The 285,012-nt window shown below is 42.6% G+C and overlaps 8 protein-coding genes, 1 non-coding gene and 1 pseudogene across 11 annotated transcripts; 4 read left to right on the forward strand and 6 right to left on the reverse strand.

Moving 5' to 3' along the window:
• Positions 1–4,094: 4,094 nt before the first annotated feature.
• Positions 4,095–18,818, reverse strand: LOC106562841 (uncharacterized). The gene is made up of 14 exons (XM_014127886.3): positions 17,733–18,818; positions 17,290–17,424; positions 17,065–17,184; positions 16,553–16,645; positions 15,617–15,835; positions 15,165–15,335; positions 14,752–14,862; positions 14,465–14,602; positions 14,073–14,252; positions 11,740–11,934; positions 11,374–11,565; positions 10,884–11,016; positions 4,431–4,512; positions 4,095–4,188 (listed from the first exon to the last, which is right to left on the reverse strand). The coding sequence occupies exons 1-14, from the start codon at positions 18,816–18,818 to the stop codon at positions 4,095–4,097; spliced, it is 2,949 nt and encodes a 982-aa protein (XP_013983361.3).
• Positions 18,819–40,168: 21,350 nt separating this feature from the next.
• LOC106562840 (phosphatidylinositol 4-phosphate 5-kinase-like protein 1) lies at positions 40,169–60,164 on the reverse strand. Its single transcript, XM_045689814.2, has 9 exons — positions 59,794–60,164; positions 57,499–57,549; positions 55,739–55,893; positions 53,324–53,448; positions 47,449–47,483; positions 47,287–47,342; positions 47,070–47,182; positions 44,141–44,303; positions 40,169–43,511 (listed from the first exon to the last, which is right to left on the reverse strand). The coding sequence occupies exons 1-9, from the start codon at positions 60,106–60,108 to the stop codon at positions 43,049–43,051; spliced, it is 1,476 nt and encodes a 491-aa protein (XP_045545770.2). The 5' UTR covers positions 60,109–60,164; the 3' UTR covers positions 40,169–43,048.
• Positions 60,165–63,543: 3,379 nt separating this feature from the next.
• LOC100196808 (dolichyl-phosphate mannosyltransferase subunit 2, regulatory) lies at positions 63,544–73,104 on the reverse strand. Its single transcript, NM_001141830.2, is given in 4 exon segments — positions 63,544–64,373; positions 72,218–72,320; positions 72,530–72,619; positions 73,061–73,104. Coding segments are annotated over 4 exon segments (252 nt in total). The 5' UTR covers positions 73,064–73,104; the 3' UTR covers positions 63,544–64,317.
• A 5,258-nt stretch (positions 73,105–78,362) lies between these two features.
• Positions 78,363–153,949, reverse strand: LOC106562839 (early estrogen-induced gene 1 protein). 2 transcript variants are annotated; one of them, XM_014127880.3, is made up of 12 exons: positions 153,808–153,949; positions 152,919–153,262; positions 104,193–104,313; positions 103,418–103,447; positions 82,403–82,519; positions 81,871–81,917; positions 81,417–81,589; positions 81,052–81,165; positions 80,142–80,370; positions 79,126–79,250; positions 78,717–78,786; positions 78,363–78,596 (listed from the first exon to the last, which is right to left on the reverse strand). In XM_014127880.3, the coding sequence occupies exons 2-12, from the start codon at positions 153,062–153,064 to the stop codon at positions 78,551–78,553; spliced, it is 1,218 nt and encodes a 405-aa protein (XP_013983355.2). In that variant the 5' UTR covers positions 153,065–153,262; positions 153,808–153,949; the 3' UTR covers positions 78,363–78,550. The 2 variants fall into 2 exon arrangements, with proteins under 2 accessions (XP_013983355.2, XP_013983356.2); XM_014127881.3 differs by having other exon boundaries at positions 152,919–153,279; positions 153,808–153,900.
• Positions 118,647–118,699, forward strand: LOC123725304 (U7 small nuclear RNA). The gene has a single exon (XR_006757802.1). It is a non-coding gene; the product is annotated as a U7 small nuclear RNA (small nuclear RNA).
• Positions 153,950–154,501: 552 nt separating the features above from the next.
• Positions 154,502–156,893, reverse strand: LOC106562838 (nuclear apoptosis-inducing factor 1-like). The gene is made up of 3 exons (XM_082957601.1): positions 156,156–156,893; positions 155,814–155,863; positions 154,502–155,555 (listed from the first exon to the last, which is right to left on the reverse strand). The coding sequence occupies exons 1-3, from the start codon at positions 156,536–156,538 to the stop codon at positions 155,056–155,058; spliced, it is 933 nt and encodes a 310-aa protein (XP_082813727.1). The 5' UTR covers positions 156,539–156,893; the 3' UTR covers positions 154,502–155,055.
• A 158-nt stretch (positions 156,894–157,051) lies between these two features.
• Positions 157,052–213,771, forward strand: LOC106562837 (mitochondrial adenyl nucleotide antiporter SLC25A25). Its single transcript, XM_014127878.3, has 9 exons — positions 157,052–158,020; positions 190,315–190,441; positions 190,762–190,849; positions 192,016–192,127; positions 193,271–193,429; positions 194,082–194,234; positions 194,580–194,855; positions 201,150–201,300; positions 209,724–213,771. Exons 1-9 carry the CDS (start codon positions 157,658–157,660, stop codon positions 209,906–209,908), a joined length of 1,614 nt encoding a protein of 537 aa, XP_013983353.1. The 5' UTR covers positions 157,052–157,657; the 3' UTR covers positions 209,909–213,771.
• A 26,622-nt stretch (positions 213,772–240,393) lies between these two features.
• Positions 240,394–257,960, forward strand: LOC106562844 (serine/threonine-protein kinase N2-like; annotated as a pseudogene).
• Positions 257,961–259,072: 1,112 nt separating this feature from the next.
• On the reverse strand, positions 259,073–270,787 carry LOC106562835 (palmitoyltransferase ZDHHC12-B). Of its 2 annotated transcripts, none has more exons than XM_014127875.3 (5): positions 270,464–270,787; positions 263,009–263,148; positions 262,801–262,893; positions 261,487–261,653; positions 259,073–261,270 (listed from the first exon to the last, which is right to left on the reverse strand). In XM_014127875.3, the coding sequence occupies exons 1-5, from the start codon at positions 270,501–270,503 to the stop codon at positions 260,955–260,957; spliced, it is 756 nt and encodes a 251-aa protein (XP_013983350.1). In that variant the 5' UTR covers positions 270,504–270,787; the 3' UTR covers positions 259,073–260,954. The 2 variants fall into 2 exon arrangements, with proteins under 2 accessions (XP_013983350.1, XP_013983349.1); XM_014127874.3 differs by lacking the exon at positions 270,464–270,787 and adding an exon at positions 266,301–267,095.
• ddt (D-dopachrome tautomerase) lies at positions 269,866–280,233 on the forward strand. The gene is made up of 3 exons (XM_014127876.3): positions 269,866–270,091; positions 278,424–278,599; positions 279,184–280,233. Exons 1-3 carry the CDS (start codon positions 269,984–269,986, stop codon positions 279,254–279,256), a joined length of 357 nt encoding a protein of 118 aa, XP_013983351.1. The 5' UTR covers positions 269,866–269,983; the 3' UTR covers positions 279,257–280,233.
• The last annotated feature ends 4,779 nt before the right edge of the window (positions 280,234–285,012 follow it).

Raw genomic sequence — 285,012 nt, forward strand, 5'->3', positions numbered from 1 at the left:
GTCAAAGGAGCCCTGCTGGCTGCAGGTATGTGTCCATGGTGCTGGTGAGCCTCCTGCACTCGGAGATCTGCTTACAAAGGGCGTTGTGGTTCTCGGTGAGGCCCAGGATGTGGCGCCCCTGGCGGTTGGCCCACAGGCAGTAGCCAGGCACCAGGCAGGACAGAGGGGGACCCGAGCCAGAGACACTGTCCCCTGAGCTGTTACTACACTGGGACATGACGTCCATCTCTGAATGGGTCTGGCGTTTCAGGTCTGGTAGAGAGAACACAGAAAACACCCATTATACATACAACCCGATTTTATATACGCTGTCACTGACTGATATATGACAGAGATGTAGATTGATGTTATAAACGGTCACTCATCTCTAATTCACTGACATTATACACAATACATCCTAAAACAAAACAAATACATCCTAAGAGAGGAGAACATAAATGTGACATTTGTTAACTACAGTCTAGTAAAAAACATGAGCTGACACACCCAAAATTGTAGAGATGCTGGCTAACTGAGAGTAAACTGTATAAAACTCTAAAAAAATAAGTTGCACACTATACAGTGCATTTGGAAAGTATTCAGACCCCTTGACTTCTTCCACATTTTGTTACGTTACAACCTTATTCTAAAATGGAGAAGCAGCCTCACGCGGCTTCTCGTTATGCTGCTTGTCCGAAGAGAGAATAATTATATTTAATTTAGATCTATTAATAAGATAGACAACAAAATGTTATATTATCCCTCTGCTATATTGGGCAATGCCAAGGTTGTGGGTTCAATCAATTCAGGGATCACATACCCTTGTTAACAAAATATGCACTCACTGTTACTAGTCTTTTTATTTTATTTCACCTTTATTTAACCAGGTAGGCTAGTTGAGAACAAGTTCTCATTTACAACTGCGACCTGGCCAAGATAAAAGCAAAGCAGTGCTACAAAAACAACACAGAGTTACACATAAACAAGCGTACAATCGATAAGGATGTTGCATCTGCTAAGTGGCATTAATGGCATTATCAAAGCAGGTCTGTGTAGATTATCTGATAACACATCTCAGGAACCACATCCACACAATAAAACCATGCTATAATCTGCACAGAACATTTTTCAGGAATGTGCAAAGCAGTCAAAAACAAACAAATACTTTTTAGTCGTACCTCTGGAGCCCAGATTCAGCTACTCCTTCAGGGCCTGGTACTGACTCTACAGAAAGTGCAGCTCGCTGGTCAGCTGGCCCTTCTCGTCTGTACCATGGATGAAGATGTTGGTGGCTGCTGGATAACACACACAGTACAGTAGGTACTGTCAGTTCGTCATTGAGAAGTCAAACTTAAACAGTTACATAGATGAACAGAGAGGGAGAGTGGGGGAGAGAGATGGATGAAGAAATAGGGAGAGTGGGAGAAAGCAAGGTAGAGGTGTGTGTGCGCTTGAGTACTCTTGCTCCTATTTACAAAGTGTGTGTCTTGGAGTGTGTGTGTGCGTGTGTGTCTTAGTGTGCATGTGTTTGTGTCCCTGGGTCCCTCTCAACCTCGGCCAGTCTCCTCTCCAGCTGTTCTCTGAACCGGTCGTTGGTGTGGATGGTCTCCTCCAGATGCTGCCTCAGGGCCCTGATCCCTAACAGGTGCTCTGATAGAGACGAACAGAACGATGTCAGTCAAAATACACAAACACGTTTTTCTATCTTGCCAAGACAAAAGTCCAGGCCCATACAACTCAGCACACAGTGAAGCCTACAATTCTACACATCCCCATACTAAGAAATGTCATCAGCACAATAATGATAATCAAATGGGGTTAATGATTAATCAGGACAACTGACCCGTCGCTAAGGCCCTTGGTTACCATTGCAACTTCAGACAACATTTTCCCAGGAAGGCCAATTCCCCATTCACAATGATCTCAAACTGTGTATTTCATTTCATTATCTATCAGAAAAATACCAGGGTTTCCGTTAGATGGTAATAGCTGTAAAAAAAAAAAAGAAGAAAAACCAATAAATAAAATTGGCACCGGCCAATTGTCCAAGAGAAGAAAAACAATTCCAACCCGAAATAATGCTTTTTAGCCTATTAATTGATATACCAGTTGATGGAAATAAAAACCAAGGCTATGGAGGAGTACATCTAGGAGGTCCTCCAGCAGGGTTTAATTCACACGTCCACCTCCCCTGCATCAGCAGGCTTCTTATTCATGGCCAAGAAGGACGGAGGGTTGCGCCCGTGCATCAATTACAGAAATCTGAATTCCATCACCACGAAGTACCGCTACCCTCTCCCAATGGTACCGGTCACGATCGAGCAACTCCGTGGGGCTCTTTTTTTTACTAAGTTGGACCTGCAGAGTGCCTACAATTTGATCCGCATCTTTTAAGGGGATGGATGGAAGACGGCCTTCAGCACGACATCTGGTCAATACGAGTACTTGGTGATGCCTTTTCGATTAGCCAATGCTCTGTCAGTGTTCCAGGCATTCGTCAATGAGGTGCACCGGGACATGCTTGGACTCCAGGTGGTTGTGTATATTCGACAACAACTTGGTCTACTCGGCTACCTTGGAGGATAACGTCACTCACGTCTGAGAAGTCCTGGAATGCCTCCTGGCCAACCACCTGTACGTCAAAGCGGAGAAGTGCCAATTCCATTAGGAGGATGTCTCCTTTTTGGGTTACCAGTTCAGCCCGCAAGGAGTCATGATGGATGAGAAGAAGGTGGATTCTGTCAGGTCATGGCCAGTCTCAATCACCATAAAGGGGTTACAATGTTTTTGGGGATTTGTCAACTTCTACTGCCGATTCATTAAGAACTTTAGCTCGATCGCCTCTCCTCTCACTTCTCTTCTCAAGGGTGGTCCCCGGAAGTTGCGGTGGAATCCTGCAGCTGACGAAGCATTTCGCCTACTGAAAGTACGTTTCACCTCCGCCCCGTTGCTCAAATATCCAGATCCTACGCTGCCCTTCGTGGTGGAGGTGGATGCTTCAGAAGTAGGTGTGGGGGCTGTCCTGTCCCAACATCAAGGTAATCCACAGAAATTGTATCCATGTGCATATTACTCCAAAAAGCTGTCTCCTGCAGAGAGGAACTATGACGTTGGCGATCGGGAGCTCCTGGCAGTGAAGTTGGCATTAGAGGAGTGGAGACACTGGATGGAGGGCGCCAAGGACCCATTCGTCATCCTCACCGACCATCAAAACCTGGTACATACGGACAGCGAGGAGGCTGAATCCAAGCAAGGTGAGCCCTATTCTTTACAAGATTTGACTTCACGCTGACCTATCGCCCAGGTTTAAAGAACACCAAAGCCGATGCCCTGTCCCGCCTCTACGATTCGGGCGAGGGTCCTGTCCAGAATGCAACCATAATCCGTTCCCATTGAGTCGTAGCCCCTGTGGTCAGGGGCGTAGATGTGGACATCCACCAGGCTATGGATAGGAGGCCTGCACCCACTACCTGTGCTCATTGAGTGCATCTACGTTCCCACGGGGATAAGGGATCGGCTGCTGACCTGGGTGCACACAGCTGTTTTTGCCTGACATCCAGGTATTTCTCGCACTACCCAATCTCTCTCCAAGAAGTATTGGCGGCCTACCTTGGCGCAGGACGTTAGTTGCTAAGTCAACTCCTGTTCTGTATGTGCTCAAACTAAGTCCCCCCGGCACGCTCCAGCAGGAAACTCCTTCCCCTTTCCTTGCCTCATCATCCCTGGTCTCATCTATCCATTGACTTTGTCACTTATCTCCCCTTTGACGTTTTCCCAACCATTTTGGTGGTTGTGGATAGATTTCCTAAATCCTGTCGTTTCCTTCCTCTCTCTGGTCTCCCTACTGTTCTCCAGGTTGCTGAGGCACAATTCCAGCAGGTCTTCCAGCATTATGGCCTTCCGGAGGACATTGTGTCCGATCATGGGTCCCAATTCACATCACGGGTGGAGAAGCTCAGGTCACCGTCAGCCTCACCTCCGGGTATAGGCCTCAGTCCAACAGGCAGGTGGAGAGGATGAACCAGGAGCTGGGGAGGTTCCTGATGAGTCACTGCCAGGACCGGCAGGGAGAGTGGGCCCAATTCCTTCCATGGGCAGAGTACGCACAGAATTTGTTATGTCACTCCTCCACCGGGCTGACTCTCTTCCAGTGTGTTCAGGGTTTTCAGCCGGCTCTGGCTCCGTGAACCCCGGGCCAGACTGAAGCTCCTGCGGTTGATGAGTGGATCAGGTGCGCAGAGGAAGTGTGGAGCCGTCAGAAGGAGCAGGCAGACCGCCACCACAGTGAGACTCCCATGTTCCATCCTGGGGATCATGCCTGGCTCTCTACCAGAATCCTCCCACTCCGCCTGCCCTGCAAGAAGCTGAGCCCCCGGTTTGTGGGGCCATTCAAGGTTCTCCGGGGGGCCAAGGAGGTGATGTATAGCTTACCGGTGACTACCGTATCTCACCTTCTTTTCATGTCTCCTTTCTCAGGCCGGTGGTTCCTGGTCCTCTGGCTGATGCTGTCCCCCACGACGCACCTCCGACCTCCTGGACATTGAGGGAGTTCCCGCCTATGCCGTTAGATCCCTACTGGACTCCTGACGTTGTGGGGGTTGGCTCCAGTACCTGGTGGACTGGGAGGGGTACTGCCCAGAGGAGCGGTGTTGGGTTCCGGTGGAGGACATTCTAGATCCCAATATCATCCATGATTTACATCTTCGCCTTCCGAGTCAGCCTACTCTTTGTCCTCGGGCCTGCCGTGCTTCTACACCTGCATTGCTTACTGTTTGGGGTTTTAGGCTGGGTTTCTGTACAGCACTTTGAGATATCAGCTGATGTAAGAAGGGCTATATAAATACATTTGATTTGATTTATTCCATGTGTAACTCTGTGTTGTTGTATGTGTCGAACTGCGGTGCTTTATCTTGGCCAGGTCGCAGTTGTAAATGAGAACTTGTTCTCAACTAGCCTACCTGGTTAAATAAAGGCAAAATAAAAAAATAAAAGTGATGAGCTTTTCCTTTTGTCCATGTGGGAAAGGGCTGTGTGGAGTGCCATAGAGATTGTGTCATCTGTGGATCTGTTGGGGCGGTATGCAAATTACAGGGGTCCTTTCAAAGCATTTCATTGCTACAGATGTGAGTGCTACAGGGCGGTAGTCATTTAGACAGGTTACCTTGGCGGTCTTAGGCAAAGCGACTATGGTGGTTTGCTTGAAACATGTAGGTATTACTGACTGGGTCAGAGAGAGATTGAAAATGTCAGGGAAGACACTTGCCAGCTGGTCAGCGCATGCTCTGAGTATGCATCCTGGTAATCCGTCTGGCCTTGCGGCCTTGGGAATGTTAATCTGTTTAAAGGTCTTACTCACATCGGTTACAGAGAGCGTGATCATACAGTCATCCAGAACAGCTGGTTCTCTTACGCATGGTTCAGTGTTGCTTGCCTCGAAGTGAGCATAGAAGGTATTTAACTCGTCTGGTAGGCTCGATTCACTGGGCAGCTCTCAGCTGGCTTTCCCTTTGTAATCCGTGATAGTTTGCAAGCCCTGCCACATCCAACAAGCGTCAGAGCCAATGTAGTAGCATACAATCTTTTATGGTGATTTTATTTTATCTGAATGGCTGTTTATTTACAGTCTCATTGTATGATTATGTACCCAAATTAATGTTTATTTACAATTTAATTTGTATAATTTTGTCAGCTCAAGGTCAGCTCTCTGCAGTTGAGATGTATACTTATATATTTTCCGATAATTCTGTCTAGCTAATCTAGCTATTATCATCACCAATGGACCTCTCTTATTGCTCACTAACAGGTATGTAAACAAATTTGTGCACAAAATGAGAGAAATGCGATTTTTGTGCATATGGAAAATGTCTGGGATCTTTTAATTCAGCTCATGAAAAATGGGACCAACACTTTACATGTTGCACTTATATTTTTGTTCAGCATATTTGTTTCTTTTTCACCATTTTAATTTAAAACAATCGCAGCAAGGTAGTTAATTGTTAGCTAGAAATGATTTGATATACGCTCCATTCAACAACCCAATCTGAAATTGTAGTGAAGGTCTGTTGCAATATACTTTCACAACTTACTCATGGATGTGGAGATAAGATGTTGGATTGCTAACATCTGTGAGGGTCTCATTTTCTTAACAAAACACACACTTCACCATCCAATACACACACTGCTAGGCCTCTCACCACTCAAGCTGAGTCAAGTGTTTCACTTGGCAACCAGGAGAAGACAGGCTGTTCAAAGTTGTAACATAGACACTGGGAGTCGAGAAGCAGGTGCAGGTGGTAAGTTTAATATAACAAGTAACATGGAATGATACAATGTAGGAGTAGCGTCTAGACATGAACAACAGAAACAATACTACCTGGAGAAGGAACCTAAGGGAGTGCCAGATAAAGGAGAGGTAATGAGTGAGATAATGGAGTCCAGGTGAACTTACTGATGAAGCGCAGGTGCGCGTAATGATGAAAGCCAAGTGTGCGTAAAGACCGGTGGTTAGTAAACTGGTGATGTCGAATGCTGGAAGGGAGGAGCGGGGATAGACGTGACAGTTGCTGCGCAACAGCTTTTTCTATAAGTTTTGAGAGGTATAGTTTTTTATATTTTCTGGGTCAAGGTTTGGCTTTTTCAAGAGAGGCTTTATTACTGCCACTTTTAGTGAGTTTGGTACACATCCGGTGGATAGAGAGCCGTTTATTATGTTCAACATAGGAGGGCCAAGCACAGGAAGCAGCTTTTTCAGTAGTTTAGTTGGAATAGGGTCCAGTATCAAGAGTGTCAAGAGATATAGCACTGAAGGAAAAAGGAAACCGCACACTGCTCTTGATAGTATCACTGATATTTAATAAGCTTACGTATCGGCCTCACGGCCTTCTGCAGAGCTTTTGTGAATGTAAAAAAATCAGCACCCCTTTGTAGACCTAGCCCCGCCCACATCCGTTCCACGCATGGAAAGGAGTTGAAGGCAAAGGAAAAATAAATAAGTGCTACCAAACATAACGATATGCATTTCACAAACACTACAAAAGTGTATAAATAAGACGCATTAAACACGTCCATAAAACCACAATAAGGACATAACAAGTTTTCATTAATCATTGTGTACATCGTACAAAAAACATCAGAGTAATCTTAAATAGGCACATAATTCATGTTCAAATTCACAACATAACATACATAGGCATTAAATCATTAATGTGCTTGGCCCTCCTATGTTGAACATAATAAATGGCTCTTTGAAGAGGGGTATGACTGCGGCAGCTTTCCAATCTTTGGGAATCTCAGACGATACAAAAGAGAGGTTGAACAGGCTAGTAATAGGGGTTGCAACAATTTCAGCAGATAATTTTAAAAAGAGAGGGTCCAGATTGTCTTGACCGGCTGATTTGTAGGGGTCCAGGTTTTGCAGTTCTTTCAGAACATCAGCTATCTGGATTTGGGTGAAGGGGAAATGGGGGAGGCTTGGGCGAGTTGCTGTGGGGAGTGCAGGGCTGTTGACCGCGGTAGGGGTAGCCAGGTGGAAAGCATGGCCAGCCGTAGAAAAATGCTTATTGAAATTCTCAATTATAGTGGATTTATTGGTGGTGACAGTGTTTCCTCGCCTCAGTGCAGTTGGCAGCTGGGAAGAGGTGCTCTTATTCTCCATGGACTTTACAGTGTCCCAGAACTTTTTTGAGTTAGTGCTACAGGATGCAAATTTCTGCTTGAAAAAGCTAGCCTTAGCGTTCCTGACTGCCTGTGTATATTTGTTCCTAACTTCCCTGAAAAGTTGCATATCACGGGGGCTATTCGATGCTAATGCAGAACGCCACAGGATGTTTTTGTGCTGGTCAAGGGCAGTCAGGTCTGGAGAGAACCAAGGGCTATATCTGTTCCTGGTTCTACATTTTTTGAAAGGGATATGCTTATTTAAGATGGTGAGGAAGGCACTTTTAAATAATGACCAGGCATCCTCTACTGACGGGAAGAGGTCAATATCCTTCCAGGATACCCGGGCCAGGTCGATTAGGAAAGCCTGCTCGCTGAAGTGTTTTAGGGAGCGTTTGATAGTGATGAGGGGTGGTCGTTTGACCGCAGACCCATTACGGATGCAGGCAATGAGGCAGTGATTGCTGAGATCTTGGTTGAAAACAGCAGAGGTATATTTGGAGGGCAAGTTGGTTAGGATGATATCTATGAGGGTGCCCGTGTTTACGGATTTGGTATTGTACCTGGTGGGTTCATTGATAATTTGTGTGAGATTGAGGGCATCAAGCTTAGATTGTAGGATGGCCGGGGTGTTAAGCATGTCCCAGTTTAGGTCACCTAGCAGCACGAGCTCTGAAGATAGATGGGGGGCAATCAGTTCACATATGGTGTCCAGGGCACAGCTGGGGCAGAGGGTGGTCTATAGCAAGCGGCAACGGTGAGAGACTTGTTTCTGGAAAGGTGGATTTTTAAAAGTAGAAGCTCGAATTGTTTGGGTACAGAGCCAGGATTCAGACACGGCTAGGACATCCGGGTTGGCAGAGTGTGCTAGGGCAGTGAATAAAACAAACTTAGGGACGAGGCTTCTAATGTTAACATGCATGAAACCAAGGCTTTTACGGTTACAGAAGTCAACAAATGATTGCGCCTGGGGAATGGGAGTGGAGCTAGGCACTGCAGGGCCTGGATTAACCTCCACATCACCAGAGGAACAGAGGAGGAGTAGGATAAGGGTACGGCTAAAAGCTATGAGAATTGGTCGTCTATGACGTCCGGAATAGAGAGTAAAAGGAGCAGGTTTCTGGGGGCCGATAAAATAGCTTCAAGATTCAATAATATACAGACAAAGGTATGGTAGGATGTGGATACAGTGAGGGTAAACCTGTGCATAGAGTGACGATGAAAGAGATATTGTCCCTAGAAATATCATTTAAACCAGGTGATGTCACCGCATGTGTGGTAGGTTGAACTAAAGTGTTAAATAAGGCATATTGAGCAGGGCTAGAGCCTCTACAGTGAAATAAGGCAATAAATACTAACCAAAACAGCAATGGACAAGGCATATTGACGTTAGCGAGAGGCATGCGTAGCTGAGTGATCATAGGAGTCCAGTGAGTGGCTTCAGGCAGCTTGCGGGCTGGGGCTAGCAAGCTAACAGAAGGGCCTTGGAGGGACGTCACGACGGAAGAAAGTCTGTTGTGGCCCCCTCGTGCTATTATGCCGGCAGACGGATCAGCAGGGCTCCGTGTGGTAAACCAGGCCAATTGGCAGAATAGGTATAGTGGCCAAAGAATTTGTCGGGTGGGCCTCTTAAGTTAACAGTCCGATGTGCTCTGGACAGCTAGCAGGCCGCAGCTAGAATGCTAGTGGATGGGATTTCAGGGGACTAGGTTTCTTCCTAGGATTTGGCCTTTCTAGGGAGTTTTTCCTAGCCACCATGCTTCTACACCTGCATTGCTTGCTGTTTCGGGTTTTAGGCTGGGTTTCTGTACAGCAATTTGATGTATCAGCTGATGTAAGAATGGCTATATAAATGAATGTGATTTGATTTGAATTTGTCTCCCATTGTCTGTTGGAAAGCACACTGAACCATGTTTTCGTCTTGGATTTTGCCTGTGTTTAGCTCTATTCCGTTTCTTTTTATCCTAAAAATCTCCATAGTTCTTATTGATGACAAGCATACCCATAACATGATGCAGCCAACAAAAAATATGAAGAGTGATACTCAGAGATGTGTTTTGTTGGATTTGCCCCAAACACAACACTTAGTATTGAGAACACAAACTAATTTCTTTGCCACATTTTTGCAGTTTTACTTTTTTGCCTTAATGCAAACAGGATGCATGTTTTGGAACATTTTTATTCTCTACAGGCTTCCTTTTCACTCTGTCATTTAGGTTAGCATTGTGGAGTAAGTACAATGTTGTTTTCTCCCATCACAGCAATCAAACCCTGTAACTGTTTTAAAGTCACCATTGGCCTCATGGTGAAATCCCTGAGCGGTTTCCTTCCTCTCCGGCAACTGAGTTAGGAAGGACACCTGTACTGTGTCTTTATAGTGACTGGGTGTATTGATACACCATCCAAAGTGTAATTAATAACTTCACCATGCTCAAAGAGATATTCAATGTCTGCTTTTTTAAATCTTAACCATCTACCAATAGGTGCCCTTCTTTGCGAGGCATTGGAAAACCTCCCTGGTATTTGTGGTTGAATCTGTGTTTGAAATTTACTGCTTGACTGATGGACCTTATAGATAATTGTATGTGTGGGGTACAGAGAAGAAGTAGTTATTTCAAAATCATGTTAAAAACTATTATTGTACACAGAGCGAGTCCATGCACCTTATGACTTGTTAAGCACATTTTTACTCCTGAAGGGGTTGAATATCAGAGGGGTTGAATACTTACTGACTCAAGACATTTCAGATGTTCCTTTTTAATTAATTTGTAAACATTTCTAAGAACATAATTCCACTTTGACATTATGGGGGTATTGTGTGTAGGCCAGTAACACAAAATCTCACTTTAATCAATTTTAGATTCAGGCTGCAACAACAAAACATAGAAAAAGTGAAGGGGTATGTATACTTTCTAAAGGCACTATAGCAGAGACTGAGGGAAACTTACAGCAAATTAAAAATTGCCCTTGAAGGTTTGAAAAAACAAACGTATTGAAGTAAATGTATTGCCCAGACATGTTCACCCAATTTCCTTTTACAATTTACAACGAATGCAATACATTGTTTCAACTTTAAAGCCACGCTCAAGAGGGTTACCTTTCCCAGAGAGACTAAAGAAAGCAACGTTCAACCCAAAGTTTTCCCCCGTTTCCTGAATGCTTTGAAAATGCCTTCGTCCTCAGCTTGAAGTCATTGGTCTCACATTACTGGTGACCTGTCTGTAGCTCAAGAGATACGAGTCTCTCACCTTCCCTCTCCTCCAGCCTCTCCTGCAGCACTTTGATGGTCTGTCTGCTCTCCATCACCTGGGGGGATGCAGGCTCCTTCTGCCCTAACTCAGCCAGGAACTGGTCTCTCTCCTGCCCACGCTCAAGAAGTTTCTTGAAGAGTAAATCAAATGTTTAACACACTGGAGCTCTCTTGTTCATAACCTTGCAGTTGAATAACCTTGCAATTATCTTTATTCAACGTTATTCTACGAGGAGCAATTATTGCAAGGGAAGTCAGGGATGATGTGTGCAGGCTTTTGTTCTAGCCCAGCATTAACACACAAATAACCAAAGTGTCTTCCATTTTGAGTGCGTTTGAGTTGGGCAGGAGCAAAATCCTACACATAGTGAAGCCAGCACCCATCTAAATCCTAAACTCTTAAAAATGACCCCCACACTTTACAAAATAGTCATTTTTTTACAATGCATCTAACCAAATAACTGAGTAGCGCTTTCGGTCCCACTTACGTTGATGATGGAGTCCTTCTCCGTCAGCAGGGCCCTGAGCTTGGCAGCCTCCAGGTAACCCTCCTGTGTTGCCTCGGAACTCTGTTTCTCTGCGAAGGCCAGCTGCTGCTGCCGGACAAACAGCTGTCGCTTCAGCTCCTGGATCTCCTGGGTGCGCTCAGACAGTGTGCGGTTATAGTGCTGAGCTGACTCCTGGTAAGACAACACAGACATGAGAGATCATAAAACTAAACCTCCTGTAAAAATGACAGATTATTGGGTGTACATGAATGTGTCTGAGACAGATCGGAGGATATGAACGTGTGTGTGTGTGTGTGTGTGTGTGTGTGTGTGTGTGTGTGTGTGTGTGTGTGTGTGTGTGTGTACCTTGAGCAGCTGGTCGTTGCTGCTGATGGTGGACAGCAGGCCCTCCACGGTGCTCTTGTTGTTCGCCACCAGCCTCTCCTGGGCCTTGACCGCCTCCGCCAGCATGGCCTCTGTCACCTTTAACCTCTGACCCATCTGCTCTGCAAGGTCACAGGCCTGAGACTGGGACTGACTAAGCAGGGCATTCGCCATCTCCTACACACAGAGAGGGGGGTGGCGAGAGACGGAGAGAAAGAATGAGTTGAATATATATTTTTGTTGAACCTTTATTTATCCAGCTTTGTCCCTTGGAGATAAACCTTTTTTCCAAGAGAGACGTGATCTAAGATGGCAGTATATTATTACTGTATGACTGTATCGAGTGTGTCCATTTCTGTGGGTATTATTTATTTTTTTACTACTGTGTGAGTATATTTCAAACTGTGTGTTTGTCTATGTGTTATGTGAATGTACAGTACCAGTCAAAAGTTTAGACACACCTACTCATTCAAGAGTTTTTCTTTATTTTTACTATTTTCCACATTGTAGAATAATAGTGAAGACATCAAAACTATGAAATAACACATGGAATCATGTAGTAACCAAAAAAGTATGAGATTCTTCAAAGTAGCCACCCTTTGCCTTGATGACAGCTTGGCACACTCTTGGCCTTCTCTCAACCAGCTTCACCTGGAATGCTTTTCCAACAGTCTAGAAGGAGTTCCCACATATGCTGAGCACTTGTTGGCTGATTTTCCTTCACTCTGTGGTCCAACTCATCCCAAACCATCTCAATTGGGTTGAGGTCAGGTGATTGTGGAGGCCAGGTCATCTGATGCAACACTCCATCACTCTACTTCTTGGTCAAATAGCCCTTACACAGCCTGGAGGTGGTTTTGGTCATTGTCCTGTTGAAAAACAAATGATACTAACACTAAGTGCAAACCAGATGGGATTGGGTATCGCTGCAGAATGCTGTAGTAGCCATGCTGGTTAAGTGTGCCTTAAATTCTAAATAAATCACCGACAGTGTCACCAGCAAAGCACCCCCACACCATCACACCTCTTTCTCCATGCTTTACGGTGGGAACCACACATGTAGAGATCCTCCATTCACCTACTCTGCTTCTCACAACGACACGGTGGTTGGAACCACAAATCTCAAATTTGGACTCATCAGACCAAAGGACAGATTTCCACCGGTCTGATGTCCATTGCTCGTGTTTCTTGGCCCAAGCACATCTCTTCCTCTTATTGATGTCCTTTAGTAGTGGTTTCTTTGCAGCAATTTGACCATGAAGGCCTGATTCACGCAGTCTCCTCTGAACAGTTGATGTAGAGATGTGTCTGTTACTTGAACTCTGTGAAGCATTAATTTGGGCTGCAATTTCTGAGGTGCAGTTAACTCTAATGAACTTGTCCTCTGCAGCAGAGGTAACTCTGGGTCTTCCTTTCCTGTGGCGGTCCTCATGAGAGCCAGTTTCATCATAGCGCTTGGTGGTTCTCGCGACTGCACTTGAAGAAACTTTCAATGTTCTTGACATTTTCAGGATTGACTGACCTTCATGTCTTAAAGTAGTGATGGACTGCTGTTTCTCTTTGCTTATTTGAGCTGTTCTTGCCATAATATGGACTTGGTCTTTTAACAAATAGGGCTATCTTCTGTATACCACCCCTACTTTGTCACAACACAACTGATTGGCTCAAACACATTAAGAAGGAAAGAAATTCCACAAATAAACTTTTAACAAGACACACCTGTTAATTGAAATGCATTCCAGGTGACTACCTCATGAAGCTGGTCGAGAGAATGCCAAGAGTGTGCAAAGCTGTCATCAAGGCAAAGGGCGGCTACTTTGAAGAATCTCAAATATAAAATATATTTTGATTTGTTTAACACTTTTTTGGCTACTACATGATTCCATATGTGTTATTTCATAGTTTTGATGTCTTCACTATTGTTCTACAATGTAGACATTTGTTAAAATAAAGAATAATCTTTTGACTTGTACTGTATATCTACGGGGGGGTGTACGTAAGTATGTGTCTATGTGTGAGTGAATGAATGAGTGGGTGGGTGGGTGGGTGGATGAGTGAGTGAGTGAGTGAGTGAGTGAGTGAGTGAGTGAGTGAGTGAGTGAGTGAGTGAGTGAGTGAGTGAGTGAGTGAGTGACTGAGTGAGTGAGTGAGTGAGTGAGTGAGTGAGTGAGTGAGTGAGTGAGTGAGTGAGTGAGTGAGTGAGTGAGTGAGTGAGTGAGTGAGTGAGTGAGTGAGTGAGTGAGTGAGTGAGTGGATGGGTGAGTGAGTGCGCGCGTGCATTAGCATGTTTCTTAGTGCGTGTCTCAGCAGCCTACCTCCATGTCCTTGGTCTTGCACTCCAGGCAGAGCTGCAGCTGGCTAATGATGGCGTCCTTCTCCCTGCAGGCCCAGTTCAGGTTGTCCTCCACGTCCTGCTTGGCCTGCTGCAGGTTTTTCAGCATGTTCACCAGGTGCTGTAGCTCCACGTCCTTCTCCTTTATCAACGTGTCAAAACTCTGGAGTTAGGGAGAGAGAAAATGTGTGAGACCAAGAGGTGTGAAAGATAGTGCCGTCTGAGACTTCATTGAACATGCTTTTTAGACCAGGAATAAGGCAAGGTGGAGTTATCACCATCAAATCCTCTCAGATCTTCACAAGTGTCTAGGGATTGCAAACAGTGTGAGCACTGAGTAGTCAAGGTAGTGTGAACAGCACTAGTGGTCCCTACATTGATGGTGTCCTCGTTATAAGACAGCAGATTGTTGAGTCTCTCCAGGTCCCTCTCCTTCTCCCTGAGTGACAGGTGCAGCTGGTGGATCTCGTTGTCTTTCTCTTCTAGCGCCGCATACTTATCATCCAGTGCTTGCTGTGGAGGAGCAATACAACAGGCTGATAATGAAGACTGTAGATGCTTGCAACATTCTTTGTCAGATGAGATGGATCTAGAACACGAGAGAAAGTGTGTGTGAGTGAGTGAAATATTTTATTTGAAAAAGACATTGATAGAAAGCACACCTCCAGAGCCTTCTCTTTCTGTTCCAGTCGTTCTCGCAGCTTTGACAGCATGGTGTCGCTTCCCCCAGAACTTCTGCTCTGTTCCATGTCTCTTGTTATGTTCATGTACTCCTGAGAGGAAGCGAGAGAATAGACAGAGAGAGGAGGTAGAGAAAGTGAGAGAAAATAGAGTGTGAAAGTTAGACAAGGAACAAGATAGAATAGAAATAAAAAAATAACAAGTTCCCATGCTAGCACACCGTCTTTACCTAGTTTCACCCATAGAATCTATAGAATGGGCCTCTCCAAATGGTCAGGGTTAGAGGCTCTAAGCCCCATCTATAGATTATATTTCCATGGTTTCACCTAGAGTTTCTCTAGTTCTTAGACTATCCATTTCTTCTTCACTGCCCTCCTGCATTATATCTCTCTACCTGCAGTTGCTGCTCCTTGTCGGTCAGGCAAGTGGTGAGGCGCTGGATGGTGACCTCGTGGCCCTGCAGCCTCCTCTTGGTCTGCTCCAGCAGCTCCTGGTACTGCTGCTTCAGGCTGCTCTCCCTCTCGCCCAGCTCCCCGGTCAGTTTCTTCAGCTGGTTCTGCACCTCCTGGGGGTTACAACAATGACACTGAGTGGTTACATTGAAAATACGTATTTTCAACGGCTTTGCAACCAAAACCACATTCAGTATTTTCAAAATCTTGAAAATAGGTCACCCTCATCTTTTGGGCAAAGGGCTTTGGGTAATACCCTCTGCATTATATTACATGCGGCTAAAACCATGAAGTTATGTGGTAAAAAAAAAAAAACTGCAGACCTGCTGCCAGCTTGCCATTATCAAAGCTTTCCCTCACAATGACACAATAGAAATTCCTCCCATGGGCTTACATTGAGGGCCTTGTCGACCTTCTTCTTCTGCTGCTGCAACTCCTTCAGCTCCTGGTCCAGCTGCTCCTTGGCCTGCTGCAGGTCGGACAGCTCCTGCTTCTGCCTGCCCAGGGAGAGCTGCAGCTTCTGGACCTCCAGCAGCTTGGTTTGGTGCTCACCTTGGAGCTGGGCCAGCTCCTCCTGCTTCTCCATCAAAAGGCTCTGGTGCTCCTCCACACCCTAGGGGAAAGCATGAAATTAGGATACAGTTAGAGAAGCAGGAGACCTCTTTTTGTCTTTTTAGTGTGTGGTGTGCGTGTTGAGTCTGCATTTGTGACCTTTTGTAAACACGCAGATACTGTACACACATTCAGTCCCTCCAGGACTTCAGGGGGATTTTATGTGATATTTGTGGACAAAAATGTTTGATTCTGACATTTTGCATGGCAATATGCAGTGATTTTCTCCAATTTGTCACGAAAATGCGCTGACAAGGGAAAAAGTTTGATTGGGGCTTGATTGAACCATATGAGGTAAATGTGCATTGACTGGTTGAAATTGCGAGCCCTCTTTTTGAACTGCGGTGATGTGTCAGTTTTATGTGCTAATATTGAGCTGATTTTAATGTTTTACGAAGTAACATTGCAGTGATTGGTCAAATTTGCAAGCCCTCGCAAAATATGGGGAGAATTGTTAATTTTGCAAAAAGGTTATGATCGCGGAATCCTGGAGGGACAGCACATTGGAATTACAGCAGAGTAGATGGACACACTACAGTTGCCTGTTCGATCTTACAATTCCTTTATAGGTGTTTAGCTAATGACATCATATGACATAGCAAGCCCGACTGCGCAGTGAATGACGTGGCACACAGCCATTGGTTGATGAGTTTAGTGCGACTGCAATGTACTGAGCCTGGAACGTGGCCAATGCTAAGTGTCTGGTCTGACGTCTTGCCTGGTATTTCTGGAGCTGGGCTTTGTGCGCCGTCTCCCTGGCTTTGGTTAAAACCTTGTCCCTGTCCTCAATCTCATGGTACAGCTCTTCAATCTGGAACACACAGACAGACAGACAGACAGACAGACAGACAGACAGACAGACAGACAGACAGACAGACAGACAGACAGACAGACAGACAGACAGACAGACAGACAGACAGACAGACAGACAGACAGACAGACAGACAGACAGACAGACAGACAGACAGACAGACAGACAGACAGACAGACAGACAGACAGACAGACAGACAGACAGACAGGTTAGTGTAACGATGTTACATAAGCCCTCAGTCTGCGTAACACAGATGGCATAGCATATGGGGAGAAACTATAATGGTCAACATTCTGTAATACATTGATATATTTATAACAGTATATTATCATTTCACACGATCAAATCGTGTTGTCATGGTCAACACTCATTGGAGAAAGAAAAGCAGTTGAAAAAGCAATATACAAATCAACCTTACCTCTTTTTCTTTCTCCTTGAGCACCAGAGTGAGTCCCTGGATGGTTTTGTCTTGTTTCAGAGTCTTCTTTTTCTCAGAGGTGAGCTCGTTCTCAGTTTCCTCCAGTTTACCAGACAGCGCCTATTAAAACACACCAGGAGTCAGGGACCTCAAGTAGCCAGAACTGTAGATTAATCTGCCTCTAACATGTTAGATTGGTCATTTTCTCTTTCCGCCTCAATCTACCTTGTTGTTGTTCTGGGTGTCCTCCAGGGTCTTGGAGAGGTTCTGGTTGGTTGCTCTGAACTGGTTCATCTCCTCACTCAACTGCCTGTGGGCTGTCTCCAGTCTGCTCACCTCACTCTGCTGCTCAGTGAAACCCTGGAAAAGTAAAGCACAAGATTCAGGAATATTCATCAACAAAGAGGGATGAGTTGGCTAACAAAGGACAAAAGGACAGTGCGTTAACAGAGGGATTATTTATAGTATTGTGTCCAATACTAGGACACATGGGCACAGAACAGCTTTGAATCCCATTTAGTGTTTGATCTTTAATCATTCAAAACAATTTATGATTCCAATTCTGTATAAATGCCACATGAGCGCAGCATTCAGTCTAGTTTAACCAGGCTACATTTCCAGGGCTTTTAGATTCTCTACAGAGTAAGGGTCTGGGCTGAATGGACTACCTCGACTCTGAGCGGCATGTAATCATCGTTATACTCCTCAGTTAGGTCCTGGAGGGACTTCCACTCTGCCTCCCTCAGTCTGTGCCAGGTCCAAGGGGTGAGACTGCGTCCTGGGGGAAGTGGCTGTCCGACGCTGGGCCTCCTACGCAGTATGGGGATGCGGCTTCTGGGGGAACCTGGCACTGGTGGTCTGGGGATGGAGCGCAGCAGTTGCAGCAGGTCAGAGATGATGGAAGGCTGGGCTCTCTGGGGTGTGGTAGTGCTGGTAGCCGGGCCAACTGAGGGCGAACGCTCCCTCAATGGTATCTTCGACTCTCTGCACTGTCTCTGTGGCAGGGGGGACAGGGGTTCTGTTTGTTGAGGGTCGTCAATGTTGAGGGACTGGAGCGAGGCTGAGCGGAGCCTGGAGCCGGGAGAGGAGAGAGTACCCTTGCGGTAGACCAGGTCCAGGTAGATCAGGCTCCTGGAGCGGAGCCGTGCTGACTGGAGCCAGGGGTTCTTCACCTGGCACACCGGGCAAAGATCTGTCCCTGCTTGCACCCTCTTGGGGACTGAGCTTGACCGACCCCCTGGACCACTCGATCCACCCAGGAGGTCCATACTCACAGAGCGCCTGCCTCGACCATCCCCCTCTCCCGCACCTTCCTTGGTCTGCCCCTCTGACGTACGCTGCCCTCCCCCGTAATCCTCTGGGCTTCCACCACTTTCAGAGGACCTCCAGAGGGGGACCTTAACATTGTTCTCTTCCCCCACATCGGGCCTCTTAGGCAGGGCGTTATGGCGTCTGTAGACGTGGGCCACACACTCCTTCAGGTGCTCCCTCTCCTGCTGCAGCTGCTGCACCAGAGTGGCGTGCTCCTCCTGCAGCCTGCCTATCTGCACATCGCACTGCACCACGCGCTCCAGTGTGAACACACACTTGCCGCACAGGAACTCTGAGGCCTGGCCGTCAGGGTCGCGGTCGATCTCGTGCCCCAGCACGTGGGACAGGATGACCTGGAGCTGCCGCTTGCCCGACGGGTTGAAGATCCAGCGGCACTGGCTGCCAATGAGGCGCACGCCGCATACGCGGCACGGGTCCTTCATGGTGATGACAAGAGATCACAGTTCAGTACAGTGCAGCTCAGACACACTCAGATAGGCTCCTTGTATAAATGCTCCGATGTCCCACAGTCGTCAGCTTGCCAGCCATGGCACACAGAAAATGCTCTCTCTCCATCTCTGTGTCAGTGACAGCGCAGTAAGCTCACAGTTTAGTCCAACACAAATAGTCTCCTACAGACCCTAAATAACACTCCGCTGTCCCATGGTCGTCTGCCTGCGAATCATGGCACACAGCCTACTCTCCCTCTCTCTCTGACTGAAGAGGAGAGACTGACAGAGCTCTTCCTGGTGAGATCAGATCATTAAGAGATCTGTCCCTGCTACCTATCCCCTAATCCCTCCTCCACTGCCCCACACATTCAATCAGACTAAATCCCCTGGATTCGACCCGCTGTGATCTCCTGTGTTATGGCTGGCTGCTGTCCTCGTAATCCTGCCCCATCAGACCTCTGGCCTGTCTACCCAGCCTAGCTGCACTCACAAGGACAACAGGCTCTGGGTTGGCCCTAGGTCTATACAGTTGAAGACTGACTTTGACTGGGGGTGGGTTAAGGTGTGGTAGTAGCTGGTAACCTTATCCTTGGCTGTCCTCCTGTAAATCTGATTTATCTCATTTGAGATTAAGAGATGGCCTCACCTGGTTCTCAGTCCTTTGTGCCACCACCTGCCTCACCTCAGAAAACATGATAGGACCACAGTGATATACTGCCTGACACCTTATGTGGCTGTCCCTCTCTGACACTTTCAAACACATGCACAAAATCTTCAACAACCCACCTGTGGCCTGGCCACCTTTACCCACTTAAACCATCTAATCTGACAGACAGCCCAGACAGAAACCAACAGGGGTTATATTTTTTATATAAAGTTCATCTATAAATAACCCTGTGAGGGCAACTCTCACTTGCCGGGTGCTACTGCTGTATTAACTTAATAGCCTGGGCAAAGAGTGTGGAGCAAACATGGGCACTGCCAGAGACAGACTTACAGATAGCGTCCACGTCCTACTCTCTTCTGATTTGCTCTGCTCCCAATCACACCCCAGAAACAGACACACTCAACTAGAGTGGGCCTCTGTGACATATAGGCTAGGGCAGAGAGGCCCACTCACTCATTTGTAATAACTTCTGTGCAGTTGTGAAATAGATCACCTCCCTTCAAATAAATAACTCAACATACAGTACATGGCAAAGTCATAGTCGACTTGGAATAGTGAACTTGTTCTTTTGACTAGGCCCTAAGTGTTTTCAGTGCTGCCTATCACCTCTTTGACTTAAATATCTTTAGCCTGACTTAAACATCTTTACTGTCATTAACCCACATTTAGGCAGTGAAAACACACAGCTGTTTCAGAGGACATGGAGGAAGTTTTCCATGTTAACAACACAGCATCACAATGGCACCAAGAGGCAAAGCAACTGGTCATCTTATGCAACGATTATCAGATATATTTCTTTCTTTCAGCAATATTTGGTCTTAGTTTGTGGATGGTAGAATTTAGACAGCTGATAACTGGGTGATTTCATGCCAGGACAGCCCAAAAATATTTTTGGTATCTTAGATTATTCTGGCAATTTTAAGCATGACAGGGATCTAAACTAACTTTTTCAGTTGGTGGCACCAGCACATGATTTCGTCGCACCAATTTTCTTATAAAAAAAGTATTATTGATAATGACCTGGCCTCTGCCCCATAACGTGCCTGCATTACCATAAAGAACCAGATTAAGAATGACTAGACATATTTTAAATTAGCATGCCCTTGTGTTTTTACATTAATTTGGATAGATGTATTATAACAGCAAAGAAGAGTGATTTAAAATAAAGTGCAAAATGTATTTATAGCAGATTTCAAAGTGCCAAGTGTGTTCTTTCCTGCTAAATCCTATCGAGGGCATAATTAGGAAAATTGGTCAGAAAAGAAATAATGTCCAAAACGGAGATTTGTGTTCACAGCAGTAGGTGGCGAGCTGCACTTGGTAATGAACTAAACACTGCCAGCATGTGATAGCTGTGACGTCATCACTGAGATCTTAAAAGGACAGGCTTTCTTACACAGCCACCCCAAATGTCTGCTATGACATTCTAACCAGATGGAAAGTCTGTTCTAGGCGAATGGTCCAACACAATGGCGAATGGTTCTTCTGCATCGTCATCAAGGATGCCTGGGAGCTGCACCAGCCTGTCTACTGGTCGTAGGTAGGTCCGACCTTTGACCTGGATAGCAGCAGACCTAATACCTCCATCAGCTCTGGGGTAAGTATGAGTCACCTTCCCAACAGGCCTGAGAGCTTGAAGGAGCTGAGGGGCCACGATGAGAACCACTTGATCCACAGTAAGTTGTCTTCCGTCCTTCCTCCACTACTGTCTTTCCTGTAGACTTGGCAAGTAATAGTGAACAAACTGGGACCAAAGGTGAACTGCAAGTACTTGGCCATTGCCTCCATCGGCATTTCCCTAGGATGTTACTGGAGTCATACAAAACTTGAGGAAGAGATGCGTTGTATCGTCCCATGAGTAGGAGGCTTGTTGTGACAGGATCTGGATATCGGAGGAGATGTACCTGAGGGGTTGTGCATTCAAGATTCCCTCCACTTTGGTAAGCACAGTGCAGAGCACGGTTACAATGACGGTTTGTTCCATGAGTATGACCTTGAGAGCAGTCTTCACTGATTTCACCTCTCTTTCCCACACACCCGTGCTCTCCGCTTGTGCCAATAAGATATAGGCTATACTCTTCACTCAATTAAGATGAGAATTTTGATAATTGTAAAACTATTCTGTAATTTAGCAAACACTCATATCCAGAACAATTTACAGTAGTAAGCACATACATTTTCATATTGGTCCCCCGTGGGCATTGAACCCACAACCCTGGCATGTGAAGCGCCATGCTCTACCAACTGAGCTAAGGATATCACTCATTAGTTGAGGTTGTGCCACCACCAATTAACAAATGTAGCCAATTCAGGGGGCATTTTCTACCAAGAATGAACATACTCGCTGACCCTGTATCAAATCTCAACACCGCTGTAGTGTTTAGGTTTGAATCGCAGTTTTTTATGCTTTCTTTTCCATACCGTGAAAATCTGAGAGTAGAAAAGCATAGGACTTATTCTGACAATCCTCGTTACGCTTACCCAGTAAATCTGTCATCATCATCCATTACTTTTTACTATGAAAATCCGTCTCTTTTTGTCAAACTGCGCACCCTCTTCAGGATTCGAACTTGTAGAAGGGTAGCCTAAATGTGTTAAGGCTAAACACCACAAAAGTTAGATCTTGTTTATCTCAAATAAGAGAAATGGCTTAATCTATACATTTAATATCAAGTTCACATCGGAAACGTAATGTTAGCTAAGTTGTTTTGATTTTAAATCAAGGAAGTAATTGAAGACAGAATTGGAGGAAGCCATGAGAATGACAAATAAATCAAATCAAATTTTATTAGTCACATGCGCCAAATACAACAGGTGTGCTTACAGTGAAATGCTTACTTACGAGCCCTTAACCAACAATGCAGTTAAAAAAAAAATGAATAAGAAATAAAAGTAACAATATACTGTAATAGTTTGAAATCAGTGCACACAGCACACAAGCAGGACAATTAAATAGTTTATACAATAGAGAATTCAAAGACTGACATTAATTGATCAAAATGTAATTAGAGAATTCAGTTGGCCTTTGTGCTCAGAGAGAATTAAGAGGAAGGGGCGAATACTGTTGAGTAATACATTGAAAAATGATGCTGTATATACAGTTAAATAAACACCACAGAGGGAAAAACAATTGAACACAAATAATTACAATTATATATAATTAACTGAAAATGAGAGCGTTACTGATTGCTGGCTCCATCAGAATTCCCATGCCCGTAAGGAGCAGAGGACGGGACTGACTGAGGGACAGCCAAGGATAGGTGTGGGGGTCACAGGTCATCTGATTGGCAGCATGTTTTTTTGCGTCACTATTCCTCGATGCCACTAAATACCCAGCATTCAGAGCATTTTCAACCACCCACTTGAAGGTCTGCTTCCTATAAAGGCTGAACTGCATCTGGTGTTGACCCAACAAGTGTGCCTTGTTGCTGGGTTGCCACCTCGGAGTAACACAGCCCTCCTGGCCCAATTTATCCGGAGACATAGCGCTGGCGCTCTTTTAGAACTATGACTCCTGAAATGGCATAAATCTAATCAAATTAAATCAAATTTTATTTGTCATATACACAGGATACAGTGGGGTTTAAAGAGCGCAATGAAATGCTTACTTGCAAGCTACCTCTCAACATAGCCCTTATGTCACCCCCCCCCCCAAAAAAGAAAATGCTAACCTCCGCTGTTATTGTAATAGTGAGAGTATAGCATGACTTGGGGGTATGATATTTGTGCGTCTGTAACTTTCTCACTCATCATTATCCACAATTCACAGAGACTATCTGTAATCCTGGTAGCATACACATTAATGTAGAAGTGTTTAGAAATATATTCTTATTTACAATAAGTGACTTCAAAATGACACAATACATTATTTACCAGTCATCTCTACTGGGCACAAAATACTGGGCACAAAATAAAAAGCAAATGCGTCCAACAAGTTTGTAGAGTCACAAGCTTGATGTAATCATTGCGTGCTAGGAATATGGGACATAATACTAAACTTTTGACTACTTTAATACACACAAGTGAATTTGTCCCAATACTTTTGGTCCCCTAAAATGGGGAGACTATGTACAAAATGTGCAGTCATTTCTAAACAGTTCACCCGATATGTATGAAAATACCCTCAAATTAAAGCTGACAGTATGCATTTTAACCTCATAGTCATTGGGACTCCTGAGTGGCGCAGTAGTCTGATACAGACCAGTATCCCTTCTTTCTTTTCTCTCCAAAACTCTTGAACGTGCCGTCCTTGGCCAGCTCTCCTGTCATCTCTCTCAGAATGACCTTCTTGATCCTAATCAGTCAGGTTTCAAGACTGGGCATTCAACTGAGACTGCTCTTCTCTGTGTCACGGAGGCTCTCCGCACTGCTAAAGCTAACTCTCTCTCCTCTGCTCTCATCCTTCTAGACCTATCTGCTGCCTTTGATACGGTGAACCATCAGATCCTCCTCTCCACCCTCTCCGAGTTGGGCATCTCCGGCGCGGCCCACGCTTGGATTGCGTCCTACCTGACAGGTCGCTCCTACCAGGTGGCGTGGCGAGAATCTGTCTCCGCACCACGCGCTCTCACCACTGGTGTCCCCCAGGGCTCTGTTCTAGGCCCTCTCCTATTCTCGCTATACACCAAGTCACTTGGCTCTGTCATATCCTCACATGGTCTCTCCTATCATTGCTATGCAGACGACACACAATTAATCTTCTCCTTTCCCCCTTCTGATAACCAGGCGGCGAATCGCATCTCTGCATGTCTGTCAGACATATCAGTGTGGATGACAGATCACCACCTCAAGCTGAACCTCGGCAAGACGGAGCTGCTCTTCCTCCCGGGGAAGGACTGCCCGTTCCATGATCTCGCCATCACGGTTGACAACTCCCTTGTGTCCTCCTCCCAGAGTGCTAAGAACCTTGGCGTGATCCTGGACAACACCCTGTCGTTCTCCACTAACATCAAGGCGGTGACCCGATCCTGTAGGTTCATGCTCTACAACATTCGCAGAGTGCGACCCTGCCTCACACAGGAAGCGGCGCAGGTCCTAATCCAGGCACTTGTTATCTCCCGTCTGGATTACTGCAACTCGCTGTTGGCTGGGCTCCCTGCCTGTGCCATTAAACCCCTACAACTCATCCAGAACGCCGCAGCCCGTCTGGTGTTCAACCTTCCCAAGTTCTCTCACGTCACCCCGCTCCTCCGCTCTCTCCACTGGCTTCCAGTTGAAGCTCGCATCCGCTATAAGACCATGGTGCTTGCCTACGGAGCTGTGAGAGGGAACAGCACCTCCATAACTTCAGGCTCTGATCAGGCCCTACACCCAAACAAGGGCACTGCGTTCATCCACCTCTGGCCTGCTGGCCCCCCTACCTCTGAGGAAGCACAGTTCCCGCTCAGCCCAGTCAAAACTGTTCGCTGCTCTGGCACCCCAATGGTGGAACAAGCTCCCTCACGACGCCAGGACAGCGGAGTCAATCACCACCTTCCGGAGACACCTGAAACCCCACCTCTTTAAGGAATACCTGGGATAGGATAAAGTAATCCTTCTAACCCCCCCCCCCCCCCCCCCTTAAAAGATGTAGATGCACTATTGTAAAGTGGTTGTTCCACTGGATATCATAAGGTGAATGCACCAATCTGTAAGTCGCTCTGGATAAGAGCGTCTGCTAAATGACTTAAATGTAATGTAAATGTAGTCTAAGGCACTGCATCTCAGTGTTAGAGATATCCCTACAGACCCTGGTTCACAACCAGCTGTGACTGGGAATTCCATAGGGTGGTGCTCAATTGGCCCAGTGTTGTTAGGGTTTGGCCGGAGGACGTCATTGTAAAATAAGAATTTGTTCTTAACTGACTTAATAAAGGTCAAATAAAATTATCCTGTGATAGCCATTGATCATGACTCTCAGTTCCATTACATTACACATAAGAGCCATTGGATGAAGGCGTCTTCTGTACAGGGGAGTTTGATATAGAGCCCTGACGATTGGTCTGAGCATTAACACACATTGCTTGCAGTACTGTTTTGGAAGCATATGGACCTTATCTTTCACATCAGCGAGAAATAATTGTAATAATAATTTTATACGGAAGCAATACTGTTACAGAGAGTCAGTGGAAATAATCTCTTAAGGTCCAGGTCAACAGCAGGTTGTGCAGGTCAACAGCTTTTCAACAGTCTTATGGCCTGGTGGTGGATGCTCTGTTAAAGTCTGCCAGATGGTCGTGGCTGAAGTCCTTGGTGATCTTCCAGGGGACAATGCAGCTGCCTTTACAGGCTGTGATGCTGCCAGACAGGATGCTCTCAATGGTGCATCTGTAGAAGCTGGTGTCTTTCAGGACAAAGCTCCCATCTGGCAACTTTTTGAAGATGGGCCGCTCCTTGTCTAGTATGGAAATAAGGGGGGCAAGTTTGTAATGATGAGTATAAGATGTACAATTTCAAGCGGACTGGATGTATAGTTGGAATATTAAATAAATGGCGTCTAACCTTTACCTAACATCTTAGCTTGCTCAGCACATTAGAACACACACACACACTTAACGTTTGTTAAGTAATTTAAAAGTATCTAACGTTAGCTAGCTGGGTGTGACAAAATATAGGCCTACAAGGAAATCGAGTGGTGCAGTGGTCTAAGACACTGCATCATGGTGCTAGCAGTGCCACAAGACATCCTGGTTTAAGTCCTGGCTCTGTTGCAGCCGGCCGCGACTGGGAGACCCATGGGGCGGCGCACAATTGGCCCAGCATCGTCCGGGTTAGGGGTGGGTTTGGCCGGCCGGATGTTCTTTCCCCATCGCACTCTTGCAACTCCTGTGGTGGGCTGGGCGCATGCATGCTGACACGGTCGCCAGGTGTACGGGGTTTCCTCTGACCACATTGGTGTGGCTGGCTTCTGGATTCCCCTCCGGACCTGTTTACCTGGTTCTACCCAGCTCACTCCAACCTCAGTCTCCACATCTGGTTTTCTACAACTCATCCGAGCTTCCCCGGATCTGCACTCCATATCTCCCTGTGTTACAATAAATATCTTGGTTCATTCATCCTTGTTTCCTCGTCTGAGTCTGCTCTTGGGTTCCCCTGTGTCTCTCCGCCTAACACATTGGGTCATACAGCTGCATAAGACAAAAAAACATATTCACACAAGCACTGATATTTAAACCCTTTCTCCTATGCTGAGCCTCTCCTTACACATCTGAACAGCCAATACACCTCTGTTGCTAACCAGAATATTAGTGATATATATCCTCACTTCATCTAACCTGACCTCTGCTCCAAAGTGCTCACTCCTCTCCAGCTCATGGCCAGACTGTCTCTTCTCCTCCCATAGGATCCCTGATGGCTAACAACATATCCGGACAGAATGTAGAAGTTATACATTCCCCTCTCCCCTCAGTGACATTAATAAGTATATTTCATATTTTCAGAACCCAACAATACCCATAACATGATGCAGCCACCACCATGCTTGAAATTATTAAGAGTGGTACTCAGTGATGTGTTGTGTTGGATTTGAGACCAATAGAACATTGTATTCAAGACATAACGTTCATTGATTTGACATTTTTTGCAGTTTTACTTTAGTGCCTTATTGCAATCAGGATGCACATTTTGGAATATTGTTTTATTCTGTACAGGTTTCCTTCTTTTCTCTCTATCATTTAGGTTAGTATTATGGAGTAACTTCAATGTTGATGATCCTTCCTCAGTTATCTCCTATAACAGCCGTTAAACTCTGTAACTGTCTTAAAAATCCGCATTGGCCTCATGGTGAAATCCCTGAGCGGTTTCCTGTCTCTCCAGCAACTGAGTTAGGAAGGGCGCCTGTATCTTTGGGTGCGTTGATACACCATGCAAAGTGTAATTAATAACGGCACCATGCTCAAGGGATTTTCAATATCTGCTTTTTTTTACCCATCAACCAATAAATAGGTGCCCTTGTTTGCGAGGCATTGGAAACCTCCCTGGTCATTGTGGTTGAATCTTTGTTTGAAAAACACTGCTCGACTGAGGGACCTTACGTAGATAATTGTATGTGTGGGGTACAGAGAGGAGGTAGATTCAAAAATCATGTTAAACACTATTATTGCACACAGAGTGAATCCATGCTATTTATTATGTGACTTGTTAAGCCCATTTTTACTCCTGAACTTATTTAGGTTTACCATAACAAAGGGGTTGAATACTTACTGACTCAAGACATTTCAGCTTTTTAAAATGTATTTAAAAAAAATCTAAATTTAATAAATGTTTAATTCAGGCTGTAACACAACAAAATGTGGAAAAAGGCAAGGGGTGTGAATACTTTCTGAAGGCACCGTATGTGCTGTGATTTGTTGATTCAACTCAACAAATGAGCCCCATTAGTTATCATTTCAATGAATATTCTACTTTACCATGGAAATTGCATCATAATACCAGGCAGCCATTGGGAGTCAGTGTACCCTTGAGTTCACCAGGACTGCCGGATTCTTGGATGCCCTGTCTTTAGTTAGCTGTTCTTTCCATAAAACTCCTGAACATCTAATCAAATGGCTACCCAGACTATTTCCACCAATGATGGTTCTCTCCATCTGAGGGAGGCCAGGGAGCAAGTGCTCGACCCCGGCAGGCTGATCCTGGGTCTCACAGGTCTGGTTGTCCCCTGTCTGGCCCAGATGCTGGTGGAGGTCCTGTCACCACACATATACAGTGCTTTCAGAAAGAAATCAAACCCCTCGACTTATTGCACATTTTGTTGTGTTACAGCCTGAATATATTTTTTTTCTCACCCATCTATACACTACACCCCATAATGACAAAGTGAAAACATGTTTGTAGAAATGTTTGTTAATTTATTGATAATGAAATACAAAAATATCAAATTTACATAAGTATTCACACCCCTGAGTCAATGCGTGTTAGAATCACATTTGGCAACGTTTACAGCTGTGAGTCTTTCTGGGTCTAAGAGCTTTGCACACTAGGATTGTACAATATTTGCACATCATTTTTTTATTTCTTCTTCAAGCTCTGTCAAGTTGGTTGTTGATCATTGCTAAACAAGCATTTTCAAGTCTTGCCATATATTTTCAAGACGATTTAAGTCAAAACTGTAACTAGTTCACTCAGGAACACTCAATGTTGTCTTGATAACCAACTCAAATGTATATTTGGCCTTGTGTTTTAAGCTATTGTCCTGCTGAAAGGTGAATTTGTCTCCCAGTATCTGTTGGAAAGCACACTGAATCAGGTTTTCCTCCAGGATTTTGCCTGTGTTTAGCTCTATTCCATTTATTTTTATCAAAAAAATCTTGTAAGTAAGCATTTCACTGTAAGTTGTATTCGGCGCATGTGACAAATACAATTTGATTTGATTTGAAAAGCGTTTATTTTTTTACTGTTATGATGATTATTTTATTTCATAGCAGTCTTCACCCATAACCGTTGGTTACACGGTTATACGGTAATTGTGCCAGCCCTAATCAATACATTCTGTAGATTTCAATTATAACTATGGTTCAGGAATACTGACTTGCAAAACCAAGAGGGTGTTGCAGAACAAATAGCACAATAGTCTTACGTCGGTCCTGGATGGGATCTTCTTGTCTAACTTATCATAGAAGAACTCCTCTATACGCGCACCTGTGTAAACGTAGATCGTTCACACCAGACAGCAATTAGCAATAGGCCTATAGGCTAATAATCATTTGTGCTAATTTGTTCCAAAACCCCAAATAAATAAATATGCTAGAAAATACACGTTTCAAGGCACAAAAAGGCACAAGTGAGACAGTATAATGAAGTACCCCCCCCCAAAAAAACCTTCACACAATAAAGCACACTTAGTCGCTATCGAAATAGCCTATATTAATCACTTGTATTCTTAAGCCGTTACCTATGCCCTTTTAGAGGCATTCATTAATTACATATTTTCATTTAAGCAGGCAAGTCAGTTAAGAACAAATTGCCTTGTTCAGGAGCAGAATGACAGAGTTTTACCTTGTCAGCTCAGGGATTCGATCTAGCAACCTTTCGGTTAATGGCCCAACACTCTAAATACTTGGCTAATATAAATACTTGGCTACTTGGCGCCAAAGTCCTCACCTGTGAAAAGTCCTTCAGGTGCAATGAAATGACCTGAACGTCTCTTCCATTTTCAAAGCGATGAGTTTTAAAACCATAACCCAAAGCATCTTCTCTATTAATACATACCAATATTTTCATATATAATTGATTATGAAAGATAAATATACAAATTGACTGACAAGGGCAAAAAACAAAAGACTTGACAGTTCTTATCTAGAATTTTATAATAGCTTGTTGTTGGAATTTGAAAAGTAATCATTGATTAAAGATCAATGCACTACAGAAGAATCTACAAAACAATGGCACAGTATGGGAATGAAAAGGAGAGGATGGCAGGAATCTATCCAGATTTCTACACAGACAATTAATCAGATAAACAAAAAATAATAATACTTGTCAAGAATGGCAGAAATGTTTTGCATTGTCATTTAGCTAGGGGCTGTTACTGGCACTCAAAGGTGGGACCAAGTCATTATTATTCTAATCACAAGCAAGGCACAAGTCACAAGGTCCAAGTCTCAAGTCGAGTCAGAAGTAGAATGGGTTGAGTCTCGAGTCATTCTAAGAATAAGAATAAGTCAAGTTGTTCAAGTTAAGTTTCAAGTCAACTACAAATCTTTGTATATTTATTGAGGCTACCAGTAAACCCTTTAAATTATTTTGTCTACAACATATTTTAACAACACATTTCAAAAGCAAGCTTCATAAATAAATGATCAATTTCAAGCAATTGTGATATAGGCCTACCAAAATCCCAGTCCGCCTAAGCTAGTAATTGTTGCTTGATGCCCCATTACTGGTGAGCTTGCAAAGTAAACTGTTAATATTCTTTTTTGAGCTGCATATTAATGGGAATTCTCTCTTCCTACAATTTGACTTTTGACTGACAATTTCACTGACAATTTGACTGCACCCGATCCTAAAGCTGTACAGCAAATCAGCAATCTTTTCGCTAGCTCACCCGGGGTGTTAACCATGTCCCAGTTTAGGTCACCTAACAGCACGAGCTCTGAAGATGGATGGGTGGCAATCAGTTCACATATGTTGTCTAGGGCACAGCTGGGGGCAGAAGGTGGTCTATAGCAAGCGGCAACGGTGAGAGACTTGTTTCTGGAAAGGTGGATTTTTAAAAGTAGAAGCTCAAATTGTTTGGGCACAGACCTGGATAGTAAGACAGAACTCTGCAGGCTCTCTCTGCAGTAGATTGCAACTCCGCCCTCTTTGGCAGTTCTATCTTGTTGGAAAATCTTATAGTTAGGGATGGAAATTTCTAGATTTTTGGTAGCTTTCCTAAGCCAGGATTCAGACACGGCTAGGACATCCGGGTTGGCGGAGTGTGCTAAAGCAGTGAATAAAACAAACTTGGGGAGGAGGCTTCTAATGTTAACATGCATGAAACCAAGACTATTACGGTTACAGAAGTCATCAAAAGAGAGCACCTGGGGAATGGGAGTGGAGCAAGGCACTGCAGGGCCTGGATTCACCTCCACATCACCAGAGGAGCAGGGGAGGAGTAGGATAAGGATACGGATAAAGGCTATAAGAACTGGTCGTCTGCATGTCAGGGGATTGTCAGAAGACCCCTTTGTTTTTGTTTTATTTCACCTTTATTTAACCAGGTAGGCTAGTTGAGAACAAGTTCTCATTTACAACTGCGACCTGGCCAAGATAAAGCAAAGCAGTGCAACACAAACAGCACAGAGTTACACATGGGATAAACAAACGTACAGTCAACAACACAATAGAAAAGTCTATATACAGTGTGTGCATATATGAAGAAAGATTAGGGAGGTAAGGCAATAAATAGGCCATAGTGGCGATATAATTACAATTTAGCAATTAAACACTGGAGTCATAGATGTGCAGACCCTTCCCTTATCTCAGCAACAAAAAGAAAATGGCCCAGAGAGAAAAAGGGCATATTAAACACGTTGTCTTCAGTGTAATAAAAATGTCAGACTCATAACATCTTGGTATAACACCAATATAACCCAATGTTCCTACATTTTCCCCATGTTATTAAAAGTATAATGTGGATGTTGCTGTAACATAAGTTGTAAGAGTTTGACCAGGGCCATGTATATGCTCTGCAGACTATGTATTTCATCCTGGGGATTGTTTTTGTTGTTCAAGACACCTTTTGGCATCATGGGCAAATCTCAGGTTTATATCATATGAACATTGCCTTGCTGAATTCTTAAAAAAACACGGCAGTCCCAATGACATGGCCCGGCTGTTAGACCCCACCTTCTGTGAGTATCCCTATACATTTGAGGATTTACTGAACACAAATGAGATTGGATCTTCGGAAAGTGTTGCCACCACCTTAGAGGTTCAATGATTCACCGCTTGAGAAACCTAACGCAAATCTGACCATTACCATCCGACTCCAAGAGAAACCATCACCTGAGAGGAACATTTGCTGAACAACACTCTAAAACTCACAACAAACCACTGAGTCTTACCTCTCCCTGAAAGGACCCAAACTTTATATTGAACCCAGTGCCTTAAACAACTATATCTCTTTGGATGAATGGATGGAGAACTGAACCAAGAATGAAGATAGCTCAAGTATAGGCTTCAATGAGTGAGAGGCTTCGATGAGTGAGAAGCTTCTTCGACCGAAAGCGTCAAACGCTGGTGTTGTGCCAAAAATCTCCCCCCTGCCAGAATCCCTTCCCCCTCCTCCGTGTGAACGCGCACACACTCAATTCATCAATTCTGTGACTTGCTTGCTAGTTGAGATTTCTGCTCTTCACTCCGTTGTCAGTTTAGCCTACATTTTACTGATCTTAGTAGCAGAAAGCATTTTTTATTTGTGTCCTTGAACGCAGCTGTCAATGATCACGTTAGGCTGCGTTTCATTTAATTTTTTTACTAATTAGACAGCCCTCGACCTACGGTTCTCTGACAGTAGCCGACAGTGGTGAAGCGGTTGGAGGCAGGGTTGCCATGCTCATGGTTTTCCTACAATTGGGCTACTTTGAAAACGAATGTCGCGGGTGAAAATAAATTGGTCACGGGTGGCGGGTTTTTGGGCTACTTCTAAATTGCACCATGGTTACCATGGCATTTCTCTTTTTGAATGATCTATTAATTTCACTGTGACCTGCTGCTGCTGACTATCAGGCAGTGAGACAGGCTGCTGTTACTGAGTGAGTTGTGGGGGGGGGGGGGGGGGGGGGGGCTCATATACAGTTATTGGAGGGGAGGGGCGAGACAGAGGGTTGTGTGTATGTAGTACTGTTGAGATATTAACTCTTTGCATCCTGACCGCCCCCCAATCCTACCAATCATTACTGCCAACACAGCAAGAGAGAAAAACTGAGAAATACACATCTAACAGTTTCAGAGAGGGAGAGAGAATTGAACAATGTGCTTTCTCTTTGGGTATGTAGCTAGCTAGCTAACATTTGCCAGAAAGTTGAAGTCAGAGGAGAGAGGGAGCAACTTGCAGAGGTGTGAACAGAAGAACGAACCAATTTGACACACTAGTTTACTGGCTAGACACGATTCTACTGTCAGAATGCCAGGTAAATGGGCAAAATATTCCAAAGACTGGGAAAGAGAACAGGGTATAATGGAATGGATTAAGAACATGCAAGGAGATGACAGAAAAGCTTACTGTAGGTATTGCAAATCAGAAATACGAACCCACCACGCCCATCTTATTTCTCATTTCTCACGGAGAAACAAGAGAAATCCTGCTCCATTTTCTAATTCAAGAACATTTTTTGACACAGGAACTACATTTTTAAGAGAGAATAACACAGTTAAATGATCAGTTACAGATGGCTGCGCATATTGCATGCCACTCCAGCATTGCAACTGTAGATCCCCTGGGATGTGTTGTTGAAGACATTGCAAATAAAGGAATCAATATCCACAAAACAAAATGCACAGTGTTCATAAATTCAGTTATAAGGCCTGCAGTGCATTAGGAATTAATAAAGGACATTGAGAATGTCAAAGACATTGAGAATGTCCTTTATTAATTCCTAATGCACTGCAGGCCTTATAACTGCATTTATGAACACTGTGCAGGCCTAATGCACTGCAGGCCTAATAACTGCATTTATGAACACTGTGCATTTGTCACTCATAGATTATTGATGAAAGTACTGACGTCACAACCAAGAATCAACTGTGGGTGGTGATAAGATACCACAGCAAGAAACTCTCAAATCACATGAAAAACAAGAAAAAAGCAGGGTGAGTAACTTTTGCAAGAGTTGTTTTTGAGTCAACACACACACACACACACACACACACACACACACGAACTTCCGTCAGTTATTTGTCTGTAAAGTCTCATTCACCCTGTCTCTAACTCATCCCTCATTATATCTCTGTATGTTCCTTTACTTATGTGGTGATGGGGAATGGCAGCAGCACCAACTTGTATGGAGATCACCAGCATGCACCTCCTTTTGGCCCTCACTGGCCGAAACCCTGTTGCTGAGTGTTCCCTAAAGTCCAAGAAATGGCTTCAACCTGGTAGTGGGGCTCCTGGTTGGCCTAACCCAGCACTTTGGGGTGAGCAGAACACACACACACACACACACACACACACACACACACACACACACACACACACACACACACACACACACACACACACACACACACACACACACACACACACACACACACACACACACTTCCTTCAGTCATCTGTCTGTAAAGTATCATTCCCCCTGTTTATCTAACTCATCCCTCATTATATCTCTGTCTGTTCCTCTGCTACAGAGAGCAGTGGTACTCATTGCACGGCCCACAGGCCTCATGCGGCCCGCGAGCCCTTAATTTGCTGCCTGAATCGCGGCAGTTAGCCTAGTAGTTAGAGCGTTGGGCCAATAACCGAAAGGTTGCTAGATCGAATCTCAGAGCTGACAAGGTAAAAATCTATTGTTTGCCCCTGAACAAGGCAGTTAACCCACTGTTCCTAGGCCGTCATTATAAATAAGAATTTGTTCTTAACTGACTTGTTAAGTACAGCGTTCAGACATGAAACCAAACCCGCCATTTTGTGGAGTCAACAAAACTCAGAAATAATATTATAAATATTCACTTACCTTTGATGATCTTCGTCGGAATGCACTCCCAGGAATCCAAGTTCCCCAATAAATGTTCATTTGTTTCAATAAAGTCCATATATATGTCCTAATACCTCCTTTTTGTTCGCGCGTTCGGTCCAGTACTCCAAATGCGCTGTGCTCGCGCATTAAGTTCAGACGAAAAGTCAAAAAAGTTATATTACAGTTCGTAGAAACATGTCAAACGATGTATAGAATCAATCTTTAGGATGTTTTTTATCATAAATCTTCCATAATATTCCAACCGGACAAGACCTTTGTCTTCAAAAAAAGAAAAGGAACACAGCTAACTCTCACGTGAGTGCGCGCCACTGAGCTCATGTCATTTTCTCACTCATCTACTTCCAGGAGCTCTTATTCTCACCCTATTCACAGTAGGAGCATGAAACAACATTCTAAAGACTGTTGACATCTAGTGGAAGCCGTAGGAAGTGCAAAATGAACCCTAAGTCACTGTATACTGTATAGGCAATCACTTGAAAAACTACAAACCTCAGATTTCCACACATCCTGGTTGGATTTTTCTCAGGTTTTTGCCTGCCATGAGTTCTGTTATACTCACAGACATCATTCAAACAGTTTTAGAAACTTCAGAGTGTTTTCTATCCAAATCTAATAATATGCATATACTACCTTCTGAGCCTGAGTAGCAGGCAGCTTTCACTGTAAAGTTTTTAAAAAATCTGACACAGCGGTTGCATTAAGAAGAAGTGCATCTATAATTCTTTTAATAACAGTTTAATATTTTATCAACGTTTATGATGAGTATTTCTGTAAATTGATGTGCTCATTCACCAGACATTTTGGGAGGCAAAACATTTCTGAACATTACACGCCAATGTAAAATGGGGTTTTTGGATATAAATATGAACTTTATCAAGCAAAACATACATGTATTGTGTAATATGAAGTCCTATGAGTGTCATCTGATGAAGATCATCAAAGGTTAGTTATTCATTTTAGCTGTATTTCTGGTTTTTGTGATGCCTCTCCTTGCTTGGAAAATGGCTGTGTGGTTTTTCTTGTCTAGGTGCATAATCTAATGCTATGCTTTCGCTGTAAAGCCTTTTTGAAATCGGACAATGTGGTTGGATTAAAGAGAAGTTCATCTTTAAAATGGTGTAAAATAGTTGTATGTTTGAGAAATTTGAATTATGAGATTTTTGTTGTTTTGAATTTGGCGCCCTGCTATTTCACTGGCTGTTGGCAGTGTGTCCCGCCGGTGGGCCACATACCCCAGACAGGTTAACTGGGAGAAAAACCTAAATGAATAATGTTTGACGTGACTGTTTTTGTTTGGTGTTTGCAACGTTATTTGGGAAGGGCGACCCATTAGAATTCCTTTGGGTCACCCTTCTGGTAGGGCTTAACTGCCGAAGCGTGCATTCAGAATAAAATAGGCCTAATTACAGCATACGCACTTTATCGGTCGGAGCACAACAAAAACAATTATTCATGGAATTTCAAATAATATATACATGTTTATGCTAAATACCTGCAATGCTCGGGTGAAGACGCCTGCGTCAGAAGAAAGCTTTTTGAGATTGAAATTCATCATATCAGTGTGTGCACAGCTACATTGGCTTGTTTGTGTCCATTGCAAAGGGAATCCTCTCGTGATGACGTAGTATACAAACCCAGGACTAGCCTCTAAATAGATTGGCTTTTTGTCTTAAATTTAGATTTTAAACCTAACCTTAATCACACTGCTAACCTTACGACTAACTCTAACCATAATTTAAGACCAAAACACAAATGTTTGTTTTCATACATTTTTACAATAGGCTATAACCAATTTTCACTTTGTGCTATCATGTATAAAAATACTGGGCAGACCATTATTTTGGCTACAATGCCTATGCCCCAATAGGATCACAATGCACCCATCCACAGGAAATGAGTGGTCACTGAATGGCTTGATGAGCATAAAAATGATGTAAACCATATGCCATGGCCATTTCAGTTACAAGATTTGGCGTTGCATCTCTCCAATAGAGTTCCAGACACAGTTCCCAAGGGGTCCCCCAGCAGAACTTCAGGAAATAAGCTTTACCCCCTGAGGTCGATGTCCGCCCCCCGTGGAAATCGAATTAGCATTCAAAAAAAATCCCCAGAAAAAATCTGTCAGTTTAAGATGGAGATGTTTTTTGCATTGGATGCATCTCAATCAACCGCACCCACCTATATCGCCCTTCTGCAGTGAAAGGTGACAGAGCTAGAGCGGTGAGATATCCTGAAAATGGGTCTTCTCAGAAAATCGTCTGTAGAGTCCGAACGGCTCAGCCTACAAACTATTATGGAAAGTTGAGACTCCCACGAACACGATGGTGTTCTCCGTTTTTTTCTCTTCGACCCCCACAAGTGTCTTGGGACTCGTCTGAAGTCGGGTACAGCCAATCTGACAACTTCTAGCTGTAGAGTCCACACAGTTTGGGCTACAAACTAATATGACCCCTCTGTGGAAAGGTGAGACTCTCACGAACACATACATGTCGGTTGCTTGCGCCACAGGCCTCACAAGAAGGTCCCCTGATACCAGTTGAAAAAAAATAATGGAAGTACAGTATATATGGAGACTGTTTAGTGCCAAAAATAAGGGGTTAAATACATGTACAAAAAAAAAATATCATTTGTTTCCTGATCTTTCTTATATCTCTCAGATATAGGACAGACACTTCGGGACAAACTTTCTTTCGATTTTTTGGGGGTGATTATTTGTTGTTCCATGTAAGTGAATCTGTTATTCAATGCATTTAATAAGGCCAAATAAATAGCTACATTATTAAAACAATTCCATATAGCTTAGTAGAACCCGCCCCGGTTTAGACTGTTTAGACTGATGCCAAGGTGCATTGAAGCTGTTCTGGCTCGTGGTTGCCCAACGCCCTATTAAGAGACTTTATGTTTGCGTTTCTGTTATTTTGGCAGTTACCTGTATATCTGTAGTGCAGGATATACTGTTTGAATTGTGCTATTGTGTTTTTCTTTTCTTCCACTAGCTTAGTGGCAAAGTTTGGTAACTGAATGATGGCACATTCTTACAAAATTTTGCATCTGCGCTGTTCTTCAAGTAAATGTGTTTTTGTTTAATTTTCAGTAGAAATGGTTTGTTTAACTTGGCAATCATTGATTTTTGTTTGACATACATTTTAAAGTGAAAAATCTCATCACTCTGTTACCGTGGAATTGGCCAGTATAGGATTAGAGAGGGTAACAGAGTTAGATACAGCCCAGTAAGCAAATAAGCAAACTTCACACACAACTTAACTCTTAAAGTTATTTATGCATTGAGAAAAGGTTTCAGCACATACCTATTGCAGGCAGAAGGCACAAACATGACTTAGGGGTAGGGTTAAACATGTTGAGCCAGGAGAGAGTTGGAGTTGCCAATCCACACCCTTACTGTATCAATGAAGTAGGCTACATTAGTGAATATGTGGTCACCACATATCCCAGTCCTTAAATCAGGGTATTTATTATTTTTTCCAGACGCAACTAAAACCCTGTAAATACAGTGCTTTACTTTCAAAAACAATTCTGACCCAGTCAATGTGAAAAAACTCAGAAATCCACATATTTCTCTGACTGACACTGGGTGTCCCAGGTGAGGTACAGAATGAAGCGCACCTGAGCAGGTGTAAATCACATTTGGGTTATATTTTCAACAGCAAATAGTAAGAACTCAAGGCCCCAAGTGTGTAGCCTGCATTTTGCTGTAAAATTGGGCAGTGTAAGTAATATCTCTGCTGAGGCAACATAGCATTAAAGGGATAGTTCACAAGTTTTAGCTTATTTTCAACTTACCTAGGGTGTCCCAAGTTCATACCTAGGTAAGTCAAAAATAAGCTAAAACGTAAAAACCATCAGAATAACAATTTTTATTTATTTATTTTATTTAACTAGGCAAGTCAGTTAAGAACAAATTATTATTTACAATGATGGCCTTTCCCAGTCAAACCCGGACGACGCTGAGCCAATTATACGCCGCCCTATGGGACTCCCATCACGGCCGGATGTGATAGATCCTGGATTCAAACTAGGGACTGTAGTGACACCTCTTGCACTGAGATGCAGTGCCTTAGACTGCTGCGCCACTAGGCAGTCTCATAAAATGACAGCTGTTTGTCAGCATTTTTAAACATTACCCCTTTATGCTGACCTTGCCATAACTGCACAAAGAACAAATAAACAATATACTGCAGAACCACAGTCATGCACAGTGGTATCAGGAGAGTATATTCACTTGGGGGCGGAATTCTGACCAGAGTTATGCGTGTGTAAATGGAACAAAATTCCCTTTTTATGCATTTTTCTCTCTATATGTATTCTGACATTGAACTTAAAGGGATACTTCGGTATTTTGGTAATGGTGCAGTTTGAAGGAAGTTACTAACTAGCGCTAGTGCAATTGCTAACTAGCATTAGCACAATGACTGGAAGTCTATAGGTATCTGCTAGCATGCTAGTAGATAACCATATACTGAACTTCTAGTCATTGCACTAAAACTAGTTAGCATTGGTCACAAAATGACCTCTAACTTCCGTACTAGACACAGAGTTCATCTGACTCTGGGGAAGTAGATAATCCCAAAGTATCCCCTTAAGCATGAGAATAGCATGCTATTCACCCGCTATTCGTTCAGGGTGCAGATCTAAGAAATTAAGGTGTGGCGGAGGTATGTCTACAGATACGCCATATTCTGAGCTTGACTTAACTCAACTCATAATTTCACCACCTATATGCGGGAGGAAACCATGAATAAGGTCGAGCAAACCTGCCGGTTCCAAGTGGAAAAAGCACTGTAATTTAGAAATTGATAAGAGCTATTGATCAGAGGTAAGTAAATGAGTAATCCATTTGGATATGGGGATTGTAAATATAAATTACACTTGTTTTAGAGCTATATTATCTTATTATGATCGCTGGAGACATGTGAAACCAGTCATATGGCAGCAAACTGAAGCATATCAACATATCAACTTTCACACAGTGAAGTTTATAAAATGATGGCCTTATAACTTGCAGGAATTAAATATAGAGACCCAAGCTTTAGTATAGGCTTTTATAGCCAATGCGCAAATGACAGTATAGCACCCAACCTACCGAATTGATTTATGATTCTAGTTTTAATTCTTTGCCCGCACTTTTCTACGTTTTGTTTTACAATTTGTATCATGTTAAATATTAGCCACAATTGGGAGCCAACATCCGTAATACACACAACATTTCTAACTGTCAATTTCCTACCTTTTGCATCATTCCATTCCGTTGACCTTTCTTTCCTCTGTCACGTCCATGTAGTTGTTCCTGAGGGTCGCTAGCATTAGTGGATCATGTTAGGCTAACACTGTGCCATAATTTGGGACATTTTAATCATTATGGAACTCAGGCCACTCGTAGCAGGTTAAACCTGGAGCCTGGTGCACGGTCTACCACGACTGGACCATTGTCATACAGTTCCATGATTAGTGATGATAGGGTAGATTTATAGGACTATTGTTCAACCCCTATTGTACACTTCTTTTTTTTTTTTTTTTTTTTTACACCTTCCAATATTTCATGGATTGAACTTAAACTTTCACGATGAATCAAACCACTGTATTTTTTATCCATCAATGAAAAAGTGCATTCAGAAAGTATTCAGACTCCTGGACTTTTTCCACATTTTGTTACAGCCTTATTCGAAAATGGATTAAATAAAGAATTTCAAATCAAATCAAATCAAATTTATTTATATAGCCCTTCGTACATCAGCTGATATTCTCAAAGTGCTGTACAGAAACCCAGCCTAAAACCCCAAACAGCAAGCAAAGCATGTGAAAGAAGCACGGTGGCTAGGAAAAACTCCCCCAGATTTCCCTGATCAATCTTTTATTTAATTTATTTATCTTTATTTAAGTAGGCAAGTCAGTTAAGAACAAATTCTTATGTTCAATGACGGCCTAGGAACAGTGGGTTGACTGCCTTGTTCAGGGGCAGAACTACATATTTTTACCTTGTCAGCTCGGGGCTTCGATCTTGCAACCTTTCGGTTACTAGTCCAACGCTCTAACCACTAGGGTACCTGCCACCCCAACGAAGGAACCTAAATCTACACACAATACCCCAAAATGACATAGCGAAAATAGGTTTTTAGAAATTTTTGCAAATGTAAAAAAAAAACAACTTATTTACATAAGTATTCAGACTCTTTGCTATGAACTCAGGTGCATCCTCTTTCCATTGATCATCCTTGAGATGTTTCTACAACTTGATTGTAGTCCACCTGTGGTAAATGCAATTGATTGGACATGATTTGGAAAGGCATAAACACCTGTCTATATAAGGGCCCACAGTTGACAGAGCATGTCAGAGAAAAAACCAAGCCATGAGGTCGAAGGAATTGTCCGTAGAGCTCTGAGACAGGATTGTGTCGAGGCACAGATCTGGGGATGGCTACCAAAAAAATTCTGCAGCATTGATGGTCCCCAAGAACAGTGGCCTCCATCATTCTTAAATGGAAGATGTTTGGAACCACCAAGTCTCTTCCTAGAGCTGGCTGCCCGGCCAAACTGAGCAATCGGGGGAGAAGGGCCTTGGTCAGGGAGGTGACCAAGAACCTGATGGTCACTCGGACAGAGCTCCAGAGATCCTCTGTGGAGATGGAAGAACCTTCCAGAAGGACAACCATCTCTGCAGCACTCCACCAATCAGGCCTTTATGTTAGAGTGGCCAGATGGATGCCACTTCTCAGCAAAATTAGTTTTCCATAAGGCACCTAAAGGACTCTCAGATTGAGAAACAAGGTTCTCTGGTCTGATGAAACCAAGATTGAACTCTTTGGCCTGAATGGCAAGCGTCACGCCTGGAGGAAACCTGGCACCATCCCTATGGTGAAGCATGGTGGTGGCAGCATCATGCTGTGGGGATATTTTTCAGTGGCAGGGACTGGGAGACTAGTCAGGATCGAGGGAAAGATGAACGGACCAAAGTAAAGAGAGCCTTTATGAAAACCTGCTCCAGAGCGCTCAGGACCTCAGACTGGGGTGAAGTTTCCCCTTCCAACAGGACAACAACCCTAATCACACAGCCAAAAACAATGCAAGAGTGGCTTCGGGACAAGTCTCTGAATGACCTTGAGTGGCCCAGCCAGAGCCCGGACTTCTGGAGAGGCCTGAAAATAGCTGTGCCTCAACACTCCCCATCCAGAGCTTGAGACGATCTACAGAGAACAAATGGGAGAAACTCCCCAAATACATATGTGCCAAGCTTGTAGCGTCATACTCAAGAAAAGTTGAGGCTCTAATCGCTGCCAAAGGAGCTTCAACAAAGTACTAAGTACTGAAAGGTCTGAATACTTATGTAAATGTGATATTTCATTTTTTTTTATTTTAGCAATTTAGCAAAAATGTCTAAAAACCTGTTTTTGCTTTGTCATTATGGGGGTATTGTGTGTAGATTCTTTTATCCATTTTAGAATAAGGCTGTAATGTAACAAAATTTGGAAAAAGTCAAGGGGTCTGAATACTTTCTGAATGCACTGTATTTAGTGTGTAAAGGCTTTCCAAACCCTGTACTTTTTTATAATTCATACATACTTTCTTAACTCAAAATGTGCCTAAATAAACTAGTTGGTCCTGAAATGGACACGAATATGCATATCTTAAGATGGGTTTCATTTATTGATCCTTATATTCTGAACCCATTCTAGTGAGTGTCGTCAAAATTAAAGGTACACCGTATTTAAAGGTGTATGTATTCAGCACCGCATTTAAATATAAATGTATTCAGCGCGCGCAAGTGAACCACGACTGCAAAGCCCGTTACGCACCTGCATAAGGTAAGTCTGAATACCAACTACTGAGAAGTGCATAAGAAAGGCACTTAAAAAAAACATACAACAGGTATCAAAACGTCAAAGTTAAATTGGGAGAAAAAAAATCCATAGGAGTCAAATGTAAAAAAATAAAAATAAAAAAACAGGTGGCAAATTTGTAAAATCATTTTGGTTTTCATTATTGATTCACTAACTAAACTTCAACAATTCAACAACTATTATACTTTGGAAAACCAGCTAATCAATTCATAGCACTAGATTTTAAATGTTGCACCTGTTCTTTGTTACTTAAGAAAAATGAAAGAGTATGAAAAGGGAGAACCCATTTATCCGCGGTGGTGAATAACATATTTCCATATAATGGTTTATGTTCGTTTTGGCTTTGGTCTGGACATGTGGAAACATGAAAATAACTGCCTCTTGGTCAATCTGAAATTACAGCGCTTTAAAAGAATAGCTTTATGTCTCTGAACAGCATCACAGTTGCTAGTCTGTGTGTGTGTGTATTTGCGTGCATGTGTGTCCCTGGGCAGACAGCGTGCTAGCGGGAGTAACCATCCTCATCCTCCCCTCTTTTTGAGTCTACCTGGTGTGGTCCTGTACCCACTGGCAGAGCCTATGGCAGTAAGCGGGGGGGCTGACGGTGGAGAAGGCCTGCCCTGGGTGCCGCAGTCTCTTCCACCAATGCTCCAGCCTCTTCTTGAAGCTGTAGACAGTGAAGATGTCGATGATGCCCACAAAGTAGCGATGCTCCGGTCCGTCAATGACATGCAGCGGGTTTCTGAAGTTGGGCAGCAGCCGGCGGTTCTGGGCCTGGAAGTCTCGCAGTTCCATCGAATCCGTGACCATTCCCACCGGCTGCTCAGTACAGGGTCTCCCGGAAGGGGCACTGCCCAGGTCACTTCCTACCCGTGACTCAGTAACGCTGCAACTTCCTGTCCCGGCGTCCATCTCTGATATCAACAGGGCGGAATCTTCCTCTGGGACCGCCCCCGGAACAGTGGGCATGCCCGCATGGGTGGGACTTGAGCATGTGATCACTGACCTGAGAGGTTAAAGCGGAGAGGGGGTACCCAGAGTTATTAGAGCCAACATGGCCACCTGAAAGGTTAAAAAGGAGAGGGTAACAGATATAGAAATAGGGCACACTTATCTTTGCCATGAACACTTTTGTGATAGCATGGGCAGTGCCAGGGAGGGCTATCTCTATTAAAAATAGGCAGTTCCATTTTCTTCCACTCAATGGCGCTGCCCATGTTAAAACTGGCTTTGTGGCAAGTAAAGCCTCTATCCATCTCTATGAAGGGTAACAAAGTTATTAGAGCCAGCATGTCTACCTAAGAGGTTAAAGAGGGGAGGGTAAGAGCCAAGAGTGAGGCAGCATGGCCAACCTAAAAAATACCAAAGTTGACTGATTTTAGAGTAGACAAATACTAGATAGTTGCTCGTGGTGGTTATGCATGTTATTGTATAGCCAAGAAGTATATTTGTGGTAACTACATGCCTGGAAGTCATTGGTTTTGTCCTGAAGAAAGACCAGGACCTGGGGAAAATATTGATCTTGACATTACACCACTTTTGAGGCCTGAATATGTCACTAAAACAGAAAAAAAGAATCTAAGACAGAAAAAATAATACAAAAAGTGGATAAAAAAAGAGAGAAATCCCACCCACTTTTTAGTGCGCATGATAAGGGTGGCGAAGGACAGGCACTGGTGGCGTTCATCCTGGTGCAGGGGCTGATGAGCCACCAGGAGGCTGTAGTCCAGCACATTGAGTCTCTGCAGGAACGACGTGTCAATCTCCACCTGCCGAAGCAGCCATGGACGATGCTGGTCTATCAACACAAGCACATATATTGCAAAACTGGTTAGGACTCTATAACTGTATGTACCACTTACTACCCTGTTACAGTGTCATTACCAGTGCCGCCCGTCATTTTGAGCCCCACCTTTTTTGGGTGGGGTGGGGGGGGTGCCTGTTTTGCATGTTATTTTGGCATTAATACGTGTTACATATCAGTTTGCAAACAATGTAAAAAAATATATATAATAATCATTGAGTCAATAAAACAGCATTTTGGGGTGGCAGGTAGCCTAGTGGTTAGAGTGTTGGGCCAGTAACTGAAAGGTTGCTGGATCAAATCCCCAAGCTGACAAGGTAAAAATCTGTCGTTCTGCCCCTGAACAAGGCAGTTAACCCACTGTTCCCAGGTAGGCCGTCATTGTAAATAAGATTTTTTTCTTAATGACTTGCCTAGTTAAAAAGCTTACATTTAAAAAACATATATATATTTGGTCAACATACACTCTTATCAAGGGTGACTTTCAGTAAAATACAAACATGGTCTCTTTTTTGCTTTCTTGAATAAGGCAGCTCCAAAAAGCAGGTGTTTCAGCCTAGCTCAGTGCTTTCTGTGCTGGTGGGGCAGCCAGCGGAAAATACGGAGTGTAGGGTTGGGCAGCAGCTCTAGTTGCGCCATGATTGGCTCAGTGTTCTGTCACTCATTGGGACACTACGTCACCACCAAATCTAAGAGTAGAGCTCAAAAATTCAAGCCCCTTGGGTGCTGCCATAGAGTTACATTAGAAGTGCCCATCCAAGAAGGCTCAAGGTCATTGGCCACAGCTAAAATGACATCAAACATGTTATATCTACAGTAGCTTTGATTGGACTCATGTCAACATCATACTTTCAAAATGTTAGCTAGCAGTCATCATCAGGAATCAAGTCGACAATCTACTGGCAAATCCTTTTTAATCCCTGTCATATAAAGAGAAATAATGAAGAGAAATTATAGATAAAACATATTGGTGCTCATCAGCCATTGGACATAAACATTACGCAACAAGTTGGAAATCGCAAATTCAACAGTGAGTGGTTTGGAAGGAATCTGTGGCTAACTGCAAGCATTGCAAAGCAATCACTAGCCTGCTATTCAGTGGAGTGGGTGAGTGGTCCCAAGTCTGGGTTTAAGGGTCTCTTCCAACGCTGTCAATCCAACATAAATTCTGCCGCGCTCAAAACAACTGGAAACTCGGAATTGGGAAATCTGATTTCAGTGAGTTCAAGACAACTGGGAACTCGGGGAAAAAACAGGCTCCTACTGGGAAAATACATCCAACTCGGAATTGTAAATCGGGAATTCGGGCCTCATTCTAGAGCTACGACCGGAAGATCACTGACGTCATCATGATTCAAGCTTGTTTTTTTCTGATTTCCCAGTTGTCTTGAAAGCACCATAAATCCAGAGAATGACAGACTTTGATGACAATTTTCCCACACAAAAAACGCTGGGCCAACTTTCTGTTCAAGTGAGCACAGCACACAACAAAGTGAGTCCAAAAATGTATTGTATGCTCCTACATACTGTAGCTAAGAAAGTAATACTAAGTGTATGTTGTGTTGTAAGATGTTAGTAGCCAATGTGCATCACCCTAATAATTTGGTCCCTTTTCCGCTCTTAATTTTGCCTACTATTTCAGACTTGGTGGTGCACATGTAGCCTATAGTCTGTTTTAGAGAAATGTAAGCATTGAATATTGTAAGAGCTTTCATTGTCTGCTTATATGCCCCCTTTATTTATTCTACGGTTCTGACTTGGTGTAAATGGAGAATACTGTAAGAACGGCCCATGTTCTGAATTCTGTCGCTGTACATTTCAAGTGCTGAACAAATAGTTATATTGACTACGTCAGTGTCACGTCCTGGCCATAGAGAGCTCTTATTTTCTATGGTAGAGTAGGTCAGGGAGTGACTGGGGGATTTATCTAGTATATTTATTTCTATGTTGGGTTCTAGTTTCTTTTTTCTATGTTGGGGTTTTTGTATGATTCCCAATTAGAGGCAGCTGGTCATCGTTGTCTCTAATTGGGGATCATATTTAAGTAGTTGTTTTTCCCACTTGTGTTTGTGGGATATTATTTTGAGTTAGTGCATGTTGCACCTCTGTCATCACGGTTTATTGTTTTGTTTATAGTTTATTGTATGTCTTGCTGAGTTTCACATATTAATAAAGATGTGGAATGATACTCACGCTGCGCCTTGGACCTTCTCTACAAACGAATGTGACAGTCAGTCCTACCTCACTCATTAATGTCTTAATCGAAATTACGGATTGCCTCTTATCCGCTCGTCGTCCCCTTATGCCATAGTTTGTAGATCACAATTGTCAGTAGAATCCACATTTGTTTAACCAAGTCAGCCATATCTACTATGTTTTTTTTAAAAGGCAATAAATGTGGCTGAATTAACTGTTTCGCTGCCAGACAAGGCTCCGCTGATTGTCCGCCAGTTGTAGCAGTGGTAAGGTGTTGGGACTTTGCTATTGGGACAGCTTTATGTAGACCCTAAAGGTTTGTGGGCATTGTTTCTCACCGTTATAGTGCAATTAATGTATTGTTTAGTGTTGTGTAGTGTCTTTGCTGGCATGCAACCCCGCAAAGTTTTGGGGTTTGCCCCACCAAGATTTACATGCTAAAAATCACCAAATTGGCTTGCCTCAATTACTAAAACATAACTAAGGTATGTCCTTTCATTGTAATCAGTCCTCTGGTACATATCTCATGCTGTAACATACTATGACAGGATTCGTTACCCTTACCCAGAGTGATGTACTGGCCCTCGAAGTTCAAGTCCTTGAGGACAACAATAACCTGACTTCCCTCTTGGGCTGGGTCTGTCCACCGGCTCACCTCACAACCCTTGATGTCATACCTGCAACAACAGGCAACAAAGTCAGTTTAACAGTGCTGTTACCACAGTGCCTGTAATACATTTCACACACCAGACTGTTTTGTTTTACTCTGAAACAGGCTTACCTGGCATTGATTCGATCGTCAGGGTAAAAAACACTCTGCATTACAATAAAGTACTTCTGTGAAAAAGGTAAGACAAGGCATGAACAAACTAAGTTGTAGCTAATAAATAATGATAATAATAAACAATATGGCTATGAATAACAATCCATAATCAGTCAGTACCTTCCTCCTATGTGGAATTTTGATCCTGTGGACACCTTGAAAACAAATTTTTTTAAACTTCAGTCAACTACAAACATTTTCCATGGTCCAGCAGGCCAAATTTCACATATTTGTCCACTTTGCGGTGACAAAGACTAATGATAATTCTCATTAAGGTTAATGTCTGTGAGTTCTATTTCATGCTTGGAGGCATCCACCTTAATGTAGAAGTGTTTAGAAACATTTTATATTCTTATTTACAATAAAAGTTCATCCAAAATGACACACTACAAAATTTACCATTGATTTTGACTGAGCACCAAATAATCTGAAACACAACCAAAACAAACAGCAAATGTATTCAACAAGTTTGTAGAGTCACACGCTTGATGTTGTCATTGTGTGCTAGGACTATGGGACCAAATACTAAACTTTTGACTACTTTAATACACATACACTACCGGTCCAAAATTTTAGAACACCTACTCATTCAAGGGTTTTTCTTTATTTCCACTATTTTCTACATTGTAGAATAGTGAAGACATCAAAACTATGAAATAACACATGGAATCATGTAGTAACCAAAAAAGTATTAAACAAATCAAAATATATTTTATATTTGAGATTCTTCAAATAGCCACCCTTTGCACACTCTTGGCATTCTCTCAAGCTTACTTCATCTGGAATGCTTTTCCAACAGTCCAGAAGGAGTTCCCACATATGCTGAGCACTTGTTGGCTGCTTTTCCTTCACTCTGCAGTCCGACTCATCCCAAACATCTCAATTTGGTTGAGGCCGGGGGATTTTGGAGGCCAGGTCATCTGACGCAGCACTCCATCACTCTCCTTCTTGGTCAAATAGCCTTACACTGCCTGGAGGTGTGTTGGGTCATTGTCCTGTTGAAAAACAAATGATCGTCCCACTAAGCCCAAACCAGATGGGATGGCGTATCACTGCAGAATGCTGTGATAGCCATGCTGGTTACGTGTGCCTTGAATTCTAAATAAATCACAGACAGTGTCACCAGCAAAGCACCCCCACACCATCACACCTCCTCCTCCATGCTTTGCGGTGGGAAATACACATGCGGAGATCATCCGTTCACCCACAACGCGTCTCACAAAGACACGGCGGTTGGAACCAAAAATCTCCAATTTGGACTTCAGACCAAAGGACTAAATTCCACCGGTCTAACGTCCATTGCTCGTGTTTCTTGGTCCAAGCAAGTTTCTTATTATTGGTGTCCTTTAGTAGTGGTTTCTTTGCGGCAATTCGACCATGAAGACCTGATTCACACAGTCTCCTCTGAACAGTTGACGTTGAGATGTGTCTGTTACTGAACTCTGAAGCATTTATTTGGGCTGCAATTTCTGAGGCTGGTAACTCTAATGAACTTATCCTCTGCAGCAGAGGTAACTCTGGGTCTTCCATTCCTGTGGCGATCCTCATGAGAGTCAGTTTCATCATAGTGCTTGATGGTTTTTGCGACTGCACTTGAAACTTTCAAAGTTCTTGAAATGTTTCGTATTGACTGACATTCATGTCTTAAAGTAATGATGGACTGTCATTTCTCTTTGCTTATTTGAGCTGTTCTTGCCATAATATGGACTTTTACCAAATACGGCTATCTTCTGTATACCCCTCCTAACTTGTCACAACACAACTGGTTGGCTCAAACACATTAAGATGGAAATAAATTCCTCAAATTAACTTTTAACAAGGCACACCTGTTAATTGAAATGCATTCCAGCTGACTACCTCATTAAGCTGGTTGAGAGAATGCTAAGTGTGCAAAGCTGTTGTAATGAGTACGATGGGAGACAGAGAGCTGGTTTCAAGCACAAGGCGCAGCAGGTGTTTATTTGTAAAGGACCACAGGAGGAGGCGGAGCGGGTCCGGGCGGCGAGGCTCCGGGGGGCGGTGCGGGCAGGGGCAGGCAGAAGGTCATACACAGGAGGAGGCAGGTAGCTGGGTCCAGGGGCAGGCAGAAGGTCATACACAGGAGGTCCAAAGGGGTAACAGTACAGGCAGGGAAAAGGTTAGTCACGTAGTCCGGGAGATCAGGCAATAGGTAGATAACAGGAAATCCGATAGGCTAAAGTACAGGCATGGAATAGGCAAAAGGCGTCGTTAGTGAGGCAGGCAAAAACTATCATACACGGGGGGAGTAAATCACAGGAAAAACAGCGCTCTGAAAGATGTGTGTCACAAAACAAACAATACCTCACAGTGATGGGGTGCAAAGAACTGAACTAAATAGTGTGATAATGACATACAGGTGTGTGAACATGTGATTAGAATTCAGGTGATTGGGATCTGGAAAGTGAGCTGCGTTCAGGGGAGTTGGGGGAGTTGGAAGAGTTGGAAGCAGACGTGACAGCTGTCATCAAGGCAAAGGGTGGCTACTTTGAAGAATCTCAAACATAAAATAGAGTTTCATTTGTTTAACCTGTTATGGCTAGGGGGCAGTATTTTCACGGCCGGATAAAAAACGTACCCGATTTAATCTGATTATTACTCCTTCCCAGAAACTAGAATATGCAGATAATTATTAGCTTTGGATAGAAAACACTCCAAAGTTTCTAAAACTGTTAGAATGGTGTCTGTGAGTATAACAGAACTCATTTGGCAGGCCAAAACCTGAGAAGATTCTGTACAGGAAGTACCCTGTCTGACCATTTCTTGGCCTTCTTGATTATCTCTATCCAAAACAGGGGATCTCTGCTGTTACATGACATTTCCTACGGCTCCCATGGGCTCTCAGAAGGCGGCAAAAAGCTGAATCGTGGCTTTGCAGGGCCTGACTGAAAAACAGTAGCGCGTTTGGATAGTGGTCGGTCACAGTACTATGAGACTCAGGCTCGTGCACGAGTCTACTCCATGTTTTATCTTTGAACGAAAACCACCACTCCCGGTCGGAATATTATCGCTTTTTTACGAGAAAAATGGCATAAAAATGTATTTTAAACAGCGGTTGACATGCTTCGAAGTACGGTAATGGAATATTTAGAATTTTTTTGTCACGAAATGCGTCGTGCGCGTGACCCTTATTTACACTTCGGATAGTGTCTTGAACGCACGAACAAAACGCCGCTATTTGGATGTAACAATGGATTATTTTGAACCAAACCAACATTTGTTATTGAAGTAGCAGTCCTGGGAGTGCATTCTGATGAAGAACATCAAAGGTAATCAAACTTTTCTAATAGTAAATCGGAGTTTGGTCAGGGCTAAACTTGGTGGGTGTCAAAATAGCTAGCCGTGATGGCTGGGCTATCTACTCAGAATATTGCAAAATGTGCTTTCACCGAAAAGCTATTTTAAAATCGGACACCTCGATTGCACAAAGGAGTTCTGTATCTATAATTCTTAAAATAATTGTTATGTTTTTTGTGAACGTTTATCGTGAGTAATTTAGTAAATTCACCAGAAGTGTTCGGTGGGAATGCTAGTTCTGAACGTCACATGCTAATGTAAAAAGCTGGTTTTTGATATAAATATGAACTTGATTGAACAAAACATGCATGTATTGTATAACATAATGTCCTAGGAGTGTCATCTGATGAAGATCATCAAAGGTTAGTGCTGCATTTAGCTGTGGTTTTGTTTTTTGTGACATTATATGCTAGCTTGAAAAATGGGTGTCTGATTGTTTCTGGCTGGGTACTTTGCTGACATAATCTAATGTTTTGCTTTCGCTGTAAAGCCTTTTTGAAATCGGACAGTGTGGTTAGATAAAGGAGAGTCTTGTCTTTAAAATGCTGTAAAATAGTCATATGTTTGAAAAATTGAAGTTTTTGTATTTTTGAGGAATTTGTAATTTGCGCCACGCCGATCATTGGATATTGGAGCAGGTGTTCCGCTAGCGGAACGTCTAGATGTAAGAGGTTAACACTTTTTTGGTTACTACATGATTCCATATGTGTTAGTTCATAGTTTTGATGTCTTCACTATTATTCTACAATATAGAAAATAGTAAAAATAAAGAAAAACCCTTGAATGAGTAGGTGTTTCTAAACTTTTGACCGGTAGTGTAAGTGAATTTGTCCCAATACGTTTGGTTCCCTAAAATGGGGGGACTATGTACAAAAAGTGCTGTAATTTATAAACGGTTCACCCGATATGGATGAAAATACACGCAAATTAAAGCTAACAGTCCGCACTTAAATCTCATAGTCTTGTAGCATTTCAAATTCAAAGTGCTGGAGTACAGAACCAAAACAACCAAAAATGCGTCCCAATACTGTTGGAGCTCACTGTATATGTATTTAGCAAAATATTACCAGAAATGGTAAAAATATGTAAAAAAAGCTTTTTTGTAGTTTTGTAGCCGTTTAAATTATATTATATTAAAACACATAGAAAATGTTCTAGAAGTATTCACCATATGATTAATATCTATTAATTTAAATTATATTAAATATCAAGAAATGTGATGTGAAACCTGCCCCCGTACATTGCACCCTATATGACATCCCATAGGAATGCCTTACATCCAGCAAAGAGATACAGGTAATCCATTTTCACAAAATGCCTTCATAATGAGTGTACCAAACTTTACATAAAGCTAGAAAATAAGTCTAAACAATGATGCCTAGCTATTGCTGATTTAACCATAGGCCATAGGGTACACATTTTCCAATATGGCCACCAACCAGCTCCATTGTTTTAACTTGGATTGGTCTGACATTGCCACACCTCTTTTAATAATAAGTAGAATATGCCTAATGACAATAAAAACATTTATTATAGTTATCAAGATAACACAACCAATTTAGCCAGGTTTGCAAAATATATCATCTTTGTAAAATATTAGTAAAATGTGCCAGAAACACTATTTATATGACTGTTTTTGGTCAGTATTTGAATCCCTAATTTCTATGTTTTATTTTCAAACAATAAAAAAGGTATCTATAATATTCCTAAAGGGATATTTTACTAGTTTGTAGTGATTATACTGATATGTAAAATTATGCTATAATTGTTAAATATAAAATATATGTCTTGAATCCTGTCATATACACTGCATTCCAACATAACATTCTAACAAATCGTCTGATGATGAGGGAATCAACCAGGGCTGGGGTCAATTTGAATTTAATTTGAATTTAAGGCAGTCAATTCAGGAAGTTATTTTAATTACAAATTAAAAATGTAAAAACTGACTCCTCAGTTTATAGAGAAGTCATTGAAAATAGATGCTGTTTTTTCAAATGTTCAATTGTTATTTAAGTTAACTTCCTGAATTGATTGCCTTCAATTTCAAATTGACCCCAGCCCTGGAATAAAACAAATGAAAAAAACTGTTGTCGTTTTTAGCAGACACTTATCCAGAGCGACTTAGAGGAGCAATTAGGGTTAATTGCCTTGCTCAAGGTCACATCGACAGATAGATAGCTGCTGCCTATGATTTTGCCATCATTAAATCGGATGGCAAAAATTTACCAAATCCCATTGGTTATAAATGAGATCCACCCAATAGCTAGCTACTCTAACTATCTTAGCTGGCATGCCTGCTGGCAAGATTGGTATACTTTAGAAAAGCAAGCAAAAACGAATGTACTGAATAAGACTCACACTCTTTAACCCAGATTTTAGCAGTGATGAAGAGAAGCATATTTAGTTTCTTTAAAAAATAACCACCAGTCAAGAGGATACATAAAGCTCAAGAGGCATGCTTAGATAAATAGACATCTTTTTACAAAGAATTAAGATTATGGCTCTACATTGCGGGAAAAAGTTGTTTCAGGTGTTTGAAAAATGCTAAATTCTCACCCCAGCCATTCTAACGTACTTGGTGCCCTCTTAGATTTTTGGGGTGCATGCCACCCCTGCCAAAAGTGAACACATTTTTCCACTGGCCAATGGACTATAAGATCAGAGTCCTGTGTCTTACCTAAGAACTTGACCAGCAGTGAATGAGGATACTTCTCTAGGTGCTCCATGTAGATTCTTAGGTTGGACAGGAGGAATTGCACCTCTCTCTTGTTCTGGGTCTTCAGAAAGAACCGCTTATCGTTCCTGGATGAGAAAGAGAAATGCAGTGATTAGCACAGATAGTGAGTTATAACACATACATAAACTCAGCAAAAAAAGAAATGTCCTCTCTCTGTCAACTGCGTTTATTTTCAGCAAACTTATCATGTGTAAATATTTGTATGAACATAAGATTCACCAACTGAGACATAAACTGAACAAGTTCCACAGACATGTGACTAACAGAAATGGAATAATGTGTCCCTGAACAAAGGGGAGGCAAAATCAAAAGTAACAGTCAGTATCTGGTGTGGCCACCAGCTGCATTAAGTACTGCAGTGCATCTCCTCCTCATGGACTGCACCAGATTTGCCAGTTCTTGCTGTGAGATGTTACCCCACTCTTCCACCAAGGCACCTGCAAGTTCCCGGACATTTCTGGGGGGAATGGCCCTAGCCCTCACCCTCCGATCCAACAGGTCCCAGACGTGCTCAATGGGATTGAGATCCGGGTTCTTCGCTGGCCATGGCAGAACACACACATTCCTGTCTTGCAGGAAATCACGCACAGAACGAGCAGTATGGCTGGTGGCATTGTCCTTGGTGAGACAAAACCACGACTTGTCAGTGAAGACCACTTTTTGCCAGTCCTGTCTGGTCCAGCGACGGTGGGTTTGTGCCCATAGGCGACGTTGTTGCCGGTGATGTCTGGTGAGGACCTGCCTTACAACATTGCCAACAAGCCCTCAGTTCAGCCTCTCTCAGCCTATTGCAGACAGTCTGAACACTGATGGAGGGATTGTGCGTTCCTGGTGTAACTCGGGCAGTTGTTGTTGCCATCCTTTACCTGTCCCTCAGGTGTGATGTCCGGATGTACCGATCCGGTGCAGGTGTTGTTACACATGGTCTGCCACTGAGAGGACGATCTGCTGTCCGTCCTGTCTCCCTGTAGCGCTGTCTTAGGTGTCTCACAGTACGGACATGGCAATTGCCCTGGCCACATCTGCAGTCCTCATGTCTCACAGTACGGACATGGCAATTGCCCTGGCCACATCTGCAGTCCTCATGCCTCCTTGCAGCATGCCTAAGGCACGTTCACGTAGATGAGCAGGGACCCTGGGCATCTTTCTTTTGGTGTTTTTCAGAGTCAGTAGAATGGCGTCTTTGGTGTCCTAAGTTTTCATAACTGTGACCTTAATTTCCTACTATCTGTAAGCTGTTAGTGTCTTAACGACCGTTCCACGGATGCATGTTCCTTAATTTGTTATGGTTCATTGAACAAGCAGTGTTGAAACCCTTTACAATGAAGATATGTGAAATTATTAGGATTTTTATGAGTTATCTTTGAAAGACAGGGTCCTGAAAATGGGGCGTAATTTTTTTGGGTGTGTGTGTGTGTGTGTGTGTGTGTGTGTGTGTGTGTGTGTGTGTGTGTGTGTGTGTGTGTGTGTGTGTGTGTGTGTGTGTGTGTGTGTGTGTGTGTGTGTGTGTGTGTGTGTGTGTGTGTGTGTGTGTGTGTGTGTGTGTGTGTGTGTGTGTGTGTGTGTGTGTGTGTGTGTGTGTGTGTGTGTGTGTGTGTGTGTGTGTGTGTGTGTGTGTGTGTGTGTGTGTGTGTGTGTGTGTGTGTGTGTGTGTGTGTGTGTGTGTGTGTGTGTGTGTGTGTGTGTGTGTGTGTGTGTGTGTGTGTGTGTGTGTGTGTGTGTGTGTGTGTGTGTGTGTGTGTGTGTGTGTGTGTGTGTGTGTGTGTGTGTGTGTGTGTGTGTGTGTGTGTGTGTGTGTGTGTGTGTGTGTGTGTGTGTGTGTGTGTGTGTGTGTGTGTGTGTGTGTGTGTGTGTGTGTGTGTGTGTGTGTGTGTGTGTGTGTGTGTGTGTGTGTGTGTGTGTGTGTGTGTGTGTGTGTGTGTGTGTGTGTGTGTGTGTGTGTGTGTGTGTGTGTGTGTGTGTGTGTGTGTGTGTGTGTGTGTGTGTGTGTGTGTGTGTGTGTGTGTGTGTGTGTGTGTGTGTGTGTGTGTGTGTGTGTGTGTGTGTGTGTGTGTGTGTGTGTGTGTGTGTGTGTGTGTGTGTGTGTGTGTGTGTGTGTGTGTGTGTGTGTGTGTGTGTGTGTGTGTGTGTGTGTGTGTGTGTGTGTGTGTGTGTGTGTGTGTGTGTGTGTGTGTGTGTGTGTGTGTGTGTGTGTGTGTGTGTGTGTGTGTGTGTGTGTGTGTGTGTGTGTGTGTGAGCATATACTTTGGCCAGATAAGAGTAACAAAGTAGCTTTCTATATTTGCACTATATTTGTGAGAGATATACTCTAACAGTAAAGGGAAAGAAAGAGAGGAGTAGAATATGCTTACGCACGTGAGAAAGAAGTCGGCCTTGCTTTTGGAGTTGCTGATGAACTGCAGGTAGGAACCGTCGTTGGAGAGAGAGTGCTGATACTCCTTTTCTGTCATCCCCAAGGAGCGACGCAAGCTGGCAAACACTGGCCCTGCAAACGTCTCCATTCTGAAGTCCTTCAGAGAGAGGGGGAGAGAAAGAGAGAGTTAAAATCATATTGGTATCAGCAAACAGTAGTAGATACATTGAAGTAGGTAAGAAACAACAAAGGTCCAACAATTAATACTTGAAGAACTCCACAAGATATTTTAGCCATATTAAATACCTGCTGTTTGCACAGACAAAATTGTTGTTCAATATTTTGTTTATCAATAGATTATTGTGTTTCTATGTCTGTCCTGACTTAGTATAGGCTCTGTGATTAAATAGGCTTATGATGTTGCGCTGCTATCGCACAGCCTACGAATATGGTCAAATATCTTACAATTTACTGTGTTGCCAGAATGTTTAAAAAAATAAATGTAATTTATGCTGTATTTGACAAAGGAATGTGGTGGTTCCAAACTTCTTCCATTTAAGAATGATGGAGGCCACTGTGTTCTTGGGGACCTTCAATGCTGTTTTGGTACCCTTTCCCAGATATGTGCCTTGACAGAATCCTGTCTCGGAGCTCTACGGACAATAACTTCGACCTCATGGCTGGTTTTTGCTCTGACATGCACTGTCAACTGTGGGACCTTATATAGACAGGTGTTTATGCCTTTTCAAATAATGTCCAATCAATTGAATTTGGACTCAAATCAACTTGTAGAAACATCTCAAAGATGGATTTCAATAGATTTCAATGGAAAAAGAATGTACCTGATCTCAATTTCGAGTCTCATAGTAAAGGGTCTGAATACTTATGTAAATAAGGTATTTATATTTTTCATCTTAATAAATGTGCAAACATTTCTAAAAACCTGTTTTCACTTTGTCATTATGTGGTATTCTGTGTAGATTGCTGAGGATTCTTCTTTTATTTAATCAATTTTAGAATAAGGCTGTAACATTACAAAATGTGGAAAAAGTCAAGGGAATGCACCGTACTTCAAAAGTAAGAGATCAACTGTCTTGATGTTCACCTGTTAAATTCATCTGTAGGTTATAAACTGTGCTGCCTATGGGATCACATACAGCAAAACTGGAAATAGGCCTAGATATTCTATATCTACATAGGCCCAATTAAATGAGAGATGCGCATGGTCATTTGTGGTAGGCTACTTCAGCAATATGAACCCATCACGGCCAGAAAACATGAGGAATTTATTCTGTAATGGTTATGAAAATAAAATAAGTAGGAAATAGATTCCTATGTCTAATTATTTTAGATTCCAAAAATAAAACACTTGATTTTTGCTCTTCTCACTAACGGCAAATGAATGCATCTTATTATGAATTTGTTTATGAATAAGCGTGTCATATCCCCCATTTGCACAAAATATTTAGGCCGACTTGCAATACAATACTTCAACCAAAAGAAGATGTGCGTGCGCATGGTCTGAAGTTTGCATGGAGTCAAGTTCAGTTTTTATAAAAGCCAACTTTTGAGGTAACTGGCGCACACGCATTTTGTGGTATATTTTGTAGTACGCATGGTTTATAAATGAGGCCTCATGTCACTATAAGGAAAAAAACTTGTTTGTTCACATCTTTTTGAAGACTGAAATTGTGAGATATGAATTTCCCGATTTGTACCTTTGGTGTTGCAACTGTATTACATTTTTTTTAAATCAACATACCTCATGTATTTGAGTGACCTCCAATCTGTAGTCATCTTCCGACAATTCATCCTATGATAAAAGAAGAAAAGGAATAATTACTACTTGTAAAATATACTAACTATGCAGTTATCTTTTGAGAAGGATTTGGGGAGAGTAAAGCAAGACACAATTCCAAGGGGTCTTACAATCACTGTGAATCAGATTCACTGAGCATACAAACATTAGAAACACCTTCCTAATATTGAGTTGCACCCCCTTTTGCCTTCAGAACAGACTCAATTTGTTGGGGCATGGACTCAACAAGGGGTCGAAAGCAGTCAACGGGGATGGCGGCCTGTGTTAACTTCAATGCTTCCCACAGTTGTGTTAAGTTGTCTGGATGTCCTTTGGGTGGTGGACCATTATTGATTCACATGGGAAACTGTTAAGTGCGAAAAACACAAAAGACCATTAACAGCAAAGACAGTCCACCAACAACAAAAAATTACAGATCCCTTTTCTGTTGAACTCAACATTTCAGGAAATCTAAACATGGCACCCCAGCCCAAAGTATGCTAACATGCTACAAGAGGTGGATCAACAAGAAGTGTGTATGTGTGTGTGTAAGGGAATATGTGAGTCAGAGACAACCATGTATCACACCGCTGAGTCAGCAGGCTCAGTTTCAATGGATGTGTGTGTGTGTGTGTGTGTGTGTGTGTGTGTGTGTGTGTGTGTGTGTGTGTGTGTGTGTGTGTGTGTGTGTGTGTGTGTGTGTGTGTGTGTGTGTGTGTGTGTGTAGTGAGTGAGTGAGTGAGTGAGTGAGTGAGTGAGTGAGTGAGTGAGTGAGTGAGTGAGTGAGTGAGTGAGTGAGTGAGTGAGTGAGTGAGTGAGTGAGTGAGTGAGAATAACTCCCTTGTGACCTCTTATTCACCACCATAGGATCCGGCAGAGTAACCAAATGCCGATGGACAAAATAATGGTTGCTGCAAATTAGATCATGAATACACCTACATCAAATCAAATTTCCTTGGAATATAAAATTAAGTGTTCATGTAATTTTCCATAATCCAAACCACTACGTCCCACTTGGCTCTAATATAAGCCTGTGTTCTGTATCCCTTCTCCTCTGTAGGGACAACAATGGGGTTGGTCAGACAACCCCATATTGCCTAGGGAACATTGGGGAACATCTAGCACTGCAGGCAGAAGGCAAAACAAAGAGCAAGCCACTAATAGCCACCTCCCATAGCTCAGCCAAATACTCCGTTGCAAACTGGAAACTTACCCCCTTTCCCTTTGCCCTTGATGCGGATGACTTTTACGGTCTGAGGCCACCAGATAGGACTAAGTAATATGGTAACGCCTCAACGCTTTCTCAGATCCACAAGGGCAAGTTATTAAGGGCAGATAGAAGGGAGCAGGTTTTCCATTTGGAATCCAAAGACTCCTCAATGATGTAAAGTCTAAATGGGGCATATGTCTTTAACAAAATGATTGTTTCAGAGATCTTTTGACATTGTAGCTAGTAGGCTAACCAGTGGAAAACAAATGATGACAATAACAGGTTAGAATCCAGCCTTAGCCTGGGCCATGTTCATTAGGGCATGCAACAGAAAACGGTGCAAAACGTTTTGCAAAAGAAAACGAAAACAAGCGTTTCATATTGGACAAGTTCAGTAGTCCCTTCCTGTTTCAGTCAGTTTTCTTCTGTTTGGTGCCTAATAAACATGACCCTATGCTCTTCTGTCAGGGGCCTTTAGCCTTGAGTAATTACAGGTGGATGAAACATGACTCTCTCTGATGAGCTCCTTTTGTTCATGCTTCAGCCCCACTCTTGAACTTCTCATGGCCCTCTTGGGGAACACAATGGGTGATGCAAATTAAGGAGGAATTGAGAGGCATCAGCCACCACGGTAAATGAAACCAGTTTGCAACCAATCATTTTAAACGCTGGCAATGGCACAAAGTAGATGTATGCATTTTTGTTTGTTTGGTCCATTCAGTTAGCTTTAGACCACTATGTGATTGCACAAGCTGAAGATACTGCTCAATTCAAACTACTTATCCCTTGTAAAAAATCCTGCTCTATGAGGTGTTTGAACCGCGTGTACCCCTGTGCAAGTTTGTACAGTACCTGTTATTTCCATAGGGCATTAAACACAGAGGGATGAACCAAAAACAAGCAAAGGGGGTGTGAAGGATGACAGTCTCTTGTTATACCTTTGTTTTGAGTGTTTTATCCCCTACTTAAAAAAACAGGTGTGAACTTTTGCTTAGTAAAATGCAACGCATATTGACTTGCACCACATTTAATGACCTGTGGGTGCTCACCGGTGGTGGGTTGTCGATGGTGTTCTGCACGGCTGCAGAGAGGCCTTCCTTCATCATAGAGGTGAGGCTGTAGAACTCGTGCTGCTGGTCGATCTCAAACAGGCCGAGAAGCTTCCACTGCTGCCTCAGGCCCCCCCACATCTTCCTCTTCACCGTACCAGTCCTCTGCGTGCCCCCCGCTGGACCCGCAGACATCTCCATCTGGGGTGGGGATGACACACACACACACAAATGAGTACTCAAGATCCAGCACTTGCAACCATCTCTGCAAAATGCCACATCAATAATAAGGCTTTTTGCCATAACAAAGCACATACAACTACACCGGTAAGACCATGTAGGTCAGACTTCCTATCGATTAACATGCGTGGTAACTCGTTGCTGGGAAAACCAGAGGTTGACAATATCAGTCGTGTCTTACCTAGACAGACCTGAGCTGCCTGAGGCATGCAGAAAGTGACCACGGCCACAAAGGTCCAATGGCTCTATAGACCTAAGAGATTGGAAAGTTTTTATTGGCCTGATATTGATTGACAGTGGAACCAAACCAGCGACATCCATTTGACACCAGCAGCCTTTCCTAGGTTCGGAACAAGCGGCTGGGAGATAACTAAGGACTATATAGGCTAGTCTCTCACGCTCTCCTTCTCCCACATATGACCCACCAGTGATCATGGATAAACCCATAGAAATCCTATTAAATTACATTAGTTCATTAATTAGTATTCCGATTCCTAATTCTATGGATCAACCAGCTGTGTCATTGACAAGAAGCAGGAGAGGAACAAGTATTTTCAAGTCCCTAGGGCCTAGATGTTGCTGTTACTCTCAATGCACCACTACAAGCCCTTCATTATCTATTCAAGGGGCTGTAACTAAGGAGGTCCTTGTTGTGGAGCATATATATTAGTAACAGTTTCAATAGTAGTTTTATGTTAAATCATGATGAATCAAGGATAAACCATTGATGAAACATAGGGAAGAAAATAGGTTGTTTTTATCAACATATCAGAATCTTTGAATGAGGACTCCAATTTGAGAATCTGCACTGCTCCATACTGACCAACTAACCAGTGGAACCGACTTGACACCACACCCGCAGCATAATAAAGTAGGGCCTCTTTTGCCATATATAGGGTATACAATAAAATATAGGCTATCCATAAAAGGTTATTGCATGCGCATAACGGTAATATTGCCACCAACAATTCTGAAAACAATGTTGGGCAGATGGTTTGAATATGATCCTACGCCTGCTGACTAAATTACACTTTTCACACACAAATCGGATACATGTCGCCTATCCGGTGCCCTATCATTTTCATTGCGCCCATGGAATATACATTCTGACCGTAAGTTTACAACGCGTAAAATAACTACAGCAAGCTACACCCATTTGGTCGAAACATATTCTAATAAAACAAGCAATATCCAAATAATATTTGCGCCAACATTAGTAGGCTAATATAGACCATAATACGAAGATACTTGCCTCAGTTTGGCTCATCGATGAGGCTAAGTCTGTCCCTCCTGTGTCTGCTCTATAGTTCCCGAGATCAGCGCATTCCTCCGATTGACATTGCAATCCGTTCTTTCAATAAATGCGTGCAAGCGGTAATGTAGTGACACTGACACTGCGCGAAACCCCCAACATGCTGCACCAGAAATCTCATCGTTTCACAAAGCATTACCGCATGTTTGTAGCTGAAAACACTAGGGCGCACAGTGGATATTCAAAACCAATATACAGTAGACCATGAGGAATTCTTTGATATGATCAATGATGACCTGGATACACAATTCAAATTGACTATTTGAATCAATGCATATTGATTATGGACCATATTCTAAACATTCTATACCAGAATTATTAATATAAACATTTATTTCGTGACCATAAATAACTCTTAGCCTATATACCTTCCACATTTTTAGACCTTGTTTTTCTCAAGACTTTAGAAAATGGGATATCATAGCAGATATAATAGCAGAAGCTGAGCATGCTATACTGAACAAAAATATAAAGCAACATGTAAAGGGTTGGTCCCATGTTTCATGAGCTGAAATAAAAGATCCCAGAAATGTTCCATATGCACAAAAAAAAAACGTATTTCTCTCAAATGTGCACAAATTTGTTTACATCCCGTAAGTGAGCATTTCTCCTTTGCCAAGATAATCCATCTACCTGACAGGTGTGGCATATCAAGAAGATTATTAAACAGCATGATTATTACACAGGTGTGCCTTGTGCTGGGGACAATAAAAGGCCACTCTAAAATGTGCAGTTGTCTCATACAACATAATGCTACAGATGTCCCAAGTTTTGAAGGAGCGTGCAATTGGCACCAGAGCTGTTGCCAGAGAGTTGAATGTTAATTTCTCTACCATAAACCACCTCCAATGTCGTTTTAGAGAATTTGGCAGTACGTCCAACCGGCCTCACAAACCGCAGACCACATGTAACCACGCCTGTCCAGGACCTCCACATCTGGCTTTTTCACCTGCGGGATTGTCTGAGACCAGCCACCCGGATAGCTGATGAAACTGAGCAGTACTTCTGTCTTTAATAAATCCCTTTTGTGGGGAAAACTCAGTCTGATTGGCTGGGCCTGTCTCCCCAGTGGCCCTCCCAGGCCACCCATGGCTGCACCCCTACCCATTCATGTGAAATCTATAGATTTATGCCTAATGAATTTATTTAAATTGACTGATTTCCTTACTGTAACTCAGAAATTGTTGCATGTTGCATTTATATTTCTGTTCAGTATATTTTGTACTTGATCTACCAAAGTGTTGAATAGTATTTCCATATAGATAGATATAGGACTCTAGTGCCCAAAATACTTTTTAACATGGGCAGCACCATTGAAGACTTTCACCATTTTGAAGTAGTCAACTGGGTGAAACTTCCAATGGGTCAAGGATTTTTTTTATTTAACTAGGCAAGTCAGTTAAGAACAAATTCTTATTTACAATGAAGGCCTACACCAGCCAAACCCAGACGACGCTGGGCCAATTGAGCGCTGTCCTATGGGACTCCCAATCACTGCCGGTTGTGATACAGCCTGGATTCGAACCAGGGTGTCTGTAGTGATGCCTCAAGCACTGAGATGCAGTGCCTTAGACCGCTGTGCCACTCGGGTGCCTACATAAGGCACCCAGGTTCATGAATCTGAAAGGACAGCAACCGTTATACCAGCGCACTCATGTAGGATAGTGCACTTTTTGTGCCCGTGACAAAAAAAAATGTGGGGGGGGGGGCCCTTAATGTGGAGTATGAAATCATTTTTACACAACTCATTTTTGCTATGTTCTTTTTTTACATCCGTTATTAGACAGTGGCAACGATGATGATTATGAACATGGTCTTTTCGCCTGCTAATGCCTGCAATGCAGTGAAGAAAATGATATGACAACAGTAACGTCTAATGTAACTGGCCCCTCTAACAGTACAACTGGCCCCAGCTTGGCCCCCCCAGTTGAAATGGTCTAGAACTGCCACTGGTTTCATCTAATTATATCTACCAGTAAATGCTAACTAATGCAACAATAGGTATGCAAACCAGGTATTGAAAAAGTTTAGTCCGACGTGTTGGTTAATAGGCTTTTTGTAACGCACAATTGTCATCATGCCCGTTTGCATCAGGGGCGTACACATGGATGGGCCTTGGTGGACAGAAGCCCATCCACTGGGAAGCCAGACCCTGACAGGCCCACCCAATTCGACTGATGTGGTTTCAGCATTGTTGTGGACATAGACCATCAATTTATTTATATATACAAAATGTGATTTTGAGTGAAAATCCAAACACACACAGTTCCACACACCAGATTATGATTATTTGACAAAATTACAATCATGGTCTTGAATTGGACTCGCATTCTTCTGGTCTCAGTCTTGGACCCCTTGTCCCCCCCCGGTCCTGGATCGGTCTCAGTGGTCTCGAACACAACACTGTCTTTAAGGGTGACCACTCCAATTTATCTTAAATTGGGATTGAGATGTAAAACAGTGCCTGAAAACTACATCCAAGATGTGATGAAAAGGGATGCCAAAGTGAAACTTTGATCAGATCTGATATAGTACACTCTACAAAATCAGCAAATTTGTATCCCCTCCACATTATGAAGCCAGGTTTTATCTAGTTCTGACCACATACAGTAACAGTGAATACCGACTCATTGATTTTAATCTCTGGCAAAATGCCAATGCACCTTGAGGACAAATATAGCATCCGGAGCCATGCATTACCAACAGCAAGGTTGTGGATTTCACATAGTGGGTCTGAATGGAGATAAGGGATAGAAGGTTGTGGACAGGAGCTCTTCAAATCTTATCTTATGTCATTCAGTCATTAGATGTTTTCATCAGCTGTCACAAAGAAGCAGTCCAGACTTTATTTTTAGTTTCTTCAGCTGGACTGTTGGAAAGATGTTGGAACCAGGGAGGTTCTATGGAAGCTACAGTAGCTTCAGTTCTAGCTCTACATCCTCAACCGCCTAACCTCTGTGACACCATCCCTCTTAGTCCACCTTCTTAGGCTTGCGATTCTTCCAGGTGACCACTCCAATGAAGGTACCTGAGGAGGAGAAGAAAATGTCTGTTTTAAGGAGAATAATATGGTCACTGTTCATAAAGGCCAGACTAAAATACAGTAGATGCCACACAGAATCACCAATGTGTGTACTGCATATGGATCTGTAGTTAAAGTGGAAATTCCAGCATGTTTTACATTTTCTGTCAGGTGAGCACTTCGATTTGGTCATTTTCACGTATTCATTAAAAAAAATGTATAGTAAGGCAATTGTGAAAATTCTACAGCAATATAGGAGTGGGGAAGTGACCGTGGGTTTGTACAATTAATAGACACTGCAGTAAATAAAAGCAAATAAAAACATCTGTCCAGGACCGGCGTCTACGCAGACCGGTGCGCCATAGCCAATCAGACCTATAAGCAAATAGCCCTTTGCGACACGTGCCTGCCATCATTCACTTTGACTGGACGTTTACAGGCAGTAGCAACAGCGCAACTTTATAACATTAGAACACATTCACCAAAAGCAACAAAATACACCTGAATGGATTTCTGCAATTATGTTAATACCACAGGAGTCATTTACATTTGAGAACTTCACAATCCTATTGATCAAACAACCATGAAAAAGGTAGGCTCGCTTTCCCTCAATTGCCTATGCACATCAACAACTAATGCTAGCCAGAGTGAGGTGCTAAAATCTAATGCAGGGATGCAAACTGGTGGGGGCCCAAAAAGGGCTGAAACATGCAAAGAAAATCCCTGCTTGGGGGAAATGCAGGTTAACTAATTAAACAACAAAGAATATGATCTACATGATCAGTCTCTGTGTGTAAAATAAAAAGTGGTTCATGTGAACCTAAAGAAAGCAATCCACTGTTATTTGTTGCCTAGACTAATGCAAAAAAAAAAGTATTGACAAAAAAACAAAAAACAACACACTAATATTGCAGTTAGCCATGACAGTCTTTATAATAGAACGCTTATGACCACACACATCTAAATATTGCACTTGGGGAAAAAAACATCTTAAAGTAGAAATAGAATGAAACAAACAGGCATTCTATTTTAGCTCTATAGACATTGATCAAGTGCACAAGGCTACGTGTGCAAAAATAACGTTCACCGAGTTAAAACCCTCACACACACACGTTACTGTCAAGTTCAACACAACAAAAACAATATCTTTGGGCTACACTGTACATTATACACTTTCTGCCTATGGACATCCATCTACAATGTGCCAGCAAAAGTGAGAGGGGGAAAGTGTGTGGTGTTTCTTTCACTTCTATAGTGGCATCCAGTTTAAGCCAGGCCCAGCTCCAGCTACACTTGATCCCTGAATCCACTTGTTTAACAAGCAACGCTTCATTTTCACCCAATTCTCTCATTCTGAAAATTAACCACATACTGTAGAGGGAAAACATTAGTTAACAGATAGTGGTTAGTTCATTAGCTAGTTAACATTTCACACAGATTGTCAGGGTCCAGTAAGCAACTAACACGTTATAACTTCACTACGAGCTCACAGAACAGGGCTCCGGGCAGCCGAGCGGAAATGGAGGAAAACTCGCCTCCCTGCAGACCTGGCATCCTTTCACTCCCTCCTCTCTACATTCTCCTCTTCTGTCTCTGCTGCTAAAGCCACTTTCTACCACTCTAAATTCCAAGCATCTGCCTCTAACCCTAGGAAGCTCTTTGCTACCTTCTCCTCCCTCCTGAATCCTCCTCCCCCTCCTCCCTCTCTGCGGATGACTTCGTCAACCATTTTGAAAAGAAGGTTGACGATATCCGATCCTCGTTTGCTAAGTGAAACGACACCGCTGGTCCTGCTCACACTGCCTTACCCTGTGCTTTGACCTCTTTCTCCCCTCTCTCTCCAGATGAAATCTCGCGTCTTGTGACGGCCGGCCGCCCAACAACCTGCCCACTTGACCCTATCCCCTCCTCTCTTCTCCAGACCATATCCGGAGACCTTCTCCCCTTCCTCACCTCGCTCATCAACTCATCCTTGACCGCTGGCTACGTCCCTTCCGTCTTCAAGAGAGCGAGAGTTGCACCCCTTCTGAAAAAACCTACACTCGATCCCTCCGATGTCAACAACTACAGACCAGTATCCCTTCTTTCTTTTCTCTCCAAAACTCTTGAACGTGCCGTCCTTGGCCAGCTCTCCTGCTATCTCTCTCAGAATGACCTTCTTGATCCTAATCAGTCAGGTTTCAAGACTGGGCATTCAACTGAGACTGCTCTTCTCTGTGTCACGGAGGCTCTCCGCACTGCTAAAGCTAACTCTCTCTCCTCTGCTCTCATCCTTCTAGACCTATCTGCTGCCTTTGATACTGTGAACCATCAGATCCTCCTCTCCACCCTCTCCGAGTTGGGCATCTCCGGCGCGGCCCACGCTTGGATTGCGTCCTACCTGACAGGTCGCTCCTACCAGGTGGCGTGGCGAGAATCTGTCTCCGCACCACGCGCTCTCACCACTGGTGTCCCCCAGGGCTCTGTTCTAGGCCCTCTCCTATTCTCGCTATACACCAAGTCACTTGGCTCTGTCATATCCTCACATGGTCTCTCCTATCATTGCTATGCAGACGACACACAATTAATCTTCTCCTTTCCCCCTTCTGATAACCAGGCGGCGAATCGCATCTCTGCATGTCTGTCAGACATATCAGTGTGGATGACGGATCACCACCTCAAGCTGAACCTCGGCAAGACGGAGCTGCTCTTCCTCCCGGGGAAGGACTGCCCGTTCCATGATCTCGCCATCACGGTTGACAACTCCCTTGTGTCCTCCTCCCAGAGTGCTAAGAACCTTGGCGTGATCCTGGACAACACCCTGTCGTTCTCCACTAACATCAAGGCGGTGACCCGATCCTGTAGGTTCATGCTCTACAACATTCGCAGAGTACGACCCTGCCTCACACAGGAAGCGGCGCAGGTCCTAATCCAGGCACTTGTCATCTCCCGTCTGGATTACTGCAACTCGCTGTTGGCTGGGCTCCCTGCCTGTGCCATTAAACCCCTACAACTCATCCAGAACGCCGCAGCCCGTCTGGTGTTCAACCTTCCCAAGTTCTCTCACGTCACCCCGCTCCTCCGCTCTCTCCACTGGCTTCCAGTTGAAGCTCGCATCCGCTACAAGACCATGGTGATTGCCTACGGAGCTGTGAAGGGAACGGCACCTCCATACCTTCAGGCTCTGATCAGGCCCTACACCCAAACAAGGGCACTGCGTTCATCCACCTCTGGCCTGCTGGCCCCCCTACCTCTGAGGAAGCACAGTTCCCGCTCAGCCCAGTCAGAACTGTTCGCTGCTCTGGCACCCCAATGGTGGAACAAGCTCCCTCACGACGCCAGGACAGCGGAGTCAATCACCACCTTCCGGAGACACCTGAAACCCCACCTCTTTAAGGAATACCTAGGATAGGATAAAGTAATCCTTCTAACCCCCCCCCCCCCCCTTAAAAGATTTAGATGCACTATTGTAAAGTGGTTGTTCCACTGGATATCATAAGGTGAATGCACCAATCTGTAAGTCGCTCTGGATAAGAGCGTCTGCTAAATGACTTAAATGTAATGTAATGTAAATGTAATAACTTGAACGGCAAGGAGTCGTATACCAGTTAATACTAAATCAAATCAAATTTTATAAGTCACATGTGCCAAATACAATGTGGTGTAGACCTTAGTGAAATGCTTACTTACGAGCCCCTAACCAACAGTGCAGTTTAAAAAATACAGATAAGAAGAGATAAAAGTAACAAGTAATTAAAGAGCAGCAGTAAAAAAAGAATATATACAGGGGTGCCGGTACAGAGTCAATGTGTGGGGGCACCGGTTAATTGAGGTAGTATGTACATGTAGGTAGAGTTAATTAAAGTGACTACGCATAGTGACAACAGAGAGTGGCAGTGGTTCTGGAGGGGAGGGGGGACAATGCAAATAGCCTGGGTAGCCATTTGACTAGATGTTCAGGAGTCTTAGAAGCTGTTTAGAAGCCTTTTGGACCTAGACTTGGTGCTCCGGTACCTCTTGCCGTGTGGTAGCAGAGAGAACAGTCTATGACTAGGGTGGCTGGAGTCTTTGACAATTTTCAGGGCCTTCCTCTGACACCGCCTGGTATAGAGGTCATGGATGGCAGGAAGCTTGGCCCCAGTGATGTACTGGGCCGTTTGCACTACCCTCTGTAGTGCCTTGCGGTCGGAGGCCGAGCAGTTGCCATACCAGGCAGTGATGCAACCAGTCAGGATGCTCTCGATGGTGCAGCTGTAGAACCTTTTGAGGATCTGAGGACCTATGCCAAATCTTTTCAGTCACCTGAGGGGGAATAGGTTTTGTCGTGCCCGCTTCACAACTGTCATGGTGTGCTTGGACCAAGTTAGTTTGTTGGTGATGTGGACGCCAAGGAACTTGAAGCTCTCAACCTGCTCCACTGCAGCCCCGTCGAAGAGAATGTGGGCGTGCTCGGTCCTCTTTTTCCTGTAGTCCACCATCATCTCCTTTGTCTTGATCATGTTGAGGGAGAGGTTGTTGTCCTGGCACCACACGGCCAGGTCTCTGACCTCCTCCCTATAGGCTGTCTCGTTGTTGTCGGTGATCAGGCCTACCACTGTTGTGTCATCAGCAAATTTAATGATGGTGTTGGAGTAGTGCGTGGCCGTGCAGTCATGATCGAACGGGGAGTACAGGAGGGGGCTGAGCACACACCCCTGAGGGGCCCCTGTGTTGAGGATCAGCGTGGCGGACGTGTTGTTACCTACCCTTACCACCTGGGGGCGGCCTGTCAGGAAGTCCAGGATCCAGTTGCAGAGGGAGGTGTTTAGTCCCAGGGTCCTGAGCTTATTGATGAGCTTTGAGGGCACTATGGGGTTGAACGCTGAGCTGTAGTCAATGAATAGCATTCTCACATAGGTGATCCTTTTGTCCAGGTGGGAAAGGGCAGTGTGGAGTGCAATAGAGACTGCATCATCTGTGGATCTCTTGGGGCGGTAGGCAAATTGGAGAGGGTCTAGGGTTTCTGGGATAATGGTGTTGATGTGAGCCATGACCAGCCTTTCAAAGCATTTCATGGCTACAGACGTGAGTGCTACGGGTCGGTAGTCATTTAGGCAGGTTACCTTAGTGTTCTTGGGCACAGGCACTGTGGTGGTCTGCTTAAAACATGTTGGTATTACAGACTCGGACAGGGAGAGGTTGAAAATGTCAGTGAAGACACTTGCTAGTTGGTCAGTGCATGCTCGCAGTACACGTCCTGGTAATCCGTCTGGCCCTGCGGCCTTGTGAATGTTGACCTGTCTAAAGGTCTTACTCACATCGGCTGCGGAGAGCATGATCACACAGTCTTCCGGTACAGCTGGTGCTCTCATGCATGTTTCAGTGTTATTTCCCTCAAAGCGAGCATAAAGTAGTTTAGCTCATCCGGTAGGCTTGTGTCACTGGGCAGCTCTAGGCTTTGCTTCCCTTTGTAGATTAATGGTTTGCAGGCCCTGCCACATCCGACGAGCATCAGAGCCGGTGAAGTACGACTCGATCTCAGTCTTGTATTGACGCTTTGCCTGTTTCATCGTTTGTCGGTGGGCATAGAGGGATTTCTTATAAGCGAATTGGTTAGGTTACTAATGTTAGCTCATCTGATGTTGTAACGTTAGCTAGCTGTCTGACTATTAGCAAGCTAATTGTCACACCATAAACTTTTGATCAGATGAGTTGGCTAATGTTGCTCAACATTTCTCTGGCTAGTTAACAGAGAATTCGATCCAGCTAGCAAGATACTTAACAATGCTAATACTTGTTCCACCACACTTTCTCCCTCACCTCAAATTTTCCAAATCCCAGTTATTTTTCGGTTACAGCTCATGAAGTACTCTTTATCACCTTCTCATCACCTTCTCACCCCCGTCTCCGTGGTCAAGCTTCTCATATAACGTTACCTCTTCGTTGTTATGTGAACGATTGGCAGAGCCTTGGATACAGCCAGTATTGCTCCAAACCACCTCCCCTCCCAAATTTTTCTCATCGGACCTACACGAGTCACGAAGCTATGTCACCTATTTTGGATTCAAAACGACGAATTTCGCCGAAAGGAGACTAGTGTGCATCCCTGCTAATGAGAGAACATTAGATAAACCCTCTCAAACTTTTTCAGCTAGTTGGCCTTCAAAATTGCACTGATAAACGATGGGGAATAGTATCCTGCTCGTACTTCTGCAATGCATGCTTGTCAGAACCCACATTTTGACAACTGAATGGGAACTTGCCTACCCACCCATTTGATCTATGCCAAATACATTTGATTGACAACTAAGATATATGTTAACTGCGGATAAGTCATTCAAGTTCAGCATAGTTAGCTAGTTAGGAAAGTGATCTCTAGCTGTAGCCAATGAAAAACGGTATGATTGGGAAAAGTCGGTCACTCACCCACTCCTCCAACGACATGACATCCTCCCAGCAGCTAGCTAACTTTAGGATCCGTATTTTTAGCATGCTAAATAAATAGCTAGCTACATAAATAGAGTTTGGGGTGTCAAACTCAATCAGTGCATGGGCCAGATTGAAAAAAAAAAACCGAATTCATGGCCCAGACCTAGCCATTTTTCTTTTTACAAAAAACTAAAAAGCTAACCCGGCCACTGTATTATTTGGAAAAAAATATGGCCCTTTATAATGTCCACTTATGTACATAGGATACTGTATATAGCATTTTAACATTAAAATAAAAAATATAAATAATATTTGTCCTGCCTTTGCTGCTATGCTTGCGTAATATGCTACGACCTTAATCAAAAAGTATTTAATAACAAAAACATAGCTATAAGTTGTTGTAAGATTTAAACTTAAAACATGTTTATTTATTTTTTTGCACTGCATGGATCACCGGTGTGGTTAAATGCAGCATTGCTGTATGGTGCACTCAAAACGTATTGTAGTTGAGTAGCCAGCCTAGGCTACTGCTCTGATTTTGCTGTAATAGGCCTACATGTTTTTCCTTTGCATGGTGTTTTGTTGCAGGTTGTTTTTTAGTTGTTCATTGTCAAGCTTTAAAAAACGAAACCCGACAGCAGCCTAGCTAGGAGTGTCTGTACTCTTTCCCTCCACTGTGTAGCTGTAAATGGAATACAAATGCAGCGCAATTGAAGTTGAATTCACCTATGCAACCACATCAGGCAGTCATTTCATAAAGTAGATGACTCGACTGACTCATTTATACTCGCTTGTGCGTAATATTCAGACTGCGGGCCTTGGGTTTGACACGTGTGCTAGCCTCTTACCCACGTTATGACTGACTTTGCCCTTGCTAGTTTGATTGTACTGACATTCCCAGCCTTAGTTACAGTCGTCCATTTTCCCCAAAAAATATTTCTGTAATGAAAACTGAAACAGAGCATCCCGAATGGGTGGAGGCAGCAAACAATGTACCAGGCCAGCTGTGATTTACAACCTGATAGCAATATTTTTTAGAGTACCAAGAAATGTATTGGTGAATTATATTAATCATGTATTGAACTGCATCCATCTATTTTGCCAACAATGCCTTACTGTATGTCATGGAATTTTGACTCAAATATAACCTCTCTTTAAAACCCCTTGAGTTGGTTTCAAAGCATAAACTGGGATTTTTATATTTCTGACTGATATTATGTTTGTTTCATATTAGCAAAGTAGTTAAAACACTGTCAGTACCACTTTAAGTTCTGGTAATTTGTAGACCACCAGATAGACAACACAGCAGCACCTAGCTCAGGAAGATCCTTGTGAACAAACAGAATGCCCTAGAATACATAGATCCTATGTCTATCCAGTTCTTTCAGATCTACAGGCAGGGAACAGGGAAGGGACCAAAACACTGGATTAGAACCCATCCAATGTAGCATTCCAGAACTCACCTACACTGAGCAGCAGTATCAATGCTGCGATCCCAGGTAGAATGACAGAATACTCCCGTTGAAGAAAATACTGGTGGGCCACATGATCGCTGTCCACGAATGGCTGGAAACGGTACATTATCAGTCAAGTTAGTCAGTGGACACCTAAACGACTTCAGGCAACAAGTTTAATTTGCAGATCTAATCTATTGTCTGGTCCCAGAATGGATTGTGCTGTCTTGGAAAATCATTGGTATGCCATGGCAGGTGTTGGCAAAACAGCACAAACAGATCTTGGACCAGAATAGCAGATCTAGGCTATAAATTACCTACCAGAATGATTACCCATATTGTGTAGTATGTAAACAACAGGAGGCTGAAGCCAACAAGGCCCATGCCAACTGCTTGGTCTGCCCCTGTGGCCTACAAGAAATTAAGACCAAATGTATGGTGTGAGGTTAAAAATAGCTAATGCATCATATGAATAGCTATTATTACTAATAAGAAGAACACTTAGTGCGCATGGCTAGATAGCTATAAGGTGATTAATTTAGCTAACCAGGTAAACTAGCTAACACTACGAAGTTTCATTTGATAATCTGGCCAGGTGATCAAATTAACCATGCATGACACAAAAAAAGACAATAGTGTGATAGATTGCTGTAACTACCATCCAGTACAGACAGGTTTGAGAGATTATCTAGGAAGCTAGCTAGCTAATTCAGTTTAGCATACTTCTGGCTTTGACTTGGTCTCTGGAGCTTCCCTAACAGCTAATTCGTATATAATTAAATATATTTGTAGATATAAATAAAAATGGCAGCATTATGCAGGGTAAATCACAACTTTGTACATTTCTCTCACCATTTCTGACGTGTTGTTTCCGCGTTTGAATCACTTCCGTAAACTGAGAGGTAACCCGGATGTGGAAGTATTTTTTTTACATTGTCACGTGCCCATTACAGTGAAATACCTTTCTTGCATGCTCTTTCCCAACAATGCAGTAATCAATATCAGTAGTACTATAACGAAAAAGTTAAGTAGAACAAAAACACATAATGAATAGAAATAAGATGACCACGAGAAATTAAGAAAGCTATATACAGGGTCACGCTATATACATGGTTTTCTTGGGAGTTGTAGTTGTATTAAAAAGGTTTCTCACTCTTTGGTTGTATGCCAGCATCTATAAAGGTTTTCTGTACAAGTCAGGCAGACTAGAGCACCTTGCCAAATGGTGATTCAAGTTTAAAATAATTATGTTATCATAATTTACTATTAGGCCTGCTACATACATTACTGTTCTTCCGTTTGTCAGTGGTGTAAAGTACTTAAATAAATATATTTTAAAGTACTACCTAAGTAGTTTTGGGGGGTATCTGGACTTTACTTTACTATTCATATTTTTACAACTTTTACTTTTACTTCACTGCATTCCTAAAGAAAATTATGTACTTTTTACTCCATAAATTGTCCCTGACACACAAATGTACTTGTTACATTTTGAATCCTTAGCAGGACAGGAAAATGGTCCAATTCACACACTTATCAAGAGAACATCGCTGGTCATCCCCTGCCTTTGATCTGGTGGACTCACTAAACACACATGCTTAGTTTGTAAATTATGTCTGAGTGTTGGAGTGTGCACCTGGCTATACATAAATAAAACAAATCTAGAAAATTTTGCAGTCTGATTTGCTTAATATAAGAAATTTGAAATTATTTATAGTTTTACTTTTGATACTTAAGTACAGTTTAGCAATTACATTTACTATTGATACTTAAGTATATTTTAAACCAAATACTTTTAGACTTTTACTCAAGTAATATTTTACTGGGTGACTTTCACTTTTACTTGAGTAACTTTCTATTAAGGTATCTTTACTTTTACTCAAGTATGAAAATATGGGTACTTTTTCCACCACTGCCATTTGTCCATTGCTGTTGGGTTACCTCTCAAATTAGTAGGCGTACCCATAATAGAGTAATACCACCTATGAATCTATTTCAACATCCTCCGTGGTAAACATCCTCCTTGCCACCCAACATCTTGTCATAGTTGTACCAGCTGGAGGATTCATGACCTGACATCTCGATCTCATGTAAGTGATGGGTGTATCCTTGAGATGCTAGTGTACACATGTAACTCAGACATATTTCCACTACAAGATGGAGTCAAAGTAACAGCATGATCATCACCGAGGTATAGACTCCTATATGAAATTCTGAGCTACATTGTATTATGGATGTGAAATAAATCAGCCCAAAAGTTTTTCAAATGCCCAACAATAGCTTTATTTCCACAAAATATGACATTTACACTGTTCAAATAGGAAACATTAGAATAGTGTGTAGAAATATAGTTCCAAATTCATCATGTCACAGTGTACCTCCACATGTGAGTTTAAAGTGATAGAATAAATACATTTTAGGAGAAAAAATTAAGATGAGAAAACTTTGGCGCAATGCCTGTAAGTGTGTGTGTAAAATAAATATCTCACAATAATTCTGGAAAATCTGAAAAATTGTCATTTCAATAGTCGTCTATTGATATAAATTCATTAAATGTTGGGTGGACCTCTCGGAGAGTCTTGGACTCGTGTGCATAGTTTTAAAATCAATTTACAAAGATGACAAACTAACAGTGTGGTCCTGTGTGGCTCAGTTGGTAGAGCATGGTGTTTGCAATGCCAGGGTTGTGGGTTCGATTCCCACGGGGGACCAGTTTGGGGGGAAAAATGTATGAAATCTATGCATTCACTCACTACTGTAAGTTGCTCTGGTTAAGAGCATCTGCTAAATGACTGAAATGAAGAAAAAAAATATGTAAGAGGTAAAAAATGGAGGTTAAATAATTAAAATAGGTAAAATGTTAGGTCAAGATAGTTGTCCAGACCTATGTGCTGTTAGGAATAGCATATCTGGTCCACATTCAATCATGGTTCCTCTACCTACTGAGCTGATGAACCTTAGGAAAGGCCCATGTGAGTTTTTGAACCATGAAAGTGATTTACAGTACTCCCCCTCTATCTTTCAGAGAGCAATCTCAGAGTGTTGACTGCCATCCTCTAACTACTGTACCAAGTTATTCAACCCACAACATGGAGGGGATATTCTGGTTGATTTAAAATGCAATGACAAATATCTTATGATGTGTTGCACCAGAGAAATCTCACCCTGTGTTGATTCATTCATATTTCAAATATGCAGGATGAAATCCTTGGCGCTCCATTCATGGCAGCAGAACCTCATGTTAATATGGTTCTACTCTGGTTACAAACAGTCAAGTACGTAGGAAAACAGAACCCAAACAATACAAGGAATATACAACAAGCCCTCTTGTACACATAAAATCAGTAGCAGTAGCAGGAGAATCAGAAACAATCAATTATTTTAACTCTAGAGTAGACCAAAACAAATTTGTATACTAGATTTACAAAGAAGAGCACAGGTTTTCCAATACATCTCTGCTGCATACAAAAAGTAAACCAGCCAGCTGGTTTGGAAATACAAAAAACTAAAATATGAATTAAGTGTTTGCCATTATAACTATTATCAGTTTATCATTAATACAAATTCTTATTATACTACTAAGAGACAGTGTAATGTAATGAGAGGCAGAGTGAAAGAAAGATAATAGTTTTGTTTTAAAAGCTCCTGTTAAAATATACAGATTCAGTGTCTTACTTATATCAAGTTAATGAAATAGAGGTGAATGGTCCACATCAATTTGACACATTCAAATAAAGCTAAGAAGAATGTCTGTGTCGTTAACATTTTCCCATGCATGTGTATTCATGTCAGAGGAGTTTTAGCTTATGCATTTAATGTTTCCTTTTTTCAAGGACATAGAGTACACCCATACAGTATGCACAGCAACATCTACAACGACAATGATGCACACTGGAGAGTGAAACAAAAACAAAAGCACATTGCAACAGCACAAAAATACAAATGTTATTTTTCAAGGGCCAGAATATTGGATATTTTCTCTCTATGCCTCTGAATGTCAAATCTCAGTATGCTTTGAATGTCTGGTGTGGTGTAAATAAAACACATCCTTGTTAGGAAGATACAGTATGTTGAGACTACATGTGTGTAGATAAAAGCCCATTATCACTTTTTTCCTTTGAAATACATTTGAATTGAGCATTAGGTCTGTTTTCCTGCTGAGGACTCAGATCAACTGAAAGGATACTCAGGGGTCAAGAACCGTAAGACAGGCGAGTGGCAAGCTATTTTGATTTCGGCACACATAAACAATCGACTTGCACACGCACATACTACGTTTGCAGCACAGACATACACACATGCACAAACACGCATGCACAGACAGACACACACGGACATACACACGCACAATATGCAGACGTACACACACAAACTCACACATTCTCGCTCCCTCTCCCTCCCTCACAAAGACGTACCCAGGCACACAGGCACAAACATGCATACAAAAGGACATTGTCATTTGGGGATGAGGGTGGATCTTCTTCTGAAAACTCTCCATTGTTAACCAGTGCACACCAGGTGCATTGTGCCACATGGGGCAGCTGCATGAGACTGACCCATTGGCTCTGATTGGCTCTGACTACACCATACCTACAATACAATGTTCTTCTAACACATTCAAAATCCGGGGGCGATAGAAATGAAATGACATTTCCCCCCAGGAAATAGAATAGCTTGGTCATTTTGGAGAAGATGACCAGATACCACTGTCAGTTGTATCATTAGAGCCCTTATTCACTTGTAAGTTGATTTTGCTTGATAACGAGTCAACATCTCGGGTGATATTGCGACTTAAGTGGAATGGCAACAGTTGGACAGCTCATATAGCCAAGGCCACATAGAAAGTATTTCACAAAGAAAGATTATGAAGTTAGCTGGCTAACTTTAGTACCCCACTTCAGTAACTTAACAACATATTATGGGCCCCAATTCAATCAAAATCAGTAACCAGGTTTAAAAAAACAATACTCTTCCCTTGCAGCGAGAAAGCAAGTTTGAAATAATATGCGATCGAGTTTCCTTTTGCATCACACTGTAAACATTGGTTTGTTGAGAACACCAATCCAAAAGTGATTTTTTTGCAGCTCAAGAAGAGTTTTATAATCATTCCAGAAACCTGGTAACGGACAGCTCCTGTGCTTGAGAACAGGGACTGATGTCATGGGCGTGGTGACTCAAATAGGTCTGACATACATGACAGATGAGTGACAGGCCAGGGCCAAAACAGTACAGGGAAACCCACCATCCATATATCCTGAGACAGACACATGACTAACAACAAAAATAGAGAAACCAAGAAAAGTTTAGTCTGATTTTCCTACTTTTACAGTATAGTCACCAAGCCAGCTGGTGAACTTCAGGATAGTGTTTTACTTTAAGGACGTAAAGCAGACTATGTAAAAGACCCAAGGGAGGAGAGGACCAAGGGCGTAGACTAATCGATTACCAACCCTGGCAGTATGTACAGTTGCATATGGCCAGCCATATGTGCACACCTTTTTCTTTCTCAGGTCCGTATATAAACATTATCTATTGTCATATTACATATTTATATGCATATATATTCTATAACATGGGTTATTTGGGCTATACAGTAACTTTGAGACCAGGTCTAGTACTGTTGTTCTGGAATCTGAGGATTGCAAGGGGTTCATCAAAAATTTCACATTGGTCTGTTCAATTTCTCCACATCTTTCTTGGTTTTAGCACACTCCCCTCATTGAATTGATACACAAAATTATACACATAGGGTAAACCATAATGTTCCAACTTGAGGCAGCCACATTTGACTCCAATGCCTTTCCCTGATTTTCAGTGCTGCACTAAAATTTCCACGATGCGATGGTTTCCCATTTCTCTCTCTATCAAGTACTTTGCACACTTTACACCTACGGTCTCACAGATGAAAGCATCGATTAAAAAGCTTTTCTATGTTAATAGTTTATTCATACGTCACACCTCCCACCTACATCACCTTAAATATCTGCTAAAATATCTGATTAAAGGGTTACATCTGTTGTATAGTGGTGTTTGTTGAAGTGGTGTATATCAAAAGGCAGCCAGTCGTATGTGCATTTGTGCACACACACACACACACACACACACACACACGCACACGCACACACACACGCACACGCACACGCACACGCCACACACACACACACACACACACACACACACACACACACACACACACACACACACACACACACACACACACAACAGTTCAAAACAGTGGAGGTGTCTTCAGTGTCCCTCATGTACCCTTTTCCCACAAGCTGAGAGAATGAGTGAGATGGAGGGAGGGGGGTAGAGTGATTTGACATCCGTCCATCTTCATCGCTAGTGGCTCTCGATCACTACTGGCTCAAAGACACCAGCAATCACCCTACAGCAAACACATAATAAGAGGAAGGGGTTCATTTCTTTCTTTTATTACCTTAACAAATTATATGTTCTTGATCCTCATAACATACTGTACACAGATAATCTTGCATGCACAAATCACCTGTTTCCCAGATGTATCCCACTCAGGGCTGTAGTCCCATCTTTGCTGACAAACAGTCTGAGGTTGCTGTCTGTGTGTGGAAGCAGGAATGAAAGACAAGAAAGAGAGAGGGCACACAGAGGGATAAAATAGGTATAGGATAAAATAGTGAGAAGAAGAGCGAGAAGCACAACGTTATCACTGTGTGGTCATGCTCACTGTTGTCATTTTCTATGAGCTATTCCATCAACACAATTGGCCCAGCGTCGTCCGGGTTAGTGTTTGGCCAGGGTAGGCCATCATTGTAAATAAGAATTTGTTCTTAACTGACTTGCCCAGTTAAATAAAGGTTCAATAAATATAAAAAATAAATACACAATCTTCACAACTAGTCTTCACCGTTCCATCATGGCTACTCCCCTTCACATACCTTCTTTATGGTTGTTGACATCAGCAAAGTTCTGGCTCTGGATGATCTTGTCCACAATGTCGTCGGCGTCGATGCGCGTGTCGTCCACCCAGGTGGGGTGGCTTTCCACAGAGTCCTTCTTCCTCCTGGCAGGTCACATGATATGGTTAACCAACAACACCTGATCGAGGCTTTCTCAGTCATCAGTGATTGTGGTGCAGTTAACCAGTAACACCTGATCGAGGCTTTCTCAGTCATCAGTGATTGTGGTGCAGTTAACCAGTAACACCTGATCGAGGCTTTCTCAGTCATCAGTGATTGTGGTGCAGTTAACCAGTAACACCTGATCGAGGCTTTCTCAGTCATCAGTGATTGTGGTGCAGTTAACCAGTAACACCTGATCGAGGCTTTCTCAGTCATCAGTGATTGTGGTGCAGTTAACCAGTAACACCTGATCGAGGCTTTCTCAGTCATCAGTGATTGTGGTGCAGTTAACCAGTAACACCTGATCGAGGCTTTCTCAGTCATCAGTGATTGTGGTGCAGTTAACCAGTAACACCTGATCGAGGCTTTCTCAGTCATCAGTGATTGTGGTGCAGTTAACCAGTAACACCTGATCGAGGCTATTACTATCAAATGCTTTTTAGGCCGTAGTAGTCTCATTATATAACATGTCGATTCCCACGGGGGGCCAGTATGGAAAAAATAAATAAAATACATTTAAAAAAAAAAATGTATGAAATGAAATGTATGCATTCACTACTGTAAGTCGCTCTGGATAAGAGCGTCTGCTAAATGACTAAAATGTAAATGTAATGTCAAATACGGTTTGTGCTTTGACGCGTATCTATTTGACACGGTTCGCCAAAACAGGGTTCGATATATTACTGCGGAAAAATAACCAGCAACCCAGCAACAGATTGGATATTTGGGAATAAATGTAATGACCTCAAAATATAAATGTGTGTCTGTGTGTTTGTATGTGTGGTGTGTGTTTGTGTCTGTGTCTGTCTATGTGTGCGTGTGCTGTGGCTTGCCTGGAGGGTCTATTGGAGAGCAGGACAGGGCGTAGGGGCCGTATGGGTCTCTCAGGCTTGGTGCCTGGCTCTCCTGGTGTCTGGGGGTCTGCTGCAAGGGGGTGGGCGAAGACGTGGGGGGTCTGGGTAGGGGTGCCCAGGCTCCCAGAGGTACTGCTACTGGTTGAGGCATTGCGGCAGTGGGTGAGGTCTGTCAAGCTGGAGGAGCGAGAGTGTTCCGTGCTGTAGCCTGGGAGAGGGGAGGGCATACAAGTAAATTAGACCCCCATACACACACTGTGCATGAACATACAGTACAGATGCACGTGTACGCACAAACAGTACACATTGGCACGCACATACACACATAGGATTGTCATATAACCCTATGACAGATATTATTTATCCATCATTCTCCTCCCCAGTCATGAAATCAAGGAATCTTTTAGATCAACTCAATCAAACCAAATTTAGTTAGTCCAAGGCTAAGATGAACGCCCTGACTTACATTTTTACATTTAGCAGATGCTCTTATCCAAAGTGACTTACAATTTGTGCATTCATCTTATGAAAGCTGGGCGAGAGAACCACATATCACAGTTGTAGCAAGTACATTTTCCCTCAATAAAGTATTATAAAGTAGTAGTTATAAAGAAAGTCAGTGCAAGTAGGATTTTTTTTGGGGGGGGGGTGACAGGACGGGTGATGGGACCGGGGACTTGAGTAGCTATGGCCCTGTGGCAACATGCTCCAGGGCAAAAATTTCCCTTGGTACAAATCTACAATCAGCTTCCCCTCCACCAATCCTAACCTTAACCATTAGTGGTGAAAATGCCAATCTGATCCAAGATCAGAGCCTAGGGGCCACTTCACCCTACTCCTGCTAACATACACAATAGTAAGTTTGGCAATCTTAAAGAAGTTAACTGACCTGATATCTTGCTCTGCTGGCTGGCGTAGCTGGAGTTCCGGGAGTGTCCTGTGTGAAACACTTCATCTGGGCTGGACAGGTTCTGCTCCAACTGCTCCCTAGGTAGACCTGGAACTACAACACAACACACAAGATGATGATAGCTTCTGTGGCATGAAATTCAACAAATGGTGTCCCACATGGACAACAGGAGAGTGAACTTATTTAAAAATTCACAAATAAACGATTAAATAGATAATACATAGATAATAAATTAAAGTGAAAATCTGCATTGGGTATATATATTTTTGGGCTTTGTTTTTGTTTGAACTGCAGATTGCCCCTTTAATAAAGTTTCAGCAATCAGATGTGATTCACTGTCGTACCAGAGTTGAGGGGAGCTGAGGGGAGTCTGGGTTTGAGGAGCCGTCCTGATGATGTCCTGGTGACGCCCCCTGGGGGAGGGTTATAGTTGGCATCGGTGCCCTCGCCCTTACAGTCCAGCTGCAGGGAGGGGTCCTGGCCCGGGATAGAGACGGACTTGGCCGTGCTGGGGGGCCTACAGGATCAAAGGTCAAATAAAAATAAACCATTCAATCATTTTGTAGTTTTATTATGAAGTAATCATAGTAAGCACTAAATACACATATTAATTGGATCATATTTTATATCATTTAAACCAGGAGCCCCAAAAGACAGAAAAGACAATGATTGAGGAAAACTCTTCAGGATGAGAGTGAAAGAGAGTAAAAGGAGGAAATCCTGACTATCCAGAATCTGCGTTGATTTATTTTATGATATCAATTCTGGCCTAAAGGTGGCGCCAGAGGTCCAACTCACGTTTTAAAGCAGGGATCCCCCGACAAAAGTGTGATTCCAATAGTAACCTAGAAAAAAGACAACAATATTATAATTATTATCATACATCATCTTTATCAATATTATTGTAAAATGTTACAACAGAGCACTTCAACTACTGTTTTTTTCTCCCTCATTGCATTCAAAACTACTGCACGTACGGTAGTTATGTGAGTAAGTTTGATAAAAACCGTTAGGTTAAAAATAAGCCAAAAGAGAAGCACCTGGCAAGATCAGTGTATTCAGTAATTTACTGTGCAAATAACTGTCCACTCTAAATGCCTAGTGGGAAAGCTAACCGTTCATTCAACCTGAACAATTCCTGAACAAGTCTCAGCATGGCCTTGATCTCTCTGTGCAGAGTGCAGAGGACATGCCTTTGCACATGGGGCTTCGATGAGCTCATGTCAATGTGTGTGTGTGTGTGTGTGTGTGTGTGTGTGTGTGTGTGTGTGTGTGTGTGTGTGTGTGTGTGTGTGTGTGTGTGTGTGTGTGTGTGTGTGTGTGTGGTTACCTTGAGAATGGAGTTATCCTGTCGAGTGTTCTTGGTGTCGTAGCCCTCGAGAATACAGCAGTGCACGGTGGAGCCTGAGCCAGCAAACTCCGCCATGTTGAGGTCAGCAAAGCCCAGCTGTAGGGAGGGTGAAAGAGAGAGAGAAAGAGAGCGAGAAACAGAGAGAGAGCGAGAGAGAGAGAGAGAGAGAGAGAGAGAGAGAGAGAGAGAGAGAGAGGGAAGAAAGAGAGATGATGATGATGATAACAAATTGCTTATAGAAAATCTGTCTACTGTTATCAGAATAGAATGACAATTCTCTGGTATACCGGTACTCATGTGGTTACCAACTATCCATTAAATACACCTGCCCCCATTGTAATAAGGCTTTCCCTTGGTATTGCTGTACTTAGGCATGCTTCCTTTCAGTGTGAGATGGGTGGTTTCAAACCGGCTCCCCAATGGGACTGGCGCATACACACATCATGCATTTTGTATAAGCATGATGTGTATGCTCGCTTTCGGCATGCCATTCCAGTATTTTTACTCTACTGGGTGGGAGGTGAGCGAAGGGCTAACACACACCACCTCCCAAAGAGCCGTTACATAACTATCCATGTGAGGCTGGCGAGGTCACCCAACCGTGATGCCTCTCACTCGATTAGGGACAACTAGTGCTCCCTCACCTACCTCTCTGTCTCCTCTCTTCTTCCCTTTTTTTCTCTCTGTCCCCTTATCTCCCTATTCTCTTTCTCCTTCTATCCATTCTATCCCCCTCTATTTTCTGTCTCAGCCTCCAGCCAATCCGGAAGAACACAAATATGCCATAACATAATATGTGACCAGCCAGCGAAACCATTGCTGACAGGGTATGGTGCTGTTGTAGCCGTTGATTCAACTAAGAGGGAATTCCATCAGGATTTCAACAGCATATTTTACTTATACAGGCTAAAGATTTTCCTGCTAGTTGTTGTCTTCGGTATGCTCCATATTGATTCGTTTAGCATTCAGGAATCGACTCACTCAATTCTCGCTCAAATCTTAATCCATCTCAAAACTGATCCAGAGGTCTTTATAATAATGGTTTATTGACTTAAATGAATGTTCCACTCCAAAGATGATGTTCAGTGGGGAGATAGCTAATATACAAAACGACTAGCCCCTAACATTGTGACAACATTCACAACCACTACACAAACAAGCACAATCTTGGGTAAACATGACACTGACCTTTTTACTGTTTCCCTGACAACGTAGAGCCTTTGAAGTCATGTGACTACCTCCCTAGTGACAAGATTACGCAATTAGGCGTCATGGTTGCTCTCTTTTGTGTCTTCTGAGATTCCCAAAGATTGGAAAGCAGCTGCGGTCATCCCCCTCTTCAAAGGGGGGGGGACACTCTTGACCCAAACTGCTACAGACCTATATCTATCCTTCCCTGCCTCCCTAAAGTCTCTGCATGTCTGGCAGACATATCAGTGTGGATGACGGATCACCACCTCAAGCTGAACCTCGGCAAGATGGAGCTGCTCTTCCTCCCGGGGAAGGACTGCCCGTTCCATGATCAAATCAAATCAAATCAAATTTATTTTTATATAGCCCTTCGTACATCAGCTGATATCTCAAAGTGCTGTACAGAAACCCAGCCTAAAACCCCAAACAGCAAGCAAAGCATGTGAAAGAAGCACGGTGGCTAGGAAAAACTCCCTAGGAAAAACTCCCTAGAAAGGCCAAAAACCTAGGAAGAAACCTAGAGAGGAACCAGGCTATGAGGGGTGGCCAGTCCTCTTCTGGCTGTGCAGGGTGGATATTATAACAGAACATGGTCAAGATGTTAAAATGTTAAAATGTTCATAAATGACCCGATCCTGTAGGTTCATGCTCTACAACATTCTCAGAGTACGACCCTGCCTCACACAGGAAGCGGCGCAAGTCCTAATCCAGGCACTTGTCATCTCCCGTCTGGATTACTGCAACTCGCTGTTGGCGGGGCTCCCTGCCTGTGCCATCAAACCCCTACAACTCATCCAGAACGTCGCAGGCCGTCTGGTGTTCAACCTTCCCAAGTTCTCTCACGTCACCCCGCTCCTCCGCACACTCCACTGGCTTCCAGTTGAAGCTCGCATCTGCTACAAGACCATGGTGCTTGCCTACGGAACTGTGAGGGGAACGGCACCTCCGTACCTTCAGGCTCTGATCAGTCCCTACACCCAAAGAAGGGCACTGCGTTCATCCACCTCTGGCCTGCTCGCCTCCCTACCTCTGCGGAAGCACAGTTCCCGCTCAGCCCAGTCAAAACTGTTCGCTGCTCTGGCACCCCAATGGTGGAACAAGCTCCCTCACGACGCCAGGACAGCGGAGTCAATCACCACCTTCCGGAGACACCTGAAACCCCACCTCTTTAAGGAATACCTGGGATAGGATTAAGTAATCCTTCTACCCCCCCCCCCACCCTCCCCCCCAAAAAGATATAGATGTATTGTAAAGTGGTTGCTCCACTGGATATCATAAGGTGAATGCACCAATTTGTAAGTCGCTCTGGATAAGAGCGTCTGCTAAATGACGTAAATGTAAAGTCTTCGAAAGCCAAGTCAACAAACAGAATACCGACCATTTCGAATCCCACCGCACCTTCTCCGCTATGCAATCTGGTTTCAGAGCTGGTCATGGGTGCACCTCAGCCATGCTCAAGGCCCTAAATGATATCTTAACCGCCATCAATAAGAAACATTACTGTGCAGCCATATTCATTGACCTGGCCAAGGCTTTCGACTCTGTCAATCACCACATCCTCATCGGCAGACTCAACAGCCTTGGTTTCTCAAATGATTGCCTCGCCTAGTTCACCAACTACTTCTCTGATAGAGTTCAGTGTGTCAAATCGGAGGGCCTGTTGTCCGGGCCTCTGGCAGTCTCTATGGGGGTGCCACAGGGTTCAATTCTCGGGCCGACTCTTTTCTCTGTATACATCAATGATGTCGCCCTTGCTGCTGGTGAGTCTCTGATCCACCTCTACGCAGACGACACCATTCTGTATACTTCTGGCCCTTCTTTGGACACTGTGTTAACTACCCTCCAGACGAGCTTCAATGCCATATAACTCTCCTTCCGTGGCCTCCAACTGCTCTTAAATACAAGTAAAACTAAATGCATGCTCTTCAACCGATCGCTGCCTGCACCTGCCCGCCCGTCCAGCATCACTACTCTGGACGGTTCTGACTTAGAATATGTGGACAACTACAAATACCTAGGTGTCTGGTTAGACTGTAAACTCTCCTTCCAGACTCACATCAAACATCTCCAATCCAAAGCTAAATCTAGAATTGGCTTCCTATTTCGCAACAAAGCATCTTTCACTCATGCTGCCAAACATACCCTCGTAAAACTGACCATCCTACCGATCCTCGACTTCGGCGATGTCATTTACAAAATAGCCTCCAATACCCTACTCAATAAATTGGATGCAGTCTATCACAGTGCCATCCGTTTTGTCACCAAAGCCCCATATACTACCCACCACTGCGACCTGTACGCTCTCGTTAGCTGGCCCTCGCTTTATACTCGTCGCCAAACCCACTGGCTCCAGGTAATCTACAACACCCTGCTAGGTAAAGTTCCCCCTTATCTCAGCTCGCTGGTCACCATAGCAGCACCCACCTGTAGCACGCGCTCCAGCAGGTATATCTCTCTGGTCACCCCCAAAGCCAATTCCTCCTTCGGCCGCCTCTCCTTCCAGTTCTCTGCTGCCAATGACTGGAACGAACTACAAAAATCTCTAAAACTGGAAACACTTATCTCCCTCACTAGCTTTAAGCACCAGCTGTCAGAGCAGCTCACAGATTACTGCACCTGTACATAGTCCATCTATCATTTAGCCCAAACAACTACCTCTTCCCCTACTGTATTTATTTATTTTGCTCCTTTGCACCCCATTATTTCTATTTCTACTTTGCACTTTCTTCCACTGCAAATCTACCATTCCAGTGTTTTACTTGCTATTTTGTATTTACTTCGCCACCATGGCCTTTTTTGCCTTTACCTCCCTTATCTCACCTCATTTGCTCACTTTGTACATAGACTTTTTTTCCTACTATATTATTGACTGTATGTTTGTTTTACTCCATGTGTAACTCTGTGTTGTTGTATGTGTCAAACTGCTTGCTTTATCTTAGCCAGGTCGCAGTTGTAAATGAGAACTTGTTCTCAACTTGCCTACCTGAATAAATAAAGGTGAAATAAAATAAATAAAAATGAGACCACATCAGACACTGAAACCATGATAAAAATTCCATTGTAGGTCCTCTTTTAGGCCTTAGTTTTATTGTATACAATATAACGCAAATCATGTGTCACAGAGTTCGTTGGGTTGTACAGACCAAAACGCAGCCGGGATGTGAATGCTCATCTTATTATTTAATATAAGGAGAATAAGGAGAAAAAACAAGAAAACGAATAAAGACTAGTGACAGTTTTACAGGCAGAATAAACACAGTGCAAAATACAACTACCCACAACCTATCAAACAAACACACACCTACTTATAGGACTCCCAATCAGAGGCAACTAGAAACACCTGCCTCCAATTGAGAGTCCAGCACCCAAAACTACACATAGAAAAACAAACCTAGAACCTATACCAAAACTAACACACCCCACTACACCACGCACAAAACCCCACAATACAAAACAAATATACCTCTGCCACGTCCTGACCAAATATAATACAAATAATACCTAAATATTGGTCAGGACGTGACATCATGTCTATTAAAGAAACTTATTTGGGTTTAAAAAAATATGAATAAAAGTTGTTAGGTGTCATATCCTGACAGAAATTGTTATTAATGGTATCTGTTATGTCATGCTTATGACAGTGTAAAGTTATATTTATGACAAGCAAATACAGCAAATAAAGCACATCAGCTACATGCCATCAGCTTCACTTTTTTCCACTTTATTCGATGTCACCTAATTAATGGTCATTAGTTGGTAAGTGTGACTCACCACAGTTTAAGGACACGTATGGTGACCACAGGCGAAAGACCATGGGTAGATAATTAGCTTTCTAGCAGAAAGCAGCTTTAAAACTAGATTGGGGCGTAATGCACTCACACACTCATAATCCTGTTGTCACAGCAACACAGTCGAGACGCCAAATTATTTGGTTGAAGTTCGACTGACTGATGGTCACCACCAGTAAAAGTACTGTATTAATTATTTCATATGTTTTTTACATCCCCAGACTTTTTCCTTCGAGGGCTATAATCAACCAGTCTGGCCAGTCATCTAAACTATGAGTCACATTAGAATCCACATATTATCCTACTGCTTTAACGTGGTCAGAAGACAAGGTTTCAAAACCAACGTGCAGATCACAAACCTTTTCTCATTGTATCCACAATAGTTGTATGTATTGGAGGATTTTCATTCACAAACTGTTAGCTTAATATCTTCCCACAGACACAGCCACTCCATCTCTGACACACATCTCTGGGCTGGAGTGCCATTAGTCTGAGTGACAAGCTAGACTACTGTTAGTTGGACAGACATTGCCCTGTACTACTGAGAGGAAGCAGGACTGGGCAAACACATCAGAACTTAGAGAACTAATAGTCCTTTTCCACAGTCATCTTCCTCTTGCCCTCTGTGTCAAACACCTACAGACCCAGAGGATTTAATGACCTCCCTGTGTCTCAGTTGGTAGAGCATGGTGTTTGCAACGCCAGGGTTGTGGGTTCAATTCCCATGGGGGGCAAGTACAGGGAAAAAAAAACAATGTATGAAATGAATTGAAATGTATGCATTCACTACTGTAAGTTGCTCTGGATAAGAGTGTCTGCTATGATGTAAAGTGTCAAAGACCTCCTATACTCACATGCACTGTGGCTAGTGAATTGCAGAGCAAGCTGACCTAGGGTATCATTATCTATCTATATCAAATCAAATTTTATTTGTCACATACACATGTTTAGCAGATGTTATTGCGGGTGTAGTGAAATGCTTGTGTTTCTAGCTCCAACAGTGCAGTAATATCTAACAATTCACAACAATACACACAACATAAAACCTTTCTTTCCTCTCTCTCTCTCTCTCTCTCTCTCTCTTTTTTGGCTAATTCAGAGGACATTCCGGTACAGTGCCTTTTTCCCGAATGAACGGGATCAGCAAATATGAAGGAAACAAGGGGGACAGGGAAGCACAATCTGAATCATAACATCCACCCAGCCTTAACACATAAACACAGACAGGCAGAAACACAGGCCAACACACACATCATACGCACGCACGCACACACACACAAGCATGCACACATTTCCTTCTTTAATGGACAAGGGGAGGTCCATGTCCTCACACTTTCCTCTTAGAGGAGTCACCAGTCACATGCCTTTTCAATAATCAGCACTAGAATCATGATTGGCCTCTGCCCTGTCTCTTCCCACTATGAGTGCTTCCCAGTTCCCATGCACTGTCTTCAATGTCAAAAAGGACAATCCATTTTCCTACTAAACAGTGTGTGGCAAGAGACTAAAGATGTTATAATATCTTAATGCAGTACTTCTTCTGAAGCACAAGTATAGACGCTATGAATAGGCTACCATATGTCAGTAATTTCTAGAAATCCAAAGGGCCTGTTGGTAATGGTGGTACTATCCACAGTACTTAGTTACGGTTTTGACTGGATAGAATACAGATTATTAAAATTGACATTTCGTAGCAGGTTAGAACTTACGCAGCAGGTTAGGAGAATAAAAGTAGCAGGTAAGGAGAATTAGGTTTGGGTTAGCAAAAATGCTATATTTTCCAACTTCAATTTGACTTGCACTGTATCCAATCCAGACATCACCCTTAGTTACCTGTGTTAATCACTGGCTGGGTTACTTGGTAGGTCACACCTAAAAACTTAGGTCAGGGTCACTGAAGAGCTAAAAAGGTACTTCACACAGTTTACTGTCAACTAGTGGAAACCTTATAAACTATAAACACTATGGATGGAAAATAAGGCAGGGAAAAAGTAGTTGTCACGTCCTGACCATAGAGAGCTCTTATTTTCTATGGTAGAGTAGGTCAGGGCGTGACTGGGGGGGTTATTCTAGTTTTATTTTTCTATGTTGTTTGGTTCTAGTTTCTGTTTTTCTATGTTTGGGATTTTGGATGATCCCCAATTAGAGGCAGCTGGTCATCGTTATCTCTAATTGGGGATCATATTTAAGTAGTTGTTTTTCCCACCTTTGTTTGTGGGAGATTATTTTAAGTTAGTGCATGTAGCACCTCTTCGTCACGGTTTGTTGTTTTGTTTATGGTTTATTGTATGTCTTGCATAGTTTCACATTATAATAAAATATGTGGAAAGATATTCACGCGGCGCCTACGTCCGTTCCTACACACAGTCGTGACAGAATCTCCCACCACCTGAGGACAAAGCAGCGTGGTCAAGAGGAATGGACCTGGGAGGAAATCTTGGATGGGAAAGGACCCTGGAGGCAGGAAGGGGAGTATCGCCGTCCGAAGGAGGAGATAGAGGCAGCGAGAGCAGAACGGCGACACTACGAGGAATTATCACGGAAACAACGGAAGCCCGAGTGGCAGCTCCCAAAATGTTGGGAAGGGGGCACACGGAGTGAGGGGTGAACCAGAGCTAGTCAGGGAGTCGAGTCAGGAACTCGACGAAAGATTCCGGAGAGAGGTGTTGGCGTTGAGAGCGCTGCAGAGCGGGCGTGCTTACCGTGGGGAGCGTGTGACCAGTCAGGCACCGTGTTATGCGGTGATGCGCACTGTATCTCCAGTGCGCATTCATAGCCCGGTGCGCACTGTGCCTGCGCCCCGCATTTGCCTGTGCCCCGCATTTGCCGGGCTAAAGTGAGCATTCAGCAGGACGGGTTGTGCCGGCTCAGCGCTCCTGGTCTCCAGTACGCCTACTCGGTCCAGGATATCCTGCGCCAGCTCTACACACTGGGTCGCCAGTGCCCATTCACAGCCCAGTTCATCCTGTGCCAGCGCCCCGCATTTGCCGGGCTAAAGTGAGCGTTCAGCCAGGTTGTGCCAGCTATATGCTCCAGACCTCCAGTGCGCCTCCACGGTCCAGTATATCCTGCACCGGTTCTACGCACCAGGTCTCCAGTGCGCCTCCACAGCCCATTATGTCCTGTGCCTCCTCCTCGCACTCTCCCTGGAGTGCGTGTCCTCAGTCAGGTATGTCCTGTGCCTTCTCCTCGCCCTGAAGTGCGTGTCACCAGTCTGGTGCCACCTGTCCCGGCTTCACGCACTAGACCTCCAGTGCGCCTGCCCAGTCTGGTGCGTCCTGTGCCTGCTCTCCGCACTCGCCCTGAGGTGCGTGTTACCAGTCTGGTGCCACCTGTGCCAGCCCCATGCATCAGGCCTCCAGTGCGCCTTCCCGTTCCAGAGCTTCTGGCGACAGTTCCCGTTCCAGAGCTTCCGGCGACAGTTCCCAGTCCAGAGGTTCCGGCGACAGTTCCCAGTCCAGAGCTTCCGGCGACAGTTCCCAGTCCAGAGCTTCCGGCAACGGTTCCCAGTCCGGGACCTCCTGAGATGGTCCACAGTCCGGAGCCTCCTGAGACGGCCTACAGCCCGGAACCTCCTGAGACGGCCTACAGTCCGGAGCCTCCTGAGACGGCCTACAGCCCAGAGCCTCCTGAGACGGCCTACAGCCCGGAGCCTCCAGCGACGATCTGCGGTTCAGAGCCTCCAGCGACGATCTGCGGTTCAGAGCCTCCAGCGACGGTCGGCGGTTCAGAGCCTCCAGTGACGGTCGGAAGTCCAGAGCCTCCAGCGACGGTCAGCAGTCCAGAGCCTCCCCGATGCTGGCAGGTTTGCAGAATGAGAGGGTTCTTCGTCCCGCACCAGATCCGCCTCCGATGCGGGAGGATCCGCGGTATGAGAAGGTTCTTCGTCCTGCACCAGAACCGCCACCAACATTAGACACATTAGAATAGCTACACTGTTTGTATTCAGTCATGTTTCCGGTCGCCTTGCCCTGATTAAAAGCAGTGGTTGGCGCTTTCAGTTTTGTGCGAATGCTGCCATCAATCCACGGTTTCTGGTTGGGGAAGGTTTTAATAGTCGCTGTGGGTACAACATCACCGATGCACTTGCTAATAAAATCGCTCACCGAATCAGTGTATTCCTCAATGTTATTGTACGACTCTGGGGAACATATCCCAGTCCACGCGATCAAAGCAATCTTGAAGCGTGGAATCCGATTGGTCAGACCAGCGTTGAACAGACCTGAGCACGGGCGTTTCCTGTTATAGTTTCTGTCAATAGGCTGGGAGCAACAAAATGGAGTCGTGGTCAGATTTTACAAAAGGAGGGTGGCGAGGGCTTTGTATGAGTCACGGAAGTTAGAGTAACAATGATCCAGGGTTTTACCAGCCCGGGTCGCGCATTCGATATGCTGATAAAATTTAGGAAGACTTGTTTTCAGATTAGCCTTGTTAAAATCCCCAGCTACAATAAATGCAGCCTCAGGATATGTGGTTTCCAGTTTACATAGAGTCCAATGAAGTTCTTTCAGGACTGTCGATGTGTCTGCTTGGGGGGATATACACGACTGTGATTATAATCGAAGAGAATTCTCTTGGTAGATAATGCAGACGGCATTTGATTGTAAGGAATTCTAGATCAGGTGAACAAAAGTACTTGAGTTCCTGTATGTTGTTATGATCACACCACAGAGAGATGTTTGTTTCTGTCGGCACGATGTGTGAAGAAACCAGGGGGCTGTACCGACTCTGATAACGTATCCCGAGTGAACCATGTTTCCGTGAAACAAAGAACGTTACAATCTCTGATGTCTCTCTGGAAGGCAACCCTTGCTCGGATTTCGTCTACCTTGTTGTCAAGAGACTGGACATTGGCGAGTAGTATACTCGGGAGCGGTGCGTGATGTGCCCGTCTACGGAGCCTGACCAGAAGACCGCTCCGTCTGCCCCTTCTGCAGCGCCATTGTTTTGGGTCGCCGGCTGGGATCCAATCCATTGTCCTGGGTGGTGGACAAAACAGAGGATCCGCCTCGGGAAAGTCGTATTTCTGGTCGTAATGTTGGTAAGTTGACGTTGCTCTTATATCCAATAGTTCCTCCCGGCTGTATGTAATAAAACGAAAGATTTCCTGGGGTAACAATGTAAGAAATAATACATTAAAAAAAACGAAATACTGCATAGTTTCCTAGGAACGTGAAGCAAGGCGGCCATCTCTGTCGGCGCCGGAAGTTGGGAGATGTGATTGTTTCCTCTAAGTGGGGTGGATTTCACATAACTGGGCAGGGCTGCAGCCAAGGGTGGGCCTTGGAGGGCATAGGCCTACTCATGTGGCTGCCATGCCCACCCCTGAGGAGCCAGGCCCAGCAAATCAGAATGAGTTTTTCTCAAACAAAAGGGCTTCATTAAAGACAGAAATACTCCTCAGCACCCCTCCACCCACCCTCAGTATCAGGAATGAAGGTAAGACTCAGATGCAGACAACGTCAAATTAACAATGGTTTAATAATCCAACAGGGGCAGGCAATAGACAGGTCAAGCCAGGCAGGGGTCAGTAAACCAGAGGTGGGGCAACGGTACCGGATGGCAGGTAGGCTCAGGGTCAGGGTAGGCAGAGGTCAATAATCAAGAGGTGGGGCAAAGGTACAGGTAGGCAGGCAGGCTCAGGGGCAGGCAGAGTGGTCAGGCAGGCAGACTCAGAGTCAGGACAGCCAAGGGTCAAAGCCAGGAGGGCGAGAAAAAGAGAGACTGGGAAAAGAAGAAGCCGAGACAAAAAACGTTGATTGACTTGACAAACAAGACGAACTGGCAACAAACAAACAGAGAACAATGGGGAAGTGGGATAATGGGGAAGATTGGCGACACCTGGAGGGGGGTGGAAACAATCACAAAGACAGGTGAAACAGATCAGGGTGTGACAGTACTCCCCCCTCTAGGGGCGCCACCTGGCGTCCTACCTGGGCGCATACCTGGTTGACCGGGGTGCCGGCGGTAGAAGTCGGCGATGAGGGCTGGGTCCAGGATGTCTCTAGCGGGGACCCAGCACCTCTCCTCCGGGCCATAACCCTCCCAGTCAACCAGGTACTGGAAACCCCTGCCCCATGGTCAAACACTCAGGAGGCGTCTCACCATGTACGCCGGATGGCCATCGATGACACGGGGAGGAGGGGTGGGCCTGGAAACAGAAGACAAAGGGCTGTGAGACACAAGCTTAATCCTAGACACATGGAAAGGTGGGTGAATACAGAGGGTATGGAGTAATAAAAGACGAACAACAGTGGGGCTAATGACTCTAGAGATAGGGAACGGGCCGATGAAATGGGGGGGAAGTTTACAGGACCCCAAAGAGGGGCAGGTCCCGGGGGGGAGAGTCATAACCTTTGCCCAAGCCAATAGCGTGGCACAGGGGTCCGGTGGTGATCTGCTTGTCGCCTATACCTGGAAGTGGTCTTCAACAGAGTGGCCCGGGCACAGTTCCAGGTACGGCGATAGCGGCGGATGGACATCTGGGCAGAGGGATTGCTGACTTCCTCCTCTTGCTCAGGGAAGAGCGGAGGCTGATATCCCAAGGAACACTTGAAGGGCGAGAGACCCGTGGCAGAGCAAGGAAGGGTGTTGCGGGCGTACTCAACCCATACCAGTTGCTAACTCCAGGTGGTAGGGTTGGCGGAAACTAGGCAGCGAAGAATCGTCTCTAAGTCCTGGTTCGCTTGCTCCGACTGGCCTTTGGACTGGGGTTGGAATCCGGAGGACAGGCTGGCCGATGACCCAATGAGCGAGCAGAACACCTTCCAGAACCGGGACGAGAACTGCAGACCCCGGTCGGAGACCATGTCGACCGAGGAGTCCGTGGATCCGGAAGACGTGCTGGGCCATCTACTTGGCCGAGGGTAGTTTATGAAGAGGAATGAAGTGGGCGGCTTTGGAAAACCGGTCGACCACAGTCAGGATGGCAGTAGAATATATGGGACTAGGGACGGTGAGGGACAGGCAGTGGTTGGAGAAGACCAGCCGGAGCTTGCCGAGGAGTCTTGTTCTGTGCACAGACCGTGCATGCGGCGACAAACGCGGCAACATCCGGAACCATAGTAGGCCACCAAAAGCGTTGTCTCGCGAAGGCCAGGGTGCGACGAGAGCCCGGGTGAGAGGCAGCCTGGAGGAATGGGCCCACTCCAGGACCGCGGAGCGGACAGTGTCAGGCACAAACATCCGGTTATCTGGCCCCCCCAAGGGTTCGGCTGGGACCTCTGCGCCTCCCGGACCTGTTTCCCTATACCCCAGATGAGTGCCGTCGCCAGGCACAAGGTGGGAAGGATGATCTCAAGCTCCGGGGTGGTAACCGTGGGGTTATAGCGGCGAGACAGGACCTCCGGCTTGACGTTCTTGGATCCCGGCCGGTAGGAGAGGGAAAAGTTGAACCGTGTAAACAGCAGGGCCCATCTCACTTGCCTGGAGTTGAGGCGCTTGGCAGTGCGGAGATACTCCAGGTTTTTTGGTCGGTCCACACAATGAATGGATGTTCCGCCCCTTTTAGCCAGTGCCCAACGCCATCTTCACCGCAAGAAGCTCCCGATTCCCCACATCGTAGTTCCTCTCTGTGGCATTGAGGCGGTGGCCGAAGAAGGCACAGGGATGTAGCATAAGGTCCAGGGCAGAACGTTGGGACAGGACAGCCCCCACTCCGACATCCGAAGCATCGACCTCCACCATGAACTGACGGGAAGATTCAGGATGAACCAGGATAGGATCAGTTGTGAAGTGGTGTTTAAGGTCCCGGATCTTTGGTAAAGGTGAGTGCAGACAGGGAGAGGCCAGGGTGCTGTAAACCCGGATAAAGCCGCGATAAAAGTTGTCAAACCCCAGGAAGCATTGCAGCTGCACCCTGGAAGTAGGCTGAGGCCAATTCACCACCACTCTCACCTTCTCGGGATCCATCTGGACACTCCCGGCAGAGATGATGTAGCCCAGAAAGAAAATGGTGGAGCGATGGAACTCACACTTTTCCGCCTTAACAAACAACTGGTTCTCCGGAAGGCGCTGGAGAACCTGTCGGACGTGGAGCACATGTTCTTGGGGGGAGCGAGAGAAGATGAGGATGTCATCAATGTAGACGAAGACGAACCGGTTCAACATGTCGCGGAGAACATCATTCACCAGAACCTGGAACACGGCAGGAGCATTGGTGAGGCCAAGGGCATGACCAGATATTCGTAGTGGCCGCTGACCGTGTTGAAGGCAGTCTTCCACTCATCCCCCTCTCGTATCCTCACCAGGTGGTAGGCGTTTCGCAGATCCAGCTTGGAGAAAACAGTGGGCCCCTGGAGCGGCTTGAAGGTCGAGGAAATTAGTGGTAGCGGATAACAATTCTTCACACTAATGTCATTGAGTCCCCGATAGTCAATGCACGGGCGCAGGGTCTTGTCCTTTTTCTCCATGAAGAAGAACCCTGCGCCAGCGGGAGAGGAAGAGGGACGGATAAATCCTGCAGCTAGGGAGTCCCCAATGTAGGTCTACATAGCCTTGGACTCTGGTCCGACAGAGAGTACAGACATCCCCGGGGTGGCGTGGTGCTGGGGAGAAGGTCAATCCCGCAGTCAGAGTGGCGGTGCGATGGAAGGGAAGTGGCCCGGGACTTGCTGAACACCGCCCGGATGTCCTGGTACTCCCCGGGAATGGCAGAGAGGTCAGGAGCAGCTTCTGAGCCCCCAGGAAGACATCCCGAGGCAAGTTGCACCAACTTCAGGCAATGGCGTTGGCAGAACGGACTCCAGCCCATGATAGCACCCGTAGACCAGTTGATGAGGGGATTGTGTCACTGGAGCCAGAAGAATCCCAGAACCACGGGAATCTGGCAGGACATGATGAGAAGGAATTGAATGGTCTTGCTGTGATTCCCTGCCACAAGTAGGTTGATGGGAGTGGTGTTATGGGTAACCTGACCTATAGCGCGCCCGCCCAGCACTCTAACATCCATGGGAATGGAGAGGGGTTGAGTGGGGATGTTCAGCTCGGAAGCCAGTGTGGCGTCCAAAAAGCTCTCATTGGCCCCAGAGTCAATGAGGACCCTGAGAGATTTGGACTGGTTTCCCCACAGCAGAATGACATGAAAAGGAGTGCGAGTAAGGGAAGCAGAAAAGTTCTCCATATGGCTCACCAGAGTACTCGCTCCTACCGGTGGCCCTGGTCTTTTACCGGGCAAGAGGACCCAAAATGACAAAAAGTCCCACAAGCTCCTTGTGTTGATCCTGTGAGGTCCCAATCGCACACTCGCTAAAAACTTGAGACATCTGTGGCATTGTGTTGTGTGACAAAACTACACACTATAAAGTGGCATTTTATTGTCCCCAGCACAAGGTACACCTGTGTAATGATCATGCTGTTTAATCAGCTTCTTGATATGCCACACCTGTCAGGTGAATGGATTATCTTGGCTAAGGAGAAATGCTCACTAACAGAGATGTAAACACTGTTGCGCACACAATTTGAGAGAAATAAGCTTTTTGTGAGTATGGAACATTTCTGGGATTTTTTATTTACTCTCATGAAACATGGGACCAACATTTTACAAGTTGTGTTTATATTTCTGCTCAGTGTATATATACAGTTGAAGTTGGAAGTTTACATACACTTATGTTGGAGTCATTCACTCCACAAATTGCCTTTAAATTGTTTAACTTGGGTCAAACATTTCGGGTAGCCTTCCACAAGCTTCCCACAATAAGTTGGGTGAATTTTGTCCCATTTTGTCCCATTCCTCCCATTCCTCCTGGTGTAACCGAGTCAGGTTTGTAGACCTCCTTGCTCGCACACACGTTTTTCAGTTCTGCCCACAAATTTGCTATAGGATTGAGGTCAGGGCTTTGTGATAGCCACTCCAATATCTTGACTTTGCGATTTTGCCACAACTTTGGAAGTATGCTTGGGGTCATTATCCATTTGGAAGACCCATTTGCAACCAAGCTTTAACTTCCTGACTGATGTCTTGAGATGTTGCTTCAATATATCCACATAATTTTACTCCCTCATGATGCCATCTATTTTGTGAAGTGCAACAGTCCCTCCTGCAGCAAAGCACCCCCACAACATGATGCTGCCACCCCCGTGCTTCATAGTTGGGATGGTGTTCTTCGGCTTACAAGCCTCCCCCTTTTTCCTCCAAACATAACGATGGTCATTATGGCCAAACAGTTCTATTTTTGTTTCACCAGACCAGAGGACATTTCTCCAAAAAGTACAATCTTTGTCCCCATGTGCAGTTGCAAACCGTAACCTGGCTTTTTTATGGTGGTTTTGGAGCAGTGGCTTCTTCCTTGCTGAGCGGCCTTTCAGGTTATGTCGATATAGGACTCGTTTTACTGTGGATATAGATACTTTTGTACCTGTTTCCTCCAGCATCTTCACATGGTCCTTTGCTGTTGTTCTGGGATTGATTTGCACTTTTTGCACCAAAGTACATTCATCTCTAGGAGACAGAACGCGTCTCCTTCCTGAGCGGTATGACGGCTGTGTGGTCCCATGGTGTTTATACTCGCGTGTTATTGTTTGTACAGATGAACGTGGTACCTTCAGGCATTTGGAAAATGCTCCCAAGGATGAACCAGACTTGTGGAGGTCTATAATTTTTTTTCTGAGGTCTTGGCTGATTTCTTTTGATTTTCCCATAATGTCGAGCAAAGAGGCACTGAGTTTGAAGGTAGGCCTTGAAATACATCCACAGGTACACTTCCAATTGACTCAAATGATGTCAGTTAGCCTATCAGAAGCTTCTAAACCATGACAGAATTTTCTGGAATTTTCCAAGCTGTTTAAAGGCACAGTAAACTTTGTGTATGTAAACTTCTGACCCACTGGAATTGTGATACAGTGAATTATAAGTGAAATAATCTGTCTGTAAAGAATTGTTGGAAAAATGACTTGTGTCATGCACAAAGTAGATGTCCTAACCGACTTGCCAAAACTATAGTTTGTTAACAAGAAATGTGTGGAGTGGTTGAAAAACAAGTTTTAATGACTCCAACCTAAGTGTATGTAAACTTTTGACTTCAATTGTATATAATAATTGATCAAGCCTACAAGCAATACAAGACTCTATTATTATGGTGGGAGATTATAATACGGTTTTAAATACCTCAATGGAACGTAAAGGAAATCACACAACAAGCTATCACCCTTATGAATTTAATGAAGGAAATCACAAATATCATGGATATATTGGAACTAGTGGATATATGGAGGCTTAAATATCCTGACCTAGTTTGATATACATGGCGGAGGCTTAATCAAGCTAGTTGTCTTGATTACTTTCTTATGTCATTCACACTGGCACCAAAAGTTTAAAAAGTGTTGATAGGGGACAGAATGCGGTCGGACCATCAAATAATTGGCATATACATTACTCTTACAGAATTTCCATGTGGGTGAGGATATTGGATATTTTATCAAAGCCTTTGTATGACAACTTGTTTCTACCAGGACAGAATGATTTATAACTGACTTTTTCCTACATAACATAGTACAGCAGATTCCCTTATTGTATGGGACACTTTTAAATGTGCTTTTAGAGGTCATGCATTAAAACAAATACAATTTAGGTAAAAATAATTCATATTAACAAAGGAAATAGAGGGACTAACAGTATAGATAGATATCAATAAAAACTGTATCATAGAGGCACAGAATATGTTAGAGGAAAAACAAAAAGAAATGGAGGAACTTATTCAAGAAATATCAAGTGTAATATATTTAAAAAAATAAAGCGAACTGGATGGAATATTGGGGAAAATGCATCAAATTATTTTTTCATCTTCAACATAGAAATGCTACCAAATTTGTTACAAGTTTTTTGTTGTTGCTATTAATCATGTAAAATGAACAGTTGTACAGAAAGACTCATGTGAAGGCCAAATGACAGAGGAGGAACTTGATGCAATTAAAGACTTTAAGTCTGGGACAACTCCAGGGCTGGATGACATACCAGTTGAGGTGTACCAAACATTTTTTGATGAACTCACAGGACCATTATTAGCATGTTTTAACCAGTCCTATAAAAATGGTAGATCATAAGATACTCAATAAGGTCTGATATAATTATTAATGAAACAGGGCCCAAGTGGTAAATATAAAGATCCAGTCCATTTAAAACATTTGAGGCCCCTTGTTGTTGTGATGCAAAAACTCTAGCAAAGTGAGAGAGGGAGGATAATTAAATAGAATTAAAAAGGTATTGTCGGATATTATTCATCCTAATCAGACATGGATGATACATTGGAGATAATATAAGACAAGCACTGGAAACAATAGAACACTATGAAAAATCTGGGAAACCATAGCTGACTTTGAAAATAATTTTGATAAAGTACAACTGGAATTCATATATAAATGCCTGGAATATTTCAATTTGGGAGAAACTCTTATACAATGGGTTTAAGTTATGTATAGTAACCTTAGGTGTTAAAAAGTAAATAAAGGCTAGTTCGCAGAAAGTATTCAACTGTCAAGAGGTGTAAAATAAGGTTGTCCACTATCGGCATTTATATTTATTATGGCAATCGAAATGTTAGCTATTAAAATCAGATCCAACAATAATATCAACGGGCTACAAATCAGGGCTTAAAAACACGTGTCATTGTACACTGATGATTCATGTTTTCTTTTAAATCCACAATTTAGATCCCTCCACAGCTTCATAGAGGATCTAGATAATTTTTCTAACCTCTCTGGACTACAACCAAATTATGATCAGTGTACTATATTACATATTGGATCACAAAAAAATGCTACTTTTACATTACTGTGTAGTTTACCAATAAAATGGTCTGACTGTGAAGTGGACATACTCGGTATTCATATCCCGAAATAAATAAATAATCTCACTACAATACATTGTAATAGAACGTTAGCAAAAATAGATAAGATCTTGCTACCATAGAAAAGAAAATAACTGTCTATTTGTAGAAATCTCACCCTGATTAACTCTTTAGTCATATCACAGTTTACCTATTTGCTTATGGCCTTGCCTACACCTAGCGAACAGTTTTTTTTAATTATATGAGCAAAAAATGGAAAGTTGGTTGCAATTTCAGTTTAATCCACCAGAAAAGACAGAACGAATATTACAACAAATATGATGGTTAAACTCAAATATATAAATGTATATATATATATATATATATATATATATATATATATATATATATATATTTTTTTTTTTTTTTTATTCTAAATAAAATTGTATAATCTTTGTAAATTATAAATAAATAGGACTGGTGGAGTTATGTCACACATGCAGCTAACAAAATCGAAATGTTGTCACGCCCTGACCATAGAGATCCTTATTATTCTCTATGTTTGGTTAGGTCAGGGTGTGACTCGGGTGGGGAAGTCTATGTTTTCTGTTTCTTTGTTTTTTAGCCAGTGTGGTTCCCAATCAGAGGCAGCTGTCTATCGTTGTCTCTGATTGGGAATCATACTTAGGCAGCCTGTTTTCCACCTGTGTTTGTGGGAGGTTGTTTTCTGTTTAGCATCTGTGCCTGACAGAACTGTGCGCTTTCGTTTTTTCGCCTTTTGTTATTTTGTTTGAGTGTGTTGTGAAATAAAGAATCATGAACACTTACCACGCTGCGCCTTGGTCCACTTCTCCTTCTTACGACGAGCGTTACAAATGTCTGCTCTACTCAAAATTACAACCAACTAATTGCGGCATTAGCACAAAAGAAAGGCAAGTGGAAGGGAGAGAAAGTAAGGAACTTACCTGTCGACCCTGCATTAAATACCAAAATTGGTAAAAGAAAATTGTGATAAATAAAAAAGTATACCAGTTTCATTTAAGGACCAAAAAATTGACAGCTGTGCCATATAGATTACAAAATAGTTGGGAAGAGATTTTCGATGTACCAATTCCATGGGACATGGTTTATGAACTGATACACAAAACAATGCTGTATTCAAAATCTTTCAGTTTAAATTAATATACAAAATTCTTGTAACCAATAGAATATATATATATATATATATATATATATATATATATATATATATATATATATATATATATATATATATATATATATGGGGGATACAACCATCCCAGCGTTGCAGATTTTGATGCTAAGAGGCAGAATCATTAGATCATTTGTTTTGGTACTGTCCATATGTAGCTTGTTTTTGGTCGCAGGTTCAGGAATGGCTGAAGAATTGCAACATTTACCTGGAGCTAACTCTGCAAATAGCACTGCTGGGTGATAAGAAAAGTCATAGTCAATCGATCAATTATATAATAATGTTTATCATTAATTTACAATCTGTAGAAAATGTTTGTTAAACTTTTGTGAAGTTTTGTGAAACATCACAGCAGTGTTGAAAAATATAAGGCAAATATAAATAAAAATAGATAGATGGGAGGGGTTGAGTGGAGCTGAAGGGGGGGACTAAAAATAATAAGATAACTAATGTAATGTCACGTCCTGACCAATAAAGAGTCTATTTGTTATTGTAGTTTGGTCAGGACGTAGCAGAGGGTATTTGTTTTCATGGGTTTTGTGTATGGGTTTAGTTAAAGGGTATTTTGTGTAGAGTGTTTCTGGGGTTTATTTGGTGTAAGTGTCTAAGTAGAGGGGGTAGTTTATTTAAGTGGTTTGTGGGGTGTGTGTATTGTATAGGGGTATTTGATTTATGTGTTCCGCGGTGTTGGGTATGTCTTGTGTTTGTATTTCTAGGGGGCTGGTCTAGTATTGTATTTCTGTGTTGGCCTGGTATGGTTCTCAATCAGGAACAGCTGTACATCGTTGTTGCTGATTGAGAGTCATACTTAGGTCAAGTGTTTTCACCTGTCACTTTGTGGGAGGTTGTTGCTGTGTATAGCTTTGTGCCTTACCGGCCTGTTCTTTGTCGTTGTGTTTTTTGTATACGTGTTTGTTTTGTTTTTCCTTCTTTATCCTTAATAAAAAGAAGATGAGTGTACATAGTCCCGCTGCGTTTTGGTCCACTCCTTACGACAACCGTTACATGTAAAATATACTGTGTCCGTAAAATATATATAAGTTCAGAACTTTTGTGAAACACCACAGTTGAAAAATTTATGGCAAATAAAACTAAAACTGGATGGTCTGGATGGTCTTCAGTGATATATGGGAGGGGTTGAGAGAAGGATGGGACTAAAAGATAACCATTGTAAAATATACTGCGTCCGTAAAATGTATATAGTATGTATAAACTGGAAGAGAAGACTAAGCGTTGTTGTCCATTAGTTTACTCCAATTAGGGGAGGGGTGGTAGGGTTAGGGGAAAATAGTAAAGTAAAATATACAGTACCAATCAAAAGCCTGGAACACCTACTCATTCAAGAGTTTTTCTTTATTTTACTATTTTCTATTTTCATTGTAGAATAATAGTGAAGACATCACAACTTTGAAATAACACATATGGAATCATGTAGTAACCAAAAAAGTGTTAAACAAATCAAAATATATGTGGGAACTCCTTCAAGACTGTTGGAAAAGCATTCCAGGTGAAGCTGGTTGAGAGAATGCAAAGAGTGTGCAAAGCTGTCATCAATGCAAAGGGTGGCTACTTTGAAGAATCTCAAATCTCAAATATATTTTAATTTGTTTCTTTCTTTATTTTATTTTGTATTTAACCTTTGTTTAACTAAGCAAGCCAGTTAAGAACAAATTCTTATTTACAATGACGGCCTACCAAAAGGCAAAAGGCCTCCTGCGGGGACGAGGGCCTGGGATTAAAAATAAAAAATAAATACAATATAAATTGTAGATACTGTAGATGTGTTATTTCATAGTTTTGATGTCTTCATTATTATATTTATTAAAATAAAGAAAAAACATAGAATGAGTAGGTGTGTCAAAACTTTTGACTGGTACCGTATATTTACAAAAAATATATATGGGGGATTGGACATGATGAAGACAATAACATTGTTGGAAGACACAATATATCAGCAATGTTAAAGCTGATCTACCCGCTAAAGAAAAAGTAGTGGAGGTATGCTGAAAAATTAGATGGCAACATTCTTTTGTCTTCATACCTTTGAAAACGTCTTTCCTCCTTTAAGCTCCTGCAATGACAAGAAGAAGCAGATTAAATACCTGAAGCACAAACTCATGTGTGCTGCCAACACTTTCAGAAGAAACACACCTTCTTTCCTTCTATAGTATATTCTACAGCATATGACATTAAGTGGCTAGGATTCATATTTCAAGTGCATTCATACACTAGGAGACTAAACACATTTTAAAGGAAGGAACCACTTGAAAAGTTTGATTGGAAATGATCATGTTAATCTTTTCATTCTGAATAATCTTACAGAATGTGGTTTTAACAGTGGGCATGCTACACTAGAAGAAAAGGTGCCTTATAAAACCAAGTAGGTGTGTGAAAAGTCTGGGAATGTCTCATTTACATCAGAGTTGGAGATAAAAAGTAAGGGAGAAGGCTTCCATTAACAAGGTATGCTTAATACCAGAGTAACTACAGATTCATGTTCTTATAACAGGTTAATAATGTAACTACGATGCACTTTTGAGACAGAGAGAGCTTGGGCAAAAAGGCTTACGCAGTAAGTATAAGTTACATTTTAGAAAGACACTACAGCAGGGCAACATTTTCTCACTGCATAGGCTGTTTTGCACTAGGAAAATATCTCCCCAATGTTGTCTACACGACAGCATTATTTGGTACAGGTAAAACACTAGACAATTGATAGTACCATTATTTGGCAGGTTAAAGCACTACAGAATGGACAGTACCATTATTTGGCAGGGTAAATGACTAGAGCAGGGGTTGATGGGAGATGAAATTACCTTGCGTACAGAAACCCTGCAGATGCATCGGTCCAGGACTCCAGTGGTAGGATTGGCACTCATTTTACAGACGAAGGAGAACTTCTTTTTCCAACGAACACAGTTCTGCTGAACCTCCTCCCTATAGACAGACAGAGATCATCATCGCGATCATCATCATCAATCATTATCCTCATACCATTATCATCGTCAATATTATCAGTTTCTCTAGCTGTTTTGGGCATCCCTCTGGCCAATGCTTACTGTACAGTACATAATCAAGAGCCAAGCTCAAAAGTACAGCAAATTAAAACCACCTGCTCTGCTGTAGCACAGACAGAAGGGGTAACCCAGACACGTCACAGGGGCTATAAAGCTGAAGCATCCGTTTTCTCACCACCAAATATTGTAGTTAAAGGAAGTCCAGTCGCGGGTAGTGGATGAGGATGAAACTAGGTGAAACTGGGCAGACATTCTGCTAATGTCTCATCGATGAAACATCTGATCTCAATACATTTTTCTGCTCCCAAAACTAGAATCTGTTACGAACACAGTGCACAAAGTTTTATAGACTTGATATTTTGCCAGTTTTAAAAAATTGCGTTGTTTAGAAGAGGTGCAAGGTCGAATTGAGTTTGTGCACACGCGCACTTCACAGAGGTGGCTTCCCTAACGGAAGCGCCAATAGGATCTCACTAGCTCCTGCTTGGCTTTTCCCACCTCCTTGCTTGTTCTGCCTACTAAGCTTAATTTGCTAACACTGTAAATGACACAGATTAACTATCTCGGGTTAGTTATAAATATCTTTGGCAGTAGTAAAGGGACTATTACACACATCAGATACATTACACTGCCAAAGACAGAGTTCTACTGCTTGGAAAGCCCCTTATGTTCAATGCTTAATGCTACTACACTGCCACCAATGACTAACTAGAGAATGAAACCTAAAGTCAGATTGTAAGTGTGTGTGTGTGTGTGTGTGTGTGTGTGTGTGTGTGTGTGTGTGTGTGTGCGCGTGCATGCTTGGTGCATAGGTATGAAGTTATTTTCTGCATATGATTCCTCTTTTCGATGCCAAACCCACCACTGGTGTGTGTGGCCGAAGAGCTCTATTTTCATGTCATCCAACAAATGTAAATTCCTGGAGTTTGTTAAATGGCATTGGCACTTGGATTGGAACTGATTTGTCAATAACAGCTGGTGCACGATGTCTAATATTAAAGAAGTCTCGAGGTATTGCTCGCCTGAGGTAGAATACCTCTTGATAAGCTGTAGACCACACTATCTACCAAGAGTTCTCATCTATATTATTCACAGCCATCTATTTACCACCACAGACCAATGCTGGCACTACGACTGCACTCAACCAACTCTATAAGGCTATAAGCAAACAAGAAAATGCTCAAACATAAGCGGCACTCCTAGTGGCTGGGGACTTTAATGCAGGCAAACTTAAATCAGTTTTACCAAATTTTTACCAACATGTCACATGTGCAACCAGAGGAAAAAAACTCTAGACCACCTTTACTCCACACACAGAGATGCATACAAAGCTCCCGCCCTCCATTTGGCAAATCTGACCATAATTCTATCCTCCTGATTCCTGCTTACAAGCAAAAACTAAAGCTGGAAATACCAGTGACTTTCTCAATACGGAAGTGGTCAGATGACACGGATGCTACGCTACAAGACTGTTTTGCTAGTCCACACTGGAATATGTTCCCGGGATTCATCCAATGGCATTGAGGAGTACACCACCTCAGTCATCGCCTTCATAAATAAGTGCATCGACGACGTCATCCCCACAGTGACCGTACGTACATATCCCAACAAGAAGCCATGGATTACAGGCATCAAGCTAAAGGCTAGAGCTGCCGCTTTCAAGGAGCGGGACACTAATCCGGACGCCTATAAGAAATCCTGCTATGCCCTTAGACGATCCATCAAACAAGCAAAGCGTCAATACAGGATTAAGATTGAATCCTACTACACCGGCTCTGACGCTCGTCAGATGTGGCAGGGCTTGAAAACTATTACAGACTACAAAGGGAAACCCAGACGCGAGCTGCCCAGTGACGCGAGCCTACCAGATGAGCTAAATGCCTTTTATGCTCGCTTCTAGGCAAGCAACACTGAAGAATGCACGAGAGCACCAGTTGTTACGGATGACTGTGTGATAACGCTCTCGGTAGCCGATGTGAGTAACACCTTTAAACAGGTCAACATTCACAAAGCCGCGGAGCCAGATGGATTACCAGGACGTGTATTCAAAGCATGTGCGAACCAACTTGCAAGTGTCTTCACTGACATTTTCAACCTCTCCCTGACTGAGTCTGTAATACAAACATGTTTCAAGCAGACCACCATAGTCCCTGTGCCCAAGGAAGCAGAGGTAACCTGCCTAAATGATTACCGCCCGGTAGCACTCACGTTGGTAGCCATGAAGTGCTTTGAAAGGCTGGTCATGGCTCACATCAACAGCATCCTCCCGGATACCCTAGACCCACTCCAATTTGCACACCGCCCCAACAGATCCACAGATGACGCAAACTCAATCACACTCCACACTGCCCTTTCCCACCTGGACAAAAGGAACACCTATGTGAGAATGCTGTTCATTGACTACAGCTCAGCGTTCCTCATCATAGTGCCCACGAAGCTCATCACTAAGCTAAGGACCCTGGGACTAAACACCTCCCTCTGCAACTGGATCCTGGACTGGCAGTGTGGTGCCAGGTCAACAACCTCTCCCTCAATGTGAGCAAGACAAAGGAGCTGATTGTGGACTACAGGAAAAGGCGAGCCGAACAGGCCCCCATTAACATCAACGTGGCTGTAGTGGACCGGGTTGAGAGTTTAAAGTCCCTTGGTGTCCACATCACCAACGATCTACCATGGTCCAAACACACCAAGACAGTCGTGATGAGTGCTCAACAAAACCTTTTCCCCCTCCGGAGACTTAAATATTTGGCATGGGTCCCCAGAACCTCAAAACGTTCTACAGCTGCACCATCGAGAGCATCTGATCGGTTGCATCACCGCCTAGTATGGCAACTACGCGGCATCTGACTGTAAGGCGCTACAGAGGGTAGTGCGTATGGCCCAGTACATCACTGGGGCCAGCTTCCTGCAATCCAGAACCAATATAATAGGCGGTGTCAGAGGAAAGCCCATAAAATTGTCAGAGACTCCAGTAACCCAAGTCATAAATTGTTTTCTCTGCTACCGTAATGCAAGCGGTACCGGAGCGCCAAGTCTAGGACCAAAAGGCTCCTTAACAGCTTCTACCCCCAAGCCATAAGACTGCTGAACAATTAATCAAATGGCCACCGGACTATTACATTGACCCCCCCCCCCCCAATTTGTTTTGTACACTGCTGCTACTCGCTGCTTATTATATATGCATTTTGTCACTTCACCCCTACCTACATGTACAAATGACCTCTGACCTGTACCCCCGCACACTGACTTGGTACCGGTGCCCCCTGTATATAGCCTCGTTATTGTGTTACTTTTTATTATTTTTTACTTTAGTTTAACTCTTCTTGAACTGCACTGTTGGTTAAGGGCTTATAAGTAAGCATTTCACGATAAGGTCTAAACTTGTTATATTCGGCGCATGTGACAAATAAAGTTTGATTTGATTTTGATTTGATGCTATTGTCAGGTGACATGAAATTAGAACTCTTTGGCCACGTACACCAGTGGTGGGTTTGGCAATGAAAAGAGGCATCATATGCTGAAGAAAAAAACATACCTACTATAAAATGTGGTGGTGGATCTTTGATGTTATGGAGCTATTTTGCTTCCACTGGTCCTGTGGCTCTTGTTAACGTCAATGGATTCATGAACTTTATCCAGTAGGACGTTTTAGCCCAAAACCTGGTTGCCTCTGCCAGGAGGCTGAAACTTGGCCGCAATTGGATCTTCCAGCAAGACATAAACCCGAAGCAGGTGACCTCATGGCGCCATGACAACCATGGAACACACAGTAGTCATGAAAGACAGTAGTGAACAAAAGGAGGAGAAGAAGACTATTGATACTACACAACCAAACTTGACAATGGGATGTCCATACAAAGGCCATACTTTCTTTTTGCTCACAGGCTACACTTTAAAAAAAATCAGGAAATGTAAACTTTCACTACTCCACCTATGTCAGCAGAGTGCTACAAGTTCCCTGTTCATTTACGTGAGTTTTTTTAGTCAGAGAATCTTTCCCCTTTTGTTTTGTCTAGACTACAGGCAACGTGTCATCAATGTCTCTCTCTGTCTCGGTCTCACTGTCTTCCTCTCTTTCTCTTTCTTTTTCACTTCCTCCTTGAGCTATACATGCCTTATAGTTTAACTCAGGAAAGGAAGAGTGTAGGGGTTATAAGCTAACACACAACACTAGAAAGAGAGATAGCAGAATTACTGAGCCAAAATGTATTTTCAGAATCTTGAGGTAAATTCAGGTATTACAACTTTTTCAGGCCATGGAAACAATTCTAGCCAGCGAGGGCACATCCTAAGAGCGGTTCTCAACCAGGGGTACTAGGACACCTGGGGGTACTTGGCCTATCCACAAAGGGTACTTGAGAAGAATCATGCGATCATAGACTTACTGGTAAAATGCACGAGGGGATTTTACCCCTCATGCACCACCAAATGTACTTGGTGGAACAGAAACCGGTTGACAACTACTGCTCTAAGTAAGAGGAAGAGACCAGAGGACGATATTGGTAAGTAGCCCAGTTAGTTCCAGGGCCCCTGTGCTCCTGTCTAAAACTATATAATGTGTAATTTCCTTTGTGAGATGGACAATAAAGTAATATTCTATTCTATGTCTCTGTATTGCCAAAGCACTGCTGTGACAGTGACTACTGTAGAGCCACGAAAGAAAACCTGTGAAGGATAAGACTATTGCTCGGGAAGCTCCGACTCTGAGTCCGATGGCGCCTCATTGAAGAGACAGAGGGTCCAGTTAGGAGAGTGCCCCGTCGCAATCGAAGTCAACCAATCTCAACTGAACTTTAAGTGCTGTTGTTGAGTGTTATGTGTTGATGTTGATGTATTTGTTTTTCTGTGCGTCCGAGTACAACCAACTATGGTCCACATACAGTACCAGTCAAAAGTTTGGACACACCAACTCATTCAAGGGTTTTTCTTTATTTTTACTATGTTCTACATTGTAGAATAATAGTGAAGACATCAAAACTATGAAATTACACATATGGAATCATGTAGTAACCAATTTGTTTTAAACAAATCAAAATATATTCTTCTAAGTAGCCACCCTTTGCCTTGATGATAGCTTTGTACACGCTTGGCATTCTCTCAACCAGCTTCATGAAGTAGTCACCTGGAATGCATATCAATTAACAGGTGTGCCCTGTTAAAAGTACATTTGTGGAATTTCTTTCCTTCTCAATGCGCTTGAGCCAATCAGTTGTGTTGTGACAAGGTAGGGGTCGTATAAAGAAGATAGCCCTATTTGGTAAAAGACAAAGTCCATATTATGACAAGAACAGCTCAAATAAGCAAAGAGAAATGACAGTCCATCATTACTTTAAGACATGAAGGTCAGTCAATCTGAAAAATGTCAAGAACTTTGAAAGTTTCTTCAAGTGCAGTCGCAAAAACCATCAAGCGCTATGATGAAACTGGTTCTCATGAGGACCGCCACAGGAATGGAAAAACCCAGAGTTACCTCTGCTGCAGAGGATAAGTTCATTATAGTTACCAGCCTCAGAAATTGCATCCCAAATAAATGCTTCACAGAGTTCAAGTAACAGACACATCTCAACATCAACTGTTCAGAGGAGACTGCGTGAATCAGGCCTTCATGGTCGAATTGCTGCAAAGAAACCACTGTCCTTTGGTCTGATAAGTCAAAATGTGTGATTTATGGTTCCAACCGCCGTGTCTTTGTGAGACGCAGAGTAGGTGAACAGATAATCTCCGCATGTGTGGTTCCCACGGTGATGCATGGAGGTGTGATTGTATGGGGAGCTTTGCTGGTGACACTGTCTGTGATTTATTTAGAATTCAAGGCACACTCAACAAGCATGGCTACCACAGCATTCTGCAGCGAAATGCCATCACATCTGGTTTGCGCTTAATGGGACTATAATTTGTTTTTCAACAGGACAATGACCCAAAACACACCTCCAGGCTATGTAAGGGCTATTTGACCAAGAAAGAGAGTGATGGTGCTGCATCAGATGACCCTCCACAATCACCCTACGGTTTGGGATGAGTTGGACCACAGAGTGAATGAAAAGCAGCCAACAATTGCTCAGCATATGTGGGAACTCCTTCAAGACTGTTGGGAAAGCATTTCAAGTGAAGCTGGTCGAGAGAATGCCAAGAGTGTGCAAAGCTGTCATCAAGGCAAAGGGTGACTACTTTGAAGAATCTCAAATCTAAATATATTTTGATTTGTTAAACACTTTTTGGTTACTACATGATTCCATATGTTATTTCATAGTTTTGATGTCTTCACTATTATTCTACAATGTAGAAAATAGTAAAAATAAAGAAAACCCCTTGAATCAGTAGGTGTGTCCAAACTTTTGACTGGTACTGTATATTGAATTTATTTGTATTAATTAGGCTAATTGAAATAAACAAATTGTATTTCCAAAAACCTACTTTGTCCTTGTGTTCCTTATAACTTGAGATAGGATTTGATAATTGCTAAATGAAAATGTATGTGACCTAAGGCAAGATAAAAAAATATTAACCCCTGAAAAACTTTGGAGTCTACAGATTTACGGTGTGTGACATGAGTAAGTATTGCATTCTTACATAATATTAATCTTTATTCAACATTTGACAAAGATAACTGAGTTACAACACACAGAAATAACAAAATACAAACGATTATGAAAAGGTAAGAAATTCCAGGCTAGCAGTAAGGAAAGAGGGAGTCTGCACAGATCAGACACAATATCGCACACACGCGCATACACACACACTGCACAGATCTGCTGATGTGGCCTTGATCGTGCGATCCACACATGGACGACACACACACACACACACACACACACACACACACACACACACACACACACACACACACACACACACACACACACACACACACACACACACACACACACACACTGCACACACTGCACAGATCTGCTGATGTGGCCTTGACCATGCGATCCACACATGGACGAACAACACACACACACACACACACACACACACACACACACACACACACACACACACACACACACACACACACACACACACACACACACACACACACACACACACACACACACGCGCGCGCACAGATCTGCTGATGTGGCCTTGACCGTGCGATCCACACATGGACGAACAAACACACACACACACACACACACACACACACACACACACACACACACACACACACACACACACACACACACACACACACACACACACACACACACACACACACACACACACACACACACACTTTACCGTTGGCTAGAAAGATCCACTGCACAACACAATGTACAGTAACTATCTATTTTAGAGTTTAATTGTACATATAGAAACAACGCTTCATGTGCTGTAGAACACATACACACAACCAAAAACACACACAGACACGTTTGCACCCCAAATACAGATGGAACACATCTGTCTCCAATCTGGGCTGCATAAATGGAAAAGCCCCTGACAGATTCCAGGGAACATCTGGATACCCACATGAAAAAATACTACAGTTTACTATAGAATACTACAGTAATTACTAAAGAATTCTATAGTAAATTGTAGTACTGTATACCGTAGAATACTATACTACCCACTGTAGTATCCCTCAATCATGTGTAGTACTTACTATATAACGTTGTAGCATACTGTAGAATACTATAGTTAATACTACAGTAACGTCCGCAAAAACACTACAGTCCGCAAAAACACTACTCCACTTTTTTAACTACAGTAAAAACTGCAGTATTGGCTGTACTACAGACACCTGTCGTAGTCGTGGGAAAGACTCATTGTTATCTTTTCGTAAAACAACTGGTTGCAGTAAAGAGCCAATCTGGACACTAAGGAGATCCTGAGGGAAATCGACGAGTACCAACAGCTTTACGCTATGGAGGAACAACATACTCCATCATGGAATGATCTGACCACCTCACAAAATAACTTTAACACGACAAGAAAAAGAAAAACAGATTCATCTACAGACACGGACGATTTACTTACCATTGAGGTAGAGGCTAGTGCTCTGGCTGGAATCCATGCAACACTGGAAAAGTTGTGTGAGGAGGTAGCAGGGCTTAGGGGGAGTTTGGAGTTCAGCCAGAGTGAAATTCTCACGCTCCAAAGAGAAAACAAGACACTCACAGCCAAGGTAAAAATCCGCGATTGTCGACTCAGGGAAAACAGGGTGATGAAGGAGTCGCTACTAGACATACAAAGTCGTAGCATGTGTGAAAATCTCATTTTTTCTGGGATTCCTGAGGACGCATGCAATAATCCAGAGGGCGCGATTAGAGAAGTCATGCAATCTGCCTTGAAACTTCATATAGAGACTGTAAACAAGGTGGCTTTCCACCGAGTACACAGATTTGGAGCTCGGAGCGACAAGACCAAGGGTCCCCGACCGATCATTGCAAAATTTGAACACTACCAACAAAAGGAGCTGATCAAAAGCAGGGGAAGGGAGCTTAAAGGGACCAAATTCGGTCTCAATGACCAATTTCCAAGGGAGATAAACGAACGTCGTAAGAGACTGTATCCGGTACAAAGACAACAAAGGGAGAATGGTAAGCGTGCCTTTATCATTGTGGACAAACTATTTATAGATGGACAGCTATTCCGAGACAGCTCCATAAATGAATGTGTTTATTGTTTGTCTATCTTCTTTATGTATTTGTCTACAAGTTTATATATGTTTACAACAAGCAATGGGAAGATGTCAGAATAGGGGTATTGGGGAATAATAACATATTGCACGCAATACATTTGTACTGTAGTGAAGCTGTCTCTAGAGTAATGCAAGGTCTCTCTGTCATGTGAAACGTCAATTGCTATGGAAATGCTGGGATGTGTTTTCAATTATGTTAAAGGTAATTATGATGCATCTATGATGGTGATACGATATGAATTACAATTATCATCATGAAAATTAAGGCTATACGCACTACATGTTACACACATAGACACTCAACCATGCAAATTGGCAGAGTTATTATTTATTTGGACATCGCACATTATAGTCTTACTCTTATACAGACTTCGTACACACTCTCACTATATCACATCCAATATCATACACATCAACCTACTCAGATTTGCTACACACATAATATCTTGTCTCAATTTTCTAACATCTGTAGCATTGGCACACAGGCAAACAGGCAAGGGAATAAAACAAATATTGCTAGAACCTTTTTCTTGAATTCTAAATATCAGACATTTGAAAGCTCTAGTTTTGACCTTCATAATACCTCTGATGGCAGTAACTTTACAAGCACTAATTATGGTCAATTTAGACTGAGAATAGTATCTAGTTATGGTAAGGTGTGTAATAAGTATAGCCAGTTATAATTGTAATGGATTAGCAGATTATAAAAAAAGAAGATCAGTCTTTACATGGCTAAAAGAAAAGGAATATAACATATACTGTTTACAGGAAACTCACTCTACATCCTTAGACGAAGTTGCTTGGAAAAAGGAATGGGGTGGTGAAATAATTTTCTGTAATGGACAAAGGAACTCAAAGGGTGTGGAGTGCTCTACTGGTCTCACTGTGGCTCAGTTGGTAGAGCATGGTGTTTGCAATGCTGTTTGCAACGCCAGGGTTGTGGGTTTGATTCCCACGGGGGGCCAGTATGAAAAAAAAAAAGAATGTATGAAATGAATTGAAATGTATGCATTCACTACTGTAAGTTGCTCTGGATAAGAGCGTCTGCTAAATGACTAAAATGTAATGATATTAATGAACAAAAATGTCGATCTGAATGTGCACATAGTCAGGAATGATTCACAAGTAAGGTGGATCCTTATGAAAGTGGATGAAAAAGAGATTTGGCTCATTAATCTATATGGTCCAAATCAGGATGATCCACACTTCTTCAAAAACATTTATACCAATTTATTGAACTTACAGCCAACAAATGATCTAATCATTATGGTAGGAGACTATAACACAGTGTTAACTACCTCAATGGACCGTAAAGGTAATCACTCTACAAACTATCATCACCGTGCCCTCAAGAAAATAAATATTATATAAATAATAAATGAATAATAATAAATAAATAATAAATATATCATAAATATTATGGACACATTAGAAATAGTGGATATTTGGAGACAAAAAAAACCCCTACCTAGTGAGATATACATGGAGGAGACTTAATCAAGCTAGTCGTCTTGACTACTTTCTTGTCTCTTTCTCTCTTGCATCAAAGGTTAAAAAAGTTTTAATAGGAGACAGAATGCGATCGGATCATCATCTAATTGGCATTCACATAACTCTTGCAGATTTTCCACGTGGATGGGGATATTGGAAATTTAATCAAAGTTTACTGGAGGACAAGTTATTTTTAACTAAGACAAAATAATTTCTAACTGAATTTTTCCAGTATAATATAGGTTCAGCAAATCCCCTTATTCTTTGGGATACCTTTAAATGTACCTTCAGGGGTCATTCAATTCAATATTCATCAATAATAAAAAAGCAGTTTCTGGCTAAAGAGACAAGACGAACAAGGGAAATCCATGAACTAATAGTACAGGTAGATAGCAATAAAAACAATACTACAGAGATACAAAATAAGGAGGAAAAACAAAAAGAACTTGAGGAACTTATTCAAGAATTATTTAATGTAATCTATTACAAAAATAAAGCAAACTGGATGGAATATGGAGAAAAATGCAAAACATTCTTCCAGAATCTCCAATACAGGAACGTTAACAAAAATTACTTGCAGAAACTCATTACTGAAGAGCTACGATTCTCCGAATGATATTTTAAAAGAGGAAGCTAATTATTTTAGGCAGATGTTCTCTTTTCTGTCTCATCCTCTCCCACCGAATGAAGATTATGGTAAGGAATTCTTTCCAAATAATATAAAAAATGGAAAATTAACAAATGTACAGAAAGATCAGTGCGAAGGCCAAATTACAGAGAAATAACTTTTTGAGGCTATTAAATCCTTTCAGTCTAGAAAAACCCTAGTGCTTGATGGCATACCGGTATAGGTACATCAAGTTTTTTTTATATATACTGAAAGCTCCATTGTTAGATTGTTTTAACTACTCCTATAGAAATTGTAGTCTGTCAGGTACTCAGCAGGAAGGTCTGATTTCTCTATTATTAAAACAAGACCCAGATGGCAAATATAAAGACCCAGTCTATCTAAAAAAAACTGGAGGCCCCTTACACTTCAATGTTGTGATGCAAAAATACTAGTAAAATGCATAGCACTCAGAATTAAAAGGGTTTTACCAGGTATTGTTCATCCTGATCAGACAGGTTTTTTACATGGACGATATATTGGAGATAATATACGACAACTACTAGAAATAATAGAACATCATGAAACATATAAGAAGCCAGGAATGGTATTTATAGGGGATTTTGAAAAGGCATTTGATAAAGTAAGACTGGATTTTATTTATAAATGCCTGGATTTTTTCAATGTTGGTAATTCTCTTATAAAATGGGTAAAAATAATGTATAGCATCCCCAGGTGTAAAATAGTAAATAACGGCTACTTCTCAGAGAGTTTTGAATTGTCAAGAGGAGTTAAACAAAGGTGTCCACTGTCACCATATCTATTCGTTATGGCCATCAAGATGCTAGCTATTAAAATCAGATCCAATAACAACATTAGAGGATTAGAAATCCAAGGCTTAAAAACAAAGGTGTCCATGTATGCCGATGACTCAAGTTTTATTTTAAGTTCGCAAGCTAGATCCCTGCAATCTCTCATTGAAGATCTAGATAACTTTTTTGTACTCTCTGGACTAAAACCTAGTGTACAATATTACATATTGGACCCTTAAAAAATACAACTTTTACATTACCCTGCAGTTTACCTATAAAATGGGCTGATGGTAAAGTAGACATAGTCGGTATTCATATCACAAAAGATATAAATAAGCTCTCCACAATGAATTTCAATAGAAAACTTGTAAAAATAGACAAGATCCTGCAACCACGGAGAGGTAAATACCTGTCTATTTATGGCAAAATTTCCCTGATTAACTCCTTAGTTATATCTCAGTTTACTCATTTACTGATGGCGCTGCCAACTCCTGATGATTTGTTTTTCAAATCATATGAGCAAAAAATATTTTGCTTTATCTGGGACGCTAAACCAGACAAAATAAAATGTGCCTATCTATATAATGAATATGAATTGGGTGGGTTGAGATTATTAAATATAAAAGCACTAAACCTCTCTCTAAAATCTTCACTCATTCAAAAGTTTACTTTGAACCCTAAATGGTTCTCAAGTAGATTACTAAGAAAAGCCCATCCAATGTTTAAAAATTGCCTTTGTGCAGATTGCCATGTCTCATTTTCGATTAATTTAAAATGATACTTTTTCAAAGTATCTCTCTTTTTCAAACAAGCATTGCAGAATTTCAATTTCATCCCCCTGAAAAAATAGAACAAATATTATGGCTGAACTCAAATGTGCTGGTTGATAAAATACCTGTATTTATGGGAAAGATGTTTGAAAGAGGTATTTTGTTCTTAAATTATATTGTAAATTGGAATGGTAGAGTTATGTCCTTCATGGAGTTATCAGAATTGTACAGAACGGTCTGCTCAATCCAAGAGTACAACCAATTGATTACAGCATTACCCCAAAAATGGAGGAGGCAGGTGGCAGCGGGAGGAGGTAGGGAACTGGTCTGTCTGCCCAATATAAAGGATCAAAACGGTCAGAGGAATAAAAATAGCATAAATAGGAAAGTATACCAGTTTCATTTGAGGACCAGGATGTTGATAACTGTGCCATACAGAAGCAAAATAGTTGGGAAGAGATTTTTGATGTACCGATTCCATGGTACAGGGTGTATATAAAACAACGCAAGCTTCAAGACTTCGTGCTGTTCAGCTAAAATTATTAAATAGAATTCTTGCCACCAACAAAATGTTGAATATTTGGGGCATAAAATCATTGAATCTCTGCAGATTTTGTTGTGAGGATACAGAATCAATAGACCATTTATTTTGGTATTGCCCTCAGGCAGCCTGTTTCTGGTCTCAGGTTCAGGAATGGCTGAAAATGCATAGCATTGATCTAAAATTTACCCTAGAATAGTGCTGTTAGGAGATCTGGAAAGACCGGCTAAGTCAATTACTAATATACTAATACTCTTAGTAAAAGTATTTATCTTCAACTCGCAATATGTGGATTCTATTCGATTAGATAGATTGAAATTGTACGTTAAACATCACAGCATAGTTGAAAGATATGTGTTGCGTAGAAACCCGAAGTGGGTGGCCAGCAGAGATAGATGGGATGGGCTGAGGGAAGCTGAGGGTTGGTATGTAAAATTGGAGACAAGTGGGAGTGGAGTTGCTGTGTGGGAGATAGAATGATGGTCAAAGATAAAAGTAAAAAAATACAAATAAACAGTAAAAAAAAAACATAATAAAAAGTACATTTGAATGACACTAAGTATCTGTGTTTTTACAACTAATGCCGGTTTGCCTGAGGCTGAGGCTGATGCCGTGCAGGTTTGTACACATGCATATACACACACTCTCATTCAAATAAACACTTACAAGAACACACACATACATGTAATAGTGCCAGACATGCACACAAACATATACAGTTGGCATTGCTGTTATGATTTTAGTTGTTCTTGATGTCCTTTGTTTTAAATTTATTATTTTGTTTTATTTAACTTTTTTTGCATTGTTGTTTGCTGTTTTCATCTGTCTTTTCCTTTTTTCTCTTTAGTTCAATCTCTTGGTTGTTAGTGCATTGGGGGGTTCTTGGGGGTGGGGAATGGAATTAATTGTATTTTTTATTTTTCTTCCTGGGGGGACTGTGGGAGGGGTCTCGAATGGTTGAGGGACAGCTATTGGGGAACTGTGGGGGATCTTGGAGGGTTCGGGTTCACATTTTTTGGGCTGGTGGTAGATCGGTCAACATGCCCTTGAGCAGGGCATTGACCCTGTATGCTTCTGTGTGTCGCTCTGAATGGTAATCTGTTGGATGACTGGTGTGATGTAGTTGTTGAGCGACTTCACTGCAAGTATATTGTATGATTCGAATATTCAATAAAAAAATTTAAAGATTTTTTTTTAACTGCAGTAAACTTGCATATACCCTACCCATTCCCCTCCCCCATATCACAATTTGTGCCACCCATAAGTGAAAAACCCACATGCCAATCTAGACCATATATTGTGTTCCCTACAGCTTACAGAAAAGAGCAGAACTCTGAACTATCCTTTCACACCCCAGTTCTCCCTACCTCCTAACAGGTTAAGGAAAATGTGCTCTTTTAGCATTTCTCCAGTAGGTTTTCTGAAGAAGAAAGTCTCAACGTTCTATGTCAAAGATAATAAAACAAAAACATTGTAGTAAATACTACAGTAATGTCTGCAAGAACACTACAGTAAATACTGCAGTATGCTACAGTCTGCAAAAACACTACAGTAAATAAAACAGTAATGTCTGCAAAAACACTACAGTAAATGCTACAGTATACTAAAATCTGCAAAAATACTACATTAATTACTGTAGTATATTTGTATTTAGTATGGATCCCCACTCTTCCTGGGGTCCAGCAAAATTAAGGCAGTTTATACAATTTTAAAAACATTACAATACATTCACAGATTTTACAACACACTCTATGCCCTCAGGCCACTACTCCACCACTACCACATATCTTCAGTACTAAATCCATGTATAGTATGTATAGTGCATATGTTATCGTGTATGTGTGTGTCGTGTATGCATGTGTCTGTGCCAATGTTTGTGTTGCGTCACAGTCCCTGCTGTTCCATGAGGTGTATTTTTATCTGTTTTTTTAAATATAATTTTACTGCTTGCATCAGTTACTTGATGTGAAATAGAGTTCCATGTAGTCATGGCTCTATGTAGTACTGTGTGCCTCCCATAGTCTGTTCTGGACTTGTGGACTGTGAAGAGACCTCTTGTGGCATGTCTTGTGGGATATGCATGTGTGTCCGAGCTGTGTGCCAGTAGTTTAGACAGACAGCTCGGTGCATTCTACATGTCAATACCGCTCATAAATAAAAGTAGTGATGAAGTCAGTCTCTCCTCCACTTTCAGCCAGGAGAGATTGACATGCATATTATTAATATTAGCTCTCTGTGTACATCCAAGGGCCAGCCGTGCTGCCCTGTTCTCAGCCAATTGCAATTTTCCTAAGTCCTTTTTTGTGGCACCTGACCACACGACTGAACGGTAGTCAAGGTGAAACAAACCTAGGGCCTGTAGGTCCTGCCTTGTTGATAGTGTTGTTAAGAAGGCAGAGCATCGCTTTATTATAGACAGACTTCTCCCCATCTTAGCTACTACTGCATCAATATGTTTTGACCATGACAGTTTACAATCTAGGGTTACTCCAAGCAGTTTACTCATCTCAACTTGCTCAATTTCCACATTATTTATTACAAGATTTAGTTGAGGTTTAGGGTTTCGTGACTGTTTTGTTCCAAATACAATGCTTTTAGTTTTAGAAATATTTCGGGCTAACTTATTCATTGCCACCCACTCTGAAACGAACTGCAGCTCTTTGTTGAGTGTTGCAGTCATTTCAGTTGCTGTAGTAGCTGACGTGTATAGTGTTGAGTCTTCTGCATACATAGACACTCTAGCTTTACTCAAAGTCAGTGGCATGTCGTGAGTAAAAATTTTAAGAAGCAAGGGGCCTAAGCAGCTACCCTGGGGAATTCCTGATTCTAACTTTATATACTACAGTTTGCTTTTATTACAGTATTTATAATATAGTTAACAGTAAATACTAGAGTATACTGGTATTTTTTAAATGTTTTGTTATTTTATTTGGATCCCCATTAGCTGTTGCAAAAGCCACTGCTAATCTCCCTGGGGTCCACACAAAACATGAAACATGACATAATACAGAACATTAATAGACAAGAACAGCTCATGGACAGAACTACATACTTTTAAAAATGGCACACATAGCCTACATACTGTATCAATACATACACACAAAATATATATGTCAAATAGGGGAGATGCATGGTGTCGTGAGGTGTTGCTTTATCTGTTTTTTTACACCAGGTTTGCTGTTCATTTGAGCAATATGAGATGGAAGTTCCTTGCAATAATGTCTCTATTATAATACTGTACACTTTCTTGAATTTGTTCTGGATTTGGGGACTATGAAAAGACCCCATATGGCATGTCTGGTGGGGTAAGTATGTCAGAGCTGTATGTAAGTTGACTATGCAAACCATTTGGAATTTTCAACACATTAATGTTTCTTATAAAAACAAATAAGTGATGCAGTCAGTCTCAACTCTTATGCATAGTATTTATATTAGCCCTCTGATTACAATGAAGAGCAAGACGTGCTGATTGGTTCTGGGCCAGCTGCAGCTTAACTAGGGCTTTCTTAGCAGCACTTGACCACACGGCTAGACAATAATCAAGAAAAGACAAAACTAGAGTCGACTTTGTGGAGTGTGGTGTCAAAAAAGCTGAATATCTCTATTATTGACAGACTCTCCCCATCCTTACAACCATTGAATCTATATGTTTTGACCATGACATTTTACAATCTAAGGTAACACCAAGTAATTTAGTCTCCTAAACTTGTTCAACAGCCACACCATTCATTACCAGATTCAGCCGAGGTCTAGAGCTTAGGGAATGATTTTTACCAAACACAATACTCTTAGTTTTAGAGATGTTCAGGACCAGTTTATTACTGGCCACCCAATCCCAAACTGACTGCAACTCCTTGTTAGGGGTTTCAGTGACTTCATCAGCTGTGGTTTCTGACACATATATGGTTGAATCATCAGCAAACATGGACATACAAGCTCTGTTTAATGCAAGTGGTATGTCATTGGTAAAAATAGGAAAAAGAAGAGGGCCTAGAAAACTGCCCTAGATAGGAGATGGCCATAAAGTCAGCTACCATCCTCAGTAGCCTTCCATCTAAGTTGTTTATGCCAGGATGTTTGTCATTACTGATCGATAACAATAATTGTTTTACCTGTCCCACACTAACTTTACAAAATTCTGACTTACAATGCTTTTCTTTCATTATTAGTTTATTTATGCATAAATACGATGGCTCAATGTTCGTTGTTTACATTTCCTGCTTAAGTTTGCCCACTTTGCCAATTAAGTAATCATTAAAATAATTGGTAAAATCACATTCTTTTGTGATGAATAAGCCATCTGAATCGATGAAAGACGAAGTTGAATTTGTCTTTCTGCCCATAATTTCATTTAAAATATGCCAAAGATTTTTTTCCATCATTCTTTATATCATTGATATTGGCTTCATAATACAGTTTCTTCTTCTTTTTGTTAAGTTTAGTCACATAATTACTCAATTTGCAGTAAGTCAGCCAGTCAGATGTGCAGCCAGCTTCAACCATAACATTTTTACATTTCTCATCAATCCATGGAACATAAACAGTTATAACAGCCAGTTTCTTAACAGATGCATGTTTATCAATAATTGGAAGAAGCAATTTCATAAATTTATAAAGCGCAGTGTCTGGATGTTCCTTATTAATCACATCAGACCAACAAATATTTTTTACATAATCCACATACGAGTCACAGCAAAATCTTTTGTACGATCTCTTATACACTATTTTAGGCCCAGCTTTTGGAACCTTGGTTCTCCTAGATATAGCCACTATATTGTAACCATTGCATCCAATGGGTATGGGCACAGCTTTAGAACAGAGTTCTACGGTATTAGTAAAGATGTGATCGATACATGTCGATGATCTTGTTCCTGTAGTGTTTGTAAACACACTGGTAGTTTGATTAATTACCTGAACCAGATTACAGGCACTGGTTACAGTATGTAGCTTCCTCTTGAGCGGACAGCTTGACGAAAACCAGTCAATATTCACGTCCCCAGAAAGTAAACTTCTCTGTTTACATCACATACACTATCAAGCATTTCACACACATTATTTAGATACTGACTGTTAGCACTTGGTGGCCTGTAGCAACACCCAAAAATAATAGCTATTTTCAGGTCTCTCCAGAGATGTTCGATTGGGTTCAAGTCCGGGCTCTGGCTGGGCCACTCAAGGACATTCAGAGACTTGTCCTGAAGCCACTTCTGTGTGCTTAGGGTCATTGTCCTGTTGGAAGGTGAACCTTCGCCCCAGTCTGAGGTCCTGAGCACTCTGGAGCAGGTTTTCATTCTTCACTGTAGGTATGGTGCCTGGTTTCCTCCAGACTTGATGCATGGCATTCAGGCCAAAGGGTTCAATTTCGGTTTTATCAGACCAGAAAACATTATTTCTCATGGTCTAACAGTCTTTAGGTGCCATTTGGCAATCTCCAAGCGGGCTGTCATGTGCCTTTTACTGAGGAGTGGCTTCCGTCTGGCCACTCTACCATAAAGGCACCTAACTGGTACTGCAGAGATGGTTGTCCTTTTGTAAGGTTCTCTCATCTCCACAAAGGAATCCTAGAGCTCTGTCAGAGTGACCATCGGGTTCTTGGTCACCTCCCTGACCAAGGTCCTTCTTCCCCGATTGCTCAGTTTGGCCTGGCAGCCAGCTCTAGGAAGAGTCTTGGTGGTTCCAAACTTTGTCCATTTAAGAATGATGGAGGCCACTGTGTTCTTGGAGACCTTCAATGAAGCAGAAAAGTTTTGGCACCCTTCCCCAGATCTGTGCCTCAACACAATCCTGTCTCAGAGCTCAATGGACAATTCCTTCAACCTCATGGCTTGGTTTTTTCTCTGACATGCACTGTCAACTGTGGGACCTTATATAGACAGGTGTGAGCATTTCCAAATCATGTCCAATCAATTGAATTTACCACAGGTGGACTCCAATCAAGTTGTAGAAACATCTCAAGGATGATCAATGGAAACAGGATGCACCTGAGGTCGATTTCGAGTCTCAAAGCAAAGGGTCTGAATACTTACATTACCATTCAAAAGTTTGGGGTCACTTAGACATTTCCTTGTTTATGAAAGAAAAGCAATTCTTTTGTCCATTAAAATAACATGAAATTGATCAGAAATACAGTGTAGACATTGCTAATGTTGTAAATGACTATTGTAGCTGGAAACGGCAGATTTTTTATGGAATATCTACATAGGCGTACAGAGGCCCATTATCAGCAACCAACACTCCTGTGTTCCAAGGGTACGTTGTGTTAGCTAATCCAAGTTGATCATTTTAAAAGGCTAACTGATCATTAGAAAACCCTAGTGCAATTATGTTAGCACAGCTGAAAACTGTGTTCTGATTAAAGAAGCAATAAAACTGGCCTTCTTTAGACTAGTTGAGTATCTGGAGCATCATCATTTGTGGGTTCAATTACAGGTTAAAAATGGCCAGAAACAAAGACTTTCTTCTGAAACTCGTCAGAATATTAATATTCTGAGAAATGAAGGCTATTCCATGCGAGAAATTGCGAAGAAACTGAAGATTTTGTACAACACTGTGTACTACTCCCTTCACAGAACAGTGCAAACTGGCTCTAACCAGAATAGAAAGAGGAGTGGAAGGCCACGGTGCACAACTGAGCAATAGGACAAGTACATTAGAGTGTCTAGCTTTGACAAACAGATGCCTCACAAGTTCTCAACTGGCAGCTTCATTAAATAGTACCCACAAAACACCAGTCTCAAAGTCAACAGTGAAGAGGCGACTCCGGGATGCTGGCCTTCTAGACAGAGTTGAAAAGAAAAAGCCATATCTCAGACTGGCCAATAAAAAGAAAAGATTAAGATGGGCAAAAGAACACAGACACTGGACAGAGGAACTCTGCCTAGAAGCCCAGCATCCCGGAGTCGCCTCTTCACTGTTGACGTTGAGACTGGTGTTTTGCGAGTACTATTTAATGAAGCTGCAGGGATCTAGACAGTCACAAGCTGGACAATCCGTGGTCCCAGCCACAAGGGCTAACCGCGTCACGGGCTACGTTAGTATACTACAGTAAATACTGCAGTCAAACTACAGTAAAGTCCGCAAAAACACTACAGTGAATACTATAGTATTTACACAACAGTATACTATAGTATTTTTTTTTACATGGTTAGGAGAGAGAAAGAGACAGAGAGAGAGAGCAAAAGAGTGGGAGAGAGAGAGAGACAGAGAGAGAGCAGAAAGACAGAGTATAGGGACAGAGAGAAGTGAGAGGAAAGACCTGTTTACAAAGTCTCTCATTAACAATGCCGACGAGTTCCAGGACCCAATCAACGGTAGCCAGAGCCAGACTGAAAAATATGATGAAAACATAACGGGCGGAAGCAGATCAGGAAAATCCAATAGAGTGCTGACGCATCACCCAAACATCCGCTGAACACACTGCCAGCGTTTAGCTGGGGTGTATTCAGAGATGTAAAATGTTCAGAACGTTGCAGAAAGAAATGCAGTGAATAGCGCTGACATGATGCTCAATTCGGCACAACAGAGAATACACAATATTTTTGAATGTGTAACGTTGAACCCTTCTGAACAGACCCTAATGAATCCTTTCAAGTGATGTAGGGAGAAGAATGGGGTCATGGAAGAGATTGAAATCAATCACTATTATCTTCAAATGTGACTGTAAGAGAACCATGGAGGGGCACGAATAATTCTAAGCTTTCTTAGAATTTTGGGAAACAGGAAAGATATCATGAAAGAAAACTTGGAATACACACAGCACGTACAGTACTGTAGAACGATGACTTACCGTACCAGTCAAAAGTTTGGACACAACTACTGATTCAAGGGTTTTTCTTTATTTTTACTGTTTTCTACATTGTAGAATAATAGTGAAGACATCAAAACTATGAAATAACACATGGAATCATGTAGTAACCAAAAAAGTATTAAACACTTCCCTGTGGCTCAGTTGGTAGAGCATGGTGTGCAACGCCAGGGTTGTGGGTTCGATTCCCACGGGGGGCCAGTACAAATGAAATGTATGCATTCACTACTGTAAGTCGCTCTGGATAAGAGCGTCTGCTAAATGACTAAAATGTAAAATATATTTTATATTTGAGATTCTTCAAAGTAGCCACCCTTTGCCTTGATGACAGCTTTCACACTCTTGGCATTCTCTCAACCTTCATGAGGTAATCACCTGGAATGCATTTCAATTAACAGGTGTGCCTTGTTAAAAGTACATTTCTGGAATTTCTTTCCTTCTTAATGCGTTTGAGCAAATCAGTTGTGTTGTGACAAGGTAGGGGTGGTATACAGAAGATATCCCTATTTAGCAAAAGACCAAGCCGATATTATGGCAAGAACAGCTCAAATAAGCAAAGAGAAATGACAGTCCAATATTACTTTAAGACATGAAGGTCAGTCAATTCGGAAAAATTCAAGAACTTTAAAGTTTCTTCAAGTGCAGTGGCAAAAACCATTAAGAGTTATGATGAAACTGGTTCTCAGGAGGACCTTTGCTGCAGAGGATACGTTCATTGGAGTTAACTGCACCTAAAATTGCAGCCTAAATAAATGCTTCACAGAGTTCAAGTAACAGACACATCTCAACATCAACTGCTCAGAGGAGACTGCGTGAATCAGGCCTTCATGGTCGCATTGCTGCAAAGAAACCACTACTAAAGGACACCAAAAAAACACGAGAAATGGGAAACACAAGCAATGGACATTAGACCGGTTGCAAGCGCCGTGTCTTTGTGATACGCAGAGTAGGTGAATGGATGATCTCAGCATGTGTGGTTCCCACCGTGAAGGAGGAGGAGGTGTAAAGGTGTGGGGGGGCTTTGCTGGTGATACTGTCAGTGATTAATTTATAATTCAAGGCACACTTCACCAGCATGGCTACCACAGCATTCTGCAGCAATACGCCATCCCATCTGGTTTGCGCTTAGTGTAACTATAATTTGTTTTCAACAGGACAATGACCCAAAACACACCTCCAGGCTGTGTAAGGGCTATTTGACCAAGGAGAGTGATGGAGTGTTGCATCAGATGACCTGGCCTCCACAATCACCTGACGTCAACCCAATTGAGATGGTTTGGGATGAGTTGGACCGCAGAGTGAAGGAAAAGCAGCCAACAAGTCCCCAGCATGTGTGGGAACTCCTTCAAGACTGTTGGAAAAGCATTCCTCATGAAGCTGTTTGAGAGAATACCAAGAGTGTGCAAAGCTGACATCAAGGCAAAGGGTGGCTACTTTGAAGAATCTCAAATATATTTTGATTTGTTAAAAAAAAAATTGGTTACTACATGATTCCATATCTGTTATTTCATAGTGTTGATGTCTTCACTATTATTCTACAATATAGAAAATAGTAAAAAATAAAGAAAAACCCTTGAATGAGTAAGTATGTCCAAAACTTTAACTGGTACAGTATGTCTTTTTTTATTGCTCTGCAATTCTGCATCTTTCTGTTCACACAGAACAAATATGGTGGTGGATGGAGGGAAAGATTAAGTGAGTGAAATGCAGGGGAGTGTCACGGTGTGGTCTGCTGAAACTTCGCACCTTTCTTATGCTCCTGTGAGAGGAGAGTACTCGGCTTGGCACAAACACTATACAGGTATGCTAGCTATGCAGTTTGAGTGAATGTTAAAGCATGCTACATAAACACTGCCACGCTCACTGATAGCCACTACTTACAGCACGGCTACAGCACATTCCTAAACCTGACCTGACTATATGATAACACACCAGGTGTCTCACACACCGAGACACCAAGACACATACACACACACACGTGCGCACGCACACTCATGCACACACACACCTGCCAAAAGAATGTGTCTGTGTGTCCAAGAAAAGCATAGGAGTAAAAAGAAAGGGAGAGTACAAGAAGTGAATATGTGTGTGTCTGAAGAGAGTGCATGAGTGAGACAAAAGTAAACATCTGGTGAGAAATATGGCTTTTTCCCAGCTCCCTCCTTCTCCCTCATCCCCATTTCCCATTGCCTAATTTACCCAACGTCCACCAAGAGGACTTGGGCTACCCCAACGAAAGAAAATAAATATAGGGGGAACATGAGAGGAAATTAGAAGGGGACAGAGAGAAAAAGAGAGAGAAACAGAGAGAGTGCATGTGCCACGAGGCTGTGAAGCTATGACGTCTGCTCAAAGTAGACACATTTTTGGCACCGAACTCTCTGAAGCACAGAATCGGGAAAAAAAACTCCAACGTGAGACAGTGACCTAGATTTTTTAACATTTTTTATTAAAAGTTGTATTAAGTTTTCTTGTTTTTAAATCAACAAAGAAAACACATTCAAAGATGGCACAGCGGTCTAAGGCACTGCATCTCAGTGCTAGAGGCGGCACTACAGACACCCTGGTTTGAATCCAGGCTGTATCACAACCGGCCGTGATTGGGAGTCCCATTGGGCGGCACACAACTGGCCCAGCGTCGTCCGAGTTCGGCCGGTGTAGGCTGTCATTGTAAATAAGAATTTGTTCTTAACTGACTTGCCTAGTTAAATAAAGGTTACAATAAATAAATAAAAACATTTAAAAAATGTGGCAGACATAAATAATATAATAAAATACAAAACAAACAACAAATTTGCAGCAGAAAATGTTTACATTTACGTCATTTAGCAGACGCTCTTATCCAGAGCGACTTACAAATACTTGATCTTTTCTTTTTATAGGCCAGTCTGAGATATGGCTTTTTTGGTTTTGACCCTTGCCTGTCCTGACTCTGAGCCCACCTGCCTGACCACTCTGCCTGCCCCTGAGCCTGCCTGCCAACCTGTACCTTTGCCCCACCTCTGGTTTGTTGACCTCTGCCTACCCTGACCCTGAGCCTGCCTGCCATCCGGTACCGTTGCCCCACCTGGTTTACTGACCCCTGCCTGCCTTGACCTGTCTATTGCCCCTGTTGGAATATTGAACCATTGTCAATTCAACATGTCTGCATCTGGTTCTTACCTTGATTCCTGATAGTAATCTATATGAGTAGGTGTTATGGACATTGGAGTAGTATGTATAGTCCATAGATGAGCTATTAGTCTCTCTCCAGATATCTATCAGTCATATCTCTTTAGAAAGAGAGTTCAACATCTTTGCCGATCTAGGGTTTGTGGAGGGGGCTTGAGATGATTTGTTCAGAGTTGAGTTGAGGGTACAATTAAAATCTCCAGCCAGCACTCCAAAGGAAACACAATGCTCATTGAACAGGGTTATCATTTTTCAACATGAAAGCAGGAGTATCCTTGTTAGGGGCATATATATTTAAGATAGTAATTGGTTGCCCATACAGTGACCCAGTTATCAGAATAAATCTCCCCTCTGGATCAGATATGTTTTTGTCAATTATGAATGGAACATGCTTATGGATAAGTATGGCTGTACCTCTACTGTTAGATTTGAAAGATGAGAAATACACCAGTCCCACCCAGGCTCTGCGGAGTTTGAGAGCACATAGAATCTTTTCAGTTTTATTGCATGACCTAGACCACGGCAGTTCCATGTCAGTAGATTTAAGGTACTAGTCAACATCATCGAACAGTAATCGAACTCTAGTGAAAGTCATCTTTGGGTATAGGTGGACAATAGTTACAGCTGCGATCACAAAAGAAAAAGAAACGGTTTACATAAAATAACAATCTCTGAACACCCCAGCCGAGTTCCCAAACAACTCAACATATCCTGTTGGATCTGTTAAACCCACACTCAGTCACAATTCTGTGTTCCAAAAAATGGGAACAGTTTGCGACGCACAACATCTCCTGGGGGAGAGAGAGAGAGAGAGAGAGAGAGAGAGAGAGAGAGAGAGAGAGAGAGAGAAAAATGCCTCATCCTCTCTGCCCCGCATTACATAAATTACAACGTAGCCCCCATCCAGACCACAGTAAAAATGAGAGGGAGAAATAAAATCAATAAAATCAATAGCCCAGCCTACAAATACATCCCCCAAAGGACATAGTCAATAATCATTTGGACTAAATAAAACTGAAATGAGGGAGCAAATCCTTAAGAGGATAGGATAAGTTGTTTGTTATTATTAAAACAAAATATCAACAGGCAGTCATAACCATAGGCATAAAATTGACATACTGTAACGGGTTGGCAGTCGTGGTGAAGGAATGAGGCACAGGAAGCAGCGAGCACAGGGTAGTGGCGTATTTAATTTACACTCACTCATCAAACAAATACTCCCAAACACAGGGGAGAAAATACACACGGCGTAAAATAGCGCCGACACGAACATGAGCCGTCAGAATAGAAATAATCCCACACAACACGGAAGCGGACCAGCTAACATAAATAGCCCCGCTAATTAACCAAACTAACACAGGTGCACAAAACCAAAAAGAAGGGAAAACCAAAAAGGGAATCAGTGGTAGCTAATAGGCCGGTGACGACGACCGCCGAGCGCCACCCGAGCAGGAGGGGGCGCCACCGTCGGTAGGAATCGTGACACATACTGAGCCTCTCGTTAGGTCTGTAGATGTGTCGTAATTGACAGGCTATCAATTGTGAAGGCCTATGTGAAAATTATAAATACAAATAAAAAAAGTAGGCTATAGGCCTAATATAAATTGACAGTATCTGATCACCTTGTCTGCCAATTAGTCTATATTCTATAGACAAGATAACAGACTGAAACGGTTCAATTTCTCACTTGACATAAAAGGGGAAATAAAAGTAGGCTAAAACATTAGTAGGCCTAGGTTAGGCTATAGGGCCTGTCCCTCTTGCAGCCAAAATAAAATAAATAAAAGAATAGACAGCTATAATGACATTTAGCAGGGCGGGTGGGTCATTGGATGGCGGCTATATGTTGTCTTACCTCCAATAGTATTAACAGTAATCGCTTTTAGTCATTGGTCCATTTCTCAGTGGCCAGGATTGTCCTTCAAAAAACCTTTTTGCATCTTCGGGAGTTTTGAAGTGCCGCAGGGCTTCTTGGTGAAGAATCCTGAACTCGTTTGGGTATTTGAATCACCTGAAGATGCCTCGGTAAATGAAGTGTTTCTTCACCTCGTCAAACTTTCGGCACTTCAGCGTATTCCAGCTGACATGTCCTGGTGTAAAGTGAGTTTGGCATTTCCCACTGTAATGGTGTTGATTTTCTCCTCATGTAGGAATCGTTCCTTGTCGGTGAATCTCAGGAAACGTATGGTGATTGGGCGCGTGGTTTACTGGCTGCTGGTGGGAGCCTCAGTGCTCGGTGCTTGTCTTGCAGGTAGTGGATCAGTGGTATGTTTCCCTCTTCGTTTTTGGTTAGGTTTAATAGAACACAGTTATTCCTTTGCCCCCTATTTTCAAGGTCCTCTGTTTTCTCTTCCATATGCTCCATTTTCTTTTTAGCAGAGGCTATTGTTTCCATGGCGTCTGCCAGTGAGTTTTCCATGGATAGGATTCACCCCTCTGCCTCATCCAGGCACCCCGTGTTGATGCTAATCTTGTTATTGAAGTCAGGCATTTTGCAGGGTTGTCACCTATCGCACTGAGCTTAGAGTTAATGCCATTTAGTTTGATGTTAAGTACGTTGGGATCTCAGATCAGAAAGGATGTCTTAGACAGAGGATGAGGTTGACAGTTGTTGGGCCTCAGGACGGGACAGGTCCTCTTGCTCCTGGCTAATGGCGCTAGCTTTTTCTGAAGCTAGCTGTTTGTTGGAAGCTTTTTCCACGGCTATTGCTCGAGTCCAGGTATTAAAGCAAATGGGGTTTAACTTGAAGTGGAGGTAAGATTAAGACTTGGAAATTACTTGTGCAGAGCTCTCAGTTCATGCGGCCATCTCGTTCAAGGGTCACTTGATTCCCTGATCTACATGTTCTAAAAGTTAACAGAATCATCAAGCCTGATGAGCACAAAAATAACCAAAACATTGCCTGTATCCATCTAGCAAATAATAATTATCTACTGACAAGATGCCAACTGATTTCTGGCATTGATCAACCAATCTATCAGTTGTCCAATTCAAATGATACACCCTGCTAAGGTTCCATAGCCAGAACTTTGGTCAAATAAATACACAGCAAGGTGAGATGCATGTACAACTTTCTTGGGATGTTGGCAATTTCCTATAACCTCATTGGTGGATGATTCTGTCATTGGCTGTTGTTGTGGGTAGGGCTGTGGCGGACATGAAATTTTGTCAGCCGGTGATTGTCAAGCAAATAACTGCCAGTCTCACAGTAATTGACCGTTAATTAACATAAATATATTTAGCAACTCCTGGCTTCCACACATAGCCTACAAGCCAATGATGCTGACCTTTGGAACATCTACATTGAAAAAAGTATACTAAATCAATGTAATATAGCCTACACCATCACAATAAATGCATTATTTATTTTACACAGGTCTTGGTCAGGGAATTGAATAAGAACCCGATGGTCACTCTGACAGAGCTCCAGAGTTCCTCTGTGTTGATGGGAGAACCTTCCAGAAGGACATGCCATCTCTGCAGCACTCCACCAATCATGCCTTTATGGTAGAGTGGCCAGACAGATGCCACTCCTGAGTAAAAGGCACATGGAGTTTGGAGTTTGCCAAAAGGCACTTAAAGGACTCTCAGACGATGAGAAACAAGATTCTCTGGTCTGATGAAACCAAGATTGAACTCTTTGGCCTGAATGCAAAGCATCACGTCTGGAGGAAACCAGGCACCGCTCATCTCCTGGCCAATACCATCCCTACGGTGAAGCATGGTGGTGGCAGCATCATGCTGTCTGTTTTTCAGCGGCAGGGACTGGAAGACTAGTCAGGATGGAGGGAAAGATGAACGGAGCAAAGTACAGAGATATCCTTGATGAAAACCTGCTCCAGAGCACTCAGCACCTCAGACTGGGGCAAAGGTTCACCTTCCAACAGGACAGGTCTCTGAATGTCCTTGAGAGGCCCAGCGAGAGCCTGGACTTGAACCTGATTAAACATCTCTGGAGAGACCTGAAAATAGCTGTGTAGCGACGCTCCCCATCCAATCTGACAGAGCTTGAGAGGATCTGTAGAGAAGAATGAAAGAAACTCCCCAAATACAGGTATGCCGAGCTTGTAGCGTCATACCCAAGAAGATTCAAGGCTATAATCACTGCCAAAGGTGCTTCAAAAAAGTACTGAGAAAAGGGTCTGAATACTTCTGTAAATGTGATCTTTTTTTAATGTAAATTAGCAAAAAAATCAAAAAAACTGTTTTTGCTTTGTCATTATGGGGTATTGTGTTTAGATTTATGAGGGGAAAAACATTTAATTCAGTTTAGAATAAGGCTGTAACGTAACAAAATGTAGAAAAAGTGAAGAGGTCTGAATATTTTCCGAATGCACTGTATATAGACAGGCGTGTGCCTTTCCAAATCATGTCCAATTAAATGTAGCACAGGTGGACTCCAATCAAGTTGTAGAAACATCTCAAGGATGATCAATGGAAACAGGATGCAACTGAGCAAAATGTTGAGTCTCATAGCAAAGGATCTGAATACTAATATGTTTAGAATATGTTTTCTTATTTTTAATACATTTGCAAAAATGTTTAAAAAAAACTGTTTTCGCTTTGTCATTATGTGGTATTGTGTGTAGATTGATGACGGGAAAAAATATTTAATCAATTTTAGAATAAGGCTGTAACGTAACAAAATGTGGAAAAAGTCAAGGGGTCTGAATACTTTCCGAAGACACTGTATACTAAATAATACATGTGTGAAATTTGTTTTGATTTAGAATTGACCATTATCATGCACCTGTCTCAGAACAGCGGCAGGGGGGGGAAACCATGTCATCTATGCACTCAAGTAGCGAATGGAGGACACTTTTCCCATGGTTTATTTTCATGCCAGCCAGGTAGGCCATACTCCTGTTGTAAAGCGAAGCAATGTGTTTAAAACTTCTAATGGAACAGTGGGACGCTACCTCGACAACATCCGGTGAAATTGCAGAGCGCCAAATTCAAATTAAATTACTATAAATATTTAACTTTCATAAAATCACAAGTGCAATACATCAAAATAAAGCTTATCTTGTTGTTAATCCAGCCGCCATGTCAGATTTCAAAAAGGCTTTACGGCGAAAGCAAACCATGCGATTATCTGAGGACAACGCCCAGCGCACAAAACATTACAAACAGTAACCAGCCAAATAGAGGAGTAACAAAAGTCAGAAATAGCAATAAAATGTGTCACTTACCTTTGAAGATCTTCATATGGTTGCACTCCCAAGACTCCATGTTACACAATAAATGTTCGTTTTGTTTGATAAAGTCCCTCTTTATGTCCAAAAACCTTCGTTTTGTTGGTGCGTTTTGTTCAGTAATTCATTGGAACAGCAGGAAGACGAAAAATCAAAAAAGTACCATAAACGTTCGTAGAAACATGTCAAATGATGTTTATAATCAATCCTCAGGTTGTTTTTGTCATAAATAATCGATCAGATTTCAACCAGACAATAGCTTCGTCAATAGAAAAGGAGAAACAAGAAAGGCGTGCTCCCGGTCATGCGCAGGACTCATATCTGGACATTTCCACTGTCCTCTCATTGAAAGTGGTGTTTCTCCCTCCTTTTTCAGAGTAAAAGCCTGAAACAATGCCTAAAGACTGGCCACATGTAGTGGAAGCCATAGGGATCGTGAACTGGGTCATACGTCTTTGTATGGTGGATAGGCTTTCAATGGAAAAACAGCCATTTCAAAATAATAGAATTTCCTGGATGGATTTTCCTCAGGTTTTTGCCTGCCATATCAGTTCTGTTATACTCACAGACATTATTTGAACAGTTTTGGAAACTTTAGAGTGTTTTCTATCCAGATCTCCCAATTATATGCATATCCTAGCTTCTGGGCCTGAGTAGCAGGCAGTTTACTTTGGGCACGTTTTTCATCCAAAATTCCGAATGCTGCCCCCTATCCCAAAAAAGTTCATATTTGGAAAGTTGAGAAATAAATATAGTAGGCCTGATGGGATTCTCCTTTTTTCAATAGAGGCCATCACTCGGTTTTCTTACGCAATTGTATAGCCTATAGAAATGTTGCGCCGAGCCAGGGCCCGGGGGATGATTTTCGATTGCACTTGTATTGATTTTTTTAGTGATTAGAGGGACAATAGAGTACTAGGCAGTTAGCAAGTTTGGTAGGTTACTAATGACCATCAGCAGCATCAGAGTGCAGTTTTGGAGATGCCTTGTTACTGTGACTAAGGGGTCATGTGGAATTTGACTGCGATCATGACTCGTGACCGCCGGTGTGGTGGTAATACGGTCACCGTAACAGTCCTAGTTGTGGGTGTCTTGTTCTCTTCCCAGAGTTGGTCAGGCAAACTGGCCTTTATAGACCAAGACATGGTCCTAGGAGCACATGACATTTGCATAATGTAGGCTAGGTCATACTGTAACTCCAACCTCTGGTGCTATATAGTTTTACAGTGATGGCAATGGATGACATCAGACACAGAACAGTTAGAACCAGGGTGAAGGGTGAATTGGAAGACCGTTACAGAAAATGCCTGTGTGTCCTTTGTGGTGCTGATGTATTTTCTTTCAAAGCCTCCCTGCCTCCCAGTAGTCCCTTCATTAACCTTTTGTGATCCTCGAGAGCACACACACACACACACACACACACACACACACACACACACACACACACACACACACACACACACACACACACACACACACACACACACACACACACACACACACACACACACACACACACACACACACACACACACACACACACACACAGGACGACAGAGCAGAACAACCCACGTGGATGATTGATTACTTCATTAGAGATACACTCCAATAGATCCCAGCCTGGGCGCTAGGAAGGAAGAGGACACACACACACACACACACACACACACACACACACACACACAGAAAAACGGAGACAGTAGAGATAGAGAGTGTGGGAATAAAGAGAAAATATAATACTAGGGTAAGTTCATTATAACCCTACGGTATGTATTTGACCTTATTCCACTTGTGTAATCTAATCATCATAGGACCTGTGATGGTGTGCCAGTGGTTCAATTTCATTTAATTTCCTGAATTTAATTTAGAATTGACCCATATCGTTGTTATTGAGATATCTCTAGCTAGAGTAAAGAGGGAGGGATTGTGTTCACTTGAATAATTATACTTTTTGCCATTCTTGGGGGTGGCAGGTAGTGGTTAGAGCGTAAGGCCAGTAACCGAAAGGTTGCTTGATCGAACCCCTGAGCTGACAAGGTAAAGATATGATGTTCTGCCCCTGTACAAGGCAGTTAACCCACTGTTCCCCGGTAGGCTGTCATTGTAAATAAGAATTTGTTCTTAACTGACTTGGCTAGTTAAATAAAGGTTAAATAAGATAAATGAAGAAAATAAAGATAAACCCAGGGATTGGAATCGGAGTGTGCTGGTTCTAACTGAATTGGAGAGGAGAATTGTCCAAAGTGGCAGAACAGAGTGTGGCTCTAAGTGTTTAAGTAAACAGAAGATTGAAAAAGATCAAGAGACAGAGATATCTCAGAGCCACTGAAGGGAGGAAATGGAAAGAGCAGGAGAGACAAAGAGAAAGATGACAAGGGCCTCACTAAAAGAGTGAACACAAAGGTTCACAGAGTTGAAAGAAATGGGAGTATAAGCTAATGGTTATAGTTACTTAGAATGTTCTTTGTCTCTTTTTTTTTTACAATTTAAGATTGTCTAAATTGGGAGGCAGTCTGTTTATTAACTAAACTCTGTCCTGGGGACATAAGGCAAGTGTGCCAGACAGTCAGCTTGGGTAGTTGAAGAGCCCGTCCGTCCACACTCTCTAGTGGAGGAGGAGCCCAATTCCCATTTCCCAGAAGCTGTGTAAACTGCTCCGTAGGCAGAGTCCATATCCCTCTCCCCTAACAGTTAAAAAAACTTTACTGTGTCAGTTTGACAGACCCATAGAGAACAAACTTAGACACCACTTAAACAACGATTAGAAAACGCTTTACAAATGCTTTGACAATGTTTAACAAACACTTAGACAATGTTTTGTGTTACATAACACATACATATACAGACATTCCTAGAGCGTAAATGCTAGAGACTACCCACTGAGCACACCATGTAATTTCAATGTGAATAATTAGGTAATATTTGGTTGATATGTTGATCAATGAGATTACAACCTATTTTCACCCACTCAAATTGTTAATGTGTTATCACTATGTTTTCAACCATCTAAAAGCACAAACAAATTCCAATGTAAAACCAATATCAGATAGTTGTCACCTAAATGTGGTATCACTGCACTTTCAACCATTTAAAACCACAACAAAGTTCAAATGAAAATGCAACTGCAGATCTTTTGTTTATTTACACAACAACTTAATGTGTTATCTCTGTGCTTCATCTAGCACAGCCAAATGACCCAGGTTGCAATTGAGATTATTAGAGAACGACGTACAAGTGATCAATACCGTTCGAGATTCTGCGCAGATTATTATAGCAATTGTGAAGATCTCTATAGCCCTACAACCTTTCAAATAAAATAAAATGTTCTTTGTCACATGTGCCGAACCTTACTGTGAAATGCTTACTTACAAGCCCTTAACCAACAACACAGTTCAATAAATAAACTATAGTAAAAAATTAAATAGAAAATAAAAAGTAACACAATAAAATAACAATAATGAGGCTATATACAGTGGGTACTGGTATGATTGTTCAGCAGTCTTATGGCTAGGGGGTAGAAGCTGTTAAGGAGCCTTTTGGACCTAGACTTGGCGCTCTGGTACCATTTGCCGTGCAGTAGCAGGAAGAACAGTCTATGACTTGGGTGACTGAAGTCTTTGACAATTTATTGAGCCTTCCTGTGACACTACCTAGTATATAGGTCTTGGATGGCAGGAAGCTTGGCCCCAGTGATGTACTGGGCTATACGCACTACCCTCTGTAGCGCCATACGGTCGGGTGCCAAGCAGTTCAGGATGCTCAGGATGTCAGGATGCTCTTGATGGTGCAACTGTAGAAGGATCTGGGGACCCATGCCAAATCTTTTCAGTCTCATGAGGGGGAAAAGGCGTTGTCGTGCCCCTTTGAACATGAACATGCACGCTTTCTATGATTAGATAAGAAGACATTTACTGTTACAGTAACCTCAAAATGTGACCATGGATGTGTTGTTGATTTTAAAGTTGAATAATTACTGTTACATTAGTTTGTAAGATAGCCCTAACTTTAGGCTATTTACTGTATCACAAAAGTAATATTGAATTGTGTTTGGTTGACAACGCAATCAAATATCAACATTTAAAGTAGATGTATCTACTACTTGGATAGTTCCATCTGAGACACTGGCTTAATCCTATTCTTTATCTTTTATTATTGGTTGAGATGGAGACAGGAATCTTGCTACCAACACACGGGTGTGATCATTCTAGTGGTCCCTGCAGCGTACGCTCAAACTGGTGTGATTAGAACACTTATTTAGAACGTCCAGTTTCAATTGACACAACAGTCAGCGTTCCAGCTGGCCACACAGTTTTTTTCACAGAAACGTTTAGCACAAACACAGTCCTTACAACATTATGTCCTAAATGTGACCAGTTTATTTTTGGATGCAATGTTCAGACATTCACAGAAGCGGTGACACCATAACACAATCATCCAAACTGGAAAATGTAGGCTACATTAGTCCTATTGCTGAGGAAAGATTGACCTAACACAAGCGGTCATATTTAGCTAACTCTAGGCTGACAGAAACAATAATATGAATTAGCTAATAGAAAAGACTATTTACAATTTATCACATCACCATTGATCTAAATAATGTATTATTTTATTTTTTTACAAAAATCAGACGATGGGTAGTTTGTGCATGCCGCCATGTTTGTTTTTTTGGGTCAACCAAAGATAAGAAGAGGAGACAAGATGAGTTTGGTCTGTTTGCAGTATGCATGTTGAAGGGGGTGTGTCGTCTACCATCATTCACTTCCCTTTATTCACTTCCGTAAGTTTACTCAAAAGATGAGTGAACCATCCCTCACCTCATTTTGTTATAACATCTTTGATCTGACAGATGTTTACGTGAAACCCAGAATGCATTGTTATAATGTCAACAAACATGGCACCACACACTGGAAAATAGCTTAGCATTAGCGCGTCATAATCAGTACAACCTTTAAAAAAATATTTTACACACATCATACAGTATGTGTCCATTACAATCTATGCAAGAATCAGAATGCATGATTTGTCACCAGTACTTGAAAACGTGAATAAAACAGTAAATACGTTACGCTCCATACATACATACATACATACATACTGTATGCTACAGTAGAAATGACAACGCGATATACAGAAAATAAGGCACTTACTTTGATTGGAACGCACACATGTCCACAGTTATTATTTGTAAGCAAAACAATGAAGGCAATGCGAGCACCAGCCAGAAAATGTGCCAGGGGGGAAAGGTTTGTGCTAGACTGTGCAAATGTCTGCATACTTGATCTGGGGAAACACTGGGGAGGTGCTTGGGCTCTCATTGAAGAGAGAAGTTTTTCCAGTTTGGTAAAGCCTCAAACATAAATTGTCCGCAACAGTGAAATGGGCAACTTCTTTGTGAATTAATGAGGAGGTGGAACACATCTCATTTCAAACTGTTGTTAGAAAAAAAACTTGTTAGAAAATTATTCAAAATTGCCAAGTTCAAATATAGCCTATAGATAATTAGCAGGCAGCATGTGTCTCGGTTTGAGGGCACCGTGGGTTAACTGTTCTGTGGTGTAATAATCACATTTTGTAACAGTGAGTGCATTCTGACATCACACGCATAAAAAAACTCACGCTGGGGCGACCGTTAGAGATATTTGGAACTCACACGTGAAAAGGTTAATAGGCTATTTACTGTATTACAAAAGTGATATTGAATTGTGTTTGGTTGTCAACGTAACCAAATATCAACATTTGAAGGAGGCTGCTTCTGTCACGCCCTGACCTAAGAGAGCTGTTTTTTCTCTGTTTAGTTAGGTCAGGGTGTGATAGGGGGTGGGCATTCTATGTTTGTGTTTCTATGTTTTGGCCGGGAATGGTTTCCAATCAGAGGCAGCTGTCTATCGTTGTCTCTGATTGGAAGCCATACTTAGGCAGCCTTTTCCCACTTGGTTTTCGTGGGTAGTTGCTTTCTGTTTAGTTTGTATAACCTGACGGAATTGTTGGCTGTCATTTGGTTTATTTTGTCTAGTGTTCGTTTTCATTAAAATATAACGATGAGCACTCAACACGCTGCGCCTTGGTCTCCTCTATATGACGCCCATTACAGCTTCTTCTGCTTGGATAGTTCCATCTGTGCCACTGAGTGTGGCTTTAATTCTAGTTTGTCAACAAATTCATAATTTATATGTTGAATTCACATCTCCATTTCAACCAAAAAAACGAAGTTAAAGAATAGGACTAAATCAAATCAAACTTTAAATGCACTTTAAATACAGTTTGATTTGATTTAGTCATATTCTTTCATTTTAATGGAGATGTGAATCGAACATATGTTTTATTAACTTATAGATTCCATTTGCATTGTCTATGTTTAGTTGAATCCTGCGTTGAATTTAAACAATAGCTGTCCATGACTTCCCAAATGCTATTTAGGCCTAAATTGCATCATTGATGATATATAATTGATAAAGTATGGTTACATTTCATTTTCTCTGTTAAACCTACCATTTGGAATGACTTCAATAGCAACAGCCCACTGGGAAAAAACTGGTTGAATCAACATTGTTTCCATGTCATTTTAACAACAAAAAAATCTATGTGATGACATTGAATCAACGTGGATAATTGTATTTGCAAAAAGTCATCAACGTATGGCAATTTTGTATTTTTTTTCATTGCAATTTTAACCTAAATCCAATGACATGTTGACATTTTTTGTTGAATTCACTTTAGTTGACAACTCAACCAAATGAAAATCAGAACTAGACATTGATGTTTGTGCCCAGTGGGAATTAATCTATTAAGTGGAGATTTCTCAAAAATCATTCTCACGATAGCACATTGGTAAGAGGCAGTGGCAAATATCAAAGCTGGCTTGGTTAGAACCCTGGATGGGAGACCAAAGGGATAGCTGTAGATAGATCAACTCTCCAGTAGGAGGTGCTGTAGATAGATCAACTCTCCAGTAGGAGATGCTGACCAGCCTTTTGTTTATTTTCTTATAGTGCATATTACATGGAAGATCTGACGTTGTTTCAAGGTACAAATTCAACATATTTTAAACGGTTTGTCTATGTTGAAAATTGGTTACCATGATAACATAATCCCGTGGTTGAAATTTCACCCTCAAACATTTTTTTTAACATTTATGAATTTTTACTAATCCAATGTATTTTCCACATAGATTCCACGTCACAATACGTTGACAAATTACGTTGAAAAAATGTTAATTTAACCAGTTTGTTCCCAGTGGGTAAATACCTCCAGTGTAGCTTCAGTAGGCTGAATGTAAAAAAAGAGTGGTGTCGACAGAGAGCTGATAGCTTGGCACTTCCTAGGTGAATGGGAGTGTGTGTTTATGCAGTCAAGAGAAAGGAGTAGACAGGGAGAGGGATAACAGAGCAGTAAAGGGAAAGAGCGAGGCCAGCCTTGTGGAATTCTCCAAGTCATCATAACGACAGACACAAAAAAACACAAACACTGCACATTCCCACACACAGAGACTGGACATACCCACATGTAGACATTCCCACCTTCCTAGTGCAACGGGACACAGACTGGACACAGACTGGTTGACCACCTCACCCCTTCACCTCTGACCTTTGAACCGAACCGTGACTGAGTGAAGCCAGCAGAGCGCAGACAAAGGCCCTGTCCAGTAACAACACCTAGTTCCTGTTCCCTAAAGACTTCATGTAGACTTTTTAGGTATAAGCACTACAGCAAACTTTCCACCTAGCTTAGCCAAGGGCAAGGTGGATCTACTGTAATACCAAATTGATTAGTAACCAGACCTAGTTGTTGGTCTGACTTCTAGGCTGAAGTTCCTGGGTGTAGGTTTTTGGGCTTCAAGCCCCTAGTCCTATTCCTTTCAGACATGCATGAAGTGCCTCAGGGGGAGAGGGTAGGGGTAGTTTCTGGAAGGGGCAATAACTCTGAGGAGGAATGAGGGCTGAGGCAGAGCAGCTGGGAGACAACAGGGAACCTCCAATACCTCAGAACCTGAGAAGTCCCAGACTAAACAACAGAACAGACAGGGAGAAGCCATGAAGCCATGTTGACTCAGCTAATATAGGCCTAAAGGCAAAGGACGGCAGGGAAGCACACAGTAACTCCTCACATTCTGAGAGAATGGATTCACTTAGGAGTGGAGCGAATCAAATGAGGTTGCCATAAGGTTGCTCTGAGGGAAACACTGAGTTTTTGTGATATGTTTTTGTGTGCGCTAAGAGTGTGCTGTTGTGTATGTGTTACTGTTGTGTGTGTGAGCGTATAGGGGAATGACTGTGTGTTTGAAGCGATTGCTCATTCTTCATCTCCACCCTCTCTCTCACTCCCCGGTGGCTTCGTTTCACCTACTTCTTAGTTGAACACTACTAGATTGAGCTCTCCTCTCCACCACTCCAACTTTATCAGTCTTTCCCTTTCTTCTGCCCCCCCAAATGGCCAATGCTGCTTCCTTCAGCACTCATGGAGAGAGAAAAGAAGAGAAGAGAGAGCAAGAGAGAAGTGGAAAAGAAAGTCTGTGGACATAACTGAGCTTTCATATTGCAAACCATGGCACATACGGTATGGATCCCCGTCAGCAATGAGCAATGGTGAGATAATGATGAGGTAATCAACTTGCTTGACAATCATAGTAGCCTCAGAATCACAGACTCAAACATACACACACACCTGTTCACTACAACACACTTTAGCCTCTTTAGTGCACTAGGGTAGAGCTGGGACGATAAACCGAAAATTATCGACACCGACCATACCGATCACTTATCGCCGGCATTTTGCTGATATCATTCATTACGATAAGTAGCCTAAACTAGAGTTTGAAATTAAATAAGTTTGCTAATATGGGTGATTGTTAATGGGACAATTGATGGCTACAACCATCAAACTACTAGAAGTTTAAAGGAGAATTTTAAAAAACTGGTGTACATTAATGATAAACGTATCATTCTATTTATCGTTATCGCATCAAATCAGGCAATTTATCGCAATATGAATGTTGGTCCATATCGCCCAGCTCTACAATCTTGCTTAATAAATAGCCTGCCACCTCACACTACCCTACTAGCATATATGGTTCCTTGGAAGTCGTGGGTATGTGCATTTTTATGTTTCCCTTTGGTTCTTATCTTTCATAATTAATGAAGATTAATTAAAAAGAAATGATGAAAATCCGGTGTTTCTATGTAAATCAGTTTTGTTATATTTCAGTCTTCTGTGATGTATATAAAGTGTAATATTGGGATGCAATCTCAAAATTGAATACATTTCAACTATATATCTGACATGGTCCAGGTGTCTTATTTTTTTAAGTCCATAACCATGTGTGTGAGGTGTATACTTTTGTTTCAAAGTAGATTTGTTTAAGACTACCAAGAATCACTCTGTGTGGCCCTGAATTAGCCCACTGCAGTAAAAGGTTAAACTTGAAAAACGTTTTTTTTTTAAATGTTCTGTGAACAGAAGTAAAATTTCTCCTATTCTGGGAATTTAAATGTTTAGGTTGCAAGGAGGTTCTGAGGACGTTTTACTATGGTTCCCTACAAGTTTTAATTCATGTTTCAATTAGACTGCAAGGTTAACTGTTTAGAACTCCAAGCACAGATAGGACACAAGGAAATCAATTTGCTTTGGCATTAATCATGCAAACACATTTATTTTATATTGTGTGTGGCTCGGCGTCAGTGAAATTCAAACCGATGATTTTCTGTTGTATATCCATGAAATTAATCCACTGCGCCTCCAGGATGGAGCTACCATGACATGTTTTTTTTAAACTCATACAAAGCTGTTCATTTTAGTCTATTCAAATAGACCCCCGTTCAAAGGAAACACACACTCATTAAGATCAAGTGTGGCCAATTAGTGTGCGCAGCCTACACACTTAACATGAAAGAGGATAAAGAGAGTTTTGTAGATGCTGAGAAAGGAATGTATGTGTTTGTAAATAACATTCTTAGAACAATCTTTGAACATTACCAATGTTTTCTTGTGGTTTTTATGGAAAGTGTATTAATGTTCTGAGAACATGACTTTAAATAAAATCATGAGGAAACCTGCAGAAAACTTTATGCTGAAGTACTGTAATTCCCACAGAAGAACATTGTTTCTTAACATTCTCGGAGCTGAGAACATCACTTTAAATAGAACCAGGAGGAAACCTGTAGGGAACTTTAGTTATGCTGAAGTACTGAAATTCCTACAGAAGGACATTGTTTCTTAATGTTCTCTGAACAATTTGAGAACATGACTTTAAATAGAACCAGGAGGAAACCTGAAGGGAACTTTAGTTATGCTGAAGTATTAAAATTCCCACATAAAGTTCTCTGAACTAATTGAGAACATGTCAATGTCAAACCAGTTGGAGAATGTTCCTAGAATATTACCAAAAATGTAATTAAATGTCACCATATTTTTACTTTTAGGAAATGTTCTCTTAAAGTAATGAAATACCAAGAAAATAACGTTATTTTGTCAAGTTACTTAAATTTGCTTAGAATGTTCCAAAGCTAAGCAACTATCCTGCACCATTCCCAGAACGGTGTGGGAAGGTTGTATGCAAAATAACTATAGGACAGCCACGCTCTCACCAAGCACTAAGAAACATATGGTTCTCAGAACGTTAGGTGCTAGCTGGGTACGGCCTTAGGACCTTCACTTTAGACTCAATTTACACTTGACTTTTGTGTGTGTGTGTGTGTGTGTGTGTGTGTGTGTGTGTGTCTGTGTGTATGACTGTGTGTATGTCTGTGTGTATGTGAATGGCAGTTAAGGTTAAGACCAACTATTTAAAGACTGGGGCGAAGACATGGAGTACCAAAATATAGTTGAATTGCCACCCAACAGTAGCTACTAACCACGCACAAACACACACTTTGATGTCTATAATTTAATCGTTCCTACTTCCTTCCTTTTTGGGTATATTCTAACACGTTTCATCTCTTCCTCTTTTCTGTCCTGTGGATGGCGTGACGACCCTTTCATCTTCTTCAACCCCTCCTAAAGTTCCTGGGGCACCGGCACTACCCTCCTTCTTGACGCTGGGAAAGATGGAGGGAGGTACATACTAGTGATGGGCGGAAAAATCGATACAGTTACATACAGGGAAATACTTTTTGACAATATATTGTATTGTTTTGACAATATCGCAATATTATTTTTGCATTTGTTGGCTATACCGGCACCAAACTCCAGTATTTTTCCAACATAGCTTGTTTTCCATCTTCTTTTTAAATAGGGAGCCAATTTGTTTTCAGCACTTTTATTTCCATGAATGATCTTTCTTGTCCCTCTCCAGCAGACATATGTTGTGCAATATGTTTGGAACATCAAATCGCAATAAAATCACAGTATCGAATCGCGTTACCAATATAATTGTGAGTATCGCAATACACATTGTATCGGCACCTAAGTATCGTGATAATATTGTATCGTGAGGTCCCTGGCAATTCCAGCACTAGTTCACACCCAGAAAAACTGTTTCCAGAGGGTCACTGGAATCAAAAGTCTAAGGCCAATCATTATGTTTGTGCATTAGTGACTGAGCATCAGAAAGGTGAAAGACACAATAATGTGTCTCTCAAAGGATCACAAGACTCAAGACTGATCAATAAAATCCAGAAAAACGCATGTCAAAAATGTTATAAAATGATTAGCATTTTAATGAGGGAAATAAGTATTTGACCCCTCTGCAAAACATGACTTAGTACTTGGTGGCAAAACCCTTGTTGGCAATCACAGAGGTCAGACGTTTCTTGTAGTTGGCCACCAGGTTTGCACACATCTCAGGAGGGATTTTCTCCCACTCCTCTTTGCAGATCTTCTCCAAGTCATTAAGGTTTCAAGGCTGACGTTTGGCAACTCGAACCTTCAGCTCCCTCCACAGATTTTCTATGGGATTAAGGTCTGGAGACTGGCTAGGCCACTCCAGGACCTTAATGTGCTTCTTCTTGAGCCACTCCTTTGTTGCCTTGGCCGTGTGTTTTGGGTCATTGTCATGCTGGAATACCATGCATTGACCATGCAGACTGAACACAAGTGATCTTGACGAGGAACAACAAATGCGCTCCTTGAGTGACAGGGTGTGGGGCTTGGTCTGTGTGGAAAGCGGCATGGAGAGGTAGGAAGAGGAGAGGTATTCTAATAAAGCATTGCGTGCATCTTTAATGGCATTAGTGTAGTGCATGGATCATCAACTAGATTCAGCCGTGGGACGATTTTTTCTTGAGCGGATGGTCAGCGGACCGGAACATAATTACAAATAACTTCAAGACTACTATTTGACTACAACAAGCCCAAACATAAAAATAATTTGACCAAAACATAATCATTTCAAACATTGCATACATTTGTATACGATCACATACAGTATATCTCTCTATTATCCATGGGACTACTTTGGAACAGAGTTCCAAAATTAAAATCACTTGGAGTTGATTTGCTGGTGTTTTTACAGTCTTTTATGTTCCCCCAAAAAATAAGGAATAAAAATAAACGTTTTGTTGGCTTTTATGAATGAATTTCATACAATTCTACACCATTTACATGACAGAAGGCATTAGCAGAATCTTTAATACCACACAAGCTACTGAAATAAGTGGCTACTCTGACAAACAGAGATCAGTAAAAACGACCTGTTCTTGAATGCAAACAATAGCCCAGGCCAATGAAGAGACACGCAGATGGTTAGGAAGAAATATATATTATAGGCTACAGTAGGCTACTAAATAAACATTCCAGTGGCACTGACTCACCCAATGATGAAGATGAAGCCTAGGCTACTCACCGATGATAGCCGACGCACTCATGCCAATAGCCTATCTCAAACAAGCTACCTAGTTTTGACTTCATTCCAACAAAAAAATGCAATGTGAGTACCTTGAATTAATGTGGAAAACTGATTGGATTTGTCATCAATGTACAGAAATGTTATTTTTTTAACCAGCTTTTAACCTAAATCCAATGACATGGTGACATTTTTTCGTTAACTTCACATTAGTTGACAACTCAAACAAATGTAAATCAAAACTAGACATTGAAATGACATCTGTGGCCAGTGAGTTGTTACTTCTGTTAACACTCATTATCTTCCCTCCTCATGAGGGAGAGAAATTAGTAACGGAATTACAAGGCACAAGGCAATGTTTATTAAACTTACAGAAGGCAAATCATTTCTCCAAAACAAATGTTTGATATTACTTGACAGGGGTCTTAACTTCTGAAGACTTTTTCTGGTAGATGTTGTTTAAGTCTCTAGATGAAAATGCCCACACACACACGCATAATGTTATGCAAAATATTCAAAAGATGTCAAAAGTCAGTATCTGTTATCTCAAGTTCATTAAAAAGATTACTCATGGTATGTTTGTACATGGTATTTGTGTAAATTACTTTTTCTAGACACCCCATGAGGTCTTTCCAACACTCATTATAAAATTACACAACTAATTGCTAACTAATTGGTGGGAACATTTCTCAGGTGCTTTCCAAGTGGAATAGGGGCATAATGCAACAAAAGGTCCCACAGGGATGGCTTGTAAGACAACAAACGCATTCATCACATACGTGACTTGGTGTGGTCTTTTTTTGTAATATGAGTGCACTGTAGATTTACAGTACCAGTCCAAAATGTGGACACACCTACTGATTCAAGGGTTTTTCTTTATTTGTACTATTTTCTACATTGTAGAATAATAATGAAGACATTAAAACTCCACTTGAAGAATTCCAAGAGTGTGCAAAGCTGTCATCAAGACAAAGGGTGGCTACTTTGAAGAATCGCAAATATAACATATATTTTAATTTGTTTTACACTTTTTTGGTTATTGCATGATTCCATATGTGTTATTTCATAGGTTTGATGTCTTCACTATTATTCTACAATATATTAAATAGTAAAAATAAAGAAAAACCCTTGAATCAGTATGTGTGTCCAAACTTTTGAATGGTAGTGTTAATTTAACACAATCTGAACTATTCTTTCTTGGATGTATGCCAGTTATATGACAAGGGAAAATCTAAGAAAAAAAACACAGATTTGGATCATTTCTTTTCACTCAAGCTGGAAAAAGTTAAGCATTCAGCTGAAAATATTTCCTGTGAGAGTGGAGGCAAGGGTCAGAGAGTGAAAGAAAGAGAAACACACAGAGAGGGGAAAGAACAAGAAAGAAAGGGAGGGAGGTAGAGGAGATTTCAGGCCCGGGGGAGTGACACTGACAATGCACAGGTGTCTCCATGGTAACTTATCCCCTTGACCCAAACATATCACCAAGCACGCTGGGGAACAACAAACATGACCAACTCCAAAACAAATAACAGGTCATTTTTTCCCCTTGTGCACACACTTCTTACAACTTTCAACTTTTTACAACAACCTAATAATAATGTAAGTAAACAATGCCACTGACACGTATTTAACAACTTTTACAGTAAAGTCCAATGTCTCACCAGGGTGACAATTTTCAACCCTGCTGAGAGAGAGAAAAGGTGAGAAAGAGAGAAAGAGCGAGAGAGCCCTTCCCATAGGAACAGCAGGAGAGAGCCAGCTAAAGGGTGACACAGAGTGTGGTGACCTTGGCACAGTAAATGTCAGGAACAAAGTGTGACATAACAGCAGAGCTAACAGCAGAGCCAGGGGCTAACATTAACTCCCCCAATGCTAAATACTGTAACACCCCTCCCCTGCCACTCCAGTGGAAGGTCCCAACTCCACATGGTTTTCGGCCATCCTCAAAACATTAATGAAGGTGCCAGCCAGTGGGTATTGTAGTTTGTTTTGCTTTCTGAATTTGATGATTGGTTCCATGATACCCTTATTATATTGAATCTGGAAACAGTCGAGCGGAACACTGAGACAATCATTCACAATGAAAATATTAATTAAAACAGTTTTTTAAGTTCAATCAGTCCCTCCACTCTGCCCATAGAAGAGAAATAACGTTTCAGACAAGTTTCCTTCATATCCAGATGCCCTGTCCTACTCAATAACTTTAGGCTGAATTCAATCAATTGACACTGTGCTGGATTGGCTACTGACGCACCACCAAGCATCATGTATGCACTATGCATAGGAGAAACAGACAGGGGAATAATGTCATGTTATTATGTGAATCAAAAGTCACGGTACACAGGCAATATTTGCAGTGTACTTTCGGCATAAGATATACATTATATTCACAAAAGCATTTGACTTTAGTTAAAACACATAAAAAATGACACTGAGCTAGTGTCTTCCTTCTATTGACTGTACTGTTGTGAGAGGCAGAGAACAAGAGAAAGAGAGCAAGAGAGCAGTGACTTGGAAAACAAAAACCTGTCTGACAGTGTCTGCAGTATCAGTTTGCCCATCTCATTATTTCTCGCTCTCTATTTCTCCCTCCATACTTGTCGCTATCCCTCATCTCTGTCCCTGAATACAGACTGGCAATGTTCTGGAACATTCATGACATAACTCCCAGCCTACCCCTTGTCCTTGTACCCACACACACACACACACACACACACACACACACACACACACACACACACACACACACACACACACACACACACACACACACACACACACACACACACACACACACACACACACACACACACACACACACACACACACACACACACACACACACACACACACACACACACAATGGGACTGCCAGTGCCTGGTACAAGGAGATTGAGCCAATTCTACCACGGGACTATGACAAACAGCAGTACCCACTGTCTTACTCACACACACAGTTCTGGAAAAAGCCATTGAAGCAGACAAATAAATTGAAATAGACACTGACTCACGAACATGCTCCTCTCAGACTATTAAAAGCAACAGGCTCAAGATAGAAATCGCAATACAAGCCATGGGGCGGCAGGTAGCCTAGTGGTTAGAGCGTTGGGCCAGTAACTGAAAGGTTGCTAGATTGAATCCCCGAGCTGACAAGGTAAAAATCTGTCGTTCTGCCCCTGAACAAGGCAGTTAACCCATTGTTCCTAGGCCGTCATTGTAAATAAGAATTTGTTCTTAACTGACTTGCCTAGTTAAATAAAAAATAATAAAAAGACTTGCATTATTTGAGAAAAACACATTGTGTGGGTCATATTTTCCACCTTCAAATCTTTTCAAATATACACACTTAATCAGATGGTGCAGTGGGCCACACATGCACAACACACATTCAGTCATTGACAACAACTCTGGTTTGGAGGATATAAACATTTACAGCTATACCTATGATAAACAACCAAGTTTGAGAAGTGTGTTTGAGTTCCGAGTTCCTGTGTGCACACAAGGAATATGCATGGCTGTGTTTAACCATGACTGCTGCATACGCATGATAGGTCAATAAAGCTCTGGTCACTGACTCCCCAGTATTCAAACTACAAAACGGATAGACCAGACAAGACGGTGTGCTCCTCTTTCAGAGGACATTGCAGTTCTCTACTGTAACTGTTATTCGCATTATGCCCCGTATTCAAAACCCCAGCCACCACACTGGACTACAACAGCACAGCCAATGGACACATGTCTGTGTGTCAGAGAGCTTAAAAGGTTAGGCTAAACCAGTGGTTCCCAACCAGTAGGATGCCTGGGGGTACTTGGCCTATCCACAGGGGGTACTTGAGAAGACCCATGAAACAATAGGCTTACTGGTAAAATGCACATGAGGGGGAACTTCAGGGGTTCTCTTGGTAGAGTAAAATTCAGTTGGTGGTACAGTAAGAAAAAAGGTTGGGAACCACTGGGCTACACACACTAGGTCGGTAGTAGTGGCATACGGTGAAACAGCTGTCTAGTACTGAGAGTCCACCTGACCTTCGTTACTGTCAACAAATATTTTGTTTTACTTTGCAGAGTCCATAAAGTCAAGGATGTCAATAATGACACTAAGACTTCTACAACTACTAATACATCATACTTTGACTTATGTATCTACTGTATACGTACGTGGTGGTTAGGTGCTTTGACATATTTACAGTTTGCACCCAAACTAGAAATCTGGTTGGTTGGTTTGCAGAGCTGACAATCCAAGAGTAGCAACGTTAGGTCAGAGTCCTTTGATTCAGTGTTGCCTTGTCGACATTACAGCAATGTCTCGTCAAAGTTGCCAACTCAGTCTCTTCCAGAGTTTAGACACAAATCAATGTCTCTTTTTCAATTCAGGCCCTTTCATACAAGCAACATAAGCACGAGAATGAGAGATGTAACAACAACCCTTGTAGCACAGTCCCTGGGGATGACAATAATGTTGGCCAGCACTGTAGAATCTAGCCATTTATCTAATCCACTATTTCAAACCCTACACCCTGACAATATTAAATGAAGTGCTTTGACAACAGAGTTCTCTCCATTAAGCAAGGCAAAGGCCCACCCAGCCAACTATGGCTAATTTACAGTCACGTCAAACAGTGCAGCCAGAATAAAAACAAAGTAGCAGCATTTGCTTAAGCTGTTTTCTACTGACATTTATTTCAATACATCCATAAGGATGAGCTAATGAGGCACGATTTAGCCTGGCATAGAAAATGTGCTCACTCATCAGGACACTGTTGTTCAGAGGAGCTAGCCAACAACACAGCTAACACAATCACTTCAAACAGAAGCTGGAAAGACTGCAAACTAGCTGTACTTCGTTTCGTTTGACCTTTTTTCAAATGACATTTCTTTGTATATATATCAGTAAAAATTATGCGTTCATTACTATGGGACAACTGAAAATCAAATTTTAATATTGAAACAATGTTGCAAATGTCGGAGAGACAGACAGTAAGGTTTATACAAATCTCTGCTGTTGATAACTAAATGTAAGTCTAAAAGAAATGTGAGATAATTTCTAGATGCTTTTTATAGTGGAGATCAAGTTTATAAATTGCCTGGCTGGGCTGATGAGATAGTGGATTGTGCAGTCAGATGGAACAGAGTAAATATGCATTTTAACGCCATAGATTTAGCTGGTGGTAACTTGTGGAATAGACACCGGCTGGAATGCAGTTTTAATCAGTCAGCATTCAGGATTAGACCCACCCGTTGTATAAATCTGCATAATACCCTGACAGATCTTCCCCTCTCTCTCTCTGCAGAGGCTAACTAGACCCTGGTGTCTTAATCAAAGACAGTAATTCCAGGGAGATAGTGGATGAGATCATTACCCAAAACGTGATGAGAGGGGAAAGGAGAAAAACAACTGTAGCAGAGAACTAGGGCTGTAGCCTAGTGTAAATAGACTAGGGCTAGTCCTGCGCTAACGTGAAGGGTTAGAGTAAGTGGACTAGTGCAGGAATATAGTAAAGGGGTTACGTTAGAGTAAATACAGGGGATGCTACACACTGGTGGGTGGGGGGTGGGGTGCTGCTGATCATTTTTGGTAGACGGTGGGGCAGGGCACCACTTAACAGACCGCTACTATAGATCGATTAACATGTAGGCCACCCTGTCTGGCGGACATACAGCTCTAGGAGGATTACAACTGTTATGAGAAGGACTGTTTTGCTTTGGAGTACTAGAGGCATCCATGGATTTCCACATTTTCCCCATGCCTGAACATATCCCCCATGCTGAGATATAAACATACAATTACAAATGGAGACTCCCAGATGGTGTAAGATGAGTGTAGGAATGCAATTCATTGAAATGAACCAAGCCTATGAAGGATAACTGTCTACAAAAGCACTTGTTTCCACCTTGTCAGTCTACATTTGATATTTAACTCAAAACAATTTATTAGGGAAATAATTGCTTGGAAAGGTCACTGCCACCACCACTGTCTGCCAACTTGGAGCGCTGAGTGTGACAGGGAAACGATAGGAGCACTCACACACAATCACAGCAAGCAATTTGACGCAATACAATTTAAACATCTGTGCCATTTACCTACCTGCAAGTAGGCCTACTTATACATAAATGTCTTGGAAAATCATTGTTGCCAAAATGGATAATATGGAGATATCCCTATATCATTCCATTAAACAAACTGCTAGAATTATTATTTGGTGTCTGGACACAGGAAAATGATTTTTAAAAAACAGGCAGAGTGACAAATCTGCAAAAAGCAACAAATATAATGCACAAAACCTAAACATAAAATTGTTATTACATTTGTTGCAAACTTTTGGCAGGGATCCAAGTAGCCAATTCACAGAGTGCAAGATCCTATTATTCTCGAGATCCTATTATTCTCTTAAAGAAACATATATTATGTTTAGAAAACTGACCTTGCTTATAATACCGGTAGGTGTGCTCCACTTGCCATCTGTTGTGTAGGCCTACTCAGGCTAATCCTTCTTGTGGCTACATTGATAAAACTCTTGTGCCAACCTACATTGATCAAATCAAGCTTTCAGGACATTCAGGCAACAGCCTAGCCTGGGTGCCAGCCTGTTCCTGCTTTCTTGCAAACCCCTTACATAATTGTTATGTAAAACAGACTGGTACCCAGGCTAGCAATAGGCTAGCAATAGCCTACCCCATGTAAAAATGCATTGACATGATCATTGTTTTTACCTGGATGATGAGATGGCAAAGTCCCCACCGTCCAACAATCGGATCTTGCAGAAAAGTACCACATTGACAAACGGCACGGCTGTGAGCTCCTCCAATGTAAAATGGATTTGAAACTTGAACTTCTTCTTTTTCATTAAAAACGCCATTGAGATGGTTGAACTGGTGAACTGAAATATGTCAATAATTGATAGGTTTATGCAGCAGAAATATTCCTAAATTAAACCTTTGGAATTGACCAACAAAAAGGAAATGAAACAAAGTAAAATTTTCGTTTTCAATCAGGAGCTTGGAAGTCCTTGATTTTGTTGGCTCAGTATCTCTGATGACCCAGTGTTGATTCGGACCTGGAGCAGGAAAAAAACTACAATAATAGGTGCTTTATTACGATCATATATGCTGGAGATGATTACAAACACATCTCATACGTTATCCCCAATTTATCTCACATAGGTTATAAGCCTTCCATTAAATATCTATAACAAACTTTATTACGGTATTCAATTTGGCCAACTCTAAAGAAAAGATTTTGAAAGCATACCCTACACAGAATAAATGCTTTGTAAATATTTGGCTTTTCTTTACACCGTGTTGGTTATGGGATTTAGAAATTACAATAAACTACACCATTCCCCAAACAATTTAATACACACATTTATTCGCTAATCGGTGATTTCCAGGAGTCAACATCCGTCAACAATAACAAGGAAAGATAGTTCGTTCGTCCCATGATCAATTCAACTCTTCTGCATACATTTTACCAAGTATTTCTTGTCAACCCCCCTTGTCAAACACAATCGCATTTCACCCACAGGCCGACATTAATTCACCAAAGTGATACACAACACAAGCACTCGAAGGCAGTGAAATTATGTCAAAGAAGTAGTTTTACCTCATGTTCAACGAAGACAACAGGACATCTCCTCAGGCCAATAAAACGGACATTCATACTTTACTTTGAATCAGGGTGGGCTGGTCTTGTCCCTCCTCTCTTCCAAACAGAGCTGTTAAGCACCGCCTTTGGCTTAGAGAAGCGTGGAGGTTACGTTTTGCATTATGTTTAATAAGTCACCTGACTTGACACAGTCTTTACATATATAAACATCTTAAACATTAGAATCAATGTATTGTATCCAATCAAAAATGATATAAGTTTCTGTTCATTAATACACCTCAATCAACATTTTAGGCTAATTTGATTTAAAAAACGATATAAGAAACTTATTGCGTTCCTCTATAGACCTATTCTCAACATATGACTATTATGTGAAAACATCAACGTAGGTTTATTTGTAGACCTGAGAAATCACTAAAATAAGCAATCTACACGCTGTAATGTCAAATTGTGATTTAAATCTTAACATATACCGCCATCTGCTGGTAATTGTAACATTGACATCGCATCCCCAGATTAGTATTGCATTAAAGCACACATTTTACAGTAAGTGGTATCAGCATGAACTAACTGTATTTTCCCATCAGATCCCCAATTTAAAACACAATTTAAAATACTACAGAGATGAATGGGTCAGATTCAGTCCTACAAATGCAATAACATAAAAATAGAGAAAAGGTTGAAAAAGACTAAAGTAAATACGAATATTTCATGGTATCATTTAAACAAAGTTTATTTTTGTTGCTATGATTTTTTAAATATTTGATATTCCTTGGAAAAATAAATTCTGCACAGATACAAAATCGTGATGCAAATCTGGCCCATTGTCTGTAAAGAAAAATGTCTTCCATTCCAATTTCATGTAAGGAATAACAACTGAAATAATACAACAGCCCTGCCTGAGTCAATTTAGCTCTTCTAAGAAGAATATGTTTCTGAAGATTTTTTATATACTCTTTTTAGTAAGTATGGCTATGGTCAATTATACAAATCAATAGTGGAAAATGTGAACTTCATTTTACAACCATTACAGCAACTTATTTCTATCTAGATAGTATGTCTATCTAGAACTACAACCCTAAACCTCTGTACATGCTCATTCTAAGGGAACTCATTACAGTTATCTTTCTCTCAAAGTTCTCATATTTCATACAAGCATGAGCAAGCTCACAAACACATTTCACACACACACACACACACACACACACACACACACACACACACACACACACACACACACACACTTTATTGTTCATCCTCGGCTGGCTGTAGCAACGGGATCTTGGGCCTCTGTTGCGAGCCCTCTGCAGGAGTCCCCGAGTTGTTGGAGTTGTCAGTCCCGCTCTGCAGGAACTTCCTCAGGTCTTTGAGAGCCGGCCTCATCATCTGAACCAGGGCCAGCAGGGCTGCCTGGGTGCCCTCCATGGCCTGGGCCTGCATCTCCTGGGCGTAGGCCTGAGCCTCCTGGGATCTACGGATCATCTGAAGTAATTGGTTCTGGCCCTCCAGATGCTGAGCGATCTGCCTCACATGCACATTGGTGACCCGCTGTTCCTGGAGGAGCCGTGCCGAGTTGAGGGCAATGCGGCTCTTCAGCTCCTGGGGCTTGGCCTGGCTGGGCGGTTGGGTCGTCAGCATTTCCACTGGATGCGACTCCATGGCGGTCACCACGGTGGGTGTGGCCTCGGTGGTGGTGCAGTACGCCACCATGCCGCCTTCCTCCAGGGTGTGGTATGTGGTCTCGGCTGGTGGAAAAAAAGACAGCTTGTTAGAAAAGGATTCTTCACTCCTGGTCCCAGAGAGCTACAGGCTGTGTAAGATTTTTCTCCAGCCTAGCACTAACACTTCTGATTCTACAATTAAAATGAAGACCTTGATTAGCTGAATCATATGTGTTTGTGCTGGGCTGTAAGAAAAGCCGGCTCACCTTGTATAGTTCACCTTGCGACTGCCTCCATAACAATTTACAGAACCAGACACTTCAAAACGAATAAACAACTTACCATCTAGGGATTTCGTCTCCTCGCATGACGCTGAAGCTGTCTGAAGGCCTACAAATATCAGAAACAGTATTTTGAATAGGTTAAGCAACGTATTAAAGCAATGCTTTCCCTTTCATTTGGGGTCGCAACCTGAATAAATGGTTATTGTGATATAAATAAATAACGTTATCATCTTCATACTAGTAATGTGGAAAATTGGAGCTTTGAAAAACTGGAATTTGCTGCAGCTCTTCTTGCCAAAGTCATTGCAGCCTGGTTAGAAATGTATGAAAAACGTACTTTCCGTGAGGTGTCACGGTGGTGACTGAGCTCATAGTAACAGGTAAAGTTATTTCAGCATTTGAGTCTCCAGCAGGTAAACTGATGATAGTCGCCTCTCCCAAGAGGTTACAAATACGCTGCTGCATAGCAGTGAGGATAACGGGAACCGGAGTGCAGTCGGTAGTGGTCTCCTCAATTGCCGCCCTCGCCTGTGCCACTTTGCGCCTCACCTCGGTCTTCATATCCGACCACTTCTTCTTGACCTCGGCCAATTCTCTTGGGCAGGTTGTTACAGCGTTCACCTTCTTCAGGATTTCTATCCACGCGTTATTCTTTGCAATGTGAGTGACTCCAGCATTGAAGTGGTTAACGAGTATGTGCTTTTGTTTCTCAATTTCCTCCACAATAATTTCGACCTCTCTCTCCGAAAAATTCATTTTTCTCTTTTTGCCATTCGATGCCATATTTGAATAAATTGCTGTTTCTTTTAAATAATTGTGCGTATTGTACGTAAAATAGTAGGATTCACTCAATTAATCTGCGCAACGTAATGTCTTCCAGAATCGGCTTCTTCTTCCTACAAACAACGCTTACGTTCGTTGTGATTAGAACTCCGCACAACCAACCAATGTAGCACTGTGGTTGGTTACATTCCTCCAGTTTTGCCTGCTGCGGTTGGCTAAACCAAATGTCAATTGTTTATCCCAATTAAATTAATTATCTCGCTCCATGTAGTAAAAAACAACAACAAATTGACAAAATGTCAACATTGCATCAATATGAATGTAGGCTGTGTTGTAATGTGGATGTTTTTTCATGAGATTAGTTTTTTAATTTATGGATTCATTTTAACCGGTTTCGTTCTGGGTTTTACAAATTTACATCAACGATGGTGATTGGCTACTGGACCTATCCATCATGTACATTCCAACACCCTCCCTATTCACTGTTCATTCTTCACTAGTCATTTCCTGGCAGGAACCCTAGGTTGAAAATGCTAACTAGGCAGGAAGAGCCCTTTACGGCACCGGCTTTTTTTGTGGTATCACTTATCAATCCAACTGCCAAGTCAGACGGGAGGAATTCGCCGGTTATAGCCAAGAAAGGGCACTGGACATCTTCAATACCAGTAGAAGGTATCACTGAAGTGACTTTGTGGCACATTACAGCAAAAACTTGTTGAAATGTACAGTATATTGACTAAGTTACATTGTAACGCGGCTCAGCATCCACCTCATCACTTCTCAGCTGGCAGAAGTAGCTACAATAGCTAACGTTAGCTAGCTAGCTATTAAGTAAGCCAACCGAGTTAGCAGAGAATTAAAGAAGTCAGCCGTTATGGGCCAAACCTGGATAACGGTGGAATAAGATAGTTACATTGCAAAGTTTACATTTGACTGTTTTGTCTGCACTACTTTTAGCAGTCCTTCTGAACAATTTAGTTAGAACGCACGTGACGTGGTGGCTAAAATAGACTTGTCCATATTTGGCAGCTAGCCAAGCTACCCCAATTCACATTACATTTAGATATAGTAAAATACCGATATAGATTGTAATAGTTTGATAATATTGGTTCCATCCGTATGATGCACAAGCAAGGGTCGTTCGTGTCCCCCTTGCTCAGTGGGGTCTTCTGTCAATGCCAAGCAGATGAGGCGCACCGGGGTTCTGACCCAGGTGGCGGGGTCGAGTATACTGGGGGTCCATCCTTCCCATTCCCACCTCCAGCTCGGGAGCGGCCGTTGTCAGGGGAGAACACAGGTTCCTGTGATGACTCCTGTGAGCCATCGTATCCATGCGAACTTTGTGGTGGACCCGAGCAGGACCACAGACTGAAAGTGCTGTTTCAAGTCCTGGACGTGAATGGTGATGGGGGCATCTGCGTCAACGACCTGTCCATTGGGCTCAAGAAACTGGGGGTTCATCGCACAGAACTTGAGCTTATGGTAAGTGTGTCGTTTTAATACAGTGCCTTTGGAAAGTATTCAGACCCTTAACATTATTCAGTTTGTTAGTTAGCCTTATTTTAAAATGTATTAAAAAAAAATTTAAACCTACATAACATACCTCATAATGAAAGCGAAACATGTTTAGATTTTTTTGCAAGTTTATTATAAATAAGAAACATAAATAGCTTATTTACAGAAGTATTCAGACCATTTGCTATGAGATTCCAAATTGAGCTCAGGTGCATCCTGTTTCCATTGATCATCATTGAGATCCTTGAGTCCACCTGTGGTAAATTCAATTGATTGGACATTATTTGGAAAGGCACACTCCTGTCTAAGGTCCCATAGGTCAAGCCATGAGGTCGAAGGAATTGTCCGTAGAGCTCAGAATTGTGTTGAGGCACAGATCTGGAGAAGGGTACCAAAACATTTCTGCAGCATTGAAGGTCACCAAGAACACAGTGGCCTCCATCATTCTTAAATGGAAGAAGTTTGGAACCACCAAAACTCTTCCGATAGCTGGCCGCCTGGCCAAACGGAACAATCGGGGGAGAAGGGCCTTGGTCAGGGAGGTGACCAAGAACCCGATGGTCACTCTGACAGAGCTCCAGAGTTCTGGCGATGAGAGAACCTTCCAGAAGGACAACCATTTCTGCAGCACGCCACCAATCAGGCCTTTATGGTAGAGTGGCCAGACGAAAGCCACTCCTCAGTAAAAGGCACATGACAGCCCGCTTGGAGTTTGCCAAAAGGCACCTAAGGACTCTCAGACCATGAGAAACAAGATTATCTGGTCTGATGAAACCAATATTGAATTTTTTTGGCCTGAATGCCAAGTGTCACGTCTGGAGGAAACCTGGCACCATCCCTACGGTGAAGCATGGTGGTGGCAGCATAATGCTTTGGGGATGTTCTTCACCGGCAGGGACTGGGAGACTAGTCAGGATCGATGCAAAGATGAACAGAGCACAGTACAGAGAGATCCTTGATGAAAACCTGCTCCAGAGCCATCAGGACCTCCGACTGAGGCGAAGGTTCACCTTCAAACAGGACAACGACCCTAAGCACACAGCCAAGACAACGCAGGAGTGGCTTCAAGACAAGTCTCTGAATGTCTTTGTGGCCCAACCAGAGCCCAGACTTGAACCCGATATACCATCTCTGGAGAGACCTGCAGCAACGCTCCTCATCCAACCTGACAGAGCTTGAGAGGATCTGCAGAGAGAAATGGGAAAAACTCCCCAAATACAGGTGTGCCAAGCTTGTAGCGTCATACCCAAAAAGACTTGAGGCTGTAATCACTGCCAATGGTGCTTCAACAAATTACTGAGTTAAAGGGTCTGAATACTTATGTAAATGTGATATTTCTGTTTTTTATTGAATACATTAGCAAAAATGTCTAAACCTGTTTTTGCTTTTTCATTATGGGATAGTGTGTTTAGATTGAGGGGGGAAACTATTTTAACCAATTTTAGAATAAGGCTATAATGTAACAATGTGGAAAAAGTCAAGGGGTCTGAATACTTTCCGAATGCACTATCTTTCTAAAGATGAATAACTTAAGGAGAAGGTGAAACGCAATAAGTTCAAGCAAGCTAATTAACACTGTGACAGGATTAACTGATTTAATGTTAACTCCCTGTTCAGTGTTTACATAATAATCTATTCTATAAAACTGGGCAAAAGCTAGTAATTAAAGCAGTAGTCACCAACCGTTTCTGAGCCTATCACTTTCGGGTCGTTAAAAACCAAGCCAAGATTTACCACTCAGATTAACTTTTTAAAATATTACCCTAATAAAAACTGTTCTATAGGAATGAGGTTTGTGCAGTAGCCTAATTGCTTGACCTGACAATATTGTTATTCTCAGACCATATTATATTTCAAAACTTAAATAAATCAGTTGTTGTGTTACTAAAGAGGCACAGCTGAGCATAAATACAAATAATTAGCTTTTTTGTTTTACTGGATTTTTCTGATGGTCAGTCTCAGCGAATGGAGGGATAGAGCAGCAGAGGGCCTGTCTCTCACAGTCCCTGCTCTCTCTCCCGTCCTCCAGTAAGACTGACCAGAGAGAGTGGGCACCATTTTGCACCTGATGTCAAAACTCAAGTCGCACTGCATTATTTTTGCCTCATGCACAAATATTCCTTGATATTAAAATAGAAATGATGAGCCGCAAATAATAAAACGCAGGCTTATCAATAGGCTACATTTGGCTGCTCATTCCTTGCAGCTGCAGTGTGTTGGTTGGTTATAGAGAGAAGCATGTTTTATGGTTCGTGAAAGTGTTAACAGTGCTGAATAAAAATTTCAACATGAACTCAGTCATAAAAACAGCAGCTCTTTGCTGCATTCTATGACAGTCTCTCTGGTCATGGTTTTAAAAGTTATGAATAGTATCTAACTTGCGTAGTATCTAACTTTGATGTGGGGTCGTGGAAGCTGCAGGCACAGTGATTTGAGCTATCCAATTAGCTTCTCAAAGTAATGTTTTCTTCACCTCAAACATCAAGCAAACAAACTGTTTTTACATCCATTGAAAATGACAATAGTACCTCAATGTATTTTAAGTCTTTCCAGCTCTCGCCCTTTCGATGACCACTCAGCTTGAAATGGGGAAAACTGTCATGCTCTGATCCAGTGGAAACATCATAAAATAGGCCTACCAGATTACTTCTTTATCCCTTGACACCAAATAGCCTATAGCTGTGTCTGACTGGAGCTCACTGGCGGGGAAACTCTGAGGGCCCAGAATATTTTATCCAATTACAATGTTGCAAGTTTGCTAGGGCAAGCTTCAGCTGGACCAAGTTGACACAATGTTTCAAGTTCTTTGCAGACAGGCCATACATAGACTTGTTTATTTTTCTCAGGATATTTTATACCTGCTAATGTTATTTGTGGGCTTTATGTAGGTTATTTTTACATAGTCAGCAATGGCAATAGTAACTTTTTAGGTTTAGCATTTTCATTTAGATTTGGATAGAATTTTGATTAACCACATGACAATAGCTGTGTTCGAATACCCATACTAACATATACTGTATACTACAGTACATGCTTAATGAGTATACAGTACCATTGAAAAGTTTGGACACCTACTCATTCAAGGGTTTTTCTTTTCTTTTTTACTTTTTTATACATTGTGGAATAATAGTGGAGACATCAAAACTATGAAATAACACATGGAATCATGTAGTAACCAAAAAAGTGTTAAACAAATCAAAATATTTTATATTCTTCAAATTAGCCACCCTTTACCTTGATGACAGCTTTGCATACTCTTGGCATTCTCTCAACCAGCTTCACCTGGAATGCTTTTCCAACAGTCTTGAAGGAGTTCCCACATATGCTGAGCACTTGTTGGCTGCTTTTCCTTCACTCTGCGGTTCAACTCGTCCCAAACCATCTCAATTGGGTTGAAGTCGGGTGATTGTGGAGGCCAGGTCATCTGATGCAGCACTCCATCACTCTCCTTCTTCGTCAAATAGCCCTTACACAGCTTGGAGGTGTTTTGGGTCATTGTCCTGTTGAAATGATAGTCCCACTAAGCACAAACCAGATGGGGTGGTGTATCGCTGCAGAATGCTGTGGTAGCCATGCTGATTAAGTGTGCCTTAAATTCTAAATAGTTCACTGACAGTGTCACCAGAAAAGCACCATCACACCACCACCTACCTCCATGCTTCACGGTGGGAATCACACATACAGAGATAATCTTTTCACCTTCTCTGCGTCTCACAAAGACACAGCAGTTGTAACCAAAAGTCTCAAATTTGGACTCATCAAACCAAATTACAGATTTCCACCGGTCTAAAGTCCATTGCTCGTGTTTCTTGGACCAAGCAAGTCTCTTCTTCTTATTGGTGTCCTTTTAGTAGTGTTTTTTTGTTTTTTTTTGCAGTAATTCGACCATGAAGGCCTGATTCACGCAGTCTCCTCTGAACAGTTGATGTTGAGATGTCTGTTACTTGAACTCTGAATCATTTATTTGGGCTGCAATTTCTGAGGCTGGTAACTCTAATGAACTTATCCTCTGCAGCAGAGGTAACTCTGGGTCTTCCTTTCCCGTGGCGGTCCTCATGAGAGCTAGTTTCATCATAGTGCTTGATGGTTTTTGCGACTGCACTTGAAACTTACAAAGTTCTTAATGTTTCGTATTGACTGAGCTTCATGTCTTACAGTAATGATGGACTGTCGTTTCTCTGCTTATTTGAGCTGTTCTTGCCATAATATGGACTTGGTATTTTACCAAATAGGTCTATCTTCTATATACCACCCCTACCTTGTCACAACACAACTGATTAGCTCAAACGCATCAAGGAAAGAAATTCCACAAATTAACAGGCACACCTGTTCATTGAAATGCATTCCAGGTGACTACCACAGGAAGCTGGTTGAGAGAATGCCAAGAGTGTGCAAAGCTGTCATCAAGGCAAAGGATGGCTACTTCGAAGAATCTCAAATATAAAATATATTTAGATTTTACACTTGGTTACTACATGATTCCATGTGTGTTATTTCATAGTTTTTATGTCTTCACTATTTATTCTACAATGTAGAAAATAGTTAAAATAAGAAAAACCCTGGAATGGGTATGTGTCCAAGCTTTTGACTGGTACTATATACTTAGTTGATTTTAGTATACTGTAAACAAATGGTATTGTTTCAGTTGAGCGTACTAGAGCATCGCCTGTCTACTGGAAGTTGATGCTGTTGCTATGGATCCTTTTGCTAGCTTGTTAGCGTAACAAATGACTAGCTAAACATTTTACGATTTCGGGTGTGTTTGTAAATTCAATCTGGAGTGAGAGTGAGATCTGGGCGTTCCTAAATCCAGAGCGTTGTCAGATTGTCCATTCGTAAATTCAGTGTTTCCCTCTCGTAGCGTTCAAAGGGCACACTGGACGCTCTGGTCGAGGAGTAGGGCTGATCCGAGCGTTCAACAGCAGTCAAGCACCCAAGCTAACTGGCTAATGTTGGCTAGCTACTGCCAGACACAAATGAGAGAACAACTCTCTCTGACCATTTCACTTTCCCTAGCAGAGCTGGTTATCCAGAGCGTTGGTGACTGTGCTGCTGGCAACAATTTAATTACTCTTTTTTTTTTTTTGCAGACCTTTTCTGATACCAGCCATATTCAACAGGTGTTGAGCATTCATAAATTCATCCATTATTCTGCCCGAGAGTGCTCTGAAATCCGAGTTGATAGCCAGAATGAACAATGTCCATTTGAAACACACAATGACGATACCACTTAGCTAAGAATGATGTGAATATTCAAGTCACTTAACGTTGGTTATATAGCATAGTTAATAATACTGCCTGGCAAGTTCGACGTATTAGTAGCCAACTAACGTTAGGTAACTAGCTAACACACCGGTACATACTGCTGTAATGCTATGCGGTTTGTAAGGATAGCGTAGCTAGAAAATTGTCCGCCAAAATAAAGTGTAAAGTAACTTGTGAAAAGTCATTACATTGCTCAACATTTTCCTAACATTTGTCATAATTAGTTAAAGCAATGAATTTGTATCCGCTCTTGTTGGACTTTGGCTACATATTTTCCGCCATTTTCTTCAAAACTGAAAACGCTGTGAAGCCACGCCCATTTTCTGAAGAATTGCATTATGGGCCCTAAAAGCATGGAAATAGTGCCCACTGCATGTATACTTCGTATTTTGCCGGATTTAGTACGACATCCGGGAACTTTTGGCATACTAACTTTATCCATACTATGACCAATAAGCATACTATATACTCAATTCACATCACAAATAGTACGGTTAGTAGGAGTATTCGAACACAGCTAATGTTTTTGAGATAATTTATAATAACTAAATGAAACTGTTCCACAAAAATGTACACATGAAAACAATAACTGGCCACAATCAACAGCCAATCTATGCGAAGGGGATGTCGTGCTGCATGAGACAAATGGTCACACCAGATATTGACTGGTTTTCTGATCGATGCCCCTACCTTTTTGTTTCATGTTCTAGTATCAAAAAAACGTTTTGGTATACCGTGCAACACTACCAGTGTCTAGTTGCATCTTTAGATTCCATAGTTACCACAGCTGAGAAGCACATCAAAAGCAGCTAAAAGTCCTCTGGTAAAAATAACAAAAACTCTATCCAGCAGTTGGAGCAACCATTCTGAAACAATGTACAGAGAACTGCACACATGGAAAACACAATGGTCCTTGGCTCCAGGCGATGAGATGATCTGGGAAGATCTAAGCTGGTTTCTCAAATCAAAACAACTAGCTAGTTGATTGGAGAAGTAGTCAAATATCCAAACCAATTCAATGTTGATAACCAACATTTCTGTATTCAAAACTTGAATAGCTATCAATATATATATATATATTTATTTATTTATTTATTTTAAGGTTGATTTGAAAAACAACGCACATAAACACAAATAATTATTGAGAAATTAAAGGAGTAAACTACCAAGGCTGCCACTAGGTGCAACATCAACCATGGATGTTGGGGTGGTGCTGACGATGATGAATATGAGGTTGACAAATTGTGAAATTTCTTAGTCGTCTGGTGGTCAAAGCAAGAGTGTGAAAAGTCTGGACAACCTCTCCCTGCTCTTACGGACTCCTACCCATGAGCCCCCTCTCTTTCCAGTTACTGTAACCAGCATCCTCACCCACTGAGCACCAACCGACACCGGACGTCCATGGACGTTGAAAGGTAGTTGAAATTAGGTCAATCCGCCCTGGCCTTGATTTCAACATCCACAGGTGTAGTTTTTTTGGTCCAGTCCGGACCAGCCTTGATTTCAATGTCCACAGATTTCTGGACCCTACTTCATTTGGCCCAAACATAGACCTCCATGACTGGTTCAGACTTGGTCCGATCTAGACGAGACCAAATCTGAACTGATCATAGACGTCTGTTTCACACGTTTGTACAGTAAAGAAAAGTATAGTTCACTACGTTAGTCTTGTGGAGTAGAGTTCAGTAGAGCACACAAGTTAAGTACTGTAATTTCCGGACTATTGACCGCACCTGAATATAAGCCGCACCCACTGAATTTTTTAAAAAGTATTATTTTAAACATAAATAAACCGCACATGTTTATAAGCCGCAGGTGCCTACCGGTACATTGAAACAAATGAACTTTACACAGGCTTTAACGAAACACGGCTTGAAAGCTGCATCATATGCATTTCTCCGTGTCTTTGCCATGATGAGGGTGACAAAATGACTACCGTAATCAGAATGATGGGAAGTTTGAGCGCGCTCGATTTAATCTAAACAGTAAACAAAAAAGTTGTTTGACCTTAACCCGTTCGGCAATTTCATTGGTCTAATGAAAGCTTCATGCTGGCAAAAAACTGAGCACGTCACAGAATGTGTTTTTTGGAAGAAAGCGGGAAAAATTCATATATTAGCTGCGTCATTGTTTAAGCCGTGAGGTTCAAAACGTGGGAAAAAAGTTGCGGCTTATCGTCCGGAAATTACGGTACACTATAATGTACTATACTTTATTGTACTGAACTATACTCTACTTGACTATACTCTACTGTGCTGTGCTTTGATGTCCAAACTTGTGAAACATTGATGTCTATGATTGGTTCAGATAGGCTACCAAGTTTGGTGGCGGAGCTCATTAAAAGAACAGCCAGTGTGTAGAATAATATGCCCAGGAGGATATTGCATATTTCTACCTTTTTGTGTACCTATTTAGGGCACATCACCATAAAGAGAGTGACATTCATATCCATAATAATGCTTTTCTGTGTAGTACAGATCATGGACCCATGATGAAATTATTTTACAACAATCATGTTACTGGTGTAAATCCACTTCACTTGCTGTAGTTCAATAACCAAAATATATTTTCTCAAACTCTGTGTTATATCAAAGCTGACACCCCATTCCTTCAGCAGACATCTTTGAATCTAGATTCTGAGCAGATATTTAAGAGTTTTTAGAAAATGTGGTCCCTTAAAAATATATAAGATTTACCGAACTTTGCATTTGCACAGTTCTTCCAGTAAATGCTTTTGTAAAATGTTCAGTGTAAATTGTTGAAAGTAGTCCTTAGAGTTGCATAGAGTTGTATGGTTTGTTAAACTTTTTAAGTCAGTGGTTTTTGTTTGGAATACATTTTAAGTATGAAATCAGTCAGCACTATTCTTTTACAGTGGAATTGGCCAGTAACACCATCTGAATTATCAAGGTTTCATACAACACCGCTCTTTGAACACCCCTCTTTAAATTAGGCTACTCTTATTTTCCAACCACATTCACTTATTTGAACCGAAATTATTATACCCAGGTTGTTTAATTTCTTATTTTTTTAATTTCAGTTAGAGGATTCACTTTTTTCATTTGGCGTTTGCGTCTGTCTGCTGATTTGGGTTTATGGCAAACCAACATCCATTGTTGTGTGATGGCCTAAGCTACTAACACAAGACAATTGTATTTCTTCAAGAATGTCAGCTTTGCCAGGGTTTAATTTAAGATAAAGATAATACCTTTTTAAATTGCCATCCAAAAATATATTTGTCCTCCTACACATTTCTGGCCATGAAGTAATAGTTACAGAACTAGGGAGTTGACACTGACAGCCAGTCATGACTCATGTCCATCAGATCTGGTGCTGGGATGGCGACTGGGGCAGGCAAAGGGCGCTGATATGGTAGAAACAAGTCAGGTGCTAGGAGACCATCTCACAGGAGAAGCAGAGGATAGGAAATACGAGAGGAAGATAAACAGGAGGTTACAAGGGGTTCCCTAGAGGGAATATGGGGAAAATTGGAGATAATTAAAGATTGTTGGACAAGGAAGGAGTGGTTCTCACAGCAGTGAGGAGACAACTACTCATACAACAAGTTACAAACAAAATTCAAGTATTCTAGTGAAGTCCAACAGGCAAATCAAATTTTATTAGTCACATGCACCGAATACAACAGGTGTAGACCTTACAATGAAATGCTTCCTTACGAGCCTCTAACCGACAGTGCCGTTAAAAGAAAATATGGATAAGAGATAAAAGTAACAAGTAATTAAAGAGAAGCAGTAAAAAATAACAATATATTCAGGGGGGTGTCCGTACAGAGTCAATGCGCGGGAGCACCGGTTAGTTGAGGTAGTATGTACATGTAGGTTGAGTTAATTAAAGTGACTATGCATAGATGACAACAGAGAGTGGCAGTGGTGAATAGTCTGGGTAGCCATTTGACTAGAAGTTCAGGAGTCTTGTGGCTTGGGGGTAGAAGCTGTTTAGAAGCCTCTTGGACCTAGACTTGGCGCTCCGGTACCGCTTGCCGTGTAGTAGCAGAGAGAACAGTCTATGACTAGGGTGGCTGGAGTCTTTGACAATTTTCAGGGCCTTCCTCTGACACCGCCTGGTATAGAGGTCCTGGATGGCAGGAAGCTTGGCCCCAGTGATGTACTGGGCCGTTTGCGCTACCCTCTGTAGTGCCTTGCGGTCGGAGGCTGAGCAGTTGCCATACCAGGCAGTGATGCAACCAGTCAGGATGCTCTCGATGTTGCAGCTGTAGAACCTTTTGAGGATCTAAGGACCCATGCCAAATCTTTTCAGTCTCCTGAGGGGGAATAGGTTTTGTCATGCCCGCTTCACGACTGTCATGGTGTGCTTGGACCATGATAGTTTGTTGATGTGGACACCAAGGAACTCTCAACCTGCTCCACTGCAGCCCCGTCGATGAGAATGGGGGCGTGCTCGGTCCTCTTTTTCATCTCCTTTTTCTTGATCACATTGAGGGAGAGGTTGTTGTCCTGGCACCACATGGCCAGGTCTCTGACCTCCTCCCTATAGGCTGTCTCATCGTTGTCTGTGATCAGGCCTACCACTGTTGTCATCGGCAAATGTAATGATGGTGTTGGAGTCATGCCTGGCCGTGCAGTCATGAGTGAACAGGGAGTACAGGACGCACCCCTGAGGGGCCCCTGTGTTGAGGATCAGCGTGGCGGATGTGTTGTTACCTACCCTTACCACCTGGGGGTGGCCCGTCAGGAAGTCCAGGATCCAGTTGCAGAGGGAGGTGTTGAGTCCCAGGGTCCTTAGCTTATTGATGAGCTTTGAGGGCACTATGGTGTTGAACGCTGAGCTGTAGTCAATGAATATCATTCTCACATAGGTGTTCCTTTTGTCCAGGTGGGAAAGGGCAGTGTGGAGTGCAATAGAGACTGCATCATCTGTGGATCTGTTGGGGCGGTATGCAAATTGGATTGGGTCTAGGGTTTCTGAGATGTTGATGTGAGCCATGACCAGCCTTTCAAAGCACTTCATGGCTGCAGACGTGAGCGCTACGGGTCGGTAGTCATTTAGGCAGGTTACCTTAGTGTTCTTGGGCACTGGCACTATGGTGGTCTGCTTGAAACATGTTGGTATTACAGACTCGGACAGGGAGAGGTTGACAATGTCAGTGAAGACACTTGCTAGTTGGTCAGCGCATGCTTGCAGTACACATCCTGGTAATCCATCTGGCCCTGCGGCCTTGTGGATTTTGACCTGTCTAAAGGTCTTACTCGCATTGGCTTTGGAGAGCGTGATCACACAGTCACCCGGTACAGGTGGTGCTCTCATGCATGTTTCAGTGTTATTTGCCTCGACGCGAGCATAGAAGTAGTTTAGCTCCTCTGGTAGGCTCGTGTCACTGGGCAGCTCTCGGCTGTGCTTCCCTTTGTAGTCTGTAATGGTTTGCAGGCCCTGCCACATACTACACCGTCTCTAACGCTCGTTGGATGACTCAGTCTTAGTCCTGTATTGACGCTTTGCCTGTTTGATGGTTCGTCGGAGGGCATAGCGATTTCTTATAAGCTTCCGGGTTTAGAGTCCCGCTCCTTGAAGCGGCAGCTCTAACCTTTATCTCAGTGCGGATGTTGTCTGTAATCCATGGTTTCAGGTTGGGGTATGTACGTATGGTCACTGTGGGGACGATGTCATCGATGCACTTATTGATGAAGCCAATGACAGATGTGGTGTACTCCTCAATGCCGTTGGAGAAATCCCGGAACATATTCCAGTCTGTGCTAGCAAATCAGTCCTGCTGCTTAGCATCTGCTTCATCTGACCACTTTTTTATTGCAGTCCTAGTGCTTCGTGCTTTCATTTTTGCTTGTAAGCAGGATTCTGGAGGATAGAATTATGGTCAGATTTGCCAAATGGAGGGCGAGGGAGAGCTTTGTATGCGTCTCTGTTAGAGGTCGACCGACTAATCGGCATGGCCGATTAATTAGGGCCAATTTCAAGTTTTATAACAATCGGTAATCTGCATTTTTGGACGCCAATTACATTGCACTCCACGAGGAGACTGTGTGCAGCAAGGAGCCAAGGTAAGTTGCTAGCTAGCATTAAACTTATCTTATAAAAAACAATCAATCTTAACATAATCACTAGTTAACTACACATGGTTGATGATATTACTAGTTTAACTAGCTTGTCCTGCGTTGATTATTTGCAATGTGGTGCCTGTTAATTTATCATCGAATCACAGCCTACTTTGCCAAACCGGTGATGATGATTTAACAAGCGCATTTGGAAAAAAGCCCTGTCGTTGCACCAATGTACCTAACCATAAACATCAATGCCTTTCTTAAAATCAATACACAAGTATATATTTTTTAAACCTGCATATTTTAGTTAAAAGAAATGCATGTTAGCAGGCAATATTTTTAACTAAGGAAATTGTCACTTCTCTTGCGTTCTGTGCAAGCAGAGTCAGGGTATATGCAGCAGTTTGGGCCGCCTGGCTCGTTGCCAACTGTGTGAAGACCATTTCTTCCTAACAAAATTGTACGTAATTATGACATAACATTGAAGGCTGTGCAATGTAAACAGCAATATTTAGACTTATGGATACCACCCATTCGATAAAATACGGAACGGTTCCGCATTTCACTGAAATAATAAACATTTGTTTTCGAAATGATAGTTTGATAGAGCAGTCTGACTGAGCGGTGGTAGGCAGCAGCAGGCTTGCATGCATTCATTCAAACTTTACTGCGTTTGCCAGCAGCTCTTAGCAATGCTTGAAGCACAGCGCTGTTTATGACTTCAAGCCTATCAACTCCCGAGATTAGGCTGGCAATACTAAAGTGCCTATAAGAACATCCAATAGGCAAAGGTATATGAAATACAAATGGTATAGAGAGAAATAGTCCTATAATAACTACAACCTAAAACTTCTTACCTGGGAATATTGAAGAATCATGTTAAAAGGAACCACCAGCTTTCATATGTTCTCATGTTCTGAGCAAGGAACTTAAACGTTAGCCTTTTTACATGGCACATATTGCACTTTTACTTTCTTCTCCAACACTGTTTTTGCATTATTTAAACCAAATTGAACGTTTCATTATTATTTGAGACTAAATAGATTTTTATTCATGTATTAAGTTAAAATAAGTGTTCATTCAGTATTGTTGTAATTGTCATTATTACTACTTATATATAAATAAATCGGCTGATTTAATCGGTATCAGCTTTTTTTGGTCCTCCAATAATCGATATCGGCGTTGAAAAATCATAATCAGTCGACCTGCAGCTTATCATGAGAAACTCTACCTCAGACGAGCAATGGCTCAAGACTTCCTTAAATATCGTGCACCAGCTGTTGTTTACAAAAATACATAGACCGCCGCCCCTCTTCTTACCAGACGCCACTGTTCTATCCTGCCGGTACATCGTATAACCAGCCAGCAGTATGTTGATATTGTCGTCGTTCAGCCACAACTCCGTGAAGCATAAGATGTTAGTTTTTAATGTCCCGTTGGTAGTTTAATCTTCCCAATAACTTGGCCATTTTATTGTCCAAAGATTGCATGTTTGCGAGCAGAATTGAGGGGAGTGGGGGTTTATTAGATCGCCTCCTACTCCTCAGAAGGCGGCCTGCCCTCCGGCCTCTCTTTCTCCGCCACCTCTTCACGCAGATCGCTGGGGTCGGGGCCTGTTCCCGAGGGAGCCGTATATCTTCCGCCTCGGGCTCATCAGTCGTGAAAGAAGAGGATTCTGCTTGTCCATAGTGAGTAATCGCAGTCCAGATGTTATTTTCGGTCATAAGAGCCGGTAGCGGCAACATTATGTAAAAAAAATTGTTACAAACAAAAAAACTAAATCGGTTGGGGGGCATGTAAAACGTCTGCCTTCTGCTCCGGCGCCATTTTACAGGCACGCAAGAACGATGAGTTTAAAGTCCATGGTAGTGGGCCCACCGCTGCTAAATTAATATAGGATAAACACTGCAACTTTTCTCAAGTTAATAACAATTTTGGGCATAAATGCATATCGGCAACAAACATAAGAGGGAGCCTATCCCATCAAAGTGATGGTAGGAGAATTTTTTTTTAAAAATGAGAGGCCAGGTGCACTCTGGAAATGTGAGCTCCCTTGTCCAAATGCCTTCCAAAACAAAGAAACAGTGCCTTTGGGAAAGACCTTGACTCTTCTATATTTTGTTAAGTTACAGCCTTATTCTAAAAATGGATTAAACAAATAAAGAAATTGTCAGCAATCTACAGACAATGCCCCATAAAGACGAAGCTAATACTTAAAAAAAAAAAAATGATTTTAGCAAATGTATTAACTAAACAGGATTACTTAAGTATTCAGACCCTTTGCTATGAGACTCGAAATTGAGCTTAAGTGCGTTGATCCATTGATCATCCTTGAGATGGTTCTACATCTTGATTTTAGTCCACCTGTGGTAAATTCAATTGATTGGACATGATTTGGAAAGGCGCACACACCTGTCTATACAAGGTCCCACAGTTGACAGTGCATGTCAGAACAAAAACCAAGGCAAGGCATGAGGTCCAAGGAATTGTCCGTAGAGCTCCGAGACCTGATTGTGTCGAGGCGCAGATCTGGGGAAGGGTACCAAAACACTTCTGCAGCATTGAAGGTCCCCAAGAACACAGTGGTCTCCATCATTCTTGAATGGAATAAGTTTGGAACCAACAAAGCTCTTCCTAAAGCTGGCCCCTGGCCAAACTGAGCAATTGGGGGACAAGGGCCTTGGTCAGGGAGGTGACCAAGAACCCGGTGGTCACTCAGACAGAGCTCTAGAGTTCCTCTGTGGAGTTGGGAGAACCTTCCAGAAGGACAACAATCTCTGCACCATTCCACCAATCAGGCCTTTATGGCAGTGCCCAGATGGAAGCCAATCCTCAGTAAAAGGCACATGACAGCCCACTTGGAGTTTGCCAAAAGGCACCTAATGACACTCAGACCATGAGAAACAAGATTCTCTGGTCTGATGAAACCAAGATTGAACCCTTTGGCCTGAATGACAAGCGTCATGTCTGGAGGAAACCTGGCACCATCCCTACGGTGAAGCATGGTGGTGCCAGCATCATGCTGTGAATATTTTTCAGCGGCAGGGACTGGGAGACTAGTCAGGATCGAGGGAAAGATGTACAGAGATCCTTTAGGAAAACCTCAAGAGCGTTCAGGACCTCAGACTGTGGCGACGGTTCACCTTCCAAGAGGACAACGATCATAAGCACACAGCCAAGACAACGTAGGAGTGGCTTCGGAACAAGTCTCTTAATGTCCTTGAGTGGGCTGGACTTGAACCCGATCAAACATCTCTGGAGAGACCTGAAAATAGCTGTGCAGTGACGGATCTGCAGAGAGAAATGGGAAAACTCCCCAAATACAGGTGTGCCAAGCTTGTTGCGTCATACCCAGGAAGACTCGATGCTGTAATCACTGCCAAAGGTGCTTCAACAAAGTACTGAGTAAAGGGTGTGAATACTTATATAAATGTGGTATTTCAGTTTATTTGTAATAAATTTGCTAAAATTTCAGAACCTGTTTTTGCTTTGTCAGTATGAGGTATTGAGTGTAAATTGAGGTGTTAAAAAAAAAAAAAAATAATTTAGAATAAGGCTGTGATGTAACAAAGTGGAAAAAGTCGAGGGGTCTGAATACTTTCCGAAGGCACTGTATGTCTAGGCTGTATCACATCCGGCCGTGATTTGGGACCTACATTGACTGGTTTCCTGTGGTGGTTGCACATTTTTATTTAACTAGGCAAGTCAGTTAAGAAGAAATTCTTATTTACAATGACGGCCTACCCCGGCCGGATGTGATACAGCCTGGATGAGAGAGAACTCAATGCTTTTGGATATGGATTTGCTTTCGACCAAAAATATTTGTCTTTGAGCGTTGTGAACTCAGCAATGACACAGCAATCTGTTTGGCTATCTAGTTAGGTGAGTTGCATTTGCAAGGTAAAATTATGCTCAAATTAGGACTGGGTGACATATTCGAGTTTGTTTTGGCGCGATATGGAAAATGCCTCTATCGCAAGAATCGAGGTTCTGTTATAATGTTGTAACGTTTTACAAATGCAGCATCTCACTGCCTCTTTGTCAGCCCAATGTCGAATCAGGTCCCAATTGCGTGACAACACGTGCAGAGGTTATCCACCAATCACAACCCTAGACAGCCTTTCACAAATTGTAATCACGCTGGAGAAGTGTAGTGGCTGTAAAAGTTCCACCAAAATGGAAAGTGAGGATGCCAGCTCAGCCTCTCATGAAGATGAAATTATCCCCAAAAAGGGCAGCAATGTTTTTTCAGTAATATGGAAGTGGTTCGGGTTTGAGGTCTGATGTTCAGCAAACAAATGTCCTGTGAAATGTGTCAAGACAATTGCTACAAAAAGCAGCAGCAGTACAACCAACCCCTTCCATCACCTGCAACTGAAACACACGGTAGAATGGGAGGAATGCGTGAGACTACGCAATGCCGATTCCAGTCGCCCGATTCCCAAAACGTCTGCTAAAAGACAAACTACCATAGCCGCCCGCATACTTTTCAAAAGTAAATGGCATAAAAAGTTTGAGGTGGAAGGAGATAACAGATGCAGTGACCTATTACATAGCGAAAGATATGGTTCCAATCTTTACAGTAGAAAAGCCAGGCTTTAAAAAGCTGATGGGTACAGTTGACCACAAATATCAGCTGCCAAGCCGCAAGTATTTCATGGAAGAAGCCCTGTGGCGATTTTACACTGCTACCTGCGAAAGAGTCGCAGAGAAGCTGGCTAGTGTTTCTTATTTTTCCACCACAGCCGATCTATGGTCGAGCAGAACGTCAGAGCCATACCTAAGTTTGACAGTCCACTACATAAATGAAGACTGGAAATTGCAAAATGTCTGCCTCCAGACATCTTACTTCCCGGATAATCATACGGCTGAAGTAATAGCCCAGGGTCTCAGACTCTCTGGCATCATAGAAGATGAGCGACGACCGACAGGTGTGCATGACAACTGACAGCAGGAGCAACATGATAAAAGCATTGCACTTGAACAACTGGACCCGCCTGCAGTACTTTGGGCACAGGCTTCACCTCGCCATCGGTAAGTGTGACATTGGATAATTAAAGTGCATTCAAAAAAGTTATGTTCAAGCCAGCTGTAGGCTAATGTGTTAGTAGTTGTCATTCTGCCAATCCAATAGCAAATTACCACAGGCTGTTTTAATTATAACAAAATACATTTTCAATCAAAATGATTATATAAATTACATATTCAAACAGCTAGTGGTCTAACCTTCCTAAATAATTGAATAGACGTGTGGGTGTGTGTTGTTGATTTGTGTTGCACAAGTAGGCCTTGAGGCCTTGTATATATTTTTTTATTTTAATAAATGAAATTCGGTTAAGAATTGTCTTGGCCTTTTAATTTGTTTAGAGAAAAACAAGAAAGCGAGATATATATAAACTCAGCAAAAAAAGAAACGTCCCTTTTTCAGGACCCTGTCTTTCAAAGATAATTTGTAAAAATCCAAATAACTTCACAGATCTTCATTGTAAAGGGTTTAAACACTGTTTCCCATGCTTGTTCAATGAAACATAAACAAGACTTTAACTAGACTGTTTAGATGCTTGCTTGTAAATGTCTATAGTAGATTTATAGCCTAACTCTAAAGGTTTAGTGGATATTGCAATGTTTTCGAATCTAGGAGCAATCTACAATGTTTTAGGATCTAAAGATCTACTCTGTACAGGCATTTTATTTGCGTTCATGTGTAACAACTCCTGGATGTGTGTAAATGATCTTGCACCGTGGGTTTGACCTCAAATAATAGGCTAACATGCATTCCATGACCTCCATCCTTTGCTTGCATTTTAGTTTATGTGGGGTGAAGGCCATTCCCAACATACTACTCCCTTACCAAGGACCCTGTGGGATTTGGGGCCCTCTCTCAGCATGCTCACACACTTTCTTCCCTTACCAAGGAACCTACGTATTCTTTAAATACACACTCCTCCCTTACCAGGGCCCCCCTGGTCAGTGACCATTCCCCCTTCACCCTTATACCCCAGCCGAGTAACTCACCCATAAATGGCTGGCCAAGTGAAAGGGGAGCCTGATGGCGCGATACCTAGGGGTCCCCCAAGAGGTGCTTGGCTGAAATTGCCCCCTCTTCTCACACACACCTGCTCTTCTCACACCCCCTCGGTGGGATCGCTTTACAGCTAGGTTATTCCTCTAAAAGACAGTGGACAAGTGCATAGCTGCTAGAGGCTTGCTGCAGTCAGGCATCCTGCAGTTTCTGGTACTCTCATTCTCCTGTGCCTGTAATTGAATCACTCCTCGTTCAGTGTCACCACCTCTATCATTGATACAGGACACTTTAATTGAGCAGACTGTTACGTCAATGGTGTTATCCATACTTGACAAACAAACAGACTCATTTAGTCTTGAGTTTAAAGGTACATGACCTGTTCTTTCTTTAGACTGGGCACTTTCATGCTGCTTTTTACTTTACTTTTATGCTTTAAGGTCCCATTTGTAAGCCCACCTGCATACATTTCAAGAGTTGGCTACAGTTCAAATAGGCTAACCCAATAAGATGGCGCTGGAGTGAATGGCTGACGTTTTATGGGCTCCTAACCAATTGTGCTATTTAGTTTTTTTGCGTTTAACTTATTTTGTACATAATGTTTTTGCCACCGTCTCTTATGACTTTGGATATCAGAACAGCGAATACCTGGACAATGTTTTTTTTCTTTAATGAGTCAGACATGAAGAATTTACTGCTGATACCAGACCAGGCCAAAATCAACGTAATTTGCATGAAGAAGAGACGCCGATACAGGGGACGGAGATCCGGGTGCCTTGTGAGAATTCGTCGTTGAGTGGGTAACCCGCCTCTACCCTCCGTCCTATTGGCCAACATGCAATCATTGGAGAATAAACTGGATGAGCTCCGTTCGAGGCTATCCTACCAACAGGACATTAAAAACTGTAATCTCTTGTTTCACTGAGTTGTGGCTGAACAACAATATGGATAATATACAGTTGGCTGGGTTTTCTGTGCATCGGCAAGACAGAACAGCTACCTCCGGTAAGACAAGGGGTGGTGGTCTGTCTATTTCTCAATAACAGCTGGTGCACAAAATCTAATTGTTAAAGAAGTCGCCTGAGGTAGTATCTCATCATAAGCTGTAGAAAACACTATTTACCAAGAGTTTTCATCTATATTGCTCATAGCTGTCTATTTACCATCACAAACCGATGCTGGAACTAAGACCATACTCAACGAGCTGTAAAAGCCATAAGCTAACAAGACAATGCTCCTAGTGTCCAGGAATGTAATGCAGGAAAACTCATCCGTTTTACCTCATTTTCTACCAGCATGTCACGTGCAATCAGAGGGAAAAAAAAACTCTTGACCACCTTTTACTCTACACATAGACGCGTACAAAGCTCTCCCTCACACTCCATTTGGCAAATCTGACCATAATTATATCCTTCTGGTTCCTGCTTACAAGCAAAAACTGAAGTAGGAAGTACCAGTGACTCACTCTATACTGAAGTGGTCAGATGACGCAGATTTTTTTTAACCATTATTTTACCAGGTAAGTTGACTGAGAACACATTCTCATTTACAGCAACGACCTGGGGAATAGTTACAGGGGAGAGGAGGGGGATGAATGAGCCAATTGTAAGCTGCTGGGGATGATTAGGTGGCCATGATGATATGAGGGCCAGATTGGGAATTTAGCAAGGACACCAGGGTTAACACCCCTACTCTTACGATAAGTGCAATGGGATCTTTAATGACCTCAGTCAGGGCACCCGTTTAACATCCCATCCGAAAGACGGCACCTTACACAGGGCAGTGTCCTGGGGCATTGGGATATTTTTTAGATCCGAGGAAAGAGTGCCTCCTACTGGCCCTCCAACACCACTTCCAGCAGCATCTGGTCTCCCATCCAGGGACTGACCAGGACCAACCCTGCTTAGCTTCAGAAGCAAGCCAGCAGTAGGATGCAGGGTGGTATGCTAAGATGCTAAGCTACACGACTGTTTTGCTAGCACAGGCTGGAATATGTTCCGGGATTCATCCGATGGCATTGAGGAGTGTACCACTCAGTCACCGGCTTCATCAATAAGTGCATCGATGACGTCGTCCCCACAGTGACCGTACGTACATAACCAAACCAGAAGCCATGGATTACAGGCAACATCCGCACTGAGCTAAATGGTAGAGCTACCGCTTTCAAGGAGCGGGACACTAATCCGGACGCTTATAAGAAATCCCGCTATGCCCTCCTACGAACCCTCAAACAGGCAAAGCTTCAATACAGGACAAAGATTGAATCCTGATACAGCGGCTCTGATGGTCGTCGGATGTGGTAGGGCTTACAAACTATTATGGACTACAAAGGGAAACCCAGCCGTGAGCTGCTCAGTGACACGAGTCTACCAGACGAGCTAAATGACCTCTATGCACGCTTCAATGCAAGCTACACTGAAGTATGCATGTGAGCACCAGCTGTTCCGGATGACTGTGTGATCACGCTCTCCATAGCTGATGTGAGTAAGACCTTTTTAAACAGGTCAATATTCACAAGGCCACAGGGCCAGATGCATTACCAGGATGTGTACTCGGAGCATGCGCTGACCAACTGGCAAGTGCCTTCACTGACAGTTTCAACCTGTCCCTGAATGAGTCTAATACCTACAGTTGAAGTCGGAAGTTTACATACACTTAGGTTGGAGTCATTAAAACTCATTTTTCAACCACTCCACAAATTTCTTGTCACACATTTTCAAGTCGGTTAGGACATCTACTTTGTGCATGACACAAGTTTTCCAACATTTGTTTACAGACAATTATTTCACTCATAATTCACTGTATCACAATTCCAGTGGGTCAGAAGTTTACATACACTAAGTTGACTGTGCCTTTAAACAGCTTGGAAAATTCCAGAAAATGATGTCATGGCTTTAGAAGCTTCTGATAGGCTAATTTACATCATTTGAGTCAATTGGAGGTGTACCTGTGGATGTATTTCAAGGCCTACCTTCAAACTCAGTGCCTCTTTGCTTGACATAATGGGAACATCAAAAGAAATCAGCCAAGACCTCAGAAAAAAGATTGTAGACCTCCGCATGTCTGGTTCATCCTTGGGAGCAATTTCCAAACGCCTGAAGGTACCACGTTCATCTGTACAAACAATAGCACACAAGAATAAACACCATGGGACCACGCAGCCGTCATACCGCTCAGGAAGGAGATGTGTTCTGTCTCCTAGAGATTAATGTACTTTGGTTCGAAAAGTGCAAATGATCCCAGAGCCACAGCAAAGGACCCTGTGAAGATGCTGGAGGAAACGGGTACAAAAGTATCTATATCCACAGCAAAACGAGTCCTATATCGACATAACCTGAAAGGCCGCTCAGCAAAGAAGAAACCACTGCTCTAAAACGGCCATAAGAAAGCCAGACTACGGTTTGCAACTGCACATGGGGACAAAGATCGTACATTTTGGAGAAATGTCCTCTGGTCTGATGAAACAAAAATTAAACTGTTTTGTCATAATGACCATCGTTATGTTTGGAGGAAAAAGGGGGAGGCTTGCAAGCCGAAGAACATCATCCCAACCGTGACACACGGGGGTGGCAGCATCATGTTGTGGGGGTGCTTTGCCGCAGGAGGGACTGGTGCACTTAAAAAAATAGATGGCATCATGAGGGAGTAAAATTGTAAATATATTGAAGCAACATCAAGACATCAGTCAGGAAGTTAAAGCTTGGTGGCAAATGGGTCTTCCAAATGGACAATGACCCTAAGCATACTTCCAAAGTTGTGGCAAAATGGCTTAAGGACAACAAAGTCAAGGTATTGGACTGGCCATCACAAAGCCCAAAATTCACCCAACTTATTGTGGGAAGCTTGTGGAAGGCTACCCAAAACGTTTGACCCAAGTTAAACAATTTAAAGGCAATGCTGCCAGATTCTAATTGAGTGTATGTAAACTTCTGACCCACTGGGATTGTGAGGAAAGACATAAAAGCTGAAATAAATCATCTCTACTATTATTCTGACATTTCACATTCTTAAAGTAAAGTGGTGATCCTAACTGACCTAAAACAGGGAATTTTTACTAGGATTAAATGTCAGGAATTGTGAAACTGAGTTGAAATGTATTTGGCTAAGGTGTATGTAAACTTCCGACTTCAACTGTATATACTCCAATTTAGGCACTCCTCCTTCTCTTTGATAGGAAGACGAAGTAATAGGGTAATAAACCATAATTTATCCCTTAAAGGGTTCTGACCTCAACCCCTCATTTTCCTAATCCAAAGATGTCCACCCGTATCCCCTATAGCAATCCTGTGACTTCCTCCCATCCAACCAGCACATTCCAAAGCCATCTGGCTCCTACAGCTAACCATTAACTTCTAATGTAAAAACCAGTCTCTAGGATTGCAATGTTCCAAGTTTAACCCAGAACCCAACTGTATTTAATCATAGCTATAATTCTTGTAAGCATTCCGGTTTGCATATCGCTATTTCATTCAGTGCTTTCATTCATACTGCTAGCCGGGTAGACAGCCCGACAGCTATTGTGCGATTTTGTTTGGGTGGCCGGTCTGGAGTAGACAGAGGCTCTCTGTGACTTTTTTGAGTAATATTGCACTAATAATCTGACAGCTATTACAAAAAATGTCCACCTCTATCGTAGGCTATACTTGTGCAAGTTATTTTGTTTCATTTAATCTGGTCTCCCAATTGCACCAAATAATAACTTTGAAATAATACTAAATTCATCATTTTTATTCATAACTCTTTGTTATTTAACCATTACATTTTACATTTTAGTCATTTAGTCATGCCACCATTCGCCAGGGAGTCGCACAACTCCTTAGCCTGCACCACCATGTAGACTGAGAGGAGGGCAGATGCATTAACGGAGCGCACCGCCTGAACTGTAGATCTTCCCATGCACGGACGTGGTGAAGCGGTCATTGGGATGAGCAAGCTTCAGGGCAGTGGAAAAGGAGCTCAAAGCCTTCGGGTCAAGGTGCTCAGTCATGGAAGGCTCCCTGTGGCTCAGTTGGTAGAGCATGGTGTGTGCAACGCCAGGGTTGTGGGTTCGATTCCCACTGGGGTCCAGTACAAAAAAAAAAAATGCATGAAATGTATGAACTGTATTCACTACTGTAAGTCGCTCTGGATAAGAGCGTCTGCTAAATGACTTAAATGTAAAAAATGTAAATGCTCCACGGGAGGTGAGCTGAGCAATCCCGACGACTCCATGCCATGCATATCCAAATAAGGGTAGCCGGTCACAGGAGAAGGTGACTTGAGTAGCTCGGCTCAGGAAGACTCCAACAACGCCAGACAGTCTGGGAAGGCTGGTACACTCTGTCGGACGGATGTGGAATTACTCCGAGGAGATTCCATCCACGCAAGTCTTTTTGGAAAGTGGGGAGCCGTGGGATACTTAACATCAAGTTTGGTGGCAGTGCGTATGATTGCCTCGAAGAAGGAGAGGTCAGTTATTGACTCCTACCCCTGGCTGGGTAGCACAAATTGAGCCGAGGGGGAGAAATTCTTCAGGGGCTAATCCATATCCTTGTCAGAGGGCAGTGCCTGATGCGGCAAGAGACATGCCATTGTCCTCACTTCCGGATTCCTTGGAATTAAGGTCCGCCCCTTGGGAAAGGTGGATGTTCCCCGAATCAGCCTGAAGCACAGACGGAGATGCCGGAGTAGCTTCTCCCTCCACTGGGACTTTGTTGTCAACAGAGTCGTCCTCGAGCAAGGACGAGGCCTGGGTAATACTTTCCATGTTCTCTGTAAAGTGAAGCTGAAGTTAGCGGAATTCCTGAAAATATAAAATAAGACACTCAGCACTCCGTAGTGGGGTGGTAACCCACACCGAAAGGAACCGTTAAGCTGAGAGCTAGTTTTCTGAAGAAAGTAACCAAATAGACTCGTGAAGAAGCGAGGAATGAGGAAACCTTCTTCGATGAAGTTTAAAGGCAGTTGGCATCAAATCAATTTTGCATTTCCACCACCTACTAAATTGGAGTATACTTCCCTTATACTTCGCTTATTTATTACACTAAAAACCCACCACCCTACTGCACTATTTAAATCTACCTACTCCTACCTCAGGCCAACAGCCTGAAAAGACAGGACACCACCACTCAACACACTCTAACTCTTCTGACGTCAAGTCTCGTACACCCAAATACTTCTCTGCAGCTGCCACCACAACCTCAATTTTCTGCAACTTATCAAATACATTTTTTTTTGTCACATGCGCCGAATACAACAGGTGTAGACCTTACAGTGAAATGCTTGAAATGATGTTACTATGGAATACTGAAGTGTAATTACAAGCATTTCATAAGTGTCAAAGGCTTTTATTGACAAATACATGAAGTTGATATTTGCAGTGTTGACCCTTCTTTTTCAAGACCTCTGCAATCCGCCCTGGCATGCTGTCTATTAACTTCTGGGCCACATCCTGACTGATGGCAGCCCATTCTTGCATAATCAATGCTTGGAGTTTGTCAGAATATGTGGGTTTTTGTTTGTCCACCCGCCTCTTGAGGATTGACCACACATTCTCAATGGGATTAAGGTCTGGGGAGTTTACTGGCCATGGACCCAAAATATTGATGTTTTGTTCCCTGAGCCACTTAGTTATCACTTTTGCCTTATGGCAAGGTGCTCCATCATGCTGGAAAAGGCATTGTTCGTCACCAAACTGTTCCTGGATGGTTGGGAGAAGTTGCTCTCGGAGGATATGTTGGTACCATTCTTTATTCATGGCTGTGTTCTTAGGCAAAATTGTAAGTGAGCCCACTCCCTTGGCTGAGAAGCAACCCCACACATGAATGGTCTCAGGATGCTTTACTGTTAGCATGACACAGGACTAATGGTAGAGCTCACCTTGTCTTCTCCGGACAAGCTTTTTTCCGGATGCCCCAAACAATCGGAAAGGGGATTCATCAGAGAAAATGACTTTTGACACCAGGCCATCCTCCAAAAGTCTTCGCCTCACTGTGCGTACAGATGCATTCACACCTGCCTGCTGCCATTCCTGAGCAAGCTCTGTACTGGTGGTGCCCTGATCCCGCAGCTGAATCAACTTTAGGAGACGACCTGGCGCTTGCTGGACTTTCTTGGGTGCCCTGAAGCCTTCTTCACAACAATTGAACCACTCTCCTTGAAGTTCTTGATGATCCGATAAATGGTTGATTTAGGTGCAGTCTTACTGGCAGCAATATGCTTGCCTGTGAAGCCCTTTTGTGCAAAGCAATGATGACGGCACGTGTTTCCTTGCAGGTAACCATGATTGACAGAGGAAGAACAATGATTCCAAGCACCACCCTCCTTTTGAAGCTTCCAGTCTGTTATTTGAACTCAATCAGCATGACAGAGTGATTTCCAGCCTTGTCCTCGTCAACACTCACGCCTGTGTTATCGAGAGAATCACTGACATGATTCAGCTGGTCCTTTTGTGGCAGGGCTGAAATGCAGTGGAAATGTTTTTGGGGGATTCAGTTCATTTGCATGGCAAAGAGGGACTTTGCAATTAATTGCAATTCATCTGATCACTCTTCATAACATTCTAGAGTATATGCAAATTGCCATCATACAAACTGAGGCAGTAGACTTTGTGAAAATGAATATTTGATCATTCTCAAGGCTTTTGGCCACGACTGTACATGTTGGTAGAGTTATTAAAGTGACTATGCATAGATGACAACAGAGTAGCAGTGGTGTAAAGAGGGGTGGTGGGGGGGCACTGCAAATAGTCTGGGTAGACATTTACATTCCATCCCTGCAGTACAGTTGATAGCCATTGCTATAAATGCTAAAAATCCAACCTTATTGAAGCATATCGAGTTGAAGTCGGAAGTTTACATACACCTTAGCCAAATACATTTAAACTCAGTTTTTCACAGTTAGGATCACCACTTTATTTTAAGAATGTGAAATGTCAGAATACTAGTAGCGATAATGATTTATTTCAGCTTTTATTTCTTTCATCACATTCCCAGTGGGTCAGAAGTTTACATACACTCAATTAGTATTTGTTAGCATTGCCTTTAAATTGTTTAACTTGGGCCAAACGTTTTGGGTAGCCTTCCACAAGCTTCCCACAATAAGTTGGGTGAATTCTGGCCGGTTCCTCCTGACAGAGCTGGTGTAACTGAGTCAGGTTTGTCGACCTCCTTGCTCGCACACGCTTTTTCAGTTCTGCCCACAAATTTTCTATGGGATTGAGGTCAGGGCTTTGTGATGGCCACTCCAATACCTTGACTTTGTTGTACTTAAGCCATTTTGCCACAACTTTGGAAGTATGCTTGGGGTCATTGTCCAATTGGAAGACCCATTTGCGACCAAGCTTTAACTTCATGACTGATGTCTTGAGATGTTGCTTCAATATATCCACATAACTTTACTCCCTCATGATGCCATCTATTTTGTGAAGTGCACCAGCCCCTCCTGCAGTAAAGCATCCCCACAACATGATGCTGCCACCCCTGTGCTTCACGGTTGGGATGGTGTTCTTCGGCTTGCAAGCCTCCCCCTTTTTCCTCCAAACATAACAATGGTCATTATGGCCAAACAGTTCAATTTTTGTTTCATCAGACCAGAGGACATTTCTCCAAAAAGTACGATCTCTGTCCCCATGTGCAGTTGCAAACCGTAGTCTGGTGTTTCTATTGCGGTTTTGGAGCAGTGGCTTCTTCCTTGCTGAGCGGCCTTTCAGGTTATGTCGATATAGGACTCGTTTTTCTGTGGATATAGATCATTTTGTACTTGTTTCCTCCAGCATCTTCACAAGGTCCTTTGCTGTTGTTCTGGGATTGATTTGCACTTTTCGCACCGAAGTATGTTCATCTCTAGGATACAGAATGCGTCTCCTTCCTGAGCGGTATGATGGCTGCGTGGTCCCATGGTGTTTATACTCGCGTACTATTGTTTGTACAGATGAACGTGGTACCTTCAGGCTTTTGGAAATTGCTGAGGTTTTGGCTGATTTCTTTTGATATTTCCGTGATGTCAAGCAAAGAGGCTCAGAGTTTGAAGGTAAGCCTTGAAATACATCCACAGGTACACCTCAAATGATGTCAATTAGCCTGTCAGCTGTTTAAAGGCACAGTCAACTTAGTGTATGTAAACTTCTGATCCACTAGAATTGTGATACAGTGAATTATAAGTGACATAATCTCTGTAAACAATTGTTGGAAAATTATTTGTGTCATGGACAAAGTACATGTCCTAACCGACTTGCCAAAACTATAGTTTGTTAACAAGAAATTTGTGTAGTTGTTGAAAAACAAGTTTTAATGACTCCAACCTAAGTGTATGTTAACTTCCGATTTCATCTGTATGTGACCCGATTTCAGAAAACTTGGCTATGTCGCGACTTCACAGGAGTTAATTTATTCTTACAATTTTTTTTAACCACTTTTTCTCCCCAATTTTGTGGTATCCAATTGTCTCATCACTGTAATTCTCGTACGGACTAGAGAGAGGCGAAGGTCGAGAGCCGTGCGTCCTCTGAAACAAAACCCAACCAAGCCACACTGCTTCTTGACACAATGCCCACTTAACCCGCAAGCCAGCAGCACCAATGTGTTGGAGGAAACGCAGGACGCCTGGCGACCGTGTCAGCGTGCACTGCGCCCGGTCCGCCTTAGGAGTCGCTAGTGCTAGCTAACATTGAACCTGGTTGGTTAGCTCCCAGTACTGTGGCATTTTTGGCACTTTGTTCGTTGTTGTTTAACTAGCTAACGTTAGATGGCTGGCTCGTTAGCTAACGTTACATGACGTGTGTACAACACCCGTTGAATATGGCCGGTGTCTGTAAACGTCTGCAAAAATGCATAATGAAATTGTTACCAGCCGAGCTGGTTAGGCTGTTTTCATGTTATCCAGAGGTAAACAAATCATCGGCCAAAGCGTCAAGTGTGCGCTCCAAGAGCGAAATGAGATGGGTGGGGCTAAACCTTAAGAGGGTGTGAACGATGCTGAATGGGTGTAGACAAAGAAGAGCTCTTCACTAAATACCAAAACATTCAAAGGCGATTTTTCTCAAAATTTCATTTACAAGTTGATCAACTTTCAAAGCAGAATTACTTTCTCATTGTTCCTCAAATACAGTGTATGATATACCAATTTGTAGCTCGGTCTCTACTTTTATCCAATGTAAAAAACACAATTTTAAGACCGAATCCAGGTGGTGAGTCACAGATCACTTGTTGGCCTATCCCTCTGTACTGTTGAACAGATCTACTACTCACACCACTCCTCTTGTCCCATCTCCCTCTACTTTCTTCACAGCCTCAGCATGCGCACTACTCTAACCATGGAAACCTCAACCTGCCTCTCTCGAACCGGACATTTCTGATCCCCAGCCCCATGGGCACCCCTGCAATTAGCACATACCACTACTTTCCCCAATGTTACGCATTCCTTTGTCTCATGCCCTTCTGCACACTTCTCACACCTAGGAACCTCCCTCCTACACACTGCTGCCATATGCCCATAAGTTTGTAACAGCGTAGTATATTAAGCACAAAAGTTTGTAGAGGATAACTTACATACCCAAACATCACTTTGTCTGGCGAAGACTCAACTTCAAAACTCAAAAGAACAGACAATGAATGACTCTTCTGTTTCACCACTCACACCACCCTGTCTGCGTCGCACCAAACGACAAGCATCACAAACACCGGGAATCTTCCCCTAACAGTTGCTCACCTTTCACATTTACAGCTACCCCAGTAATCACTCCTTTCAATGGTGCCCTTTTTGGCCCTGTTTGTTAAATTTGGAGCGCTTGCTTCCTCTGACCAGCAGAAACACAAACAATTATCACAAGACCTCTTCTGCTTACCTTCACCGATTCCATAGCACCCAACTCTGTTTTCACCCACCCTGAAACCACAAATAGATCAGCCAAAAGGCAAGGGTCCACTTTTTTCCAAAAATGTCACTCCTACCGTCACAGACTCATCTTTAACTTGACCCAGTGCAAGCCTCGGGCTCCGATAACTTCACCACACCTACCACCTCTAATACTCACTCACTTCTATTTCTCCTCCTGTCTTTAATCTGGCATGCATTTCTACCATTTTTCTTTAACATTCCTCCTCCATATTCCAATTATACTTCTTCAGCTGAGCTTCGAATGTGTAAACCAGAGCAGTACCAAGGAGAGTGATGGAGGGCTGCATCAGATGACCTGGGCTCCACAATCACCTGATCTCAACCCAATTGAGATGGTTTGGGATGAGTTGGACCACAGAGTGAAGGAAAAGCAGCCAACAAGTGCTCAGCATATGTGGGAACTCCTTCAAGACTGTTGGAAAAGCATTCCAGGTGAAGCTGGTTGAGAGAATGCCAAGAGTGTGCAAAGCTGTCATCAAGGCAAAGGGTGGCTTCTTTGAAGAATCTCAAATATAAAATATATTTTGATTTCAACACTTTTTTGGTTACTACATGATTCCATGTGTGTTCTTTAATAGTTCTGTCTTCACTATTATTCTTCAATGTAGAAAATGGTAAAAAAAAAAAGTTATATTTTTTAAAACTTGAATGAGTAGGTGTGTCCAAACTTTTGACTGGTACTGTACATATTATGTAAATTGCTTCTCCTTGAACTTTCATCAATCAGAAAAGCCTCTAAGGTAACTAAGGGTTACTCTTTCATCTGTCCACTAACATGTCCCCTAAAGGTCAGTAGTTCAGATATTGCCAAATTGAGCTTGCCTACGCCCACTGATAAACTCCTCACCCAACAGTCATAACTGTGAGTGAAGATTGACTGTACAAATACAATATTCAAATCCCTGAGCAGATCTGAGGCCTAGCTCTCCCTATCAATAGAGGGTCTTCCCCTTCCTTGGCTCAGAGCCCATTGGGGTAGGGGTTGAAGTGCACACGGCACTCGGCACCCCATCCATTTCTCAAGGAGGATTTTTAAATATATATTTAAGTGTCACAAAACAGTTAGAATCAGAGGACTCCAAAAAATACTGTGTTGAAATGTTTAGGGAGGAAGTGGGTAAAATTGACTGGTCACCTGTGCTGGATAGTGTAGGCAGTGCCCGGGAAGCCTTTAAATGTAGATTCCTTGATGTGGTGAATATGATGGCTCCGATTGGATGGGTCAGGGTAAAGCAGAGATCTAGCCCTTGGTTTAATCTTGAGATTCTTCAATCTATCCAAGCAAGGAATAAGGCCTTTAAGAAATGTAAGAACTCTCAAGAGCAGCCTGATTTTTGTCCTATATAAACATCACAGAAATGAAGCACAGAGCAGGATGGATGAAGCTATGAGGGATAACTTTGCTGAGAAAATATTTGAGAACAAAAATGTCCCTAAAAAGCTTTGAAATAATTTAAGGAACTAGGCTGTAGTAGTATTAACAAAAACAAACTAAACAGTATTGGACTGAACATGGAGATGGTATATGAAAAAACAGAGGTTGCCAATTAATTCAACTCTTTTTTTTCTTTTTTTTTCTTCTTCTTTTTTTTTTACTTCTGTTGCCAGCAAGCTGATTAGCAAGCTGCCCACCAGTTCTGGTTTGTATGGAAGCAACCAAGTCAATAAGTATTATGTAGAGTTAGGGGTTCAGCTATACTCTTTTTCTATTTCAAAGGTAGCAACAGCCAAAATAGTCAGTATGCTAGCAGAGCTTAAATACCCCAAAGCCACAGGCCTGGATAATATTCCTGCAAGGTTTCTCAGATTCTGCTGAGCAAATTGGCCCTTGTATTACAGATATCGTTAAGCTCTCTCTTGAACAGGGCATCTTTCCCAGAGACATGAAACAAGCTAAAGTTATACCTCTGTATAAGAAGGGGATAAAAACTGACCCTGGGAATTATACGCCTGTATCCATCCTCTGTGTAACATCAAAGATCCTGGAGAGAGCTGTGCTTGAGCAAATTTATGAATATGTCAACAAACCAATTCTAATGTATGATTTTCAGTTGGGTTTTAGAAAAACATACTCCACTTATTGTCTACTTTACTTGACTGACTTCATCATGAAAGAGATTGATGAGGGAAATCTCTGTGGAATATTACTAATTGACCTACAAAGGCCTTTGATACAGTTAACCACTGTCTCCTAATCTCCAAAATGGAGGCACTGGGGTTAAGCAGCATCCCTTTAGGCTGGGTAAAGTCTTATTTATCAGGTAGAGAGCAAGTAGTAGAGGTTAATGCGTCACTGTCTCAGGCAAAACCAATGAGTTGTGGCGTTCCGCAGGGGAGCGTGCTTGGGCCTCTAATGTTTTTACTGTATATTAACGATTTGAAAGATGCTTGTTCTTGCCGTATTTTCCTTTATGCGGATGACTACACTTCTGGTGTCTCACAAAAGTACAACACAGAGCTTACTAACATTAGCAAATGGCTTGGAGATAATAAGCTATCTCTGCACTTAGGTAAAACTAAGGCAATTATTTTTGGATCCAGACCTACATTGAGCAGGTCCTCTGAAATCAGAGTGGAGTTACGGGGTGAGGTGCTGACTACTAAAACCTCTGTTAGCTACCTGGGATGTATCCTTGATGGAAGCTTGGGAGGTGTGAGCATGGCCAATAAAGTTCTAGGGAAGGTTAATGCCAGGACTACGTTTTTGGCTAGAAAGTCCAAACTGCTTGATAAGGACTCCATGAAAGTGCTAACCACTGCCCTCATTCAATGCCATTTTGACTACGCTAGTACTTCCTGGTTTGGGGGCTTATCTAAACTTATGATGGGGAAGCTCCAGATAGCCCAGAATAAGCTGATCAGGGTAGTATTGAAGGTGAGTCCACGTACTCACATAGGCAGGAGCTGCTTTCGGAAACTGGCTGCCTGTTGAGGCTAGGGTGCCCAAGATTAGACTATGTTTGGTTTACAGGAGTATTTATGGTTCTGCGCCCAGATATCTAACTAATTACTTTCCTCGTGTTAGGGATGCACACAATCACAGCACCAGATCAGGTGTTGCTGATGTGTGCTTATGCAGGTTCAGGAGTAATGCTGGGAAAGGGTACTTTTCTTGTATACTGGAGCCTCAGAATGGAATGAGTTGCCTCTGCCTATAAAAACAATGTCCTCTCTGGGCAGCTTTTAAAATAAAGTAAAAATATGTTTGTCTTCTGTGCCCATGTGAATAACCCCTACGATGTAACTGCAATGATGAGCGAGATGTTGTTCTTCTTTGTTTTTATGTTTTATCTCAATGCCATACTGTGTTTAACTGTGCTCGATCTTGCCTAACCATCTTGTCTCAAGAGGACCACAATGGAAATAAGTCCCAGGCTTTGTGTGTTATCCTACATGATTTTACTCATGTGCGTGTATGGCTTTTTCATGTTTTATGTGTGCTTTTTTTTTTTTTTATTTTTTTTTTTTTTTTTTAAATGGTTGAATTAATAAACTAAACTAAATTGCTTGAACAGCCTGTGTGCTCCTTTAGCTAGGCCTGAGCTAGAGTTCAACGTGCCTGTGATGGTCTAAACCAGGACTGCCCAATTCCAGTCCTGGAGGGTTTTCATCCTCTCCTTCTAATCAGGGATTAATTCAAACCTGGGACACCAGGTGAGTGCCATTAACTACCAGGTAGAAACAAACTGAAATTTAGGCAGCCTTGGTCTAAACACTCCACACTAATGGAGCAGGTGGACCAGGTGATGTCAACTATGTGACCACTCTGGAGCAAACAAGACCCAGGTGGCTTGTGGTTGTAACCTTCCACTCACTGATCTACACTCCTGTCCTCAAGTCACTCAGTCCATCTCTTTGTCTTGGTCTCCTTATCCAAATGTAACAGGCTCACCTTTTGTCATAGTTTTAACTAAACATAGGCGTCAATTTCCCCTTGCCTTGAGAATCGTCAATTTTCTTTTTAAACCTACAGTTCTATCATTGCTACTCTTCAGCCTGTATGTAAATTGATATTTAAATTCTCATCGAAGTGTAAAAATCCTCTCCTCCTTATTTTCTGACAGAAAATAGTTAAAGCGGGAGATAAGGACCTGGACGGCCAGCTGGACTTTGAGGAGTTTGTCCACTATCTGAGAGACCACGAGAAGAAGCTCCGGCTGGTCTTCAAAAGCCTGGACAAGAAGAACGATGGTAAGAACACAGAGAGGGGCCACATAGGCCGGAGCCACACAACCACTGAATGCTTTCACTTGTATCACTATGTTTATCTTAAACCACGGTTTAGCCTACAAAGTGCTATGCTGTACTATTCACTTGGGGGGAAATTATGCATTTGGTTTAGTTGTGCATACACAATGACATTAACTGAGGAAATTCAGTCTTTAGGTCTAATACATTGAGATTCTATTTTATAAGCTGGTAGTAAAAACGTTGATATAATATCTGGTCAGTGAGATCCGGTCAGCCACTTACGAGTGGCTGATGTTGAGGTTTACTCTTTTGCCCCGCAGGTCGTATTGACAAGCAGGAAATCATGCAGTCCCTTCGAGACCTGGGGGTTAACATCTCCGAGCAGCAGGCAGAGAAGATCCTCAAAAGGTAAGGCTGTCAACCTGGGCTGACGTGTCTCCCGTCTCACCAACACTCTTGTCTAAACCATTAGCTCTAAGTGTCTGTTTGTGTTAGTCAGTCCAGCATGCATTTAGTCTCTTCTCTACCTCATACTCCCTCTACTTCTTACTCTCTACTTTTTTGCCCCCTTTCTCCATTTCACCTCTAATTCCTGACTGGCGAACCGGTCTTGACTGTTTGCAGTCAGTGTCGTCTTTTTACCACTGGCGGTTAGCTAGATGCTTGGATCAACTGGGTATCCCGAGTCCACAAAAGTGTTTCCCTCCAAGCACCGGGATACTGCCTGCTAGCCCTGGTTAGAGCTGACACTCCTATGCTGTCATGGCTTTTTTGGGGCTTGGCCTTTTTATAGATATAAGGAAGCACACTTTTTAGGCATATTGGTTAGAGGAGGAAATTATAATTTACTCTGGTTAATATAAACCTAGCTTTATTTTCTTCTCTGACTGAAGTGAAGTGTTGCATCTTTGTTTTAATACCAATATGTAAATCTTTTTTTGTTTTGTTACATATTTAGCCAGTTACCATGTCCAATATGGAATCACTGAATCACTAAGATTCCATGATATCCCCCTTCTTTCTTTTTAGTTCTAAATGTGTGTGTGTGTGTGTGTGTGTGTGCTTCTCCCTGTCCTCTCTTTTTCTGTGCCTCCCCTCTCCCTTTTCTCTCTACCTTTCAACCTCTTGCTGGTCTCAGAATAATGTAGTAAGTAATGGAATCCTCTCCATCTGCTTGCCCTGCCTGTCACAAGACAATGCATCGTCTTCGCTTCTTATTCTACTGTGTTTCTTTTTTTTGTTTTTTTTTTTTACAAAGAAAGCGACAGAAAAAAGCTGCATCCCTTCAATTACTTGTGAAAAGTCCAAATTAAGAAGAGTACTGAATGATTCCCAACACACAAAATGCCCATTTCATGCTTCAATTTGGAAAGGGAAAAAAGCAGCACTTAAAGACTTTGATCCTTTTATCCAAAAGGTGTGCATGTGTGAGCATACTGCTTCTGAATTCAGGCACACACACACACACACACACACACACACACACATAGGTGGTCTGGTGAAACAAAATAGAATATGCGCTGTAAGAAGCTACATTGAAATGGTTCTGGTCTTTTCTCTTTCTCTGTCAACAGCATGGACAAGAATGGCACAATGACCATCGACTGGAACGAGTGGAGAGACTACCACCTACTGCACCCCGCCAATAACATTCCCGAGATCATCCTGCACTGGAAACACTCAACGGTAAGACTAAGTTAGAAAGAAAAACAGCACTTTTTCTCTCAAAGTTGTTCAAAATAACAAGCTTTGGTTGTTTTTCATCAAGTAAAATCTACCAGGAAAGTATGAAACACATTTGTATAACTGTCTTCAGCTATTAAAGCTTTGAATGACAAATACTGTAAACAAAGGAAGGAATTTAAGGGCTGTTTGTCCTTTTTTTCTTTATAGGAAAGCATAGTTGTGTTCATATATTGTTAATGGTCCCACAGACACTCTCCATGCCCCAGCCATATTAGCTGTCTAGGCCCTGACCAGGGTTCCCGGAAATACTCCCTAAAGGAGCCAAACGGGTCACTGTGATCCTGCTTAATCCCCTTGAACAGATCAACCAACCACCTTCCGCTGACGTCAATCAGCAAGCTTTTCCACTACCTGTTAGGCCAGGAGGGCAGACAGCCGTTCCTGTAGATCATAGTGGAGATTCAGTTCACACACTCGTCGTGTTCATAAAGGTCCATTTTTATATTGGAGTGACACGGGACCATAAGAAGTACTGTTGCTTACATGAACTAGAGTTTTGGAGCAGAATGCCTTTTTATTTGATTCCCCCGGTGAATGTTATATCCTATTCGGTTCGACCAGCTATCACGGTACGTTTGCGCGTGCCACAGGGGGACCTGTTTAAATTGGGAGACTACCACTCTCTAAGTGGACTTGAACTTAAGGGAATTTGAATGGGTTAAAAGCGTCTCTCGCAGCTGAAATACAGTTGGTGCGCTCACGATTTGTCGTGACCCCCAACCCCCTTCTAAGAGCTCACAGTTAATGTCAAGAGACATTCCTGTTTAAATTATCGTGGGGCACCGACTGGCTGATCCCCTGCAGGAGGTGGAACTGTTTTGTAATACCGGTTTACATACTGTGAACCTGTGATGCTTCTCTGCCTTATTGGACCCCCCTCTACAGTTGTCAAAACAAAGCTTTCAATTATATCCCAATGAGATGCCTATATGTGTTGGCTTATGATTTCATAATACTGTTGGTCACAGGTTAGAATCAGGAAAATTGACCCACCAGTCCAACAACTTCATATGTCAATCGTGGTACCCCGCTGTGTGTGTCATCCTCCTTCCACTGCCCTGACCTGCTCCTGTCTGTCTGTAGATATTCGATGTGGGGGAGAGTTTGATGGTGCCAGATGAGTTTACAGCCGAGGAAAAGAAGACTGGGATGTGGTGGCGACACTTAGTGGCTGGAGGGGCAGCCGGCGCCGTGTCTCGAACCTGCACCGCACCCCTGGACCGGCTCAAAGTGCTCATGCAGGTAAGGACACTCCCATGGGCAGAATATTTAAAAAACTGACCTCAGTTAAGAATGAAAATATCCAAAAACTCCAGTTATTTTTGTGTTCACACTGCAAGTGAACCCCGATCCTCTTTAATGCAACCATTCTTAGTTCACTTCAACTTTAAACAGCCAGTCATGATATTTGGCTCACATTTAAAAACAAGCTTAAAACATAACCCCACCTTTAGCTTATACACTATTAATATAACCTATGTATATATCCGTTTGCAGAGAGACAATTGCATAAGTCCTTAGGACACTTTCTGCTAGTGAGTGCAATTCCACTGATGGCACCCGCAATGATTGAGACGCACAGAACAGAAGCACTCATGTCAGCAGAAGCCCACTGGGATAGATAACTCAGAGTTCGTTCTTCTTTATATTTTCATCCCATGCTCCATCTATCTGTGTCCACTCATTCCCAGTGTTTTTTTTTATGAGCGGATAGATGGAAACGGAGCACTATAACAGTAAAATTACATGAAAACATGAACAATGTGTTGACACATTCCACCAACATTATAGAGAGGAGAAAAAGTGGCTTGTTTCAAGTCAGTTGAAAAACTTGTTCACCTGTCAACATGGAGATTGAATGATGTAACGATCTGTCTTACGGTCTCATTACCAGGTCCACGCCTCCCGTACCAACAGCATGTGCATTGCCGGCGGCTTCAACCATATGATACGCGAGGGCGGTATGAGGTCACTATGGCGAGGCAATGGCATGAATGTCATCAAGATCGCCCCTGAGTCAGCCATCAAGTTCATGGCTTACGAGCAGGTAACCCTATTGTTCAGCACCTTTATTTTAATATGGCGAGACCCTTTCTAGTGCCGTCAAGTTGAAGTCAATGAACGTTTTGGTATTAACCGCTCTGTAGTTTACTGTCCTTCGGCCAAAAATATCTCCTTCAGACTTTGTCTAGGAGCATACTCAGGGGAAATACTACTATAAGCTCCTGTCACTTACCAAGTTGGTCTTGACTATGTCCTCTCATGGCCTCTCACAGTTGAACTCAAATGCTTTTGAGGACTGTCACTTACCAAGTTGGTCTTGACTATGGCCTCTCACAGTTGAACTCAAATGCTTTTGAGGACTGTCACTAACCAGAGTTGTGTTGTGCAGATCAAACGTTTGATAGGCAGCAACCAGGAGACACTGGGCATCCTGGAGAGGTTTGTGGCGGGATCTCTGGCTGGAGCCATTGCCCAGAGCAGTATTTACCCCATGGAGGTGTTGAAGACCCGCCTAGCCCTGAGGAAGACGGGCCAGTTCTCTGGCATTGCTGACTGCGCCAAACACATCTTCCGGAAGGAGGGCATGGCCGCTTTCTACAAGGGATACATTCCAAACTTGATAGGCATCATCCCCTACGCTGGCATTGACCTGGCTGTCTACGAGGTGTGTGTGTCAAGGTTTATGTTAGGAAAATGTGACGCCGGACAACGTGACCGGGTAGATTTAAATTAACTGTCCGTTATGGGAAATTTACGGGAGCCATATGCATTGGGTGTGTAACCCATTAGCGTGTTTACCACAGTGCTCAGAATGACAGAAATCACATTTAGATTATGGGTAATGCATCATAACAGAACATGCAACTCCTGTAAAGAAGCCGCCAATTAAACATCCTTTTCAAACATTTGCCAAAATGCAATTAGTGGGAAAACAACATTCTAAACAGCGCACCTGATGCGAGCGGTTCCATAAGCCTATGTGACAGATGAAAATCTGTTACAAATGGCTTGCTAATATGACTATGACTGTGCTTCTGGACAACGAAAGAAAGTTGATATGAAAACCAATAGAACAGAAGAGAAATGGCATATGAGGAAGTCTTTCATAGGTGGCGTGTTCAATAGCTTCCCCTAAAGTAAATTGAAATAAATTATCCCAAAATTTTAAATTACTCCTGTCTATTCAAAATACTTCACCAGAGAGCATGACTTAGCAACATAGGAATCAAGGATCATTAGCTTCTTTAAAAAAAGTTGCTGTGGATTGTTTCAAATCACAAGCTTGTATAGGCTTACAGTGAGGGGGAAAAAATATTTGATCCCCTGCTGATTTTGTACGTTTGCCCTCTGACAAAGAAATGATCAGTCTATAATTTTAATGGTAGGTTTATTTGAACAGTGAGAGACAGAATAACAACAAAAAAATCCAGAAAAACGCATGTCAGAAATTGTATTAAATGATTTGCATTTTAATGAGGGAAATAAGTATTTGACTCCTCTGCAAAACACTACTTGGTGGCAAAACTCTTGTTGGCAATCAGAGGTCAGACATTTCTTGTAGTTGGCCACCAGGTTTGCACACGTCTCAGGAGGGATTTTGTCCCACTCCTCTTTGCAGATCTTCTCCAAGTCATTAAGGTTTCGAGGCTGACGTTTGGCAACTCGAACCTTCAGCTCCCTCCACAGATTTTCTATGGGATTAAGGTCTGGAGACTGGCTAGGCCACTCCAGGACCTTAATGTGCTTCTTCTTGAGCCACTCCTTTGTTGCCTTGGCCGTGTGTTTTGGGTCATTGTCATGCTGGAATACCCATCCACGACCCATTTTCAATGCCCTGGCTGAGGGAAGGAGGTTCTCACCCAAGATTTGACGGTACATGGCCCCGTCCATCGTCCCTTTGATGCGGTGGAGTTGTCCTGTCCCCATAGCAGAAAAACACCCCCAAAGCATAATGTTTCCACCTCCATGTTTGACGCTGGGGATGGTGTTCTTGGGGTCATAGGCAGCATTCTTCCTCCTCCAAACACGGCGAGTTGAGTTGATGCCAAAGACCTCCATTTTGGTCTCATCTGACCACAACACTTTCACCCAGTTGTCCTCTGAATCATTCAGATGTTCATTGGCAAACTTCAGACGGGCATGTATATGTGCTTTCTTGAGCAGGGGGACCTTGCGGGCGCTGCAGGATTTCAGTCCTTCACGGCGTAGTGTGTTACCAATTGTTTTCTTGGTGACTATGGTCCCAGCTGCCTTGATCATTGACAAGATCCTCCCGTATAGTTCTGGGCTGATTCCTCACCGTTCTCATGATCATTGCAACTCTACGAGGTGAGATCTTGCATGGAGCCCCAGGCCGAGGGAGATTGACAGTTCTTTTGTGTTTCTTCCATTTGCGAATAATTGTCACCTTCTCACCAAGCTGCTTGGCGATGGTCTTGTAGCCCATTCCAGCCTTGTGTAGGTCTACAATCTTGTCCCTGACATCCTTGGAGAGCTCTTTGATCTTGGCCATGGTTGAGAGTTTGGAATCTGATTGATTGCTTCTGTGGACAGGTGTCTTTTATACAGGTAACAAACTGAGATTAGGAGCACTCCCTTTAAGAGTGTGCTCCTAATCTCAACTCGTTACCTGTATAAAAGACACCTGGGAGCCAGAAATCTTTCTGATTGAGAGGGGGCCAAATACTTATTTCCCTCATTTAAAAGGCAAATAAATGTATACAATTTTTGACGTGTTTTTCTGGATTTTTCGTTGTTGTTGTTCTGTCTCTCACTGTTCAAATAAACCTACCATTAAAATTATAGACTGACCAATTCTTTGTCAGTGGGCAAACGTACAAAATCAGCAGGGGATCAAATACTTTTTCCCCTCACTGTATGCCAATATGGGCAAAACGCGTGGCAATTGGCCAAGCTGATGAGCTGTCAGTGAAAAGCATCTAAAATATGTGTGAAGATAATGTATCTTGAGTATAATTTAAAATGTTTAGACAAGAAGGGGGGTGATGTGTGGCGAAGATCTCCAGGATGCGCTCAGCTCTCCAGAATGCACTTAGCTGTCTCTCGCCAATTCTTGCGCATTCATTGTGTGAATTGGTTTTCCCCTTTTTTGATTGTTTATTTTTATAAATTCCATACAGTAAGTTCAAAGAATTGGGACAGTGACAATTCTGTTTTTTTTCTGTACTCCAGCACTTTGGATTGGAAGTGATACGATGACTATGAGGTTGAAGTTCAGGCTGTCAGCTTTAATTTGAGGGTATTTTCATCTATATTGGGGGAACCGTTTAGAAATTACACCACTTTTTGTGCGTAATCCCTCCATTTTAGGGGACCAAAAGTATTGGGACAAATTGACTTGTGTGTTAATGTGGTAAAAGTTTAGTATTCTTAGCATTCAATGATTACTTAGCATTCAATGATTACTTCAAGCTTAGCATTCAATGATTACTTCAAGCTTGTGACAAACTTGTTGGATGCATTTGTTTTGGTTGTATTTCAGATTATTTTCTGGCCAATAGAAATTAATGGTAAATAATGTACTGTCATTTTGGTGTCACTTTTATTGTAAATTAGAATAGAATATGTTTCTAAACACTTCTACATTAATGTGGTTGCTTCCATGATTAAAGAATTGGGAATAATAATGATGAGTGGGGAAGATGGAAGCACAAATATCATACCCCCAAGACATGCTAACCTCTCACCATTACAATAACAGGGGAGGTTAGCATTTTATATCATACCCCCAAGACATGCTAACCTCTCACCATTACAATAACAGGGGAGGTTAGCATTTTATATCATACCCCCAAGACATGCTAACCTCTCACCATTACAATAACAGGGGAGGTTAGCATTTTATATCATACCCCCAAGACATGCTAACCTCTCACCATTACAATAACAGGGGAGGTTAGCATTTTATATCATACCCCCAAGACATGCTAACCTCTCACCATTACAATAACAGGGGAGGTTAGCATTTTATATCATACCCCCAAGACATGCTAACCTCTCACCATTACAATAACAGGGGAGGTTAGCATTTTATATCATACCCCCAAGACATGCTAACCTCTCACCATTACAATAACAGGGGAGGTTAGCATTTTATATCATACCCCCAAGACATGCTAACCTCTCACCATTACAATAACAGGGGAGGTTAGCATTTTATATCATACCCACAAGACATGCTAACCTCTCACCATTACAATAACAGGGGAGGTTAGTATTGTATATCATACCCCCAAGACATGCTAACCTCTCACCATTACAATATCAGGGGAGGTTAGCATTTTATATCATACCCCCAAGACATGCTAACCTCTCACAATTACAATAACAGGGGAGGTTAACATTTTGGGGGGGGTATAATATTTATGCCACTACCTTTCTCACTTATCGTTGCTGCCTATTGAATTTGACCCGCGGGTGATTTTATTTGGCCGCCTAAGTGTCTGTATATATGGTGCATTCGGAAAGTATTCAGACCCCTTCCATTTTTCTACATTTTGTTACGTTATAGCCTTATTCTAAAATTTATGAGAATTTTTTTTTATTTAATCCATCTACACATAATACCCCAAAATGACAAAGCAAAAATAGGTTTAAAAATAAAGAACTGAAATACCTTAACAGCAGCAATTGAGCTCATGTTCCAAAGTATTCCCACGCATAAGAGCGATATACTGTATGTGATCAGCCCGCAAGTTCACTAGTGACAACTTCAGCCAACCCAGTTGATTGATATGATACAATATTGCACTTCACTAGCAATAGCTCAAGTCAAGACAGATAAAAAGGGAGGCAGACAGGCTGAGTAAAGAGATGAAAGCGATAGAAATAACCTGAATTTCTTCAGGATATTTTGTACTGTTTATGTGTCTGCTTAATGTACAGCACATTCAGGAAGTATTCAGACCACTTGACTTTTTCCACATTTTGTTATGTTACAGCCTTATTATAAAATGGATTATATAATTTTTTTCCCTCATTAATCTATACACAATACCCCATAATGACAGTGAAAACAGGTGTTTAGAATTATTTTCAAATTTATTAAAGAAAGAAACGGATCACATTTACATAAGTATTCAGACCCTTTACTCAGTACTTTGTTGCAGCACCTTTGGCAGCAATTACAGCCTTGAGTCTTCTTGGTATGACGCTACAAGCTTGGCACACCTGTATTTGGGATTTTCTTCCATTCTTCTCTGCAGATCCTCTGGATGAGGAGCGTCGCTGCACAGCTATTTTCAGGTCTATCCAGAGATGTTCAAGTCCGGGCTTCGCCCCAGTCTGAGGACTGGAGCAGGTTTTCATTTTTCCCTTGATCCTGACTAGTCTCCCAGTCCCTGCCGCTGAAAAACATCCCCACAGTATGATGATGTCCCCACCATGCTTCACCGTAGGGATAGTGCCAGGTTTCCGACGTGACACTTGGCATTCAGGCCAAAGAGTTCAATTTTGATTTTGGTTTCATCAGATCAGAGAATCTTGTTAATCATGGTCTGAGAGTCCTTTAGGTGCCTTTTGGAAAACCTCAAGCGGGCCTTTTCCTGAGGAGTGGCTTCTGTCTTGCCACTCTACCATAAAGGCCTGATTGGTGGACTGCTGCAGAGATGGTTGTCCTTCTGGAAGGTTCTCCACAGAGGAACTCGAGAGCTCTGTCAGAGTGACCGTCGGGTTCTTGGTCACCTCCCAGACCAAGGCCTTTCTCCCGCGATTACTCACTTTGGCCGGGCAGCCAATTGTGCACCGCTCTATGGCACTCCCAATCACAGCCGGTTGTGATACAGCCTGGAATCGAACCAGGGTCTGTAGTGACGCCTCTAGCACTGAGATGCAGTGCCTTAGACCGCTGTGCCACTCGGGAGCCCAGCTTTAGGAAGAGTCTTGGTGGATCTAAACTTCTTCCATTTAAGAATGATGGAGGCCACTGTGTTCTTGGGGACCTTCAATGCTGCAGAAATGTTTTGGTACCCTTCCCCAGATCTGTGCCTCGACACAATCCTGTTTCTGAGCTTTACAGACAATTCCTTCGACCTCTTGGTTTTTGCTCTGTCCTGCACTGTCAACTGTAGGACCTTATATAGATAGGTGTGTGCCTTTCCAAGTCATGTCCAATCAGTTGAATTTACCACAGGTGGACTCCAAGTTGTTGTAGAAACATTTCAAGGATGATCAATGGAAACAGGATGCCCCTGAGCTCTATTTCGAGTCTCATAGCAAAGCGTATGAATACTTAAGTAAATAAGGTATGTTTATTTTTAATACATTTTCAGAAAGTCTAAAAGCCTGTTTTCACTTTGTCATTATGGAGCATTGTGTGTAGATTGACGAGGGGAAAAAAGTTATTTAATCAATTTTAGAATAAGGCTGTAATGTAACAAAATGTGGAAAAGGGGAAGGGGTCTGAATAATTTCCGAATGCACTGTATTTTTACTTTTGGTTGACAATGGAAGTTATAGCCTAGGCAAATGCAGCAGTATTACCAAATAAAAAATAGTATACATTTTTTTTAATCGTGGCCATCAAAGCATTTAGAATTGTTGCCCAATGACTGGGCTTATAAAAGCACATGTTTTACAGCAGCAACCAACTGGGTAGACGCAGAAGAAATCCAGCTGAAAATAGGCTTTGTAGGCCTGTGCTGTGCGCATGTGATAGTTGTTAGTCATCATGCATCTTATTTACCTAACGAAAACACACACTCGACTGGTATTTCCATCGATGAATCAATTTGGCCGGCAATTAAAAAAAAAATATTGGCCAAAAGCCAGTAATTACTGTAACGGAAACCGTGTGTGTGTGTTGCTTGGAGGCTTTGTAATAGTATTAGAACATCCAGTCTCCTCTCTGGTGTTCTTATCTCTCAGGACCACACATTTTCTTCAGCTAACAATTTTGTATATCTTTCTTTTTCCCACTCTTTTGTCTCCCTCCATCCAGACTCTGAAGAACTCATGGCTGCAGCGCTATGCCACAGACAGTGCTGACCCGGGGGTGTTCGTCCTGTTAGCCTGCGGTACCACCTCCAGCACCTGTGGACAGCTGGCCAGCTACCCCCTGGCCCTGGTCAGGACCCGAATGCAGGCTCAAGGTACACCCACGCCAAAAGCTATTTGGAGTTTCATTAGATAACTTGCATAGAATTAATTAGTGAAAGGTTTGTTTCATGGACCCACCAAAATCTGTGGTGCCAAGGAATGTGTTAATCGGGGATGTATAATGTCTGTGTTCATATTGGTAGTGGGGTACAGGGGTAGTGATATTTTATTACATATAATATATACAGTAAATCAAAGTTTATTTGTCACGTGCGCCGAATACAACCTTACAGTGAAATGCTTACTTACAGGCTCTAACCAATAGTGCAAAAAAGGTATTAGGTGAACAATAGCTAAGTAAAGAAATAAAAACAACAGTAGCGAGGCTATTGTTGTGTCTTTAGCTATGCCGGATTAAGTGATATAACATGCTATTCTATAAAATAATTTCTCTGTAATTAATATTACCTGATTAAGCTAATCAGGTTAATGTAATTAACTAGAAAGTCGGGGCACCACAAAATAATGTTTATAGAGCTGTTATCTTCCGAATAAACTCTTAAAGACCTAGTAATCTTTTACCTCAATAGCAGTCAATATTTAATCGTCACTTTATTTAGTCTCAACCAAGAATTTACAACTTTCAGATATCTTCACGAACCCTGGCTAACAAGTTGAATCAGCAATACAAAATTTGGTTTAATTATTTATTTACTAAATACCTAAATAATCACACAGAATTACATCTACACAGAATGGATCATACATTGATTACAAATTATGTCATAAAAGGAAAACATCTCTAGCGGACGGAACCGATATGACAGCTGGTTACACAAAGAGAGGGGGATTGGGTTTGAGTGAAAGAGCGGGAAGACTGAGTAAGAAAAGGAGAAGCTATGCTATCGTAAATACAGTATCTTATGCATTCTAAATTACCGCCCATTTGAAAAAGGAAAATGCAATAAATATTTACTCTGAGCTGCGCTTCAGTAGATTGGTCGTAGATGGTAGGCCGGGTGGTCCAGCATGGATCTCTGGTCCTCTGAAGACTGTCTAGTGGTGAACTGGAGCGTGGTAGAATGGATACTCTGTCCGTCCTCTCCTAGCCCACGTTTAGAGGGGCGGAAAGAGTATCACTTCATTAGTGAATACGAGTTCAAAGTTCATACCAAGTTGCCATACTTTAAGCTCATGCTATATTCTGGCTGGTATAGTCGAAATTCATCCTTCCGGCGTGTAGGTCGTCACCTACACATTGCAATTCGATGCCAATTGTGTTAGGTTCTTGCTGATGTTGGCTTAGTTCTGTAGGTGGTCTTTGTTCTTTCAACGTGGGGACGCACGTCCTTGGAACAGAAAGTTACATTTTCGTCAAGGGGCTTATATAAGATTGGGAGAGAGGGCCATGTTTCATAGTTTACAACCCATGTTGTAAACTATGAAGTGAGCAGAGTGGTGTTATGACAAACTGTTCTCTCATTTAAGAAGCTAAAATTACATTTCATCTTTTCACAAATATTTAAACATTTAAATTGCACAACAATTCCATGTGAATCTGATAACTATAATGTGTAGACTTTCCGAGATACAGTTTGTCGTCCTGTCATCAGTAATAATGTCTCAGACACCAACTGATCTGACATAATATTCATTAAGTACCAACGCATATTTTCAACTGGTTGGATTACAGAAATATGATTCCGGTTCCCATCTTTTGATGTCACCAGACTCTCTCAATGTTAACAAAGGGATTTTCAATAGTCACATCGGTAGAGTAAAGAGAGGGGAAAGGGATTTATGGGGGTCATAAACCTCCCCCCCTCAGGCCAACGTCATGACACTATATACAGTAGCGAGGCTATATACAGTAGCGAGGCTACATGCAGTCACCGGTTAGTCAGGCTGATTTTGAGGTAGTATGTACATGTAGATATGGTTAAAGTGACTATGCATATATGATGAACAGAGAGTAGCAGTAGCGTAAAGAGGGGTTGGTGGGTGGCGGGACATAATGCAGATAGCCCGGTTAGCCAATGTGCGGGAGCACTGGTTGGTCGGGCCAATTGAGGTTGTATGTACGTGAATGTATAGTTAAAGTGGCTGTGCATATATGATAAACAGAGAGTAGCAGCAGCGTAAAAAGAGGGGTTGGGGGGGCACACAATGCAAATAGTCTGGGTAGCCATTTGATTACCTGTTCAGGAGTCTTATGTCTTGGGGCTAAAAACTGTTGAGAAGCTTTTTTGTTCTAGACTTGGCACTCCGGTACCGCTTGCCATGCGGTAGTAGAGAGAACAGTCAATGACTGGGGTGGCTGGGGTCTTTGACAGTTTTTTTAGAGCCTTCCTCTGACACCGCCTGGTGTGGAGGTCCTGGATGGCAGGCAGCGTAGCCCCAGTGATGTACTGGGCCGTACGCACTACCCTCTGTAGTGCCTTGCGGTCGGAGGCCGAGCAATTGCCGTACCAGGCAGTGATGCAACCAGTCAGGATGCTCTCGATGTTGCAGCTGTAGAAACTTTTGATGATCTCAGGACCCATGCCAAATCTTTTTAGTTCCCTGAGGGGGAATAGGCTTTGTCGTGCCCTCTTCATGACTGTCTTGGTGTGTTTGGACAATTCTAGTTTGTTGGTGATGTGGACACCAAGGAACTTGAAGCTCTCAACCTGCTCCACTACAGCCCCGTCGATGAGAATGGGGGCGTACTTGGTCCTCCTTTTCCTGTAGTTCACAATCATCTCCTTTAGTCTTGATTACGTTGAGGGATAGGTTGTTATTCTGGCACCACTCAGCCAGATCTCTGACCTTCTCCCTATAGGCTGTCTCGTCGTTGTTGGTGATCAGGCACTGATGCAATCTCTACAACACTGATGTGTTGTCTGCAAACTTAATGATGGTGGAGTCGTGCCTGGCCATGCAGTCGTGGGTGAACAGGGAGTACAGGAGGGGACTGAGCACGCACCCCTGGGGGGCTCCAGTGTTAATGATCAGCGTGGCAGATGTGTTGCTACCTACCCTCACCACCTGGGGGCGGCCCGTCAGCAAGGCCAGGATCCAGTTGCAGAGGGAGGCGTTTAGTCCCAGGATCCTTAGCTTAGTGGTGAACTTTGAGGGTACTATGGTGTTGAACGCTGAGCTGTAGTCAATGAATAGCATTCTCACATAGGTGTTCCTTTTGTCCAGGTGGGAAAGGGCAGTGTGGAGTGCAATAGAGATTGCATCTGTGGATCTGTTTGGGCGGTATGCAAATTGGAGTGGGTCTAGGGTTTCTGGGATAATGGTGTTGATGTGAGCCATTACCAGCCTTTCAAAGCACTTCATGGCTACAGACGTGAGTGCTACGGGTCTATAGTCATTTAGGCAGGTTGCCTTTGTGTTCTTGGGCACAGGGACTATGGTGGTCTGCTTGAAACATGTTAGTATTACTGACTCAATCAGGGACATGTTGAAAATGTCAGGGAAGACACCTGCCAGTTGGTCAGCACATGCTCGAAGCACACATCCTGGTAATCCGTCTGGCCCCGCAGCCTTGTGTATGTTGACCTGTTTGAAGGTCTTACTCACGTCGGCTACGGAGAGCATGATCACAGTCGTCCGGAACAGCTGATGCTCTCATGCTTGCCTCGAAGCGAGCATAGGTGATTTAGCTCGTCTGGTAGGCTCGTGTCACTGGGCAGCTCTCGGCTGTGCTTTCCCTTTGTAGTCTGTAATAGTTTGCAAGCCCTGCCACATAAAATGAGTGTCGGAGCCGTTGTAGTATGATTCAATCTTAGTGATGTATTGATGCTTTGCCTGTGATTGTTCGTCACAGGGCATAGCAGGATTTCTTGTAAGCTTCCGGGTTAGAGTCCCGCACCTTGAAAGCAGCAGCTCTGCCCTTTAGCTCATTGCGAATGTTGCCTGTAATCCATGGCTTCTGGTTGGGGTATGTATGTACAGTCACTGTGCGGATGACGTCCTTGATGCACTTATAGATAAAGCCAGTGACTGATGTGGTGTATTCCTCAATGTCATCGGAAGAATCCCGGAACATGTTCCAGTCTGTGATAGCAAAACAGTCCTGTAGTTTAGCATCTGCTTCATCTGACGACTTTTTTATAGACCGAGTCACTGGTGCTTCCTGCTTTAATTTTTGCTTGTAAGCAGGAATCAGGAGGATAGAGTTGTGGTCGGATTTACCAAATGGAGGGTGAGGGAGAGCTTTGTATGCGTCTCTGTGTGTGGAGAACAGGTGATGTAGAATTTTTTTTTCCCTCTGGTTGCACGTTTAACATGTTGATAGAAATTTGGTGTAACTCATTTCAGTTTCCCTGCATTAAAGTCTCCGGCCAGTAGGAGCGCTGTCTCTGGGTGAGTGGTTTCCTGTTTGCTTATGGCCTTATACAGCTGACTGAGTGCGGTCTTAGTGCCAGCATCTGTCTGTGGTGGCAAATAAACAGCCACGAAAAGTATAGCTGAAAACTCTCTAGGCAAGTAGTGTGGCCTACAATTTATCACAATATACTCTACATCAGACGAGCAAAATCTAGAGACTTCCTCATATTTTGTGCACCAGCTGTTGTTTACAAATATGCACAGACTGCCCCCCCTCGTCTTACTGGAGTGTGCTGTTCTATCTTGCCGGTGCAGCGTATATTCCGCTAGCTGAATATCCATGTCATTCAGCCACGATTCCGTGAAACATAGGGTATTACAGTTTTTGATGTCCCGTTGGTAGGATATTCGTGATCGTGCCTCGTCTCTAATTTATTGTCCAATGATTGCACGTTGGTGAGTAATATTGACAGTAACGGCAGCTTTCCCATTCACCTTCTGCGAGTCCTCACGAGGCATCCCGCTCTGTGTCCCCTGTACCTGCGTTTCTTCCTCTTGCAAATAACGGGGATGTTTGGACAGACCTACTCATCCAAGGCTTTTTCTTTATTTTTACTATTTTCTACATTGTAGAATAATAGTGAAGATGTCTAAACTATGAAATGACACACACGAAATCATGTAATAACCAAAAAAGTGTTAAACAAATCAATATACAGTTGAAGTCGTAAGTTTACATACACCTTAGAATTTATTTCCTTCTTAATGTGTTTGAGCCAATTAGTTGTGTTGTGACAAGGTAGGGATGGTATAGAGAAGATAGTCCTATTTGGTAAAAAACGAAGTCCATATTATGGCAAGAACAGCTCAAATAAGCAAAGAGAAACGACAGTCCATCATTACTTTAAGACATGAAGGTCGGTCAATCCAGAACATTTCAAGAACTTTGAAAGTTTCTTCAAGTGCAGTCGCAAGAACCCTCAAGTGCTATGATAAAACTGGTTCTCATGATGACCGCCACAGGAAAGTAAGACCCAGAGTTTCCTCTGCTGCAGAGGATAAGTTCATTCATTACCAGCCTCAGAATTGCAGCCCAAATAAATGCTTCACAGAGTTCAAGTAACACACATCTCAATGTCAACTGTTCAGTGGACACTGCATGAATCAGGCCTTCTTGGTCGAATTGCTGCAAAGGAACCATCACTAAAGGACACCAAAAGAAGAGACTTGCTTGGGCCAAGAAACACAAGCAATGTACATTAGACCGGTGGAAATCTGTACTTTGGTCTGATGAGTCCAAATTTGAGATTTTGGTTCCAACCGCTTTGTGAGAACCAGAGTAGGTGAATGGATGCATGGTGGAGGAGGTGTGATGGTGTGGGGGTGCTTTGTTGGTGACACTTATTTCATCAGAACTATGAAATAGCACACATGGAATCATGTAGTAACCAAAAAAGTGTGCATTCAAAAATGTAATCGAACTCTTCATGAGAGCTCGTGTTGCGCAATATTTCAATAGGCAATGCAATTGCGCAAGAAAACAGAATGATGGTCTCTACTGAAAAGAGAACGATCAACTTTCTATAGGCTAATATTAAGCACATTGCTTATATTTACAACAGGAGTATAGCCTACCTGGCATGAAAATAAACCACGGCGAAAGCGCCCTCTATTTGCTATTTAAGTTCATAAATAAGATGTATTTTTCCCCGTTGCTCCTGTTTCGATACAGGTGCATGATATAATGGTCCATTCTAAATCAAAACAACTATCACACATACAGTACCAGTCAAAAGTTTGGACACACCTACTCATTCAAGGGTTTTTCATTGTTTTACTATTTTCTACATTGTAGAATAATAGTGAAGACATCAAAACTATGAAATAACACACGAAATCATGTAGTAACCAAAAAAGTGTTCAAGTCAAAATATTTGTTATATTTTAGATTCTTCAAAGTAGCCACCCTTTGCCTTGATGACAGCTTTGCACACTCTTGGCATTCTCTCAACCAGCTTCACCTGGAATGCTTTTCCAACAATCTTGAAGGAGTTCCCACATATGCTGAGCACTTGTTGGCTGTTTTTCCTTCACTCTGCGGTCCAACTCATCCCAATCCAACTCAATTGGATTAAGGTCATGTGATTTGTGGATGCCAGGTCATCTGATGCAGCACTCAATCACATAATATAGACTTTTTTCACATGTGGACTTTTTTACCAAATAGGTCTTTCTTCTGTATACCACCCCTACCTTGTCACAACACAACTGATTTGCTCAAATGCATTAAGAAGAAAATAAATTCCACAAATGAACTTTTAACAAGGCACACCTGTTAATTGAAATACATTCCAGGTGACTACCTCATGAAGCTGGTTGAGAGAATGCCAAGAGTGTGCAAAGCTGTCATCAAGGCAAAGGGTGGCTAACACTTTTTGGTTAATACATGATTTCATATGTGTTATGTCGTAGTTTAGATGTCTTCACTATTATTCAACAATGTAGAAAATAGTAACAAAGAAAAACCCTTGAAAAAGTAGGTGTGTTCAAACTTTTGCTACTGTATACAGTGCATTCAGAAAGTATTCAGACCCCTTGACTTTTTCCACGTTTATTCTACATCAATCTACACACAATACCCCATAATGCCGAAGCGAAAACATATATATTTTGCAAATTTATAAAAAAATAAACATACCTTATTTACATAAGGATTCAGACCCTTTGATATGAGACTCAAAAATTGAGCTCAGGTGCATCATTTTTCCATTGATCATCCTTGAGATGTTTCTACAACTTGATTGGAGTCCACCTGTGGTAAATTCAATTGATTGGACATGATAGGAAAGGCACACACCTGTCTATATAAGGTCCCACAGTTGACAGTGCATGTCAGAGCAAAACCCAAGCCATGAAGTCGAAGGAATTGCCCGTAGAGCTCCGAGACAGGATTGTGTCGAGGCACAGATCTGGGGAAGGGTACCAAAACATTTCTGCAGAAGGTCTCCAAGAACACAGTGACCTCCATCATTCTTAAATCGAAGACGTTTGGAACCACCAAGACTCTTCTTAGAGCTGGCTGCCCGGCCAAACTGCGCAATCGGGGGAGAAATGCCTTGGTCAGGGAGGTGACCAAGAACCCAATGAGCACTCTGACAGACCTCCAGAGTTTCTCTGTGGAGATGGGAGAACCTTCCAGTAGGACAACCATCTCTGCAGCAGTCCACCAATCAGGCCTTTATGGTAGAGTCGCCAGGCTGAAGCCACTCCTCAGTAAAAGGCACATGACAGCCCGCTTGGAGTTTGCCAACAGGCACCTAAAGGACTCTCAGACCATGAGAAACAAGATTCTCTGGTCTGTTGAAACCAAGATTGAATTCTTTGGCCTGAATGCCAAGTGTCACGTCTGGAGGAAACCTGGCACCATCCCTACAATGACACATGGTGGTGGCAGAATCAGGCTGTGGGGATGTTTTTCAGTGGCAGGGACTGGGAGACTAGTTAGGATTGAGGGAAAGATGAACGGAGCAAAGTACAGAGATCTTTGAGCAGGACAACAACGACCCTATGCACACAGCCAAGACAATGCAGGAGTAGCTTCGGGACAAGTCTCTGAAATGTCCTTGAGTGGCCCAGCCAGAGCCCGGACTTGAACCCGATCGAACATCTCCGGAGAGACCTGAAAATAGCTGTGTCGCGACGCTCCCCATCCAACCTGACAGAGCTTGAGGGGATCTGTAGAGATGAATGGGAGAATCTCCCCAAACAAAGGTGTGCCAAGCTTGAAGCGTCATACCCAAGAAGACTCGAGGCTGTAATCACTGCCAAAGGTGCTTCAACAAAGTACTGAGTAAAGGGTCTGAATACTTATGTAAATGTGGTATTTCAGTTTATTTTTGCTTTGTGGTTATGGGGTATTGTGTGTAGATTCAGGGGGAAAACACTATTTTAATAAATTTTAGAATAAGGCTGTAACGTAACAAATTGTGGAAAAAGTCAAGGGGTCTGAATAGTTTCCGAATGCACTGTATATAGTTGCCACATCAGCATTGACCAGCATGGCTAATAATATTGACATTGACCCAGTTTCCAGAGTGGTGCATCCCTAGTGTCGATGAGTATTTCATGTTGCTCATCTTCTCATGTTTTTTCCCCTCAGCCACCATCGAGGGCGGTCCCCAGATGACCATGTCGGGGCTGTTCAAACACATTGTGAAGACTGAGGGTGCATTCGGACTCTACCGAGGCCTGGCCCCAAACTTCATGAAGGTCATTCCAGCGGTCAGCATCAGCTACGTGGTCTACGAGAACCTCAAGATGAGTCTGGGGGTGGTGTCACGTTGAGGCCTGGGGGGAGAGGGAGGTAGCACCTCCACTTAAGGCCAAATTGTTCATTTTTGCTTTGCCAAGCAACGGTGCTGGTGACTTGGAAAAAAGGGAGGAATTTCAGCAGACAGAGCTGGGGTTGTTAGAGACCATCTCATTCTGTAAATGTTATGAAGACAGATGGGGAGAGGTACATGGAGGGAGGGGGGAGAGATATTACAACACTAAGGACAAAAAAAACGATGGAGAGATGGGAATGGACACTATGACTGGAAGGGAGGTGGGGATGGCGATCCTCTCACATAGCTGTAATCTTAAAGTATCATTATGTAAGGAGTTATTTTGTTATCAATCCAGAGGTACTTCACCATGAGTCCACTGTTGGCTTTTTATTATGAAATTTGAAGACCCAGGTTAACTGAAAAGCAATCTCTTCACTGGAACTCCAGTATTCTCAACCTGCTTGAAATTTGTTAACAGTATTAGTCAACCTATCTGGGTTGTGAAAGACTGCTTTTCTAATTGTCATCTAAAGTTGTCCTATGTAATATGTATCCGCCTTAATGCAGCATTCATTAAAATGTAAGAGGCTGCAACTATTAGGGCATTAGCTGTTATGAATTTTGTCTGGAGGGAGCAAAACCTCAACTCACAATTTTGATTTCAGGTTAATTCCATATTTTTCCTTTTTCTCATTGTATAGCTTGATGAGAATGTTAAACAACTGATTTGAACAGAAAGGGCGATGCAGGTTGGATGCCCATAGTGTATAATTGTCCACTTAGTCTTAAAACGGCTGGTAAGAAGTGTGTATGTCTTGATGTTAATAAAAAATGTTGTATTGTAATCAGATATTTAAATAAATATGGTCCAAGACAGGCCGCGCTCAAAGAATAGATACTGTTAGCAGATGTTTAGTTACTATAACATATTCAGAAACTGTTCATATATTGTTTTCCAAGATCCAATGCAACACATAATGATTACCTACCTACTGATTAAGGTTTGAGACGTTACACTGTCACTTCCTGTGTAACATTTCGGAAAGGAATATGGCGATATTGAGTCGTTTCTGGGTGGGGAAAAAAACAGGGAAAATGTGCAGAGTTTTCATTATGAAAGACCATTTCCCACCACCATGCTACAGTGGCTAATTCTAGCCCCGGTCCACAGTAGCATTTTGAAACTATAGCGGTTTTTGAATGCCCATACTAACATACTGTATACTATTAGTTAATTTTAGTATATGGTAAACAAACGGTATCGTTTCAGTTGCGCGTACTAGAGCATGGCCTGTCTACTGGAAGTTGATGCTGTTGCTATGGAACCTCTTGCTAGCTTGTTAGCCTAACAAATGACTAGCTAAACATTTTACGATTTCGGGTGTGTTTGTAAGTTCAATCTGGAGTGATAATGCGCTCTGGGCGTTCGTAAATCCAGAGTGTTGTCCATTTGTAAATTCATCAGTTATTCTGTGCGAGAGTGCTCTGAAATCGGAGTAGATAGCCATTGAAACACACGACTATACCACTTAGCTAAGAATTATGTAAATAATCATGTCACTAAACGTTGGGTAGTTAGATAGCAGATAGCTAATATACTGTCTGACAAGTTTGATGTTTTAGTAACTAGTTAACATACCATACTGCTGTAATGCTATATGGTTCGTAAGAATAGTGTAAGTTATTTGAAAAGTCATTACATTGCTCAACATTTGTCAAAATTAGTTAAAGCAATGAATTTGTATCCGCTCTCGTCGGACTTCGAATGCATATTTTACGCCATTTTCTTTCAATCTGAAAAGTTGAAGCCACGCCCATTTTCTGAATTGCATTATGGGCCCTAAAAGCACGGAAAGTATCCACTGCATGTATACTTCGTATTTTGGCGAGCTTTTGACATACTAACTATATCCATACTATGACCAATAAGCATACTATATACTCAATTCATGTCACAAATAGTACAGTTAGTGCGGTTAGTATCAGTATTCGAACACAGCTCAGGGGTGAAAAGACAGACTGTTGCAACCCGATACGCAACAACTATCATTCACTGTAGCATGGTGGTGGAAAATGGTATTTCATAAAGAAAGCACAGACATTTTCCCTGTTTTTTCGGTCTTCTCTCTATTAAATCGAATTAAGGAAGGAATCGACGCCTTTGCAGCCTGAATGGAGAATGTTTTATGTACAAACTGGTCCACAGGGATACGAGTATAAAGCCGGCTGCATAGATTTTCTCTGGACGGTAAAATGAAATAACTCAATATCAACATCTGACGGCCTTTGAGCTAGTATTTCTTGAGTTTGGGACTTGTTGTTTTGAGTTTAGTCGGTTGTCGCTATTTGGCTAAATGCTTTTTCTAGTTGGTGCAGCTCCACAAAAATAAGTACTTATCTTTTGCACTTTTGCTTTAGAGCAAATACCGGAGCCTGAATCCATATATTCACTCCACAAGAGGATGGAAAAGGCTGTGTCTGTATTATTGTACACCACCTAAGGATACCACTCCATACTGCCTGAAATGTAGCGGCTTATTTCCTGCATTGACGAGCAGGAAATCAGACTCATCACTTTTGTAAACTTGAAATTCATATTGTTCCCCTATATCGCTGAAGGCTAAAATGTATAGCATATCTATACACTATACAAAACATTAAGAACACATTATTTTTCCATGATGTAGACCAACCAGGTGAATCCGGGTGAAAGCTATGATCCCTTATTGATGTCACTTGTTAAATCCACATCAGTCGGTGTAGATGAAGGGGAGGAGATGGGTTAAAGAAGGATTTTTAAGCCTTGAGACAATTAAGTCATGGATTGTGTATGTGTGCCATTCAGAGGGTAAATTGGAAAGACAAAAGATTGAAGTGCCTTTGAACGGGGTTTGTTTGCAGGTTCCAAGCGCACCAGTTTGTGTTTAGAACTCCAACGCTGCTGGGAACATATCCAGACTAAATCCTGATTTACAGTGAGCTACAAAAGTATTGGGACAGTGACATTTTTTTGTTTGTTTTGGTTCTGTACTCCAGCACTTTGGATTCCTAATGATACTATGGGGTTAAAGTGCAGACTGTTAGCTTTAATCTCAGGGTATTTTTGTCCATATCGGGTGACCGTTTAGAAATTACAGAACTTGTACATAATCCTCCCTTTTAGGGAGTCAAACGTTTAGTACAGTATATGGTCCCATATTCCTAGCACACAATGATTACATCAAGCTTGTTACTCTACAAACTTGTTGGATGCATTTGCTGTTTGTTTTTGTTTCAGGTTATTTTGTGCCCAATAGAAGTTCATGGTAAATAATGTATTAGGACATTTTGGAGTCGCTTTTATTGTGAATAAGAATATAATGTTTCTAAACACTTCTACATTAATGTGGATGCTACCATGATTACAGATAATCCTGAATCGTGAATAATGATGAGTGAGAAAGTTAGACACACACATATCATTACCCCCCCCCCCCCCCAAATACTAACCTCCCCTCCAGTTATTTTAATGGTGAGATGTTAACATGTCTTAGGGGTATGATATTTGTGTAACTTTCTCACTCATCATTATTTACGATACATACAGGACTATCCGTAATCATGTAGAAGTGTTTAGAAATAATATATTCTTATTTACAATAAGTGACTCCAAAAAGTCTCAATACATTATTTACCAAAGTGCTGGAGTACAGAGCCAAAACAACAACAAAAAATTGTCACTGTCCCAATACTTTTGTAGCTCAATGCATTTAGAAAATTATTGAATGTATTGAAAACTATGTAAATGAACCATTGTTGTCCTTTGTAGAAGAATGCATCTATAGCTAAATGTATTTATGCTTATATGGGAACAACTGTTAATAAAATAACTCAATATTATACTTTTGTATTGAGTCATGGTTTGAATTGCCCACCTCTGAATCTCTTCACATCTTGAGCACTACATACAAATATTTCATAGCAAATGGTGGATCAATGTCTGTCCCAGCCTCTGCCAATCAGGCCTCATTGACATAGTTGGAGAGGGAGTTAGATTGTAAAGCAAATAAAACAGGACCAAACATGAAACTTGTCTCAGACAAAGTGAGAAGACCATAGTGAAAATTAGTCAAACTATATTTTAACTCTGCTTTTGTCACTGTTGCACTGAGATGGCAGTTGACAAAAGCAACCGGCAGAGCATGTATAACTATGAAAAGAGTGAGCCTTCACCCTGTTGTACTTATATCATATGGGTGGCAGTATTGGTCAACCTATCTGGCCTGTGAAAGGCTACCATATTAACTGCCACAAACTTCACACATTTTAAGAACAAATGCAATGTAGACTACAAAATACAATCTCCAAATGTGTTTTGCATAGGGGGAAAAAATGTAAATCCACTGAACAAAAATGTAAACACAACATGCAACAAATTCAATACCAGATACTGACTGGTTCTGATCCACACCCCTACTTTTTTTAAGGTATCTGTGACCAATATATGCATTCCCAGCCATGTTAAATACATAGATTAGGGCCTAATTAATTAGCATTAACTGATTTCCTTATATTAACTGTAATTTAGTAAAATCTTTGAAATTGTTGCATGTTGTGTTTATATTTTTGTGTGACCACCATTTGCCTCATGCAGCGTGTCTCCTTCGTATGGAGTTGATCAGGCTGTTGATTGTGGCCTGTGGAATGTTGTCCCACTCTTCATCAATGGCTGTGTGAAGTTGCTGGATATTGACTGGAACTGGAACACACCGTTTGATCCAGAGCGTCCCAAACATGGAGACGTCTGGTGAGTATGCAGGCCATGGAAGAGCTGGGGCATTTTCAGCTTCCAGGAATCGTGTACAGATCTTTGCGACATGGGGCCAACCATGCATTATCATGATGAAACATGAGGTGATGGCGGTGAATGATTGGTACGACAATGGGCCTCAGGATCTTGTCACAGTATCTCTGTGCATTCAAATTGCCATGGATAAAAAGTAATTGTTCGTTGTCCGTCGCTTATGCCTGCCCATAACAACCTCATCGCCACCATGGGGCACTCTGTTCCCAACGTTGACATCAAAAACCACTCGCCCACACAACACCTTACATGTGGTTGTGAGGCAGGTAGGACGTATTGCCAAATTCTCTAAAACAACATTGGAGGCAGCTTATGACAGCTCTGGTGGACATTCCTGCAGTCAGCATACCAATTGCACACTCCCTCAAAACTTGAGACATCTGTGGCATTGTGTTGTGTGACAAAACTGCACATTTTAGTGGCCTTTTATTGTCCTCAGCACAAGGTGCACCTGTGTAATGATCATGCTGTTTAATCAGCTTCTTGATATGTCACACCTGTCAGGTGGATGGATTATCTTGGCAAAGGAGAAATGCCTCACTAACAGGGATGTAAACAAATTTGTGCACAACATTTTTGAGAAATAAGCTTTTTGTGTGTATGGAACATTTCTGGGATATTGTATATCAGCTCATGAAACATGGACCAACACTTTACATGTGTTTTATATTTTTGTAAAGTGTAAACACCTTTAAGAATGCTAATTACTACTGCAACTATCAATCGGTTAGAGCTACCTCACAAAATGTCTCTATGCCTCTTGTCGTTGTGTACATTACTCTGTCATGCAGTCGGTGTGTATCAGTCCGGAAGCAGGCGCAATGGATTCTACTGTGGATTTTATATTACGGTTAGCAACAAACTTTAAGGTGCATTACCACCACCAACTGGACTGGGAGTGTGGACCGACAGGGAAGGTGTAAATCCTATCCATTATTCTTGAAAAATAAATTGATAATTTAAATACTACATCCCCTGAAGATTCTACCAGCAGTTAATTTAAGCTTAGCTCTTAGCTCAACACCATTACTCCTTAAATCTAATAACAATCTCTCCCTTTCCCTCCCATATTGCTGGCACTGAAATAGAATGTGTTCCACTCATATACAATGCACTTGGAAAGACTTTTCCACAGTTTGTTACGTTAGACTTACTCTAAAATTGATCAAATAAAAAAAAATCCTCATCAATCTCGACACTAATGTGGAAAAAGCGTTACTTGTCTAACAGAACACAGAGGGTGCTCTTCAATGGAAGCCTCTCAAACATAATCCAGGTAGAATCAGGAAGGGTAGCTGAGGTGACTCAACACTATACATGTCAGCTACTACAGTGACTGAAATGACTGCAACACTCAACAAAGAGCTGAAGTTAGTTTCGGAATTGGTAGCGAGAAATAACTTAGTCCTAAATATTTCCAAAACTAAAAGCGTTGTATTTGGGACAAATCATTCCCTAAACCCTAAACCTCAACTACATCTCGTAATGACTAATGTGAAAATTGAGCAAGTTGAGGTGACTAAACTGCTTGGAATAACCCTGGATTGTAAACTGTCATGGTCAAAACATATTGATACAACAGTAGCTAAGATGGGAAGTCTGTTCATAATAAAGAGTTGCTCTGCCTTCTTAACAGCACTATCAACAAGGCAGGTCCTACAGGCCCTAGTTTTGTCGCACCTAGACTACTGTTCAGTAGTGTGGTCAGGTGCCACAAAGTGGGAATTGCGAAAATTGCAGTTGGCTCAGAACAGAGCAGCACGGCTAAGCCTTAAAAGTACACGGAGAGCTAACATTAATGACATGCATGGGAGGTGCATAGTACTACATAGAGCCATGACTACATGGAACTCTATTCCACATCAGGTAACTGATGCAAGCAGTAGAATCAGATTTAAAAAGCAGGCAAAAATACACCTTATGGAACAGTGGGGACTGTGAAGCAGCACAAACAGGCACAGACACATGCATACGCACTATACACACACGTACACATGGATTATGTGTTGTAGATATGTGGTAGTGGAGTATGGGCCTGAGGGCACACACTTAGTGTGTTGTGAATTCTTTAATTAATGCATTGTAATGTTTTTTTAAATTGTATAACTGCCTTAATTTTGCCGGACCCCAGGAAGAGTAGCTCCTGCCTTGGCACCAGCTAATGGGGATCCATAAATAAATACAAAATACCCCATAATGAAAAAGCGAAAAAAGTATTTTTTTTACATTTTTTCAAATGTATTAACAATGAAAACAAAATATATTATTTACTTAAGTATTTAGACCCTTTCTTATGAGACTCAGAATTGAGCTCCCACAGTAGACAGTGCATGTCAGAGCAAAAACCAAACCATGAGGTTGAAGGAATTGTCCATAGAGCTCCGAGACAGGATTGTGTTGAGGCACAGATCTGGGTAAGGGTACCAAAAATATTTCTGCAGCATTGAAGGTACCCCAGAACACTGGCCTCCAATATTCTTAAATGGAAGAAGTTTGAAACTACCAAGACTCTTACTAGAGCTGGCCGCAAGGCCAAACTGCGCAATTGGGGGAGAAATGCCTTGGTCAGGGAGGTGACCAAGAACCCAATGAGCACTCTGACAGACCTCCAGAGTTTCTCTGGAGATTGGAGAACCTTCCTGTAGGACAACCATCTCTGCAGCAGTCCACCAATCAGGCCTTTATGGTAGAGTCGACAGGCGGAAGCCACTCCTCAGTAAAAGGCACATGACAGCCCGCTTGGAGTTTGCCAAAAGGCACCTAAAGAACTCTCAGACCATGAGAAACAATATTCTCTGGTCTGTTGAAACCAAGATTGAATTCTTTGGCCTGAATGCCAAGCGTCATGTCTGGAGGAAACCTGGCACTCTCCCTACGATGAAGCATGGTGATGGCAGCATCATGCTGTGGGGATGTTTTTCAGTGGCAGGGACAGGGTAACTATTCAGGATCAAGGGAAAGATGGACGGAACAAAGTACAGAAAGGTCCTTGATGAAAACCTGCTCCAGATCGCTCAGGACTTCAGACTGGGGCGAAGGTTCACCTTCCAACAGAACAACGATCCTAAACAGACAGCCAAGACAACGCAGATCTGGCTTTGGGACAAGTCTCAATGTCCTTGAGTGGCCCAGCCAGAGCCAGGACTTGAACCCGATCGAACATCTCTGGTGTCGTAACGTGACTATCATTAAATGTGAACACTTATATTAGCAAATCAATTCTCTATGTGTAATTACTCCTTACGTGTTTAAACTAATCATGTAACTTTCATTAACTAGGAAGTCGGGGCACCACAGGAAAATGTTTAAAGAGTCTCTATTTCCCGAATTAACTCTTCAGATAGATATTTTCATATCTTATCGAATACAGTCTTCTATTAGTGTATTACTACCTCATCAGTCTCATTCCTGAACGTCGCAAACCCTTGGATATCTGCACGAACCCTAACATAAATCATGAATCTGCGATATACAAATTGGCTTATTTATTTATTAACTAACTAATCAATCACAGAATTACATAAACACACATAGGTCATACGTAGGTCATTACATAGTAACCAATGTAGGTCATATATTGGTTACTAACATGACACAAAGAAAAGTCCTAGTGGAAGAAACCGATATGACAGCTTGGTAGACAAAGGAAAGGGGTGGGGACAGCTCAAGAGTGGGAAACTCAGAGTGGACCCACGGACATACAGTTGACTACACTCATGGAAATGCTAATACCTTGAACATGGACAGCCGCTCATTTGAAAATAAATTGCAATTTACATATTTACGAGTGTATGCCTTTGTTGTCTCTCTCTGTGGTTGCCGGTCCATCTGCTGGATAGATTGTCGACAGAAAGTCTCTGGTTTGTCCAACAGAGATCACCAGAGGTTTTTCATAGTTGTAGCTTGTTATAATGGATACGTCAGGCGTATCATTCGGAAATGTTCTTGAGAATGGATCTTTCAGAGTACCATTGTTCCTAGATTGGATGCGTTTACCAGACTAAAGTATTTAAACAGCTGCAGACTGAATAATTGGTCTTTAGTTTGTAGATTTCTTAGCCATTTCAACGTAGGGACCCTGTCCCTGTGTTATCTTGACTGAATGTACATTTTGTCACAAGTCCTTTCATTAACTTTGTGGAAAGAGGCGTTCCATGACGTTTGGGTATAATGTCTGTTCTGATGGGGGCGTGGCCACTGACTGGATAAACTTTACATGAAAAAACATTTTCTCATTTAGAAGACTAACATCACATTTCATCTTCTCACAAATAGTTTCATATTTAATCATATATGTTACCCCACATTTGGATGTGACCCTGACATCTGGGAAATATATACATTAAGAGATACAGTTATGTTGTCCTACCGTCTTTAGTTACATCACAAAGTATTAACAAATTCGACAGGATTGTTCTTTAAATACCCAACGACAATTTCAACTGGTTTGAATACAGAAATATTGCTACATTATTCAACCTTTTGAGGTTACCGTACTGCAAAGTCTTTCTCTGTGATAACAAAGGGATTCTCAATTTTCATTTTGGCAGAGTGGAGAAAGGAGTTTCGGTATTTACGACCGTCATAAACTTGTGGTGGGAGAGAGAGAGAGAGGGAGCTATGATCCTCACCCAAAAGGGGCACCTCATGACAGTGGAGAGACCTGAAAATAGCTGTGCCGCAATGCTTCCCATACAACCTGACAGAGCTTGAGAGGATCTGCAGAGAAGAATGGAAGAAACTCCCCAAATACCGGTGTGCCAAGCTTGTAGCGTCATACCCAAGAAGTCTCGAGGCAGTAATCAACAAGGTACTGAGTAAAGGGTCTGAATACTTATGTAAATGTCATACTGTGCCTTCGGAAAGTATTCGACGCCTTTGACTTTTTCCACATTTTGTTAAATTACAGCCTTATTCTAAAATGGATTAAATTGTTTTTGTTCCTCATCAATCTACACACAATACCCCATAATGACATAGCAAAAAACAGTATTTAACATTTTTGCTAATTTAATCAATTTTAGAATAAGGCTGTAACTTAACAAAATGTGGAAAAAGTCAAAGGCGTCTGAATACTTTCCGAAGTATGGTGTATATATACATGGCCAAAAGTATGTGAACACCCTTTCAAATTAGTGGTTTTAGCTATTTCAGCCACACCCGTTGCTGACAGGTGTATAAAATCGAGCACACAGCCTTGCAATCTCCATAGACAAATATTGGCAAATGAATGACCTTACGGAAGAGCTCGGTGACTTTAAATGTGGCACCGTCATACAGTAGGATGCCACCTTTCCAACAAGTCAGTTAGTTAAATGTCGGCCCTGCTACAGCTGCCCCGGTTAACTGTAAGTCCTCTTATTGTGAAGTGAAAATGTCTAGGAGCAACAACGGCTCAGCCGCGAAGTGGTAGGCCACACAAGCTCACAGAACGGGACTGCCGAGTGTTGAAGCGCATAGCGTGTCAAAATCGTCTGTCCTTGGTTGTAACACTCACTACCTAGTTCCAAACTGCCTCTGAAAGCAACGTCAGCACAATAACTGTTCGTCTGGAGCTTCATGAAATGGGTTTCCATGGCCGAGCAGCCACACACAAGCCTAAGATCACCATGCATAATGCCAAGCATCTGCTGGAGTGGTGAAAAGCTCACCGCCATTGGACTCTGGAGTAGTGGAAAAGCCTTCTCTAGAGTGATGAATCACGCTTCACCATCTGGCAGTCCGACGGATGAATTTGGGTTTGGCCAGGAGAATGCTACCTGCCCCAATGCATAGTGCCAACTGTAAAGTTTGGAGGAGGAATAATGATCTGGGGCTGCTTTTCATGGTTTCTGCTAGGCCACTTAGTTCCAGTGAAGGGAAATCTTAACCCTACATCATACACTGACATTCTAGATGACCCTGTGCTTCAAACTTTGTAGCAACATGGGGAAGGCCCTTTACTGTTTCAGCATGACAATGCCCCTGTGCACAAAGCGAGGTCCATACAGAAATGAGATCAATGTGGAAAACCTTGACTGGCCTGCACAGAGCCCTGACCTCAACCCCATCGAACACCTTGGGGATGAATTAGAACACTGAATGCGAGCCATGCCGAATCGCCCAACATCAGTGCCTGACCTCACTAATACTCTTGTGGCTGAATGGAAGCAAGTCCCACAGCAATGTTCCAACATCTAGTGGAAAGCCTTCCCAGAAGAGTGGAGGCTGTTATAGCAGTAAGGGGGGGGGGACCAACTCCATATTAATGCCCATGATTTTGGAATGAGATGTCTGACGAGCAGGTGTCCACATACTTTTGCCATGTAGTGTATGTCTGTCTGTGGATTTTTGTCCATCCGCCCCTGATTCTGAATCAGTGGAGGCTCCTCAGAGCAGGAAGGGGAGGACCATCCTCCTCAATGAATTTCATAAAAAAAAAAAAAACATTGAAAAAGTTATCCTTTTTAGATAAAACTATACTAAATATATTCACACATATTCACCAAATAATTGATTAAAACACACTGTTTTGCAATGAAGGTCTGTAGTAGCCTCAAAAGCACTCTGTAGAGTAGCACCATGGTGTAGCCGGAGGACAGCTAGCTTCCATCCTCCTCTTGGTACACTGACTTCAATACAAAACCTAGGAGGCTTTTGGTTCTCACCCCATTCCATAGACTTACACAGTAATTATGGATACTTCCGGAGGACGTCCTCCAACCTATCAGAGCTCTTGCAGCATGAACTGACATGTTGTCCACCCAATCAAAGGATCAGAGATGAATCTAGTACTAAAATCATAAACTACAGCTAGCTAGCACTGCAGTGCATAAAATGTGGTGAGTAGTTGACTCAGAGAGAGACAATAGTTCAACAGTTTTCAACAAATTAATTTCTTCAAAAATGGAGAAGCGAGAGTTTCATTTTTTTCAGTTTCACTTACTTAGCTAGCAAATGACTTGGAAGCAAACAAAACAGGGGTAAAAAAAAAGAATTTGTCCAATAGAAACTCTTGTTTGCAACTGTTGGACTAATGATTACACCCTTGATAAGCTAGATGCAAGGCGGTATTGAATGTGTCACTGTCTGTCCATGTGTCACTCTGTCATCTCAAATTTGTCTCTCGCCCTGTGTGCACCTACATTGTAAACTTTCATTCTTAGACTAGGTTGTAGCAACCTCATGATGGGTAAAGGGATCATTTCAGTATCATGTAGTAGCCTAAACCTGTTACATTGAACTGGGTAAATGGAATATGAATGACAGTCATCCAATATGCTGTAATATAAATAAGGCCATTCTCATGAACCAAAAAAATGGTCCTCCCTCATCATAAACGGCACTGACCGCCACTGTTCTGAATATTACATGTTCATAGTCACGGCACGCTTTGTGTAAGAGCTATTGAAGATTGAAAGCCCCCCCAAAAAAGAATCAACATTTTAAAAAAATACAAGCTGTGGATTTTTGTCCATCCTCCCCGAATTTAGAATACAGTGCCTTCAGAAAATATTCATACCCCTTGACTTATTCCACATTTTGTTGTGTTATAGCCTAAATTCGAAATATATTTAATAAATAAAAAAATTGCACCATTCTACACACAATACCCCATAAAAACAAAGTGAAAACATGCACATTTATTGAAAATGAAATACAGAAATATCAAATTTACATAAGTATTCACACCCCTGAGTCAATGTATATTAGATTCCCCTTTGGCAGCAAGTCCTGTTATCAAAAATCAAACACTTCATGAGAGCCCATGAGCTCATGTTGGGCATGTTAAGGCTATGCAATTGCATGAGAAAACAGTGTGAGGGCCTCTTTTAAAAAAAGGAGGATCCCATCAGCTTTCTATAGGCTAGGCCTACTATATTTATTTCTCAACTTTCCTAATATTAAGCACATTGCTTCTCTTTACAACAGGAGTATACCTGGCTGGCATGAAAATGAACCACAGGAAAAGCGTCCTCCATTCGCTATTTTAAGTGCATGTATTTTTTCCCCCTGCCCGTTTCGAGACAGATGCATGATAATGGTCCATTCTAAATCAAAACAAATTCCACACATATGTTATTTACTGTATGTAAAGACAAGATTAAATCAAGAATAGTCTGATGGGTGACAATATTAACCTATCACTTGTGAATTTGTCACGTCCTGACCAGTAAAGAGGTTATTTGTTATTGTAGTTTGGTCAGGACGTGGCAGGGGGTGTTTGTTTAATGTGTTTCGGGGTTTGTTGGGCAATGTTCTATGTTAGTCTATTTCTATATCTGTGTCTAGTTTATCTATTTCTATGCTTAGTTTATTGGTTTGACCTTCAATTGGAGGCAGCTGTTTCTCGTTGCCTCCAATTGAAGGTCCTATTTAGTAGGGGTGTTTTTTCATGGGTTTTTCTGGGTAGTTGTTCCGTAAGTGTAGCTGTGTGCCTCACAGGACTGTTTTCTCGTCGTTGTTTTGATTAAGTGTTTGTTTTGTTTTTTCTTCATAATAAAGGAAGATGAGCATACACATTCCTGCTGCGCCTTGGTCCCATCTTTACGACGAACGTGACAGAATTATTTATTATCAATTGTGAATGATGCCCAGCATAAGGCAAGAAACAATGCCCTTTTTTTGTGACTTTTTCTAATCATAGTGTCACACATCATGTAGCCTAGCCCATAGACCTATATGTTTTGATAAGGTTTGCATCACAACTAAAGTGGCCAAATAACTTGTTAAAATGAAGCACATTAATCCCCTTTACAAGGGTTGTAGAGCCTAACTGGCATACATAAGCAGCGAGTGAGTTTCAAGTTTGTGGAAGATAATGTTCTGATCTGTTGTGTCAGCTTCATTGCGTAAAACAAGTTTTTTGTTGCTAGTGGTGGAATTAATTTGGGATCTATCGCATCCCACAACTGTCCCAGACTATGTTTGGAATATGTATTTCTCGCACAGAATAGAATAGGTCAACTTTTGTACTGTGGACGATAGTAGACATAGCCTGGTGCTTTTGCTGTTCGTTAGGCCTACGTACTCATCTTGTTGGCTGACGAAAACTAAAGGTGAACAGTTCTTCCAATATCTTCAATATGCACCTCGGAATTGGATAAGAACGCGCACATTTGCGTCCCCAATGTGTCTGTCTTCACTTGTAGCCTGTGAGAAAGACCCGATCACGTGATGGAGAGCCATGTGAATGAGAGGTGCTTCGGAGCATGCAGCAGTCAGAGAGAAGGGAATTATTATTATTTTTAGCCCAAGGGCACAAACGGCCACTGGTTGCAAAAGGCATGAATTTTTTTAGGGGGCATTACGGCTCATTAAAAAGGAGGAGGCTGCCGGGAATTTCGAGACATTATCAAGTCCTTGTCAAATTCTGAATGAGAAACTGATGAACTGTGTACAGCCTATGCCAAAAAACTAAGCAGAGCTCATGCCTTTCAAGCGACTTTTTTCAAATCATCATTAGTCGCATCATGCAGCCTTACAATGTATTAAGAATCAAAACATACAGCCAGACGTTTGTAGAACAACTAAAGTTACATGAATAACTAAATTAAGCATATAGGAGTACCTATTTCTTTGTTAACCACTCAACACAGAATAACCACGTGTGCACTCCCTCAAATCATCCTTTCTATTTTATTCAGCTTTGTTCAATTGTATTCTTCATACTACAAAATAATGCCACGGAATTCTAAGCAAATCTTGTCTGCTAAATTAACAATTTTAATTTTTTTCACCTTTTTTTAACCAGGTAGGCTAGTTGAGAACAAGTTCTCATTTAAAAATGCGACCTGGCCAAGATAAAGCAAAGCAGCGTTACACAGACAACAACACAGAGTTATACATGGAATAAACAATAAACAAGCCAATAACACAATAAACAAGTCAATGACACAGTAGAAAAAAAAGGTCTATATACAGTGTGTGCAAATGGCATGAGGAGGTAGGCAATAAATAGGCCATAGTAGCGAAGAATTACAATTTAGCAGATTAACACTGGAGTGATAAATGAGCAGATGATGATGTGCAAGTAGAGATACTGGTGTGCAAAAGAGCAGAAAAGTAAATAAAAACAGTATGGGATGAGGTAGGTAGATTGGGTGGGCCATTTACAGATGGACTTTGTAACGATGCAGTGAATAAGGTTAGCTGCTCAGATAGCAGATGTTTAAAGTTGGTGAGGGAAATAAAAGTCTCCGGCTTCAGCGATTTTTATAATTCGTTCCAGTCACTGGCAGCAGAGAACTGGAAGGAAAGTCGGCCAAAGGAGGTGTTGGCTTTGGGGATGATCAGTGAGATTTACTTGCTGGAACGTGTGCTACGGGTGGGTGTTGTTATCATGACCAGTGAACTGAGATAAGGCAGAGCTTTACCTAGCATAGACTTATAGATGACCTGGAGCCAGTGGGTTTGGCGACGAATATGTAGCGAGGGCCAGCCGACTAGAGCATACAGGTCGCAGTGGTGGGTGGTATAAGGTGATTTGGTAACAAAATGGATGGCACTGTGAAAGACTGCATCCAGTTTGCTGAGTAGAGTATTTGAAGATATTTTGTAGATGACATCGCCGAAGTTGAGGATCGGCAGGATAGTCAGTTTTACTAGGGTAAGTTTGGCGGCGTGAGTGAAGGAGGCTTTGTTGCGAAATAGAAAGCCGAATCTAGATTTGATTTTGGATTGGAGATGTTTAATATGAGTCCGGAAGGAAAGTTTACAGTCTTGCCAGACACCTAGGAATTTATAGATGTCCACAGATTCTAGGTCAGAACTGTCCAGGGTGGTGATGCTAGTCGGGCGGGCGGGCGCGGGCAGCGAACGGTTGAAAAGCATGCATTTGGTTTTGCTAGTGTTTAAGAGCAGTTGGAGGCCCACGGAAGGAGTGTTGCATGGCATTGAAGCTCATTTGGAGGTTAGTTAGCACAGTGTCCAAGGAAGGGCCAGAAGTACACAGAATGGTGTCGTCTGCGTAGAGGTGGATCAGGGAATCGCCCGCAGCAAGAGCGACATCATTGATATATACAGAGAAGAGAGTTGGCCCGAGAATTGAACCCTGTGGTACCCCCACAGAGACTGCCAGAGGACCAGACAACATGCCCTCCGATTTGACACACTGAACTCTGTCTGCAAAGTAGTTGGTGAACCAGGCGAGGCAGTCATTAGAGAAACCAAGGCTATTGAGTCTGCCGATAAGAATACGGTGATTGACAGAGTCGAAAGCCTTGGCCAGGTTGATGAAGACGGCTCCACAGTACTGTCTTTTATCGATGGCGGTTATGATATCGTTTAGTACCTTGAGCGTGGCTGAGGTGCACCCGTGACCGGCTCGGAAACCGGATTGCACAGCGGAAAAGGTACGGTTGGATTTGAAATGGTCAGTGATCTGTTTATTAACTTTAGAGAGGCAGGGCAGGATAGATATAGGTCTATAGCAGTTTGGGTTTAGAGTGTCACCCCCTTTGAAGAGGGGGATGACCGCGGCAGCTTTCCAATCTTTAGGGATCTCGGACGATACGAAAGAGAGGTTGAACAGGCTGGTAATAGGGGTTGCAACAATGGCGGCGAATAGTTTTAGAAAGAGAGGATCCAGATTGTCTAGCCCAGCTGATTGGTACGAGTCCAGGTTTTGCAGCTCTTTCAGAACATCTGCTATCTGGATTTGGGTGAAGGAGAAGCTGGTGAGGCTCGGGCGAGTAGCTGCGGGGGGGGGGGGGGGGGGGGGAGCTGTTGGCCGGGGTTGGAGTAGCCAGGAGGATTTATCGGTGGTGACCGTGTTACCTAGCCTCAGTGCAGTGGGCAGCTGGGAGGAGGTGCTCTTGTTCTCCATGGACTTTAGTGTCCCAAAACTTTTTGGAGTTTTATTATCCAGGCTAAAAAAAAGGGTTGGTATCTGTGCAGAAGGTAAAGGCTGCTAGCAGTGGCTAACAATGACTAAATAGCTTGTAGCAAATTAGCTGGTTAGCTGCTGATAGCTAGGTGGTTCTGGCTATAAGGTCTAAAAAATACGAAACATTATAGCGGTTCCGTATCACATTGGGTGAGGCAGGTTAGTGGAAGGTATAATTGAATTAAAATGGAAAAGAGATTGAAAATAAAATAGAAATATATACAAAAAAAGATGAAAAATACAAAAGTACATGAGAGGACGAACAAAACACGTCTGCACTGCTACGCCATCTTGGACGTAGCCCACAGCCATATTGCAAAGCTAGATGAGGACCTTGGACCTAACATGAAGACAACTCAGAGTATGTTATTCTGTTCTTCTGAAATAGACTACATTTTCTTCATATCATGTTTCTTTAGACCTGTCTAAAATAAATAATGGATTTATTGTGAAGGTGTAGGCTATATTACATGGATTTATTAAACTGTTTAAAATGTAGATGTTCCAAAAGCCTACAAGCCACTGATGCAGACCATGTGTTTGTTAATTATTTTACCTTTATCTATCTAGGCCAGTCAGTTAAGTACAAATGTTTATTTTCAATGATGGCCTTGGAACAATGGGTTAATTGCCTTGTTCAGAAGCAGAATGACAGATTTGTACCTTGGGGATTTGAACTTGCAACCTTTGGGTTACTAGCCCAATGCTCTAACCACTAGGCTACCCTGCCTCCCCAGTTAACGGTCATTGGCCGTGAGACCAGCAGTTATTTTCTTGACAAGGCTTGACAAGGCTCAACATTTTGTGACCGCCACAGCCCTACCTCCATTAATAAAAATGTCCATCCCTCCCAAAGCACCTGCCTGTAGGCTTGGCCGAGGGTGACATCCTGAACCCGGAGTTCCAGCAGCGGCTGGAAGATGCACGCACCCTGCTGAGGCAGGAGATCTAGCGGGAGCTCAAGATCAAGAAGGCAGCTGAGAGGCTGCGGCGGACCGTCACCAAACCGCAAGAGTGCCACTGATGTGGAGGGCCAGCTGAGGGCGTGGAACCGCAAGCTGGAGCAGTTGCATTGAAAGTGAGAAGCCCCTGACTGCAGTGTGCAGTTTGGGGCTGGGCTCAATGTGGGCAGTCAAAGGCGTTTAACCCGAACCCTTCCCACCTCCTTCAAGGTCACCCAAGTTGAGGATATCAAAGGTATCAACAAAGGTCAAAGGTATCAACAAAAGCGAATCTTAATCGAACCTAACCTACATGGATAAAAAGGCAAACCATGGAAGTAAGTGAGACTGTCATTATGCAGAATGTACTTTGTAATATTCATGTTATACCAGTGTAGTGGTATATTTTTATACAACCAACTACCGCACTGATGTTATCATAGTGTTAATTAGAACTTGAGCTAGCTAATTAGCAATAGCACCCTTTTGCACATGAGCTAGCTAATTGTTTACAATGAGGGAATCTTATTTGGATAAATTTGCCTACTTGAGCAGTAAGCCTAGGTTTACATGTGCAGTTATGTAATTGATTTGATCATTGATTTTCTGTGTTTCTTCAATGTATGCCTTGTTGTGTTTGGCTGGCTCTAAATGTGTATCGTTGATGCCGAATGCCATTCCTTAAGTTACACATAGTGAGTCTACACAGCCTACACATAGTACATACAATAATGAAATCACCTGGTCCCAACATACATGGCAAGAAAAGTCATTGTAACTTGTCCACACTGCAAACTGAAGTTAAATAAGGAAAACTTCAAAACACATTTACGAAGAAAGCATACACATTGCTTTGAAACAGTGTCCAAGGAAAGATTTTTGGCATGTGAGTGCATTGATGTGAGAAATGATGTGTTTGCAGTTGAAAATACATTTTCTGGTCCAGCAACACCCATACATGTTGTGAAAATACTTCCAACTGTGTTCAAACTGTTATGTATACTGGAGTATAAAAAGCTGTTGAATTGTACTTTTTCTTTACTTTCACATACACTGTGTTCACAGAAACATTGCTCGGATCTTGTCCCCTGGACGACTTTTGGTGTGAATGATGTTCAGGTTAGATATTCCTTTAAATTATTCCACTGAACTGTACCATTTGATTGTCATTCCTTTATTGAAAATTGTACCTTGTTCACACCACAGGGCCTACCAAAGCAGGCTTTCTCAAACTGTGGGATGTTTGTTTTGATGGTAAGATGCTGGCTATTCAGTATATTATATTAGTCCTATTTTCTGTTATAACATATATGAAAAGTTATTATTTCTGTGCTTACAGCATGCAAAGCACACTATTGTTATTGCTCATACTTTTTCTTGTTTATTATTCTTGACACTTTTTGGGACCTATTTCCTACAGTTTTTACACTACATACGCAATTCATACATCAAACTCCTGCAGAGCTGGACGCTGATGTGACATGCTGTGACTTCTACATCGTGAAATATATTCCTGGGTGGGGGAGTGCTATTATTATTATTTACTGTTATCATATCTATCAAACTTAACAACCTAGCCCCACTGTAGCTCAGTTGGTTGAGCATGGCGCTTGCAACGCCAGGGTTGTGGGTTCGATTCCCACGGGGGGCCAGTATGTAAAAATGTAATAAAAATGTCTGCACTCTACTGTAAGTCGCTCTGGATAAGAGCGTCTGCTAAATGTCTAAAATGTAAATGTAAAATGTACTCTTTAACTTACAGTACACTCTGTACATCGCAATGGAAGCACAGTGTGATTTCACTGAGGTATGTATAAATTATGAAATTCTCATCCCTAGTGGATATGTTTTTTGGGATACCGTTCCGATTGTATGATTTTCTTTTTCAAAGGAAAACATGCAGCATATTAGGTGATGGTGGTGCCTAGTTCTCCTGCAGAACTTTCCCATGCCGTAAGTCTTGAACATTATAAAAATGTTTCATTTGAATCCTTAAAATCACTTGTTTCACTGTAGCCAGACTGACCTGAATATATTTTTAATATGAATGTATGTCATTCACTCACTAAGGTCTGAAGAAGAGAGGTTGAAAGATGGAAAAAAGCAGCGAAAACAAAACACACTACAGGTAGGAGGTGTCATATGATGAGTGGTATAGTCTTAAACCAATGTTTAAAGACTTAACCCCCACCCCCCAATATATTTCAGGATGATGTAGAAGACGTCGCCCCAAAGAAGTCACAGCATGTCACATCAGCATCCAGCTCTGCAGGATCAGGTACTGTACAGGTTATTGGCTAAAGTAAGGTGCATTCCTGTACACACATCCTGCAGAGTCTGTTTTCTTTCTAAAAGATACTTAGAACAAAATGCATGGTGAACTGGGAGCTGTGAACTGGTTATGTAGTCTACTGTGTATAATACTGAAGGCTTGATGCATGGCAAGATATAATAGTTGTGATGACTTGTTGAGTAGTTCTAGATATCACTGAAAACCCCTTTAGTAATAGTGGCTTTTGTTTGCATGGTGGTATTGTGAAAGTGGGGTGTAATTTGTCTTGATCACCCAATGAGGCACTTCTCTTAATATTTATTCTTCCTTTTTCTTCAAGGAAGCAGATGTTCTTCTAAGGGACACCCTAGAGGCAGCAAGGTGGTGTGAACTCCAAACATTTAAAGGCACCGTTTTCCTCCCTAGTGTAATTGGGATGGACAGGGAAGTGGACAGGGAAGACCGCATTACAACCCTTAAAGAACTACGGTTGTATGATGGCCTGGATGAAGAGGAAAATATTCTCCTCAAGGAGCCATTCATGTTCCAGTTACAGAGAGATTATCAGATGTTCTATGTGGAGGCAGTTGACAACAACAAAATGACTGTCTGCCTCTTTTGAGGAGCAAGAGTGAAGCCATTTTTGAAGAGTGGCCAAACCTTGTTTTTGTCTGCTGTGTTAATTGTTTCAATTGTTAATTGTGTTCTGTTGTTTAGTAAAGATGACGTAGAAGTCAACCGAGTCTCTGATCTCTTTACTGGAGCTGGTATAACTTAATGTGCAAAGCACATTCAGCATGTCTATATGGTATAGTCTGTCTCCATTCTCATGAGGAAAGCATTATTAATCAGTAGTAACTGTATATATATGCTCAATGAAATAATATAATTACAAAGTTATAACATTTATCAACACAATTTTAACAGTATATGACATACATAACAAGTATGTTGTTCACTGCAACAATATCAGTAGCTTTTCTCAAATATAGCATGAAGCAAAAGGTGTTTCAACACGTGCTGGTACCACTTTATATAATATTTCTTACGATCTTCAAAAATGAAATACGTTTGTATTCAACGTGTGCCTTGCACAAACGTGTGTGTTTGTATTCAGTGTGAGACTGTCAAACCTCAGATGGACAACAAAAACGGTGAGTTTGACCCCGAGCACATTGCACCCCGCCCCGAATTGCACACTGCAGTCAGGGGTGCTTGTTGAAAGCTGCAGGTGCTCAGCACCATCGCCTCCCAGGTGATAATCGTGACTGGTCTCAGACTTGTCTGTGTTGTAAAGTCAACTTCTATGGTCATACCAAACATGACAATGACTATGGACATAGGAGTTGGCTTTACAGCACAAACAGGCTAGTATTAATCATGATGACGATCATCTTGATGACAATATGATTTTTGTAAAAAATAATTTACAAATGATGCCCACTCTACCAGTGTTTTCCACTAGCGCCGGCTGTCAGTACTTTTTCCCTCCTAAATTAACTGTTACTTCTCAGTTCGCTGACAAGTTCAGAAAAAAGGTCTGCCAAGCCCTCTCCCGCTAGAATGAACTATGTGCAATATATTGATAGGACAGGCGCCTGTCAATCACAAAGTGAGCGATGACAGGGAAACGCTGCTGGTTTGACAGTCTGCTGTCTGTCCCGCCTCTCAGTACCTGTGTGCGTGTGTGTTCTGTGCGCTGTGGTTGCTATCGAATTTCTACACAGAGTGAATTTGCAAGTCCCATATAATGTGGTAATGATGAGTCAAAATCCACTTAGCCTATTGTTTTCTGGCACATTTTAATTTATTTTATTTTGCGTGCAGAGTCCGACATTAATGGCACACCTGGGCCAGTAAAAACATGTCGGTCCAGTAGATCTCGTCAACAACTTTCAAAGCATTTTTGCATTCCGGTTCCACATTTTCCCTACAGTGGTCAACAATTGAAGACTACACGCGTAAATGTCATGATATTTGTATTCAATATGATTGGCCGTTCATTCAAGCACCACCACGCTCATGCGAGTCACAACTCAAACAGTACAAGAGTTGATGCCTTCCAGAGCAAAAAGAACCGCATATCAATCTACATGCTGAGATTATTTTAGGGAAAGTGATTTATAAAGGTCAACCTTCAATAGTGAACATACTAGCAATATGCTGACTACTGTTGATAGTTTGCAAAAAGAAAGCTACAAAAAGACTCCCAAGCATTAGTCTTGGCTAGCCAACTGTAGCCATGTCAATCTCTTTTGGAACGTTTGTCTTAAAAGGGTCAGCGTGTGGTGGCATATAGGCTATTTACTGTGCTTTGATTGGCGTACAGCAAGCTTGACTAGTTTATAAAAGTTGTCGAACTGACTGAATAAAGTTGATATCATATATCCTTGCCATTCATAAATCATACAACGTAATTATATGTCCATTGTATCGCATCAACACAAGTAAACTAAAGATCTCGTTTGTATTTTAGATGTGAAGTACATCAGGACTTGCCAGACAGTGACATTAAAGTGAGTGACTCGTCGGTAGCCTACGGATTTGCATCGGTAAGAGAGCTGTTCATTTGGCTCCCTAATTTGCTTACTGGTAGCCTTTTTGGCGACTATCTGCATATAAATCATGAAAACATTCGATGAAGATGGTGAATCCTCCTCAGTGCATGAACAATAGGTAGGCTAGTGGAGAGATCGTCTCACTCTGGTCCAAAATATGATAAAATAAAACGTTTTTTTTTTTTTTTTTTTAAAGCTAATGATACTTATATGGTATTTTCAAAGATATTGGTATAGGTCTACTGATTTAATCAGTGTTGACAATGGAGTAGTCATCTTCTGCTTTCTGTGTAGCATGTTTAACATCTGCTTCAATCATACCTGTATTGCAGATAGCTTATAAAATGCCTCTTGAAAAAGAGTCACCAGAATCTTACAGGATTCTTTAAAGGCCCAGTGCAGTTTTACCATATTGCACAACAGCTCAATAAACTAACACTGTAAAAGTGTGACATTTTTTTAGCATTGTTATTTCCTGATAGGGGCCACCAAAATAGAGGTTGTTGAGCAAAAAAAATCTTAACACCCCCTAGCCGGGGGGAGCCTGGCTGCCTGCTTTTTCGATTACGCTGGCTACTCCATGTGCTTTTGGAAAAAACATCTAAAACATACTATTAGCAGTAGGAACGATTAATGGCAAAATTGATGTTTTAATATAAATATATATATATTCTAATTCCCAACAATGCTTAAACCACGTCAGGAGACCACATTTGAGGTCTGGGAAAAATCTGTGAAATTTAGATTTCTGGGTATAGTTACCCTTTAATTCAAGTGTGCACCTAGCAAGAGGCTGTTGTTTAGCTGTGTTTTTGTAGCACATGTGATGTTAGATTCAAAACAAATACCCAGTGGATTTATTAAAATAATCATGATATCTGCCATCTAAGCAGAGGCTACTTTGGCCTAATTTCAGTTTATGTGACAAAACAAGCAAGTATAGTGTAAACAATCATTCTACCATCTAAACACCTGTGAAATCTTTTCCATAACCAAAAATATTGTATTTTCAGCTGTTTGAAGCTTGTGTGCAAAAGTAAAAGATGCCAAACTGAAACTTAAGAACGGGAAGGATAGAAATGGCGCATATAGAACATATCTACTGCTTCTTAGACTTGCCTTCAATGAGTGACAGATCTATAACACATTCTATGTTAATTTGGTCAGGTCTCCCAAAAAGTTACATATTGCAGCTTCAACATTTAATTGAGAAGTTTTTTGGGAAAGCCTTTCCATCTATCAGAAGACTGTTTTCATTAGCAACATCGCTAATGGCTACACAAAGTGCAAGGCATGCACACCGCACACACACAGACGGGCATTCTCGTTGCTTCTTCAGAAATACGAATCACTGATTAATTATGTTCATGATTATCATATTTGGACCAGAATGAGGCTCTCCACTATCTATTGTTCCTGCAGTTATGATTCAAAGTCTTCATTGAATGTTTTCATAATTTATCTGCAGATAATAGCCAAAAATCCTAGGCCTACCGGTAGCCTATGAAAATTAGGCAGCCAAATAAACGGCTCTCTCACTGATGCGATTCGGTAGGCTAGACTGACTGATGAGACGAGAGTCACTCACTTTAGCATCACTGTTTAGCAAGCCCCAACATCCTAGGAAAGGAAACCTATAAAATCCTTTGGTTTACATGTCCCGATGCGATACCATGGACATATACTTAGTGGCCAGTTTATTTTTTACACCACTCCGTTCATGAAAATGGTTCGCTCCTACAGACAGTGAGTCATGTGGCCATGGCTTGCTATATAAAGCAGGCAGACAGGCATCAAGGCATTCAGTTACTGTTCAATTTGAACTTTAGAATGGGAAAAATGAGTGACCTAAGCAACTTCGAGCGTGGTATGATTGTTGGTGCCAGGTGCGCCAGTTCCAGTATCTCAGAAACAGCCGGCCTCCTTGCCTTTTCATGCACGACAGTGTCTAGGCAATAAAATATTTTGAATATAAAGCTAATAACAGTGCAGTACAACAGTGGTGTGCAGAATGGCATCTCGGAACGCACAACTTGTCGGTCCTTGTCACGGATGGGCTATTGCAGCACACGACCACACCGGGTTCCACTCCTATCAGCTAAAAACAAGAAGAAGCGGCTCCAGTGGGCACGCGATCACCAACACTGGACAATGGAGTGAAAAAACATAGCCTGGTCCGACGAATCCCGGTTCCTGTAGAGTCAGGATTTGGCATAAGCAGCATGAGTCCTGCCTGGTGTCAACAGTACAGTTTGGTGGTGTATAGGTGTGGGGAATATTTTCATGAGTAATGTTTAAACTCTACACCTTGTAGAATCTATGCCCCAAAGAATTCAAGCTGTTCTGGATGCAAATATCCCATGTTTCAGGAGCTGAAATAATAGATTTTCCATACACACAAAAAGCTTATTTCTGAATGATGTTGTTCATCTCCTTAATGTAACCGATGTGAAATGGCTAGTTAGTTAGCGGTGGTGCGCGCTAATAGCGTTTCAATCGGTGACGTCACTCGCTCTGAGACTTGAAGTAGGGTTTCCCCTTGCGTTGCAAGGGCCGTGGATTTTGTGGCGCGATGGGTAACGATGCTTCGTGGGGTGTCAGTTGATGATGTGTGCAAGGGTCCCTGGTTCGAGCCCGGGGTTGGGGCGAAGAGAGGGACGGAACCTACACTGTTACATTGGTGCCGTGACCCGGATCATTGGTTGCTGCGGAAAAGGAGGAGGTCAAAAGGGGGGTGAGTGTAACCGATGTGAAATGGCTAGTTAGTTAGCGGTGGTGCGCGCTAATAGCGTTTAAATCGGTGATGTCACTCGCTCTGAGACTTGAAGTAGGGTTTCCCCTTGCGTTGCAAGGGCGGTGGCTTTTGTGGCGCGATGGATAACGATGCTTCGTGGGGTGTCAGTTGTTGATGTGTGCAAGGGTCCCTGGTTCGAGCCCGGGTTGGGGCGAAGAGAGGGACGGAACCTACACTGTTACATTAAGAACAAACAGGAGTACATATCTTTCCATAATTTACCTAAGGAGGAAAAACAAGCTTTGCTTGATTTACAATCCGTTTCGTCAGTCCTTACCCACCCTGCTGATAAGGGTGGGTCGGTTGTACTCATGGATACGACCGTTTATGTAAATAAGTGTCATAGACAACTGCTTGACAACAGCTTTTACAAGAAAATCAGTAGTGACCCCACTGCCCAATTTCAGAACACTATCTTTACTGTCCTAGGTGGGTATTTAAGTTAACCTAAAAAGAACATTACTTTTTGGCTATTCAACACCCTAAAATTGCCACTTTCTATACTTTGCTGAAATGACACAAGAATGTTACAAAACCTCCAGGGCACCCTATTGTAGCGGGCATTGATGCAGTAACGGCCCCACTATCGACTTTTGTTTACTTTTTTATTAGACCACTCGCAGAACAGCTCCCCTCCTTTGTAAAGGACACCAGCAGTATGATCTCAGAACAGCTCCCCTAGTTTGTAAAGGACACCAGCAGTATGGTCTCAGAACAGCTCCCCTCCTTTGTAAAGGACACCAGCAGTATGGTCGCAGAACAGCTCCCCTCCTTTGTAAAGGACACCAGCAGTATGGTCTCAGAACAGCTCCCCTCCTTTGTAAAGGACACCAGCAGTATGGTCTCAGAACAGCTCCCCTCCTTTGTAAAGGACACCAGCAGTATGGTCGCAGAACAGCTCCCCTCCTTTGAAAAGGACACCAGCAGTATGATCTCAGAACAGCTCTCCTCCTTTGTAAAGGACACCAGCAGTATGGTCTCAGGACAGCTCCCCTCCTTTGTAAAGGACACCAGCAGTATGGTCTCAGGACAGCTCCCCTCCTTTGTAAAGGACACCAGCAGTATGGTCTCAGAACAGCTCCCCTCCTTTGTAAAGGACACCAGCAGTATGGTCTCAGAAGAGCTCCCCTCCTTTGTAAAGGACACCAGCAGTATGGTCTCAGAACAGGTCCCCTCCTTTGTAAAGGACACCAGCAGTATGATCTCTATTATTGAATCTCTTGATCCTCTCCCTGAGAATACTTTGTTAGTTACTTTTGATGTTGAGTCGTTATACAGAAATATTCCACACGAGGGCGGTATTGAAGCTATGGAACATTTTCTTCTGCAACGTGACCCTAATGAACTACCTTCCAGTGCCTGCATTATAACATTGGCTGAAATAGTACTCACACACAACTACTTCATGTTTCTAAATTATTACTTTTTTCAGACAAAGGGTACTACTATGGGATCCCCCATGGCTCCTAACTATGCTAATTTGTATGTGGGTTACATGGAGAAACAGTCCATTTTCCATCCTCTCAACAAAAACAATCTTGCCTAACCATCATTATTTGGAAACGGTATATTGATGATATTTTTGTTCTTTGGAGGGGTGATGCAAAACAGCTCCAGGCATTCCATGCTTTTCATAACTCTTGTTCTGAGCATCTGAGTGTGAGGATAACGTCTGCTTTCTATACACTGGTCTTTACAGGAAACCAGATTTCGACAGAAATATGGCTGAGACGCAAAGAAAATTCAAGGAGAGGGGGTACAAAAATGATCAGATTAATACTGCCATTGAGAAAATTCAAAACGAGACATGATCTTTTTCAAGGACAGTCTCGCAAAAAGAAGCATTCTTGCGTTCTAACTACCCGCTATTCAAAGTGCTCTGAACAAATTAAGGGAATCGTTCAAACATTGGCACATTCTAAGATCCAATGACAGTATTAATAATGTGTTTTCGGACCCTCCCTTGGGTATCTTATTTTTTTATATTTGCGAATGAACCAATGATATCAGGTCACATCTGGCCATGATTACAGACACCTGTGTGCGTCCTTTGACACAATATAAACTAGTCACCACACAGTTGGATATTAGGTTATAAAATGATTGCATCTGAGCTCCTAGAGTGAACGGCTCTCCTTACATTTTTCAAGTGTTCTACTCCGCTAGCCAGCAGCTCGCCTAAATAGGTGTGTGTTTCTTTTGCTTCTACATTACACAGGGGCACGTTGTGCTGGGGACAAAAGGCCACTCTAAAATGTGCAGTTTTGTCACACAACACAATGCCACAGATGTCTCAAGTTTTGAGGGAGCGTGCAATTGGCATGCTGACTGCAAGAATGTCCACCAGAGCTGTTGCCAGACAATTTAATGTTAATTTCTCTACCATAAGTCAGCTTCGTCGTTGAAGAGAATTTGGCAGTGCGACCAACTGGCCTAACAGCCGCAGATTACGTGTAACCACACCAGCCCAGTTTCTCCACATCCGGCTTCTTCACCTGCAGGATCATCTGAGACCAGCCAACTGGACAGCTGATGAAACTGTGGGTTTCCACAACCGAAGAATTTCTGCATAAACTGTCAGAAACCGTCTCGGGAAGCTTATCTGCGTGGTCGTTGTCCTCACCACAGTCTTGACCTGACTGCGTCGTAACTGACTTCAGTGAGCAAATGCTCACCTTCGATGGCCACTGCCAGGCTGGAGAAGTGTGCTCTTCACGGATGAATCCCAGTTTCAATTGTACCGGGCAGATGGCGTGTATGGCGTTTGTGTGGAGAAATGGTTTGCTGATGTCAACATTGTGAACATAGTGCCCCGTGGTGGTGGTGGTGGGGTTATGGAATGGGCAGGCATAAACTACGGACAACGAACACAATTGCATTTTATCGATGGCAATTTAAACGCACAAAGATTCTGTGACGAGATCCTGAGGCCCATTGTCGTGCCATTCATCCGCCACCATCACTTCATGTTTCAGCATGATAATGCACGGCCCCATGTCGCAAGGATCTGTACACAATTCCTGGAAGCTGAAAATGTCCCAGTTCTTCCATGTCCCCCATACTCACCAGACATGTCACCCATTGAGCATGTTTGGGATGCTCTGGATCGACATGTACGACAGCGTGTTCCAGTTCATGCCAATATCCAGCAACTTCTCACAGCCCTTGAAGAGGAGTGGGACAACATTCCACAATCAACAGCCTGATCAGCTCTATGCAAAGGAGAGTGTTGTACTGCATGAGGCAAACGGTAGTCACACCAGATACTGACTGGTTTTCTGATCCACACCCCTAATTTTTTTAAAGGTATCTGACCAACAGATGCATATCTGTATTTCCAGTCATGTGAACTCCATAGATTAGGCTCTAATTCCCTTTATTTCAATCAACTGATATCCTTATATGAACTGTAACTCAATCACAATTGTTGCATGTTGCGTTTTCATATTTTTGTTCAGTGTAGATTGGTGTACCTGCTAAACTGGTGTATAACCAGGTTGCGTGATTTATCAATGGCAAAGGGATATAGGAGATCGACTTTATACAGTCAGTTTGACACCTTTTTATAAACCAGTCAACACTTGCTGTTCAGTTGTCAATCAACGCACAGCAAATAGTCTATGCGTCACGACTCCGCGTGGCTGGCTTTGTGAAATACACAAAAGAAAATAAATGAATGTGTCAGAAAACAATCATTAGGCTAAGTTATTAGACTCAGCGTTACCACTTACATTACATTGGACATGTACATTCATGAGCATCATGATCTCTCCCCTCCGTGTAAAGAGAACCGATTGAAACCCGAGATCTGTAGGACTATGATGACGAGATGCTCATGTTTCCGGCTTAACAATGGGAGTCGGGTGGAAGGCAGGTGACAAGCTTAGGTCCAAAATAAACCTGTAGAAGCGCATTGTGCTTATTTTGGACAGATTTTGGTGAGAGTGAAACCTCTCACTTCCCCTCTTCACCTCTGCTGATTTTCCCTGTCATCGCACGCTTTATGACTGACAGGCGCCTATCCTATCAATAGATCGCTAGAAGATGCATATCTAGCGGGAGAGGGTTCAACGGACCAGCCAATTGCAACATTGAAATCAAAAGTAGCCTAGTTAATATGACTTGGAAAATGTAACCGGATGAAAATCACTCTGTTACCGGCTGATTAGCCGACGCCTATGGAAAACACTTATCACGATACTTAGGTGCCCATACGATATCTATTGTGATTCTCACGATTCTATATGAATTACGATTCGATATTGTGATTTGATGTACCAAAGACATTGCTCTGTAATATAGAATTTAGTTTGGTTCAGTCATGGAAATGAAAGTGCTGAAAACATGTTGGCTAACTATTTTCTAAAGAAGATGGAGAACAAGCTATAGGATGAAAATGCACAGAGTTTTAGGCAGGTACAGCCTACTAGCGCTAGCTAACTCCACCTAGAACAATTTGATTTTAGTATCAATATACTAATCGTCCAAAATATTACAATTTGTAACATTTTTTTTTATTTGTTTCATCACTAGTTATTACACCACTTCCTTTCCCCATTCATGACTACGGAAGAATTGGATAGGTTCCACCACCTTGCTTTGATTTCAATCTGATTTCTCCTACTGCTCTATATTTGATACATACTTCAGTAAGACTGCAATCGTTGAAGTCGTTTGTGGTGACGTCAAAATGAGGGGTGTTGTATAAAAGTAATCAGCGATTTGGACCGTCTCTAACCAATCAGAGTATCAAAGCCAATGACACATTTTCAAAATGTCACTTTACCCATGTGTGTTGTGGCTCTGGCACAACCCATCAGTTTCTGGGACCAATCAGAACAGTTAGAATGTGTTTGCTTTCTAGAAATCGTTGGGGGGGGTAACTCAGATCCAGAATCACTGCGGAGAAGAATCTTACGTCCGTGGCGTAGCGTTTGGCCAGAGCAAGGAGTTTGGGTAGCCAGGCAATGTAAAGGCTTGGCCGCACTGTCAATTAAAACTTTAGGCAGAGCTCTCAAGGGGGCTTGATCCCAATTCGTCATGCTGTCTTGGACTTTGACTGAATGCAGGCCAGGGAAGGTGTGTTAGTGGTAATGGGTGCAGGCTAGCACCATGCATGTCAATGAATAAGGGCACTAAGACTGATGTCAGTGTCCAATGCTGCTAAGGGCTGCTCTATCATGGACTAAAGGAGGGAAGTACACGACACGGTTGACTTGTGCACTAGATGCGTATCATTGATGTAGAACTCTCGTGTCTGGTCTACCCTCCCCAGGACCGTAAGATGCTGTCCACAGCCCAGCAGATGCTTCAGGACAGCCGCAACAAGATTGAGCTGCTCCGCATGCAGATTGTCAGTCACCGAGCCAAAGAGGGGGAACGGGAAGTGTGTGTGTGTGTGTGTGTGTGTGTGTGTGTGTGTGTGTGTGTGTGTGTGTGTGAGTGTGTGTGTGTGTGTGTGTGTGTGTGTGTGTGTGTGTGTGTGTGTGTGTGTGTGTGTGTGTGTGTGTGTGTGTGTGTGTGTGTGTGTGTGTGTGTGTGTGTGTGTGTGTGTCCTTTGCCATGTCATTGTTTTGGTTGTATGTGTGTGACTGTGTTTTTCCCAGTGCCTGTTTGCTTTCCCAGTGCCATTTCTGTGTTTGTTCATTGGTCCCTGCAGGCCGACCCTCTGAGACGATCAGTCCTCTGGAGCTACGTGTGGTTGAGCTCCGGCACAACCTGAAGATCGAGGCTGCTGTGTCAGAGGGGGCGAGGAACGTGGGCAAGCACCTGGGGAGGCGCAAGGTGCAGGACCGTCGGGCACTGACAGAGGTAGGTGGGCACCAGGATATAAGTGAGGTCTTCAGAGATCTGGTTAATGCAAGTCTGATTCTTTTTTGGTTGCAGGTTAAGACACCTAGTTAATGTTTTCATGGCTGGAAATATTCGTTATGCATACCTGGTGGGTCACAAAGACATTCTAAAGGTGTGTGTGACTGAGTGATCTCCAGGCCAAGGCTAGGCTGCAGGAGTCATGCCAGAAGCTGGACCTGCTGCGTCTGTCTCTGGAGCGCTGTCTAACCGAGCTGCCCGGGGTCACTCTGACAAAGCTTCAGAGTTCATCTGTGGAGATGGGAAAACCTTCTAGAGTCTAGAAGGACAACCATCTCTGCAGCACTCCACCAATCAGGGCTTAATGGTAGAGTAGCCAGACGGAAGCCACATCCTCAGTAAAAGGCACATGACAGCCCGCTTGGAGTTTGCCAACAAGCTCCTACAGTAAAGGACAGACCATGAGAAACAAGATTATATTGTCTGATGAAACCAAGATAAAACTCTTTGGCCTGAATGCCAAGCGTCACGTCTGGAGGAAACCTGCCACCATCCCTATGGTGATGCATGGGGGTGGCAGCATCATGCTGTGGGGATGTTTTTCAGTGACAGGGACTGAGAGACTAGTCAGGATAGAGGGAAAGATGAACGGAGCAAAGTACAAAGAGATCCTTGATGAAAACCTGCTCTAGAGCGCTCAGGATCTCAGACTGGGGTGAAGGTTCACCTTCCAACAGGACAATGACCCTCAGCACATAGCCAAGACAACGCAGGATTGGCTTAGGGACAAGTCTCTGAATGTCCTTGAGTGGCAAAGCCAGAGCCCGGACTTGAACCCGATCGAACATCTCTGGAGAGACCTGAAAATAGCTTTGCAGCGACGCTCCCCATCCAACCTGACAGAGCTCGAGAGGATCTGTAGAGAAGAATGGGAGAAACTCCCCAAGTACAGGTGTGCCAAGCTTGTAGCGTCATACACGAAAAGACTCAAGGCTGTAATTGCTTCTAAAGGTGCTTCAACAATATTTCCGTTTTTTTGTTTATACATTTGCAATAATTTCGAAAACACTGTTTTTGCTTTGTCATTATGGGGTATTGTGCACAGATTAATGAGGATTTTTTTTTAATACATTTTCGAATAAGGCTGTGTCATGACGTTGGCCTCTTTGGCTACAGGGAGGACAGTTGACCCCCTCCCCCCTTTTGCACCATCCCCCCAACCTACCTTCCCCCACCCAGTCCCTGTGTGAAGGAGTGGTAAAATTCCAGGAGAGTCTCTGGCCACATGGCCCATAGAGAGACACAGGAAATTCTTCCAACTCACAGAATTGGGGAGCCAAGCGACATTTGTGTTCTGGAGAAGGTATGGAAGATTGGTGAAGAATCCAGCTACGAACTGGTCCGCTTGGTACAATTTTGTGATACTCAGAAGAGACAATATAGCCGTATTACCATAAAACTGTTTATATAATAGCCTCAGCTTGAGACTTGCATCATAATGGTTGTATAAAATGTATTAATAAGGATAAAGCTATTTGTAATACATTGAGATGCTATGTACGAATGTTAATGTGATAGAATTGGACTTCTGTACCAAGCTTCACTCAGCCATCGGCACGCCCCCCAAGGGACACAGACAGGACCAGGCGTCATTTGACAAGCCTGTTCAAGGGTCACTATAAAACCCACCCTGATTTACATTTCTTTAGACCAGGCCTCCACTCCATGGCCAATAGGTTTTACCATCCAATTCCTCTACTGAAAGTGAACCATACCACGTGGTTAACTTTTAGACTATTAATACCGACAGAATAAGAACAAGTCTTTGATATTAATTATTAGTCTGCAGCTAAGTCAATTATATCATCGAACGCGAAGACCAACGAAACATCCATTCTATGACGACATTAATGAATGTCGCTCTGAATGATCCATTCTAACCGAGAGAGAGAGAAAGAGAGAACGCGGACAAAACTCTCCAACAAGGATCCCAATGACACACTGAGCGTAAATATATATTGATTGCAATTGTTCCCGAATGAGTGAGCGTTCATGTGCAAAGGATTAGCATATCAATTGTTAATATTAATGAACTCTGTGTGCCACAGCTGACCTTTTATGATCCATTGTTCAACAGGCCGACCTGCCTGTTTAGCCCACCAGGGCACATTCCTCTACCAATCCTTTGTGACGATAATTACTGTTTGTATGTTTTCTGTTAATTACTTAGTGTAGTAAATAAATGATTTTAAGACAATTGATGTATGGATGATTTTAGTAAAGACTGGGTTCGTGCAGATACAACAATTTACGACGTTTGGAATGAGACTGAACACGAGGTAAAATACACCATTTAAACCAGAAGATAATCGGCCTATATTATAATAAAGGAAAGTTATATTAGGAAAATTATAACTTTGTAATCTGAATATTTTCCTTGGTGCCCCGATCTCCTAGTTAATTACAATTAAACGATTAATCAGTTTAATCGCGTGATAATAATTACAGGGAGTTAATTGATAAACATGTCTTCAGTTTAATGCTACCCCAAAGACACGACAGCTGTAAGATAAGAAAATGTGGAAAAAGTCAAGGGGTCTGAATACTTTCTGAATGCACTGTATGCACTATATGATCTGACAGCCAGTGTGCGTATGTGGAGGTGTACTGACTGATTTATCTGTCCCACTGTATGTTGTCCACAGCGGAGATCAGTGCAGTGCTAAAAGTGGACAACAGGATGGTGGGCCGGACACACTGGAGAGTTCTGAGCAAGGACGCCTGGGACCAGAGCTTCAGTATCGAGCTGGAACGGGTTAGTGTTCTCTTTAGCACCAGTAGGAGCAGTTCAAGCATTATATTTCTTTTCTCAGATAACATCCTGGAGTTGCCAGGAGTCATGTTAAATTGTGTAAAAATGCTAAATGTTTACCCCCCCATCTCATCAATGCTTAAATCTTCAGTTGGAAGACAATTTTTCACCCCATATTGATAGTAAATATTCAAGAGGGGCAGGATTGAAGTGTCTGCTGTTGGAAAGCAGTCTGCTACAGACATGACCATCTCGCCCTCACGCACACGTGCCAGCAGCTTTCCTCCTTGATAATCTCCAGATAGACTAGTAATGACCTTCAGCTGCAACCATCAAGCTCCAGCATGCTCAGACAGAAACTCTCACCGTGGCCATCCAGAGTCTCTGCTGTTGGGTAGCAGAGAGAAATCACTCCTCTCTCACGCCTCCACTCCAACTCTGCAGATGTAATCCCACTGCTAATCCTAACATTTTCCACTAATCTCAATCCTTGCCTCCAAAAGCCTAACATGGGGCTATGATTCAGCTCCAAGACTACTTTCAGCAGAGCTGCTGCTCCTAGCGCGAGGGCACACACTACTTTCAGTTCCAAGCTCTCAGCCTAGGTCTTAAAAGGTCACAGCTGAGTCGTGCTGCACTGTTGTTTTGGATTGTGGGGCTGAAAGCCTCTGGCTGGGACTATTTCAAGGGAAGTGAGATGTTACAATCTGAAAGTAGTGTTACAATCTGTTAAAGATGGGCCATCTTTTTCAATTTCTTCCCCTGGCATTCTAAAAATCACTAACATGTGTGTACGTATCCAGTCCTGGGAGCTGGAGATTGGGGTGTACTGGCGGGACTGAAGGGCTCTGTGCGTATTCAAATTTCTGCGTCTAGAGGATAATTTGGACAACCAGCGCTACTGCATGTGTCTCTACCTGGAGCCCCAGGGCATGCTCTTCGCTGAGGTCAGTAGCACCCTTAATTCACAATTACCCCTAATTTCACAATCTCCATTAAACATGTCACAATCACTAATATGAACAATCACCATTAAACATGCCACAATCACTAATATCAACAATCACCATTAGACATTTTATATACAGTGCTTTCGGCAAGTATTTAGACCCCTTGACTTTTTCCACATTTTGTTACGTTACAGCCTTATTCTAAAATGGATTAAATCGTTTTTTCCCCTCATCAATCTACAAACAATACCACATAATGACAAAGCAAAAAACGGTTTTTAGACATTTTTGCAAATGTATAAAAAAATAAAAACTGAAATATGACATTTACATAAGTATTCAGACCCTTTAATCAGTACTTTGTTGATGTACCTTTGGCAGTGATTACAGCCTCTAGTCTTCTTGGGTATGACGCTAAAAGCTTGGCACTGTATTTGGGGAATTTCTCCCATTCTTCTCTGCAGATTCTCTCAGGTCTCTCCAGAGATGTTCGATCGGGTTCAAGTCCGGGCTCTGGCTGGGCCACTCAAGGACATTTAGAGACTTGTCCCGAAGCCACTCCTGCGTTGTCTTGGCTGTGTGCTTAGGGTCGTTGTCCTGTTGGAAGGTGAACCTTCACCCCAGTCTGAGTTCCTGAGTGTTCTGGAGCAGGTTTTCATCATGTTTCTCTTTGTACTTTACTTCGTTCATCTTTGCCTCGATCCTGACTAGTCTCCCAGTCCCTGCCACTGGAAAACATCCCCAGAGCATGATGCTGCCCCCACCATGCTTCACCGTAGGGATGATGCCAGGTTTCCTCCAGACGTGACGCTTGGCATTCAGGCCAAAGAGTTCAATCTTGGTTTCATCAGACCAGGGAATCTTGATTCTCATGGTCTGAGAGTCTTTAGGTGCCTTTTGGCAAACTCCAAGCGTGCTATCATGTGCCTTTTACTGAGGAGTGGCTTCTGTCTGGCCACTCTACCATAAAGGCCTGATTGGTGGAGTGCTGCAGAGATGGTTGTCCTTCTGGAAAGTTTTCCCATCTCCACAGAGGAACTCTAGAGCTCTGTCAGAGTGACCATCGGAGTCACCTCCCTGACCAAGGCCCTTCTCCCCCAATTGCTCAGTTTGACCGGGCGGCCAGCTCTAGTAAGAGTCTTGTTGGTTCCAAACTTTTTCCATCTAAGAACGATGGAGGCCACTGTGTTCTTGGGGATCTTCAATGCTGCAGATATGTTTTTGTACCCTTCCCCAGATCTGTGCCTTGACACAATCTGGTCTCGGAGATCTACGCACAATTCCTTCGACCTCATGGCTTGGTTTTTGCTCTGACATGCACTGTCATCTGTGGGACCTTTATATAGACATGTTTGTGTCTTTCCAAATCATGTCCAATCAATTGAATTTACCACAGGTGGACTCCAACCAAGTTGTAGAAACATCTCAAGGATGATCAATGGAAACAGGACGCAGTGTGTGTAGATTGATAAAAAAAATAACAATATTTCATCCATTTTAGAACAAGGCTGTAATGTAACGAAATGTGGAAAAAGGTCAAAGGGTCTGAATACATTCCCAATACACTGTACTATGGTTCATGAGTGTCCGAAATTGTTCTTGTTGTTTTTCTAATCATTACAAAGTCTCCGCTCATAGTTTCACTCCTAAAAATAGGATTTGGTTCTAGCCATTTTATTTCTGTGGTCTCACTTTCCCAGTGAAGTTGCACAATGTTTAGGGGCTCGTCAAATGTCTGTCTTCATGGTTATTTTTGTTCTCTCTCCTTTCCCTAACTCAGTCCTCCAAAGTTACTTCAGCGGAGAACAGGTCAACACCCAAGCCAACTCCTAAGTATGTCCCTCTCACTCACTATAACCACCTCCTACACACACACACACACACACACACACACACACACACACACACACACACACACACACACACACACACACACACACACACACACACACACACACACACACACACACACACACACACACACACCAGTAACTGAAATCCACAACGTATTATTTAAGCACCCTCAGGACTGGAAATGGTGTTTGTTACCTAGGTATCTAACCTCCCCCTCCCTCGTCTGTCACGTCCCCTCCTTCTTCGCTCTTTGTTCAGGACGAAAGCGAATGGTGGGATGCAAATGGAAGATTTCAACTGCATCTCTGTTCTGGGACAAGGGCAATTTGGAAAGGTACTGTCACACTCCCGACCTAAGGCCCTCATACCACAGAACAGAACCTTTTTTTTCGTTACACTGGGTCGTAATCATTAAAAACATTTTGCAATTAAAAAAATAAAACATCTGCTTTCTTCTGTTCGGTGCCTAATGAACACGAACCTGTTTACTGTGTTGCACCTAAATCCTTCCCTCCACCCCTCAAGAGGTCAGTCAAATGCAACGAGAGGGAAAAAAATTCTAGACCACCTTTACTCCACACACAGAGACACGCACAAAGCTCTCCCTCACCCTCCATTTGGCAAATCTGACCATAATTCTATCCTCCTGATTAAAAGCAAAAATTCAAGCAGGAAGCACCAGTGAATCGGTCTATAAAAAAGTGGTCAGATGAAGCGGATGCTAAACTACAGGACTGTTTTGCTAGCGCAGACTGGAATATGTTCCGGGATTCTTCCGATGGCATTGAGGAGAACACCACCACATTCATTGGCTTCATCAATAAGTGCATGGAAAACGTTGTCCCAAAGTGACTGTACCCAAACCAGAAGCCATGGATTACAGGCAACATCCGCAATGAGCTAAAGGGTAGAGCTGCTGCTTTCAAGGAGCGGGACTCTAACCTGGAAGCTTATAAGAAATTCCGCTATGCCATCTGACGAACCATCAAACCGGCAAAGTGTCAATCCAGGACTAAGATTGAATCGTACTACACCAGCTCCAACACTTGTTGGATGTGGCAGGGCTTGCAAACTATTAAAGACTACAAAGGGAAGCACTGCCGAGAGCTGCCCAGTGACACGAGCCTACCACACAAGCTAAATAACTTCTATGCCCGCTTCGAGGCAAGTAACACTGAAACATGCATGAGAGCATCAGCTGTTCAGGAAGACTGTGTGATCACGCTCTCCGCAGCCGATATGAGTAAGACCTTTAAACAGGTCAACATTCACAAGGCCGCAGGGCCAGACAGATTACCAGGACGTGTACTCCGAGCATGCGCTGACCAACTGGCAAGTTTATTCACTGACATTTTCAACCTTTCTCTGTCTGAGTCTGTAATACCAACATGTTTCAAACAGACCACCATAGTCCCTGTGCCCAAGAACACTAAGGTAACCTGCCTAAATGACTACCGACCCGTAGCACTCACGTCTATAGCCATGAAATGCATTGAAAGGCTGGTCATGGCTCACATCAACACCATTATCCCAGAAACCCTAGAACCACTCCAATTTGCATACCGCCCCAACAGATCCACAGATGATGCAATCTCTATTGCACTCCACACTGCCCTTTCACACCTGGACAAAAGGAACACCTATGTGAGAATGCTATTCATTGACTACAGCTCAGCGTTCAACACCATAGTGCCCTCAAAGCTCATCACTAAGCTAAGGACCCTGGGACTAAACACCTCCCTCTGCAACTGAATCCTGGACTTCCTGACGGTCCACCCCCAGGTGGTAAGGGTAGGTAACAACACATCCGCCACGCTGATCCTCAACATGGGGGCCCCTCAGGGGTGTGTGGTCAGTCCCTTCCTCTACTCCCTGTTCACTAATGACTGCACTGCCAGGCACGACTCCAACACCATCATTAAGTTTGCCGATGACACAACAGTGGTAGGCCTGATCACCGACAACGATGAGACAGCCTATTGGGAGGAGGTCAGAGACCTGACCGTGTGGTGCAAGGACAACAACCTCTCCCTCAACGTGGTCAAGACAAAGGAGATGATTGTGGACTACAGGAAAAGGAGGACTGAGCACGCCCCCATTCTCATCGACGGGGTTGTAGTAGAGCAGGTTGAGAGCTTCAAGTTCCTTGGCGTCCACATCACCAACAAAATAACATGGTCCGAGGACACCAAGGCAGTCGTGAAGAGGGCACGACAAAACTTATTCTCAGGCACTACAAAACCCCCTCAGGAGACTGAAAATATTTGGCATGGGTCCTCAGATCCTCAAAAAGTTTTACAGCTGCACCATTGAGAGCATCCTTACGGGTTGCATCACTGCCTGGTATGGCAACTGCTCGGCCTCAGACCGCAAGGCACTACAGAGGGTAGTGCATGCGGCCCAGTACATCACCGGGGCCAAGCTTCCTGTCATCCAGGACCTCTATACCAGGCGGTGTCAGAGGAAGGCCCTAAAAATTGCCAAAGACTCCAGCCACCCTCGTCATAGACTGTTCTCTCTGCTACTGCACGGCAAGCAGTACCTGGAGCACCAAGTCTAGGTCCAAAAGGCTTTAAACAGCTTCTACCCCCAAGCCATAAGACTCCAGAACATCTAATCAAATGGCTACCCAGACTATTTGCAATGCCCCTCCCCCCCTACACTGCTGCTACTCCCTGTTTATTATCTATGCATAGTCACTTTAATAACTTGTTACGGCTTGGTAATCGTGGAGGAGGAATGAGGCGCAGGAAGCAGCGAACACAGGGTAGTGGTGTGTTTAATATACACTCACACAAAAACAAATGTTCCCACACACAGGGGAGAAAATACATACGGCGTCCAACAACGTCGACACGAACATAAGCCGTCTAACAAGAAACAATCATTAATCCCGCACGAACAGGAGCGGGCCAGCTAAACTAAATAGCCCCTCTAATGGCTAATTGACCACAGGTGTCACAAAATAAAAAAAGGGAAAAGCAAAAGGGAATCGGTGGCAGCTAATAGGCCGGTGACGACGACCGCCGAGCGCCACCCGAGCAGGAGGGGGCGCCACCGTCGGTGGGAATCGTGACAGTACCCCCCTCCTGACGCGCGGCTCCCGCAGCGCACCGACACCGGCCTCGAGGTCGACCCGGAGGGCAAGGCGCAGGGCGATCCGGACGGAGATGGTGGAACTCCCTCAACATAGATGGGTCCAGGACGTCCGCCGCTGGAACCCAGCACCTCTCCGGCGTCTCGAGTCCAGAATGGCCCGTACGCTGTACGCCGGGGACCCCCCGATGTCCAGAGGGGGCGGAGGGACCTCCGGCACCTCATCTTCGTGAAGGGGACCAGCTACCACCGGCCTGAGGAGAGACACATGAAACGAGGGGTTAATACGGTAATAGGAAGGGAGTTGCAACCGAAGACACACCTCGTTTATCCTCCTCAGGACTTTGAAGGGCCCCACACACTGCGGCCCCAGCTTCCGGCAGGGCACGCGGAGGGGCAGGTTCCGGGTCGAGAGCCAGACCCTGTCTCCCGGTGCGAACACGGGCGCCTCACTGCGGTGGCGGTCAGCACTCCTCTTCTGCCACGCACTGGCCTCCTTTAGTGAGTCCTGGACGGCTCTCCAGGTCTCCTTGGAGTGCTGGACCCAGTCCTCCACCGCAGGAGCCTCGGTCTGACTCCGGTGCCATGGTGCCAGGACTGGCTGGTAACCTAACACACACTGAAAGGGTGATATGTTAGTAGAGGAGTGGCGAAGTGAGTTCTGGGCTAACTCAGCCCAGGGAATATACCTCGCCCACTCCCCTGGCCGGTCCTGGCAATACGACCTCAGGAACCTGCCCATCTCCTGGTTCACCCGCTCCGCCTGCCCATTGCTCTCGGGGTGATAACCGGAGGTCAAACTGACCGAGACCCCCAGCCGCTCCATAAACGCTCTCCAGACCCTGGATGTGAACTGGGAACCTCGATCAGAGACAATGTCCTCCGGCACCCCGTAGTGCCGGAAGACGTGGGTAAATAGGGCCTCCGCAGTCTGCAGGGCCATAGGGAGACCGGGCAATGGGAGGAGACGGCAGGACTTAGAGAACTGATCCACAACCACCAGAATCGCCGTGTTCCCCTGAGAGGGGGGAAGATCTGTCAGGAAGTCAATGGACAGGTGCGACCATGGTCGTTGTGGAACGGGGAGGGGCTGTAACTTCCCTCTTGGTAGATGCCTAGGAGCCTTACTCTGGGCACACACCGAACAGGAAGAGACATAGGACCTCACGTCCTTAGCTAAGGTGGGCCACCAGTACTTCCCCCTTAGACTCCCCACTGTCCTCGCCTCACCAGGATGACCCGCAGTAGGTAGCGTGTGCGCCCACCGAATCAAACGATCACGAACACCGAGCGGCACATACATGCGCCCCACGGGCACCTGCGCAGGCGCAGGTTCCAACACCAATGCCCGCTCGATGTCCGCGTCCACCTCCCATACCACAGGTGCCACCAGCCTAGACGCTGGAATGATGGGAGTTGGATCGATGGGCCGGTCCTCTGTGTCATAGAGACGGGACAGCGCGTCGGCCTTAGTATTCAGGGAACCCGGTCTATAGGAGATGGTAAACCTAAACCGGGCGAAAGAACATGGCCCACCTCGCCTGAAGTGGATTCAGTCTCCTCGCTGCCCGGATGTACTCCAGGTTTCGGTGGTCGGTCCAGATGAGAAAGGGGTGTTTAGCCCCCTCAAGCCAGTGCCGCCACACCCTCAAAGCTTTAACCACTGCTAGCAACTCCCTGTCCCCCACATCGTAGTTACGCTCCGCCGAACTGAGCTTCTTCGAAAAGAAAGCACAGGGGCGGAGTTTCAATGGCGCACCCGAGCGCTGTGATAGCACGGCACCCACCCCAGCCTCGGATGCGTCCACCTCCACTACGAACGCTAAAGACGGGTCCGGGTGCGCCAACACGGGTGCGTCGGTGAACAGCGTCTTCAACTTCTTGAAGGCTCCGTTCGCCTCCGTCGACCATCGCAAATGCACCGGCCCCCCCTTCAGCAGTGAGGTAATGGGAGCCGCTACCTGGCCAAAACCCCGGATAAACCTCCGGTAGTAATTGGCAAAGCCTAAGAACCGCTGCACCTCCTTCACCGTGGTTGGAGTCGGCCAATTACGCACGGCCTTAACGCGGTCACACTCCATCACCACCCCCGTGGTGGAAATGCGATAACCCAGAAAGGAGACGGCTCGTTTGGAAAACTCACACTTCTCAGCCTTAACGTATAGGTCATGCTCCAGCAGTCTACCAAGCACCTTGCGCACCAGGGACACATGCGCGGAGTGGGTGGCGGAATAGATCAGAATGTCATCGATATAGACAATCACGCCCTGCCCGTGCAGGTCCCTGAGAATCTCGTCAACAAAGGATTGAAAGACGGCTGGAGCATTTTTCAACCCATACGGCATGACGAGGTACTCATAATGGCCTGATGTGGTACTAAAGGCGGTTTTCCACTCGTCTCCCTTCTTGATACGCACCAGATTATACGCGCTCCTGAGATCCAGTTTTGTGAAGAATTGTGCTCCGTGAAATGATTCCACCGCCGTAGCGATGAGAGGTAGTGGGTAACTAAACCCCACCGTAATAGCGTTTAGACCTCGGTAATCATTGCACGGACGCAGACCTCCCTCCTTTTTCTTCACAAAAAAGAAACTCGAGGAAGCGGGTGAGATGGAGGGCCGAATGTACCCCTGTCCCAGGGATTCCGTGACATATGTCTCCATAGCCGCTGTCTCCTCCTGTGACAAGGGGTACACGTGACTCCTGGGAAGCGCAGCATTAACCTGGAGATCTATCGCACAATCCCCCTGTCGATGAGGTGGTAATTTAGTCGCCCTCTTCTTACAAAAAGCGATCGCCAAATCGGCGTATTCAGGGGGAATGGGCACGGTGGACACCTGGTCTGGACTGTCCACCGACGTGGCACCTATGGAAACTCCTAGGCACCTACCTGAACACTCCTCTGACCACCCCTGGAGAACCCCCTGTTTCCACGAAATACGGGGATTGTGACCAGCCAGCCAGGGGACCCCCAGCACCACCGGAAATGCAGGCGAATCAATAAGGAAAAAACAAATGCGTTCCTTATGATTCCCCTGCGTTACCTTGTCCAGTGGCACCGTAGACTCCCTGACTAGCCCTGACCCTAATGGTCGGCTATCTAGGGAGTGCACGGGGAAAGGGGAATCTATCGGCACCCGCGGAATGCCCAGCTTAATGGCAAGTCCACGGTCCATAAAATTCCCAGCTGCGCCTGAATCGACTAGCGCCCTGTGCTGGGAAGAGGGAAAAAATGTAGTAAACAAAACAGGTAAAAACACATGACCAACAGGGGGTTCTGGGTGAATCTGGTGCTGACTCACCTGAGGTGACCGAGAAGTGTTCTGCCTACCATCTCGACTCCCAGACTGGCTCCTCCAGCACCGGTCGGCCGTGTGTCCTCTCCGACCACAGCTGGTGCAGGAGGAGCCACCTCCTCCGGTGCCCCTTGGCACGGCCCCCCCTACCTCCATAGGGGTAGGGGCGGGGGTGCACGGGGGTGGAACGGGCAGGACCCTCTCCGAACGCCCGCGGGCAGCCAGCAAATTGTCCAGTCGTATGGACATATCTATCAGCTCGTCCAGGGACAGAGCTGTGTCCCGACAGGCCAGCTCCCTGCGGACGTCCGCCCGGAGACTGCAGCGGTAGTGGTCTATGAGGGCCCTGTCATTCCACCCCGCCCCAGCAGCCAAGGTCCTGAAGTCCAGCGCGAAGTCCTGGGCACTCCTCGTCTCCTGCCTGAGGTGGAACAGCCGTTCACCCGCCGCTCTTCCTTCCGGAGGGTGGTCGAACACGGCCCGAAAGCGGCGGGTGAACTCCGGGTAGTGGTCCCTCGCCGAGTCTGGACCGTTCCAGACCGCATTAGCCCACTCCAGAGCTCGGCCCGTCAGGCAGGAAACGAGGGCACTCACGCTCTCCTCCCCCGTGGGAGCAGGTCTGACGGTGGCCAGGTACAGCTCAAGCTGGAGCAAAAACCCCTGGCACCCAGCCGCCGCCCCATCGTACTCCCTCGGGAGCACCAGACGAAGCGCGCCAGAGCCAGACGTCATGGGAGGCGAAGATGGCTGTATCAGGGGAGGTGGAGGTGGAGAGAGGATACCACTTCTCTCCCATCTGTCCATCCTCTCCATCATCTGGTCCATTGCCGATCCGATGCGATGGAGAACTGTCGTGTGGTGGAGTACGCGTTCCTCCATCGAGGGCAGAGGAGTGGCCGCTGCTCCCGCTGATTCCATGCCTTCTATCGAGGTGCGGGATTCTGTTACGGCTTGGTAATCGTGGAGGAGGAATGAGGCGCAGGAAGCAGCGAACACAGGGTAGTGGTGTGTTTAATATACACTCACACAAAAACAAATGTTCCCACACACAGGGGAGAAAATACATACGGCGTCCAACAACGTCGACACGAACATAAGCCGTCTAACAAGAAACAATCATTAATCCCGCACGAACAGGAGCGGGCCAGCTAAACTAAATAGCCCCTCTAATGGCTAATTGACCACAGGTGTCACAAAATAAAAAAAGGGAAAAGCAAAAGGGAATCGGTGGCAGCTAATAGGCCGGTGACGACGACCGCCAAGCGCCACCCGAGCAGGAGGGGGCGCCACCGTCGGTGGGAATCGTGACATAACTCTACCTACATGTACATATTACCCCAATTACCTTGACAGCGGTGCCCCCACACGTTGACTCTGTACCGGTACCCCCTGTATATAGCCCCACTATTGTTATTTTACTACTGCTCTTTAATTAGTTATTTTTATCTATTACTTTTTTGTTGGTATTTTCTTAACACTACATTGTTGGTTAAGGGCTTGTAAGTAAGCATTTCACTGTAAGGTCTACAACTGTTGTATTTGGCGCATCTGACAAATAAAATTTGATTTGATTTTGAAATTGTATGCCGTCAAGGCCTTGAAGAAAGGAAACGTGACACGCGATGAAATGGACAGGTGAGAGCGAACAGTGAGTGAATTTAGACATAACGCAGGTTGAGGGAACTGGTTTTGAAAGACGCTAGCAGTTGCATTCCACCTGAAATATACTATTATTGTGTGTTTGTTCGTGTGCAGTTCTGTGATTTTAGCTTGAGATGATCAACTCCTCCCACCATCCCTTCCTGGAGAGTACGCATGGCTGCTTCCAGACGGCGGACCATGTGTACTTTGTGATGGAGTACTCCCCCGGGGGAGACCTCATGACCCACATACACATCAACATCTTCACTGAGAGACAGAGCTCAGTAAGCCTTACACAACACACACAGGCCCCATTATGACAGAGTGAGAGCGAACTTAGTGTGAAGCATTGCAATTCCAGGCTGTAAGGCAACAAAATATGCAAATAATGCGAGGGTTGTGTATACTCTCTACAGGCACTTTAACCAGTGAGTGACTACAAATGGTTAATGCAGGCTTGTCTAATTCTCCTTCAAGCTTTAGAGTTGGTGATACATCAAAACTCACCATTATATGTGTGCCATTTTGTGCCCTGTTTACGTTCTATGCCTCGTGCGTGCCACTGGGACTAGAGTTTCTGCACCAGAACAAGATAGTTTACCGGTAAGTAAGATATCTCAGTACTGCTTTTCAGCCCTCTGCCTTCGCACACCTAATAACCTGCCTGTCAGTCATTCTTTTTCTAATTTCATCCTGTCATCTCTTTTTTTTCTCTCTCTCTCTCTCAGGGATCTGAAGCTAGACAGCCTGTTGATGGATGCAGATGGCTATGTGAGGATAGCAGACTTTGGATTGTGCAAGAAAGGTACGGTACATTATGGTTATGGCTTCTGGGACATTCCCTTTGAGACCCACTGTCCCACCCACTCACTTGGTTTATTAAATGAACATTCAGTGTTATTAATCAATGATTTATGTTGCACTTTAAAGTTAATCGCTTTTAGCCCTGGGCTAAGCAACGCCTTATTATTAAAAGTGGGACAACAGTGTCAAGCTTGCTGCACGAAGTAAGATCTTGATACCAAAAAAGGGGCTTAGATGATGGGTGTGGCAGGGGGCGCAGTCGGTCCGGATGAATATGAGAACATTTTAGAGAATCCCATCTTGGCGGTGTAGTTTTAAAGCTAATTTCCTGCAATTCTACATATTCTGCCATGGAGCTGAGAGAAAATATTGCAGTTTTATAGATTTTTTTGTGATTGTTAGTTCTCAATTATTTTATTGGACTTAGGCAACCCCCCAAAAAATGCTTAGGTGGCCCACCCAAGGATTTCAATGGCAGAAAAATCCCTGGGTACACACTTCCATCCGTCTATATTTTCCCCTCCTGTGTGTGTGTATCTGCAGGTGTAGGTCACGGAGATCGCACCTCCACATTCTGTGGCACACCAGAGTTCCTGGCCCCGGAGGTGCTGACGGACAACAACTACACCCGCTGTGTGGACTGGTGGGGCCTGGGTGTCCTCATCTACGAGATGCTGGTGGGAGAGGTCGGTAGCAGAGAGATTAATAAAATAAATAGCAGAGATCTCAAACTGGTGGTGCGCGGGCCATATGTGTCCTGTTTAGCTCTGTGGTGGATCCTCTTCTATGAGATGCTGGGAGGTCAGTAGAATTGAAATACCTAGAGGATGTCTCCAATTAGTACGCTCACAAGGTCCACTCCTATGGTGATCCAACCAAGTATTTTGAGTTGTAGGTCTTGGTTGAATTTAGATGTTTGGACCAGAGAAATTAATCGAGAAACATAAATGATCTTTCTGGTTAGTTGGCTCACAATATCCACTCATATGGTGAACCCATTAAGTTTTATTCTGATGTTTGTTCTTCGTTGAATAAGGATTTTTGGTCTTGTATGAATTAAGATGTTTTCGGCTGGTATCATGATAGGAATGAGGTTGTTGACGCCATTGCAATGCCGTCTCTCTCTCTTCTCATCTGTGGCAGTCTCCCTTCCCTGGTGACGATGAGAAGGTGTTTGACAGCATAGTAAATGATGAAGTGTGCTATCTGAGGTTCCTCTCCCCAGAGTCTGTCTCCATCATCCAAAAGGTATGTGGGCCATCCTCTCGGTATACTGCCTTGTACAGAATACTGCCTTCCCCTTACACAGTCGGAATCAACAACAAGCTGCATTGCAAATACACAAAATGAAAACTGTGGGGGGAAAATATACAAATATGTATAGTGGGATGAATACTGAGCCAGACTTTCCTATTGTGCTGCAGCTACTACAGAAAACCCCTGAAAGGAGGCTGGGATCAGGAGAGCCGGACCCAACGAGGTCAAGAAACACAGGTTCTTCCAGGTAAAAACTAGCCTCATTTGTGGCCTGTGGGTAATTTTCATTTCAGTTGAGCATCACCAAGATTTTTGTTGTAGCGCCTTTGCCAACAATGTTGAAACGAAGGCAATCATCCAATGAAATGTATAATAATTTGATGTATACTTTTGTTCATCCCAGGGACTGGACTGGAATGCTTTACTTCACAAAAAAGTGGTTCCCCCGTTCTTCCCACGGATCAGTAACTTTGACGAGGAGTTCACAAAGCTCAAGCCAGTACTTAACCCCCCCCCCCCCCCCCCCCCTTCCTCACTGCCAACCAACAGGAGATCTCTGCCGACTGACTTCTCCTCTCTGCCCTGACCTTAAACATACACATGTATACAATGACGGCCAGATAGACGAACGGACGGACAGGACTAAATTCCAAAATGGTTGCTGCTTCACTGAAGCTGGTTCCTTTATTTCACTGTGGCAAACAGATACCTGTGGCTGAATAAGTACTGACCAGATAGGCCACTGTGATGTCCTCTTGGGCCTGTCATCTCTCCTCAGGGCCATTAATGTTCTGTGGGTGATGATGAGCACTCCACCTGAACCTCTACAGCCTATCAGAACTCGGAGCTCGGCCTGCAAATGACAATGAGATCTCAGTCAGTGACAATGAGACCTCAGTCAGTTACACTGAGCTGTAGAGAGGGGACTCCTCATCCATGGGAGTGTCAGCCACTCTGAAAACGGTCTTCTGTTTCTCTCTGCCTTGTTCAAATCTGTATTTGTATGTCAGTGTCTGTATTTGTATTTTGGTGGTCAATATTGACTATTTTACTTTTGTCTTGTTTTTGTTTATTTGTCAACTCCATATTGATAGTATATCAGCTAACATCGATATTGCCAAATTAATACTTGACATGCCACTGTTTTGTTACTGTGACAACACATTTACATTACATTTACATTTAAGGCATTTAGCAGACGCTCTTATCCAGAGCGACTTACAAATTGGTGCATTCACCTTATGATATCCAGTGGAACAACCACTTTACAATAGTGCATCTAAATCTTTTAAGGGGGGGGGGGGGGGGGGGGTTAGAAGGATTACTTTATCCTATCCTAGGTATTCCTTAAAGAGGTGGGGTTTCAGGTGTCTCCGGAAGGTGGTGATTGACTCCGCTGTCCTGGCGTCGTGAGGGAGCTTGTTCCACCATTGGGGTGCCAGAGCAGCGAACAGTTCTGACTGGGCTGAGCGGGAACTGTGCTTCCTCAGAGGTAGGGGGGCCAGCAGGCCAGAGGTGGATGAACGCAGTGCCCTTGTTTGGGTGTAGGGCCTGATCAGAGCCTGAAGGTATGGAGGTGCCGTTCCCTTCACAGCTCCGTAGGCAATCACCATGGTCTTGTTGCGGATGCGAGCTTCAACTGGAAGCCAGTGGAGAGAACACGAATTAGTAAGTCATTTGCTGCACTTTCTTATTCATTTGTGAAACTAAGAGTGCTTTGTTTCAAACATTGGCACCAGTGCAATAATGAGCTTTTAAATTAGTTCTCATCCAAAGGATATTGAACAGACCAGCGCTTCATAACACTACACTTCCAATCATAAGAACCTTTGCTGTAAATGATGTTTTTACATGTATTGTAACCCTATTACGGTCTTGGATCTATCCAATTACTAACACTGATTATAGCTACTGATGTTTGTATATTTAGCCTGGGAATCCAAATTGAATCGCCATACACTAGCCTAGGAATACAGGAATGTCATCTTCATGGAGGAAACAGCCCCCAACAATTTTTTAAAACCCTTTGATGTGCATTGTGCTACTGTGTAATCAACATATTCCATGGGTCCATCTTGGGCTGCTTTGGGCCACTTAAACATTTGAATGTCATGTTGAAACTGACTAGAAATGGTAAGTAAACTTTCAGAAGAATTATACAGTTTGTAAGTATTCCTAGGGAGTAATTTTCATTCCATTCCAGTCATGAATATGTTGCCATCTATATATTGTATGTAATATGAATGTACATGCTTTGCTACTAAAATAAATATGCTGTGAAATACAATGGGGGAAAAATACTATTGTGTCTAGAGATGAGACATACATCTTGACACAACATGAAGGAAATGTAAATTGATAAATATATCTACTAGACTCATGAAGCATTTTTCTGAAATAAACATTTCAATTTATTGATAGGTCTACTGCATTTCAAACAATTTCTTAAAAAAATGTAATATTGCATAAATTACTTTGTTCATAAACAATTCACACTGAAATCAGCACTTACAAGACCAAACATAAATGTATATAAAATCACATCATTTATCTTTAAATTGTACTGGAAGAGCCAGAAAGATTTTCCGATACTATAAAAAGATGACAATATTACCATTATTGCTAATTTCTGTAATGTTTTTCTATGCTCTCCTATTACACAGAATTACTACTGATTAAGTTAGGGAACACACACATTGCACTCCTTTAAATAAGTTCTCTACAATTATTCCTAAAGTTACAAAAAACTAGATATAAAAATCTCATGCAAACTTATGTTCCAAAAAGGTTGATTTGCATCAAGAGTGATAAACCTGTTTACAAAAATAGTATGACATTCTGTCAATTGAAAAAGTGAGAAATTATTTAAGTGAATGATTAAACACGTATGGAGTTTCACCCAAGATCAGATCATTTTTCAAACCACCTCTGGTGATGGTGCAAATTGTGTGCTTTTCACATTTACTATACTTTATAGTAATAGATAATACAATCGCAAATAAAACGCCTCACTAGCATTTTATAAGAGGTGCAATAATTTGTCGATAGATCATGGTACTACCAAAAATATATTGATATAACTGAATTACCATTTTAGTTATTTATTAATTTGCCAACACATGGCTGACCTTTGCTTTCATATTAACCCTGTTGCCAGGAAGCTTTGAGCTGTAGTGCAGCCTTAAAACCTAACATGCCTTTTTGTACAGATTCAATAAAACTCAACTATTACAGTAAACCAGGCATTGAAAATGTGATATTCGTAACAATATTTCAATATGCAAAAATACTCAAATGGTTAAGAGGAATGCGCTTCTGGAAATCTAACGCTGTGTAAACACAGGTAGCCCAATTCTGATCTTTTGCCAATAATTGGTCTTCTGACCAATCAGATCTTATCTTTGGCCCATAATTGGGCAAAAGATCAGAATTAGACTGCATGTGTAAACACAGCCTAAAGACTTGATTGACTGAGTCAATCAGCCACTTGGTGGCTACAGAGCCTCTGTCAATGCCGAGTCGATATTGGGGAAAATACACCAACAAGGAATCAAATCATGCTCTCAAGTATAGACAGTTTTACATCAACAACAGTATATGAAAGTACCTTTATCCTGTATATAACAACAGTTAGCTTATAGCTTGTTATAGCTTAGTAAACTCAGGGAATAGAAAAACAGGCCATACGTGAATTGCCTTTCTGTTCATCTAACTGTCAAGGAATTATGTGATCTATTGATCTATTCTGTAAATGTGTTCCCTTCAACACATAAGAGTTCCCTTAGCTCAAATTCCTAATACTTAAGTGATATTTTTTACTCTTCACTCTTAGAAATGATTCTTTGGACAGAAGAAGGTATTGGAGTGGGTGGGAGTGTAGTGGTTGTCAAAGGCAAGGGTAAGTTGGAAGGATAGGAAATAAACATAGCAACACTAAGAATCGCACTACTATTCACAGGCTCACTGCAATTACCTTTCTTACCAAGATTGAATATCTGACCTATTTGTTTCAGTAAAACTTTTCCTGTCTTCCTGACAAATATGTTTTTTTTTTATCATGTCACTAGTCAACTGAAATAAATACCAGGATTGCGCTCAATTCCATTGAAATCCACTTACATACTAGCAAAGTTCATAGTTCATTTGGATGTCTGTCTCATATAAAGATACTTCTAGAAAGGAGGATGTAAACACAATTGGAGGAATTCTAGGGAAGGAATTAAGAACTTGAGTAGACAGCGAGTTAGTTAGTTAGCTTGTTTGCTAATCAGATGGGGTCGTTGCCCTCTCTGAAGTACACCTGCTCCCACACTATGGCGCCCCAGTCGCAGAAGAAGCCCCAGAGGTTGCGCAGCGCACCACGGTCAAACGGGTTCTCGTCGGCGCCGCAGTGCTTGAGGTAGGAGATGCGGTGGCGCGACATGAACTCCCAGGTGGTGGTGTTGAGGGAGACCAGGTAGAGGTGGGAGCCCAGGAGTAGGAGCACGGTGAGGGAGAGCACCGCCACCACCGCTGCCGTACCCAGCAGCACGCCATTGCCACGCAGCCACAGCTGCCAGGTGGGTGCCGTGGTGAAGCCCGACCTGCGTCACAGAGAACAGGTGAGATTGGCCACACTTCTGAAACAACAGTGCATCATATGATAAATTGAAGCAAAAATCATCTGTATTATCAAGATCTTCGATCCTGGTTGTGGTGACCCACAGGGTGTGCAAATGTTTTTGTAAACCCTGTATTGCATACCCTGTGGGTCACCACAACCATGTATGAATGACCTCTGAAGACCCATCTCCACTTACCAGGCCATGTGGAGGCCCCACAGCAGCACCAACAGCTGGACAGCCAGGTAGAGCACGAACCAGCGGTGGTTCCTCTCGCCCACGCAGTTCTCGATCCAGGGGCAGTGGTGGTCGTAGCGACGCACGCAGTGCTGACAGGTCTGACAGTGCTTGGATCTCATTGGCTGCTGCTTGGGCACATGAATGGGAAAGGGGGGGGAAGGAGGAGTTACAGAAAGCTCTTTCTGGTCATAAACTAGTCCACTGACCTGTACTCATATCATATGCCAGAAGCTTATCTTGCCATGACCATAATTGAGTGAGAGAATCTCTTAACAGAGTGAGAGCAGATGGTGTGTCTGTCAGCATCCTAGGATTACATCATCCCTCCTAATGTCACCTCAGGAATACATACGCAGTAAATATACATGTAAACAGGTGTACAAGGCTCAATACTAGGCCCTTTACTGTTCACTATTTACATGAATAATGTTGGTTTGTCCTACATATCTATGCAGATGACAGTTATTTATTCCTGTGCCCCCTCAGTGCAGCAGGCCATTAACAACCGTCAGCTTGGCTTTGATTAAATTCAAGAATCGCTCACCAACATTAAATTAGTGCTAAATGTTGGAGAACATCTGTGTATCTGCACCTTGAAGGGATGCCAAACTGAACAAGTCCCTCATTATAAGTATTTAAGTACTTGGATTGATGATAAGCTGTCTTTTAAAACACACATTGAAAAACTAACAAAGAAGCTGAGAATTACAATCGTCTCCTTTATAGAAAAAAATGCTGCCTTACTTATGAAAACAGGAGGAAAATTGTTCAAGCATAACTCCTGCCAGTACTTGACTATGGTGATGTAATCTACATGCATGCAGCAGCCTCTGTTTTAAAAACCTTTAGATTTCAGCCTGTATTTTATCACTGGAGACAATTTTAGTACACATCATTGCCTTTTATGTAATTATGTTGGCTGGGAGTCTGTAACTACCATACTACCTTACCTCACTTCTTAATTGGAAAGCAAGCCACCATCAGACTCGTTCTCAAGTTTTTAGAGGTTCCGCGGGTCTCCAGAGTCCAGGAAGATTGCTTTTAGTTATTATGCCCCTAGCGCATATACATGTTATCTGTCGCTTTTGAATTTGATTTGTTGTAATGTGTAATTGTAAATTTATAGTTTTGTATCGAGACTGATCATGTTAATGTATTGTTCCCAGGGCACCCTTGTAAATGAGACGCTGGTCTCAATGGGTTCCCCCTGGATAAATAAAGGTTAAAGACAAAAAAAATCTAAAAGAAATACTACAGTAGCCCACTCCATACCTGGAGCAGACAATGACCACAGCGCCGCTGTCGCAGAGACTTGGTTGTTGGTGGAATCATGTCCTGCGTCTCCTCAGTGATGCCAAGGGTGAACTAAAAATGCAGTACAAGTGCATAGTTTTTTTTAGCTTTAATGCATTTCCTGAGCATTGATATGCATTACTGTGTTCATGTGTTGTGAAGTAAGCAAAACCTTGGTTTGACGCACCTGTAAGTCACTACCGTCAGATAGGACAAAGCCAGGATCCATGAGTGAGACTGCGAAGTACAGCAACACCGACACAAGGACCAGCAAGACAAAGAGCACAGGTTGGATGAGCTCTCCCCTCTCCTCTTGCTTCCTCAGGTCTGCAAAACAAGAATAAATTAGCAATGTTTACTAACTAGTAGCTACTACTAAAATGTTGGACAATGAAATACGATCAAATAAATGGCCACCAAAAGGTTAATAGGGGATGTCATTCGAAAACATAATGTTAAATTTCACTGCTATGCGGACGACACACAGCTGTACATTTCAATGAAACATGGTGAAGCCCCAAAATTGCCCTCGCTAGAAGCCTGTGTTTCAGACATAAAGAAGTGGATGGCTGCAAACTTTCTACTTTTAAACTCGGACAAAACAGAGATGCTTGTTCTAGGTCCCAAGAAACAAAGAGATCTTCTGTTGAATCTGACAATTAATCTGGATGGTTGTACAGTCGTCTCAAATAAAACTGTGAAGGACCTCGGCGTTACTCTGGACCCTGATCTCTCTTTTGAAGAACATATCAAGACTGTTTCAAGGACAGCTTTTTTCCATCTACGTAACATTGCAAAAATCAGAAATTTTCTGTCCAAAAATGACACAGAAAAATTAATCCATGCTTTTGTTACTTCTAGGCTGGACTACTGCAATGCTCTACTTTCCGGCTACCCGGATAAAGCACTAAATAAACTTCAGTTAGTGCTAAATACGGCTGCTAGAATCCTGACTAGAACCAAAAAATTTGATCATATTACTCCAGTGCTAGCCTCCCTACACTGGCTTCCTGTTAAGGCAAGGGCTGATTTCAAGGTTTTACTGCTAACCTACAAAGCATTACATGGGCTTGCTCCTACCTATCTTTCCGATTTGGTCCTGCCGTACATACCTACACGTACGCTACGGTCACAAGACGCAGGCCTCCTAATTGTCCCTAGAATTTCTAAGCAAACGGCTGGAGGTAGGGCTTTCTCCTATAGAGCTCAATTTTATGGAATGGTCTGCCTACCAATGTGAGAGACGCAGACTCAGTCTCAACCTTTAAGTCTTTACTGAAGACTTATCTCTTCAGTAGGTCCTATGATTAAGTATAGTCTGGCCCAGGAGTGTGAAGGTGAACGGAAAGGCTGGAGCAACGAACCGCCCTTGCTGTCTCTGCCTTGCCGGTTCCCCTCTTTCCACTGGGATTCTCTGCCTCTAACCCTTTTACAGGGGCTGAGTCACTGGCCTACTGGTGTTCTTCCATGCCGTCCATGGGAGGGGTGCGTCACTTGAGTGGGTTGAGTCACTGACGTGGTCTTCCTGTCTGGGTTGGCGGCGGCGGTCATTTATGAACATTTTAACATTTTGACCATGTTCTGTTATAATATCCACCCTGCACAGCCAGAAGAGGACTGGCCACCCCTCATAGCCTGGTTCCTCTCTAGGTTTCTTCCTAGGTTTTTGGCCTTTCTAGGGAGTTTTTCCTAGGGAGGTTTTCCTAGCCACCGTGCTTCTTTCACATGCTTTGCTTGCTGTTTGGGGTTTTAGGCTGGGTTTCTGTACAGCACTTTGAGAATATCAGCTGATGTACGAAGGGCTATATAAAAATAAATTTGATTTGATTAATAATGGAGTCTATGTATCCCATGACATTTTCACTTGCAAATAGCAATTGCTTTCTGTGACACTGCATGAAGTGCTCTAGGAATGACATACCAAGTTATACACGATCACGCAAAGGCTTACTAAATCTATGCCAGCAAATCTATGTCAAATCAATGTAACCGAAAGGCCGCAAGATCGAATACCCGAGCTGACAAGGTAAAAATCTGTCGTTCTACCGCTGAACATGGCAGTTAACCCACTGTTCCTAGGCCGTCATTGAAAATAACAATTTGTTCTTAACAGACTTGCCTAATTAAATAAAAGGTAAAAAATAAATAAAAATAAAAATGTATTTTTCCCTAATTGGAATATAGCCTTATCTTACAGACTGTGGCTTATGAGATTAGTCCAACTGTCTCGACCAATAAGGACCGTAGCTACTTTTATCAGCTACCTAATTGGCTGCTTTGTTGATCATGTTGGTGGCACTGTGATCAAAGATACTGGTAAATAACTAACCTACGATTTATCATCATCGTTTCCAAAGGGAGCAAATAAAGCACAGCGGGCAGAACAAGCAAGGAGTTGGGCAGAGCCACGCACAAGCTAGCAAGATCCAATTGGCACATTTTAGCATGTGCTTGCATATTCCCATTAGCGAGCAGATACTCTGAAAAGTGTGCCTGTGCAATAACTAATTTCACTGTCGCACTCCTTCTACACAACGCAAATTTGGCAAAGGGTTAAGTCTACAAAACTTAGTGTGCACTCTGTTCGTAACTGTACTTTCCCACGTGGACAAAAGGAACACCTATGTGAGGATGCTCTTCAATGACTACAGCTCAGCGTTCAACACCATAGTGCCCTCAAAGCTCATCAATAAGCTAAGGACCCTGGGACTAAACACCTCCCTCTGCAACTGGATCCTGGACTTCTTGACGGTCCGCCCCCTGGTGGTAAGGGTAGGTAACAACACATCCGCCACACTGATCCCCAACACGGGGGCTCCTCAGGGGTGCGTGCTCAGCCCCCTCCTGTACTCCCTGTTCACTCATGACTGCATGGCCAGGCACGACTCCAACACCATCATTAAGTTTGCTGATGACACAACAGTGGTAGAAATTGTCAAAAAGACTCCAGCCACCCTAGTCATAGACTGTTCTCTGTCGTCCCCCCCCCCCCCATGCATAGTCACTTTAACTCTACCTACATGTACATATTACCTCGACTAACCGGTTCCCCTGCACATTGATTGACTCTACCGGTACCTTTAATTATTTGTTACTTTTATTTCTTATTTATGTATTTTTTACTTAACACTTGTTTTTCTTACAACTGATTTGTTGGTTAAGGGCTTGTTGCATTTGGTGCATGTGACAAATCACATTTTATTTAACAGATTCTAGTTTTGGGAACAGAAAACTGTACTGAAATCAAATTTCATTGATGAGAAAATATAGCAGGTTGTCAGCCAAGTTTCATCTATCTCCATCTTCTCCCACTCTCCACGCAATGGCACTGGACTTCCTCACAACACCATATTTGGTGATAAGTGGAAGTGTGGTTTGATGGTATGCATTACAGTGTAATAATGCATATGTCATCTATGCATTACTGCCGTGCAACGGATACTGGCATCTGAAAATGAATTTAAATTCAGTGCACTTACCTGTATCATGTAGGAAGAGTATCAGTGTTATTACCCATGTCAGGATAACGTGCGCGGTTCTTACAATAAATCCTGACCCGAACACATTTTTGAACATCCTAGCATTTTTCAACACGTAGCAATAGACTGGTACCGGTATGCATCAGGTTACGAGAACTGGCCTACTATAGTTAGCTAACAAAATGCATTTAGCTAACTAGCCTTTATCACCATGGTCCCACATAACCATAGCTAGCGGTCAGCGTTACTGTATCCAGTTATCTTGCCAACTAGCCCAACAGCTCGATGTTTCTCTCCAAATGGCGACTGGAATGGTCTACATTAACTCAATTCCGAAATTAATATACGAAGCTTGCTGGTTAGAGACATACAACCTTAAAACTAGTCTGCTAGCTACATTTATTCCTAATCACCAAAATAGCTTTCAATCATTTTCGCTCTAATAAATATGATCAGAGAGTCTCTGAAGCGCTGCAATATTATTGTCCAGGGTTACTGGCGTTCCTTCGGATACGTTAATTCTATTGGTCATTGCGTTCACGTGGTACATGCAATGTATGACATCATTGTGTACATATATTTCTGCTGTGTTCATGTGCTCTCAGAATTTCAGAACACTGACTGGGAAAGACGTTCAGCATTCATGTGCTATCTAAAATAGCCCCAAGGCTGTTTATTATAAACTTCCAAATCAGAAATACGAGTTGAACATACCAACAACAATAAAGTGTAACAGTAGGCCCTTTAGATGCACTATTGTAAAGTGGTTGTTCCACTGGATATCATAAGGTGAATCCACCAATTTGTAAGTCGCTCTGTATCAGAGCGTCTGCTAAATGACTTAAATGTAAATGTAAATGTAGGCTACTGTACTGGAAACTGAATCATGTTACCAGAGACGAAGCCACGGCAGGGCAAGGCTGGGCAGAGGCCCTGCCAGATTGAACACTGGCCCAGCCAATCAGACTGGCTTAAAATATATATATACACTAAATAAATAAAATTAAAAACAAAAAATATTTGTTGTTTGTATTGTCTCCCGACTAATCAGACATTTTGAAAAATGCAGTAGAAGGTTCCTGGGATCTAAGTGGTTATATCACAATCATATGGTACCACTACCCTTAACCACACCGCTAACCTTATGCCTAATATACAGTGATTCATATTGGAGGCATTTCCACTTACCATATTTGACCTTAGAACATCTTTTAAAATTCAAATGTAATGCAAATTTCACTTAAATATGAAAAAGTATGAATCATTGTTAATGTTTAGACAATCATTTTTCCTATATCATGAATACATTCAAGTACATTCAGTCATAGTGTATCTTATCTTACCATTTATTGACAAGTTCTCTATGATACAGTACATTAACGTTTTGGCTATACAAAAATGCCCCCCAAAATATATGTTCCAGGGAGTAAATTCAGTAGACCTATTTTATCTATTTACCAGAAGAGGGTATAACAACCACATTTGAACAGCTCAGCTGTGGAAACTACCTTGTTCATTTTTCAGAGTAGAATGCTTTGTCTCATATGTAAGGTGTAGCCTACATTATCATCACTACTAGCACATGTACAGTGCCTTTTTGAAAGTATTCATACCCCTTGACTTATTCCACATTTTGTTGTGTGACAGCGTGAATTCAAAATTGATTAAATATAATTTTTTCTCTCCCATCTTACCATAATACCCAATAATGATATATATTTTTCAAATGTATTGAAAATGAAATACACATATCCAATTTACATAAGTATTCACGCCTCTGAGTCAATACATGTTAGAATCACCTTTGGCCGCGATTACAGCTGTGAGTCTTTCTGGGTAAGTCTCTAAGAGCTTAGCACACCTGGATTGTACAATATTTGCACATTATTTAAAAAAATCTTCAAGCTCTGTCAAGTTGGTTGTTGATCATTGCTAGACAGACATTTTAATTTCTTGCTGTAGATTTTCAAGCAGATGTAAGTCAAAACTGTAACTAGGTCAATCAGGAACATTCAATGTCGTCTTGGTAAGCAACACCAGTGTACATTTGGCCTTGTGTTTTAGGATATTTTCCTGCTGAAAGGTTAATGTTTCTCCATTAGTGTCTGTTGGAAACCAGACTGAACCAGGTTTTCCTATAGGATTTTGCCTGTGCTTAAAATAAACTCCCCAGTCCTTGCCAATGAATAGCATATGTAACAGTGTAGGTTCCGTCCCTCTCTTCGCCCCAACCTGGGCTCGAACCAGGGACCCTTGCACACATCAACAACTGACACCCCACGAAGCATCGTTACCCATCGCGCCACAAAAGCCGCGGCCCTTGCAACGCAAGGGGCAACCCTACTTCAAGTCTCAGAGCGAGTGACGTCTCCGATTGAAACGCTATTAGCGCGCACCACCGCTAACTAACTAGCCATTTCACATCGGTTACACATACCCATAACATGGTGCAGCCACCACTATGCTTGAAAATATAAAGAGTGGTACTCTGATGTTGGATATGCCCCAAACATAACCTTTGTATTCAGGACATATCAAATAACATTTTATTTGTCACATACGCATGTTTAGCAGATGTTATTGCGGGTGTAGCGAAATGCTTGTAAAGTACATTTCTTTTCCACATTGTTTGGCAGTTTTACTTTAGCACAGGGTTGTCAAACTCATTCCATGGAGGGCCAAGTGTCTGCTGTTTTTTTTTTTTTTTACTTTCAATTACGACAGACAACCAGGTGATGGGAGTTCCTTACTAATCAGTCACCGTAATTCATCAATCAAGTTCAAGTTAGGGGAAACCCTGCATTAAACTCTGGTAACTATTTTAAAATCACGATTGGCCTCATGGTGAAATCCAAATTCCTTACACTCCGGCAACTGAGTTAGGAAGGACGCCAGTATTGTTGTAGTGACTGGCTGTTGGCTGGGCTCCCTGCCTGTGCCATTAAACCCCTACAACTCATCCAGAACGCCGCAGCCCGTCTGGTGTTCAACCTTCCCAAGTTCTCTCACGTCACTCCGCTCTCTCCACTGGCTTCCAGTTGAAGCTCGCATCCGCTACAAGACCATGGTGATTGCCTACGGAGCTGTGAAGGGAACGGCACCTCCGTACCTTCAGGCTCTGATCAGGCCCTACACCCAAACAAGGGCACTGCGTTCATCCACCTCTGGCCTGCTGGCCCCCCTACCTCTGAGGAAGCACAGTTCCCGCTCAGCCCAGTCAAAACTGTTCGCTGCTCTGGCACCCCAATGGTGGAACAAGCTCCCTCACGACGCCAGGACAGCGGAGTCAATCACCACCTTCCGGAAACACCTGAAACCCCACCTCTTTAAGGAATACCTAGGATAGGATAAAGTAATCCTTCTAACCCCCCCCCCCCCCCCCTTAAAAGATTTAGATGCACTATTGTAAAGTGGTTGTTCCACTGGATATCATAAGGTGAATGCACCAATTTGTAAGTCGCTCTGGATAAGAGCGTCTGCTAAATGACTTAAATGTAATGTAAGTTACTGAGACTTTTTGCTATTAGTGGGGACTTTTATTTTGAAAATTTCCGAAATTCCGTGACACGGAAGTACTTTTTCCCCCAATGAAGATACGTAGTTCCCGGAGCAAAGTCAATTTTGCTGCAAATTGACCTCCCTAGCCTTCTCATCTGGAAGAACAGCCTCTTTACAAAATCATCATGCCGTTCATTGATTTAGAAAGTAATTTACCTGAGAGTACGTTTTCTGAGGATTTCTTGAAAAGGCTGTGCTCCAAAACAGCCGCTGTTCTAGGGAAACCCGAAGAGGTGAGTAGGCTACTGCATCAAGAATGTTACTGAGTGAAGTTACGTTTTGCCTCACTCCATATGTCTGCCTTTGATACATTGCATTGTTTAGATTACTGTTAGCTAGTTGTAGCCTAGTTGTCGAACTCAAGCCTTGCCGTCTACAGTATTGAATGGGCTAGCTGTAGCCTTGCTCACGAGAACTCAAGGCATGCTGCCTTATCCCAAGGGTTCTCAGCTATAAGCACTGCTTACCAGTGGGACCATGTGAACTACAATCCCGACGCTCTGTTTTAACATTTGGAAACGTAAATAATAATTGCGGGCAATACTTTTCTCGAAACATGGAACTTGTCTTTGATAAGCGATAAATAATCTTAAAAAAACACTTACTGTGTAGCAGGTTTGCACAGATCCATACGGCTGTGTGCATCGAGCTGATGAACAACTTCTGCTACACTTCCTCCATAGTTACACTTACACACAGCTGTTCGATCATGCAAGATAGCTTATTACCACAGGTGGTCGCCGCCTCTGTCTTGTCGGTCTTCCGTCAACAAGCGCTGTAAAATAGATGTCCGTGTACGAACACTTACAGTATAAAGGTGTGCATTTTAACCTTTTTTTGTTTTTCGAAAGTTATTTCTAGCCAATATGTTTCTTATATTGCCAAAATCGTATCGCAAGCAATGCGTGTTAACTTTCAGACTGCGCGTTGCCAACTCCTCAATAAGGAACGTAACTATTGGCTGTCTTAAAAGTCGCTAAATGACGTCAATACCTAATTTGCATAATTGGCCATGTGCATGTAATTGTGATGGGTGCTGTAGGAGAGACAAAAAGTGAGTAAAAAAACACCCTAAATATGTTTAGAACTACAAATGAACTTTCTTCTGTCGATTCTTGTTTTTTTTTTATGTCACAATTCCAACCCTCCTCCTTTATCCGGGCTTGGGACCGGCAAAAGTGACACAAAAGAGACACTGGCGGAGTTACTTAGTTTTTATTTTATTTCGTTTTTTAATTTCGTTTTCTTAATTTGGTTTGGTTTTTAACCATATGGTCCACTGAGGCGCCTACAACAAGTCACAGTAAAACATGAATATTTTTAACCATAACATTTTTTTACATTTTTTTGTATACAATCTAAATGGACCAAAAAGAGACAATTGAAAAAACTGACAATGGCAATGTGAGAAAATTATGGTAACTAGTCTGGCCCTAATTCAGGTTAATGGTCTTTTTTTCCCAGACCCCCCTCACAGAAAGAGTGGGTCATCGTCATTTTGGTCAAGGCTCTCTATGGCAGGTTCAGCAACTGAGGGAGCTGACTTAAATGAGTAAGCAGCTGATGTGCCAAAAAGCCGCAAAACATTATCAGGCAGCTGGTGCTCATAGCAAGCCTCACCAGACAGCTTCAGTCCATATCGAATGTACAGGATGGAGTTAAGGGTCTGCAAGGACATCCGATTTCTAAGTTTGCTTTTTACCACACTCATCTGCTGGCTGAATACTCTCTCGACTTCAGCATTCGAGTGTGGCAAAGACAACACAGACACAGTAGCCATGGCCCCGAACGTCCAAATCTCACTCCAGAAGCCCAGTGTGTTTTTTGTCTCATTCCATTTACTAAGATGGATGGCATGCCATTGCTGGACAATCTTGTCCATCTCTGCAGGGGAGTATCCAAGGAGCTTGGCTATTTTTTATATTTCTCCAGGGTTCTTATTGTGCTTTAGAGTTTCCTCCACATTGAAAACTGACATGTACTGCAATGCTTCGATGTTGTCCGGCAGTCTCACCCTCAACTCATTAGTGAGGGAGATGGTGAAGGCTACAAACCGCTTTCGGACATTGTTTTCATCCTCAGGCGCAAGGTGGAGCTCAGCTGCCTTTGACTCAAAAAGGTAACCAAGGTACGGTTTGGGACTGATGTATCCATCTATTGGCCCTTTGAGTACATCAACATTTGCCAGTGGATTCAGCACCCTGCTGCTCACAGACTTGATCAGGCTAACCAAGCTGTCAAGTAGCTTAAGAGGATAACTGTACATGGAGTATAAAACCTCAGCCATGTAGCAGTGTTCACTGGACTTGGTGACTGCGAAATGCAGCCAAAGCTCCTCCCACTGGTCCAAAATGTGTGAAACCGCAGGTTCAATGGAGAGCCAACGTGTGGCACATACTGTCACGAGAATTTTTAATCCCAATGATAATAACTAACAATTATTAAAGCTTTGACTAATTCCCGAGGTTTGTAAGACCCTGGGTTTAATAATAATTAGGCAAAGACTCAGCTTATGCAAAAGGTCCGTACAGTTTATTCAGAGAGCGCTCTAAAGTCCATTATACAAAGACATCAATTTTATAATTCACTCCCTACTTACGCACATACCTCCACACAAACAGTAGATATCCTACGCACATACATACACACGAACAGTAGGTGAGTTGTATCCACTGTTTATCACTACCAAGCCGACAGTTGCATTCCCCCGAGATTAGAGGAACCTTGAAAGGACTCCCTGTCCTATCGTAAGTTTCTCAGAGTTCTAGCCAGGTCAGGTCATGCATAGTTCAATGGTTCTCGGTCTCTCCTTGGTCACACTGAAGTTTACCATTCTAATTCATTATACTTGTTACATAAACTAATAATCACTAATAGTTATGTTTCAGGGTGGAATTCTTTAATCATTACCTTTAAGCATATAGATTCCCTTATCACACACCTTGGTTATCTGTAAAGGTTTCTCCCCACAGTTGGTCTCATATATGGCCTTGTAGGCCTCCCTGCGCTTTGGAGACACTGAAAACCAGTTATAAGTCTCTCGTACCAAGTACTCCACACTACAGGGGATGGTGTCATTGGACGCATGACTTACAGCAAGCTGCAGAGAGTGGCACACACAGCGAATAAGAACCAGATGTTTGAGGCCATACTCCTCCTTCAGCACTTTATGGACCCCGTTGTTAATCCCCCGTCATGAGGCATTGTCAGTCCCTATCCCCAGGAGTTTCTCATTTTTAAGACAACACTTCTCGAGGAAAGCAACAACAGCACGGGCTATAGATTTGGCATCTCCTCCCTCCAACTCAACAAGCCCCAGAAATGTTGATACAATTGTCTGCTTGGTGTGACTAAAGTACCTTACCACAACCCCCAGGTACTTAGAAACACTTACATCCGTGGACTCATCAAGGAGGAGGCTGAAACACTGGTCACCCACATCTGCGACCAACTTTTTCAGAAAGTATGGTGCTAGAACACCATTAATCATTTCTGTGCACTTTGTCCTGTGCATTTTGAAGTGGGTAGCAGCAGTGGAGTCTGAGAAAGCAGCTCTACATGCTTCTCCAATGTGATCACATGCCAGCATGGAACAGTGTTCAGCGATAGCTAATGCAATGGTGGCCTCAGCCTTTTTTGCTAAGCCAATTTTTTTTAACCTGTTATGGCTAGGGGGCAGTATTTTCACGGCTGGATAAAAAACGTACCCGATTTAATCTGATTATTAGTCCTGCCCAGAAACTAGAATATGCATATAATTATTAGCTTTGGATAGAAAACACTCCAAAGTTTCTAAAACTGTTTGAATGGTGTCTGTGAGTATAACAGAACTCATTTGGCAGGCCAAAACGTGAGAAGATTCTGTACAGGAAGTACCCTGTCTGACCATTTCTTGAACTTCTTTGCCATCTCTATCCATTACAAAGGATCTCTGCTCTAACATGACACTTCCTACGTCTTCCATGGGCGCTCAGAGCCCGGGAAAAAGCTGAATGACGTAATTCAAAGCCCTGGCTGAAACACACGAGCGCTTTTGCTAAGTGGTCTATCAGAGGACAAAGGGCTTAGGCTCGTGCACTGGCCGCCCCCGTCTTTGTGTTTTTCCCTCTATTTGCCGAAACACAGATTCCCGGTCGGAATATTATCGCTTTTTTACGAGAAAAATGGCATAAAAATTGATTTTAAACAGCGGTTGACATGCTTCGAAGTACGGTAATGAAATATTTAGAAATCTTTTGTCACGAAATGCGCCATGCGCGCGACCCTTATTTACCATTCGGATAGTGTCTAGAACGCACGAACAAAACGCCGCTATTTGGATATAACGATGGATTATTTTGGACCAAACCAACATTTGTTATTGAAGTAGAAGTCCTGGGAGTGCATTCTGACGAAGAACAGGAAAGGTAATCAAACTTTTCTAATAGTAAATCTGATATTGGTGAGTGCTAAACTTCGTGGGTGTCTAAATAGCTAGCCCTGTGATGCCGGGCTATCTACTGAGAATATTGTAAAATGTGCTTTCACCGAAAAGCTATTTTAAAATCGGACATATCGAGTGCATAGAGGAGTTCTGTATCTATAATTCTTAAAATAATTGTTATGTTTTTTGTGAACGTTTATCGTGAGTAATTTAGTAAATTCACCGGAGGTTTGCTAGTTCTGAACGTCACATGCTAATGTAAAAAAGCTGTTTTTTGATATAAATATGAACTTGATTGAACAAAACATGCATGTATTGTATAACATAATGTCCTAGGGTTGTCATCTGATGAAGATCATCAAAGGTTAGTGCTGCATTTAGCTGTGGTTTTGTTTTTTGTGACATTATATGCTAGCTTGAAAAATGGGTAGTCTGATTATTTCTGGCTGGGTACTCTGCTGACATAATCTAATGTTTTGCTTTTGTTGTAAAGCCTTTTTGAAATCGGACAGTGTGGTTAGATTAACGAGAGTCTTGTCTTTAAAATGGTGTAAAATAGTCATATGTTTGAAAAATTGAAGTTTTTGCATTTTTTAGGTATTTGAATATCGTGCCACGGGATTACACTGGCAAGCGTCCCACCTAGCCCATAGAGGTTAAGGACATTACATCAAAGTTGGATCAGCCTGATAGTGTGGTTTTCCACTTTAATTTTGAGTGTGACTCCAAATCCAGACCTCCATGGGTTGATAAATTGGATTTCCATTGATTATTTTTGTGTGATTTTGTTGTCAGCACATTCAACTATGTAAAGAAAAAAGTATTTAATAAGATTATTTCATTCATTCAGATCTAGGATGTGTTATTTTAGTGTTCCCATTATTTTTTTGAGCAGTGTATATATATATCCCCCCCCCCACACACACACACACACACACACACACACACACAGTTGAAGTCGGAAGTTTACATACACTTAGGTTGGAGTCATTAAAACTCATTTTTCAACCACTCCACAAGTGTCTTGTTAACAAACTATAGTTTTGGCAAGTTGGTTAGGACATCTGCTTTGTGCATGACACAAGTAATTTTTCCAACAATTGTTTACAGACAGATTATTTCACTTATAATTCACTGTATCACAATTCCAGTGGGTCAGATTTTTACATACACTAAGTTGACTGTGCCTTTAAACAGCTTGGGAAATTCCAGAAAATGATATCATGGCATTAGAAGCTTCTGATGGGCTAATTGACATCATTTGAGTAAATTGGAGGTGTACCTGTGGATGTATTTCAAGGCCTACCTTCAAACTCAGTGCCTCTGCTTGACATCATGGGAAAATCAAAAGAAATCAGCCAAGACCTCAGAAAAATAAATTGTAGACCTCCACAAGTCTGGTTCATCCTTGGGAGCAATTTCCAAATGCCTGTAGGTACCACGTTCATCTTTACAAACAATAGTACGCAAGTTTAAACACCATGGGACCACGCAGCCGTCATACCGCTCAGGAAGGAGATGTGTTCTGTCTCCTAGAGATGAACGTACTTTGGTGCGAAATGTGCAAATCAATCCCAGAACAACAGCAAAGGACCTTGTGAAGATGCTGGAGGAAACAGGTACAAAAGTATCTATATCCACAGTAAAACAAGTCCTATATCGTCATAACCTGAAAGGCCGCTCAGCAAGGAAGAAACCACTGCTCCAAAACCGCCATGAAAAAGCCAGACTACGGTTTGAAACTGCACATGGGGACAAAGATCGTACTTTTTGGAGAAATGTCCTCTGGTCTGATGAAACAAGAATAGAACTGTTTGGCCATAATGACCATCGTTATGTTTGGAGGAAAAAGGGGGACACTTGCAAGCCGAAGAACACCATCCCAACCGTGAAGCACGGGGGTTGCAGCATCATGTTGTGTGGGTGCTTTGTTGCATGAGGGACTGGTGCACTTCAGTAAATAGATGGCATCATGAGGGAGTAAAATGATGTGGATATATTGAAGCAACATCTCAAGACATCAGTCAGGAAGTTAAAGCTGGGTCGCAAATAGGTCTTCGAAATGGACAATGACCCAAAGCATACTTCCAAAGTTGTGGCAAAATGGCTTAAGGACAACAAAGTGAAGATATTGGGGTGGCCATCACAAAGCCCTGACCTCAATCCTATAGAAAATTTGTGGGCAGAACTGAAAAAGCGTGTGCGAGCAAGGAGGCCTACAAACCTGACTCAGTTACACCAACTCTGTCAGGAGGAGTGGGCCAAAATTCACCCAACTTATTGTGGGAAGCTTATGGAAGGCTACCCAAAACGTTTGACCCAAGGTAAACAATTTAAAGGCAATGCTACCAACTACTAATTGAGTGCATGTAAACTTCTGACCCACTGGGAATGTGATGAAAGAAATAAAAGCTTAAATAAATAATTATCTCTACTATTATTCTGACATTTCACATTCTTAAAATAAAGTGGTGATCCTAACTGAACTAAGACAGGACTTTTTTACTGGATTAAATGTCAGGAATTGTGAAAAACTGAGTTTAAATGTATTTGGCTAAGGTGTATGTAAACTTCCGACTTCAACTGTATATTATTCTTCGAAGTAGCCAACCTTAGCCTTGATGACAGTTTTTCACACGCTTGGCATTCTCTCAACCAGCTTCATGAGGTAGTCACCTGGAATGCATTTCAATTAACAGGTGTGCCTTGTTAAAAGTTAATTTGTGGAATTTCCTTAATGCTTTTGAGCCAATCAGTTGTGTTACGACAAGGTAGGGATGGTATACAGAAGAAAGCCCTATTTGGTAAAAGACCAAGTCCGTATTATGGAAAGAACAGCTCAAATAAGCAAAGAGAAATGGCAGTCCATCATTACTTTCAGACATGAAGGTCAGTCAATCTGGAAGATGTCAAGAACATTTAACGTTTCTTCAAGTGCAGTCGCAAAAACCATCAAGCGCTATGATTAATCTGGCTCTCATGAGGACCGCCACAGGAAAGGAAGACCCCGAGTTACCTCTGCTGCAGAGGATAAGTTCATTAGAGTTACCAGCCTCAGAAATTGTATCCCAAATAAATACTTCAGAGTGAGGATTGTCGGGACAGGTTTTCTTGGTCTCTGGCTCTATTGATTAATTTGTGTCTTATTTCATCAGAAAAAGAAGAAACCCGCACAATGCTCTTGATAGTATCACTGCTCTTTAGTAAGCTTTAATTTCAACCAATCGATTGGTCAAAAGCACTGACTAATTTTGGTCGACTAAGATTTTTTTTAGTCAGGGACAGCTCTAGTGCCTTATTGCAAACAGGATGCAAGTTTTGGAATATTTGTATTCTGTACGGGCTTCATTCTTTTCACACTGTCGTATAGGTAGTATTGTGGAGTAACTACAATGCTGTTGATCCATCCTCAATTTTCTCCTATCACGGCCATTAAACTCTAACTGTTTTAAAGTCACCATTGGCCTCATGGTGAAATCTCTGAGCGGTTTCCTTCCTCTCCGGCAACTAAGTTAGGAAGGACGCCTGTATCTTTGTAGTGACTGGGTGTATTGATACACCATCCAAAGTGTAATTAATAGCTTCACTGTGGCCTTCTTTGCGAGCCATTAGAAAACCTCCCTGGTCTTTGTGGTTGAAACTGTGTTTGAAATTCACTGCCCGACTGAGGGACTTTAGAGATAATTGTGGGGTACAGAGAAGGTAGTCATTCAAAAATAATTTTAAACACTTACTGCACACAGTGAGTCCATGCAACTTATTATATGACTTGTTAAACACATTTTTACTCCTGTACTTATTTAGGCATGCCGTAACAAAGGGGTTGAATACTTATTGACTCAAGACATTTCAGTGTTTCGTTTGTAATGAATTTGTAAAAATTTCTAAAAACATAATTCCACTTTGACATCATGAGGTATTGAAATTAAAATCTCAACTTAATCTATTTTAATTTCAGGATGTAACACAACAAAATGTGGAAAAAGTCAAGGGTGTGAATACTTTCTGAAGGCACTGTAGTTAGCGGCTATGAAGGTTTTAACTCCAGTGTCCATATTTAAATACTTAGATATAGCCTAGCTAGCTAATTCTATTCAAAAATTGTGCTTGTGTGTATTTTATGTTGTCTGTTTTCTATGCAGAGAATGATGTTGGTGGTGAATCCTGGACTGCCAATGCTCATGGGTGGAACTTGTGCTCCTTGCGTGATCCTGTCCGTGTCCGCCATCGGTGTCACTGACACTGCTGAGAAGAACAAGGAACACAGTGCCAATATCTTCCCTTTCCTTACAGGAGAACTTGGACTTACTGAAGACCGGTTAGAAGCTGATTATGCTACAAATCATTCATTTATTTTAGCTTAGTACTATCCTCTACTGCAGAGATTTGGCTCTGTTCTAATGACAGAAAAATGTGTTACGCATAAGATAAGAGGATTTTGCATTTCTGCATTGGTGTGGATAAAGGGCAATATGTCATGATACCTTATCTCAGATTAAAAGTGGGAGTGTCTCTGTATGTCAGTTCCTGTACACTGCAAGTTCCTGTACCCGGCCTGCCTGCAGACTCTTTAGAGCCCAACTCAACTTTGACTCAAGAAACAGATGAAAAATTGTAGTTATCTGTTATGCCATGGTGTGTCTGGATTTATGGACAGTTCATATGTCTAGGCTATTACTACCATGAGGTATTGATTATAGCCTAACTACCTATGCTTGTAAGGGGTTGCACAGGAGATCTTGCAACACCAAATAGCATTCAAAGTATGTATTGACTTTATATTGCATTTGATATTGCATAAATAGAATATTGCATTTAGTAGATTTAAATTATAGCCACATGGTCTTCTGTATATGGTTTTCAATACATGAATCTAATTGTAGGTGAACTTGTATTCCACAGGGTCATGATCAGGTTCTACGCACTGGAGCCACATCAGGTTGGAAAGAAAGGAACTGTTATGAGTTACCTGTAGGAGGAACTTTCTGCACCAGAATGACTTCACACATCTGTTCCACAACAGTTATCATCGGAGAGAACAAACCCTGGCAGTGGATTTCCACCGTTCAATTGGACATGACATACCATATGACAAAGACCTGTATTGAATTTTATCACTATGGTATTTGACCCCATGAATCTATGCCCTGGAAACTCATTAATTTATATTACATAGGGTTGTCTGCGATAGTAAACCAGAACCACACATTTGACAAGCTAGATGATATAAGAATATATTCATGTTTGATTAGAGGAAATGTAAACCAATTGACCTTTATTCAAAGCTATTACTATGTCATTTCACCTATTAATTTCATATCTCAACCATTTGATAATGTGGTTGAGATTTTCTTTCTGCTATGTTTTGTTAGTAAGAACCACAATGACTAGCATAGATGATAGACTAGTATTAACAATAAATCTTTAAGTGCGTACTGTGCAATGGAATTCAGGTAAATGTCAATGTACGGCAGCTGTGAAACACCATTCTATGCATTTGTTGAGTATAGAAGTAGATAAGCACATAACACAGTGTTGCATTGGACTAACATGCACTCTGTATTTGTGAAGAACTGTGTTTAGTAAATTTACATATAATGTATTCCTTTAGAATTTCAGTCCTTTTAATATATAAGTATCAAGTAAATGTTGTGAAGGCTTTGCTGTACAATTAGTCATACTAGAAGTAAAAGTACTTAAATTATTGTGTCCTGCATGACTAAATTATTTACTGGATTTAATGTCTTGCCAATATTTCTTTACACTCAACAGGAAGAGTGGAAGGGTTTTGAAATAATACAAGGTGTGGTAAAATGTGACATTGAACAGCTAGATATTTAGGAAAAGTGGACTGTAAACCAATGTAAAAATGTAGCTATCTTTCCATGTGATACAGCCCACTAAAGGCAACAACAAAAAATAAACATTTAGGATGTGTGCTTTCCTTTCATACATTATTGTTCGTCTTGAAAAGTTTGCCTTGCAACAGCACCTGCTGGGTCAGCTTACTAGTTTAATGTAATTTTGTTTAAAATGGCAAGGAACATGTCAATGATCTTGCAAATTATTGGTAGGCTTGTGTTGAAATTACAAGAACATCCCTCTTATCTTACTGTATGCATGGCATCTGTCAGGATGTCTTCTGCTTTTCCAGGTCTGCCACCAAATAAAGGTCTGTTTTATCTGTCAGGGTCAGTGGAACAGCTCCGGAGCTTTATCCTTGTTCATCAGTTTGGTCAGCAGAGCCTCTGTCTGCCTCATCTCTCTATCTCCTCGTCATTAGGCATGTGATTCCTCCCCATATCCCCAGTGTTGATAGAGCAAAACCAAAAGGATTTAACCCTTATCAGTCAAAATATTTGAATATGACTTTACTCTCACACCACAGGATATTAGTTATGTGTTCTCACTCCGACCTTAACTGTTATGACACGCCCCAATGTGTTGTTCTTAATAAACTTCTTTGCAAGACTATTCTGGTTCATCTTTGTCAGGATCTCCAGAGCGATCGTCACAGCACCGTCCAGATTGTAAGTCTGCTCCATCTTATCCACTATATCTGTCCTGTCTTTGTTCTCCAGCCAGCTCTTTGGCATAGAAGGAAAGCCATCCTATGTTAGGTGCCACTGAAATCTCTAAGAGTCCAGATCCTCCATAATGGCAAGCAGCTGATCTAACAATTCACCATTGTTGAGCGCTACACACAGCACTGTAGAGCAGGTAAAACAACATTTCAGTCCAGGAAATATCTGTATACTGTAGATATGAGTAGACTCAGGTGGGAAACAACTCGCAAACTCCTCCCTCCTTGGCTGTGTGAGAGAGGGAGAGACGGATAGGTTTGTCAGACTCAGAGCTCTAGGACTGCTCTTGTTTAAAAAATATTTCAGAAATAGAATCAGGACCAGAACATGTGGATTAAAAGGTGGTTGGTTTGCATCTATTACAAGTGAGATCTAAACCTGAGAATATTCTATATTTAAAAAATGGCTTTGTTTACAGTATGAATACAGTACTGGACAGTGCCTTGCACATACTGAAGAATGTTCCCACAGTTCCTTTAATTCAATGATGGACAGCACAGCTGAAATTGCTATAAGAACCCATGATTAACCTCCCATCATGTTGACCAGATAATGTAAAGTCGTGTACGAGTAGCAAGACGCAAGGATGACAACCAAGGAAGATAAGAGTTGACAACAATGAACAATTGGCTGAATATTGGTTTATTTTGAGGACCATCCTGAGCCGATATCATTCGTTGGAACAGCCCACTGCCAACCAGACGTCATTGACATGGTAGCCGGAAGAGGTGGTACAAACTCGCTCTATAAAGAAAAAAACCTCAAAAGAACTTTTTAAAACACTGACATCTACATGCCAACGTTGTTGATCTGCAAATGTTCTATAAACTGAAATAAGATTGATATTGATCAGTTTTGCAGTCCTTCTATGGCTTCATCAGAGTATAGTCTTTCACTCGTGTGAATGTTGCTGTTTGTTTAGTATCTAATGTGAAGAAGGGGTGGCGGTCTGTGTCTATTTGTCAATAACAGCTGGTGCGCGAAATCTAATATTAAGGAAGTCTCAACGTTTTGCTCGCCTGAAGTAGAGTATCTCATGATAAGCTGTAGACCCCACTATTTACCAAGAGAGATTTCATCTGTATTTTTCGTAGCTGTCTATTTACTACCACAAACCGATGCTGGAACTAAGACCACACTCAATGAGCTGTATAAGGCCATAAGCAAACAAGAAAATGCTCATCCAGAGGTGGCACTCCTAGTGGTCGGGGACTTTAATGCAGGGAAGTTTAAATCGTTTTACCTAATTTCTACCAACATGTTACATGTGTAACCAGAGGAAATAAAACTCGAGACCACCTTTACTCCACACACAGAGACGCGTACATAGCTCGCCCTCTCCCTCCATTTGGCAAATCTGACCATAATTCTATCCTCCTGATTCCTGCTTACAAGCAAAAACTAAAGTAGGAAGTACCGGTGACTCGCTCAATACTGAAGCGTTCAGATGACGCAGATGCTAAGCTACAGGACTGTTTAGCTAGCACAGACTGGAATATGTTCCGGGATTCGTCCAATGGCATTGAGGAGTATACCACATCAGTCACCAGCTTCATCAATAAGTGCATCAATGACGTCATCCCAACAGTGACCTTATGTACATATCCCAACCAAAATCCATGGATTACAGACAACATCCGCACTGAGCTAAAGGGAAGAGCTGCCACTTTCCAGGAGCCGGACTCTAACCCAGACGCGTATAAAAAATCACGCTATGCCCTCCGATGAACCCTCAAACAGGCAAAGCATCAATACAGGACTAAGACTGAATCCTACCACACCAGCTCCGACGTTCGTTCGATGTGGCAGGGCTTGCAAACTATTACGGACTACAAAGGGAAGCCCAGCCGCGACATTCCCAGTGACACGAGCCTAACAGACGAGCTAAATTACTTCTATGCGTGCTTCGAGTCAAGCTGTTCCTGACGACTGTGTGATCAGGCTCACCTTAGCTGATGTGAGTAAGACCTTAAAACAGGTCAACATTCACAAGGCCGAGGGCCTCCCGAGTGGCGCAGCGGCCTAAGGCACTACATTGCAGTACTAGCTGCGTTACTACAGATCCTAGTTCGATACCGGGCTGTGTCGCAGCCGGCCGCGACCGGGAGACCCATGAGGCGACGCACAATTGGCCCAGCGTTGTCTGGGTTAGGGGAGGGTTTGGCCGGCCCGGATATTCTTGTCCCATCGCGCTCTAGTGACTCCTGTGGCGGGCCGGGCGCAAGCACGCTGACACGGTCGCCAGGTGTATGGTGTTTCCTCCAACACATTGGTGCGGCTGGCTTCCTGGTTAAGCGTACATTGTGTCAAGAAGCAGTGCGGCATGGCGGGGTTGTGTTTCAGAGGACGTACAGCTCTCGACCTTCGCCTCTCCAGAGTCCGTACGGGAGTTGCAGCAACGTGACAAGACTGTAACTGTCAATTGGATATGACGAAATTGGGGCAAAAAAGGGGGTAAAAAAATAATAAATTGGTTTTAAAAAAAATATGACCAATTCACAAGGCCACAGATGGATTACCAGGACGTGTACTCCGAGCATGCGCTGACCAACTGGCAAGTGTCTTCACTGACATTTTCAACCTCTCCCTGGCCGAGTCTGCAATACCTACATGTTTCAAGCAGACCACCATGTGCCCAAGAATACCAAGTTAACCTGCCTAAATGACTACCGACCCGTAGCACTCACATCTGTAGCCATGAAGTCCTTTGAAAGCTCACATCAACACCATCATCCCAGATACCCTAGACCCACTCAATTTGCATTCCGCCCCAACAGATCACAGATGATGCAATCTCTATTGGACTTCACACTGCCCTTTCCCACCTGGATAAAAGGAACACCTATGTGAGAATGTTGTTCATTGACTACAGCTCAGAGTTCAACACCCTAGTGCCCTCAAAGCTCATCACTATGCTAAGGACCCTGGGACTAAACACCTCCTTCTGCAACTGGATCCTGAACTTCCTGACGGGCCGCCCTTAGTTGGTAAGGGTTAGCAACAACACATCTGACACGCTGATCCTCAACACGGGGGCCCCTCAGGGGTGCGTGCTTTGTCCCTTCCTGTACTGGCATGGGTCCTCAGATCCTCAAAAAGTTATACACCTGCACCATCGAGTGCATCCTGACTGGTTGCATCACCACCTGATATGGCAACTGCTTGGCCTCCGACCGCAAGGCACTACAGTACATCACTGGGGCCAAGCTTCCTACCATCCAGGCCCTCTATACCAGGCAGTGTCAGAGGAAGGCCCTAAAAATGATGGAATGCCGTTTGGGTCTTTGCATGCATGCATGTCTTTGCATGTAGAATGTTGTGTTGGACCGCAACTTCTGGGGTTGCTAGCTAGCTTTAGCTTGATACCTAGCAAGCACCAATACAACAAGCCTGAAAATAATGACCAGTAGAAATTTCTGTCATTTTCATTATTCTTAGCAATGATTTAGGAATCCTTGTGAGTAGGTATTAGCTAGGTAGCCACTTGTTGTTCGCCTATTGAAATTGAACTTCAGTTCATGAAAAGAAATAGCTAGCCAGCTACTAAACTCTGTTTCCCGAATCTAACGTTATAAACAGCCAGCTAGCTTCCTGAGGCTCGACCGGACCGGGTTGTGTTGTGAAGCTAGCCACAATAAGGATTAGGCACAATATATTTTTTGTTGTTGCGGTTTGCCTTCACAATAAAAGTACCTCTTTGAAAGTGATGCAGAAGGTTACAATTGGTGGAATCATGCCATATTTAGACTAGATAATGTTAAACAAGGTTGGAATGTGAAGCAATGAAATGGGGTATCAGTCTACTCGGTGACACCCACAGAACACAACTGTGAAGAGTTTACGCAAATATTAGCGTTGTAGCTTTTATCGCGGGACTGTGACTGTGTGAAATCCCCTCTCCAGTCAGCCTATTGTGTGTATTGACTTTCATTATGCCCTGTACAGTTTTACCTAAGGATTGGGGATCAATGAAATTGGGTATCAGTCTACTCAATACCCAATATACATATTTTCCCAACGTCCTCCTCAGAGTTATCAGACTCCAAAACATCCACGCAGTATTGTTTTCCCGCTGGAACAGTGTTCAATACACATAGGTTGAAAATAAATGTGGCTCAATTCACAGTTGTTTCAGAGTCCCACCATA

This window comes from Salmo salar, chromosome 11, assembly GCF_965601325.2.
Source record: "Salmo salar chromosome 11, fSalSal1, whole genome shotgun sequence".
Lineage (NCBI taxonomy): Eukaryota > Metazoa > Chordata > Actinopteri > Salmoniformes > Salmonidae > Salmo > Salmo salar.

Coding starts and splice junctions, on each gene's coding strand:
- LOC106562841 (XM_014127886.3), bottom strand. CDS start 18,818: ATGAAGGACCCGTGCCGCGTATGCGGCGTGCGCCTCATTGGCAGCCAG. Junction 15,836..16,552: donor CCCAGCTCCAGAAATACCAG/GCAAGACGTCAG, acceptor GCTTTCCCCTAG/GGTGTGGAGGAGCACCAGAG. Junction 11,566..11,739: donor GCAACGACCAGCTGCTCAAG/GTACACACACAC, acceptor TTGTCTTACCAG/GAGTCAGCTCAGCACTATAA.
- LOC106562840 (XM_045689814.2), bottom strand. CDS start 60,108: ATGTGCTTTGTTATGGCAAAAAGCCTTATTATTGATGTGGCATTTTGC. Junction 55,894..57,498: donor AGGTCACTCAAATACATGAG/GTATGTTGATTT, acceptor CTCTCTCTGAAG/GACTTCAGAATGGAGACGTT. Junction 44,304..47,069: donor GGGCCAGTACATCACTCTGG/GTAAGGGTAACG, acceptor TTGTGTTGATAG/ACCAGCATCGTCCATGGCTG.
- LOC106562839 (XM_014127880.3), bottom strand. CDS start 153,064: ATGGCGTTTTTAATGAAAAAGAAGAAGTTCAAGTTTCAAATCCATTTT. Junction 104,314..152,918: donor TTTGCCATCTCATCATCCAG/GTAAAAACAATG, acceptor GTCTGTCTATAG/GGAGGAGGTTCAGCAGAACT. Junction 103,448..104,192: donor GCAGGGTTTCTGTACGCAAG/GTAATTTCATCT, acceptor TTGTCATTGCAG/GAGCTTAAAGGAGGAAAGAC.
- LOC106562838 (XM_082957601.1), bottom strand. CDS start 156,538: ATGGCATCGAATGGCAAAAAGAGAAAAATGAATTTTTCGGAGAGAGAG. Junction 155,864..156,155: donor AGTTTACCTGCTGGAGACTC/AAATGCTGAAAT, acceptor TCTGATATTTGT/AGGCCTTCAGACAGCTTCAG. Junction 155,556..155,813: donor GGAGACGAAATCCCTAGATG/GTAAGTTGTTTA, acceptor TTTTTCCACCAG/CCGAGACCACATACCACACC.
- LOC106562837 (XM_014127878.3), top strand. CDS start 157,658: ATGATGCACAAGCAAGGGTCGTTCGTGTCCCCCTTGCTCAGTGGGGTC. Junction 192,128..193,270: donor TGCACTGGAAACACTCAACG/GTAAGACTAAGT, acceptor GTCTGTCTGTAG/ATATTCGATGTGGGGGAGAG. Junction 194,235..194,579: donor AGTTCATGGCTTACGAGCAG/GTAACCCTATTG, acceptor TGTGTTGTGCAG/ATCAAACGTTTGATAGGCAG.
- LOC106562835 (XM_014127874.3), bottom strand. CDS start 266,397: ATGTTCAAAAATGTGTTCGGGTCAGGATTTATTGTAAGAACCGCGCAC. Junction 262,894..263,008: donor CTGACGGTAGTGACTTACAG/GTGCGTCAAACC, acceptor CTGCATTTTTAG/TTCACCCTTGGCATCACTGA. Junction 261,654..262,800: donor GTGGTCATTGTCTGCTCCAG/GTATGGAGTGGG, acceptor GTGCCCAAGCAG/CAGCCAATGAGATCCAAGCA.
- ddt (XM_014127876.3), top strand. CDS start 269,984: ATGCCGTTCATTGATTTAGAAAGTAATTTACCTGAGAGTACGTTTTCT. Junction 270,092..278,423: donor TTCTAGGGAAACCCGAAGAG/GTGAGTAGGCTA, acceptor TTTTCTATGCAG/AGAATGATGTTGGTGGTGAA. Junction 278,600..279,183: donor CTTGGACTTACTGAAGACCG/GTTAGAAGCTGA, acceptor TGTATTCCACAG/GGTCATGATCAGGTTCTACG.